Source organism: Trichoplusia ni, chromosome 1, assembly GCF_003590095.1.
Source record: "Trichoplusia ni isolate ovarian cell line Hi5 chromosome 1, tn1, whole genome shotgun sequence".
NCBI lineage: Eukaryota > Metazoa > Arthropoda > Insecta > Lepidoptera > Noctuidae > Trichoplusia > Trichoplusia ni.
Genome location: NC_039478.1, coordinates 15,326,874 through 15,554,882, shown reverse-complemented (window position 1 = coordinate 15,554,882; position 228,009 = coordinate 15,326,874). Strand labels below are relative to the sequence as shown.

The following is a 228,009-nucleotide window of genomic DNA, read 5'->3' as shown; positions in this document are numbered from 1 at the left end:
GATAGCAAGCATTACCTAATAAATATGCCAGAATAAACAGCTCAAAAAGTCTGTTAACTTCGAAATCGGGAATCGAAATTTTTAAATTGTTGCCAAATAAAAATGCTGTCGCGCTAATTTATGACGCATTGTCCTGTAACGAGTGTATTACAGCAGAGAAATGTGATTTATGTGTTTGATTCTGAATATTTAAATACATGCGCTGAAAGATAATTAATATTTTACTATGAGTGAAACACGAATGTCCGTGGTGTTTGAAATGACAATGACTAGTCGGACATAGACAAAAAAAATGACGTTCAACAAAATTTTGAATTCAAATTCCGATTTAAAAATCGCTAAATCTCGTTAGAAAGGTATTAAGTATTACAATTTTCAATTATTCAGAAATATATTATTCTTTTGATTACGGTGCTAGTATCCATTTTCAAATTAGTCCAAGTCCGAAATCGTCTTTTGTTTAACGTCACCTCGCAACGTCATTGCCTAACTCTGACTAGCTAAATGTGGATAAGAAGCCTTACTTTCTTGAACTACGTTTGTTCCTGTCTTATAATCCCTCTCAATACTCCCGATACATGGGGGTGGGGGCACGGTTAATAAACCGAGCGGTTCGTTATAACAACAACATGAAGTTGCCAAGTTAACAGAATTTGCTGTTGTTGCAACTGAATTATCAAGTCCAATAGACTGGGATCTAAGTTGGCTCGGTTTATTGATAAACATTAGTTTGTTGTTCCAATATTAGTATGAGTACACAAAGTTGAAATTGTTACTTGGTATATTTTTTAGTTTGTGGAAGATAAACAGATAACAAGTATTGTATATCTAAGTGATAAAATTGTAGAGCATAATAAAAATACTGTGGTCTTGTTTTTTTACAATAAAAAAATCAAATAAAGAATATGCAATGCAATTTACTTTAGAAAGAAACAAAAGAAAATAGAACGCAATGGATTGAAAAACTACAAAACGAATTCCATTTTCGTAAATATTTTAATCAGTCGCCTCATTCCAATTGACTCACTTCTGCATTTAAAAGGGTCTGACGTCGTCATGTCGTATGGAGATGTCAATTTATGAGTCGCGCCGCGCTTATGCGGGATTAGGTATTACAAGGCTTGCGGTTGATTTCCCAAGAGCAAACACAATACAATCCAACAACCGTTTACTTTAATTGCGAAAAGTATTTGAGTGGGAAGGTTTTCATTAACGTAATGTGAGGGAGCATCAGCTAAAAACTTTTGACTCGTGTGACTGTGGATCACTGAGGGTTTTATGGGTGATTAAATGTGGATGGACTGTTAGGGAACCTAGGTTCTGTTTGGATTAGAATTGATTTTATGTTTAGGATTTTGATGTAACTTTTCATCGTTTGAGTTGGAGTAGAGTTATAAGGCTGTGTGTATTAATTTGATTAATATTGTCATATTTGTAGACCTTCAACGGTGAAACATAGTGCAACTAAAATGTAATTTTCCACCAAGTGTACCACCTAAGCTTAAAATATAAATAAATTTGAATTGAAAGAAGTGAGATCGCTATCAGTTGGATTTTGCAAAATAGCGATTAATTCATTTTTTTTCGATTACATTGTACTGTTGTAATGGCAATAGTACCAATGTAATTGTAGTTAAATATATTTTGGAAATACTGACAATAAATTCTTCTTTCCATGGTTTTGCTTAAAGAAGATTGTACCGATTTTCAATTAAATTAAATAACCTACACAAAACAAAAATCTAACAACAAAACCCAAAACTAAAATCTAATCCAAATTAATAGAAAAGCTTTAATTATCTCCAACAAATTTAGCTTTAACGAAAGAATTCAGCTCAATCGGCGCCATGCCGTTGATTCCGTGGATTCGGCGTTTCAATTAACTTTGAATCGCCTGCGGTTGCCAGATAGAATGTGTCTCACTTAGCCTCTCTCAGTCCCGTCGCACAAACCCCACCGGGATCTTTACTCCAAGCAAATATAACTACAAGTATAACTAATACTATTATTTTCTTCTTCGAAATGGACTTCTTTGTGTACATGACACGTTATAAGGAACTTATTATTTTATACATTCTCATTTTGCAGATGTTGTTTCGAGAAGTTATACCGAGTTATCTTTAAGGCAAAGATGTAATAATATTATAATGTTATTTCAAAGTAACGGAAATCCTTTTATAAACTTTGGAATCTGCAAAAAAATACGAACGTTTTTGATAGGAATAGTTTTAAATATAATCAAACTGCCATTCATTCATCGGCCATTGTAAATAGCAGAAGCCCAGATATTCAACATCAACTTTGGCTGTTAATAAACTTTCAGTTACAGCTAATGATGTAATTTGTGAAGTACAAATAACGGTATACCAATTAAAACTTACAAAATGAACACAGGTAATTCAGTATTTTATCTCGTGAAATAATACTAATCCGGACGACGTCGCCGCAAATCGGATTACGGCAGGCGACGAAGGATGCCGTTGCTCAAAACGGCAGAACTGAGTAAAACTGAGAAACTTTAATCTTGGGTGCACTGATTAGCGGCTCAGTTACCCTACGGATAGACTTCTTCGGTAGTTATTACGTTTTGTTTTTAATGTGGTTTTTATGTGTTAGGGATAAAGGATTGTTTTTTGGTTCTAATAGAAAAAATATTCTGATTCATGTTTTGAAGGCCAGTGTATTATGTTAGGATGTATGTTGTCATAAAATAAAGAATTTTTGTCATCAAAAAAGGTTTTGTTAATATGGCCGGTTTTGAAGGGGCTAAAAGACTTAGTTTCTAATATCGGATAATTTAGCATTTGATAGGTGGTCTTACAATATTGAGATTTAGAATATTTAAAACTTTAATGTTGGATTGAAAAAAGACTTTAAAAAATACCTATGTCTACAACCGATCTATAAAATTAAAACTATAACAAAAGACTACGTTCCATTTTAAAGTTAAGGAAACCAACTATTTAAAAAACATTCCACATTTTAAATTAAGAACATAAACAGATGTAAATACGCATGTCGCGAAACAAACCATAAATAGTTCCGTTATAAAATAATGTACAATCAGGGAAAGAATTTTAAATTTTCTACAATTTTAAAACATTTTAAAACGAACCGTGCCCGGGGCGTTCTCCCGTGTCGTTTCGTTTTATAACCAAACAACGTGTTTTATTGTAACCGTTTTGTTCAGTCCCTGTATTACCTTGTCATAGAGTTTTCCTTGTTTCGCTATTTCATTTCGCTTTCCCGCCACTGTATTTCCCAACTGAACTATTAAATGTTTTTCTAGTTTGCAAACGCTTACCATACAAATATTTTGACGGTAAGCGTTTGGGGCGTGTAACCGATCGGAATTTGTTTTGTGTATTTTGCGAATATCGACAAATTTACGCTTTGAAAATGTTTTGTAATGGCTGTTATGTAGCCACCTTTGAACTAGCTATGTCTGAATATTCCAAGCTAGTGAGCATAAACTGCATATTTTGCTCAACTTAATACTACATAAGAGGACGAGAAAGTTTTGTTTGTGGTAAAGATTTTTGTTTCTTCTTTCAAAATATTCTCCGTGGTAATCAGCACCATATAAATACTGGACTATATAAAATTATGTTTTATTTTATCAATGAAAAAATTAAAAAACAAAATTCACAAGGAATACAAAATTTCCAACTGTAAAATATTTTTCTAAAATGTAATTCTGGATCGCAGACCTGCCGCGGGACAAAGTCCTTTCAATTAGAGTACCAAATCCCGACTGATTAAATCCGGAGCCGCTATCTACCAACCTAATATAAATTATAATTATTGTATCTATCTACCAACCGAAATTATTATTGTATCTACTCAACGAAGACTACGTCAAAAATGATTTGAAATTAGAACAGAAACGTTAAAGGCGTTGGAATAGAGCTTCATTCGCGGTTTTGAAATTCGAATTGATGTAATTGTTTCGTTATAATTAAATGGCTTTTGTGTTAGTTGGATCTAATTTGTTTCAGAACAATTTTAGAAATAATAAATAGTAATTGAAGTGTCAAAATACCATTTTCATACATAATTAATATGTTTTGTCTTGCCTTAAGATAAAAGCACCCTTATGCTTATAGTCGTAACTATCTTTTCAAATAAATATATTCAATCCATTGAGTTCCAGATACCATTCGTTCAAAAAAGATAAAAATATTGAACCCGGAATAAAAATAAGGGTAGATAATCTTTAATCGAATGTCGATACCCCGGAACTGACGGTATAATCAAAAAGCGATCGCCGGTCCGGGGACATTTTTACCTGCCACTACCCGTTTTCTCTGAAAAATATTATTTACTTCCCTCTACTTTACCTCTATCAGATATGTGTTATAGCACATAAGATAGAAGGCATCTCCTATTCAATTATTTTTATAACCAGGACAAAGACAATAACCTTGTAAATTGTAATTATATGAGCCACACCTAAAATGGGACCCTAAGACTATAAAATCTCCACTGTCTGCACGTCTGTCCGTCTGTCACCAGACTCCTATTTCATGAACCCTGAAAGCTAGGCAATTGATTTTTAATGATAATGTATTTCTGCTAAAGCTAGACAAATCTATACTAACATATAAAGCTGAAAAGTTTGTTTGTTTGAACGCGCTAATCTCAGGAACTACTGTTTCCAATTGAAAAAATCTTTTTGTGTTGAATAGACCATTTACCAAGGAAGGCAACAAATATAACGTCACGCTGCGACTAATAGGAGCGAAGATACACTGGAAAATGTGGAAAAAACGGGGGAAAATATTCATCTTTGAGGGCTTCCCTTGCGAGCGCTGCGAAAATGGTTCAAGATCTTCTAACCACGTGGACGAGGTCGCGGGCAACGGCTAGTAACAAACTAAATACAGCAACAATTGTAACGGTCGTAAATTTGTTGGTGGGAAGAAACGGAATATAGTGTGTTCTCCTCTATTTGCCATGTATTGCCGTTGTGAATAGATGCGCTTCAGCTTTTTCCACACAATAAAGTCTAAATTTTTATAATATTCCAACAAACGTGGGATAGGTTATAAAAAAATGAATCGTAATTGAAGTCAGCGTAAAATCTTTTCCAAATTGGAAATAGTTTTATTTCATACGAGGAACGACAAATTTTCATTCTTTAATGAACTATTTTGTATTTGAGGAACGTGCGCAAATAAAGTTAAAGGGTTGTCATCTTTCAAAGGTGTATGCGTTTATGCCTTTATATGGTGAGATACCAATCAAATTACTCAAATAAATGAAATTCGTGGTAAATTAAATGTTAAAATGGCCCGTCGTAATAAAAAATACACTGAAACTAACTCTCAAACCATAACTAGAAATATCTACCAACCAATCAGAACAAACCATTTATCCTTTCAATCTAAACATAAAATTAAGGAGAAAATATTGCTAACACAAGAGAAAGTCCTTTACGGAATATATCAAGAGGACATCTGCACTCTTTCGTCCAATCCGTAATAAAAGTGGATGGTGGTCATAAATTTTGAGACGAAGACACACACCGCAGGGCTGGGGCGCGAGCCAATCCTCGGTAGCAATCAAATTGTGATCAGTTTGGCATGAGAAGAATTTTTATGCGCACCCTCCGAAGCCTACAAGATAAATTCGGCCCATGAATCCGCCGACGCTCAAACTTATTTGTTTTGATTGAATAAGTGATAAAATTTTACGTATCAATAGAGCGCCACCTGATTTTAGTAGGGTCTGTGATGGATGGCAGTCTAAAGTTTATGTTTAAACGAAACACGGTCACCTTTGTTTATTTTAAAATAAGTGAATACGAATTGAATTCAAGTAACATTCTTTTTGCAAAAACGCGTATTTATCGGGATTGGTCAACTAGTTTTGGTCACAACCCGAGTCGTTAATCATGATTTGAATAAAAGCATGAGCTATGAAACTAAAGTGATAAAATGTTTTTTAAATAATAAATCATGCATGTGCACTCACAAATGTTATTATAATATGATTCTATACTCTAAATTCTAATGTCTTGCTAGAACTAAGAGAAAATGTGCAAAAATGTTGTTACTTTAACCTGTCAAATTAGAAAACTTCTATAATACTGCATAGTTGATATATACAACGACTAAAATTAAATACTTGGCTTTTGTTTTACCTACATACGTGTATTTCTAAATAATAGCAATAAATCGCAAGTCGCCACGCTACGATAAGTTGCTATAATTTCTCATGAAGGCACTAATGCTATTGCATAATTTAAAAAGACTTCTATTAAGTTCCCCGTTTCTCTATAACAATATCTAAACAATATCCATCTCTTATATTTTCACTTCAAAAAAAAAAGTTTCCATATTGTTTATTTTCTTCGAATTCTTTCTTTAAAAAATAATTAAAAAAGTGAATTGAAAACAAATTCAAATACAATTAAGATAATTTTTAATAAATAAGTTTCTAACAGAACTTATTACTTTAACGAGAAAGTCTTCTTGTATTTGACAGACCGGATATTGGATGGTATGTGTGAATTAGAATTAAATACAAGCGCGTTTTCTAAAAATGTTGAAAATAAATTAAATGATTACAAACAAATAAAATTCTGAAAACGAAATCTAGTGATAGAATCCGTCCCCAGTCAGACGATTGTTTACCGTCATAAAATTTGTTAATGGCAAAATACAAATGCCTTTTCTACCCAGTCTTTATGTAAGCTAGGTTCCAGTTTCCAATACGTGTACCTGCTACAATTTAATGCCCATTACAACCTCAAAGCGTATAAAAATTCAAATACTTAAAGGCCCACATTCACTGAAACTAATTACCAGATACTGAAGGTCCTTACAATTAAAAAATAACATGCTCTAATAATCAGATCAACGGACCATTAATATTTTACAATCCAACTTTGTTAACGCCTGGGAAAAGACGTCGCGATGTTTTTTTTTTAATTCACGGCACAAGTTTGTGAAATAAGTTTCCCGGAACCGAGAATGTGAATGGCCAAGTTCGATATAACTTTGCTCTCGCCAGCAAACTCCAAGTTTCGCTTCCGATCCGATGGAACCACATCAAAAGATATAATAAATATATACACATTTAAATAATTAACTGTTTATAAACTTGGCGCCAAATATTTTATGTTCGAATTTTGAGTTTTCGATTGTTTGTTTCTTGTTTTGTTTTGTTCTCGAAAATGTGTTTAACGTATTGACAACAGACTTAATTAATTCTCTGATTATCAATGCCCTTGATAAAATTGAATTTGTTAGCTACGTAATCAATACATAATTATAAAGCCGATTATATGATCGAAATTAATCATTCATTTAAATTATCGTTTAAAAAAGTGTAATGCAACCAGCCAGTATGCATTCTATTTAATATCCCTTCATAAATTCAAAATCTGAACAAAACACGATCGCTAAAGTAACTTCCATTTTACACCTTTATCTAACAAGTTAAATATTCGGAAGGCAATGATGACGTCATAATTCACGTGGAAGATGCACCTCGGCTCGTAACTCAGGCGTGACGTGACAAACCGTGGTGCCTGCTTCATAACGGACATTATCATAATTTAACAACGCGCCCCTATTTATAGTTATAAAGTTTTTGCTTTGGTACTTTGTTTGTTTGAGTTTTAATGTCGTGTCTGTTCTGAAGATTTGTGAGTGAGGGAGTGTAGAGTGTTGATATTAAAGCTATTATTATCTCTATTTAATGTTTCGTGAGAGGCAATATTTTTGGGACTGATAATTAGGAATAAAAATTGTGATCATCCAAACTCACATTTTCCTGTTTTGTCTTCACTATCTCAAACATTATCAAACAGCTTAGCTGCTTGGATTATTAATTAATCCATTTTCCGATGCACCCAAGTAAAACTAATTCATTATCTATAGGAAAAAATACAAACACTTGGTTTCAATCAAATCGCGAGATCGTTTTTTGCGCCTTTTTCTTAGCCAACTTAAAAAATATTGTTTAAACGACAAGTTCAAAGTTATTACGTCTATTAAAGTCAGCCATTTTATAATTGCGGCACAACATCAACCATTCTGTCACCTAGACCCCATTGACTAATCACTAGGCAGTAATAACTGGCCTACCACCAACAAGTTTAAGACTTGTCCACGGGAGGAAAAGAGACAACGCTCTACAAAATGTATCGCTCCATCTCGCTTCCTCACATGTAATTGTATTACTTTAAGAGGTGTTGGTAGGCCTCTGATTTGTTGATTATCTTAGATTCGTTACTCCGTGCCATAAAATCAAAGTAATCAAGTAAAATAACTGTCATTATTGTCGCATTTCAATTATTTTATGTGTCAATGAAATCTGTTGCCCTGTTACTATATTTCTCGTTAATTTTACAGCTATCTAGTTTCAATTTTATCGAAACTGTTTTCTTTTTTTGTTTTAAAAGGACACCAGCATTAAGTAACTTAAAAAAAAATGAGACTCATTACAAGCAATCATGGCTCACACAAATGCTTGTGATACGCGGGGAACGAACCCGGCAATCAGGGCAGTTTTAATTGGAGTACCAGACTTAAACGTCATTTCATTTGACAATGTTATCACACTTGATAAGGAAGTCTTGGGGAATTCGAAGACTCATCAATAGCTTAGTCATTGATCAATGCTTCCTATCGAAAGTGATCATGCAAAACATGTGCCAAAACGTTATTTTTATAACAGTTTTCTGAAAACGATATCTCTGTTCCAATTATGAAGTTTACGTTACGATTATTTTTGTAAAAACCTCTTTTTCGAACTGCAACAGTTTTATATATTTTTTTATAGCAACCAGTCTCTTTTAATATTAGTCTACTTAAAGTATCTTTGTTATAATGTAAGAATTATTAATATAAATACTCTGACGTATAAGTACGAAGGTATATATAGATATACTTAAGTAAGTTTTCAATTTTATCAAACCACATTGAAGAAACCACGAAGTCGTTCAAAAAGGTCAGAATTTACCAACAATTGTCCTCAAACTGTCCCTTTAAAACCTTAAACTTTCCCACCATACATTTGACGGGAACTTCACGAACCTTTCAAAAGTACTTCCTCACCCTTTACTTGGACTTTTCGAGTTTATTTGGGGTCTTGTTTTCTATAGTTTTAGAACTTAGTAAATAGTCCTAATGTTTTGAACATTAACAAGTTAATACAAAAATTTTTAATAGAGTTACATTTATTCACTTACAACTGTTATTTATTTTAGATGTGTCGTATGAATATGAGTTTATAATGACAAAGCCAAACTGTTAAGCCAAACTTTTGGGATCAAGTAACAGCTATTTTAAGTTAAATGAAAATGATTATTCTATCAACAGAATCGTTTCAATCAAACGAAGTTCTGAAGAAGGAAAAATGAGAACATCTTAATTCTTGAAGTCCGTTGAAAACATGCGTGTTTGTGAACACATGTGTCATATGCATCAGTTCCGAAAACTGTATACAAATAAAAACGTGGTTTTTAGGATTTTGTACCCAAAAACTGCAACAATCTTACTTCAAAACTTAATGACCACATTATGAGGTAAAATGTGATGGCCGGGATTATGACACTAATTACTACTGTATTTATTAACCGTGAGGTAATTCTCATATAATTATTTCTGACGTCATTCTTCAATTAAAGAGGCTGATATCGGGGCTGTTTACACGTCAAAAAGAGTCACTTGAGATAATTTTCTTCGAAACTGCTCGTATTTATTTTATTCATATGCACTCTTATCACAGGTAAGTAATGTCCAAGTTTTCTTGACGGGATGCTTAATATTTTATAGAGAATTTGTAACCAAAAATCACTTAACCCAGATATGGCCTCATCAATTCATCAAGGTTCGATATTATTATTCTTTAGATACTGCAAACATTAAACACGTTATAATTGCACAATAATAACAGTAAATTTCGGAGTACATTCAAAATCACGTATGTACCTTTTAATGCATCTTATCAGGTCCGAGAGGAATTACGGCGCGTTGTGAAGCATGTTACCAATCATTCTGTACCACGATCGACCTGTCAAGAGTAATATTGAAAAGGAAGAAAAAATAAACAAACATTTTTTGTTTCACTTCTCAAACAATTTAAGTCAAATGAGTGAAACAAAAAAATGCTCTACAACATATGTACTTATATCAAGCCCATTCCAAAGCTATGATCGATTTTTTAACTAAATTAGCATGATAGTATACATTCTTACTACAATAACACGCAAATGACTATGCATTATAAAGCCATCCTAATCTTCTTTACCAGACATTTAACGCCAAATATTGTCCATTAATTTGGCATGACGTATCACTGATAGCATTTATCACATCACCATTCTTTACCCATTAACCTGATAAGTTAGATTTTTTATCACGAATTAATTGGCTCGGAATATGTATTGTGTACGAGACAAATTATCTTTATACGATCTTATACGGATTATTCTTTCGACGTAAGTGTTGCGTGATTTTGTTTCGCTTACAGTCTGTTGTCACGTGATCTACTTTTTAGGGTTTCCGTGCCGATTTAAGACTCCAGCGTCTGTTTGTCAGAACGTTCGTTTGCCACTAGGCTGTATCTCATGGCATGTCATGAACTGCTAGAATGTAATATTCACAGATAATCTACTTATTTACATCACAAATAAAAGTAAAAATCGATTTTAATTAGGATGGGTATAATAGGTGAATTGTTATAAAATTGTTTTCAGTATTTCTACAAACCTGTCAATTTCACGACTTCGACACAGACTTCACCGATTTACTATTCCAGTTAATCATATGTCCTTTTAATCACGTATTGCGTCGTGTTCTGTCTGTATGTCTGTATGTCTGTGGCATCATGTATATGTAAGTGTTGTCTTTGACATGATTGATAAAATACAGACAATGTTTACTGTATAAAAATGCCTTGTCATGTTTTGTCCTTTTTATACAACTCATGCCGACCGACGGCGACGTCACCATCGAATGGCACTGCAGACATTGCGTGACGTTGTCACTACCGTATAGACTTCGTGAGCCATCAGCGCAAGAGCCAAAATCAGAAAACTGAGACGGCTGCAGTTTCAATCAACTCTCATAAATGTCTCAGATCGTCAGAGGCCACTGATTATGATACAACTCATACGTCATCAATGATAGAAACAAAGTATTCGATAAAAAGCGAACATGCTCTCACTTACGCAACAATTTAGATTTTCTAACACGAATAGAACCGAGACTTACTAGGTAATAATTTATCATAAAATATCTAATCTAATTTGATAACTAAATATTTTAGATTATCACCCTGCGTATAAATTTGTTTCTCCTAGTGATTACATCCTAATGTATGGAAGAGTAGGCTCAGTTTTAGAATAATGGTATTTCAAATGGATCTTGTAATGAATACCTATTTTATTACATAAATATCAGTTAGATATCAGTTGTAACTGCAAAATCGTTACACCCGTTGATGCAAATCGTTATGAAACGTGGTAATCCAAAGTGCCACCTATTTGTTGTATTTATTATATTAGCATGATTGTCTGAGTTTTAAGTATAGTACTTAATTACTGCTAGAATGGCACCTACCACAAACTTCTACATTCTTCGTGGTCACATTACCACGACTGCAACAGATTTGCTTTAAGTAATGGTGTTTTGTACAAAAAATTTCTTCAGGTTCGCGCTTTTTTATGTCAATTATTACGCGCAACTTAAAAATACTTGTCGTTTATTTCAGGGATTATTTACTATTAATAGAGATAGGTTTCATATTTCATGATACAGAGCGGGAAATTCAGAAATCATGTTCAACAAAATCAGCATCGTAGTTTTACCATATCTTTTGATTAATTATTTTTTAAGTCCATTTTGTCTTATCACTAATCAAAAATGTTACGTAAAATTATGAATATTGTTCGGTATTATTTACTTTTGCTTTAATTTGACAACTCTTTCTTCTTTGTTTTAGTATTGATAGATGCCCGTAAGTAGAAAAGCGAACTAAAGATAATAGATTAGTCAAAAACATAATCAATAACTTGGTTGATAACGTTATCTATACTCCACGAACGCTATTATGATTTGCCAATGTTAACGTGTCACTCAAGGCAAGCGCTATTTCATGTGTATCGTGGTATCTAATTGTGAAAATTATACGTTTGTAGTGAAGTGAAACGAATGGAACAAGCTCCCAAAACGGACAGTCTCACAAGAAGACATTTCGCGAGACTACACGAACGAATACAAAGCAAATATGACGAAATGCAAAGAAAACTCGAAAAATCGAAATCTGTTGATTCGCTGTCATCGCTCAAAGAAGATTACGTATACAAAGACAACAGATACGCAACGAGCAACAATGATATCAGTAAGATGGAAGAAATGACAAACGATACATCACACAAAAAAAGTCATGTGAAACATAGCATTATTATAGAAGAAATTCGTGGTAAAGATGTAGCAAATGAATATGTCACTTTGAGACAAGCAAGCATATCGGAATCAGAAAACACACCTATTTTCTTTGCAGAATACGACAACGACAGCGACGCAAACAAATTTTTTGGTGATGATTTTTCTAAACTAAGTCTCGAATCGTAAGTGAATTTTGATAATTTATGTAGTAAACTTTGGTATTTAAACAGTTGGTAGGTAATTTACAATTTGTTAAACATTTACAGTACATTCATTTTTATATAAAAAAGAACAAAAAAAAACATAAACAATAGCCGGCAGCGATGCCAATGAATTTTTTGATGCCTTGATTTAATTATTGTTTATGTTTGTACTGTAAATATTTAACTTTGTAGTAAACTAGAACAATTTCAATATAGTAAGGAATGTCTGCAATACATTTTCAGATTAAATGAAGTTGCTAGAGAAAGCGACGAATGCCAAACACCCACTCCCGAACCTCCTACGACATCAATAAGGAGAAAATTTGGCTCGAGAATAACAGCTGTTAAAGAGAGAAGGCGGGAGGCTGAGAAAGAAAAAAATGCGATTCGAGGGAAAAATGAGAAAAAAACAGCCAGAGAAAAAGTGGAAAAGGTCTTTTTATTTAAATTTCAAATCGATGCTGTCACCATTGCGATTGCTAAGAGCTTTCTTAATGTTCACGAAATTTTCAATGCTTGTAAAACGTTCTGCCTATTCGATTTATTGGAATTCCTTTCAATGGAAAAGGGTTCGTTTTCGTTTATACAAGAAGTTTGGATCATTGATCATTCTTTTGCTTACAGTTTATTTTCAGTAACACCCCCAACCAAGACGTTCTAAAAACTTACAAAAGGACAAAAATCGCAACTGTGACCATCGCTTTAATTGAAGCTACTGGTTTGGAAAATGACATATCGGACGACAAGACTCGATTATTAAACTGTCGCTTTCGGTAAGTAAAAACATTACTTCAACATGATTTCAAAAATAATCGAAAATATCAGATCATTTTCAGAAAAACTATCCTAGTCAACGATGGCTACCAAATAAGTAAAAAGTACGCTTGAATGAAAATATTCATGTACGGTAGTCAATGAGTCACTTAAATTAGGAAATATTGCTTTTATAGGTAATATAAAACCTTATCATAATCCGAGTTTACACAAACACGTAGAAAGTTATTTAATATATTATACGTTAAAAATAGATTGTCCAATCTTGACCGTGACGTTACTAGATTGTAACATTTTATCGGATAAACTAAAGGGCAGTTTATTGAGCGCAAATTATTATTATTAAAATGTTGTTTTTCTTATTACAATTTTTCTTTGCAGATTAGGTTCAGAGAAACACAAGTCGAGAGTAATAAAAACCAACGCAACGGAAGTCAAATGGCAGGAGTTGTTCAATTTCAATTTATACGAAGATACATGTTTGGAAATAACATTATGTGACAAAAACTTTGCTATTGGCAAGTAAGAAAATATTTCGACTACAACTTACTTATTTTTTTAGAAAAATATCATATTGAAAACTGTTATTATTCACATCCTTATTTGAAACCTTAAATGCGTTGGTAGACATAATACTTGAATAGAATGCTATCACAGATACAAATCTATCTATAATAGTCCAATTCCAAATATTGAATAGAATACAAATTATATCTTTCAGAGTTCGTAATTTATTCTATTGTCGCATAGAATTCGATAATTTTGTCAATGAACATCTAATTTCAGGAGCCAAATTGAGTTATCAGAATTAGATAAAGAGAGGACACACAAAATGAAAATAAACTTGGATTGTGAAGTGGGACGCATACAAATATTTATGTTGTTAACAATAAGTGGGTTTTCTTTCATGAGCCTGGAAGATTATCAGGAAACTGAGAGACAAATCGAGGCTATTACGCAAAAATCTGTAAGTTGAAGTTCTTCTAAAATTGTATCTGCTTCCAGCAAATAGGTTTACACATTTTTATCCATTCATAAGATAGCATTTGTTTTATAGAACAGTGGATTTCTGATTGTTTAATTACTTTACTTAGCTCGCTTCAATCATCATTGCAACTATAAACATGTTTACCATATGCCATGTCTACACAAATGACCTTTTGTAGGACATCACAACCAAGGTCAGTGCTAAGGTCACGGTTAGGCGTCCCCTCCGGGAATTGCCAATTACATCCGCTTGATTGTTATTTCAATAGCTTCCTATTCATTTTCATAACATTGCTGCGGGTTTTTGCAATCTTTTTATTTCTTCTTCCTATATTTAGAAATTTTTCACTGATTCTATTGAAGAATAACGTGAAAGGTATGAGTATCATCGGTCAACTATGCCTTAACTAGCTTTAAGTCGTTTCATTCATGGCGTTCTATTACTATTTTTATGATTATCAGACCATTTTATAGCTTTGTCTTTGCTTCTTCTTGGCTGTTAACTATCGCATCGTATCGCAGAGGGTTTTCTAATTGATAAATAATCACTTTCAGTCATCAAATTCGAAAGTCAAGCCCGTTGATGTAGGTTTGCTCACCGTTATAGTTTACGGAGCAAAAGGTCTATCAGGCCACGAATGCTACTGCGTACTGGAACTTGACAACGAAAGGCTACAAACATATACCGAGAGTAAAACAAATGACCCAAATTGGACGAAGATATTTAACTTGTAAGTACTTTATCGCTGCCGGACTCACGCTCTTTCCGAGAGACTACTTTTAGCAGTTTAATGCAATAAGCCGATGATGATAATGAAGTCCTTTTATGTCAATTCACAATTGACTACATGAATATCAGAGTGGTTGATGTAGCCACGCCAAACCCACTGTGCGTGACTTGTCGCGGCTTCAATTCCCGCGTTAGCCAAGTGTTTGTATTATAAATCAACGAATGCTCTTCCCGAGTCTGGGTCATTTGTGCGTGTGTCTCGAATATTTGTTAAACCTCTCGCTACATAAGGCAAAGTATTCAATATACTTATATACGTTGATATATTATTGCCTAGTATAATGTACTTCAGAAGCTAGTTATATTCGCGATGAAGCAGATTTTAGTAAAAGCTAACAACAACTAAGCTTCAAAAGAGTTACGCAAAAACACAAAGTCATCCTTTCCACACTTCATTTATTAATTTTCCGATTTCATTCTAGTCAAGTGACTGATATTGCCTCAACTTTAGAAATCTCTATACATGATGAGAAGAAATCTGAGAGCATAGGAAGCTGTTTGCTACCCCTACTTTCTATCGAAAATGGCAAGAAAAAGTGGTACGCGCTGAAAGACAACGATCTAAGAGAAAGGGCCAAGGGGAATAATCCAAGAATATTGTTGGAAATGAGACTCACTTGGAATCTGGTAAGTTTTTCGCTAATTTCTTAACTGGCAATAAAAAAAAAAACAAGTGGCAAATTCGTAGCATTTCTTGTAGTCCGATTGAGACGAAATTCATACTTACATGAAGGCACGGTTACCTCACGGTTACCATGGCCAACTATTTGACGAACTTGGCATACTTGTGAATTTTAAGTATTAAAAAAATATAATCCTTCTAATTTTCTTCTTTATTCATTCCACATTATCCGGAAATTACAGATCTAAACCATCCAACGACTTCTACCACAATTATCTTCATATCTTTTCAAAATATTATATAACTAATACACAAACAATTTCCTCGTATATATTTGGTTTTCTGTGAACACTCACGGAAAAAGAGAAACAGGAAAATTACATGACACGACAAGATAATGAGAAAATGCGTTGCCAAGAAACTAATTTGAAAGTATCATTCGTAATTAGGTGTCACGTAATTATTGTAATGGATCATCATAACGATCTTATGTACCCTTTTTGCTTTTCATGTCTATTTTTGTAATAATCTCCTTTTGAGAGATTGTTATATAAATAGCAAAAATAATTATGAAAATGACTAATTTAATAATTTTTGAAAATAAATTCAACAAGAACGACTTTTATGACATCACAGCTTAAAAAATCGGAGATTATTAATAGTCACTATCACATTTTCATTTCCGCGTTTTTATCAATTTGATGGCTATCATTTTTATTTCGGCTTAGAATATGGATGCAGATACCACAAAAACAACTCGATTTTTTTTACTCATTTTTTTCAGGTGAAAGCATCAGTCCGGGCTATAAACCCTAAACAAGTGAAGTATTTAGAACCAGAAGAAAAACTAGATAGGCATACATTCAGCAGAAATCTAGCGAGAGCGAAAGTCGTTCTGGCTTGGATTCTGGACAGCTTTCAGGTAACGAAGTAAGTTCATTTCGATATGTAACTGGGAATATCTCCCAAAATATAAGTCTTAATTAAATGTATTATATTCTGTGCACCTTTAGTACCGTTTATCTTCCAAAGCCACCATGACCCAAACTCCATTATTCTTACCTATGCTTTCAGCTTTTATAAAATAATGTAGGTCCGGCATCCACGGGCTCTTGTTCTATCAAGATGACACTGGTCACAAATGTAACACATGTCCCCCAGTCCAATCCTCTTTTGTTTTTTTTTGATAGTTCAACACTGCAGAACTATCTTAAGCAATCTATGTTTTGTGTATAGCTGTCAAAAATATTTATTATTATTTACCGCAACTTCTCCATAAAGCATAACGAAAGTTCTAGAAACGTAGATTACTTTTGTTTTAGAAATCAATTATTATTTTCGTTAAGCGGCATCGTAAATAACCAGCAAAAGTTGAGCTTCGTCGACATGCGCATACTCGTATTACTCGTATTAAAAACTTTGTAATTAACAAGTGTCGGAAAATCCCGGGAAAGTTCCCTCTTTCAAGTCGAATGTTCCCAACACTAAGTGCGCCACTTTATTGGTTTTTCATCAGACCGTTTCATCTAATTAGGCTTTAATATTATAGTTCAAGCTTTATTTCATACGTTAGTTTCTCGGAGTATTTATTTATCAGATTTACCTTGTGAGTATCGATTATCTGAATCTCGCAGGCACATTAAAAACATTTGTTTTGATAGAATAGCATACACATTCCATTTTCTCTTCAAACAAAAGAACAGTGATCGATTTTCATTTCAATATTCATTCGACTTATTATAAGGATATATAATGCCTCAAAACTATTTTCTTTTATAGAACTTGTTTCGAATGGGAATCGAGGAAAATGAATGCAATAGCGCTGTCAATATGGCTGCCGTTCTGTTGGTTCTTCAAGATTTGGATGGTACCTCTACTACTGCTCATACCCTTCGTGTGGTACCGACCCCCTAAATACTTCCTTCTTAGTTGTAAGTACTTGTACCTGAAGCTTCATAATGCTGTCTCAAATTATTTAATAAAGAACCATTTATTTTTTAGAAAACACTCAATGTAGGTACAATGTCCAACAAAACTATCTAAATAGTTTATCTGTTGGATCTCATTGATTAAAGACCTCCTTTTCCTCTATCCAATAACAGATATAAATATATATTCTATCCATCTTACATTCAAGCTAAAGTCAGAAAAAGAAAAACTAAATTTAGAATCCCTCTTCATAATTTTCCGTTTACTGAACATGTGTCGAAAATTCGTAGACGCCAACAAAAAATATATGAAAGAAATTTTCTATCCTATAATTAGTTTCCTCGGAACTGGATTTCTGGCAAAGGCGGTTTCTTTATGAGACTTTGTAGCTTTATTATTACAGATAAGGCACCCAAGATATTTTTAAAATTAACTGTGGAAACAAAATTAGTTGGTCAACAACTTAAATATAGAAACTCTATTTTTTTTATTGCTAGTGCAGAATTATTTCCTTTTCATAATGAGCTGAAATGAAACTGTTTCTATTATTAGGAATCAAATACCGTTCAATTGTAAGTAGTTTGTCCAAAATCAAAAATAACAAATGTCTCGTAAACCTATAGATAAAATAAATGGGGGTTGCTTTGTATGATAACCATGCATGCTGACCCAGCAATAAGAAAGGGATAAAGAATACCTGATATTCTGAAATGATAACAAAATATATTTTAGTTTATGACCCTTACGTTTTATTCCAGGGAAGGACTATCTGCTTCGGAGATCTGGATCACAGGATGATGGGAAAAAGGAAAAAGTGGTAAAACAAAAACGTGTACCTAATGTAGTTTTTAATATGAATACTATTAAACGAAGAAGAAGGAATTACGCGTTTGACAATATTTAAAAGAAATTAAAATGCTCTTTCAATAGACCTAAAATAGAGGTTTCTATTTAAAAAAAAAACGTCTCCCGCACTGATGGTTTTCATTTTATGTTTAAACTACAATATTAGACCAGTTTCATACTTTTAAGTGATTCTACTTTCTTCAATCGAAACATTTTTACTATCAGTTACCTTACCGAAACCTTACAGTTGATAATTTACTTATTTCATTTTCAGGAAGAGAAGAAAGAAACATTGAGACAAAAAATAAACAGCTTGCAAGAGATGGTACAAAGTGTACAAAACTTTCTGGGGAAATTCGCTAACCTCGGTGAAAGTATTAAAAAGTAAGTCAAATACATAATTGCGTGGTTTATTAAAATCTAATTTTTAACACATTCCTTGATCATCATCGGCCTAGCCTTTTCCCAACTATGTTGGGGTCGGCTACCAGTCCAACCGGTTTCAGCTAAGTACCAGTGTTTTACAAGGAGCGACTGCCTATCCGACCTCCTCAACCCAGTTACCTGGGCAACACGATACCCCTTGGTTAGACTGGCTGTCAGACTTTTTTCAGCTTCTGACTATCTGTAACGACTGTCAAAGATGTAGGAATAACAGCCGGGACCCACAATTTAACGTGCCTTCCGAAACACGGAGGAACTCGTTATGACAAAGATGGTCACCCATCCACGGACCAACCGCGTCAAGCATAGCTTAACCTGTGATCGAATCACTTATGCGGTTATAGCTTAGCCACGAGCCTTGATATGTCCATAAAATCATGAATGAACGAGTTTTACTAACTTTCTTTCATTCTTTATTAATGTCATGCGTTTTACCTTAAAATATATAACCTATCCATTCTATTCAAACTTTAGTCTGCCTTAAATATTTTTTGTAGGTAACCTTCAAGAGCTAATTAGGTGTAATCTTAATCTTATATCGAGAACAATGTCTAGACTTCAAAGGACGACCTTTAAGGCTGGTTTAATATTTCTTTTTTGAAGCTATTTATTTTGTACTCATTTTCCCTATTAATATAGGTCATGTGACTGTTTAAGTAGAAGAAAACATGGCAGAAATATAATAAAAAATATTTTGATATTACATAGTTTAGTAAATAAGAGTTTAATTTACCGTATCTAACGGTAAATTAAACTCTTATTTACCGTAGTGTTGTTTATTTTAAGGCTTCTGCATCCAAACGATAAAAAAGGATCAAACATTAAGGCCCAGTTGAAATTTTGAAAGATGTCGTATTTTAGATAACAAAACGAAAAAAATTAAAATCGATGTTGCAACGACTGTCACGTCTATTTGTCAAACAGCAGATTTTTTTTAGTCTATTTGTATGGAATCCCCAGTGTTGCGAGTCAGACTCGCACTGGTTCGGTTATTGTTTAAATAATTCGACACTGACTGGGTTTTGAAACATCCATTTATTAACAATCTACATATCGAAAGCTAAATAAAGTCCATAAAGCCTTTCATATTATCTACAAAGCATAACAAAAACATAATTATACAAACACCTGAAAAACATCATCAGTCGTGATCGAAGTCTTTAACTTTTTTCTGACTTTATTATCGTCATCATCATCATAATTTCGTTAGTCTAACTTAATTTTAATAACATGCACAGCATAATTGTTCAATATGTTCTTTATTCAACAATTTTTTCTCTCTTTTACAGTTTGTTCAACTTCACGGTGCCTTTTCTCAGTCTTCTGGCGATATTTTTGATTCTAGTGGTCGGTCTCGTCATGTTCTTAATACCCACCAAATACATCTTCATGATTTGGGGTAAGTTGAAAATGTATTCTGTAATAGACATGTGTTTTTAGTTTTGCTATGTTAATATGTGCACTTGCTGTTACCATGCAACATGTAGCTACCCCAAAATCCCCTAAAATAATAAAAAGTATTTTGACTAAGTCGATCGCTAAAAGAAACCAGAAGAATTGAAGCGGCAGTAGACTTCAATAGAACGATACAGTGGCACAAAAGACCAGAAAAATGAAAGCGCCAACGAGACTTTAAAAATAGGACAGTACTTGCTTACCGTTACAATTCCTAACCCTCAATACTTTCTAACGAAGAATGATACCAACGAAGTTATACTCAGAGCCGGACTCAACAGACAAGATGGCGCCCAATATCTAATGAGGCAGTCGGGTTTCATTGTGATTCATAACAATACCTGAACACAATAACAACTCCTTTGTATACCTTTCATTGATATTCCAATTATAATAAATCTATTTTGTACAGTCGACATTGAAAGGTAACAAGTTTATTATCTCACTGAAATAACGTTGTTGCAGGTATTCATAAGTTTACTAGAAAAATATTGCGGCCGAATCGAATAGCGAATAATGAGATCCTAGATTTGCTATCCAGAGTGCCGAACGATGAAGTATTGGTGAGATGTTACTTTATTTTGTACAATATCCCTATAGCTGAGTAGTTGAGCCAGCGCTAGCTGCTGCGGGTTCGATGCCTGCGTCACTTACCTTAAATATCTGTTTAATGTGCATGGTTGTGAAAAAGTTAGCATCAGTGGACAATTTTTTAAAAATCCTTAATAACAATGGACAAAAAGAAGTAAAAAATAGAATGAAAATAGACGTCAAAAAGAAAAAGTACAGACTATAGATATTACGTTCTCATTTAACTCACCTTGCCCTAGACTTAGATTACGTCAATGGATAAAATCGATAAAAACCACTTGGAGATTGATACCGGCAGCTGTTCCTTATCTGAACTAACTAAAACACCTGCAATTTCAAGAACTACGTTGTCCAAAATCAGTCTTAGCTACAATCTAGAATCGTCCAAAAATTCAAGGGAAAAGTACAATTCAATTGCATTTCAAAAAAGATTATTTCTTCACCTTGGCCATTTAAAAATCAATTAAAATATAATTAAATTAAATTAACATGAGGGAATTCATACAGCAAAAGTACAAAGGGTGATTAACAGGATTTTACTTTTGAGATGGACGATAAGGACCCATAATTACAAAGACTGAACTAAATTCATTTCCCTTTATATTAATCGACAAAAAAACAAATTAAGGAAGACGAGAAACCGTTAATCTTATTTACCCTTAGAAAAGACCAAACCATTTTATTAGAACATGTCTAAGAACAACGGCAAGTAAAAACACTATCACATAAAAAATACATCCAATTCGGTTTACTCGTTTAAGTGCTATCTTGCCACGGACAGACACACATTCAGTGCAGCAATGGTTCAACTTTAAGTGCATTAACGAATTATTCCATACTTTAATTAACACTGTCATTCATAATTTCAGCTTAATTGGGAACAGTTACCTTTAGAAGAATTACCAGAAGAAGATGAAATAAATTAAGATCTAATAACGTAAACAATTATTTATAAGTATTTATATTTATTTATGAGCTTCTATTGACATTATTTTCATATTTAATAATAAATTATTTTTAAGGACGTTTTTTGTTTATTTCAAGCTATAGGTTCGTCTTCTAGTATTTCATTTTTCTCTCGGTTGGAATATTATAAATTTCTAAAAGTTTCCTTCAATTTCTTAGGTTTTTTTTGTAATAAAGACTTTTCAGTATTTAGTAGCCAAAGTCACAGGTAATCCAAAAAATAAATCTAATTAAAATAAGTCCATTATGTCACATTATTAATTTTATTTGCTCTGCCCTAATGAGGCCTGAGGGATCGCTATTCGGGACTATACGAATCATTTGTTCAAATATCGCAAATGTTGACAAATGATCTATATGAGCAAATTGAATAATAACATACTTGCGGCTAATTTGCGACCGGTCCCTACCTAGGGACCTATCTGTCAATATGTAGAGAAGTCCTGTAATTATTAGATATTTACCATTCACGATTCCATGCGACGAGCTATGACGATAAGGACCGAATCTGCCAAGTAATAACAGCTTGGGTAATAGAAGGTCGTGCATAATCGAAGTAACAAAAACAACATAACACAGACATAATTTATTTACAATAAAATTACATACAAGACATGGAAGTCCCTAAATATCCTAGATCTACGTAGTTACTCGAATATCAATAACAAATTCGATACACATAATCACAGGTCAACTGACATTTGTACATTTTATAAGTAGTTTAACATAAATATTATAAAGAATATTCAAACTACTACATCCCTACCGAGTCTTTCGAACTCGTTGGCGAAGTAGACCATGTCTTTGTGGTCTAATGCGGAGTTCTGGAACACGATCCGGAAGAAATTGACCAGGTCGCCTTGAGGCTGATAAGTTACCATCATACTTCCTTCCTTTATCATTCGCTCTTTGATTTTCGGCGCGACCTTGTGTAGTCTTTCCTTATAATCAGGATCGTTCTCGCAGCCGCGGAGGCAGGTTGGGATGTACCAGAACATGATGTTGGTGCACTCAGGTTTGTCCAGAACCAGCTTAAAACCTTCACGCTGTCGTATGTGTTCCGTGAAGAAGGCTGCGTTATCGAAAAGGGCATCTATGTGCTTCTCGAAGCCTTCGGATCCTTTAGCCTTCCACATGAACCAGAATTTGAAGACATCTGCCCTCCGCCCACACTGTATATGCTTGTCTCCTGTGTCGTAAGACGTGTCGTAGAACTTGTCTTTCTGGAAGAGGTACTTGGCGTTGCTCGAGTGACCCTCTTTGAGGACATTCTTGTGTCTAATTAGGAATGTGGAGCATTGTTGCGGCGCCGCTAAGAGCTTGTGAGGGTTCCATGTCACTGAATCCGCCCTGCGAAATTGTTTGACATGTTAACGTGTTGGTTTCTATTGTTTAGTAACAAAAACTCTAGTGATACAGTAGGTTATATTCTAGCATAGAATTACACAGTTATCGTTATTTGATCTCTTGAATGATAAATTAAGATATTTTATGTAGCGTTTGGAAGGTTCCGTCAAAACGGAAATTATACTATTTCCGTTTGTCACAGAAAATAATTTTCAATCACCGAGAGGTTATTTACTCGCTGTCGGTACTTAGAGATATATTGAATTACTTAGACGTTGGTTTTTATTTCTTTCCAAAATACGAAGTAATAAATTCTATTTTTTTAATATCTTATCTTCTAATGCTGAGTCTTACAGCTTTTCATAGCCCTTTTTAAATAAGCATTTTTAGACTTAAATATTAGGTATATAAGATAGTTTTTTTATTTATTGATATAGAGTTTGAAATATAACAAAACAGTATGAATACTCACAATTCAATCCCATTTAAGAGATGTCTATGTTTCTTGGACATCAGAGCGCCGCCTCCCCAGGCAGCATCAACATGTAGCCACAAGTTATACTTCTTGCACAACGCAGAAATAGGCAGCAACGGATCAAAAGCTCCATACACTGTAGTACCAGCGGTAGCCGTAACCAAAAACGGAGTCGCACCTTCTTCTATAGCCTCCACAATTTTCGCTTCCAGATCTTCGACAACGATTTTTCCATTCTTATCAGTTTTCACCATAATGCAGTTGTCTCCCCCAATACCCATAAACGTGGCCAACTTTTTCGTCGAGTAATGAGCGAGTTCAGATGTGAATAGCACCAGCCGCGGCACCGCATAGACACCTTTGCTCTGCGAAAAGGACATCTCATTAAAATTTCCAGTCATTAAAACCGAGTATAATGAGTACTTAGACATAAAGGATTTTGAATGACTCTGAATTTTAATTGGTATTTTGATTCTAAACTATTTAAGTTTCAAAAGATGAAAGTCAAACATCAAAAGGGTTCTGTTACTTCTTTGTGGTTACACTCATAAAATTTAAATTAGGTTCGTTTTAAAATAAATCACACAGTTTTAAGTGAATATTCGGTGTTTAACTTTAGCTAGTCTTTTGTTATTATAATATAAACATTTCGAAGTACGAGAATAATTTTGTACGAGGGTGGTACAAAACTTTGAATAAGCTAACGCAGGCAAATTGTGGTAGACTGTCAAAATAGTATATTTTACACTAAGGGATGATTTTTCAATCATCAATTAACTTCTATCTGGGGAATAAAATATGGCCGTTTGACATATTTTCTAAACAAATAAGTATATTCGTCAGATAAAAGTTATCTGGCGATTGAAAAACGGCCCTTAAACGAATATATAAAAACTATATTCAAAGATGTATGTATGTATATCGTGTCTTATGGGCAAAATGTATGCAAAGTTAATGAATACAGAAATTTGTTGAACATAATCATACGAGACTTGTTTGATCTCACTTGAATCAAACCAAAAGTACGCGGAAATCCTTCGTCAAGTATTTTATAGAGTCCTTAAGAGTCTTAGCTTGCATTACATACACATTAACAAAGCGGAAATCACTAATTTAGCACGATAAAAAAGCAAGGACTAACACAATGTATTATTGTTAATTAACAGACCTATAAATGTTTATATAAAGTTAATTATTATTTTTGCAAAGAAACTAATTACAGCAGAACAATATTTTTCGTCATCATATTTCAAATAAATAAATCTGTGTTTAGATTAAAACTTATGAACCAAGAATAGAATATATGGAATAATATACAATAGCTAAATATAATTTCCCAATGAAATTTATCACATAACAGAATAATTTTCGTTAAAGTTCGCACCGCAAGCTCGCGACCTTCACAATTTAATTGAAATAATTACAACAGTATTATTAGTAAAGTTATAAAGGCGTACCTTTTGTCAAAAATACATTTCAGAACGTTTCGATGTGTTCAAACTTAAGATGCGATACTTAGATCATCTAAACAAAGGTATTATCACTAAATCTTCTACAAAAATAATCTAGGTACCGCTAATGCTTAATAAGCAGTTCAAATTCAATATTAATAAAGTGAAATCATGGATAACGATGTCGCGTCGTCAAAATCAGCACAATATACAAGGTGTAGTAGAAAGTGTAGACGCACGGATGTCTAGTAAAAGACATGGACACGTAGAAACAAAACATTCCCATGTATAAGCTTCCCCGACAGGTACTCCCCGCATCCACTCACCCGCATAAGCATTACCGCAATATTTTTTACTTAAAACAGTGTTACTAGAAACATTGGAGCAGGAAACTCCAAAATCACTTCTAGTAATATGGTTTCCGCTTCTGTTGATATTTTTTTTTTACCGCAATAGTGAATTTAAAGCACCGGGTAAGCACTCTAAATTAAATTAGTCTTACTCCATATTATAGAGTACATAACTTCATTTGTTTCGTACAGTTATATAAAACGTGTTGCCAATTATTATATTTTCTAGGTCAAGGTCATTATCAGGCAAATATAAAGTCGTAACAAAAATTGCGGGTCTAACTTTTGTTTGTTATTGTTTTAAGCAGACGTTCATTCTGTTGGTTAAATGTTTTGCCCTTTTGTTTTCAAAAACAAGTGGAGAAAGTTGTAGAAAATTCTGATATGAGTGCGAAATCACGTAAAATAATAGATTATGCGTAAATAGCTCGATTCATATTCCTACTATTTGCATGTTTATCAATACAAAATCAGAACAATTTTCAATTTTACATATAGAGTTTTCTTTTTGTTTCTTCCTGGACCTAAAGGACCTGAGAATCTAAATAATATAATTCACCGTCCCTCCACAAATGCTTGTTCTGAGTCTGGATGTCTTTGTGCATGTGACTTGAATGTATAAAAGTCCTTGCGACAGGAGGATACCCTTAGTGCGGAAGACATTTATAAACAAGAGCGGTACATACATATTTGGCAACACCCGTATTTTTACTGTTACAACTAGAGATTCACTTGAAAAATACACTTATTCATAGATACACTAAACCACAATCACTATTTTTTAATTCACCAAGGTTTACACAAACCACCGCACGCGATAATAATGATCGGTGTATCGGGGTTAAGGTAACCACCGAACGGAATGCTTCCTGCAATACTGCCAATCTATATAATGAACCAGCACAGAACGAGATAAAATTATTAATCAAACAATCAATTATAACACCTGATTCTAATCATGTAGAATTGGTTTTGCGTTGAACATGATTAATTTAGTTTACAAGCTAATAACACGATCAAAACATTCGTGCTTAATTGTGTCAGTTTTGCCAGTTCATTGACGTTTGATCTTCAAAATACAACTATTGTTTAATAAGATCCTATTTACTTAGTCATGTGTGTACTAAACCTGATAATAAAAGTAAATCCTTAGACTCACCTTGACTTCTGGATAGAAGAAGTGACGGGCACAACTAATAGCGTAACCATTAGCTATAGAACCTCCAGGGCAGAAAATGCCATCACCGTCGCCTTCTGGCCATCCGACTATAGCCCTCATTTCACGAAGAACCTCCTCCTCCATAAGGGTGAAAACTGGAGCCACTTCGAACGTGTACACACTGGGGTTCAAGGCATCAGTCAACCATTGACCAACCAACCCATAAGGATCAACCGTCGAAAACAATTGGTTGACGAAATACGGGTGTGAAGTATTGACGGAATAGCGAGCAACCTGAAACAATGATTTAGTTGTCAGTTAAATACATGTATTGAGAAAAAAAAAGAAATATAAGTCCATATTATTACGAAATTTTCATTTAGAAATATTTTTTTCGGAAATAAAAAAAAAACACTCTCAGATATCATAAGATTCAGCTTTATAGGTCTTCTAAAGATTATTATAACAGACTGGCCATGATTATGTTCCCACAACTATTTACAAAGTTTCAACTGTGACGTAATATGAATACTCACATCAGCCATGACCGCCAATAGCTCTTCGTGAGAAGCTGGCGATTCCCTCGGCTTCAGATCTATCGCCTTCTTGATGTCCTCAGGTGACGCCCATTCCACAACCTTCGAAGTCCTCAAAGACCTCCCAAACACCACTCTTTCAACCAAGAGGTCCACAGCTCGCCTCAGAAAATCTTCATGTTTTGATCGCTCAGCGAGACTTTTGAAGTGATCCTTTTCCACGCGATCATCCCCATTGGGTACAATAAGATCTGAATCGGCAGGCATTTTATCTTCTTTCACTTGTTTACTTTTTATTCGAAGAAAATAAAGTAACAATTGTGCATTTGTTTATTAGTTGTGAGTGGCCGTTGCGGCCGGCCGCGAGCCTATGAAACGAAGGTTTGGCTCGTCAGTCATTGAGTAGCCTTCTTAAATACTACTGAGCGACGTCAATTCACTTCGTAAGGTTACTCCAGTAAAATATAAATAATTGTAAATACTAATATTATGAACATTACCGATGCGTGACAAACAGTAGGTTTGCGAATTTTTAATTTGGCTATCTAGCTTACTTTCTTTTTTTGGTAATGGAATAAGAAAACCAGTTCTTTTGTTTATTTTTCAGGCACTAACGAATACTGTTTATAAACCAAAGAAAATTCTACTGGACTACATAAAATAAATATAATCATCTAACTAATCAATGTTTTGATCTCACTTTAATTAGGTTACCCCTGACTTCAAGGCTTATCTTTGTGGTAAAAACATAATGAAGTAGATACCTACTTATGTATTTAGCTAACACTTAAAGTGAACGGTAATTAATTAGTCTAAATAATGGTCTAATAGACAAAAACAGTCTGTGCTGTAAATACATTTAATTTAAAGATTTGCAGACTGACGCTTATGGGGAAACCACTGTTTTTTTCCATAGTTCTTCTAGCGAATATGGAATGAATAAAAAATATTATTTATCCAGTGTCGACTACAACATATTAAATGTAATATTTATTTAATAAAACCCGGTTAAGTGCGGGAAGGACTTGTGCTAGTGAGGATTGTGAACAAAAATAAAAAGAAAAACAAATCGGTTGAGTGAAAAATAAATTCATAACAACTTTTGCTAAAACTCGATACTTTTCTTAATAATCCTATGTTATCTGTGAAAATGCTTAGCCATCAGGGTTCATAAGATACAGTTTGGTGACGTCGCCTCATAAATAGGGTTTTCGAAACCCTAAAAACGACGTTAAAAATGCAAAACAATTTTATGTTCACATTGGTACCTCATAAAGTAACTATAACTCAACAAATGATCCATTGTTACTTCTATTTAATTAAAAAAGTAAACATGCGATCGATAGCAAGGTAAAGCAGATCTAATTGTACCCATTGGAGATGGACACGTGGAATGAGACTATTTGGGAATTCTCACCGAGATCGATTCGCGAAAGCTAAGGGAGGTTTTTGGCCATTGGAAGTTGAGGTATAAATGAGGCATAATCTGATCAGGGGCACATTAAAAGGGACATCAGGAGACTCTCAAAGTTTTATTATTGCCCGCATCACCGTGTGGTCTTGTCTTGCACATGACAATACACCTCACCTTGAAAAGTGGCGTCTACTTTACACCAATACAAGAGGAAACCTTTTGAAGCGGAGAGAATTTGATAATTTCTCATGAGAGCCAGTAGGTTCTAATGTGAAAAGAAGAGTGACAAATTCTCCTGATGTAAGCATAGTTATTTCGTTAGAAACACAAAGACAAATTTAGGAACATGATTATAGTGTTTTTAATAGTCATCACGTTAAGATAACATGAAGTGTTGTTTTAATAAAACATTATCTACTAATGACGGTTATTGTAGCAAGTTCTGGTAAATGTTTCTAGTCGCTTTCATAGTAATATGAGACTGGATAAGTGAATGAATAAACTTTTGTTCATGAAAACATTTGTAGGTAACAAATGGTATATTCTGATCCCTTTAATGTTTTTTAATTAGTTTAACTGTTCAATAGCCGCTTTTCGACATCTAAACCTATTTCCATGTAACTTCGTAATTCAAATTCGACTAAAACCTTTTTCGCCAGCAAAACCAAAAACAAGTTCAAAAACGACTTACAGTATACCAGTTTTGAAGGCAATTACTTACGTGATATACATGTTTCCTTAAATGCACTTAACAGTACCTACTTATAGGTACCTTTTGTTTTTTTTTTAATATATTACAATGCCAAAAGCATTGTAATCAAACTTTGACCTACTAAAAGAGACGGAACAATATATTTCCGAATGATTTTGATTTCTTAGTTCATATATTTCCTTTTTAACAATTACCTTGACAGTTACTTTTTGTATTACCACGCTAATTAGTGTTATGGAGGCCGATAGCGACCTTTATTACATGGCTAATCAACTGCAAACAAATGCAATAAGAAGGTTTAATCATAAATTTGTATTGTTTTAAAGTGTCCATTATTGCTTATTAAGGTGTAACGATTTTAAGCCATTTTTTTGTTTGTTTTTTTTTTGTGGCTTACAGCTTCTGTGTCACTTGAGGACAAAGTCATCTCTCTCTACGTACATCTCCATTTCTCCATATCCAGGGAAGAGTGCTAGTTTCTGTCGATAGGGTCATTCGCATCACCTACTCTTTGGTCCTTCGGATTCCCTTGAGTTACCTTCAAAAAAGCATTGTGGGTAGGGGCCCAAATGTGAGGAAGGAATGAAAGAAGAGATGGAAGGATGAAGGAAGGAGTTGAGACTTATACGTTTATACGCACCAGGTGAAGAGGAAAAAGACGGGTCGAAATACGAAGCGAATTATGGAGACGAGGTGAAGAGTCTGTGACTCGAAAGAGGGTGATAATAAGCTTTATTTAGGGCATAAACCTAATAAGCTCCTTAATATCCCCCGTTCTTTGTGACTTGAACTGCAGTACAAGAATAATAAAAAAACGTCACATTCAATCTAAGAACACGTTGATCATTTTTTTTCGCAGAGGAAATGGGCATCTATGGACAGGACTGTATAAGCAACATTCTGCTCTTACATATACTGCCTGTATTATTTACATTAATTTGCATGCAAGATTATAATATAACAGATCCACATCGTCTATCGTATCTTACCGTCACAATAAATCATTATTTCTAGTTGAAATCAATTACATAACCAAAGTAATACCTTGATTTTGATATTGCAACCTTGATGGTACACAGTAGCATGCAAATTGAGTTTTTATAACAAACAATATGGTATATTAATTTATTTTATATGCCTTGAGTGATTGAGGAATAGGTAGGTAGGTATATAGTATGTAGTTTGTATTGCAAACAAGATTTGGATTATCTCATGGCAGGAAGTGACAAAATATTAATTTCTTTGCAATACAATACAGGAAATGTTTATAAAACTATATCGGAACAAAAAATTTAGGTAAGTGCAAATAAAATCAAGCTCTCTGTCGACCATGCGTACATAATACGTATTGTTTTGGAACCAAAAAAAATTATGGCCCTGTTACTCGTCCAATCATTAAAATTATTCCACAAACCTTTCTCGGTACAGCTGCGGTTTTTCCATTCGTCCCAGTAAGAGGAAACGATGCTTAGACAGACTGTTGGCAGGTACTTCCCTACATTTTAAATGCAGTAATTTAACGTGTTCTAAATTGATTCCAATGCAATTTGCTCCTTTATGACGTAGATAAATTAACGCAAGAACTTATTGATACAAAACGTTCTGTTGATTTTGACGTCACATTACCCTGTGTATTACTAAGAAACCCTAGATACATATGAGTATGACATTTACCTACCAAGAAATATTCAGTACCTATAAAACTATAATATTTATTCTAAACATTGTGGTATTTTTCTCTAGCTTAACAATTTTATTGGATACTATTTTCATGGAGCTATTTCAGGCAAAATTGTCACAATAGTGCAAAACAATAAGCACTTAACTTGTTTATCGCATTTCATTTTTATTTGATATAAAACAGCTCATAATTCACATAGATGGCAAATTGCTCGATGGGTTATAAAAATAAAAGGATTTTTTATATTTTATCGGACAGTGTAGGTGGTAGAACTTAAAAATATCAATAAATTAGATAATATTAATAGGATCCTACGACGCAATCAAGTTCTTTGGTAGTTAATTATAAGTAGAGGGGACAAATCAATTAGTCTCAAATATTTATCAAACAAACAGTAGCAATTTTGCCAATTGATATTGAATTGGCTTGTTACTCAATCAAGTCACCCCTGCACAAATTGTTCGTATTTTTAACCGCACGTTTTAGATTTAAATTATTTGCTCGTGTTCGGGAGTTTATTATTGGTTTTGGCTTTGTTGGTTCAGGCATTCATTTTTAACAAATTTAACAAGGTCATTTTTTTAATTCTAGAGGTTTTTAATACAAATTATTGTAATATAGTATAATTATTTTAATCCAAATTACAATAAAATATTCATCAATATTCCGGTTCAGTCCATTGTATTGGGTAAATATAATTATATTATCTTTATTTTACCTTTTCCTTATTTTTTTCTGTTCAATTTAATTATTTTTAATTAGATCGTTTATATCCCAATGAAAGTATCGGAAACTGAAAACTTTTTGCGTAAAACAGAAGTTTTAAGCTGTCATTTAACCAGCAACGTCACTGTCACTTATCAAGTGTCATTCGACAATAACAAATCGAAAATCCACATGGATAGAGGTTGTGAAATAATAGTTTCAGTTTATATATTGCAAATACTCCGTATAGATTAGTCGAATAGTTATTAGAAGTTACTTTTGATACGTATCATAATGTCGGACGGTCAGTTTAGTGATTACGAAGAAGATATAACTGTGAAGGTTAAGACGGTCCGAGTAAGTTTTACACCTTGTATTTTTTTTCTATCATTGGTCTTGGTATTATGTGTTCAGCCTGAATTTTACATAATACTCATTGTTGAACGTTTAGTTTTCAGATGTTCCTCAAATAAAAACCCTTAGTACTAGTGAAGATGACGATGAATTCGACTCTGATGAATATTTCCACGACTCCGACGATCCAGGCCAGAATAAAAAGAAAGCCAACATCAACACCCAAGCGCCATCTAATAAAGTTAGCGCGTACCAGCCGAGCGAGAAACTCTTCAAGAAATACGTTCACAAGATAAATGTTGACAAATATGAACCCATGTCAAGAAAAACTGAGAAATTTATGGATATTAATGACAGGAAGGCTGATAATGAAAGAATTAGAATCAAGGACAAACATGACAGAGCTACTGCGGAACAGGTCATGGACCCTCGTACTAAGATGATACTCTTTAAATTACTAAACCGAGGAATAATCAATGAAATCAATGGCTGCATTTCCACTGGCAAAGAAGCCAACGTCTATCATGCTACGTCTAAAGATGGCAAAGATTATGCTGTGAAAATCTTCAAAACATCTATTCTGGTCTTCAAAGACAGAGACAAATATGTGTCTGGAGAGTACAGGTTCAGGAATGGCTACTGCAGGTCTAATCCTCGTAAGATGGTGCGAACTTGGGCTGAGAAAGAGATGAGGAATCTTGTGAGAATGCACAATGCTCAGCTCAGTGTTCCTGAACCAGTTATACTACGTAGTCACGTCTTAGTAATGTCCTTCATGGGTGAAGATGGTTGGCCATCTCCTAAACTCAAAGATGTAGAAATATCCCAATCAACAGCTCGCTCATTATACCGTGATTGTATTATGATGATGTGGAAAATGTTCAACATATGCAAGCTTGTGCATGCGGACTTGTCCGAATTCAACTTATTGTACCATCAAGGAAATATAGTGATTATAGATGTTTCACAGTCTGTAGAACATGATCATCCACATGCATTCGAGTTTCTGCGTAAAGATTGTACAAACATTTCTGACTTCTTTAGGAAAAGAGGTGTTGCTACTTTGACTGTTAAGGAATTATTTGACTTTATCACTGATTCTACGATTAATGAGGCCAATTTGGAGGAATGCCTTGAGAAACTGTCTGAGAAGGCTGCGTCGAGGAACTTTGAGGAGATGACGGCTCAGGAACAAGTTGAAGAAGAGGCTTTTAAGAGTATCTACATTCCAAAGAGACTTACTGAGGTAACAATTTTATTACTGTATTGTACTGTACTGTACTTACCCATAAGATACAACCTGAAAGATAAGTCTTATTGTTGTGAATCCACACTTGGGATTCATCCACACTTCAAAAGATTTAAAAACTTCATTTTTAATTTTCTTCCTATGTTTAGCAATAAATTAACATTTTCAGGTCATAAACTATGAAAGAGACATCACAAAAGCTAAAAAGGGTGACACAGAGGACTTAGCTTACAAGAAAATTGCTGGCTTCAAAGAAGACTTGACAGCTGCAGAAAAACCTGATATTCTTCAAGAAGAAGACATCTCAGCAAGTGGCTCGGAAAGTGATTCAGAAGGTGAAGATGATGATGATGAAGACAGTAAGTACAGATAATACTTTTATATTTTTCGTACTTTTATTTTATCTTTAAAATTACCAATTCTTGTAACTTTCCCAAGCATTCGTCAAGCATTTTAAAATTCAGATATTTTTTAAACTATTCTCAAAAACTTGTTTATGTTTCCAGAAACCAAGTTCAAAAACAGTGCTCGGCCGAGAGATGAGTCTCCCAACAGCAAGAAAGCAAGGAAAAAGGCTATCAAGGAAGAAAAAGCCGAGAAAAGAAAAACTAAAACGAAGAAACACGTTAAGAAGCGACGCGACAAGGGCTCAGGAAAGAGATAAATATAATTATTATAATAAGTCCAAATATATTCTTTAAAAGTAGTTTTTTTTAAAGCAACACAGTATAAAACTCCTTTGTTATAATATGTTAACACTGTACCTAATGCTAATTTTTTTTTCTCAAGGCAGCAATTTTTTTCTCTTTAGTTTAATACTCAATGATTTTATATAATGGTAACATTGTTGCAATTGTTGGAGTAATATGTAAGCTACATTTCTTGACTACCAATTTGCTGAAAAGTAATATATATTTTATTTTAGTTCTGTTATCACAGATAACAGCTTAATATCCTATCTAATATATAAAATTCCCGTGTCACGATGTTAGTTACCGTACTCCTCCGAAACGGTTGGACCGATTTTCATGAAATTTTGTACACATATTGGGTAGGTCTGAGAATAGAACATCTGTGTTAAGGGTTGCTCTCACTAAAAAAATATATTTTATTTTTTGGGGGAAAATTTTTGTTTTTATTTTTATTTAATGTGGCATTAAAAAATACATACAACTAGAAATAATTAATTAGGCAAAACAACGTTTGCTGGGTCAGCTAGTATTCTTATAGAAATCACTTGTTTTTATATACAATGGTTAATTACATCAATACTGTTAAAACCACTGCCTTAATATAAGAAAAATAAAACAATTTATATTATAAAAAACATTTTATTTCGGCTTTGTATAAAAGTATAAAAAAATGTGACCTTATCTGCACAATTTAAAGAATAATCGCTTTTAAGTCGTTGCACCAAATAATTATCACAAAAGTGTTCTTCCATCGACCAATGAGTCTTATCATATTTATTCACCAGGCCCTCAGGCCAAATTTGTTAAGCATTATGAAATGGATTCATAATACTTACTACTCAAGACTGAAATTAAGAATGAAACTAATGATAAGGCTTAAATTCGCAGGTATTTTCTTTACATTTGGTTTCTGGTACATACTGAGTTGTCAAATTAATTTTCAATGGAACTGAATAGAACACAACAAAAATATCAAACCAATTTTAAAGTCAAGTCGGCTATAAGCTTATCACTCGTTAGATTCTTAGAATTTTCGTCTTGGATGCATACAATTTTATATTAAGTATTGGTATATACCACGGTCCAGCGAAGCCAACGTTACTAGTCACGTCAAAATAGTGCCGTTTCTGTCTGATACAACGTGCATGTACACTTATCTCGCTAACAATATTTTATCTCTTTTCCGATCTTTTCCAGCTTACATCGGCTACACTGTGTTATTAAACAGTTAAATGTGTAGTCAAATAATAAAGATATACAAGAAGGTTTTAAAAATACATGAGCTAAGTATATCATATAACAAGACATTAAAATATCTTAATTATTATTCTTTTACGTAAGCTGTGTGACAGCCATTTTCATTTTACGTTACTTATGTTACCTTTACCTCGTATTATTTCTAAAAAGTGGATTTAATTCATTTTCCAAATGTAATTACAACTTCCAAAGTTTCAATAACATACATAATTTATTAGTTTCTAATTTAGTGAAATTGGTAAACCCTGTAAAACAAATCGAAAATGACGAGTGTACCTAGTCAATTATTTGCTTACAGTGTTACCATTATTTTTATTTTAGTAGGATTTATAATAAATTAATTTCATATGCCAACACCAAGCTATCTTACATAAGGTATATTAATTAAAGTACTGGGCTGCACAGGTATAAATATCACACTAGTAAATGGTCCCTTAAAATTATAATAACTACTAATATTTACAATATTCATAGGTTTGATTATCTACAAATTGAGTTCATATTATACCAATGAAAAAATGGGTAGCTCTGAAGATGTAGATACTTTCACAACCTAAAATAGCAAAAGAGAAAAAACCGCTATCAAGGGTCCCGTACATGATGATGATGGATGATGGCCAGCAAAAAACGGCTACAAGTAGTCCCTGGCAATAAGATGTCTGGTTTCAGTTGTAAGTCACATGCTACAGTTGAATTTTCATCGTGAAATTAAGGATCAATTTGAGATTAGTAATGTACAGATCTTAATAAAGTAGAATAGTTCGACAAGGGCTGCTTTTTGACAAAATGCGCACTTAAACCTATGAATATATTTAAACATACCTTATTGTAATTAAAATAAACCTGTATTTTAAAGGAATTAAATACATCTACTTAAATTTATTATAGGGCAAGAGAGATGAGTACACTGCCTGGTAATAATCTAGTTATATCTAAAGAAATATCAGTCACAAATAATCTGTACATAGTATCTTTGGCTGGATACATAGTTATAATGCATTCAAAATTCTTTGAGACAGATTAATTAAAAATACAAACATACTATGTGTAAATTTAAGTAAGGCCAACGTTTTTTAAATAGATGTGAAATGCCAGCGGCCCACCATTTCTTAAAAAATAGTCACATGGGTTAAGGCGTCTACCTCAGTAGGAAAACAAAATTAATGAGCAGTTATGAGACAATTGATCGCTCTGAAAAGTGTTCTAAAATTTAACTTTTCAATTTGGAATGTTCGTTATTGGTGGCCTGCAAGCGTTGTTTAATAGCTAAAAATGTATCCCGACTCTTTTCTCATTTACCTCCAAGCATTATGATTTATTAATGAATTCGAGAAAAAACCGTTACGATTCCTACAGTTGAATAATAACCATAAAGATGCTGTTAGGTCTAAAATCACCTTAATGTCTTGATACAGTATCTTACCATTTATAAACTTATCTGCTTTTAAATAACTTAATATTTTAATCTTATATGAAGTGAAAACGAAATAATTTTGTACTAACAACTGTGTGTAATGCTCATATCACAATTTATCAAAACAATAAATCTATCTTTGTCTATGGTTGTTCACGTAGCGAACCTCCATCTTAGACCAATGAAACACATGGATCTAAAAACGAACATGATTCCTAACATCGTGGCGATTTCGAACCACACAGAACTATTCTCGATGTCCAGATATTTTAAAAGAACGTCTGGCTTCGCAAAATGACAGTACATGTCGTTACAAGCTAGTGGTTGCCGGTCAAAGCCGAAGATCGTAAGGACCATGGCGACAATACCACATCTGATGAAGGAGGTCTTCATAAGAATGTTCATGAGTAGTGGGATCTCGTGAGCGAAGTCGAATCCGTAGATCGCCAGACCGAGGAACGGAGCAATCGCTGATGGTCCAATAGCACAGCCGTTCTGAAAAAAGGAAGGAAGAAAAGTTAATTTAACTCGTTGCTGAATAAATTGGTACAGATTGGTCGATGTCTGCCTGGTCAGCGGCATTGTACGAAAGGGCTACTGCGGCCCCGCTGCACAGAGGGCAAAGGAAGGAACATGTGGATGGGTTCAAGACAGTAAACAATAACACTCCTTTCCGTACAATCCAAAGCGAAAAAAGTAATTTGATGAAATCCTACTCCGATTAAGAAAGGAAAAAGCTACAATTAATACGAAATGTTACAACTCAAAACTAGTTTGTAAAATTGATAGTGCTGTCACATTGTGGACTCAAGATTTAAGATAATATATGCTGGTTCAGATTCGGAATTCATGACCCTCTCTTTAGAGGGCCTTATTTTAAAGAAGGTATATAACTATATGAAAAATACTAAGTAGGTCTTACCTGAACATTAAACACCGATCCGATGGCCAGTCCCATACCCTCAGCTGCTAACGACACCACATTCCCAATAAGACAGAACGCTACGAAGCGAGGAACTGAGAAGGGGATCCCGGCCATGAAGTAGACAATCGTGGAGAATATGATGTTGAAGGTCACTTGAACGGGCAGCTTGGAGACGGTCAGAGCTGCGTAGTATGGTGTCAGGCTGTACCAGCAGTTGAAGTGCTCCTTCTTAACTAGTTTCACTTCTTGGGGATCTGGAATGGGGATAGAGTCTACATTAGTTTCATTTGTGAGGCATGGGGTTAGCTGATGGTAAAGTTGTCTTTGAAAGTGTCGTTCTTATCTGAATCTCGGGGCCTATCACCACTTCTTAATGTACTTTTGCAGTTGTTTAAGAAAGGGAAGGTGCTCTTAGCAGTACTGCTCCAAGTGCTCTTAGCTGTGTAATGCAGTACTGCTCCAAATTTAATTTGTTGTAGAAATTTACAAGCATTTAATACTGAATGATTAAAGGACAGGATTATATAAAATACACACTCAAGTATTTTTGCCTAATACCGTATGAATGCAATCGGTTGCTCAATTTTTTTTTCAGAAACTGCGGAAAGTATAACAGATGGCGCTACTGGTGAACTAAAAGTACTGTGATTATTGATTTCGCGACGGAGTATTAATACTTCCCCACTGCAATAAAGTACGTGGTAACATGGATATTGAAAGATAGGTCTTTTCTTAAAAAAAGACTCTTGCTTTACGGAATTTAATCCCATTGTAGCGGGGGGTTCTAACATTCAAGGTTTTAACTACAAAAATTTTTCTCCACTAAAAGTTATATCATGTACTCAATACTTACACACTAGCACAGGAACCATAATTTGGGTGTACGCGAAGAATATAACCAATCCAACACACAGCTTGAGATGGTTGAACATCTGAGTACCGTCGTTGGCCATGTTGAAGAAACAAATGCCGACCAGCACACCGCACATCACGTGATGTATGAACTGGATGCTAAGACCTGGAAGATAAAAAGCATGGAGCTATTACCACAGTTATTACTATGAATTAGATGTAACAGAAATTGTGACGTCACTACAAGACATCAAGTTCTATTCTTAAAAAAATGAATGTCAAGAAAAGAAGATTTTTTGATTTGCAATGTTTGTTGTTATATTTCAACATTTATCTTTATCAGTTGAAGGTTGGCAAAGGCCTAAAACAAAGGATGATCTTAGAACAATCCGGACTTTTATCTTTAAGGCTCGGCAAATCTTATATCTAACTGGAAAATCTTGGCATCTACCATAACTCGAGCTTTTACAGTAACCAGTACTTTCTACAAACCTTGTCTATTCCTGAATATTTGCGTCATCATCCTTTTCAGTAATATAGTGAACTGCTCACAATACGTCGTGGCGTATCCCGTCGAGTCCGATTTCTGCATCTTCATCCACGCCATCGATGAGTTTCCATTCGACAGCTGACTGGATAGCGAACTTACGGAGGCACTCGAACCTTCATAGTTCGTTACTTTGTAGGTACATTTTTCATTTGACAGTATTATCTCGGTCTCTTGGGAGTCGTCGGTTTGGTAGCTGATCTTTAGCTGCATCTGATTGGGAGCGGCCTGTGGCGGTGCCTCGTCTAATTTTGAGGATTTGTAAAGTTTCCCGTTCATCATTTCTTTTGATAGAAGTGTTATGACTTCTGGGTTTTCGGTGAGTTCTATAACTGTAAAAAAGATAAATTAATGTTGAGTATATTTTTAGGGAAATGTTTACAGAAGATCATCGTAAGGAAGATTTTTTGCAAGCGCATGTAATAATTTAACTTGATCGTCCTAAAGTAAGTATTTATGAATAATCCTAAATGACATTGTACCTGTCTACTTCAGAATTAATGGTTATTACGCAGATATTTTAAATTACACTGAATTTGCGTCAGCATTCAAGCAAAAAAATGACAATAATGTCAGATAATTATTCCCCTTTTTTTGTTTTGGTGAAAACCTAATGACTTCAACCCAGGCCGAGAGCGCAGCCTGGGGATATGTCGGACTCTCACGGACTAAAAGCACCCCGGGCGTCTACAACTGCCAAAGCAAGAGTTACGGGATTGCTTACATGGTCTACCCCCCTCTGACATGCCTTTGTTCTTCCGGACTCCATCTTGAGGAGTGGATGTAAAGCGCCCTACCCTCTAATAATATCTACGTGATAAATATATTCAGAAAATGACAAAACCAAGTTTTCCTTTTCCCACAACTACACAATCGTGTCTTCTAATATTGTACCTATTAAAGCAATACTTTCGTTATTGCAATAACGATAGTCTATTAATTAATTCCTGTAATAACTTACGTCATCAATTTGAATAACAAATGTTTTAGACTTTGTTTTGTTTAATCGGAGCTCTTTTCCCTTGCAGATTAATGTTCCCATTAGGTTTTATGCCCTAAAGGTACCCACTTATTGAAAATGCCTACTTAAACTGTTTTTTGTAAGGGATTAGATAGAATTACAGTAGAAGATCTCGACTTACAGAAGTTATAGTAATTGAATGGACCTAGGGTTACTGATTACAAATTTGTTTGCATCAATATCCGTCGTTTTTTCTCGTGACGTTTGTTCATAATCGAAATCAAAAATCTGCAACTTTTTTTTGGCTAACTTTAATTTAAATTTTATGGACCGAATTTTTACTAACTTTTAATTTAAAGTTTTTTTTAAATCTAATTTGCTTCTACGTCTAGAAAGTACTGAAAACTGATTTAATATCATTGGGTCGCATATTTAAAGTTACTAATACAAAACTTAAAAGAGTACCTACTTATATATATCTACCACATAAGATAGTAGATGCTAATGGAAACGCCTCTACCACAGACGCTTGCTTTTTAGAACTACTAATTCAATTATATTTGCTCACTCCTAGACTATAAATAATAAAATAAATAAATAAATAAATGCGGCAAATAAAATGCCATAAGTTATAGTCGCAACTGGGAAACAAAATAGAATGTACACCAGAAAATTTACAAAAGTCGTTAAACACGAGTATTTCAAAAGTATCTGTGCACTAGTATTCCTAATGTCGCTGCACATCATTCTATCAAAAGTCACTAAACAGCAGATAAAACAAAATTAGGCTAACAAAGTATATTTTTAATGTTGCCGTGACTGTGTTAATGTTCCTACTTTTGACGCTTATGTTGTTGAGCTACTTTTGGGACAGTGCTTGCTGTATCTATATCAATACAATTTATAACTATAAAAATGCTGGACCGATTTTGATACAATTTGAATGGAGTGACATTTAAAAACATGGATATTTAGAATTTTTTAATCCATTGAAATGAAACTACTTTTACGGATTTTACCGCGGTTTAATTTTAGATTTTAGTTCCCGACGTTTCGACACCTTTGCAGGTATCATGGTCACGGGCAGGCTGAGATGGTGTTTGTCTTGACAGAAGATTTTGCTCTTTCTACTTCATATTTTAATTAATTAATAAATGAAATATGTGAAATAATAAATTTTATTTAAAATATATTTTTTTATATTATTTTAATATTTTACAAAAAAATAATGGATTAAAAATTCTAAATATCCATGTTTTTAAATGTCACTCCATTCAAATTGTATCAAAATCGGTCCAGCATTTTTTATAGTTATAAATTGTATTGATATAGATACAGCAAGCACTGTCCCAAAAGTAGCTCAACAACATAAGCGTCAAAAGTAGGAACATTAACACAGTCACGGCAACATTAAAAATATACTTTGTTAGCCTAATTTTGTTTTATCTGCTGTTTAGTGACTTTTGATAGAAAGATGTTCAGCGACATTAGGAATACTAGTGCACAGATACTTTTGAAATACTCGTGTTTAACGACTTTTGTAAATTTCTGGTGTACATTCTATTTTGTTTCCTAGTTGCGACTATAACTTATGGCATTTTGTTGTGAACAGCTGTTTTGTAAAGTTGATTCTGTTCATCGCCTTTAGCGCTGACTGTACAAATAATTGGTTCTAATATTAATACCGTTTCCTATTTACCTCATTCAAATTTAATTTAAGTCAAACACGTGTCTGATAAAAGTGGTTTATTTTTCCTTAACCTTAGAATCGAATAATAATAAGGAGTTACTAGTTTGCGCTTTTAATAAGCAATGTTTTTCCATAGCTTAATTGCCTTTTTAAAAAGTGACAAAAGAAAATTTTTGTTTCGAAAAACATGGCTTAATTGCGTTGTAGCCTTTGCCGAAATAAGTCTCATAATTAGGTCTGACTCGTGATTAAGTCAAGTATAGGGTACATAATTTGATTTACGTTATAAACGTGCTTTTGGATATAAGGGAGTGATATTATTTTTGAAACGCGCATGGCATTCGAAAAGTTGGAATCGAAATCGAGAACTTTGACTTGGCAGTCCTGCGGTCTCACCAGTCAGCTAACACAGGGCCAAATTTGGATAAGAGAGATTAGAGCTTAAAATAATCAAGTATAAAACAAAAAAATAAAAAGCACTAATTCCTACAAGTCACTTAAATATCAGCACTGTTATGTTGACCGAATTCTGTTGCTGACTGTACATTGATTATCGCCTTGTTTTAAAGATTAGTATCTATAGAAACTATAGCTTTATGAAGTAGTAAAATACTTACTAAAATCAGCTGGATTGTGGTGCACAGGACAGGGTAGACCAACACTTCTTAAGAACGGCACCATGGCGCCAGTATCACCCTGGTATATACAGAGCCCGTCCGCCAACACATAGACCTGAAATAAATAAATAAAAAATGATTATTAATAATATCCTATGGCTTAGCTACACAGGTTAAGCTAAGCATGATACGGTTTCTCCTTGGATGATTGACCATCTACGTCAAAACGAGTTCCTCCTTGTTTTGGAATCCTTGCCGGATGTTATTTATACAGTTCTGACAGTCGTTACGGGTAGTTCGTGGGTAGAAAATCTGACTACCAGTCTAACTCAAATCTGCTGTCTTCTTAAAATCAGATAGGCAGTCGCTCCTAATACGTACGTACTCTATTCCTACTTACTGCTCCCTGTAAGATTGTTTGCCGACCCCAGCATAGTTGGGAAGAGACTAGATTATAGAAGATGAATACTATGCTACGACATTGTAACGACCTTAATAAACAGATTACGTTAATCAATCATTAAAATATATCTGCCCTGAATTTGTCAGCTGCTACTAATTAACGTGCAGCGAAATATTTGCCGCTTTTGCTGTTAATAAGTTTTGCATCTACTTATGTGTACGTGTGTACCTACACTAGGTATTAATTAGGGAAATTTTATACGTACATAATAAAGTCGCCTAGAACCTTGACCTAGTAATCGATTTACAGAACCTACCTAATAAATATCGTAATTTCTCTGATGTTCCTATACCGGTGGTTTCTTAGACTTTTGGTAGCGTATGAGTTTTTATGTACTGGTCTTCTAAGAGGCCAGTAGTGGAATATTTATCCTTTATTAGTCCACTGCTGGATATAGGCCTCCCCCAATGTGCGCCATAGCGCCCTGTCTTCGGCTTGCCGCATCCAGCATCCGTCTGCAGTCTTTCGCAAGTCGTCATCCCATCTGGCTAATGGGCGTCCTACACTGCGATTATTGATTTTGGGCAGATGGTGATTAATGAAGGAATTGAACAAAAGGAGCGATACTTGGGAAGAAAATATATTTTTGTATTAGGAATCGATTGTTGACCAGACTACGAGGCAAGAATTTTTTTTTTATATTCAATGGACAAATTTCACTTTCCTACAATTTCATTATACTTATAGTAAAGCAGGTACATAGCAACAATAATAAGCAAACCTATCCGAAAAATCGACCGCGACCTGTGTTGCTTACCCACGTGCCTAATTACGGTTTGCATGATTTAATGATTTGGCGATTTATGCACTGGCAGCGTTATCGTATCAAAAATAGATATCATAATCACACGTGTGGCCGCAGTAAATATATACTGCTACAATGTATTTCATATTCATTCGGGGTTGTTGACGTCAGCGCGTCGCGTGATTAGAGATTGTATGGAGATAGATATTTTGGGGATATTGCACAGAGAAACAGAGCGTATCAAGAAAGTATTGAAGTACTTTTTAGCGACTCCCACATTCAAGAATTTAAGCCTTGTGTTGTGCGGGATTTGGATTAGATTGTGGATTACACAAACGCAGGACTACGTCAGGATAATACCAAACCCGCGACTCGTCGCATTCTGTGGCGTGTTGATCTCAAACACTGGGCTAACCGTGCAGTCAGTTTTTGTGAATCTAGTTTAATCTTGAGCTTTTAGTAGTGCGATAATGCGCGCGTTTAACCAAACGATCGGCTAGCTGTCGACGCAATGGATCTTGATATGAAGCTATACGGTATCTTCGTGAATAAACTGAAACTTGAAGTAACGAAATCTGCGGAACCTTAGCTAACAATTATAATCGACGACTGACTAAACGTTGGTGTATGTTTCGTACTTTCAGGTTCAATACTCTCTTGGAGTAAGGAGTCGCAAAGCTAACAACCTCTTTTCAACGATGAGAGAATCACTATAAATAAAAGAAAACTAGATAGCACATAGAATATACTTCAAAAAAGCAAATCTAAGTAAATCACTGACTGTTGTGTAATTAATGTTGATTATATTAATTATGTAAATAACAGAACAATAGGAATCGCGCACGCCACCACACGACTGTCACGAACTTGATAGAAACAGTGCTAGCAATAATATAGATACTATTTACAGAAGATTTAAAAAGCATTTATTACAAAATTGATACGAGGGCTAGGAAGAATCAACTTTCTTTGAGAGATAACGATTGAATTGCTCCAATGCATTGAACTGCCAACACACGTCAAAGTCACGTCACTAAACTTGTCGAGAATGGTTTATTCCGATAGGTTTTAAGTTTTGTGATGCAACGGTTACGTCTCGCCTATTTATCGGGATTGCCCGACTAGTTTCAGACCCAAGCGGATTCATGAGCAGACGCGGCAGCGAGATCGCGAGTCAAACTCGTGAGTGGGTTTTCCTTTGTTTTAAAGTTTATCATTGCCTAGGCCTGCAAGTGTTTACTCGTAGAAATACTACTAGTACTTTACTAGTAAAAAAAAAATACACAAGAAATTCACAAATTACATTTTTGAAGACCTACCTTTTAAATTAAGTTTGTAGCATAAAAAGGTATATGTAATTAACAAGTGGCAAAATTAGTTTTTATGCATATTTTAAATTACATGTTTACCCCGACAATACAAGTTTCAACTCGTGTCATCAAACTCATTATGAATCGTAATTAACTTTACTTGTTTACGACGTAATTGGCTTATAATATTTATTGTTCAGATTAGTATACGCAAGGGTTCAGGTCCAGGCAAACTTGAATGTGACTTTTTGCCTTTTTTTTGCTTTTGAATAAGTGCAGTAATTATCCAAAAATTCAGCGTAATTTGTGTAGGTCTAAATCTCTTAATGTATTTTGTAGATGTAAATAACTGAAAAAGAATATCAAAGGCAACCTTTAAGCCCCAAAAAGCTTGTGCCTAACATTCATAGATAGTATACTCGACCATTAAAAATGCAGGAGGTCAGGAAGACCTTGCCCTGGGGAAACTTATGACCAGTTATAATTTTATCTATTAACTATACGTAATTGTAGTCGATTTCCTTAAAAAATATAACTGAATTTATAGGATCGCATTAAAACTTGTCGTAATTTAATCTGTCTCAGCATTCTATTATGCCTATCATTAGTTATTGATTAGTTTATTGTTGTTACCTGATAGCCTACTACTAAATCTCTCAGCATTATTACTGTAGGTGTGAAAAAGAAATGCCGCTCTGCGTTATGTAGTGCTGTCCCGCTTACACCCCCACAATAACAATTTCATTGCTATAAAGACGATTTATTCTGTAGTTCTTGTCAGCATATTACAATAAATGGTTTATTTATTCGCATAACAAAAGGATAATTGTTTATTATTTAATAAATAACGTTTGTGGAATAAGTCACGATTGAAGGTGTGGACGGACTAATAACTTAGTATTAACGTTCTTACTAATTATATAGTTCCTGATGTTATATCAAGAATGTAATGTAATTAGTCAGAATATCGTGAGCTGTAGGACTCCTAAATAACGAACTTAGATGTAAATATTATATTATATACTGCCTTTATATCATTATTTGTATGTGTTAGATGGATATTATACAATAGATTTTTTGAGTAAATTCAGAAAGCTTGTTTTTTAAATTACTTATAATTACAACCATATATCGCTTTAAACTTTACATTTATTCACTTAGAAGCTAATAATTACTGTCAAACTTTCTACACTCCTTCTTTAACGTCAGAGGATTATAAAATAGAATCTCCAAAATTACATCTAATGCGAAATCAACAAAATCTAATTTTAATCATCTGAAACAAACTTGTATTGTTGACCACGAGAACATGAAACGACAAAATTTCTAACCGTTAAGCTTACGTCGTAAATACGTCCTGTAAAACACGTTCCTTGCTTCTTATAAAAAAGTTTGATAACAACAATAATGGTTCTCACAATGTACTCCTAGAATTAAATTATGAATAACGAATAAAATACACATTATTTTCCTTTTATGATTGAACGCGCATCAAAACAATTCATTCTATATTCTCGAAGTAGTGAGTCATTGAATCCATGCTAAAGGTGAATTACAATAGACCTGCAGTCGTTAATGATATGCTAAAGAAGCATATTTTGATGTTATATGAAGTTTTTTTTTATCTTTTCACGTCCGGTCAGTAACTCGCACGTCCTTCAAAAATGAGACAGGGTTTTTCGCCTCGGTTCCACTGTCATTGCTAGCCCTGAAGCCTAAAATAAAGCATTGACTACACGGAAGCAAAACAATTGAAGTTCTAAATAAACTATCGCGTCAATTGTTCCCGTTGAACTTGAAAGTCAGCTCTATTATCATAACGTATGACAGTTCCGATTCAAGTCTGACGAGAACGAGCTGTTATTAGCCTTGATGGAGTTTATGTTCAGTAAAAGTTACTTATTTTCCTCTTTCTTGTTTGTTTTTGTTCGATGTGTAAATGGATGTTAAGGAGTCGAAATTTTTTTCGACAAAATTTTCCTTTGGCGAACTTTAATTTTGTTCTTCATGTGCTAAAGTTGATTTTTGTTTGTAAACTAGATAACTAAACTGAACGAACTTTTATTGTTTATATTCGTACAAACAATATCCTTTGAGCTTTCTTATTTTCACAATGAATAGCTCCGAATGGGAACTGTACGTGAACCTACTAAACTTGCAAATTCAATGCATAGGCGACGTCATGTTGGCTTGTCAATATCACAAGATAATTACGGCTCTATATAATTCTGTTTCAATATAATTATGTGCGGACGTATATTCGTGTAGAGTCATTCGCAATAACTTCATAAAAAAATCCAAAGAGCATTTCGCGAGACCATTCACATTTCACAGGACAATGCAAAAATCTAACGTAAGTGTGAATTAGAGCATTTCTGAGAATTCTCCTTATTCAAAGAGTATCTTGTGTCGTTGATCCCTCTTAGCTTTTACCCTAATAAAATGGAGGTTCGGACAAAAGAGTTCCAGAAAACCAGTTCATCCCTTGAGTGTATAATTACCAGGTAAGATATCATCATACCGTTTTATTATAAATGCGAAAGTAACTCTGTCTGCCTGTCTGTTACGCTTTCACGTCTAAACTACTGAACAGATTTGAATGAAATTTGGTACAGAGATAGAGTTGACCTTGAGAAAGAACATAGGATAGTTTTTACCCCGTACTTTTGAAGAGTTCTTTTGGAAACGCGATATAACCGACCTCGACGCGGGCGAAGCCGCTGGCGAAAAGCTAGTTAGTTACTCATAAGCTGCACAGAACTTAAACACTGACTGTCTATTCTTTTGACTCATTAATGATGAGTATAAACAGTTATTGTACCACCTCCAGTTTAAGCGTAGCCTCAAATCCAGGTTCTAAGATATAAACCAGTCAAGAGCGAGTCGATCTCGCCCATGAATTGTTTCGATGAATTACAACACACAAAAAAGATGGACTGAAATAGATAATTATGTCATAGTTTTTTCAGAATTTACGTGAAATTACGAATTACGTGACCCGTATATAAAAATATGAACAATCCACCTTACGAAAAGAAATACATGAACTGTGAAAATTAAAGCTGCCTTGCAATCACGCTTCTTGGTAAATCAATACAATGGTGGCAGTCGGACAGACATAACAGTCTAAGTAATAGGTTCCCGTTTTACCATTTGGATACGGAAGAAAGTTAAAGCATTTTTGGCTTACCTGATCGAACAGCTCCAACAGAGACGCCGCTGGTTGATGTATGGTGCAGATCACAGTTCTGCCTTGTCTGGCCAACTGTTTAAGCACCTTCACACACTGTGTCGTTGTCACCGTGTCCAGCCCACTTGTGGGTTCATCCAGGAAGAAGATTGGAGGGTTGTTCACCAATTCGAGGGCTATTGATAACCTGTGAAAAAGAAAAAGTAAGGGGAAATGAAAGACCGAGAAGGAAGACGATAAGACACAATATAGTTTAATAGTCAACAGAAAGAACCCATTAGAGTTGTGGAACCCCACATGTTCCCCGCCAAGTTATTTGAATTTTCCCGCTAAACTGACCAACAAATATATTTTTTTTACAGTGGCGGTAATGTTTGTACTAAGGAAGACTAGACTGTGCTGTAGAGTTTATTGCACCGCTTTTTCTCCAGAGCTAGAACATTTTATTAAGTGATCAAATGCGGGCGATAAGGGATGCTGCTTATAAAAAATACCCTTCCTTAAAAAAAATCGATTTTGCTTTTGAGGATTTTATGTGCAAACTGTGTATCTATTAAAGGTAGAACATAAGGGAAATTCATGAATTCCTATCACTATTTCCCGCATGCATAGAACGTGATAAAGAAAACCTATATTCTACACGTGGTGAGGTGAAAGACCGATAGCGGAGTCAAGTGTCAACAACATTTCGCACGATTATGATATCATTCTGGGATTAACTGTTATCTAAAGCCATAGTTTGTTGAAGCTTTGTTGTTTACGTTAAATAACTTTTAGTAATTTGAAAAACGAAAAATGATTGATAGTTGTTTTTCTTGATATTAAAACAGCTGTATAAAATATAAACTATTTTATGTTTCAATCTGCAACATAATAGCCCGATACAGCCACGCGCTTGTGAAGACAAACCAAGTTTTGGATCTGTTTGCTGATCAATGATGACGATGATACTAGAATACGAATCTTCTTTATTAATTTTCCTTTATGTTTATATGGTCTTTATTATATCACTTCGTGTAAAGGGAAACAATTTTCTTGTAATAAATAAATAAATGATTGCCAGGTGATTCAGTAAAAAGTAGTGGTCAAGTTCACAAGTCTTTATCGAACCCATTTAAGGCAAATGTCAATACCACTATAATTGCCATCGTTCTACATTCTGTAGGTAACATATGTACTTAATTGTCTGAACTTTCCTTAACCTATAGGATTACGAGAATAAGGAAATTATTATCTTTTTCCAAAATGTGAAAATCGAGTCGTATTTTGTTCGTTGACATGCAAGGACTTCCTCAAACCTTATTCAGAAATTTAACATACAAAGAACAAGACAGGTTTGCATCGCTAATTCGCTTTTATGAGAAATGGTTGTAAGGAATTCCTCTTAACGGAATTCGACATGTAATAAACTTTTTTTTTTTAATGGAACGTGAAGTTGAGATATTGCAAGTCATAACACCAAAAGAATTAATATTAATAACAGCTTGTAACGGTTATACCTATTAGCTTATATCAACAAAAAGGAAAACATAAAATAAACATTATCATTGATGTTTCGATTATTTGTTAATCTATAAGATTTTTTTTTAATGATAAATAGAAATAAAATCAATTCATCTACTTCTCTTTAAATACAGATATAGCTCATTTCCTTGTACTATTTATTACTTTACAATAATTACTTATGGGGTTCATAATCCATTTGCTTAAGAGGTGTGCCACTTCCCCTTAGTACCTACCAACAAACAATGAACAATGCTTATTTATAAATGTTTCTATACAATTACTGTGAGAAAGTTGCACCCATGAGGAAATAGGTGACTAACCGACAGCAATTCACGATTTTTCTAAGATATTGCTACGGCAATTATAATTTCATCGGCTAAAACTAATCGATTATCTTTCGATGTAAAATAAAATTGATTATAAACAATAAAAACGAACTCTCCATTTATAGAGTTTAGAGATTTTTAATAAACTGTTATTAATTTAAAACAAGTGTCTTTAATTTTAGTAAGTCAAAAAGTTGTTTTGACAACCATAACGTTATGTACATATGCGAAACAGTAGCATCAAGTCAATGACTGAAACGAATGCAAATTCAAAAGTGATCTCCGAGGTTCTATGTTCGTCTCTCAAATCTTTTGTCGTTGTGTAAAAGAGACGCCGCTATACGTATTATAGTGAACCTTCTCGCTAATTTTCTGTTTGTGCCATAAGCGCTTCAGGTATCACCGTTACCCCGGTCAGGCCTTCGCTTCAATAAAAGAATAAATTGAATTGAATTCAACGCGTATTGTGTTGTGTTTTCAAATTATGAAATACTAGCTGTTCCCCGCGACTTCGTCCCCGTGGGTAGAAGAGATAAGTTATGATTTACATATATCTGCCATGTTTTTTTCACATTTTCCATGGTATTTTCGCTCCTATTAGTCGCAGCGTGATGGTTTATAGCCTAAAGCCTTCCTCGTTGAATGGTCTATTCAACACAAAAAGATTTTTTCAATTTGGACCAGTAGTTCCTGAGATTAGCGCGTTCAAACAAACAAACAAACTCTTCAGCTTTATATATTAGTATAGAGTATACATAGATAACACTGGTAGAAAACACACAAAACATAACAAGCAATCAAGAAATTAAGAGTAATTTATTTTCACCTCTTTTTCTGTCCACCAGACAACATATCCGTCCTTGTATGCTGATGTTCTAGAAGGCCCATTTCTTGCAGGATTTCCTCTGAAGGTGCCTTCAATCCTTTAGGTACTTTCAGCTTGGCGGCCACGTCCATGGCCTCTCGTACTGTAAGCAGTGGCTGGAGCAAATCCTCCTGCGTTATGTAGCAGGAAGACCTCTGGAAATGATGCTCGTCTCTCGGCTGCCCATTTACCAGGAGTTCACCTGTTACGCCCGCGGACCTGGGTTGGAAATTCTTTTGTTATAAGTGATGTTTGACAAAATAATAGAATTATTCTATTCAAATGATTTTGTGTCTTTGAGAGAGTACCTTACAAATATTATAAACGTTAAAGTTAGTATGCACAATAATTTATAACTAGGATATTTAAACCTGAATTTTTCGATTTGTAGAGGGCGGCAGGAAGTACATTTTCAATTTACTACCATTTAATTACTCAAACCTTTTCACGAATTAACTTCATAACGGGTTTTAAACGGAATAAGAAACACATTTTCAGGTCTCCTTTACTAATATTAAATCAATGGGTTTTAAGTATTAAGTTCTTTTGAAAACAAAAATTGAAAAAAAAATACAAAAGATTTTAATTTTAGCTACCAACCTTAAAACCTCACGGGTTAAGAAACCTTAACAATGATTAATTAATTAAGTTTAAGTGCCATACATTTTTGAAATGTTTAATAGGTATTTTAAAAAGTATGACTAAAAAAAATAACTTAATTAATGAATAAATACTTTATGCTACTTTAAGTACCTATTATTAAGTCCTCGACCTATGTGAAACAAATAAAGTAGGGGATAATTAAAAGTTAATATTAATTAATTATTATTCCAAATCGCTTTCCTGTTATTAGGTTGAATATACAAATATTAATTAAAGCTTAATTGGGAACATCCTAATAGACAAATATCTTATACAATATAACTGCGAAATAAACAAACTCATTAAGCTCCGAACTTTTAATAAGTAGCCCGGGCCAATAACCATTTTCAGGCTATCACCATAGCCATCAACAAATTACTCCTTGCGCTTTGGCTTCAGCAGAAGAGAGTGTCAGACTTTTACTGAATAACCTATGTTCATTTCTCTTTGAGACCTGTCACTTTGAGTGCTAATTTCGACTGCTACACTGGACTATCATAAGAGTTAGAGTCAATAACCTTACTGAATCAACCTTTATTAAGCTAGGCCTGCTAAAAATGGAAAATAATCCCCTTAGGAACATAAAAATATTCTATGTGATGATCCTGGTTATGAACGGTGTACAAAGTTTCGTCTAAATCCGTCCGACAAACGTCCAAACATCTGATACATCTATACATAGGTAGGAAGGACAGTAGGATGACCCTGATGTCAATATCTTACACACCTGTATCCAGACAATGCGTTGAGTAGCGAACTCTTGCCGGCGCCAGAAGGTCCCATGATGGCTACCAGCTGTCCGGACGTGAACCTGCCGTCTACGCCTTTGACAACCAACTTTCTTGGCCCTGGAACAATAGAAAATTAGGTGAATAATGGCAATAGAAAACCTCTTAAATTAAAGTTAAATAAAAACTTAAGAAAAATAAATTAAGACACAGTGATTCTCTACGCTTCGCCTGTTGGAGAGACTCTCCTAATTCGCCCAAATTTTTTGTTTCTGTCTGTTTTTGGTCCCGGTTAATCTCTTAAATGGCTGGGCAAATTTTGACGGGACTTTTATTGCACTTTTATCGGGAGTAGCTTAGGATACATTTATTTTACGGAAGATCTTTTATTTTAGAAAGTACATTGAAGTCATGGGTGCGACTAGCATCTAATAAAATATGATTAATTGAAAATGATAATGTTTGCATTCCGAAGAAGTAATAATTATTTATTTAATTTATGACAAAATAGCAATAAGTTATTCTAGTCGCCTAGTGAAATTAATCCCTGCAATACTGGAATGTGAGCTGCGCAAGATTTTCACATCAATTAAATAAGCTTTATCAAAGTTTACTTGCGTTTGCTTAATAGCTATTATTTACGATCAAATTAAAATTGTCAGTGTGACAACTTTGAAAATAATTTGTAAGAATTGTTTTCCTGTAAAAATCTTCACAATAATATTATTAATGCAGAAGGATGTGAGTGTGTATGTATAGTTGTGTGTATGTTTGTAGCCTCTTTATAAATAAATGACTGAACCGATTTCGATGAAATTTGGTATGGAGGTAGCCTAAGATTAACACGTAGGCTACTTGTCCGACTTCGTCGAATTATGGTATTATTTTTTCAGCTACAACCAACACCTAGGCAATGTCGCTAGCAACAGCTAGTTTCGCAAGAATCAAGAACAAGAATCTTTATATGTAAATACTTGTAAAATACAAAACTTTATATCAATCAAGACAATTAAACATGAACTTGTAAGTAGCTTATTAAAAAACAATAAAAAAGCTATGCGCATGAGTCACTGACCGATCAGGCTTGTCTTGCAAAGCCGACAGTTCCAATCCAGTTGCCTGCATTCAAAATTGATTTAATACTCTTTTTATGATACATACGAAACCCTTGACTTTTATTATTTTAGCTGCATTCATTATAGTTCATTGGTACCTCTACCTACTTGAGAAATGAATTCTTTGCCCTTTACAATGATTCATTTACGTCAAAGACTACTTTGTACGCACGACATTACGAGTAAAGAGTTTTTTTAATTATTCTTGACAATTGACATTTACAGTCAGATTTTCAAGTCCTTCGACCCTATTTTGCAAAGAGGATTTACTAATTTACACGAGATTTTTATTAACTAGCAAACTCGGTAAACGCCTTAAAGGCAATAAAGGACCAGATTTTGATTTCTTTTCTGGTACCTTCCGAAATAAGTCCAGCCGTTCTTTATAGTTTAAAATTGCATTCTCATCGGGTTTCAAACTACCCTAAAAATTTCTGCCTGCTAGCTTATCGGGAAGAGCATTGAGCAAAAACACCTGCAAAAATCTAACCGGAACGACAAACAAACATAAAAAGTGAGTGTATAAAAAAATGTGGGAAAATATACATTATTTAGTAATGGTCCGTATAGTACTGTTCTACCCCGCTCCGCTACCTCGCTCATTCCTCGCTCAGCTTCACGTAACCTTAACCCGCGTTTCTAGTTTGCTATTTTTATACGATACGTCAATGACACTTGAGTATGGTGCAATGCTTGGGCTTTCTAATGCGCTTCGACTTAATATAAAAACCTATTTTCTTAAGAAAATGTGTTGATGTTTAAATCTCGTTGGGCTCCGTGATAATTTTGCAAAATCAAGACGTTTTTAGGGTACCTAAAGGGTAAGAACAGAACCCTATTAGTGAGGCACTACTGACAAAGCAGTATCTCATAAAGCGTGATAGCTAGACAATTGAAATTTTCACAGATGATGTATATCTGTTGTCATACTAACAACAGATTCTAAAAACATAGATCGTGGTTCGGCGACGATTGTTAGAGTCCCAACCATTTTTGGGGAAAATAAATTTGTGGTCATAAGCCCTATAATTTGTCACCCAACCGATTTATTTTTCATTAGCCTATTGCACTTGATCGTTTTTAAAAGCGTCTTTCTATTTGCTATGAAACCTTGTAAAAAAGATAAATTTAAACCGACTCAAGGTGTATTAATATTGCTGAACTGAGGCTAGAGCCTGAACAAGCTCTTAAAAACCCTATCAACTTCGGGCTCGTTTTGACTAGAACTATAATCTAAGAAAGAAAGCAAACTGCAAAGCTTCTTCTAAAAACGTTTTTAAAGGATATTGTCATCACACACATAAATCATTTACTTGACTATTATTTTCTAATAAAGTGATTAATTGCTTACATTTTGTATGTTTAATAGACATTATTTAATGCATCGCGGTGTCGTCAAACGTCATAACTCATTTTTTATCCAACGTTATCTTAATTTTAATGTAAATATATAATTAACACAGTAAGAGTGTATAAATTACCTGCTTACGTTTACAAATTGGTTGCAAAGTCAAATTTAAATTCATGAATGATAAATTATTCATTGTCCATGCACATTGATTTTGATTAATTTCATTTATTTTTGTATGTATGACCACGATAAATATATTTTTCATAGGAAACAATGTTTGTAATCCAGGAAATTATTTAAAAAAATCACTTTGTTTGGGAAAAGTTATTTAGGAGAAACATTAATGTCTTTGTCACTTTTCAAACGACATCAAAAATAAAGAAGGTTCTCAATTCATCTGTATTTTTGTTTCGTCTGAACTTGACACTCGATGACCCGGTTTTGTTTATTCTTTTTTCAGTAACGTGAAATAGCTATCATGTAGTCCCATTAATTTCATTGTAAAAAAATAATAGAAACTATCAGAAAGTCAGTAACTTAGAAAACAGTTCTACTTCCACTTAATAGGTTCTAGTTGCCCTTTTGTCCTGTCAACGATCTATAAATTTATTTGCATAGTAAAATGGATGCAGTCATGAGGCATTGAGCCAATCAATTCAATTGTCCTGCATTTGGCTGGTCGCCATTATTATATTGAATTATTCAGAGCACTATTAAAATGCAGTTGCATCTATCATTGGTAGCTTTCTTGGAGATGCTTTTGATCACTTGGTCTCAATGTAGGTAAAGTGGCGTAAAATGGGCTTAAGAAAGAGTTATCGATCTAGCTCGATGTTATTCTAGTAATATCTGAGACGAGAAAAATTCAAAATGAAGACATCTTATAAAGTCCATTACATTTTCTGAGTACCTATTTATGTGACCGAAATAGCTTATAATATTATGAATAATCACAACATAAGACAAATAAAATATCTAACTAAAATTAGCTGTCTGACTGGACTGTGCTTATTTTTAATTCAATTTAAAAATAATTAATTTAAATGCTAAAGTGAAGTGAATATCACAGCTAGTTTCACCTACATGATCATAAACAACTTAACAATTAGTAGTGGAATCTTTCCTGATTCACAAGTCACTATATCTGTATAATTATAATGTGTGTGCATGGAAAACAACGGTCGGCCCTTGACTGGCTTCGGCCGAGAAACAGTTACGTGACCCGACCAGATGTCCAATGCAATCGCATATACCTTACACTTGAACGATGCATGAAGGATTAGAGAAACCGATGGGAATTTGTTCTTTTTTGTGTTACCAAGGCGAAACCTTACGAATTAATCGAAATTCAAAGTTTTGACTGCACGTTTGGCCGAGTGGTTGATGTAACCACACCAAACCCACTGTGAGGGATCATTTGTATGCTCCAAGAAGGTTGCACCGAGTCTGGGTGTCTTTGCGCATGTTTCTTACATTGGGAACTGTTTTGAAAAAAAAAAGAGATTCACATAAAGTCATTTGTTTCTGGTAGATACATTAAGGGCCACGGATGACCACACAGGTAGATAGCTTTTGGTGTTACTCAAATAATATGTAGAATGGGTTTATAAGAAGCTTATCAAGCTTATTTTAAGCTGGTTTGGCACTAGATAAAAACGTTCTTCATTTGATTAGACATAACCTGGCACTGAAAAATAAACATGACAACATAATTATTATTTTGAATTAACCGCTTAGATTAACTCAATACTAATTTATATTAATTATAATTATTGCTGGAGAAGTAGAAACAAAAAAGAAAACAAAAACAAGCACTTCGTAATTATGATCGACCGCTCTCGTAATAAATATTTTTCATACTTTATTCTGCATTAATTTTGGCTACTATGAACTTTGTTCATCAACATATAAATTATATTCAAAAGAATCACTTTGTTGCTCTAACATTGCACAATAGTATGATCTATGACGAATCCCGTATTACCGACACATACGAAAACACTTATCATACATGGAATAAAATTGACTTCATTTTACGTTATTTTAATGGCTAATAACGTGGCACTTGATACTTGTCCAAAACTGGAGAGCGAGCGAACAAATTTGATGTTTACTTGATTACTTGATGTTCTACCATTAAAACAATAGACTACACACATAGACTACTCTAAAATTATATATGCATTATCAGAAGAAAATACTACGAAATATATTTATTCGCTAGTAACTATTCTTTGTCGTCTACTGAGACTAGCTCGTGAGATCACAACGACGCGAATAGGACTGTGTCAAATTTCTTTTTATCAGAATTATGCTTTCAAATTATTTATATCTGAAAAACAGCTAACTTTATTTACTTACTTTCATTTTAAAAACTCTTCGTCAGCCGACCTTTTAAATTAATCAATGCAATGAGGCAGACACGACGATGTAATATTGTTTTTCATTTTATTTGAAATGGGCCAGTAGGTTACTGACCGAAGAGGTTGTATTTTTTGCTTTATATACGATCCTGCTGATTATAAATTAAGAAGTTATTTTCATAACATCAATTTAAATATAAACCTTTCAAACCCTTTCTTAATGCATTCTAAATTTAAACCAGGTTTTTAATTACGGATCACCGTTGAGGTTCTCCGGTTAATCTGATTGGCAGAGTTTTTTTATTTGGGTGATCTTTATTTAGATTTGAAGAGAGTATAAAATGCAATTGTATTTAAAAAGCATATAGTTAATGTTGTTTGCCTAGGTGAATAAAGTGTTTTTCGTTGTCTGTAGAAGTATTCTCGTTTAGGTTAGTAGGTAGTAGGTAGAACAGAAACATTCTAATAGTTTGGACCGGTAAGGGCTTGGTATGCACAATCGTCTTCCAGGGCTAAAAAGTCTCCATTAAGGTTTTCATCGTGTCACAAAAAAAGTGAATAAAGATTTTCAACTTGGACCTAAGCGGTAAAAAGGGAGTGATCTTGTAGTGAGTATCAAGTGAACTGTAGTCGGCAAATGAACGCAGTTCAATTAACATATTAATGAATACCAATTTAAAAAATAATTTTTATTATTTACTTTCTCGGAAGCGAATCGTTTTTCCGATAAACCTTTTTATAGTATTGAACCTTAACATACACCGAAGTTTTTTATCAGAATCTTTTTATAGAAAATTGAATCTAAAGGTACGAAAACATTAATATTTTATGACATTTTGTCGTAATAAATAATAAGGTTGGGTGCAGGTATAAACTTAAGTACAAGGTGTAACCAATTATTAATTTAGTGTCCAATTAATCTGCTATAATAAAAACTGTGGATCTACCGAAATGATAAATTAAGCAGTTTCTTGACCTTCCTCAACAACTGAATAAATTGTCCTGTTTACGTTATAAATTAGACTTCCAAAAAGGTTTGACGTTAGCAAAGATTCTTGGATTTAATCGATATCGTTCTAAAGTACCCCAAGCTTTATTGCTGACTATTTAGCATCCGATATTTAAGTACAAAACTGTGGAACCTTAGGTATTTAAACCTTTTTTCGTATTTATCATAGCGTCACAAGAATTAAAATCCTTAAAACGTAATTTTTTAAAAAGGAAAAAATACTCCACGTACATTAACCTCATATATTTATCAAAAGCGACTGGACTTCAGCATTTCTGGGTCGAACAATATTTATTTCACTTATTATCTCAATATACATCCAAAGAAACTAAATTTATCAACCCCAAATATGCCTAGGAACTAGACACAGCATACTTTGTTGGATTACGACATTAGATTACTGACAACACGAAGACAGCAGAATATATATTATTGCTTTTAATTACTCAAATCCTTGTCAGAATAATTAGTGCATGCAAATTAAGTGGTTAGAAAGAAACATGCGAATAGATTTATTGCTACAAATGATTATTGTTTCCGAATAAAAACTCTATGATAATGTAGCGGTGTAAATCATTCTAAAGAGTTGGGCAACTTTGTGTTTTATTTTATGAATACTTAAAGTAGCTGGGCATAGGAGCGGCTTTGTTAAAAAATACTACTATGCCCAGTATAGTCTTGTCTCTCTTCTGCAATAGCTCTACTCTTTCTTATTGTAGATTGGAGTATTTTGGTCCGATTCATGACTTATTAGCGATATAGCAATACAAAGAGGTCAAAATCAGTACTTCGAAATACCGTAATTTTCGTATTTCGCACAAATTGCTCATATCAATAGAAGGGCAGACGAAAAATAAGGAATAATGCAAAACAAAGGAGAGAAAGTCTGAACCAAATGTTGGTACAAACATAATTATGCTTTCTTACAGACAAGGGGGCATTCGCTTTATGACCTTTAAGTACGTCAAAAAGACGCGTGTATAAATGTCTATTAATAAAACATAGTATGTGCCAAACAAGTATTCTTAAAATAGAACAATCTCGTTTTCACTTTACAATGTAAGACGAAAATGGTGCCAATATCCAATAAACTCGGTGAAAGTACGGAATACTCGATAAATAAACTTATAAGAAATTTTATTTTGAGAATTATTGAAATGTCTTGACGACTTATATGGTATGATAGATGACAAACATATAATATTTAATAATGCTCACGTACTTATTTATATAATGTTTATATACTTTCATTTAATTTATTTATAGTCTGTTTTAATAAAAGTTTCTAACTTTTACTTACATCATAATAAATAAATAGCATTTACAGTTTTTTTCACAGCCTTTGTCACATCGAAACTTAACTGGGACGCACATTTTAGACCTTTTAAGTAAGATGTTACTTGAAGATTAATTAGTTGCAAATATATAATTCAATATAAGTACGACTAATAAGTTTAAAACTTCACACATGAGCCACAAGTACCAATAAATTAATCCACAGTCATATATTCAAACTAGCTGTTGCCCGCGACTTCGTCCCCGTGGGTAGTAGATATAAGTTATGATTTATACCTGCCCTGTTTTTTTTTACATTTTCCATTGTATCTCCGTTCCTATTAGTCGCAGCGTGATGGTATATAGCCTAAAGCCTTCCTCGATGAATGGTCTATTCAACACAAAAAGAATTTTTCAATTTGGACCAGTAGTTCCTCAGATTAGCGCGTTCAAACAAACAAACAAACAAACAAACTCTTCAGTTTTATATATTAGTATAGAGTATAGATTAAGGTACTATGTAGTATGTAGCACTTTTTGAATGTCAGATTACATTGGACAGCACTCAGTTTCGCCCACGTTACATAACTGTACCTATTTATGCAAGTCTCGAACATTTTTACAACACTATAAGAGTACCAAACATTTTGAAAATCAAAATAAACAAGTACAAGTAACATTTTATTGCTTCCGTAGATTAACAGTTATGCGTCAATTACGACGGACACCGCAAACGGTAAATCTATTGCAGTTTGATCTCTACGCCTACTGTAGTTAGGGTTGTCAATATATATTCTGCTGTATTTTTCTTTTAATTTGAATGAGACTAGACTTTGTCGAGCATAGATAGCATTTTTAGGTGTTTATTAAAAACAAATAAGAATGCCTTCTCATCAATAATTTTAAAACTCTAAAGTATTTTTAGAACGCAATCATATTATTTTTATCAGGACACAACTGACCAATGAACCTATTTCTTGTCAACTCTACATAATCCTATGTTTAAACTTGTAAAGAATACCTCTAGCATTAATTCCACCTTTGTACATTATTCACGCATAAGCAGTATAAAAAAATAGATCTCATAAACAAAACCTTAAAAGTACATTCTAGAATGACTCACTGACAACCCTGCGCGTAATGTAACGGCGCGTGCGCATCACATGGTTACAGTCCGTGTTTACTATGTCTTTTATAGCCATAATTACAATAAGTTTTATGTTCCTAATAGTATAATTAAGAGAGTGTTGAAAATCATGTTTTATTTTTTCGTATAATAAGGCAATTTATTTGATGCAATGCAAGATGAAATAATGAAGTAAGAATAGGCAATTGCTTCGAAACATTATTAACCAAGATGTTACAAGATTCCGAAATTTGGCAAACAATTACTTTTCCAATTAGTCTGCTATGTAGGTCCATCGATATAATCGAGATAATTCTGTACAAAAATGAAATATCAGTTAAATGCCGAAAATCGTTTTTACGTGTAGATTACAGAAGTAAACCACCTAGTAGTACAAAAAAATATACCTTTTATACTCAATGTCTTTCAAAAAATAGTGCAAACACCTTTTTAATTGGTCTCGTCAAGACAAACAAATGCATACTGCATAACCATCTTCGCAGTTTATGGCTATCACATAATCAATAATGCATGCAGAGCACAAAGATCAAACGAGTGACGATGACGGCACTTCCATCATAAATACCTCTGTGGCCACTTCATGCCGCTTCGTATGACATCCGTTCATCCACGTATTGTTCACCGATATCATTAAGCCACAGTTGCGTCTAACTTACTAATACTGCAGTGTTATTTGTATCAACATTGTTTATTATTGTCATTTTATCAGTGTTCCGTATGTATTAGTCATTGGATGTACCTAACTGTTTGATTCCTTTGTTTTTTGGTTAGTCAGGGCAATCCTTATATACCTCTTTGGAGTAGAAAGCGGGCGATGTCAGACTCTTAACTGACGAAACCTGAACGACCGTGCAACGTCTCCCACATTTTGGTCAGTGTTATTCGTCATGCAACGACCGAAACAAAGTTTTGCAGAAATTAACGTCTTCCAAGAAAGTTTAAAATGTCTGACAATTGGTTTAAGCTTGTGCCACTTTACGGATGTACGAATAACGATAATCGACGTGCAATTTAAGAAGTACTGCTTCTGGCTTCCATAACGGCAACAATCTCAATTAGGAGATAGTCTACTTGGCGTAGAGTAGATGTGACAGTTATACAAGAATCATTTTAAAGCTGACACACATGTACGCATCTTTACCACATTGAAATGCAAAGCTCTTTGGCTACTATTTTACTTAAATTTCGAATACGGAAACTTTTTTTTTTTTTCTAAATCTTATTTAAAAAAAAATGCATATCTCATCCATCGTGTTATCTTAGTCATACAGTTTTGTCTATGTAAAACAAAGTATTATAAAAAAGTGTTTATTATATTAGCATAATTTATTTAAACGTGCATTAATGTTTAGCATTTTAACACTTCATAACCGGTTTCCCAACTCCTCCGCTTAATTAAGTTTCCGGCCATCCGGTCGATGTAGACAATTTGAGTTATGAGTTCGTGTACTGTCCAGTTAGTCATTGTTACGAAAATATTTAAATAATGTACATTGGACTTCAAGTAAAAACTACGCCAAACTTGATGACATTTTTATGGGGCAAAATGACTGCTGACGAATTCGGATCATTCAGCCAGAATTTCTAAGGTAATAAAAATTTAAAAAGAACTGACGAATTGAGAAACTTGTCACAGTCATTTAGTATCCAGATCTGTCATGTCAGCAGGATAACAGTATAAATATGATTGAATACGTTTCAACAAATTAAGAATGGATAATAATTCGTTCCTCTTCATTTGAGGATCTTTAATTCCAAATACAAAAATATATTTGTCTTTTATCCTTAAATTAGTCAATACCAACAGAAGGGTCAACAGCATGTTTTAAAAATAGCCTGTTAAACATTTAAATATATCCTTAAAAAAACTGTTGCGATGTAAAAACGTCTTTTTGGAACTATAAATAAGATCCAGCTTTAAATAAACTCACAAGTCGGTATATCAATCACTTTATGGATTTAATCTAAATAAATATTTTGTGTGTTCATCGATGATATTTGTATAACAAATAAATGCGGTCAAGGTCACAACGAAGACATACGAATATATTTATTAGCCGCCTTGACAGCTTTCACGGTACTTCTGTCCGAATTCGATAATTTTCGCAATTTTCAAGGTTTATTAAAACTTTATGTTATCTGTGCACAATAAAGTATTGAATAAAACCTTTTTATTTCACTTTTAAAGCCCTTTAAGGCAGTTGAAACTGGTTTTCTTATCAGTAAGTTTCTTGCATTCTTTTTTTTTTGGTTACTCTCCATCTTTCCTAGATCGAAAACGTGTTGCCGTATACCTGCAGTATATCTCAGATTAAATTGTCTGAGGATCCCGCTGTCTCTATCGTTTTAAGGTATAAAGCTTTGACAGATATCTTATAGCTCAGTTGCATTTTCGGGAGCTTCTTACGCTTAGCTCTTCTTTTTAGGTTTCCGAACCCAAAGAGTTAGAAATGGAACCTTTTTACTAAAGCTCAGCTGCTTGTGCATCTGTCTCTCCTTCTGTCACCAGGCTGTATCTTATGAACCATCATAGCTAAACACTACTCCATTGAAATTTTTGCAGATTTATTTTTATCACCGCTAAAAACAATAAATAATTAAATAACGCGTAGTGGAGTCATCACTTGAATAGGTGAATATTTTCTTGTTAAAATTTGTATTTCCTCAGCCTATTTTTGCGAAACTTGATTAAGCTAGTTTCGACTCGCACTTGACTCGTTTGTCTAGGATGCCAGTAAAAGTTAGTCATTAGCCTACTTATAATGAACACTGATGACTAATTATTAGCATTAGAAATACCCACATTGTGACATGCATTTGTAGATATCAGTCACAAGTTGTCACAACGTATTTCCAACCTTTGCCTTCACCGTGATCAGCATTTCAACGCCCAATTACCGATAATTTCATTTATGGATAAAACAATTAATATTCTGAAAAGTGTTCATTCCGTGAGGGGAATAAATATCGTTACCTAGGATTTGGTCGATCGATCATTACAAATCAACTCCACTAACAGGTATAATAACTTTAATTAAAAGCTCAGTCTTTAAAATAAAAACATGTGTTCAATCATATTATAACCTCGTGCATGTTTAGAAGTCCATCAAAATTAAAAAAGAAGAAGAAATCGCGCAAAAACGTCAAGTTATGTTTTTTTTAATAAAAAGAACATACGCTCTACGAAATTAAATGTTTGTATATACAAACCTACTTTCGATCTGATTTTTTTTTTAATCCAAATTAATATTGTGTCACAATTAATATTCCAATAAATAATCATTTACAAGACAAACAAGTCGAGTGATATTCCGCAATGTACATAATTTGATGTATTTTTCAGGTCAGAGGGAACGATTATTACTTTATTACCATTCAATAAATAAACAAAACTCATAACGTATAATATAACGTGTCGTGGAATTGTTTTATTTTCTTATCATTTAACTCGAGCGCTTCCTTACAATAAATATGACGGTAGAGACGGTACTTAATTAAATATAACAATGAAAACGTGAGAATTTTCGACAATGTCATTGGACAAAAAATTGGTATGTTACCAATTATATTGTTCTAGAACTTTATTAAAATCTCGACTCGAGATCAAGGATCTTAAAATTCTACAAAACTGCAACTGACTGCATGGATGACCGAGTATCTGGCCATCATGCCAAGACCACTGCACGAAACGAACCGAAGTCATCAGAGTGATATTCAAGGCGGGTCTTTTTCTGGACAGAAAGAGCTTAAGCGATGAAATGGTTTTCGTTGGCTATCATTGTTGATCCTGATTTATAGGAGCAATGATAAAAAAAAAAAACATTATTAGATATAATGTCTAAATACTTCTGAACTGCATACAGAGGATAATAGTAGACAGAATATGCTCGTCGTCAATCACTAATACCATAAATGCGAAAGTGTATTTTGTATGAGTGTCTATGTTTGCTATCTCTTCACTCCTAAATAGCTGGGCCGATTTCGATGAAATTGGTATGGAGATTGCTAACAGCTTGGATTATCAGATAGGACTTTAATCGGATTTTGTTTAAGTAGGGTAATGATTTTGTTGCTATAACTAGTCGGGTTATAAACCTAAAAGACTAATACTAAAGGAAAACATAATTAGTGCTTACATAGTTGTGTATTTACCTATTCTACACAACATTTTACATTTTATTACGCGTCGGTCGAATTATCTTTCAGTGTATTGGTTTTTATTGCACGAAATTACCAAGAAATTATACATAATTATTATGTAACTAGCTTGTGCCCGCGACTTCGTCCGCGTGGAATAGTGACTTCCAGCAGAAAAGTATAGATAGCTGTGTCCGCGACTCGTCAGCGTGTAACTCCTTGTGTATTAAGTTAATGTATTGGTAATATTTATTATTATTATTTATATTGGTAATATTGTTTAGATCACGTTCACATAAGGCTTAACCCTTTATAAGACACAGAACTTAAAAATATTTATAGCTTTTAAACTTTATAATAATGTGTTAAGGTTCAAATTCTGGTGGCAATATAAGTACCACTGCCTTATAAAGGTAAGGTAAAGGTACCTATAAAACGAAAATTTAAATTTAAAGAATTTAAAAATTCTATCGGGTAATTAGTGGCTTCTTGTTCATCGACCATTCTATTTATTGATCTATAAACTTTGCTTTCCCCCTGTATATTCGACAGTATTTTGTTATTGATCTCAGATGCCTGGTCATTGCGAGGAGTTAAAATAGATCTTTCGCATAGCCAAGAATTGTCCCTATTTAATATATTTGTTACGTCACCGTAAACCGACGATATAAGATGTGGTTGAGATTGCACCATACAACATAATTCAGGCGTCAGTATAAGTTTTCCTTGGTGTAGTTGTGGATAGGTACCTTCACCAATCTTTAATAATGTGTCAGAAAATTGACTATCATCCGGGTTATCTCCAGTTCTCACTCGCATATTTATAGTCAAATGCACCGATTGTATATCTCGCCATAAATAAGAGCTTTTCAGGCAATCCCTAACCTCATCAGCTCGGGTTCCCCGTGGTATTACCGGTAAGGTTTGTCGGAAATCACCACAAAATAAAACCGTGATACCGCCCATTGGTCGATCATTTTGTCTTATATCCCTTAAAGTTCTGTCTACCGCTTCTACTCCTTTTCGATGGGCCATCGTACATTCATCCCATATGATTAAACTACACTCGCGTAATACCTTAGCTTTGTCGCTATTTCTTGAAATACTACAGGTTGGATTTTCCGTGCGATCTTAATCAATTGGTATTTTAAACATACTGTGAGCAGTTTTACCTCCTGGTAGCAATGTTGCAGCTATCCCTGATGAAGCTACGGCAAGAGCAATTTTACGCTGATTTCGAACATAAGCCAATATTAATTTAGTCAAAAAGGTTTTTCCAGTTCCTCCAGGTGCATCTAAAAACCATATTGTTCCCAAATTATTTTGAACACTATTGCACACGCGGTCATAAACTGAACGTTGTTCTGCAGTCATCATTGGGACACCGTTTTCTAATGTTGTCAGCAGTTCCGTTAAATTGTAACCAATCTCTGCGGAATATTCCCTATTAGTTACCTCTCCGACTGAGGTTGGTGTTGGCAAACCATATTCACAGAGTGATTTACCGCCTACTGCTGTTAAGTCATCCTGAAGAGCTAATAAGCACTGATTTATGGCAAGATCACGGAAATTATCATTAGTTGTGCCTTCATCATTGTTAGGTATATTTCTAAGAAAGTCTTCTGAAAATTTTTCTTTATATTTTTCCCATAATGTTACAGCATCTGACAAATTACAAAATGTGAGTAATGTTACAAATAAATGGCGTAACCGTCGTGGATTATCACTAACACAGGATTCTGCTAAAGCGTCATCCCAATGCTGATCATTTTCAAGCAAATGACGCGCTTGGCAAGCTGCTTGATAAGTGGGATAAACAACATCGTCTACTTTTCTCAAATCTATAAATGAGGTTTGTCCTCGCACGGTATGTAATAATAATCGCAAATAGAAACACTCAGCGTTGTTAGGATGAACGGTGTACACTCTACCAAGAACATGTTCTTTAAAAATACCTGACTCGCCATCTACAGGCCTGCCACGGCGTCTTCGATTAAAGACACCCCGTTGCTTATCGTAGGTATAATACGATGGAACTTCCTCATACAAAAGAGATTTTGCAAAATCATCAGTTTGGCAAAGTCGAAAGAATGCTAATAAACTTGTTTGTCTAGGGTTCTCTAACCGTTCTGTGACATTTTCGGCGTTGAAATATATACGTTGGCCGCCTTCAAGATGAACATCCAGATGAGTCACAGGTGGATATCTTTCGTGAATGTTGAAACTTAAGATCCGCCACACAGCTTCTGAAGAACTTATATATCTGCCTGACTGAAATCTTGTAACTTCATCATGTTCATTTCTCAAAGCAAATGTAGCTTGGTCACTGCCCTTATTAATATACTTACAAATATATTTTATTGACTCTACACTATTACACATTTCAACATTTATGTGAGCTTGAAATGCTCTGGACAACACAGGAGAATACGGAACGACCCACCTATTATCTAAAGTAACTTGTTGTCCAGACACTCGCTTTTCAACAGTAAAACCATCATTATCTCTTGAACGGCGACGATATAATGGGTATCCATCATGTCCTGTTACAGTGCCATCCACTAAGGCTTTTGGATATCTTTTAGTGCAACGACCGTCTTGCATGCAAGGAGAATTCCCGTTAAACGAACCACATGGACCATGTATCATATGAGTTTTAACAATGTCGTATAACACGGGATCTGCAATCGGACTTGGAATTTCAGCACTGATTAAACTGTCTACATCATTAGGTCGAACCTTATCTTTTAACCAAAGCAGGATATGTGCGTGAGGTAAGCCGCGTTTTTGCCATTCAATACTATACATAATAATATAACACAATACTTCTCCAAAAATTTTATCTTTGGTAAGTAGATCTATCATTGATTTTAATTTTAAATGAAAAACTCTTGCTATGATATCATGGCGGTCATGCGGTGCTTGACCCTCAAGAAGCTCCCGAGTAATTTCATCCCACTTAGGATTGGTAGTTACAGTAATAAATAAGTCGGGACGTCCATATTTTCTTACGTAACAAAAAGCATCTTGAGTACGTTCGTGCATGTATCGTGGACCACCAGTAAAAGAAGAGGGCAAAATAACTAAACGACCCATATTCACCGTATCGTTATCTTGCTGCATGGCGTCGCGAAGGTGCACGTATTCTTCAACGCGCAGCTGCCTTTGATTAGATCGTATATAAACTAATCTTTCGGTTTCAATTTTTGCGTACATGTCTACAATAAACTGATTGAATAAGCCACGAAAACGTTGAAAGTATACAAACCTATTCCGTCTTACTTGCAAGTGGTAACAGTAAAATTGAAGGCATGAAATCTTTTTATTATAATTAGGTGCGCCTGTACGCGGATCAGTTTGGTATAAAGCAAAATTATAACCATCTTCCCCTCGACAGTATATCAAAGGATATTGCAAACTGTCGTAAGCCCTGTGGGTTTCATAAATACGTTGCAAACGATTATCTCTGGAACGGATAACGATATCACGCCTATCACATTCCTGGTCGACCAATACCACAGCAACTTCATTCGTGGATGGAGCATTATAACGCCCAGGGTGTTCCTGAGTTGGACGCCTATCGGCATTTATAACAATTTTATAATTGTTATCATCATCTCGAGGAAGAGCTTCTAATGCCGATTTAAAACTGCATACATACGAATTAACCTGATGCAACATGTTCTGAAGTTGTGATATGAGTTCAGTATTTAAATTCGGGAAATATTGATTTCTTATATTCGACTGTTCGTTGTAGTCGGATACAAAATATATTTGAAGAAACTTAGGTTGGTTTTCAGGCAAAAGGGATCCTATCAAATGGTAAACCTGACCTTGTATCTTAAAAGTAGGCATGAAATGACCTTCTGAGATTTGTTGAGCGCCAAAGGATGTCATTTGAAATGCACTATTATAAGTGCGAATATTATCTAAAAACTGTTTAGATTGTATATGTTCCCCTAAAAGTAGTGATTTCAAAGGTTCCGGTGGGTCTTCGAATGAAGGCAAATTTATTTTACCTGTAGAACAACAGAAACCAGCTGACTCCTTACTCCACTTTGAAGCATTACAAAAACGACATACCACGTTCATATCGCCTATTACAGAAGATGATCCATAATCAATTGTGAGGTTATAAGCAAACCCACTTTTATATTTGTCGGACCAAGCCACCGAATTTCTAGATTGATCTTCTATGTGTACATCTAAATTATTAAGGCTATGTCGAAATCTGTCTGCAGTAAGACGGGCCTCTCGCTGTTCGTCCGTTTCAAGAGACCGAATATTTTCGATTCTTAATCTTTCATTAGACAAACTTACTGATCGTTCTTGTCTCAAAGAATTATAATATTCGCGTACCGACTCTAGTCGTTGTTCATGCTCATGTGCGTCTTCGAGAGATCGAATAACTTTATGGTGCACCCTATCATTTGTCAAACGGTCTTCATATTGAGTTTAAGTTTCAGATTCTCGAGATAAAATATGACGTTCGCGGTCAGCTGTGAGACGCAATTCCCTCTCAGTGTAGGTTTCTGACTCGCGAGACAATATATGACGTTCGCGGTCAGCTGTGAGACGCAATTCCCTCTCAGTGTAGGTTTCTGACTCGCGAGACAATATATGACGTTCGCGGTCAGCTGTGAGACGCAATTCCCTCTCAGTGTAGGTTTCTGACTCGCGAGACAATATATGACGTTCGCGGTCAGCTGTGAGACGCAATTCCCTCTCAGTGTAGGTTTCTGACTCGCGAGACAATATATGACGTTCGCGGTCAGCTGTGAGACGCAATTCCCTCTCAGTGTAGGTTTCTGATTCGCGAGACAATATATGACGTTCGCGGTCAGCTGTGAGACGCAATTCCCTCTCAGTGTAGGTTTCTGACTCGCGAGACAATATATGACGTTCGCGGTCAGCTGTGAGACGCAATTCTCTGTCAGTGAAGGTTTCTGACTCGCGAGACAATATATGACGTTCGCGGTCAGCTGTGAGACGCAATTCCCTCTCAGTGTAGGTTTCTGACTCGCGAGACAATGTATGCCGTTCGCGGTCAGCAGTGAGACGCAATTCTCGTTGTGACGCAGTTTCAGCATCTCGGGATAACACATGTTGTTCTCGGTCAATGGTAAGCCTCAGCTCTCGTTGAGAAGAGCTTTGAGACGCCCGTGATGTAGCTCGTCTCGCTCTGTCAGCTGCTAATCGCATCTCTCTCTCTGGAGAGCTTTCATTGGCTCGAGAGGTTGAGGCACTAACTCTCATAGAGTTTAACCGATGTGCTCTTTCCTCTGCCGATTCTTGAGAACGCGCATTTCTCATCCTTTTAGCATCTCTCGAATTTCGAGATAAAGATGGTCGTTTTTTAGGTGGCATTGTGTATTTTTAATCGACGGTAACTGAAGCTACCTTACACTTACAATTATATATAGTTATTATGTAATAATTACGAAAATAAACTATTAATATCATAAAACACTACCAATTACGAAAATAAACTATTAATACAATTAAACACTACCAAAATAACTAATATAATAATAACGAAAATAAACTATTAATATAATTAAACACTACCAATTACGAAAATAAACTATTAATTTAATTAAACACTACCAATTACGAAAATAAACTATTAATTTAATTAAACACTACCAATTACGAAAATAAACTATTAATTTAATTAAACACTACCAAATTACGAAAATAAACTATTAATACAATTAAACACTACCAAAATAAATAATATAAAAATTACGAAAATAAACTATTAATATAATTAAACACTACCAATTACGAAAATAAACTATTAATACAATTAAACACTACCAAAATAACTAATAGGTGTATCTACTACTAATACTATTAATCTAATACCTATTATATAAACTAACAACAAAACAATTCTAAAAATAAACTATTCAAAGACTAAAAGTCGTGTTGATAAGCACGGTTTGCAAATAACAATTATTGATTGTCAATAAGGTCGAACTGTCTGAACGTCTATTCGCATCAACAGCCAAATATTGTATGACGCTCGAGCGCGGACCCCCCGCCTTTTTATACCTCCCGCCACGACGCGCGTCGAGCGCGGCAACCGATACACAAAAATAATCCTTATAGCATGACTCTGTATTCACGCGCGATTTCTTATTATTTCATGTATAACTTTGGTGTTTCTACACCGATTTACATGATTCTTTTTTTATTGAATAGGTAATAATGTTAACTTTTTTAATTGGGGATGAGTGATAGTGTTGTAAACGTTAGAGTAGACAAATACAATCAGAAATCTCCGAATTGCTAAGCTATCGGGAGTTTCACGTGTTTGTGAGTCAACCATAAAAGTTAGACATATGCTGTCGATGAATATTTTTTATATAATTTTAGGGAGAATATTTCCGTCATACATGATTTCTATGTAGCTTTAACCTATAAGCCTGCACACGTGACGGAAGCTTAAAAAATGGAGTAACTTACCCCGTTTTCCCAATATTTCCCTTCACTGCTCTGCTCCTATTGGTCGTAGCGTAATGAAAAGTATACTATAACCTGCCCAAGAGTATGAAGAATAATTGTGCCAAATTTCGTTAAAATCCGTCGAGTAGTTTTTGTTTCTATAACGAATATACAGACAGACAGACAGACAGACAGACAGACAGACAGACAGACAAAAATTTTACTGATTGCATTTTTGGCATCAGTAGCGATCCCTAACCACCCCTTGATAGTTATTTTTTAAATATATTTTGTGTACAGAATTGACCTCTCTACAGATTTATTATAAGTAAGTATAGATATAGATATAATTTTAGGGAGAATATTTCCGTCATACATGATTTCTATGTAGCTTTAACCTATAAGCCTGCACACGTGACGGAAGCTTAAAAAATGGAGTAACTTACCCCGTTTTCCCAATATTTCCCTTCACTGCTCTGCTCCTATTGGTCGTAGCGTAATGAAAAGTATACTATAACCTGCCCAAGAGTATGAAGAATAATTGTGCCAAATTTCGTTAAAATCCGTCGAGTAGTTTTTGTTTCTATAACGAATATACAGACAGACAGACAGACAGACAGACAGACAGACAGACAGACAGACAAAAATTTTACTGATCGCATTTTTGGCATCAGTAGCGATCCCTAACCACCCCTTGATAGTTATTTTTTAAATATATTTTATGTACAGAATTGACCTCTCTACAGATTTATTATAAGTATAGATTATGGTCATTATTATAGTAACACGTGTATTTATTCAGAGTTTTGGTATTGCATGTAGGTACATGCTTTTCAATTTCATCTAGAAGTCAACAAAATATTTACAGTAGAAACGGAAAAAGCTTTTCCGAAATCCTGGCTCAAGCCGAGAACAGTTTTTATTTTCATAATTTATTTATGGCGGAAAAATATAGTTTACATCATCGCGCTACGACCAAACGGACCGACTAAGGAATTTAATCCTTGTGTCGCCGGGAGATTCACAACATTCAAGTCACGTGCACGAAGACACTCAGGACACGCGTTCGTAGACCACACAAGCACTATTCCAACCCATGCAGGTTATCCGTGCAGTCAAAGAGATAGTGGCACATATCAACAATTGAACTTATTTCACAATAAAAAAAGTCTGAATATCCAAACCGAGTTACTTCCGTAACTACTACATCATATTACGTAAAGGAATGCCAACATATTATTTATCTGGCCCTTTACAAACAATACGTAATTAGATATAAACAAAACTTGTTGTTCACACATTTCCGCAATAATAGTTTTATTTGTGTCGCACATGTGAGGTCAATAATTCACGGACGCGATGTGCCTTTGTAATTTAACATCTGCGAAGACAACAGGCATGTATTATACTAGATATGAATATGAATTGTAAAATAAATATATAACGACTTAAGATAATCTATTTTTTTACTATCTGTGCCCTGCGATGTCGTTTGTTGATAAAAATAATCTATGTTTGAGATAGAAGAAGAAGTCAGGAATGTCAGTTAACTCTATGCTAAATTTTATGAAAATCGATTCAGCACAAAACTTTGTATTCAGCGTTCTATGAAAACTTCATTAAGATAAGAAGGTATACGGGACTGAATGCATCAGATAAGGATAGAAACTATTAATAATTTAGCTAATAAATTCAAAAGTTTGTCAAAAAAGTTAACGTCTTTTTTATTATCATATCAAATGTCAATGTGTACAAATCGATAATATATTCATTAAAAATTTACATAATATTCAAATCAATCAACGTTACCTCTAATTGAGCTATGAATTATTTAACGCTGTATCTTAATCTTTACCAACTGTTGTTAAGGCTATATCATAGAATCTTCTGCTAAATGGTCCATTAATCTTGGTATATTTTCCTCTATAAGTCACGTTGTCCCTAAGGCTGTATCGCTATGAAACACTTATCACTAGCTAAGGATACGATACAGGATCTTTTTTATTATCTTTTTACTTGAAATGATTTTTCCACACGTAAAAATTGGTTATTGTTCAACTTAATTGTCCAAAAGATGCGTTGTTTTATAAAAGAAGACCTTGACAGGCTAAAGCCTTTATCAATCGAAAGTTTCTACAGCTAACTTCAGATTTTGATTTTAATTTATATTTGCCTAATTTGCCAAATTTCTCCCCCGAGGAAGTGAGTGTCCATGCGGATTTCTGGAACCCTGTTAAAGAAAGGATTTAAACATGAGGTGAAAAGTACGCCATGAAGCCATAAAGATTACTATCGGTACAAAAAGTGTATCACACGCTTACTGCTCAACCCAATCTATCTATAGGCTAAATAAACCTATACCTAGTCTACATGAGATCTCATTCTACAATAATGCCTTTTTGCCTAAAATTGATCATGAAATATGTTAATTAACTAAACATATTTGTAACCGGTTTGGCATTTCCTACAAATCCAGCGCAAACCGCTTCAAAGCTAACGATTATCTCATATGCAAATTGAATTAATATCGAAAATTGGTTAAATTATTATCGGTTTAGAAAAAAATAACTACTTTGTGTCATTGACACTGACTGACTGAGAATAATTAATATTTATTTAAGTCTTTAAGCACCGTCTCGAGTACTTTGTCTGCACGGATAGCCGAGTGGAGCTCACCACGAGAAAGCCACTGTGCGTGACTTGTCGCGGGTTCGATCCGCGCGTAGGACAGTCACATTTGTGTGAACCAAGACGCTTATTATGGGTATCGTTGCCAATGTACCATAAGTAACTCAATTTCTTCAATTTTTCAACTGACATGTCAAACTCACTTCGCTAAAAACATTTGTAGTTTTAATAGGCAAATTCTTATTAAAATTTAGCTATTAAAATTTAATATTTATTATATTAAAGCCGTAAATGATCTAAAACAAAGTTGCAATAAACAGGGTTAAGGATATCCCAATGTCAAAAGCTTAACAGAACACACACTTATTAAATGTTGTCAGGGTATATAGAGAAATCTTTGTATAATAAATATAAATTGCAACCATTACATAAATCACTGGACTAAGGCGATATTTATCAATGACAGGTAAGCAAACAACACGACATCTTATTAATTGTATCGAGTACCTACTGATGTAGATTCATAGAACTGATAGAACTAATGAGAATTCATTCGTTTCTTGGGCTGTAAACTCAAATACCTATATAGACTTAGTAGTGATACCTTATTTGTGATATGTTTAGTTATCAGAAGGCTTAGTTAGAACTGAAACTACGGCGGGTGACGGAGTCAATGTTATAATAGGTTAGGTTTCGCGTTAGTTTGCGAAAGCGTTCCTTATAGTCAGGGACCAACACTGACTATAAGTGATAATTGGAAACCTGGTATAAACGCAACCTTATAGTATTTAAAAGATGACTAATAGAATTAAGTTTAGTGTATTTCTTATATTGCCGCAACAAACGCTGGCGCGCTGGTTCCATGTGGCCCAGAATAGAGAATCGTGGTAGAATTTGCGGGAGGAATTTTCCCAGAAGTGGGACAAAGTAGGTTAGATAAAAAAAAGGTACAATATTTTAACCTTAATTCAGCCCTGATGTGGCCGTCTTTTCGTCAAGTCGCTTTAAAAAAAACAACACAAAATTTCCTTTTGAAATATTTTTTTTATTTAAATGTTTTACATTTAAGTAAAAAAAAATATCTGTTAAATACTGACACGCCAATAATGCAGCTCAATTATAAAGTCATTTTATATCATTATGATGTAGAAATATGATACCTGACATTGAAACCGACATTTTCTATTTAACCATCAATCAAAGTTCCCTTGAAAGCTATCAGTCTAGATCTTGTGATCTCTTGAATGAATACAAAGTTATTTGCTGACTAGTATCAAGTATTGAAGTAGTATGTATTTAATCTGTAGGTTTTAATCAAAAGTTGGTGTTTGGGAACATATATACTTACCGTTTCACGTATAAAAATGATATTTAAATGATTATCGTATAAAATGATTTAAATACATTCGCTATTATTGTTAATGTAATCTAGTTAATCAATTTATAGAAGACACACAGACAAACAGATAGCAATTATAACACAAATACAAAATATAACATAATAATATGGTAAGTATAATATTTTCACGGCATCGTCCGAGATTTCACACTAATCTTCTAAGTTCAACTTTGTATGAACATCTTTACTCTAATACATTCCCACATAGTAACCGGACATAATAAAGGGCTATCTATGCATAGGTAGGTACTTTATAATAATAAAAATCCCGTCCGACCTTGAAGGACATAATGAGCGACTTAATGGAGATTGTAAAAAAAAACATCTAAGTCAATAAAACTCTCTTTAACACAAAACTGGAATTTGGAAAATTTCCTTTATGTATAACACGCCACTCAATGCTTATCACTAATTTTTGATGCGAAAGTTTTGTATGTAGGGATCTAAACTTGGAACACAGATAGTTAATAACCTGGATTAACATAGGAAAGTTTTATCCCGATTTTATGTTCCCGTGGGATCATTTTAGTTTTAAAGCGGGCGGGCCCGTGGGCTACAGCGAGTCGTTTATAATTATATCTTATTTCCAGTCATATCACCTTTAAAATACTAGGTACAGCGATTTTACCCTTAGAAATTTTGCCCCTCTTTCCGATGAGTTCGCATTTATTGCCAAAATAAAATAATCATCTCCAGAAACCTGGCATTATTCACTTTCTGAGGTCAGGTCTAATGGAAAGATTCGGTCATTCGTCTGAAAGTTCACATATCGATAACTTCAATGCGTATCTGTTGTTTTATTTAATACAATTGTTTGTTTATTATTTTTGTTCTACCAAAGTTCCAACCACTGACACTTTTTACGTCAAAGTTATGTCTCTATCAATCAACTTCTCTTTCCCTTGCGTCTCTTGACGCAATAAGTGTAAAACAGACGTGTTTAAAATAGACGCTGCTCTATGCATATTGTGTGGCATCTACTCTTTACTCGACAAGGCAATGGTGGAGAATTAATCAGCCCTTAAAGAAAAACTAAGGAAGATTTTAATAGCAATGCCGCGGGCAAAAACCAGTTCCTTGTAAATGCGAAAAGATAAATCCATCACGCAATGATAAATAGGCAATTAATATGCTAATAAAGACTGATCCAGACGGTTTGAGTGAATCAGGGGTGATGAGCATTCTGCACTACCTAGTATTTAACAGTATTTGCATATATTGTATGTTAATTGATTCGAATCATTACTGGCATAGTATTACATAAACTTTACTGGATTTTAACTGGAATCAATGCATAGTTATTCAAAAACTACCTTATTTTATATTAAAATTCTAATACCGATAAAATTCGAATCTAACCACCGTTTTAAAAGTTTATTGTAAACTAGCTGTTGCCCGCGACTTCGTCCACGTGGTTAGAATTTTTCCCGTTTTTTTCACATTTTCCATTGTATCTTCGCTCCTAATAGTCGCAGCGTGATGTTATATAGCCTATAGCTTTCCTTGATAAATGGTCTATCCAACACAAAAAGATTTTTTCAATTCGAACCAGAAGTTCCAGAGATTAGCGCGTTCAAACAAATAAACAAACAAACTCTTCAGCTTTATATATTAAGTATATAGATTAGTATAGATATTATCAAGTATCAGCTACTATTAAAATACCGGCCTGAAAATGTTCGCCCTTATTTTTTTTTATATTTGCCCGTATCATATGGTTGAAGTACGTACGTACATCCTAGTATCGAAGTTTAAATAGGTTTTCTTCGTGGCTTTACTTTGACTCAGGCATGACAATTTAATCACGATGTTTTCTATAAAGAAAATTAATTAGATTTTTTTATAAAAAAAATCTGTCTGTTGTTATCCAATTTCTGAAGACAAGGTTAACTATTCAAAATGTTATTCGGATCTAATATTAAACACCTGTTAAAGTTATTAACTGAATGTTTCGCACGGTGCTCTACAACAGAAAAAAAAACACTAGTCTAGACTTTGTAATAAGGATAAACACAGCTAAATGTTTATTGTATAGGTTTTTATCTAAAAGTTTAAATGAAAACGTGGAAGCGTACAACCAATTAAAATGATTATTTTTTACCGTTTTATTTTGATTAGGTTGACGCTATTCAATTGTTTTTATCGATGAAATTAATTGCTATTGAAAATTATGGTAGGTACGTGGGATTCTAACTAACTAATACATTGTGAATTATATTTTGTTGCCAACTGTACAATCATATTTAATAGCCAACAGTCACCAGTTCGAATCCTGTCTGAGGTCAAAAAAATCCATTGTATTATTTGTTTTTTATTGCAAATACGAGCCACTACGTCACGGTTTCCGCTTACCAAATAGCATAATTAATAAAAAAAGTGTCTAGTGTTTTATCAATTTTAATTGTCCAAATACAAAAATATACATTTCATAATTATCAAAAGCCTTCGCACATATGCCAGTCTTCATAGACTTTATCGCTTGATTGGACCTGCATACATTGCAAGTCCATCCCTTTGCCACCACAATACCGAGAACGAGCTTATCACGTGACTTCAATGGAAACTAAATCAAACGGGGTGATGTAATTGTCGTCCTACATTCGAAGATGTGTACTTGACCCATTGTCCCGTAACACTAACAATCCAGATACCGCTATACTTTAGTAATCGAATAGGTAATGATTAGTTCGTTGAAAACAGATCAAAGGTCGTATGGGCAAACACGTGTGTTTAAAGATTTTTTTTTTCAGGCCATGCTCTATGGAGGTTTTATTTCATGAGTGTTAAGTTAGTTTTTCCAACCCCTTTGGATAGTGACATTGTGACAGCCGTTAGGTATGATAGAAAACGTACGTATGGAGATGGTAAGTCAAAGTCTCTGCCTTATCGAAATAAAATATCATTTATCAAAATTTGAGCTTCATCACATCATTTTGCGCAGCTTTAATATCATTACATATATCTCGAAAAGACTGAGAGATTTTGTAAGAGAGCTAGAGAAAGCATCTCCTAAAGAAAGCTTATGACGGTTATGAAGCAAGACGGCAACCTACACGACGCAGAGCCTCTTCCATAATTGCAACAGGAAAACTTAACGTAGCTCTAGGATGTCACAGATTTTTGCATCCATGAACAATCCATATACATATGACTTTCTTCGAGTCTTCATTCCAGTAGTTCGTTCTAACACACAAATCTTCTGATAATGACAGACTGATGTGTCTACCTTCTGTCTTCAACTTACGCTCCTGTTAACGCAAAACTCTTTTAAATGTACCTAATTCATTAATAATTTAAAGTAGATTAATATTTATCTGCTAAACCGATTTGATGTTGACCTCTTTCAGATACAGCAGCGATTAATATAATATTGATATTATTTGATATAGTAATAGAATTATCACATTTAATCATAATTGTAAACAACCTTGTATCTCTTAATACATAGCTTTGATAAGATTGATTGAAGGTGAGGTATATTAAAGGCAGGGACCGGACAACCCCACTTTAGAGTTAAGCCGTTTGACAGGGTAACCCGTACACGGGGTAACTCATATCGCAGTGTTACCTTTTGTTCGAGTTACATCCTCGAAACCCAGCGAAATGGTTAACACCTTCATTATGGTAACCACGTGAAGGGGTTAACCCCTTCAATAACTTAACCCTTTGAAGTGGTTACCTTCACGAAAGGCTTTTATTCGTGTTACCCTGAATTACCCACTAAACTTGAGCTGCATACTTGCACCCTAGCGGCCCCTCATTGCTTTACTAAGACTACAGCTGATTTTCTTCTATCGCCGACGCGTCGCGCCGCGACTCGCGCCTCTCGGACAAACTACCTACGCGCGAAACGTCATATAGGTAACTAGCTGTTGCCCGCGACTTCGTCCGCGTGGTTAGAAGATATAAGTTAGGAATTTTTGAACGAAAGCCCTCGAAGATTAATATTTTTTCCTCGTATTTGCCACATTTTCCATTAAATCTTCGCTCCTATTAGTTGCAGCGTAATTTTATATACCTAGCCTAAAACCTTCCTCGATTATTGGTCTATTGAACACAAAATGAGATCAAATTTTTTAGATGAAATTATTTATAATAATTTAAAAAAAAATCGAATACAAGTTTTTTTTCATTTTTTGCATTTTCTGAGAAGATTTGACGGGTGAATTTTCGATTGAAAATTAGTGTTTTTTATATTAATTCAAAATAAGGTGAAAAAATAAATATTTTTCATCAAATAAATTATAGCGTATTTGGGACACAAAAAAGTAAGTTTTCACCAAATTTCGTTACAAAAATAAATTTTTGTAAAAGATAAAAATAAAAAACCACAATCTTGGTTTTTTAGATTTTTCACATAAATTTTGAGGTTATGTGAAAAAAATGTAAACACAAAAGTTTTAGATCTTTTTCTTTTAGAACTTTGCCATTTGACTTTTTTCGATACGAATTTTAATTTTGCCGGAAATCGATAAAAACCGTTTTTTACTCTTCAAACGTCACTCCCACCCCCTTCCCGACCTCAGATCACCCGTAAATTATTTTTCCTTTCATTTTTATAATATTCCCCTCCTTTTCTAATGGGTTTCATCCAACTATTTTTTTTTGGTTTTAAAAATTATCGACCCTGGTCTACAAGTATAGACACGAAAAATATATATCACAACGTTTGAAAAGTGCGACAAGCAAAATTAAACTGAAAGATCATATCCACAATGATTTTTATTCTATGTTTACAAGTCGCTCGGTAAATGCAACAATGGCGCCGCTGGGCGGTAAGATGTCACGTGCGCTCGTGGTTATACTATTTTCAAACTAATGTCTATGATAAAGAGTGCATATTGCATTGTCTTAGGTTGGAGTGGGTTACCCTGTTACAGTGTTACAGGGTAGTGAAAGGGTAACCTGTTCGGAACAGGGTTGCAATAATCCGTTCGAAGGTGTAACATATGTCATAGGGTTTTTTCTTGAAGCGCTTAAAAAAACCCCTTCAAAAACCCTTTCAATGAGTATCCGGCCGGTCCCTGATTAAAGGTAAAAGTTAAGTATGTTTGAAGGTAATAAACAGCTGACTTTCTGGAACGAAAATAAGAGGCTTAAAGGGTTGGTTTTCACTGGTGCAAAGGGTGCTAACACGATTTATCAAGGATTGCAACGCATTGCTATACACCGACATAAAAGCGCGGATGACGTAGCTCGGCTTTTCAGGTTTAGTCAGTACCTAAGAGTCTGACGCTACGCGTTCTCTCCCCCGAGGAAGGCACAGGTAGTCCGCGAATCATTCTGTAAATCTCCAATCCGCATCAGAAGAAACACTATTATTGATTCGTAATTGTGCATGAGGCGATACCAGTCACCGTCGTGTATCATGATTAAGGACTCCAGTTGGCTCCGAAACTAGACGGACAATATCGATAAACAGGCGTGAGTAAAGTGATGTTAAATAAATATAATCAGCCATGTGATTGACCGTTTCACTATACCTTTGGATTGAACCTATTAGCCCTAAAGAAATCAAATAACAAAGCCGTTATCACGTAATACATCAGATACAATGTATCTACTAAGCAGCGTCGTTTTTTATATTATAAAAGATATTTTTAGTTTAATTATGTAAATAGAAGAATGTCTTTACCTATCTAAAGCATTAAAAACTACGTAACGTCGTAGGATATTCAGAAAATCACCTTAGAAACAGAAAAGGAATTTAGATTTTAATGGTTGAATAAATTAATTCGGCATGGCAATAGCCCTTAATTACAAAATGGCCTTGCCTTTCTGACAAAGATTATCTTTAATACCTTTAGGTATTTTCTTAAACTCGTGGCAGTATCATTTAATGTAATTTACGCATCATGAGAAATCGTAAAATAAATTATATCACAATTAATTGTACATGAACAAAGTAAATAATTACACAATAATCTGATCATTAAACTTTGTAATTTCGTAATGTTAATTGTACTTTTAATACATACCTACTTGTTAAATGTGTGACACAATGTTAACTATTTTACACGTGTAACTTTATGCAGTATAATTCATAATCTAGAACATTGTTCTTTTTGACAGACTTTGAGAACAATGAGGTTCTATTCCACTGTTTTTCTTTTTAAGTTTTCTTTGCAAGTTCCAATTTCAAAATGTTATTTAGCAGGTTCATTAAAAAATATCGTGTTGAAATTGTCGTTGTGTGTTTACAATAAAAAAAAACATCAAATGTTTGTCCGCATGGTAAGTATTTATGTATATTATGCTGACCGTTTAATATGAAGTGCTTATAACTTTACGTCAAACTTAAATTAAATTTATTATTTCAGCAACAAATTTGTAAGACAGGTAGTTTTTCAGGATCGTTATCTTACTTTCGAGGTTCTTTCTATCTCAAAGAAATAAACGAATAGATAGGTAAATAATTTACCTTCACGACAATAAAATATTCAAATAAACAATAATGCATTGTGAACTAAGTTCACGGACTCGCGTTATCAATAGGGTCAGTAAATCAGACCGGCGCGGCGGCGCGGGCGCAGCGCGGCGAGTCACACCGGATTCGTAACAGCTGGGCTGTCACATTTTTCTTGTATGTTTTTGTACTTTGTAAATTGTCGTGCTTAATTAACAAAAAAGTTTGGAAAATATAGGTCAGGTTTGCCTAGGAAGCCGTGGAATGGAGTAAGAATATAGGCCACAATAATAAGAAATTATTATTTTCCTTTGACATTTCTGTTTTTGACCAATATTTTGTTTAATTATGACCTGCCCTTGTGCTGAGTTATCTGGGGTTCGACACAAACGCAAAAGTCGCATTTCGTGACCTTATCTCGCCTTGGACTTCAATCCCATTTAAAGATCGTCTCTAGTGCTAAGTGAAAAATAAAAATAAGGATTAATTCCCATTGAAACCTCTTTTCAAATCAAGTACTACTTGATATTGTTACAACCATAATACAACCTCATTGGTGAGATCGCACCGTTTACCGTTAAGGGTGCGGTGAACGAAAACTTTTCCATACAAACGTAATACCAAAATCATTGTCGCTACGAACATATCACCGACTTAAAGTTATGTTATTCGGATACAGACGGTATTTATCTAGGTTCCTATTAAACTTTTAGTTTAAAACATTTACTATTTACGAAATGCGAGCGAATTACATTTCGTATATTTTAACACCGCTAACAGCATGTTTTGAACTTAATATTTCTGTACTTAAAACATTAATATTCTTAAAATCCTTTTAATAGGAACACAGATTATATAGTCTAGTTGCAATTTATCAAAAAAAAAGTGGACATATAATAAGTTTTCATTCATAATTTTTGGTATTACGGAACACAACCAAATTTATCACAAATCTGGAACCATATTATCGCTGTCGCATGTCTCACCAACGTCCAACACGCTATGTTTGTGTGCGTGTACGCACTGCTCGTGGCATGCGCTGGCGTTGGGTTCGACATTATAACTATTAGGTAGTTTACCGATGTAAAAGATTGTTTTGTTGTTTATAGTTAAATAAAGTATTCATTTTTGACGACGACGTAATAAGTGATAATTAAAATTAATAGTTAAATAAATTTAATAATTTGGACGGGGTAGAACGAGGGCGAGCACATAGGTTTTGTTTACTTTTTGTCTGCTTTAGTCTGGTATAGCGCGCCTAGATTAATACCTACTCTGTCAATGTTAATTGGATTTCTCCTTTACTTTAAATTTGAGTGTTATAATATATTTGTTGTAGCATTTGAATTTGAAATTATGGTTTCAAGACTTATAGCAAAGAAATATATTTATCAAGGTTTTTTGACACTTTCATTCAATTTGACTACACGGATAGCCGAGCGGTTGAGGTTATCCCGCCTAAACCACTGGGCGCGACGTGTCGCGGGTTCGATCCCCGTGTAGGATAAGCGTTTGTGTGATTCACGAATGCTTGTTCTGAGGCTAGGTGTCTTTGTGCATGTGAATTGTACGTTTGTAAAAGCCCCGCAACACATGGATTAAATTCCTTTCCTTAGTGCGGGAGTAGCTTTTTATCAAAAAAGAAAGAAAAAAAATCTGTAGCACTTTAAGAAGACGAAGAACTGATTTTAATGAAATTTGGCACAGTACCTACTACGTATTACGTACCTACAAGCAAAGTAAAACTTTAACAAGGTAGGAATTAAAAAAAACCGTTATAATCCCTACTAATATTCCCTACTATACCTAATATTATAAATGCGAAAGTAACTCTGTCTGTCTGTCTGTTACGCTTTCACGTCTAAACCACCGAACTGATTTTAATGAAATTTGGTACAGAGATAGAGTTGACCTTGAGAAAGAACATAGGATAGTTTTTATCCCGGACTTTTGAAGAGTTCTCTTTCTTGGAAACGCGATATAACCGACATCGACGCGGACGAAGCCGTGGTCGAAAAGCTAGTAATAAATATATTTTTTATTAACTAACTATTTACTTACGAAATATTACCTAACCTTAATGTATGTACTGTTTAATATAATATTTAAATAAACCGCCTCTAGCATACCTAGTTTAAAATTTCAAACGGAACTTGGTAACAGTTGTCGCTCGCTGTAGGTGATTATCGCGTAGGTATAGGCGAGTTACGACGGAGTCGACGGAGGCCTCTAGCCAATACATGGATGTGGTGGGAGTGAAATATTTGGAAAAAGATTTAATGGAAAAATGGGATAGTGTAAAACAATAGGCACTCTTTCTTATTGCAAAAAAAAATGAAACTTGGGTGGATTACTTACGTAATATTTGTTACCTATTAGGTACCAAAAAATAAGTTTCATAACGAAAACATACTCTTGATCATTTTAAATTTACCGAATTTTAATCTACACGAATATTATAAAGAGGAAAACTTTGTTTGTTTCATTGTATTGAATAAGCTCATAAACTACTGGACCGATTTTAAAAAATATTTCACCATTCGAAAGCTACATTATCCACGAGTAATATAGGCTATATTTAATTTTGCACAAAGATAGGGTTACGTAAGATTAGGGTTTTTCGGACACAAGGTATAAAAAATCAACCAAAAAAGTCACTTATTTTGCGTACCCTGCCTAAACCATTAAAGATAGAACCATAAAATGTTCTAAGTAATTGTAGATCTTATAAATATCTACAAAAAAGTCCGCGACACACTATACCTATCTATGTCGAGTGAGGAACAATAACCATTTTTTTTTATTGAAAAATCTTGTTTTTTTTTGGACTACATTTAAACGCGTTTATTTTACTCATGCTATTAATCCTTATCAAAATTAATTATTTCATCACTATGTACAGTTAATGTAGATAATATTTGGTCTTTGAATAATTAGAATTGGACGTTTGGTTCTGAAGTTATAGCGAAATTAAAATATTACGATTTCTGCTGCACGGCCCGTTATGATATTGTTGTGGTTATAAACGAGAAGGCGCTTTATATTAGCAAAATATATGTATTTTTTATCATATTTAAGGTCATAAATGTTATCTATACTTCTATAGGTACTATATATAAAGCTGAAGAGTTTGTTTGTTTGTTTGAACGCGCTAATCTCAGGAACTACTGGTCCAAATTGAAAAATATTTATTTTATCATCACACTGCGACTAATAGGAGCGAAGATACAATGGAAAATGTGGAAAAAAATAGGGCGGGTATAAATTATAACTTATATCTTCTAAACACGCGGACGAAGTCGCGGGCGACAGCTAGTTTTGAATAAAGTGGATATGCGTGCGTTACGGTATGTTGGTATACCTATCTTTCTTTGGTGAGACATACGAGAGCGCAAATATTTTTTGATAATCTGCAACTAGACTATATAATCTATGTTCCTATTAAAATGATATTAAGATTATTAATATTAAGAATTAAATTACAGAAAAAATAAGTTGAAAACATGCTGTTAGCGGTGTTAAAATATACGAAATGCAATTCGCTGGCATTTCGTAATAGTGAACAGTGAGTAGTTTTAAACTAAAAGTTTCATAGGAACCTAGATAAATTAAATACCGTCTTTTGGTATTACGTTTGTATTGAAAAGTTTTCGTTCACGTTTTATTTTATTAGATTTTTAGATTTAAGATACCTAATATCATTAAATCTTCTGATACAGCCATCGTACAATAATTTCCAAAAAAAGCATTACTGGTTTTTGTGTTCACCAACGGTTCCGAAAATTAAATAAAAAAAATAAATCATTTACTGAACAAAATTAGTACAATGCAGTGGTTATCAGTCATTATGAATGACTAGCTACAAACGTACTACACGCACGCACACAGCTACGCGCTGCGCCGCGAGAAGTCCGATAGAGATAGCAATGTTTCGTCCGATTTTTGGCTCGCGTCGAATTGCAGTTGCGCGCTGCTTACACCGGCCTCTTAAAGATTCATACAGTGACTGTACAATAACAACATAATGATTTGCGACAAGAGAAGATACTTTCATATTTTTTGCAACTAGATATTGTTTTGTATTCTACGGTTTGAAGAAAATTATAATGACATACATTTCGAATTTGGAGTACTGCTCTACAAAAACAAGTGACAGTAGGGATCACGATCGAGTATTAGAAGTATAATCCTTTAAGAACGTTAGATAGAAAAAAAAGAAAAAACAATTAGGGAAAATCTATCCATGAAAGGACGTTACGCGTAAGTTCCATTCACTGCAAATTGATCAATTTAGGTACCTAGGTAAATAAAAAAGTAGGCATTAAATATTATTAAATTAAATTACCTAACGGATATTAAAAAAGCTGTCCTACTCCCTGCTCTTAATTTAAATTAGGAAGACTATTTAACAGCCGCGTCTACATGGCCAGTATTCAACAATATTTAGAAAGTTGACAATAAAAATCGGGCGCCAAGATCAATAGAAACATTGTGTTATACTTACACAATCACGCAACGACGTTTAAGGCGTTGTCTCTTTTCCACAACCGCAATCCTTACTTAAAAAGGTAGTGACAGGAATATACGTACGATATACTTATATCGATCTGATATCATGAATATTCAAGTACGTATCATACCTATTATGTATAAAAATATTTACTTACATGTTAATATCGTCACGATATGTCACTTTGTCTTTGTTTAGTGCAATGTTTACGTGATTCAATACAATGTAGTAAGTACTGGTTTATTGAATCATCTGATGACTGATGATACAATACTCGTGTAATTGCATTATCATACGTTGCAAAGATTTTATAATTACAAGGATAGGTCATGGTTTAGCGGTAAAACTAGGAGTATCGCTAAAGTTGCTTGTGTAACGTTTTCTACAATGAAAAGATTGAAATTATTTTAAATTATTTATGCTCAAATTATTTAAATCTACTTATTATTACTTATCTACTTAATATTTAAATAATTTAAGCAATAATCATTATTAAAAAACTAAATTACATTACTCAATATTACTTACTGATAATGAGCATGTGTATTTGCCATGTACTATATAAACTACAAAGAAAAGATTATATTATCTTACCTTTTGGTATGCCGAGGCTCTGCACTACGTAGGTTAGATTCCGAAACTCCAAATCCATTTTGGTTTAGCTGTAACAAAAAAATAGAAGTTGTTAGTATGTTTTACTCTATGCCCATGTATATTTATGGATAAATTCGGTTTTAATTAAGTAGTTATGATAAAGTAGCAAAATAATGTGAAAAAATATACTTTTTTTAGTATAGTTTTACTCAATTGCCTTTGAGAGCGAGATAATAATCATTTAAAAATGTAATAGCTCCATTTTTTTTTAATTATTGTTTGAATTTATTTATCCCCCAAAGCGTATTATAAACATTCTATATAGTAAATACATTTCTCGTGAATTTATTTTAAAATATGAACTAAAAACTTCATAAGCAATTATTACAAACCTAATTTAAATAAAAGGTGAGCTACAGGTAATTTAAGTTTTAATGATTAATATCCGTATTGTGAGAAGTTCAAAGCAATTACCATGTTCATGTAATCATCTTATTAATGTGCGGTTTGCTTGACAATTTAGTTCTTTAAAAATTACTCCTCCGATTCAAAAAGGCGTAAGATATTACGTATAAGGACTTTTATCATTTATAATCATTAAGTAAAGACAAGGGCCTGTCGATTCTAAAGTTACCCATCAAAGTATCCGGTAATGCCAAACATATTGGTCAAATATGAAATTGACAAGTCAAAATCACGTTACTTGTCGAAAAGGATATGGGTCCGCGTAAAATCTTTGTAATTGTACTCTTTCGGCCTATACAAGCAAAACATACACGAGCTTAAGAGATAATGATTACCATCGAAACCACTCCGAAGGTTCCGTTGGTTATCATTATTGGACTTCTATCATTATTGCATAACTGAAGCTACCTTTTTGTTTAAAGATAAATAAATAATAATTTGACATGGCTGTGCAAAAAAAGTCTTATGATATACATACATAGACATAAATAAAGATTAGATTAAAAATGTAAAACATGATGGTAAGAGATCCTGTTATATAACCTTCAGTTTTTAGATGACTAACTAGAAACAAAAAGTGTGTAAATTCTAAACTTGACAAGAAACAACAAGTTTTTTAGTATTATAAAGAGTAAAAACTAATATCATTAATTAATCGTTACATAATTATAAGGTACGGTTGGTATCTGCGGGATTTTCCGTAAGGGTTAGTCCCGGTAAAGAATGACAAAAAACGGGTGGGTTTTAGTCATTAAAAGTCTGACACTCCCTTCAAAGCGGGAGGTGTCATTTAGCGTTTAGCCTAATATGTTGGGTGACATATCTGTTCAAAGTCAAAACTCAAAGTCAAAGTATCTTTAATGGTTGATTGAGTTATTGGATACAGGTGTTAAATAATAATGATGAAGTACTAAACTCAGCCTATTAAGGCATACAATAATTAAATCATTAGAATTAACAAATAATTACAAAGTGTTAAGTTATTAAATATTAATTATGTATATTTTATACATTCCTTATAGTTTTGCTAACTGGCTTTTTTTAGCTGTAGTTTTCGTAGAGAAATTAATAATGATTACTTGATTACCTATGAGTCATCGGGAATCTTTTTATGTAAATACCAAACATTCATCTTGAATTTATACTTCAGAAAGAAGTTCAACGTTTTAGCATATTTTGATATATCCTACAACTAAAATAAGCTTGTATTTTTCAAATTAGATAATAAGATTACAAATCACAAAGTCGAGTAGTAGAAACTTCCTAAATTTTACTAAAAAAGCAACACTTAAACGATCACTTCAATTATTAATCCATCATCCTAGCCTTTCCAAATGATTTTGGGGTCGGCTTCCAGTCTAAACAAATCAGCTAAGTACAAGTGCTTTATCTGGCCCCCTCAACCCAGTTACTGGGCAACACGATACCTTCAATTATTAATATTATTAAAAACACCTTTCCAATAATCATAAATGATTTGTAAACAAAGAACAGCATTGGTAAACACAGATACGCAAGAGGCGACCCACTTGGCACGCTCCCGGGTATTTTTATAGCAACTTCGTAAAACGTGCCGATGTACTCAGTAGTACCACAAGTACCTTAAGTACCATTCACAGATTTCGTGATTACTATAAAATTATAAAGGAAAACTGATGTAACTGTGTAACCGAGAAAGCGTTATAAGCTTGTAGTGTCCATCTCCCTCTAAAATTGACTATCGTTCTGTTGGGACCTCATGGTTAAGCTTAGTCAATCAACAAGCATTAGACGGATCTTTAATTTAATAAATAAACATAAAATTCAAAGTATCTCTTTATTTTTTTTGGACATCGGTAAGTTCAAGAGTTTTATTTACTGTACTATTTTTTTTTTGGAATAAACTATGTATTACCTATTAAGATGACTAGGTATATGGAAAGTTATTCTTTCATATAAAAACAGGAATGGACTTTAATGCGATTAGAACGAATAAAGCATGAAAGAAAGGCTGGTTTTGCTCTATTTTTTATATTTGGTTTTAATTGATCGATATAAAAAACATATAGTCGTAGTGCAGTAAAAGATGACGTAATAGTATTTCTGTTTAGACGAGGGATCTTGCGACCGTCTCTCATTTAGACCCTGCTACTGCCTCTCAAAGTAAGTCTGTTACAGCTGTTTGAGTAAGATGCCGCTCTACAACTTGTCATACGTCATCCCTTTTCCACAACTGCAATAAGTTTATTTAGAAAGGAAGCAGTAACGCTGTGACAACAAGGATTTAACCTCATTATGCATATTTATTGAATATCAATTATAAACTTCACATTAATAGCAGTGACATGCAGATAACATGACCTATTCATATCATAAATAATGAAATCCGTTACAATAGCGGTCATGAGGAAAATACATAATATTATGACTGCGTGACACTAACACTAAACTGCTTTTAAATTAACAATAACAAAATGTTAAGGCTCTTTTAGACGAGGCAAGAAATGTCGTGTGAGTAACTATACATTGCCGGCTGTAATATGTCACGTTTGTTACCACAGCCTTGCGCCTACGCAATGTATGCCACTGCACGATATTTCTCGCCTCGTCTAAACAAGCCTTTACTTGAAATACTCATAAATCATCGTAAATAGATATAATAACAGGATATTTTTAGAAATATGGACGTTCGAATGTTATAGCGACCTTGTCGTTTAAAATGCAAGCTTAAACGAAAGTCCATAAGGTTATTTTTAGATTTGGAGTCGTAACCTTCCAAGTCCGAATGTTAAATAATAAAGATTTGATACGACAGTCTAATTTAGACTAAAACGAGGATTATTTTTGTCTGGAGCTATTATTGGTTCAAACAATTTCCTTGTATTTCATCAAGAATTGGACGGGAAAAAACATTCGTACATAAACCTAGTTAATTATTTTAATTATATTTTTAAGGGAACACATTATTGTTATCACACTACGAATACATGTTTGCCTATTGTGTAATTTTCCTTTAAGGCATTGCTTCCGAATGAAGTGAACGGTGAATGAATAGTTAAATAGCTCATTCATTCACATTGATTCATGGAAGCCATCGAAACGGTTGCGGTAGAGTACTTTCTTCTAACCACGTTTGACCTACATTGCGTCTGTGTTACTCTAGCTGAGCCCGGCGATTTTACTAGCGTTTTTGCAGATCCTACTGGTATAAGCGAGATAAATATAAAGCCTACACTTTTTTCCTATGACTACTGCCCGCTTTGGGGTTCTTGGTGAGCGAAATGGGTTTTCAGACTTCTATTTCTTAATAAATCTAAGACACTGAGGCGTGGACACTTAAAATCCAGATAATATTGTGATCTGAAGTCGCCAAACCACACATCTACAAACTTTCCCTGCTAAAGAATAGACCTGAGCTCTGCATTAGGATATCTATAGGTTGTTATTATTATGGACGATCCAAAAAAATTATTTTATTCGAATCGCTCTATTAGGTCCTATGATAAGCGCATGCAACCAGCCTCTATCAGCGCAAAACCTTTATTTTATTTTGCAATAACTATTTATTTAAAGCCAATTATAATATATGACGGACTACATGACAGATGTTGATTTTAATCTCGTACATTTGTAATAAATGATTATATCTACATTTAAACAACCTGTAGTTGTTTCAAAACATTCCTGTATACAAGTACCTACTAGATACATCTAATAATCGTGTTAAAAATTGCGTGGGCGCAATCGTATTAGCGAAAGCACAGAGTTACAATTCTATTGCCAAATCTTTTTTTTATTAAGTTATTGTTATTGCGATAACTGCGTGTAACAAATGACTTAATAAATATATATTTTTAATTAATTAATACCATTATGATTTTATTTCACAATGTTCATGTTAACAAACAAATTAATTAATTTCAGTGTGTTTTATTTATACTGATTTTATTTCAGACTGTACAGATGAAAACCTTGAACTTTTCTATCAAAACGGAAAGAGTGGAGATTCAATTCTAACCTCACTTTTAAGCTTATTTATTCTATTACATCTTTACAACTTACCAGATAAAAATTAAAAGGATTAAAAATTTCAATTTTGACTAAAGGTGCAACACAATAATCAGAGGTCAACAATCTTAACCTCAAATTGTAAATATACATACTATTCTAATCTGTTTGTTTGTCTAACAAATGAATGTATCTTACAAGTAGGTAGGTGAGTGTATAGCTAAAATTGAGGTCGATTAATTAACAGTGGAGTGTTATATTTGTGATTTGTCATACTGACATATATTGCTTTAACTATCGCGATAGTAATTTTGTAGTCTGCTTTGAACCGATTTTGAATATATTTAAGTTTAGATATAATACTGGACAAGGCTTTTAACATTAATCTTTTACTTAAGTCCTTGTTTTTAGGCATTAAGTTGTATTTGAAATTTTAAATAAACGGAAAAAATATTGTACGGCTTTTTTATGTTTAAACGATCTATTCATAACTAAGTCAGTGTCACCTTGGCTCTGAAGGAGATATCAATGGCGAAACCAAACAATTTCTTCAAATAATTAACATCCCAACAATAAAATAAGTGAAAGTTAAATCGCAATATTTACAAAGCGACCTCAAAAATACTATGTAGGTTTGTTAATTATTCAAACACAACTGAGAGAGTCTTTTTGTTTGATAACGAATAAACGTTAACGAGTAATTGACAAAAAAAAACAAACAAGTTTAAATTTTCGCATATAATTGTTAATTGTCTATGAATAAATCTTGTTTCTCAACGCAGACAGTTTGCCACTGCTTCTTATAGCTGCTATAAGAAGCAGTGGCAAACTCTCTGCTGCAGTAGTTAAGTAGTACTCTTTGTCATTGAGGGAGCGAGATAGCGTTCCAAGTGGTGTAGAGCGCCGTCCCGCTTACCCTCACAGACGGCCGATGTAAGTTGGCGCTTCGGAAAAAAGATAAACGATTGTTAGAGCGAGATCGCATCACACAAGCTAGTTGTGTGAAACAGAGACAGAAACATTTTGCAGCTCTTTCCCGACGTGACAATTAACTCTGGCTGTATTGTAGGTTCTGTACAGGTCAAGACCGTTGAATGTTGTTACTTTTACTTCCTAATTCCTGCTCAAAGATTTATCGATAATTTACTTTAATACGCTTAATGTTGGTTAATTAAGTCTTTAATGACTATATTAAAGGTGAAGGGAATGTTAAAGGAAAATTTTTGGTACTACCGTTTTCGTTAATGTTCATTGACATTCAATTTCCTAGGAGATGATCTTGACTTCGTTTGCAACGGATAATTTCATGCCCGTCCTGCCTTGAAGTACACTCTAGGTCACTACAGATATCTGTAATTAATTAATTATACCTCCCGATGAAAAATCTTGGCATATTTTTAAAGTCTATTCCAATTTCAGTCCAAAGTTTATGACAGTAACAGTATCGCAAAAATACTGTAATTTCGGTTTCTCCAAATGTATGTCATCAGATTCTCATTAAAGTCGTGACATTTTCTCTCAACTGGAATCAAGAACTATCATCAAATTCAGTTATCAGTGGATAAAGGTTTGACTATTTTTCTGAGACTTCTCATATATGATATCATGGAATCACTATTTAAAAAAAAACAACCAGAAATTACCCTTAGTCCCTGTATTTCTATTAACCTATCAAAAGATAGCTAGGTGGTCTCCGACATCAAACCATTACTACATCAAATTACTTAACAGACTAATAAAAGATTACTTAAAACATAATTATTTAACAGTAAAGGGTAAGGCGAAGGCTTCATAAAATACAAGCACTTTCTCACGATAATGATCTTGAAGCAAGCGAGATCATTGCCAATGAACTGCAACTTTCACTTGCAGCGGCCCAGTGGCAAGCCGTACAACGACATACGTGGATTTACTATCTTGATACTTTACTTAAAGCTTGACATTTAAATGATTGTATGGTTTGATTATACGTACTTTTTGGTTTGACTCAAACTGTTTGATTTGAATGGTACTTTTGGACCCGTTTGACAGTTTGGTCAGTTCAAACATGAAATGTGTTGAAGAAAACATTAAATAATAAAAGCAGTTGCCTTATTTGATCATTCTTTATCTTTTTAAATGCAAACATTATTTTGTTTTTGTCAACTTTTACAAGTAGTTGTTTAAGCAATGTTTTGTTTAAGCAGTGTGTTAAGCAATTTGTGCTAATGCTTACAAAATTTGCCTACTGAGTTCCAGTCAAAGCAACTCGACATTCCGACTTACTCTTTGACGAGTCGTTTATTCAGAAGCTGTGAGCCTACCTCCATGTCTTAGTGTAAAACAATTGAGGATGCATAGCAGCGCCCTACGCAATGTAGAGCGTTTCTCTCTTTTTCACAGATGCAATAATATTCCTCACCTGGGCCCCCTATTCTGCTATTTACAAGGGCCGATAAATAAATTGAAATTAGGTAAGTTGATATTATTCCTATTCTCTTAAGCATTTTGCCAACTCAATAATTGGAAATTCATTGTATTGGCTTTTAGTGTTACGCTGCATACGGAATTACCAATTATTACGTTGGAAAAATGCTTAGAATAATACGAATAGTGCCAATTTAATCTAATTTCGATTCAGTCATCGGCCATTGTAAATAGCAGAATTGGGGCCCTTTAGTGTTGATTTTAGAAATTCGTTGTTTACTAGCTACCGAACATGGTGTACCAATTTGACCTTACCTAAATTTTAAGCCATCGCCAAACCACAGTTGTTTGTGGTCTCGCATACCGCAGCGACGAAGCGTTAACTCTTAGTTTAACTACAACACAACCATAACCCAATGTTCTCTTAACTTTCACTTACATATTTTTTCTCTGTTTTATTAGTTACGCGATGTTTGAGGTTAAGTACGGTACTTAACATGCAATTTTCACATCTTTTAATACTTCGTAAAAGTATCAAAACTATTAGAAATCTGTGGTAATGTTATATTTTTTTTTATATATTTTACTGTATAATGTTTTATCTTCGCATTATAATAATGAATCATATTCGCTTGCTGTATATTACTTGACACAAAAAATAAAACAATCGAATGATATAAACAAATGACGCTCGTTACTGGTTTTATAGGATTTTTTATAAATATTATAAACATTAATTTCGAAATTGGAATAGACGAGAAACAATTGATTTTTAATTACACAATAACTAGATATTACTGATAATTATGGCATATTGTGTTTTACAGATTTTTTTTAAGTTTTAATTGAATTATTCAATTAGTCAAGCTTCCTTGTAATCAATTAGATACTGATACCTTGTAACTTTGAATAATTAGTTGCTTCGCTAAAGACCAGTAGTTACTGTAAACGCATGCTTGGATGCCTTATTAATGTGTTGGTGTAATTTATTACCCTGTTGATGTTTGTCGGGTAAATAATAATTAAATTGGTTTAACTTAGTTCGCTCGACAACTTAGCAACCATTTTTTTCTCACGGGCAAAATTCTGTCGTTTGAATACAATGTCTGATTAAAAATTATGATGCAAATTACTAAAGAAATTAGAAATAATTAGTTACTTACATTTTTATACCGAAAAAAACAATAACTTAGAATATATCTATAATATACCGCGTTTAATCAGTAATTAGTGTAATACAATCTAATTGATAAAAAGATTAACGCATGTTTGGGAATTTTCGTTTAAAAACAAACCTTGGGTGATAATTAACTGAATCACTATTGATATAAAGAAATCAAATAAAGTGGAAAATAGCTATCTCATGCATCCTATTCATTATTAGTGAATAATTATTTTGCGAGTATTAAGACCGTCAAACTCTTTCTTGGCTTACACTGAACTTTAGAATTCTTAGTGTAGAGATTGTTAGCATTAATAAAAATAAGTATCTAAATTAAAAAGCGTTTAACCTAACAACACTAACTTCGGATGATAATATCCCTTCGAACGGGAGTTGTTTAAAAAAAGAAAAAAACTCAATTCAGTTAGATTTTTCATTTATTTATCAATCAGGTATGTAAAGTTCTTGTGTCACGGTGTACGAAATTCAACAGCTCGTATACAGCTCGGCCGACTCTCATGGATTTTTGTGTGCTTATTGGGTAGGTTTAAGAATAGGAAAACGTCTACTTTATAGACCTTTTCTTTCTTATTCCCTAGAACTAATTTTTGTGACAAAACCACGTTAGGTAGAACAGCTAGATAGGTAATAATTTAATGATATGGTGACTGGTAACGGTTTTATACTTATTATTGGTTGACACCCTCTTTGCAAGAACACCGCTCTTAAAGCAAGAACTCTCTAGACCACGCTTTCACGCTTTCACAAGATAAAGTACACACTTAAACATTCGCAAATATGTGGTAACCATGACAACAAATATTGCCGCAAACAAGATAGTCAATCTCATTACATCTCAAGGGCATTCATGTAAAGTTGGTACACAACTACGCACTATCATTTTTAATCTTCAAAATGAAGAAATTTTGTTGTCCCATTTTTTTTTCAAATTTGGCTATAGTGTAACGATTATAGAATATTTAAGTGCAGCTGTTAAACAAATGAAATTTAAATATATGAAGATGCTAGTATATGAAGAATTGCAACGCATTGCCATAGTACCTGCACCGACACAAAAACGCGGATGACGTCGCACCTCGGTTCAGGTTCAGTCAGTCCGAGTCTGAGACTACCCATTTCCTCCCCCGAGGGAGTCCATGAGGACTTCCCCGCCTAAACAAAAAAAGCGCAAGTACGAATGTAATAATTAAAGGCAATGCGGTCGAGATATACATAGCTGTCACAAGTAACAATTACACAAAGAACAAATTACGAATTTATTTCGCTTTCTCTCGTAAGATAGAGTACCGCTGCGATCTACATGCAAACTTGAACTCAATATTGAGAACTAGACAAAAGAAGCAAACACGAAGTCGATGCTCATAACATTTTCACAGCTTGTTCAAGTCAATATAAACTAGCAAATGGATACGACGAACGGATATTTTCGTAGTTTATTATTAAAATGTTGCTACAATGTCACGGTTAACACGTGATACCTAGATTAATTTTATTTTGACGTTGAACATTCACATAAACATCACACTTGAAACGACAGTTCGACTCGCGACCCTGTTGCTGCGGTAGCTCATGATTAAGGTCCCCGGTTGGCTCTAAAACTAGAAGGGCTGTCCCAATAAATACGTATCAATATAACATTCGTAAACCATTTAAAATCCGTCTTCAAAGTTATTGTACGGCAATAATTATGTGATTACATCAATTTTAAGACCAATAAAAACGAATTTTACACGAAACTTTTTTTCAGCATTCAATATGTATCCAATATTAGGGCACCCTTTTTTCTCCTTCAATTCAATATTTCTACGCTCAAGGTTACAAATCAGTCAATGTATTAAATAAATTTAGGTATGTTCATCCTTTATCTGTATTCAAATAAACATCTTTGGAATAATATAACATTAATACAACATGCTTTTTGCAAGTATTATGTAACATCAATATATGAGTTGTAATAAACATAACAGTAAAAAGTGATTACAAAGGAAAATCCCATTGAACACTGAATTCTATGTTCGTTTTATTTTTTTCACAAAAAACTACACTTTTTGTAGTCGGTACAGTCATCAACTTAAGTAAATGAACAAAAACAGATTCACAAAAAAGACAGTCAGAAACAAAAGTTGTTCATCACCAAAACAGCATTGTCATGAGGAATTAAGTCGAGTTTTAGAGGTTATATGAAAAAAAAATCTTCTGCTTCAGCCTGAGTGTCTGCCACAGCTTAAAGTAATATTAATGCAGGTGTGGAAGGGAGATGCCGTACTACGCTGTGTGTCACGATACTCACGATGTCGCGCCTCCACAGATGCGAAAAATGTTTCTTTTAAAAGTGTCGGTAGGATTCATGAACCCAAAAATGTATATGCAAGAAGCGTCCAAACAGCGCGGCAAGATTTCCTATCAATTTCTGGAACTCTTGCCATATCTTATGCGTCGCCTAACATTACTTACAGTTTATCAGATCTTATTCATCGATTCTGACGTTGACTGTACCCTCGTGGAATTATTTCGAAGAATACAGCTCTGATAATCTTTATTCGGATTTATCATAAGATTCAATGACTTGCGTTTAGTAACAACTTCTTTTTTAATATTGAGTAATTTATCACAATGTACCTACTTATAATACTACTGTAAAAAAACACTGCTAGATAATCAAAGGATTAATCACGTGTTCCAAATTGAATTAAACCGATTTATTTAACCGCTCTCTGCGCTTACTATTAAAAACAGTGGAATTTATTTGCTACAAAGCATATCATCTTTTTTACTCTTCCCTACAATTCAAGGCCATGCAAAATACAAATAAGTTACAGGTATAAGTCTTGTGAAGGTAGATCCGAAGACGTATCGAAGGCCGCTTGCAACGAGAGGCTGCAATGACCCAAGTTTTTGAGTAACTCCATACAAACATTGCTTAAGTTCCCACAATAGATTCGGGCGCAATACTTAAGGTATTACGACAACCAATATGCATAGAATGGTACAGTCTATAGCCATTAACTTTGGTAATTACATTGTGGAACGTAACTATAGATTTATTATATTTGTTTATTAGTTAGCAACCCGCAGTGAGCTGGCATGGTGATTAATCAAATCGTCCCTGTATGGAAAGAAGCTTGTGCTCAACTGTTATATTATAAAGGCTAGTATTACTAACTGACCCGACCGCACTTCGCTGGGTGTTATATTAAAATGTATATTTCACCTTCGGCATTTCCAAAATAGGAGCAGTAGTTCTTGAGATTACCCCCTCGTTTTTACCTTTACAACGTCAACAAATCACAAACTATACCTAATATTTTAGTATGGTTTTATAAAATGCTTCAGTTTAATAATTAGCAATGAGTACGTTTTGATTTTCGGGATCGTATCCAACATACTCATCAACAGCTATAATCAACGTTTTTCTTTTGTTAATTCAGTCATAATTTATAAAATTTTACATATATGCTATGCTTAATTAAATTTACAAATTATTTTCCCATCACAAGTATACACGCGAAATACCTTGGAGGGATTTGTTGTTTTTTATTAAATACTAATTCGATTCGAAATATTTTAAATCGATGATGTTTTTGTATCAACTGAAAAAAAACTTAATTTAATCAATTTTTATTTTCTAGTATAAGACTTCTTCCTTGCGATTATGGCCATTAATCACAGTGTATATTTTATAGCACTATTAAATTTTCATTTAGAGATAAAAGCTTACGGATGCTTATAATTAATTCACACTAATTTGATGTTAGTGCGAGTGGATATGCTAGATTGATTAAAATTCAAAATGACTTATAATCTTCTAGGTAATTTGATTATAAGTTTAATAGATAAAAGAGATTAACGAAATATGTAAGTCTAAGTATTTTATTTGCAATTCCTAATATGTTAAAAACTTACGAAAAATTATCAGTTTTTTTTAGTTTTTGATGATAATGACGTTAACATAATTGTAATTACAATTTTAAAAAAATATATATTAAGCAATAACTAAAAATAATTCGAATGCTGTTTCATAGGGGCGAAGGTGTGTGTTTTATTTAATTATTTCTTGTAAGTTTTGACTGCTAAGCGCCCGCATATGCTAGAAAAACTGAAGGATCCGTACACTTTTCTTTATATATAGGAAAAGAAAATTGCAGCAAAAACTGGTTCCTCTCAAATATATTACCGTACCTTTTACCGTTACCGTTACACAACTTGATTTTTTTATCATATTTTTTTGTTAAGGTGGAAATAAAATTTTCAACTGTATACTAGCTACCACTGCTCATGAGACACAGAGATACAGAGCCTCATTATGGGAAACCTCTACTACTACACTAGTACTATTCAAGTTTACTACCTAAGTATTACTGAAGTACCCGAGTAGTTCTTTAAGTATCCAACCTCTTTCGTGTCTAGACTAAATACCTGCTACTTAAACGCCATGATTTGCAAGGCCGATTAGATGGGTGACCTTTTTCACGCATTGAGTCACGTCATTAATCTTAAGTCATTAGATCGGTAATTAATATAGTTTTCATTGTGTCTGTGAATTTCAGTCTACTCTACCGCTAGTCACTGAAGATAACAAAATTTTAATTTCAATTTAATATTTATCTTAAAAATTAGAATTTCGTATCTTCTAAAAAAAGCACAAAATGATACATCATATCTCAATAATATTATAAATGCAAAAGATGTGAGTATGTTTATATGTGTGTTTCTTTTCAACATCTTTACGCTAAAACAGCTCAACCTTTTTCGGTTAAATTTGGTATAGAGCTAGCTCACACAAGCAATCTGACCGTGTTAAAGACTGACTCTTTTTTGCATTATTATCCCAACATATAAGCAAGCAAAGCCCTGAGCAACAACTAGTGGGTTATAAAAAATAATAATATTAGTAATAACTTTTATCTCGCTATGCTTCTTTTCAGGGAATGCTATCATATGAAATCTCTCTACAATTACGCATATTTTACTTAAGCATTTCTAGTACTATTTTACAGTCAAGTTTATGAGTATAAAATCATGTAATTGCGAATAAGTAGAGCAGAAACAATGTAGCAACAACAAAAGATACAGTTATTTTAGATGTAAAACTAACCGTCTACCATTAACTATTACTGAAATATAGACAAAAACTCTCTGGTACCGTTTGCGTAAGCCATTTGCTAATTTTAGGCCAGTTCAGATGTTCTTTGTTTTTTTTTGAAGTCACTTTTTGCGCTGCAATGAAACCTCATTGGTTGAAATGTTACTAAGTAGTGCGTAATCAGTGTCGGTAATAATGTAATATTAAAATGAATGATTAAAATCTGCTTATTTTATTATTTGAATTTAAGTGGGATTTAAAAAAATACGACTCCCGCAGTAAGGAATTTAATCCTTGTGTCGCGGGGGCGGGGGGTTTTACAAACTTACAAATCCATAATTTGGTTACGAAGTTACTATTAAGCAAACTATAGTTTGGTGGACATCGAAAAATTCCAAAAGAATTAGTTTTCCATAAAAAACAATTAATTTATTGTTATTCTTACGAATGCTTTTAATAGACAATATGTTGAGGTTCATTTAAAAATAAATAAAAGGTATGACCGGTGAGCTGTAGAATGCAAATAGCTGTGATGATTTGATGAATAGTATGAATGGTGATTAATTACAACGGTAGTATAGTATCAATATTAAATTCTTCGATACATCTGCTAAAGAATACAGCATATTGAAATACATTTCATCACACCATATTTCTTTCACCACAACCATTTAAGACACAGGATGTGTATATTATTTTTATTGTATTTTACCATTTATGTAACGAGCGTGTATAAAATAAACCACACAGGCATGTACAACATAAATGACTGTTCAGAATATAAAAAGGGCTATTGAATTATTTGTATGACATCATTGTGGTTTAGATTTCAACGGAAACAAAGGACCAAGTTAGTAATAGGTACCTACCATCAACATGTATATATAATATATGTATAAACAGTTGGTATAGAAATAGGCTTTGTTCGTGACAGTAAGTGCTCGAGTAAAAAATTGCTCAACACACAACAGCCCTTTGTAAGTCGTGCTTTTGATAATTAGTTTTGTGGCTTTACGGCGTAGCTCTTAGGTACCACAAAACAGTAGACTTAGACTTAAGCTGGCAATACACGTTAAGATACTTACGGTATGTCTCAAACATTTCCTAGTTCAAATATACAGGCCTTTGCCCGCACATTTGAACTATACAGGGAACTATATTTTTATTTATTACATCAACTACACAGGCAAAAACGAAACGCGTTTAGTCTCAACAACAGAGGGCCACGTCTTAAGATAGTATTATTTTGTTCCGTTTGCCTGTATAGTTAAACTGTAGCAGGTATCAGTTTACTTAAACAATTAAAAACTTCATTCTCCTTTTGACTTCGAATATTGCTGTTAGTAACAAGAGTATTCGCAGTTAATATAAGAAGATATAATTGTGCATATATTTAGAATTCGTTATCGCTTACCTACGTATGTTTACGAATTTAATTTATTTAATTTTTTAATCCGCTGAATCATTCAATTAGTCTTGAGGCTACCTAAAGCAGATCAGAAAGGATGTGTTTATAATTATTATTTTTTGATAGACGATTTAATCTAGAATTTATAATTAAAATACTTTACAACGATGCGCTTTCTCTCGTTACATCGTTCTCTGCTATTTCTACGAACACTACCGCTTGTAGACCAAATTCCTGGTCTGATTAAGAACGCTGATATTTTAAATACCGACTTAACATATTTTACAGGGAATTCTCTTGTTTACGCAGAAGCGGTAGTAGAAACTGACTGAATTTGTTTAAAAAGAGAAGGTTTCCCAAAACTTAGGTAAATTGTATAAAAGTGAACTGTATAAAAAAAAAACGAAGAAGCGACACTAAGAGTTAAGAACAAATAATTAAGTTAAAGCGAATTTCCTAAATAAGTCGCTCATAAAATTAATGCCCAAACTCACTGTTTCTTAAACTCGAGTACCTAGATAATGTGTGAAATTTAAAGTCTTCATATCGCGGTTTATATGATACAACTAAATAGTCCAAAATGTTCCGTTTTTACTTTACTAAAAATAAAGTTTAAAACATGAATTATTGAGTACAATATTGACTCCGAATAACATGACATGTATGACATTCAATTTTCGATCAAAGAACGTATCAAGATCATAGAATCACAATAAGAACTAGAATCAAATTTTATTATAACTAGTTATTAGCGGCTAGGTATAAACCTAACTTATAGCTAATTAAGACACGTTTTTAATCTGTTATAAAAATATGATCTGTTCCAAGTATGGGAATTATTTTTAGAATCGTTTAAAGCAATCTTGAAAGATTAATATTTAAATGCCAAACAGTGACGAAATTTCTTTGTGTCCGCAATTGGCTTTAAACTAGGTATAGATCTAAGATATGTATGTATGTATAAAATTCTCTTGGCGCGGTGTACGTAATTGAACTCCTCCGAAACGACTCGACCGAGTTTCATGAAATTTTGTGTGCATATTGGGTAGATCTGAGATTCGGACAAAATCTGTTTTTCGTACCCCTATTTTTTAATCCCAAGCACTCATTTGTGTGGCAAAATAACGTTTGCGGGGACAGCTAGCATAATATGTATGGCATTAGAAAATATCTTAGTCGGAGTATCTAAGAAAGTCACTTTCTCACCGCGATGGATATCTATAGATAGACATGGTTTGTTGAGCGTGTTTTCAGAATTCAAACTGCAATAGAGAAGCATAAAATCACTGTTACTAGAAGAAATTTTAATGTATAAGAAGAGCTCGTCAAAGTCACGCGACTTATGCAAATGGAATGTCATTACCATACATTTGAGCATCTTTAAGTTTTCGGTCCTAGATGGCACAACGAAACATTATTACTGAGGCTGCTGACCAACTGTCAGTCCGTTACTAGGCTGTAATCTCATGAACCGTAATACACAGACAATTAACACTGATTTCACTGATGATGAATTACAAATGCAGATTTAACAAAAATTCTAAAGATAAAGGTCGAAGTTTAGCAACATTTGTAATGGTCATTTTGTTAGCGGGTGACCGATAAATTTGTTTGTAGGCAACTATAAATTTGTCACCCAACCGATTCGTGTATTTTTAATCTATTTAATGGAACCTTCTGTATCACGATTCCGACTCACATCTAACCAGTTCGTCATTGAAAAGTCGTTTTAACTATTGTAGAAGAACCACTCAGCTGTGAAAGCAAGACAGCGTATTAAACGGCGTAGAGCAACGTCTCCCTTCCACAACTGGTAAAATAATACTTCAATGACTACCTCCCAGTATCGATGTAACGATGTTTTGAAGTCTATGACCGATTTTCTCATCCAAAACAATCACCTTAATACACAAATATTAAGGTCACTAGGAGGAAGAGAAAATGTAAACACGGAGCGTTTACATTATGGTACAGTACACTATTAGCATAAATAGAAAATAACTTGTACTACGGAAGGGAAATGTAACGTTACTACTAGAACTAATGTTAACAAGCAGTAGTCAACCAAGAACGCACATTTATAATAGTACTATAGAAAAATTACTATAGAATAATTTATAAAACTATATACTAATATATAAAGCTGAAGAGTTTGTTTGAATACGAAAATCTCAGGAACTAATGGTTCAAATTGAAAAAATATTTCTGTGTTGAATAGACCATTCAGCGAGGAAGGTTTTAGGCTATAAACCATCACCCTGCAACTAACAGGAGCGAACATACAACGGAAAATGTGGAAAAAGCGGGGCAGATATAAATCATAACTTATAACTTATAACCACGCGGACGAAGTCGCGGGTAACAGCTAGTACTATATAAAGATAATAAAGACTACTAAACGACTTCCGTTATAATTCATTTCTTGCCTCGCGGGGAGTTTCAGAAACACACAGATCTTAAGCACAAATACTCAGACGTAGACATTTGGAGATCATAACATGCTTGTCTTATGTATTAATGGAGATCGGAGCTTGATGATTAGCCTACGGTATTAAATATTAGTGCATGAGCGAATAAAATTGTCAATTCTATACTCATCGTGGTTCATTTCTACATAGGATTGCGTTGATCGCTAAGTAGCGCGAGCATCGCAGACTCTCGTTGCCACATGTACGAAGGGCCTATAACCTCACAGATCTATGAAGAAATCTTGTACGACTCGAGAAATCTTTCGCTAGTTCTATTGCACAAGCTCCAACAGGCACACCTTCCGTTTATATAGTAAGTTATTCTAGAAGCTTAATAAAATTGCAAGTGTTGCAATGTAGCAGTAGGTTGGTTAACATGCCAAATCGGAAGTGGACTTATAAGGCACTCGTACGGTCAGCGACGAACATACTGATAGTAACGAATCATACCATCATCATCATTCCTTCTCCCATTTTTTGGGGGTAACATGTCTTCTTCTTCCATAACTTTCTCTCTGACGTCATCTCACAAACAACACTCACAACCTCACTATGTAGCAAGCTTTGAGAAGAGTCTGCTGTTTATGCTCATTTGTTTTTCAAATCCCAGTATTTAGTTATTGTGTTTGATTGAATGCTTCAACCATATAATTTCAATATTGATCCTGGACTTTTCCTGCTGACTGTGCCTTCGGATTCTTTAAAATGTATTGACTCCAGTTAAAACCAATTTGTTTTTTTAATCTAGTAATGTGGCAAGTTTGCCTACTGACTTGATAATAAGTATAATTTGAAATGTCGTAATAAAATTAAAAGCTGTTTAATTAATATGTTCGTTAATCTGAATTGCGGAAATAAGTGGTAACTTACAAATACATATAAAAAGCATAAACGAGATATTTTGTTTGAAAAATCTTTTCACACAAAAACGACGTTATTTTAATTAAACTTTGATCAGGATGGCTTAGTTTAAAATACGTGCATGACAAATTTTGTAAGTGTAGGTACCTATTAATGATTGACTGCAAATTATCTTACGATTAACTAACAATGGTTCACACGCTGTCACTGAGTCACAACTTAAACCAGTCTCGTTTTCCAAAGAATTCACTTTCTTTATTAAAAATCAGTATCGTTGCGTATACAGAGTTTTCTTATCTCACTTGGAAAATAATAAAATGCGTCGATAACAAACGTGTGAAAATATTGCTTCGAACGCACAAATCGCAATTTATTGCTTCACAACAATAATAACATATTACTGTTGAATCATTTCTTTCCTTGTATTTTGATAAGAGTTTATAATTACATGGTTATCAAATAATAAAGTTGCATTTCATTTTTTTATCATAGACTTATATGAGATATTACTTTCACGATTAAGATTATTATTGGACAGTATATAATGAGATTTGATAACGTTTTGTTTTTTTGTACAAATCTATATATCAGTGAAAGGACTTCCTTGATTTTTATTGCATTACTAGGTATATTGTGAAGGAACAAGCAAGCCCCGCAGTTTTATTTTAGATTTTTATAATATTCATCTAAATGTTTATAATTTTTCAATTATAAGGACCATAACATATTAGAACTGCGATAAATATATTTTATGATGTAAACAAACAATTGTACACTAATAAAATAGCTAAGAAATATTAATAGCAATGTCATCAAGGTCATATATTTTCATTGCGGAAAGGAAACTAGAAGAACGTACGATTATAACAAGCGCCTTGACCGACACAAGACGGGTCGATGAACTTTGTGACGCGGCGCGGCGCTCAGCTGATCACGATCGGCAGTAGCTGTGATAATGCCGCCATTTGCTTGCGTTTGCATTTTGTGACATGCTCTACATTTAAAAAGACGACATTTTTTTATTCGTTTCTGTTTATAGAAATATAAATAAACTTGTTTTTTTTTGTTTGTTGTGTTGTCCCACGATTTTTTTATTCGTTTCCTTAATGTGTTCTATTTTTGAGTGAGTTACGCTTATTTTTTTAAATTAATAAAAAATAAAATAAATATTCTACCAATGCATTATATTATTAAGATTTCTATAGAAATTCCAGTTGCACGTAAGTATTGTGTGTAAATGAATGTCGTTCGAATAAAAAAAAATAAAAAATAAACAAGACTTATTTTGTTTACATATACGCTTGTGTAATAAAAGACATGGACACATAATGTATAGTTAAATTAGTAAATTGTACGAATAATAACATTATCTAAGTCAATCACGTGTCAAAGAGCTCACACGTTGCAACACAGATTATAATTAATTAAATACTTAAATAATTCCGTGCGTAAATACCTAATGATTGCGATGTTTCCTTTTATTATGATAACACAATCGGCAAGCCTTGGCCGATTTTTGCCGCATTTATTTAAATAACACATAATTATTATGTTTATTGACAAAGTTCAGTGATTAATCATAATATATGAAACCGTCGTGCAGAGATCGCTTTCGTAATAAACTTATCGTAGTTATTGGTTTAGTACGAATTAAGAAATGAATAAGCAAACCCAGCATTTTATTCAAAACATCGACCAAAACTAAACTACTGATTTAATTAAACTTACTTTCCCGGAATAAAACTTACTCCTCAGCTTTTCTAATATATCTAATATAATTCTAATTATATAAAGAAAAACAGTGAGGACCAGCCGTAATAAATCATTTAATAATATACCTACATGTCTCTAACGCACATTTAAAAAACAGACCAAAGCAAGAATAAATGATGATGGTTCATAATAATTATAAATCACATGTTTTGTTAAGATCTTGACTATGAAATTAAATTATAAATCAAAAAACATACAATAACATTAAAAATGCAAAAATAGAAGCACGTTTTCTGTTTCCCCAAATAGGTGTAATTTTGGTAGACATGTCGGTAAACTTACTTATTACCAGACAAATATTTATAGACAAACAATTATGACACACAGACTGTTTTGATGAAACAGTTTGACAGTTGACCCAATACATTTACCCTGTCAGTTCCAAACTTAACTCAAAACGACAAACGTTGTAACTAGATACGTATGTAAAAGGTTTACACGATTTTCAAAATAAATAATAGAATTTGATGACTGTTAACTGTTTAAAACCAAATCAACAATCTGTTGCTATGAAAAAAAAAAACAATCAACGTAATTTAGAATATACCCCGCGAGTCCCATTTACCCTGTTTGACTGCACCTAACAAAATTGTGTCTTAATAATACGACGCTTTAAAAGAATTTTATGACTTAGCCACTACAACTTTCGCTGAAACTTGCGACAAACACCATTCGAGTATTGATTGTGACATTACATCGTTACAACAAGACTCGTGAACTATCGATTTTAACACCTTGTTTATTTTATTCGATTCCACTGTGTGTTGCTCCGACTGAAGCAAGGTTTTTATTACAACTTATGATCAGAAATCTTTTGTCCATGTCGTAATAGTGTGTTTTAGTTTAATAAGAGAAAACTTTATATTAATGCTACCTCCTTATTGAATTACCCCTTTTTCTATTAAATATAAGGAGTATGAAGAGTTCTGTTATTATTATTCTTTAAATACGCAAAATTTTAACATGTAGGTAAACGTTCAATCATTTTGATAATACCATGCACACAAAATTTTAAATTATTGCAATTTTCAACATAATATTATCCATCTTGACATATTCAAGGCTAGTTTTAGCAAGTGGTCGCGTCAATATGATAGACATAAAACTTGAAAAACAAAGATGTGCTTGTGTCTTCTTCGTCTGTCTTGCAGGCATACACTTTATATGGAAAAAATCTTAAAAGGCGTCTCTACAACGGTTCCTTGCCTCGCGTCTTTTCTTCGTCTTTCGTCTTACTTGAGTGGAAACACTTTTACAATGTCAAGGTTTATTACCGGCTAACTGCACCTTTCTCTCTCAAATGGTCGCTAGCTTGAATAAAAACTATTTCGAGTGTTATCGCGAAGTTTTGTGAAAGTAGGTTTTTGCAATAATAAATAATCAAATCTTAAAATAGCTAAGATGTGAAGATGTAATGCTAAATTTAATATAATCAGTCTAGAATTTTGGGACTGTTATGTTGTTGTTGTTTTAATATTCAAGAAAAAGTTATCTTTCTGTCTTTTGAATTAATAAAAATGTATCCAAAAATAACTTTTTAATACAATATTTGGAATACTCTGTAGAATAGGCTGCTAAAACTCTAATTTACTCAAGTCTGAACGGCAAAACGCATTGTATTTTAGTTTCGACAATAGGATACTCATTCATTAAGCAACATTTTAAACACAGAACACATTCCAAAGTCAGACACATTACAGTTACAGGCAGGAATGTACGTGAGTCAGTTTAAACTGTATTCTATTCAAATATAGGACTCTAGTTTTGTATCATATAGTACCTACATGTTATTTAACTAACAATACAGAGGCACGCACTCGATAGGTAGTAGCAATGTTCGTCTATTGACGATAATTGATGCAACATCTGTGTTGCATCGCTATGTATTTGTCGTCATAAAGACAATTTAGTTTATGAACAAGTATTAACAATTGTACGAGTCGTAATTGAACTCCTTGTTTGATTAGAGAATGTTTGTAAATAACGGCTGTAGGAACAAGTACATGCTGTGAAAGATGTTGATAATGCGTTTGAGGACCGTGAGAACCAAACGGCGGGAAGTTTTTATTCATGTTTTATCCAAAAATTTACAAATAGGAGTCGTTTACTGGCTATAGCTAGTTATTGATGATAAAAAAAAACAACAAATTGAAAAAAACATGCAAGTGAAGTTAATAAAAGCGTAGTAAAAAAGCGTTGTTCATTTTTTTCATTTCGAATTCGATAGACCAATTTAAAAATCGATTTGTCAAAATTTTACTCTTCTAAAAACTGCCAGGTTTCGAATCATTCAAAAACGTGAGAATGTGTTATAAATTAACATAATATTATATCAGCAAGCAGTTAGGATATGTTTTCCAAACCTTGAGGATTTTGCAATTTTTATCTGCAGTTTCGTCAACTACGACGAAACGGCCTTACGTTATTAATATTATTATGTATCTCCATTATTTAAAACAAAAATATACATTATTCGAATGTTTATCTTGAATCCTGGTGATCCTAGAAAAGAAGGGTTTTATAGAGCATGACGAGGAATTGGTAGGCAAATCAGAGTCTATTAACAGGCTATCGTATGTTTGAAAAATCTAAAAAACAGACAGTTTTCTTCCATATTAGATGCGTATGTACAAGGTTACCATGTTATTATGACTCTTAGAACTACTTACCCGAAGCAGATTTACAAATCTGATTAAAAGAATGAGTCTACTACACAGATTAAGTCACTAACAAAAAAACATCTGGCATTTCTAAAAGATTACACCTTGACTGACGATTATTTCGATAATCCGCAAATGTCAAAATAAAAGACCACCAACATACATTCAAAACTCTATTAGTTCACATTTTAAGTCCCTTTTTACTTAAATATTAGGTTTGTTGTGAAAGAGTCTTAATATGATATATATCCATCCATATAGTTTAAAATGACTAATTAAATAATTAATATTGTTTGACATCCTCTCCTACTTTTGTTCCACATTTTATTTTCATTTATTCAGAACTTTATTTATACATTTATCATTAAGTAAATAATAAATTTATTACTTGTAAAATAGCCGTAGAATACATCGTCAGAGTAGTTTAACATGTCTAGTATAGTGCCCTTTATCAAACCACAGATCTCGACAATAGGCTAACAGGAAAACCCAACATGAATTCTAAATTGGAAACAGACGAATTTGCTGCTAAAAAACGATGGCTAATAAGCCATAATAATAGGTGCAAACACCAAAAGTTATTATATCCACGCGATACCACCATCAAATGTGTAATTATCGTGCTTCAGTTTACACAAATTCGTTCATCTTCTGATGACTAATGTTAAATAAGTATACAGATTTAATATTGTAAAAATCTCGTCGATGTAGGTACTAATATTTTTTGTAGAACACGTTTTTGTATGTGCATTAGATGAGCCACTTTATTCAGAAAACAATTACAATTGAACAATATCAAAGAACTCATAGAAATGATTGGTTAGTGACATTTTTTTGAGAATACTAATTACTTTTTTCCGACATAGGTTGGTTTTAGGCCGAAAAAAAAAGGTTTTGCTTCAAAAAGAATGACACCATTATACTACATACAAGACATTTCAATAATAGACCCCTTGGTAACCTAATACATAACGAATTCCCCTCTGATTGTTTCACTGCACCTATGGCCCTATTAGTATCTGCTCAGGTAAAACTTTTTTCTTAAATCTTTCGGACATCAATCGTCATTTCAAAAAGTGTTACAATACACATTTTTTACTTAAAAGTTGATCTATAATTTAAACGCTTAACGCATTTTAGTAGCTCAATATATAGATATTAATTTGTTTTTATAGTACTGAAAAAGACAATGCAACTTATGCGTTTATCAATATTTTTATTTACTTTAAAATAACATAATATGGACGTCGCTCGCTAACAACTATCATACGACAAAAAGAAAACTTTTTAAAGTAAAGCTGCTTTGTAAACATAATAAAAAAATACATATGTAGCATAAAAAGACAAAAAAAATGTCACCAAAGACGTGGAAGTCGATTAATTTATAGACACGATTAAAATAAAAAATTATAGAGCTTTTTAACTCTACAATTCTAACAGCAGATTCGTTTCTTTTAGAGCAAACCTCAGTCGTCAACATATTTGCTTATTTTCGTAATTTAGTTTTACATATCTTATTATCACATTACTTTCTTTAGATAAAAGCAACAAGCTACGATGAATCAGCTATGATAATCGAATTAATGAATGCTTGAAATATTTTCTTAATTATAAATAAAAAACAATGCCCTATGCATTGTATATTCTTTTTCGCACAAGCATAAAAAAAAATCCTTTGCGGCTGCGTATTTCTTTCATTAAGCTTCATTTACCTACATTTTCATTAATTATGCACTGCATACTAATTTTAGGTATATTTTGTATTTTAATTAATATATTTATTATTTAAGCGTGTAGGCACTTGATAATATTTAAATTTAAGCATTAAGTACATTATAATGACATGACATCGCAAATACGTTCGTAACTTATGAAAATGTATTAATGTTGACGCTCTAATATGTAATTAAAAATAAAAAAATCTAGAGAAGAATATTGAATTTACTCTTACCTTTCTTTATCTTTTTTCTAATTAAAAACAATCACCAACCAGTGTTGCATTAACAAAAACAAAATATTCAAACACAAACTGCGAACAATAATGTTACACAAAATACCACTACGATTTTTTTCGTATTTGGAACGATGAATGAAATATATTTTTTTTAACGCTCAGAACAATGACATTCGTATTAGATCGATTTTTATTTTTTGAATTTTCATTGACTTTCGCGTTCGGCTTTGTTTGGCCAGTATCGCGCGCACCGGGCGCTAGTTGGCGCGCAGCGTTGTACTGTGACTGACGATACTGACGCAGCCGCACGCAACACGGCTGCGGAATCGGGAGCCCCGTCAGCTGGCTGTCACACTGAAACATATTTAGGGATCCGTATGAGTTTGTTGTGAAAGTCAAAACCTCTTTTGTTGTTTTCTTTGTTCACGGATGAATAGTACTGAACCAAATTAAATAAGAGGTTACTTTGCGTGCATGTCAAGGGGGATTTGTAGCAAGCAAAGCAAAACATTTATTAAAGAAAAAATATTAGGCAAATGTAAAAAAATACCGTTGATTTCGTTATTAGAAGCCTACAAAAAACTTCACATAAAAAAATAATTATATCTCATAATATTTTTTCTATACCTTATCTTTACTTTTATATACATTGCGTACTTCTCATGGTACGAGTTCTTCACGCCTATTAAAAAATGATAGCAAATTGTTGTAATATAAAATATTTGCATTACGTATAGTGCTCGTATAGACTGGTCAAATAGCGACTAATTACCCTCATTCCAATTTTGTACATCTGAAATAAAAAACGAAAAAGATTTCTCTTTTTTGATGGTGTTTTCATTTTCTGACTTGTTCCGAGTATCAAAGGCGTATGGTTCGAGGAAACAAACTACTGATCACTGGGATCCAATTTAATTGAATTGCTTTTTTGCGGTTTTTATACCTCTAATATGAACAATGCAACCTGCGGTCTAATAAAAATGCTAACTATGAACGTCTAAAACTGTATTCTGTACCTTTTTTTCTAACGAGAATTAGATGTTGCCAACGAAATAAAGAAACAAGTTTTTATTTCTGCTATTAAAACGGTAGTTGGCTTAATAACCAGAAATAAAATCAATATTAATTACTTATTTTATTATGCGAAGCGATAGTGAGTTTTAATTGGAATCTACTCCACACATTTCCAAAAACAGGCACTTTACATATTTAAATAAATTAAGCAGGCATTTATTTTTAAAAACATATGGAACCTCTCTTATTTAAAATGTTCCACGCTTGAAAGTTGTACACATGCGCGGGAACGAGTCATAGGGCGCATGCGTTCCCCTTTGAATGCTAAACATAGAAACACAAACATGAACGGATGCACGACGCGCGACGTAACACAACTGCATCCAAACTCTACTTTTGCTACGATTTCATAGCAACCTGGTAACAAAGGACATTAACACTGATAAAATTTATATCTATTAATTGCCGTGGGAATGCAAAAGACAAAAACGCTAACATGATTATGGGTTATGTGTAGACATAGACGCTCTTGTCGCTATATTTTTCGCTATTACGAAACATCTTACACTATGAAAATATCTTGAAAAAGTCATACTTCAATGACTTAGAATAAATAGTGATAAGTGATAAGCTGAAGCTTGATACCTACTTTATTAGTACGAAGCGCTTCCGACAGATGGCGGTATGCTCGTGACGTCACGTTTCTGAATGGCGGTGTTAAGATTTTCCGCGGCTTAACGACTACCCCGGGGTGACAAATATACAGTATCGCTTCTCGGCCTTTTGGCTAAGATCAAAGTGTAGTATCTGTTCTTTTCAGCTTAATATCTGAAAGTTCCCTCACTGAGGGACCAGTATATTAAACTGATTTTTGTAAACTGACGGGATGTTCGGGGCTCGCTCCACTCCCGTCACGGGTCGGCCCGGCATTGCAGTGCCGCCGGGATCGGCCCACAAAACTTAAACCAAATTATTAATAGCAAGCCTGGCTACGCAGTCAGATTATGCTCCGTTAAGAAGTATCTAAAGTGATACAAGTATATTAATATCTCACATAGTTACGTATAGCTACGCCATAGATAAATTGCCTAGTACCGATGCTCTATTTGATTTAAATCTTGATCGAAAATTTTATATATATCTTAATTACATTGCTTTGTTTCCACGTTTTAAATTAATATCACCCTACAACCTTTTCGATGCAAATGCAAGACCAACCACCTTTAATATTTCTTAACCTTGCTGTATGCATATAACAACATCACCATAGGTAAGGTGAACTGCAGAATTCAGTCAGTAATTACATTAATCTTTAATTTTTTTCTAGTAAATAAATGTCACATCACTTACGAACATTTTCACAAACGTAACTTAAAAGTCACCCTGAAGATTATTTCTATCTCCGTCGCTCTAAAGTAGAATATAGAGACAAATATACGAGTACTTTTAGAACGTTACGCAGTGTCATTTGTGAATACGGCTAAATAAAAATACAGGTATTTTAAATTAAGGAAACAAGTGAGATAGTTTGATAAGACTAAAAATATGCCGAATACGTGGAACTAATTAACAAAACAATACAATCAGAAATGCCAAGGTAATACATTCATTGGGAATGGTTATTGAATATTAACTGATTGAAAGTTAAAAAAATCTACGACCCACTCGCTTCCTCTCAAACTACTCCTATTGAAGAAAAGAGACGGCATTATTTTGCCTGTAGTATTCCGTCATTTCTTCACATTCCAACTTAAAGAATTGCAGAAGAGGTTTGCTCAGGTAAATGTTTCAAGTTTTTTTAAACGACTTCTAAAAGTGGACAATTCCAATATTGTCTGCTGTATTGGTTTTTTTTTGTGAGGTGATCATCGGCAATTCTAGATGGATTATCATAAGGGTATTACTTAAATTATAAATCAAATAAGTACAGAAACAATTTTTTAAAACCGGGCTTCTTTTCTAATAAATTACAACCTCATGATGTACCATGATCATAGGAAGATTAGGAATCGACGTCGAAATAATAATTATAATAAAATTATATTCTTGTTACAAAATCCTTGACGTACCAACAAAGCACTTCTGGAAATACTTTGATCGTTATCCTACAAATTACCTATAATTAATACATAATATATGAAGTTAAATTCTGTGTGCAATACGATACATTATTATTTATCAAAAGAGGCTTACTACAAGCTCTTAAAATGAATTATATTATCGTTGTGAAAGAGAAACTCCCAATACACTACAGAGAGCGATGTCACCCTTCTTCAAATTTTAAGAGGCGATTTTAGGCACCCTAAGCGAGTAGGTAATTACTAATATATAATTTTAAAATAAATCTGTATCCATGCATCTGTACTTCAAAACCGTCAGTTTGTTATTACATACATACTTTTTTCAACTCATTTGCGCCTGTTCTTTGATATTAACGCTACTACTACTATACTTTAGATTTTATTTATATCTAAAAAACGCTGATTTCGTCACTGACTCACTGATGATCATCAAAATTCTTAGGGTATTTCCTAATGTCCTAGAAAGCTGAATTTTTGAATGTAAACTAGTATTAGCAAACAAACAACAAAAAAATTATAAAACTTGGAACTTTAATCCCTCAACCCCTTAAACTAGGGGATGAGAGTTTGTATGAGAACTGTAATTTTCAATTTTGACGCTAGAGGTCTAATCTGATGTAAAACTAAGAGAGTGGGCTATAAAAAAGGCGCCTGTGATGTGTAAGAAATACAAAAAAAGACGAAAAAATATAATATTTTTTTTACAAACATCTTACATAAACAAATGAAACCCCACCAAAAACATTGTCTGTTGCCAAGACGAGCCCATATGACTCAAACTGTCAAAAAGTTATCAGGTCTCATGTAGAGCCAAGCTTCTAACACTACACGCCATAACTCTACAAGCCCTAACTTCACGAACTCTACACCTTAGTCAAAATATGTGGCTTGGCCGTTCGCTACTACAAGAACTATTGTATAACACACAAGTAATGTACAGTGAATAAATTTTTCACCTTATTCTGTGAATGTAGCGAAGATCTGATAATTTTTTGACAGTGCGAGTCATATGGGCTCGTCTTGGCAACATTTTACATGAAATTTTTTTTGTTGGGATTATAATTTACTCTATTATACCTTAAACATATCACATCACTCACGTGTTAGGTGACTTACTTAAAATGTCAATGGATTTAATGCCCACGCTTTTTTCACAATAGTATTAATTTAAAAATAAATTGATAAACAATAAAATAAATCTTCTTATATGGCAAAAGGAACAAGTAGCACAGATATTCCGATACCGGGAATCGAACCCGAGCCTCCTGGGTGAGAGCCAGGTATCCTAGCCACTAGACCATATCGGATTGTAATAATAGAAGGGAAACATTACTCTGCTATCTAACCTTTTTTTTTCAAAGCAATGCATTGTTATAAGGCCTAGTTTCACCACACTCTATTAAATCATAAGTCGAAGCCCCCCACGTTTTATTCACAAAAATACCATTTATTGTTTATTAATTTATTTCACGATTAAAAATTATTTTGTATTTTTTAGTTTGTTTCATCATTAAAGCGTGTTTTTTTGTTTATTTAAAGGCCTTTTTTTCATGGATGCGAGCTCTTGTTTTGTAGCAGTGTGTTACTGTCTTACTGAATTTTGTCTCGTCATTGCATTGTAAATAATTGTAATACTTAGACGACTTATTACGCAGGCCTATGTTATGTTTACTATTAACTATACATCATACGCCAACACAAAGAATAGACGACGGATCATCGCTACATAACGCTTATAACAACATAAATATACAACGAACGCATATTACCTAGAGGTAGTTGAATATCCAGACACCCCTGAGTATGAATTGGACAAAGTGTGCATTTTACTTTTGACAGAGACGTGGAAAATAATAAAAGACTGCTTCGCTTGACGTAGCTGTATGCGTTTGCACTCAAAAATCTTAAATGGGGAATATGCATGATTTTTTTTTATTTTTTATATGTTTCTACTAGTTATTACATTACCAAACATACAAATATCACGTCCAAAATATAAACTATTATGCAAAAAATTAAATATTAAAATCGCGATCAATTTAAACGCGGCCATTTTGGCGCGCTTGCTCGTGACGTCACCATTACACGAGTTCGATGTCAACAGCAAAGTGATTGGTTTACAAAATTACCAAAAAATAAATAAAGTGAGTGAATATCGACTTAATTACCATGGATACAATACAATAACAATTATTCCTCCAAAAAGAAACCATACAAATAGCTTGTTGACAGCAGACGTCTCGTGTAAAACTGACGTCACGTTTTGTTCCACCAATAGTGTTGCGTTTCGAAAATTTGCGCGGTAATTTCAAAACAGCCACTTTTTGATGATTAAATTTCATTATTAAATTAAAATAAATTCTAAAAATAATTGTATAGTGTGTTTTCAGTAGCAATAAATATTACAAAAAAAAATATTTTGTCCATATTTAAGTCACGTGCATATTCCCCATTGCCAACATTAAATTGTAGTCGGGAAATAGTTTTAAACATTTCCTGTTTACTGTTCTGATAAACTTCATTCCAAAGAATAAGACATATGATCTTTGTATTGGAGACACATGGAGCTTTTAGCTTTTTTCTTTGTAGGTTACAGTTGCGACAATGAGCAGTCCCAAAACAAATAATTACGCGTAGACATGCATCGAGGCGAAGATTTCAAAAATACTTCAACGTAGAGACATTCAATACTTCGTTTTATTAATACCCACAGATACCGGCACAATAAACGTGAACATTGTTTATTATTATGACACCGAAAATAAACCGACAGGCCGGTTAAAAAAATACAAACAAGTGAAATGTTTACATTACGTCAAAATGTTATAGATACTGACGTAAAGAATTTTGATGTATCGTTTTTATTGAACGGATTAAGTTAATTTCTGGCCCCTCATTCTGCTATTAACAATTGTCGATGAATCAATGGAGATTGGATTAAAATGACACTATTTGTTTTCTCCTAAGTATTTTACAAACACAATAATAAAAAATTTAACACTGATACTTTTACATTGAAACGTTAGATTTGTCTACCTATTATATTTAGACAACGCGGTAACTACCAGACACCATATTGCGATAATTAAATTTCCTATCAACTTTATCCCATATACTACGAATTGAGTAGTTTATAATAACAGTATACTTCAATATTAAATACAGCAAAAAATGAGGTCTTATTGAGAAACGTGTAAACCCGGAAGATGGCCAATGCTCTTAATGACTCGACTTTCTTAATAACTGTTTTACTATCCATATATTATGCTTTCAACATAATAATGTCATTTGATTGCTTCAGAAAAATGTGTTGTAGATCATCTGTGAGTAACGCGTTACATATTGTCGTGGGATGACAGAGAGATTTGCTGATTGTCTCATCAAATGATGTATTACGATGTTGGATATCAATGTATTGTAAGTGTACAATTAATGTTTGCAAGACTATCATTAGTAATTTTGGTATAGGTAAGAGTCAGTTGGAACTAGCTAGGAAATAGTTTTAGATTGGTTGTGATTGCACAGAAAGAATAAAACGGAATCCCTGCCGTTGCCGTTTCAACAACATTCATGAAGATTCAGCAACCAATATCACACTAGTCTGACCAATGTTTTTCTTTATCATATTTGTATAGAGCCTGAACAGTGTCACACTCACGAGTCCAACTTGCACTGGTCTAGAGTCGTAGCACAATCTCTTTTAGCCAAATCATATAAAAGAATCGGATAAAGATATCTATAGCTGCGTTCAACAATAATTCAAAGTTTATGTTAGGTAATAAAACAATTCGATTGGTTTTCAGTAACCTGTGATATCTTAGCGATTCCATCAGTTTTACCGCTGGCAGAAATATGTTACTTTAAGATAGAGGCCGGGTTTAATAACCAATCCAATTTTTGGTTTACCTAACATTCATTCAAATAAAACTTAATTGAATGAGCACAATTGTATCAATTTTATTACTTGCTAGAAAAAGGACGGATGTTTTTATTGCACAATTTGTGATATGTAATGTGAGAAAGCTGACGCAAAGATGATAATAATATATCTACTAAATCATAGAGTTTTTGATAATACCCTAGTGAAATAATTAGGACAGACTTTTTACATGTATCAATTGCTTTCTTTTGTGAAAAAAAGCGTCTTTTCACAAAAGAGAGCAGGATTAGGGTTTACAAGTACATATATGGATAACTTTGTGTGTTTGTCACTTTGTGTACAAATCCTTTCATGTCTGCTATGCTACTTATTCAAATTATTGCAGATATATGAAACCAATTAGATAATGACCTGCAAAATTTTGGAAAGAGGTGTTTTGAAATTTATTTAATTATAGGTTATGTTAATTATTTTTACTATCAAAGTTAAACGTTATTCCTTGACTGTGGACACAAATTTAAGAAAATTGACCTACATAGTAGGTTTACTGCATGTTGAAATATGAATGAAAAATAATATATCGTGAGCATTGTTTGTGGTTTTTCAAGGTGGGACATGACTGATTATAAATCGTAATAGCCTATAGAAATATACTAAAACCAAAAGTATGTAAAACCTTTTCGATTGGAGCTAACAATGTTTTCAATAAATCAGTAGTAATACATACGTAGAGGTACCGTATAGGAATACATATTTCAAACCATCTGTAGGTCGAATAAATATTTATTTCTTTCGGCGTTAGCACCCGACCCGGTATTTTGTTGTTTAAAAAACCTCAATAGTTCTTTACATATTCGTAGATTCGTTTCTTTTTTCGCTTCAATAAAGGTATCGAAGTAAGTGTATCGAAAAAGTTTATACCAGAAGTACGGATAGCCGAGCGGTTGAGGTCATCACGCAAAACCCACTTTGCGCGATGTGTCGCGGGTTCTAGTTGCTTGCTTGTTCTGAGTCTGGGTGTTCTTGCGCTTGTGAATTGTATGTTTGTGAAATACCCCGCGACACAAGGATTAAATTCCTTAAAAAAAAGTAGTTGTCCGACATCGCATGAATATTAACGAATAAACTCCTTAGTTCAATATAAACAGATTCTCGTCTTCCTGTTTTCCTTAGTTCTAGGAAGTTTGCCATTTTCTGAATGTCAAGAGAGGTTAAACTTCCCTTTGATTCCCATGAATTTGCATACTGCGAGCGAAAGTTATCAACCTTCTTTATTACAATAATTATATGTACATTTATAATATATTGCTTACCTATAGAAGCAAAGCCACATGAACGTTTAGTTTATAAATTAAATATATCAAAAACAACTTGTGTAAACAGTTAATTACTTTATCTAAATAGTTGTCCATGACAACAAGCCATTGCCATGTCTATCGCAAATATTATTATCCTAAAGTGTCTAATTATAATAACATAATAATATCAGTAATTGATCCGGCTACGATCGTGTATTGTTTTTAGTAGTATAGTTTTGGAAAAAAGTCGCTGTTCTACAAAGTGTAGAGCGGCATCTCTTTCGCTATTGCAATAGTCTTAATTCTAATCTGAAGTTAATTTACGCTAGTAAGGAAGCGCTTATTAGCATAATTTATCCTTTTCCGAAAGATTGATTAAAAAATACCCATATTAAAAAGAAAAACTTTCATTAGATTCAGTCATCGATTATAGACCTTACGCAAAAATATATTAGGTATACCTATCCATACCCAGAAATGAGCAGATTTCATTACTAAAATTCCACCAAAAAATATTCAATCCTATAAAATAGATTACCTGGTAAGAAACCTAAGTTATTACACATCTAATACATTGACTCCTCAATGTAGGACAACGACTTGCATCAAGATTAAACATCCGCAAACACTGCTAGCCCCGATACGAGCTAAAAATACGCTGTTATACTGTTTGATATGACCTATTAAATTATTGTTTGGGTCCGCATTTAGAGATAATTAAGTGTTTTCCATAATATAAATAAGTTTTTGCAAAGTATTTGAGAGCTCGATGTATAATCAATTAGCTCGCAGACGGTTGTTAGCTTGAACACAAATCTCTTAATAAACAAGTGCTCATTATCACGTAATAGGCATTCGTATTGAACGTGGAATAAAAACTGTTTAGAAAAATACCAGTGATGTTCTTTGTAAATATCTAATCAGAAGGAAACGTATGAATACGTAGGTGCGATACGTAATCGTTTCAACTGGCGTCCAACGTCAAACGCGGTTTACGGCCAGCGTCGTGAATGAAACGGTAATGAAGGTCAAATTACGTCTACTTCCAAGCTTCCTTCATTTATTCAGCATGTCTGAAATGATAAAGCCTTCTAAGGCCCGCTGCACCTCAAGGCAGCCGCGCTAACCCAGACACGTGTCTACAATAAACAACCTCATGTCACACAAGTTTTTTTTTTATATACAGACTTAAAGACCACTCATAGGTCATTCATTTTACTGATAATATACACCGATAAACTTCGGGTTATTTATAACAACATGTTTACGGCTGAATTTTGGTGCTAACTGGGCTCATTCAAGTTTTGTGCGCGTCCACCCCAAGACTAAATTAGAGTTACGCGCGGAATTTAATGAGTTTGTTTTATATGAAAATTATAATTAGTTATAAAAGTTTTTGCACCGAGGAAATTGTTTACGCACCTAGAATATAATTAGGGATTTGTTTACCGGCACAGAAACGAGTATAAAAGACTGGAGCTATTTATTTTCCAACCATTAGATGAGGGAACATCTACAGTGTATTATATTGAAGCTTTACTGAGATTCTTGGGATTCTTATAACGGTGAGTTTTGGATTTTCCGTTTTCCCATTTTTTGCTCTCATGTAATTTCTACATCTTATTTCCCAAAACCCAAAACGAATTCGATCAATATTAAAATGTAAAAACTAAATCGCTGTAGAAACTTGAGGATACAAAACTTACACTTTAATTTTCATTGAATGATTAGATAATTAATAACTTAATACAGTCTTTAATTTCATCACATGACATACGACACTATATTTTGTCTTGTAGAGCGCCGAATTGGGCACAACAATAATACTCATTCATCCCGCGTAATTAATCATCACAAGGCATTTCTTATAAATAAAATAGCAGAAAAGCGCTAAATTACAACCAATATAAATTTAAAGGAGCTTTAGAGAAGACAAGTTTTTTCTTCGAACATTTCTTAAACTCAATTGATATAAAAGACTAAGGTGGCCTTTATTAGTACTGTTAAAAAGCTACCTTCCGTATTAGGCATCGAAATTATGCTCATAGTTTTATAATGTTCTAAGAAAGTTCTTCATCGGAAAAGTTCATCACACAACACGAAAAACCCATATGGGATCTTCCAAATTCTTTTGCGACACGTTCCGAAAAGCGTTTATTATTTGAGTCTACAACCAATAATTCCAGCATGTGACTTACAAAGTGGAAACACAGATGTAACCTAAAAAATAATCATAACTAACTTTTTTGTTTGTTTTTTTTTCAGATCGCCAAACAAAATGCAAGGCAAATACTTTTTTCTAGTCCTAATGATAACATACAGCCAGCACATTGCCTCATCGCACATCTTAACATCATCTTACATGGATATGTCGCTACCGTCGTGCATGAGACTATTGACGTACAGAGTGATCAACGATTTGTGCCCTACATACGCTTATGTCGACTATTCTTCCGGTAAGCAATTATCTTTAGTTTTACGTAACAAGGGTCTTAACAGGTGTAATGTTTTATGCATGCAATGGACTCAGTTACTCTTTTGCAATGTTTGGCGCATCTCTTCAATTATAGGGCTAGGTCAAAATTGTCTTCCCTTTCCAGTTATCTTCTCTTTACTACTTACTTAGCTGGATTTTTCTTTATGCGTATAAACGTAACAAAACTTTATTTCCCGTCATTTTCTTCTGCTATGTCATTGCCTGACTATATTAAATCAGAGCCAAATAGATAGAGCATCTTTTATAATTAATTATTATAATTACTGATTAGTTAAAACCGACATCCGTAAACTTAATATCTATAATTATTTCGGGAACAAAACAAGGCTGTTACAGTTCTCTTTTTGACACTATCGCAATGGCCTTATAACTCGAAGAGAAACATGAGTTTACTTCCGTCTGTGGTTATTTTTAGTTTATTTTGTGACTTTAAAAACTAGTGAACCGGTGAATATAAAGATGTAACTGGAAGTTTCCATTTCTCCATAAGGAAAAAATACTCATGTTTACCTACAGTGTCTGAAATAATCTTTATAGCAAATCTCAGAACGACGAGTCATTGTGCGTGTAGACTGTAGGTACCTGTAATAATAACAACAAAAAGGCGTTGAACCAAGTAGGTACCGCTTTAAAAAAAACGCTCTGGGTAGGGGACAAAAAATGAATTTGTTCCATTTACGCCAACACGGAAATTAATGCTATGTTAAATTGACGGATACTTACAGCCCTTATCGTTCTGGGTTTTGGTTACTAGCTTTAGAGCATGTCGTGGAACAATATTTTCGGATTTAGAGTAAGAGGCTTCTCTTCTTGCTTTAGCAACCATTTTTTCGCAGTCTTTGGAACTAGACATTTTTATTAATTAACATTAAAACAGACGTTATTAAGTCCACCAAGATAAAGTCGCTGTGTTCTTGTTATCGCAGTTCCAGGGGTCTAAATTAACTCTAAGGCTCCAAGTCTAATTTAACCGATAAATTCTCTTTTTTGCAGAGGAATTCAGTGGGCCACCTATCATCCCAAGAGAAATCGCTGAGAGAAAAATACAACGAAGAGAGGTTGTTTTAAAGTCATGCTGTACAAAACCCTGCACTCTCACAGAGTTGTTGTCTTTATGTTAATTGATGGTATTCATAACTATGTCAGATGAATCCGACAAGAACTGCGAAACTAGATACGGTTTAGCTTAAATTAAATTATTGTACTTAGATAAGGCAGTAGGGGTCTATGTTTTTAGAATACGACCTTTTTAGAACTAGAACTGTCATGGAGAGGTCAAGATGTCGTCGAATCTGACGTTTATTAATGTACGTCAATGTTTCATTCTTTTTTTTGGACACGTACGGCAAAGAAAACTACTGGTCTATATTTTATCCCGTCTTAGGTATAAGTATACTTTTTATCTTGTATTATAAATGTTTATTATTGACTGTTTATCGATTACGGCTCGAACGTATACCTGTAAAGTTTTTCATTCGTGAAATACTGCTTTAAATTACACTACCCACCAATTTAATACTTATGTAAATGTACCTAATTTTAATTATAGGACTAATTTAATTATGAATGTAATTTTATTTTTGATTGTAACAACTGTTGCAAATTATACTGTAATTATACGTTGGCATTTTCATTTCCGTTTCATCATGATAGCGAATTACTAGACGTTGATAATTAGGTATAGGTACCCCTAATGAAAATAATTGGGCTAAACAAAGATATAAAAAACATAAAATTGCAAGTACAGTGAGCAAGTAAACTTGCTAAGGACTAGAGATTCTTGATTTTCAGGTAATATGTGGTAGGCTGTGTTGAGGTCCCATAAAAATTTGATTTTGTTTAGCGACTTTCGTTGCTGAGTTTTTAAATCATGTTCTCAATTTTATATTAAACACTAGACAGAGTTATAGGCTAAGAGTTTCCTATTATTAATATAACTTGCAAAAACAAATCGATAGGTAGAACTTCAAACTAGGTACCTACGGCTGATAAGAAAACAATTTTAAAACAACGTTATTATGGTATTAAAACTTTTAGATATCATTATACCTATTTGTGTTATCAAAGAGGTATCCTTAATAACTTAGCCGGAATACAAATACATTTAAATAATGTTTTTCATGAATTATTTTGATGAAGGAGCAAACAGCGTACCACGGACTCTTAAATAATAAATACGGTATATTGCCTTTTTGGAAGAGAGACCTTCCACGTATATAGCGCTCTCTCGCTTCCACAAAGCCAATTTTATTTTAACAGGGGGTAGTATACCCCTTGACCTAAAGTTTTCTAACGTTAGTGAATTGCTCCCGGACTAGGCCATTGCATTGACAATGAGTGTTCCGCCCCGTACTGTATTTCCAACTAGCGTTGCCCGCGACTTCGTCCGCGTCGTTAGCAGATATACCTAAGTTAGGAATTTTTGAACGTTGGCCTTGAAGAATATTTTTCCCCGTTTTTGCCACATTTTTCAACGTATCTTCGCTCCTATTCGTTGAAGCGTGATATTATATAGCCTAAAACCTTCCTCGATGAATGGTCTATTAAACCCAAAGAATTTTTCAATTTGAACCAGTAGTTCCTGAGATTAGCGCGATTAAACAAACAAACAAACTCTTCAGCTGTATATATAAGTATAGATTATTATTATGTTGAAAATATGCCAGTTTATTCCAATTGCCATTCATTCATCGGCCATTGTAAATAGCAGAATTGAGGCCTAGGTTTATTGCCTTTGCGGAAGAGACGCTGTTCCACGCCGTATAGAGCGCCCTCTCGCTTCAACAAAACCCAACAATTCTACTTTAACCGGTACCAGTACAGCCCATAACAGTTATCAAACTGTCTAGTTTTTTTACTTAGCTTCCGGACGGATGTCCGGAGACCACCAAGCCTTGAGAATGTTCTGGAAAGTGCTTTTTTTGCAAATCAACAAAGATATTAGCAATTATTACCGCGTTACCTATCAAACTGCATTATTCCAACGTAACATTGTCTAGTTTTTCTGAAACATAATTATATAAAAAGAAAAAACACTTAGTCATTATTTAGCACGTGACCTGGTTACGCGTGTGACAACAAGATGGTATATATTTTTCTAGCCTGTGATAACCCTATAACTACGACGGACAGATACGTTTTATCACAACGTGGGTGTTAACTACAAAACTAGTAGTAAACAGACAATGAGGAAAGTTTCCTTGATCTTGATACAAGTAGACAATTATATTATTTATTTAGGTCACATTTTTAAGATTAAAACGAACCATCAAAAACCGTACGGTTATAAGTAGGGTAAAATATGGATAACTAATTTCCTGCAGTCATTTTAGTTACATAAGTAAATGTCCAGCCATTTCTAAAATTATTATTTAGTAAGAATGCTTTTCGGCATCTACTCGTATTCTACTGTGTGTGTGTGGCACTTAACAACCTCCTAAACGCCTGCACCGATTTGAATGAATTTTTGTTTTCTTTGACCGGCGCCCTAGAAGTTTAGGTATTTAGATTTTGTCCGATCAGCTTCTTGCGTATTAAAATAAAGCATGTGATCAAGGCTTACGATGAATAATGTATATGTATTCAAGTTTGTGTGAGTCTTACGCTTTGAACAAAACATGATTATGTATTTAAAGTAGCCTTTGACTGACTTGATTCGCGGTACTTATTAGGTTTTTATCAGTATTTTGCATACTGATAATGCAGTGTTTGTTATTTATTATCATTTCGTATGTTTTGCAGTTTATTGAACTTATGTCAGAGTTGCAGATATCGACATTTATAAGTTAAATAAAAACTGTCAAAAATAGATTTAGGTATGTTCTTTTGTAATTTCGTAATAAGTTTGTACCGTTTAGATAATAAACATTTTCCTAAGGTAAATATATTATTTCAACAAAGATTTGGTTTAAGCGATTGGTATGACATATGGGGCATCTTAAAAGGAAATTAAGTTACAGTAAAATCGCAGGGTTGCAAACAAATAAATCATTTTATTCATTTAGTCCATACATACTAAACTTAATATTTACAGAAATTAAATTGGGCCGGTTCTAGGATTAAACCTAATATTTTAACCTATGTTGTATTCTTCATAAACAAGAGTAACCAATTAACTGATTTTAAAGTTCAGTCTATTTCTTTGTATTGCTTAAGTTACTTATTCCACAACGCAAGACCTGCAACCCTACATGATTTCGAAAGGTGATTAGGTGTAGCTCAAATTAAGGTACATTCATACAACGGAATCGAAGAGCTTCAAAACTTTGTTGTAGCAAAATTCAACCTTAACTCAAGAGCATAGATTTGAATTTTATTCGCATGTATTTTACGCTCCACTGCACTTTTATTTTGATGGAGTATGAATGAAGCTTCTCCTCTACTGTTTTAGAAAAAACTGCCCAAAGAGGTTGACTAATACTTTCACAGTCTTAACCAGCACTACAATAAACCTTCCATTTCCTTCATAAATTGCATATAAGCATCGTCCTTGCTGGGAGCTTGTTTGGGTATATCAGCCGGTCGTTGGACGAGACCCGATTTGATGCCCGGTTTAGCTTTTTTGTCCTCGCGTTTGACTCGTAATGCGGACGGAACGAATCGTGTGACGTCTGCTGAGAGATTTCTGATCTGTGGTTTCGCACTGATTGTTGCACCTGAAATAAATGTTTGTATAATTAAAAACAAAGTAAGAGAGTAATCATAAAGTTGCAAATTATTGTACTTCGTGATTTTGTGTTAAAATTATAACTAAAACAAGTTTTTGTTTCAAGCTCTTTTAATCAGGCATCTTAATCTATTTATCAAATCACATTTCTATGACTGCGTAGTCATAACCATAAAATACTGATAATGATTGCGAGTAGTATAAGCGATTTTTCGGGTAGTATAAGCGAATTTGCCTTAGTGCAAGGGAAAAAAGTCATCTCACAAGAAACACTCCTTGCAGCCATATCGTCTTTCACATAATCCAGTGAAAGTCCAACATATCCCCGTTTATTAGTGCTTCACCCTGGAAAACAATAAAAAATGCCTTGTATGGCCATATGTAGCGTGGTACCTTGCTGCGCGTCCTTCTTGGTGATGAGCACGGGCGCGGCGCTGAGCACGGACACGGGCGGGTGCGTCTTGGGCGGCGGCGGCGGCACCAGCGGCCGCAGCAGGCGCGGCGGCGCGCCCGGCGGCGGGCCCGGCGGCCGCAGCATGCCGCGCGCGCCCGGCGCGCCTGCCGACACACACGTTACATACCGGTATGGAAGGGCCATCCGATTTGACGGCAGAAAGGTAAAGAACGGACTCTATATTTTACGTGCCTTCTGGTTTATAAACTGATAACATTTTGTAAGTGCACCCAACAATTTTAAGAACATGGTTTTTATTTATTAATCGACATTATATCAAAATCCTTTGATTTGTTAATCGTGTGGTTTTACAGGAACAACAAAACAGGAATCAACAACTTTCTAAAAAACTTTTATCAATTCTAAAAGCAGATTTTTCGTGAAAACGGATTCAATCAGCTCACTGACGAGTTTGCTGTTATTAAGGTAGAAAATGACCTTCTCAAACCACCCTTGCGGTCATGACTCGTGAAAATAATTAGTTTCCTGTCACGTACCTGGGGGCGGCCCAGGTGGTCCCGGCGGAGGTCCTGGAGGTCCGGGCGGTGGTCCCGGAGGGCCAGGCGGGCCCAACCTCAATGGCGGAGCGAGAGGAGCGCGCAGCGGCGGTGGCCGGAGACCTGCAGCGTTTACATGTGTGTTTTAAAAGTGTTATAAAACAAAAGTAGAAATGTAGTAGACATAATTTGTTTCTTAAACTTAGTTTGAATTATAATTTGACATGGTAATGCTTTTTGTATTCGAAGATACAAAAAACAACAACTTTTCTGACAGCTTTTCTAACCAAATAATTATTACAGTAAGAAAATAAATAAAAAAAAACGAAAGATAGACGCGACATGAATCTTGCATATTTATTTCTGACTAGGTATTCACACACAAACCTCCCTGGGTTCAACTCGAATACCAGAACCTTGGAGCTAAGATTTAGATGAACGGTGACTTAGACATTTTCCTATTCATACTATGTCCCAGTAAACAGTTCATATCACGTGTTACCTGGAGGCAGCAGCGGCGGCGGCATCTGCCTGAGCTCGGCGCCGGGCGGCTCCAGCGCGAAGTCGGGCGGCGCGTGGCCCGCCAGCGCCGACAGCGGCGGCGGCCCGCCCTCCGTGTCACTGTCACTGTCACTGTCGCGACCACCGCCCGTGCGCTTCAGGGCGCTCAGTCTGTGGAGACACGTATTCTTCATAACATGATACATAGAAAACAAATCAGACTACGCAAAGCGTTTTCCTACTAGGACATGACGAATAAGTTTGTCAAGACTGCTACCACGCTCTGTGTACCTATTAGACCCACTTTCCTTCCTTCTGCTTGTCTAATCTAAAAAAAGAAGGTACAGGCTTACAAAATTAATCATTGGGACGTGACAATTGCGATTGTGACTATGATAGCATCTGAAGTAATTTACTAAGAACGGAAGTACAGAAAAGCATCTCCTTGTTTCGTCCGTGATACCAAAAAGCTTACGCCTGCATTAAAAAAAATTTACTTGTTCACTATGACAATAACACCTAAGTAATATCTACCAACACAACTTGTAACAGCTCTCAAAGCTTAAATATAAAATACCTGGCATTCAAATCAGCTGCTCGATCCCTCTCCCTCTTCCTATGCACCTCCTCCATTTCCTTCATGAAGTCGTCTATGTTCTGTCCGGAGAGAGCCAACATCCTCTGCTGTAGTGACGTGGGTTTAGGCGCTTGAGTCGCTGCAGCGCCCTGGCCTTGCACCGGTACGGGCCCTTCCTCTTCAACTGCCTCACCATCTATGTTCTCTGGTGGAGGTTTTGCTTGAGGCTTGGGTAGGGGCGCCTTGAAATGAAATTAAAAGATTTTATTACATTACTTACAGAAGAATTTAAGTGAGAGTTTCAAGCATAAGCCCCGATAGAATCGCTAAAATTTATGAAAATGAAATCATTTTAGATGAGACACGTACCCTTGCCTTGACATTTCAATTCATTTTAGGAATTAAATCACCGTTAAGGCTTGCATTAGTTACTTAATAATGGGCTCATTTGTGGTTAATTTTTGTAGACCGACACTTGTCTGTTAATTACAGCACTAATAAAAAAACAAATACACAAAAATACTCACCTCTCCTGGAGGTCCTTCATCAGGCATATCAGAGAACCGCAAATTCTTCTTGTCTTTGAGCTTATCCTTGATAACTTCCCCGATTAGGAGCTCATAATCAGGCGGCACGCCGGGCGGTACTCCTGGAGGTTCCACGCCGCTCGGTCTCTCCTAGAATATGAACATTGCTATAATGTATAGTGTAATAATGGTATGGTACATTGAATGACGTTATACATCATTTTAAACTGTACGGATAGCCGAGTGGTTGAGGTCACCACGCCAAATCCACTGCGCGCGTCGTATCGCGGGTTCGATCCCCGCGTAGGACAAGCATTTGTGAGATCCACAAATGCTTGTTCTGAGTCTAAGTGTCAATGTGCATATATTATGATTTGTATGTTTGCAAAAACACCGCGGGAGGCGTTTTTTTTAAATTAGTAATAGGTTTGTGATAGCATTTGACAAATAGCTTGCTGCTTTATAATTAGAAATAAAGTAGACCCAGTATTAAACAGTGATATAATGAAAACTATATATCTTGACACTGTAAAAGGACATTTTATGTTACTTACTTTATACACTGAATCCTTTTTCAGAATAGGTTTCACGAGGGAGGCAGGATGCGTGGGGTCCATTGGCAGAGGTATTTGTGAAGGCACATTGTTGAATAAATTGTCAGGTACCTGTAATCAAGTTTATATCATCACACTAATTAAATATATATGAAAAACACTTAACTTACAACACTTGCATATCGTTATTGCATTTTAATTATGAAATTGGTCCAAAAGTCTTTATGAGAAAATATTCGTCAAGGAAAACTAGTCCTTAAACCAGTCTATTTAAAGTTCTTTATTTTAGTATTTTTGGCATTATAAGATTGGTACTTACTTGTAATGTGGGCAGTGGAATATCGTCAACTTGCACTGACTGCGCATGTTTCACAGATTCGTAATAAGATATTAAATGAGCCCTCCGTTTTTCATATTCCATTTCTTGACGTTTTAATTCAACCCATTTTTCTGGATCGTCTTTATCCTGTAATGTTAATTGTAATTATATTCTTTGAATGAATTAATTTGTTTTGTGCGGGTTGTTGCAAAGTTGGTGGAGTGTATTGCAGCCATGATTGCAGCAATAATAAGCAACAATAAGTGTATTCTCAACACTATTTTTTTACTAACAATTATTATACTTCTTATACACGGTGATTTTTTAGTCGCCTTACAAAAGTATCCGACGTAAAATACCCCTAGGCGCGATAATTATTTTTTTATCATCAAATAAATAAATATAAAAAATAAGGTTATAAGTATGAAGAAAAATAAACAAGAGAAATCTGAAATATACTCTTAAAAATGATAAAAACGCCGCCGCCCGCGCCCCTCACCATTGTTACAAGGCTCGGACCGCGCTCGCAACAGAGCTGTGTTTCTAAAAAACTACGAATTGCATCATAATATTGAATAAAAATTGCATTTTAAATTTATTCAAATCTCATAAATACCTATTTTTTTATCATGAACGTGTTCTAGTCATTGGATACATGAACTGGGCTGCTTTTGTAAGACGACTAAAAAATCACGGTATATAGATGACTCCAAAGTTTGTAATCAAATGTCATTAAGAAATCTTCTGCACTTCTACCCCATTATTGTTACCCCATACTAGTCCTGCACCCAGGCAAATAAACTCAAATTTCAAAAACATTCACAAGGAATGAAAACATTTTTGTAACTGTCAAAATGTTGTGATTTGAATGCTTATCAAAAGGTATCAGATCAAAAATTTTCCTGATACCTGCATCACATCCATTCAGCTAGTTGTCTAAAAACAGGTACAGATAGTGGTTTATAAATATTGTGTTAAAGTAAGTACTCTATTTTATCTTCTTTATAATTTACCTCATTACATATTATTGTGCAATAGACAAACCGGCTAAAAACAGTTGAAAATAACTTCTTAGCATTACATACATATATTTAAGAGTGTTACGTAATTTGTTTTTGCTTTATATTATGCAATTAATTTAAATATACTCTTTCTATAGGACATTCTCCTAGATAACTACCACATTACTAAAACCAATCTGATACAAAGTTTAATTATACTGTAATAAATTTATAGGGTAAGGCTTTTTGTTAATTAGTAGTATCCTCTTTAAGAGCACCTATTAATTTCCTTGAGCATTAGCGGTACAATCATTTCTAATCTGAGTTTCTGGACAGAAAGACCAAGATTATTTACTTATATTTCAGTATCTAGCCCAATGGAGTATAAGCATTTAAGCATATTTTCTCTTCCACAAAGGTGTATAAACATTAACATTTAAATATAGTACCTTCTCTATAGTTTTTTAAACCTCATGATCAATACTTACATACATCTTAAGTACTCTATCAAAAGTTTCTCTTAATTTTTTTCTCTTCTCTTTTAAAACTTTTTCATTTAATGGCGAAGGCTGTAAGACATTGTATTCTGGAAACAAAAAACTGTTATGTACTAACAATACAAGTAAATGTAATAATAACTCCTGCACAAGTTACAGGTCTTTGTGGTCCACACAAATGTTTTGTCTTTGGCAGGGTGAATCCTGCAACATGCCAGGCACTGTGATTTTGGTGTGGTGACCTATACCAACTGAGCTTAACTTATCTTGTATAATAAAAAATCAAAGTACCATAGATCAACTAATTCAAATCTATACTCTATACTCTATACTAATATATAAAGCTGAAGAGTTTGTTTGAACGCGCTAATCTCAGGAACTACTGGTCCAAATTGAAAATTATTTTTGTGTTGAGTAGACCATTCATTGAGGAAGGCTTTAGGCTATAAACCATCACGCTGCGACCAAGATCAGGAGCGAAGATACAAAGGAAAATGTGAAAAAATAGGGCAGGTATAAATCATAACTTATATCTTCTACCCACGGGGATGAAGTCGCGGGCAACAGCTAGTTTTATATAAGCTAGTATCTGTTGTGAGATCCAACTTGGTCAACTTATGTTTTGGGTGCCAGGAATTTCTTAACAGTGACAGCTGACATATTACACAGTAAGGTTAACCATTTGTAGCTGCTAGCTCCTCTAAGAGTTGGTGCTTTGCAAGTTTGTGCATGCCTCTATAATGCAGCCAATAATTTTGGCTTAAAACATATTTACTCATTGGATTCAACATGGTTAGCCAGAGGTAGTTCCATTTGCAACTTCTTATGACACTGATATACATAAAGAATGATAGAACAATATGTTAATATGAAGCCTATTTTTTTTTTGTTTTAGTGAGTGAGTTTTGTTATATAAAATTCATAAATAGTTGTGAATTAATATTAATTTCTTAAAGGTATAATTATTTACAAACCCATTTCATCAATTTTTTGTAACTCTTCCAAGATCTGTGTTGGATCTTTCATCTTCAGTACAGCTGCTCGTACCATCTGCCTTTGCCGTTTGTTTTTCTTTAATTCCTTTTTTCTGGCCTCTTTTCCTATTATTTTAAAATATATATTGATTAGTAAATAGTGAGACAAAAGCAATTCGTGTACAATTCAAAAATGCATAATTTTTATTACCAATATTGCTTAAATTCTGAGGTAAAGATTGAAATATGAAATAACATTATAGTAAGACGTTTGTATGACGATTGCCTAAATAGGTTTATTCATACAGTATTTCAAAATGTAAGACACAAGCGTGAAAGAGATTATTTATTATTGATGAAACATTGAGCAGACAGGCCTAGAACTTGGTGTTTGAAGTTGCTTAGCAGACTCTCCTCCTTGGAAATGAATGTTAACTACTGTTCTTTTCCACAACATTAGATAAAGGTTTTGAAGAGTATAAAAATAATTTATAACCAATACTTACTCGCTTGATCCGTAGGATTCATATATTTACCACTTTTCGTGGTATTTATCGAACGTCGCCCCATTTTCGTTGTTTTATGTTACCTTTAGTTTAAAAAGTATACTTTACATAGGTTAATATTAGGGAAATTATCAACAAAATTCTAAAAAGATGCAGTGTAGCGATCTAACAAACCGCTCTGCTTACGATATTTTGACATACCGTTTAATTGACATCAATACATCCACAGATTATACTACTCTTTCGGCAGTGTCTTTGAGTACTAGCCCTTTACTACAAAAAAACAGAATGCAAAATTATTATTTTTTTAAATTGCTATGCAGCGCAGCTTACAACTGGAAATTATATACAACTAATAAATAAACACTAATAACTAACAAGAAAATATTTTCAAACTATTAATACATAACATCTAAGAACGTAACGAACGGATATCAATCAAAGATGTAAATATTAAATTAATTAAATAACAAAAAAATTGCTTGTCCTGCTTGGCTCTGTATTAAAAAAATACTTATTTATTATTCAAGTCAACCTTTGGTGAAATGGAGAAGCAGCCGGAATAGGTACAACATTTTAATTATTATTCTATTCTTAGGATTTCTCTTTTTAAATAATGAAAAAGAGATCAACTAACACCAAGGTTCTTTTTTTTCAAATAGAGTGAATTCAATTTCACTTTTATCTATTTAATATAGTTGTAGCTTGTTTTTTCTACATTTTGTAGTATTTTTGTTTGTGCAACATTTCTTGTAAAAATATCCCCGCGAGAATTAAATCAAGACAAAGTAAAAAGTATAAGTAATGTATAAAATGTATAATAAGTAAAAATAATAATTAAAAAAAGGCGTCAGTAACAATAACAACCGTAGGTCTGTCCAACGAATATCTTTTCAGTTTTTTAAACAGAAGCTGCTAACATTAACATCAAACATCATTACTTAACGGAAAAACAAATGAATATTATTATCATAACACTATTTTGTTTAAGCATTAGTCCGTGACCGATTTTACATGATTTTTTTCTAAACCTAATAACCTACTTCATAAGAATAAAAATTAGCATAGTGAAGAAAATACAAATTCTACTGAACTTGGGGTGAGACATCGCTGACCGCATGGCTAGATACTCTCTACATTCTTGTTTCAAGTTTTTCGTGTTTTTTGCTAATCGTCGTATTTCTCATATATCGCAATCTTTGAATCTACCTGTCTATTTCATAAATACCTTAGCTCATTTAATTGCTTTTGGTATCTGGGTAATCCGCTACGCAAAAGCCTAACACCGTACAGTCGCAATTGTAAATGTCTCTACAAAACTACTCTACGGTAACCGTACCGTACATAGATACCTACGTACCTTCCTATTTAGTTATGCGAAGAGTAATTTATAGACAGACTCGCATTACCTAGATGCCTACCCAGTATTTACACGTATTTACGCGAGACGGGCGCTTGCTTGTATTCGCGTCGCATGATCGCATCACGTACCTACTACGCTATACACACACACAAACGGATTTTACGAGTATCCACTACCATCCACTACACACTGGTTTCATTCATATACCGAAACTAGACATCTCTTTCTATCTCATTCATGCTAACCGAACGTAAATGTGTGTGAATGCAATGGCATTCCTCACCAACGAAATGGCGTTTGTTGAACCGATTCCGCGCGTCGGTCGAAGTCTCGCTCGCTCCCTCGCGCAGTGGCAGAGAACGCGTTCGTTCGAGGCGTTCGACTTTCGAGCGGCGACGTACGCTAGCGTGTATGTCTTCATTATTGATGCAAAAGTTCCACGATGGTAGATCATAACCAGAAATTGTTACAGGAGTTGCAAAAGAAAACCGGGAATAATGTTTGTGCCGATTGTGGAAATCCGGGTATGTTGTTATTAGTGATTATTAAGAATTTAAGTGATAGTGTTTTCCTTGTGCGTGGTATTTTCATTGGGTGGTGAATAGGCGGGGGGCGTAAATGCGTCCATGCTTTGGAGTTCAGTGACCTCGACGTAAAATGCATTCAATGAAAACATATCATCGACAAGCGCATTACACGATGATTCAAAACATGCAGATAAGTCAGTAGTAAGGACATAGGTATCAGTGATGTTTGTGCGATTATGTCTATCACTCACGTATCAAATGAATCAATGTTCATTGAAAAATAATTTTATGTGACCACCACTTACGAGACGTTTTCATCTTATTTATTTATTACTCTACTCTGCTTAGTTGATAGTTACCAATACTTTTAATAGCAGTATACATATAAGTAATTACTTTATGAACCTATACAATATCTGGCAGAATCTTATAATAATCAAATGGACAAGGATTCAAAATAATGAGAAATAAAGCCAGTAATTATATAACCGCATCATCTTATTAAAATATCAACTTCAAAACAGTATTAACATTTATTTTCATTTAAGAAAAACAAACCTACGAAACATTTTATTGTAGGCAGGGCTTAACATACATACCTACATATAGGCACTTACGTATGCTATGAGTCACTTAGGTACCTACCCTAAGCACTAAAGTAGCATGTATCCTTGGCATGCAATGTCGTAATTGTCCAGAACGTGTATTCCAGAATTGTATAGAACGTATGAATTTCCTTGTAAACATTTATTTATTATTATTCTGTTACCTATAAATCTAACCTAAGAAATTAGGATGTGAGCGTCCGTCGTGTGAGTGTGACCTAATTTTACATTTCAATGCCTGTCTATACTGCGCGGCGTTAGTCCAAACTGCTGTTGGTAGAGCTCGCTATTTCGCTCCGAGTTCGTACAGATATTACAGTTACGGTTTATGTAATTATCCTTATTTATAAAATGCCATCGTTCTAATTACATGGTCTGTGAGAGAGTACAACAAAATACAGCTCATAAGTTCCACCAAAAAGTGAGGAACAGTATATTTCATTTATGTCTACACATATGAAAGAGGTTTTTGCGTTAAGTGGATCTTGTGATTCGAAAACTTTATAGTAATCAGAATCTGAAGACCTTAACTTTCGCAACCTAGACTTTTAGCCTGTTCCAAAATAAGTTTTTAGTCTAGCTATTTCTAGCTATCGACTCTACAAGCTTTACTTTGCTATTTGCTGCATATTATTGTAGTTTAAAACTGCATCAAAGTAGGCTTTATTTAGCCACTTGTTTATAATAAAAATAATGAATTTCTGATCTAACAAAAAACAAATTAATATACTATAAATTATTTATAAAATCATTAAATTATGTCTATTAATAAAAGCTATACGATTCCAGAACAACACATTTCGTAAAGACGACAAATTTATTATTACAAGGTCAAATGAATTTTCCGCTTTTAAATACTGGAAAATTAAATCACTTATTTTATTTTCTAATAATTAAAAACAATAATATCTGTCATCATGGTACTGGAACCAGTTTCATAATTTTATTATTATTTCGCCTTTCGATATATTCACAATGTAATGTGTTTTTTTTAGGTTCAAAATATTATTATGCTAACTACATAAAACAAAACTGTACAGTTCTGACAACAATAATAACAGGATCTAAGGTATATTGATCCGGAAATAGGGTCTCTATTTAATATGTTAATCAAATAAGACAGACGGACTTAGTTAAACGGACGGAAGGTATACTGTACACGTATTATATTAATGAATGATAATCCTTGCTAATCCTATCAAATGAAACTGAACAAATTTAATGAAAAAGATAGTATAAATAGGCTGCCTAACAACAAGCCACAATCATAATAATATAAATTAAGCATTTTGCGAACTTTAGCTTGTCATTCGGCAATTAGTTGATAATCCCGTAATGTTTAAACATTAACTCGGTTAAATTATTTATTTATATTTAATACGACCGAAATAGTTGCATAGATAAATGATACTAAGTACGAATGCGCTAATTTTAACATAATTATAAACTTTATAACTGTAATATTACGATAACCTTGATTGATTAATGAGCGTTGAGACGAGATCGTATGCTGTAAATAGACCACAAACAACATAACAATTCGTATAAGTGTCTTTTGAGACTTACGCAGACTTTAATATATGAACACTATCTTGGCTATGTCTTAACGTTTTTAAGCGTTAGTTCTGTAATTACGCAGTTTAACAAGTATTGAAACAAAGGTGATTCGTATCTAACAGGTATCCCTAGTCTTGTGACATAGCGTTATGTTATTTACGAGCGTGGCGCAAAAGGCCAAATGTCGATGTGTGCGTGCTGCGTGACGTCGTGTCGGTGTGTTGTGTATACTTATAAACACGGATGTGATGCGAAACGAAAACGTGGAAACACCTATTTCCATAAAAAAAAGCTTTTCGACAATTAGAAGTCAAAACTTAAATTTTATAGTGCGCACACTGGCCAACTTTGCGGGGACCAAGTTCTATTTTAAGTTCGACCATCGCGAAGTACGTTTTTAGTGGTGGGGACTTCGCAGAGAACGTACGACACGTAATCAATTCATTCATAGGTGATCACGCACACACATTTAAACGTAACAGATGTAAATTAAATACCGAATTATTTAGAATTAAAAGGTACACCTACTTATTATGAGTGCAAGTTCTCGCTTTGCGCGTCACTCACGGATACAAAATGCCATGTTATGCACAATATCTACGTCATTTCACATATTTAATCTATGGTGTGACGATATGCAGGATTCTTATCATATCGGCATTTACGTACATTGTTTTAATAACGAAAAATATATGTACTAGTAATATAGGTCGTAAATTGGAATCTACCAGCATAATGTAAACTTTTCTTACTTTGAAACGTTTAACTAGATTCGTCTATTTAAGAGTGTGTTACGTCAATGCATATCACATTGTTATTTGTCTGTGTATTTGTTCATACAAAACATTTTATATATCTTTAAGTTCTGCAATACTACAGCCTGCGGAGACTGTTTTTCCTCGTCTTTACAAATGATTTTTGCAAACTGATAACCAACTGAATATCTGATGGCACACGAACTCATGCAGTCGGGTTTCCTTTCCGATTTATAAATTAGAATATAAATGACGTCCTCCACAAAGCAATACGTAAACAAGCAAGGTATATCAATGTATAAACGTTGTTTACCTTTAACAACAGAAACAGTGAAAGTCATTCACCCGTCCAGTAGTTCAGTAAGACGCTCACAAACATACAAACAATGTGAAACTGTTTTGGCTATTTCTATCTTCGAACTAGTAACATTTTCCATAGATACATTTCCAGTTTGTAGTAGTTTAACTGGACTTGTAAATGTATAGAATTGTCATACAGAAATTGACGCTACATTTTTTATAGAGTTTGGTAGAGGTACATGCAATAAATAGTTACGGACTTTCTTATTTAGTACACGTATGATGTAATACTAGAATATCGCTGTTAATAGAAATGTTTACTTAATTTTACAATATCATTATGAAAAGTCAGTGATTACGTTACAATAGGATCTTGCATCAGTTTGTTATTTCTTATAGATTATGTACCTTGATATTTGCGATAGTAAACTTCTATTTGACTAGGTATAATGAGTGTCCGAAAGACAATTTGTTTGTTCTGAAATGACTTCTGTGCCCAGATTATCAAATAGCGTTCGATCTTTACACTAGCTGCAAATGAACAATTTAAATAGCAGAACGGAAACTTTCTCGAAAACCTTATCAAATTCGATGTCAGGACATCCTGCATGATTGCAGTATCTCTGATTCAGTTAGAAAATAAGGAATACTTGTTTACATGACGTAATAAAATATCTTATCAGTTCTTATATTAATCATGTTATTTACAAGTAGAAAAACAAGTACATAACGTGCGGTGTAAACAACTTCGATTGGAACACTTCAAGCAATCTGGGTGTTCTTAATATCCGTGATTTGAATGTTTAGGAGGACAGGACTGAATAAAGAAAACATTTCAAATTGATACATTTTAGTATTATTTTATTTTTGTCTTTTTCCAGACCCGGATTGGGCTTCGTACAACCTTGGTATATTCATCTGCATGCGATGTGCAAGCATTCACCGCGGCATGGGCGCACACATCAGCAAAGTCAAGCACCTGAAGTTGGACCGCTGGGAGGACTCGCAGGTGCAAAGAATGAAGGAGGTCGGTAACAATGCCGCGAGAAACAAATACGAGGAAAGAGTCCCACCGTGTTACAGAAGACCTAATAGGAACGATCCGCAGTAAGTGAATGTAGAACTCTACAATATTTACACACATTGAATATTGTGAATATTCAAGAGCAGGTATACTGAGACACGATACTGCTCAGTCAATTGTTTTTGGACTAAGAATACACGTCATGGATTTCTTCCACCCTTAAAAAGAATGGATATCGATGGTTCTAATTAAAAATACCGTTGCTCTTCTTCATTCCCTTTACCTCATTAGATTCTGATTATAAAAGAAATGTAGAGCCATCGTCGACGTATCGGTAGTTGAAGATTGACAACAGTCTTTTTAGGCTTCTTTTTAAATGTCGAACTCTCATAGTCAAACGAGTACAAATCATTCGATCAGATAAGCATGAGAACCCGTTCATCTTATCAGATTCTTTACAAAGCTAGAAACTAGATAGTATTGTAACTAACTTTATAATTATGATTTGTATTTGGTAAGATGTTATCACACAACCGCAGTCAAAACAAAACAACCGCATTAACTACATTACTACTCATTTTACCTTAATTAGTGCCGGCTACATTCCATGAAAGTTACTCATAAGAGTAATTACTATAAATAAACTTTAGGAATGCCCATTGTAATTACTCGCGACCTGAGAAAAATAGAAAGGGTCGACTTACGTAGATGTAAAAAACCCAAACACGGTTTATTAAAATATTTTTACAGTGAATATATGCCCGGTCGCATACCTGTTGCAAATTATTTGCAAGGTAACTCTACCACAAGTTTTATTTATTATGTCTCTTATGTAACAACTCAAGAATTACAGGCGCATCCGTTTGATTATTTTCGTTCGCCATATTTCCAAGAATCGTAAATCATAACATGACTTATCAATAATCAAAACTTGACCCAAAAAGCTTTATCTCCTTCCCATAATCCCGTAAATAGAACCGTTTACAAATATTTATTCTGATTTAAAGCAATCATGTATTCGTACCGTTAAATTTGTTATTTAGAACACAATATCCAGTTCCAGCTAGGAAATTCAGTACAAGGAAATGTTATAAAATTTAAATTTATGTTACAAAGAAATAAACATAATTAAACTTTTTCCTGGTAGACAGCTTTCATATTGATGTTATCCCTGTTACATTTTAAACGAGGCTCTAAACGTTATATTAAATTAATATTTATGATTGAATTAGCTTTTCTAGGTAAGTGGTTTCTCTTTTTCAGAGTACTGATTGAGCAGTGGATCCGAGCGAAGTATGAACGGGAGGAGTTTTGTCACCCTGAGCGGCAGAGCTACCTCTCTGGCACAATGGAAGGGTTCCTAATGAAGAGAGGCAAAGAAGACAGCCGTTACCAGCTGAGGAAGTTCGTCTTAAGTGAGAATGAAGACACCCTTAAGTGAGTCAAACCGTATCGCTAACTGAACATAATGACACAATTACATTTGGTCGTTGGCCGCATTCAAACTTCGATTCGACGAAACACTTAACCCTGCTCGTGCTAACGCCATGCTCTGCGTTCACTGGCATCAAATAAGGACACGTTACAATCGCGTATTTCCACGTGTATTCTAGTTGCTCGAATGCGGTCAAAATGACCAAATGTAATCACTATATTGACTAAGAAAGCTTTTTGTGAAAGATAACCAGCTGCGTAGCATTTGTTACTAATAAATCGCCCGTGAATGTCGCCAAAAATGATCCGTGTTAATCATATTATTTACTGAATGTCTTCATATTTTTATAGAAAATATGTTATCGATCAGCTTACACATTGGCTTATTATCATGGTCAGTTTCGAAATCTTTATTCATAAGTTGAGCATTTATAGTATTCACTTCTCTACCTTCATGAATCATTCAACGATCGACGTAACAATACTTCATCATCATTATTTGTTACTCACTGTATTCTAGTCTTGACCGGAAAATTATTGCAGTTAAATGTAATATCAAAACAGGAAAATGGACGAAACTTTTTTGAGCAGGATAATAAAAATAAATACACAGTGATAGCATAATTAGGTTTTACATTAGCCTGTAAATGAAGCGTCTTTACATAGAGTATATTAGCAGAAAATCAAGCATAGTAATGAAAATTTTAGTTAATGAATTCGCTTTTCTCAGATACAACGTTTAATTGTACTTGAGCGATACAAAAAAATGTTAATAACATATTTATTTGTCGCGCCTGACGTAAAAGGTAATTACTTAATTAGCGAGCCATTTTCGTCCGTGATATGTACAATAATGGATTTGTAGATGTTTTAACATGTTATATATCAAACGGCGTAATAAAACTGTCACCGGTTGATGAAATAGTTGTAGAGAATGTCCCAACACGGTGACGGCACACCTCTGTTTGTCTTCTGATAAAAACAGATAAAATCTGTATCATAGAAAAATAGTGGGTATCTGTGACGTAGGGTACATCTCACGAAAACTTCCACGCCTCTTATTGCAAGCGTCAAGCCTTAAACAAATATTGATCAGCTACGTAGTCATGTACTCATGAGATTGTTTGCCTCAGTGACTGCTCTCCCATAAGTTCACACTCTTGATATAATTTCTTAACCAAACGATTGCGATTTCTTGTGAAATCCAAACAGCTTCGATCTCGTGACGTAGTTGTTATTAAGCTGTGCTTGATTTAATGGACAGTTACTATGTCATGATCAGATTGTACGTCACTTAACATTGACATTGTGATGGAAGATATCCTTCACCTTGCGTTATTAGGTAACTCTACGTTGCCGCGTGGTTCTAACGAGATAAAATATACTGAATATATTGTGTCAATTAATAAACTTGATTTAATAATACCGCATTAAACATATCCTCTATTTAAGGCTATGCGATAGTTCTAGAATTAGCAAAAATGAAATCGAAAAAATGAGACCATCAAAACAAGTCGGACTCCGTTTACATAGAAGGAAAACATTTATGCAAAACAGATTTAGCTTTGCAAACGTGTAATTTACTTGTTTAACATTAAGCTGACATAACACATTCCACTACAATTGCCTGTGGGTATTTCCCTGACCCTTGTTTACACGACAAAAGTGTACTAACTAGCAAATTTTAAGTACATTTATAAATAAACACTTCTAGGAATCAAAATTACCTCATAGCTTTAGTCAATATTATATAAATAACATTCGTTATATATAAACTTGAAAGAGAAGTTTTAAGAGGCCGTCGAAAGCGTAATCGAGTTTGATACCGTTTACTTTATGACTACAAACACTAAAGATGGTTGTTACGAAGTAGTTTAGCTTAAACATATCCGGACTGGTTCTTAGGTATCATCCCGCTACCGACGGCTGCGGCCGTACAACGGGTTGTCTCGATCGGTTAATCGATCGCCTCCGCGTCAAAAACTTTGGTCCTTTGAGGTAAGAACGAAAGCGGAATTTGTACGAAAACTATATACAAACATTTCGATAGTCGGTAGGTAAGACTGAGCAAACGTACTGTCACCCCACATCCAGGACATTATCATGTGCAAAATTATCATCAGATCAGAGCCATCCGCGTTGCATGTAGTCATATCTCAGTGATCATGGGTTCTCATATATGTTATTGTTTACAGGATCCTGTATAGTATTTAAAAGTATATATCTATGGAATTTGGATACGTCTATATGCTCGTGGATATCTCTGTGATTTAATGTTAAATGTGCATTGCCTGCATTGTTGTGTCTAACTATATGTGTGCTTGTTGCGAAACATTCGTGTCACAATTTTTATAGTCGACTCTACACGCGAATGAATTTTTCGTGATCATTTTTCTAGTTTGGCAGCTACAGGGTTGAGCTGGAAAGTAAAAGGCGAGAATATATTCGGCATATATTGCACCACAATGAGACATTTGAAGGATGATATCACACTTTTATCTGCTCTGGTATTTTTATACCAAAAGAAAACAAATTGTTTACTTTGTGATTGTGACGTAGATCAAACGTAAATGGTCTGGAAGCTAATACTGGATTAGCCTAGTACAGGCGGTTAGGATTGTTTGAAGTAAACAGCTTTACAAACAGAACGTCAAACAACGTCATTCGTTTTTGTCTATTAGATTAATTTGAGGTGTCTGTCGTTATCTGAGAACAAAATAAGTAAGATAATTGGCACAGAAAGGCCGTTAACGTACATTGTTGCGGAAAACATATTCTAATGCCTTTTATTACAATAAGAACGTTTTGTTAGAAAATAACATCACGAATGCCGAATCTGTTCACGCTAATAAAAAGATAGAGTCAAAGCGTCGTAGGTGAATGGAATTTTGATTCATTATGTGACTAAACTATGATCCTTATTCTACTTCAAGTAACTGCGTACCTACGTAATCAGTTAGCACTTATCGGTCTACATTTTCCATGGGAATGACAATGGATCTATGTTAAGTGATTTACAATCTTCCACATGGTAACAGTTTCACCTAAATCTACAGCACACCTCTACAGTTTTTTTTTCTTTAGAATCAGCTAAGTTCGCATCTAAAAAAATATATTTTTTATCTCCAGGTATCACGTTAGAGAAAATAAGGAACCTAAAGGCGTGCTCAAACTGTCAGAGTTGAATGTAGCGTTCGCGCCAGCTAAGATCGGTCACATGAACTCTATGCAACTGACGTTCATTAAAGAGGGATCGACGCGGCATATCTACGTGTATCATGAGGACCCAGAAGTTATTAGCAATTGGTAAGTGGATTTAATTTTCATTTTGCTTTATATAGGGTATTAATATGTATTTTAGGACTATTGAGACGATGAACTGGATAGCATACTTTTTATCAGGTATCTCATAAAATACTTTCATTTATTGTACTGCTTTCTGATTATTAAGTTTCCAGCCTATGATCAAGGTTTTTTTCTTGTTATATTTATTATATAAGTAAACTAGCTGACCCAGCAAACGTTGTTTTGCCAAATAAATTGTATCTAGTTGGATGTATTTTTTAATGCTACATTATAAAAAAGTAAAAACAAAAAAATTCGTCCAAAAAATAAAAATAAAAATTTTAGTGTGGGCAACCCTTGTCACTTAGGGGTATGAAAAATAGATGTTGTTCTATTCTCAGACCTACCCAATATGTATACAAAATTTGGTAAAAATCGGTTAAGCCGTTTCGGAGGAGTACGGTAACTAACACCGTGACACGGGAATTTTATATATTAGAAGATTACTGTCTACAACTATAACTACTGTTCTGTAATCTTTTTTTCAATCGAAACACAATATAACTTTTTTGATCTTTCTAGTCCATTAAAATGGTCAACCAACTGGTCAGTTCAGTTGTAGTTTCCTTATGATGACTAACTAATATATTGATAAATACTATTTTGTAATAGCTATTAATAACTTTGTTATACCTTATGAAAATAGAGTTCATGATTCATCTTTAAGATTTGCACTAGGAAATGAATGCCAGACTCTATAAAATGAATATTGATGGAGGCTCCTTTTATGTCATTAGATTTTTTGATGTAATCTTTAAGCTGTTAGACTGTAACCCTATATTATTTGACTTTATAAGGGTTGCTCTTTATTCCTGGTACATAACCCCTTTCATAAAAGCTAAAGTAAATTTAAATATATTACGAGCATATAATTTACTTAATTTGCATGAAAAGTGGCGATCTAAATTATTAACCTTCTAACTAACATTTACGCTACGCATACTTTTTCTGTGTTGGTCTTGCTAAAAGACTTGTAGTTTTGTTCAAACTAAATACTTAATTAGAATACACCCATCGAAAAATGTCGCAAGCTTAAAATGTAGAGCAGCTTTCTTATTTTTATAAAACGCATATTACATTATCAGGTATACGTAATATTGCTGACTAATTGTTTAAGTGAAAGCATACAAAACATGGTATAGAGAAACAGCCGATCGGTATTTGACCTTCATTCCTTTCACGAACATTTTTAAATCGTATACCCAATATGTAGAGACAATAAATATTTGCACAATAAGTGTTATGAGACGTATTAAAATTATGAATACTAGTATACGCCTTCGGATTTATTAGCATTGCAAATTTTTATTTCAAAGTTTTCGGATAGAACATTTTAATATTGAAACTTAAGCTGTATAGTTTTTTAATTAAATACATTGAAATAAGAAGTACAGCTTCTAATTTATTTTCTCCTGAATTTGGGAGACTCACTATATCTATTCTATGACTAAGGGCGATGAAAAAATGACTCACGAAACAACAATGACAACGGGAAAGTTCGTCTAGCTTCAATACTATCCAAAATTAGTCATAGGGGAGTCAATCGGTCCAAAAGATAAGGTAGAGAAACTCTATAAACATGCAAAATGTATTACAATAAATTACTTCTACTAATTTGAGGGACGTCGATGACTTCTATTATTTTTGTAAATTGCTTGTAACTATAGGTACATTGCAGCTTTATAGTTTATCTGAAGCTAATTCCCCCTCAATACCGCGCTTCACTAATATTGTATTTTATATAGGCACGTTCGTTGCCATGCACGTGAATCAAGTGATTTTGCCAAAATTTTCGCACATACGTAGGTTAATGTGTGTCGTGTATTGTAAACAAGTCTGGCGGACTTTGGCAATGCTGTCTGATCTAATTAGGTTTTATTATTGCAGTCTGAGAATTTCACATTTGACGCATAATGTACGTTACACACGCAATATGTTACTTTTTAAATCTGTTAATCGTATATTACACATCGTTGTTTGTTTTGAATCTATTCGGGTAGAACTTTAAGGTTATTACGCTTTATTGTTATCACATTAAATCACACTAATTAAATATTTGTTAATTTTCGTGTTTGTTGCTAAAAATATTTTTTTTTATTTATACTGGTTTGTATTAAGACTCTCTTTTTTTGAGTTTGACTATAATGAGAATTAAAGCATTAAGTTTTAATGCTCATAATATATCTCTTTAATAAAAACTTAGCCACAAACGAAAGTTATTGACTTTCTATTTAGAATTGTTAAATTAAAAAAAATGGATAAACATCTATTTCATCAGAATATGTAGAATTGACATTAATTTCGTGCTAATTTAGTAACGATGTATGACGGCCCATAAACACTATATCCCCACTTAAATTCGAACATTTAAATTATGGAAATTCGCCCCAGCCTTGAGAGACTACGTTAAGGAATTCCCATAAATTTTTATGATCTTGATATGTAAATTAAGTAAACGTAACAAAATAGTTTCCATAGATTACCCTTTTTGCGTGACCAGTAGAAAGGATAGTCTTCCATTTAGTAATTGTTATTGTAATATCGTTCGCAATGTTGTTTTGTTTGTATAGCTCATTAATCTGTTCCGGATATTGTTTGTCTGATTCCATTCAATTTAAGGTATTGTTTCAAGACACAAGTAAGTAGATAAAGCATGTTACATAGTGTGTAGATAAGTAGGCAGTTGTTACCATGAATGTATCTAACTATCTTGAATAAATAAAACATAAAGAGCGAGTTCAGACTTGTCGAAAAATAATCAAGGAAGTATTGTGTAATTTAATCACACCTAATTTGCAAAATAATGTGACTTTTTATTATTATTGCCATTTTAATTAGGCATAAAGTAGAAAACTGGAAAAAGGAAGGAAGCAAAGCGTAAAGTTTCATCCCACTATGTTTTTAAATATAAAAGTTGCCTAAATAATAAATTGTGCACTAGATTTGACAAATTAAATATAGGATAATTTATTTAGAGCAACTTTGTAAAGTAGTCTTATTCAATATCTCTCCATTAAGACAGCTTTATTAATTAAAGAATTACTCTAGTTAACTGTCACTAAATTGCAATGTGATGGTTAACAGACAATGAAAGGGTTGGACACGAATTTACCAAATGTAAATCGGCGACTTGAAAACATGGGTTGAGAAAATATGGGGTGGAACTTTTTATTACTTTTATTCGCTTAAATGATTAAATAATTATTTTTGTCCCCCTAGATCACTTAAAAAGAAGGATACCAACTGATTCTACAATTTCCTTCCTCAGGTACACAGCAATCCGTTGCGCCCAGCTCCACTTACTCCAAGTGGCGTTCCCTTCAACACCCCAGTCGGACTTAGTGCTCCGCCTACCTAAAGACTTTGCCCGCGAAGGCTGGCTCTGGAAGACTGGACCTCGCCCCTCTGATGCCCACAGGCGTAGATGGTTCACTTTGGATAACAGGAAGCTAATGTACCACGATGAACCGCTTGATGCTTATCCGAAGGGCGAAATATTTGTCGGTGAGTATCGAAATAGTAATAGTATTAAAGGTGAATTTTCCTATATTCATGAAAAATCTCATTTTATTGTTTTAAACATAAATACTTGTTTTAGCTGGTTGTCAATCTAAACATATTTGTAGGTAAAAAAGACTGTTGGAACAGTTTTGTTTACCCCACTGTTACGGCTTCTCAATGATCCTACGCGGCCAGCTATTACTGACGACTAGTGGTATAATGGGTAGTGGAGATGTCCTATACTGGAGAGCTAACTCTACGCTCGTTTTTCAGTCGTACCATAACGGTTTTCTAAGCAATTCATCTTCAAAAAAGATTTTTTGTAAATTGTCTTATCCTTACCATAAAACACACTTTTCAGGTCACGAATCAAACGGTTACTGTATCAAGGTATCCAACACGGGCAACGGTTGCAAGGAGGCCCGCTTCCCGTTCCAGCTGGTGACCCCCGACCGCACGTACTGCCTCGCCGCCACCACGCACGAGGACCGCGACGGCTGGCTCGCCGTTATACAGCAGACCATCAAGAGGCCGCTCACGCCGCAGGACTCTACCAGTGAGTACCTTACCATCTCTTTAGCTCACAGTATACAAACTGCCCATACTTTCTGCAGGGACCCTACATAGAAATAAATAATCACATTGTAAGAACTTACTCAATACTCAATAAATAATTGCGCTCCATAATGTACATGAATGTCTTAAAAATATAGAGATACAGAACCATTATGGACCCTTTCGGGCACAGCAATATTAATACTTACTTTTGGTAAAGACGGCAATAGCTCTTCATACAGACTGCAGAGGTCGCTGCTGTCATCACAGAAATAATGCTACTGAAACTAATATTCTTATTAGATATTTATTAGGCACTCTACAGGGAAACTTACAACTCCCAACAGGTGGTAATCTGCAGGTCTTGGTCCCAAATAGTCCCTTTAACTAAAATCAAAGCTAGTCTTTAGGCTAGTGTTAGACTGTAGAATTTTTTACAGATTTGGAACATAGCCTGTTATAAAAATCTTGGTCTCCATCGGTCTCAAAATCCAAAAGAATCTTTGCCGTAATAGATAAATCTGTAAGAAGTTAAGGTGTCAGCTATATCTCTAATCTATTACAAATCACCATGACTTAGTAATAAATCACTCTTGCAGACGTCATTATGACATGTATTTTCACAGACAACAAAACATTGTAACTAGGTGGACTGTCATAGAACGGAAATTGTTAATGTCATTGTTAGATGATAACGTGATGCTGGTTGCGCAATTTGATCTTAATAGCGGTATGTGACGTGTCTAGTGATGTAGAGTCGACGCGCCACTACTGTTTACATAGGTACCGTTTGAAATTCGAAGTACTTCAGAATTTATGACGTCACTAGTTTTTGTAAGTCCATTGACTTTACAGGTGTATGTGGGCTAAGTCTCTTTAAGAGTTATTGTTGATTTTGTGAATGTAGAGTCGAGATGAATCGTCTATGTACGATTATTATTATTGTTTAGCTAAGAGTTACCTAGCTTAATATTTTCTAACAGTTAGATATGTCTTACAGTCGTATAACAAAATAATAGAGATCTATTATTTCTAGATCTATTATAAACTATGCAGGAGATCCTGCATAGTTTTGAAATCAGTTCCAATTCACCTATTAGATAGCTAGGACTCTCCTTCTGAATTCTATTCCTTCTTTACTTTTCTATCTATTGCTCATAATACGGTGTATTTATTTCAGTCGAGGCCACCCTAGTCCGTAAGCGGACGACGTCTAACTCGATCAGCATATTCTCGGGCAGGTAGTCGGTAGGGCCGCGCCCGCCCCCGTACCACGTGATGACGTATCGCTAGGGCCGGTACTGCGTCAACGCCTGCTTACAACGCTGCGTCACCAATACGACTGCTAATAATTATAATTAAATTATTATTAAAAACAAACCTTTTAGAATTATTTTAATGTCATTTATTTTACTATATGACGAGTTCACGTTGACTCTTGTACATACAATTATTTTGATTAAATGATTTTAATCTTTATCCATTATTTAATTACGTATGTAATGCATTGTTTTAATTTTAAGATTTGACGATCGGTGTTGAAAAACGTATACAATTTTGTTTTAATTTATTGTATTAAATGCAATGAAGGATTTGAATCGATAATTTAAGTCATATTAAATTATTAATTTATGTTTTTTTTTATAAGTTATAAAAAGTGTGTTATTTTATGTTGCGTTCATTTATATCATGGCGGTACGCACAAAATATCAATGTAATAACCAATAATATAGTTATTGTAACATGTAGCTTCTAATATAACTAAATATATCAATACATTTGTAATTCATTATAGTGTAACGTTGAAAATCACAACAAAGCTCTCTTAATCATGGTAAAAGACATTTTACAGGGACTTTCTATATGGTGTTTAAGTGTAAACAAGTATTGTAGAGGAATACCATAACGAACAAATGACAAGACGAAAAACGATGACTTAACCAAGCCATATTAGAAAATATATACAAAAAAAATCAGAATGCCATCAGTTTAAAACTGTTGCCAAGGTAAAAATACTTTTCAAAAGTGGCAACACCATAAGCGTCATTTGTTCGTTGTGGTATTCCCATCACATAGACTTTATAAGGAACGTATATATGACTCGCATCGTATTGCATTTATGTATAAGATGTAGTACACTGTGTACTCAGCATTCTGTATGCCCTATGTATAGACATACAGATATATTATGTATATTGATTGTATGTAAGCGACACAATTTCTAATTGTCACTGTATATTGTTATCACAGTTTATCAAAGAGGTTGTATCCTCTTTTGAGGCTTTGATCCCAAGGCATACGTGATATTGGCTGAATCTTTTACATAAACATTCTTGTTTACATAACAAATTATGGACTCTAGAATTCTAGACTAATTACAAAGTTATTAAATCTACATATTATTATGTATGTATGTGTAAGAACTAAAAGATAGTAAAATTAATGTCACGTATGCTTTCGATCTAAATATTGTTTTACTTTTATAACAGATTTTGCTTGAGGCAATGATATTTAATTTCATAATGTTATTTTCTCTACAAATTGTGCATTTTGTAAACGATTTGCTCAAAATAGACGTAATTTTGCGTAAGTCGTAGGAAAGTTGTGTTATGGCCATAACTTATGTCCAATACAATGTTATTCAGTAACTATGTCTCATTTACATCATTGTGTCGCATAATTCAATATTATTAGGTTCATTCATGGTTCTAGTACATTTGTTCTCACTAACCAGTGATAATAGCGGAATCACTACACCTAGAACCATTTACATATATGTTAAACTCATATATTATAGTATGTAATGCAACAAGCAATGCAATAACATGCGGAAAGTATAGCGTTTAAGCTTAAAACGAATACTCTGTATGTTCTTTATATATATTTTTCTATAATGGTAGTCTCATGTGGGATTGGCTTTGAGCGGAGTTGTGGATGTGCTAGGATAATGTTGCCCACGAAAAAAAACGTTCGAAATCTGAATATTTCGCAGTCGAACTCATTTATTCGTAATATGTAGGCGTAAACATATCTCATAGAAGAATTAGAACATTTTTAATAATTTCAGCCGCTTAGACAAAGGACAAAGAGGTAATGAATTTTACATAAAATATTATTTCTAGTGGGGTTCAAATGTGTGAATTTGACTTGAGGACAACTCACGTGTTATTAGGGAAAAAATAGAAATCAATTTAACGTCAAATTTTATATTTAAAATCTCATAAAATTATGAATTGAAACACGAAAAGATCTAAAAGAAAAGCCAGTGAATAATTATTCAGTCTACTGCTGAAAAAAACATTTGAATGTGTAATTCAATTGGAACTTTAAATTGTCAAAGCAAGACAATACATGCTAATTACATACTCATATTGTTAAGGGACCTTTTCCAAAGTCTAGCTACCTGCTTGATTAGAATAACAAAAAAAAATATTTTTAAAAGAAATTTAGGCGTAAATTGCGATTGTGGATCGGAGTGCTTCGGATGGAAAGATAAGGAAAAATTGAACTTGAAAAGTTTTAGTTTAAATTTAGCGTGAATTCAAAGCTAGGAGGCTACCAAAAATATGGTAGAGATAATATTTTATTGTAATGTATACTATGACCATCATTACAGGCAAAATGCTTTCGTAAAGTTAGTTTGAGGATCGAATATAATTCATCTTCATGCGTGTTGCGTGCGAGTGTAGTGCGAGTGTCTGACTAGGACTAAAGTTAGGATTAGTTTACTTATCAGATTCACTATCATGTAATCGTGTTTTACTACCAATTATTGACACGTAAGCTAATGTCCAAAACATTAATTTAATGAGCAAATAACTTAGACTACGTTCAATATTGAATTGTAATTTATAATATCGTATAACAATTTCTTATCAGGATAGCCGTAGATTTAGTAATAATTTATAGAAAATGGAAAGCGTTGAATAATTAGCAATTAATAAACCACAAAAAGCAATTTAAATGTTTCCTAGATAATGTACAACTTTTGTTTTAATTTTTTAGCTTTGTAAGCTATGTGTTACTGCCGCTTACCCATGTGTACGTAAGTTATGATTTGTTTATATATCATTTGAATCAATTAACATCTTCGCTTTAGTTGTAAATTTAGTGTAATTATTTCAACAAGTTTTACCAAAACATGCCTCGCTTAAGTTTTACATTTGTATTTTGTTGTAAATAAGTAAAACGATAATTTGTAGTGTGCTCTGGCATAATACATACCTACCTATGAATACTTACAAAATAAACTTTTCACCTGCTAACGCTGAATTTTATTTCAATTCCATTTTTTTTTAATTGTTAAAAACCCGTCATGCTGCAATCGAGCTGGCGAGTCTGACGGTTCCGTATGAATACACTAAAAAAACAAATTTTAGACAAAATTGGTCACCCGTCGAATTAATAACCGTACCAACCACAGCAAAACAATTTCGTATTACGTAAATAAAATACGTATTAAAGAAACTAATACTAGGCGCGGTTCCCGCAAGGAAATATATTTTTTCTGACGGCGACTATTTTCGTGTTTGTTTTGTCAGGTTCGGAACGATGTCGCTCCTCGACGTCTACTTAGTTGAGTGTAGAGTTACCACTTTACCTCGAATGACTAACGCGCTTTCAAATTAGAACGAAAGTTTCTGCAAAATATTTTTATAATTGTTTTGGTGGAAAGGGTTTACCATGTAAAATACTGCAACCAAATATCCTTGAAACATAATACTTTCCGCTTTGAAGTTCGCAAAGCTTTGTTTCTTAATTTACTCATTAATTAACTATTCCTCAATATTTTTAACGTATAATTTATTGCCCCTATGACAAGGTATAATGTTGATTAATTACAAAATTCTTTAAGATCTATGATTGTCAACTCCTCCAAATATATCGACCGTAAAATCAAACGAGCTGTCAATTCTTGTCATTGTTTATTAAAATGCCAAAAAATCTGAAAATCCAATTCATAAAATAAAATCATGTTCCTATAAAAAGTTTATGTAATAAAATTTCTTTGGTCAGAGAACTATGCATTATTCATCATAGTATCTGATGCGTAAGAGTTTCTCATGTCGTAGTAATTCTCCTTGTACCCATAGTTACAGTATTGCATCGGTGCGCAGGATTCGTTCGTCATATCTTCGTAGCACCGCTCTTCATAATCATTGTCATTGTATTCTTGATAGCCTTCACAGTGTCCACTGTCCATATCATGGACATTCTCTCTTGGTACCTGAGTGGTACTTCGGCAATTTGTTGACTCGTTGGTTGGAGGGTTAGCGTTCCATCTTTGGGAGATCGCGCAACTGAGGGTGCCGCCATGTTGGAACGCGAATGGCCACGCCTGAAATTAAAGATTCGTATTAGGATTAGAGACTAGGATGTTGTAAATACTGATCCTTGGATCGGATATACTAGTTTATTAGAACTATGGAGGTAGAACGAATGGCTTTGGCGCAATACATTTTCTTGACCAACTTACACTGGGGCAAAATATTTCATATGTCCCGAACATATGAAATATTTTGCCCCTTAACTATCATATATGAAACCTATGTATAGTGAGGTAGCTATACATTTTAAATTAAATATTTCTTATCTTAACTCAAGAAACACAAGACCTCCCAATTAGTCAAATATTATGTCAATATGTCTGTTCGTTTATTGCAACATTATAAGATGAGGTGACCGCACTTTTTATGCAAAAATAAACAAAGCCGGGATTTTGCAGAGCACGTGTACCCAAGTCCCGATAATGTTGCTTTGATGATTATGAGATAAATAGTGGGAAAGATTGTAAAAAAATACATTTAAAACAGAACGGAGAAATTAGACTTCATTAATTCATAAAAAATAAACGTTTCAATATAAACGTTTAGGCGTTTCACAAAAAAATAATCAGGGTATTTAACGCACAGCCTTACATCCATAATGAAGCAGTAAATAAGACAAAGGAACAACCAGGGAACATTAAAACTGAAGCATCACTTTAACGTCCGGATATAAACTTTATTTATACTCAGAACAGCTGCAAACTTTTGGTCAGTGCGTATGCGCAGCGTAAAACTCTCCTGTTTATTGTTTCAACCTTTTTGTTTCTATGTTTTGTTCCACTTGTACGAATATATACGCTGTTGTTTGAACTCCGACCGAAGGGTTAGAAAAGTGACTCTTGATTTTTTATAAACAAATGTATCTATCGTATATTTATTTTTTCAAGATCTTGGAACACACACAGTGATAGCGCAGCTTGTACCAAAATGTGCGAAAATTTAAAAAGTTTAAAGTAAACAAGAGTTATATTTTTGAACATCATAGAAATGCCACCAAAGTCGTTGATTGACTGAGCATTGTTTTTGTTTGCATTTGCTTCCACTTCCTCTCCTCATCCCTACTAATATTATAAATGCGAAAGTAACTCTGTCTGACCGTCTGTTACGCTTTCACGTCTAAACCAGAACTGATTTTAATGAAATTTGGTATAGAGATAGAGTTGACCTTGAGAAAGAATATAGGATAGTTTTTAACCTGGACTTTTAAAGAGTTCTCTTGGGAACGCGATATAACCGACCTCGACGCGGGCGAAGCCGCGGGCGAAAAGCTAGTAGGATATAAATTAATGTAAAATTAAATCTTCAGCTTTTTACAAAACAAACAAATATTTCAGCAGTCGCCGATTTAAATGAATATTGTCTCTACATTTGTTTTGAAAAATATTGTTCCTCTAACGATGCGTTCGAAAGCGGTTAATCCGGCCATCGATCACGCATGCGACCTTCGTGGAACGTGTTCACTAATCCTGCGATGACAGTATTCGGCGCTTTGGCGTTTAGCAAATTCCCTTTGCCCGCCACTAATTCATTGCACGCGAGTCTCGTGCCTTGGATGAATTAAGGGATGACAGCCGTGACAGAAAATAAATTGTGAACAATTATACCATCGCTTAGTGATATATGGACGCGTGCTAACTTTTTCTAATTTTTTCATGTCGTCTTAACAACACTGATGAATGTTCGAGTTTTGTTGTTTTTAAGTTTATGTATTGTTTTTGTTTTTCATTTAATGTGTATTAATATTATTAAATACACTTAGTTATAAGAGCGATTTTAAGGTGAGTGTATTTGGCGTCCCTTCTGGAATCTTATTTCACAATCTACTGTTTATTCATCGTAAGGCATAACATTTCCTCTGGATATTCATATTTTTTTAAATTTTACTCTATTGTATTGACTGGCACAAAATAAATGCGTTTTGTAGAGTGCTTTTCCAGATGTTTTGTGTGCGAATCCAGCTACAAACTGTCTGGATACATTCGTGAGTATTCTAAAAGCGCTAACCGCATGGAACGTGTATAATTTAGACGCGTCGAATATGTACCACGCATACGTGTGCTATTTGAAAACTATTGAGTGTTAGCAAATCTTTTTGAGTGGCAGAATTTAGGAATTTAATATTTCTTCGTTGTTAGACGCAAGCAAGGTTCTTGATTATAAGAACCTCCAGGTTCATATTTTTTCACTTACATTCAGTTTCACGGAATGCGGAAGATAGAGAACCAGATGTAACATAACTTGGAAGTGTGCAAAGTCTAGTAGTGAACTATGAGGGATCGAACAGAGGTACGACGCTGATGATGATTGAAACATCAAAGTTAACAAAATTGATTATAGCCATGCATTTTAAAGGTCAGGAAGTGTAGAGCGGAGTAGACAGTAGAAATGAGACGGCGAAGAACAACGTCTTTCTTCCACAATGTTAACACTTTGAGACGTGATATCTAGGTAATTACCGTGTGGGTATGGGTAGTTATGTGTTGTAAAGATTAATCACTGACCAAGCTGAGCGGGTGCGGCGGCGTGTGCGCAGATCTCGGCTCATGCAGCAAGGCCCGCAGGTGTGCTATGTACGATGCAGCTAATCTCAGCGTGTCCAGTTTTGACAGCTTCGTGTCCGCTGGTACCCAAGGTAGTGTGGTTTTCAGTCTGATAACGAAACAAAAAAGCTTAAGAGATTATAGACTTTAACACGGTAAGAGTGGTTTTATATTCTTTTTGGATGGAAAGTTATTCAAAAATGGAAAACTGCAATAATGAAGAAAAGAACATTTCTGGCCAGCGCGCGGGGCCGTGCGGCGGCGGAGGGCAGTTTAATGTATTAATTAGGCATTTATTTAACAAAAAATAAGAAACTTCATCAAATTGAGAATCTAAATAACTTATCACTATGTATACTTATACCAGTTATGGTCCTTCGTAAATTACTATTTTAGTTGATTTACGGACAGACTAGCTATCTTTTAATCTTGGTAAAGACTAAGGGGCAATCAGTTGTTATTATGTCTAAGAAGTTCACCTGCAAAATGCCTTAGAAAGAACTCTCATCCTGGCTCGTTCACGGGCGTTGGCGGCATTTCTATGTTGAGGTTCTTGTGAACTCCGACCTATATGAAGAAAATACAAATTATAATACAAATACCTACTAAACGTAGAATAATATCAGTTAGGATTAGGATATGTGCGTTAAAGTTTACCACCGCGTTTTTTATAAATAAATTTACCATTTAATATAAATAAATTTATTTATAATTTAATATAAATAAAATTACCATGTTTTCAGTAGCCGAAGGGCAAAAGCGGAACTGTTACTATTAAGGCTACGCTATCTTTCCGATCCGTCTATTACCTACCACTCAAAAATGGTAATAGCTTGACGTTTAGCTAGTTGAAATTTCCACAAATGTTGTATTTATTTTCCTGCTATAGCAACAAATCATAAAAAAACCGAGAAATTATTGGTACAGCTGAAATTTTTTTGGGTGACCAATTTTCATTCCAATATGTTTTCTTCAGTCTAGTTCTACTGGATTCCCAAACGTCTCGAGTCCGACTCGCAATTATTCGGTTATTCATTTTACTTAGTCTTGCCCTATTCTGCGAGTTGCGACCAACAAAGGAACATCGCATACGTGAACGTTTAAACTAACCAACTTCAATTATTTAGTTCAAATAGTCAACAATAAAATTATTGTTTTTTTTTTCTAAAAAATAAAATAAATTTAATGATATTATTCTTACCTAATATAGTGGGTATTGAGATAAAAAATGCTATGTAACCGAGATTCCAGTTATTCAACAGCATCTTATCTCTTTACGTTGTTGAAATTCACCTTATCTAAGCCAAATTGTGTTAAAGATAGATCTTATAAAATATAAGTCTTAGATAAATATTTTCGGGCTGCACTTTGTACAATTCTCATATTATTATGTGTACTGTTTCAATTTTACCAAATAAATTTTTGGCACCTTACTTACCTGCACCTTTTTGGTCAGAAATTGTTACGCGTCAAAAGTAAAATTTATTAGCGATAAATCGGCAGAAATCTAGAACTTATTTTTCTAATGATTTTACTTCTCATCCGTTTTTGAGGTATTTATTAAACAACGACCTAATCGGGTTGCTTTATCATGAGTTGTCAAATCGCTTTGTCACTTGGGTCCGAAACTAGTCGGGCTATCTCGACAATTGAGCTTGAGTAAACCGATATTAAATAAATAATTACTAAAGTAATAAGCGGTTTTTTTTTTAATTGGCCGTTACCTTATTCTAGAGAGAGATAAGTATGCTGTTACAAGCAAAGCTATCGAGAAGCTCCACTGTAGCGAGGTCCTCCCAGTTAGGGAGGACTAAGCTCCTAACCAAAAACTAACATAGGCTAGGAGGGCATAAAAAAATTGTTTGCTAATTAGAAACAATACTCATCGAGTATTTGCTTAACCCGACGGGTTCGGGTTTCGAAGCTTATTTCGACACCTAAAAATTTTAAATAATTAGTATTTCCAAAACAAGAGTAGGTAGGTATGTATGTTTTATAAGTAAGTAGATACATAGGTATTTGTTTAATTAGACACTGAAAAAGCCGCATTAAAATAAAGGGATTGATGTTTGGAGAAGAACTTAGATTAATTAGCTTTTGAACTTCTAAAGACCTCCTGATTTATTAGTAAGCTAGTTTAATTAACTTAAAATAATATCGCTTTTTTTAAGGGAAGGTTTTATTTAATGTGTAGTGCAACGAAGTAATTTTCAACAGTAAATGTCATCCGCAATATGGCATCATTCAATGAAAATTCTTCCTTCAGGAACTGGTCAGGATGGTATAAAATTATGCCTACTTCAAAAATCTTACCTGAATTAGATTGAGTATCATCAAAGAAGAAATCATCGTCATCCACATCATCCGCTCGTTTATCAACGGGTGGCGACCGATTCACTTTTTTCCTTGGCATTTTTATAAAAAAATATTGCACAATTAAAAAAAGAACACTAATTCACTGCACTAGCACATTCTGTTAAAACATAATATATTTAAATTCGAACCAAATATGAATATTAATCCTATTTTTTAAATCGATGATTTTTGAAAGTTAAAAATATAGGGGTAGGTTTGTGTCTTCTTGTCTTCCCGCGTGACGTTTATCATTTGAGATCTTAAAGATGCGCGTGCGCAAGGCGGGCGGGTGGCTCGTTGGGCGGCGCCAACACTCGCCCCTCCCGTACAACATCCAGGATTACTCTTCGACTAATGAACGATGGTTTACGCAAGAAATACATAGCCCGGTCCGTTTTGGTATGTTTTTGTATACATCTAAATAGCCCATGGTTGTGAAACGGTGAATTTATATTGCTTCGGTATTTTTTAGGGGTTCTTATCCTTGATGTTGCCTATCTACGAAAGCATTGTAGGTATAATGTGATTAGAGAAATATATTTTATTTCTGAATTCAGAACTTCAATTTCTGCATTTAAGAGCAATTAATTACCTCTACATCAGTACCTGCATCCAGTTCTTCTCTGGTATCAATAACAGACACAATAGTCAATACATAACCATGCAAACTACCGTTATTATTTAAGAAGGACATAATATTACCTACGTATGAGTCTGTAATTACATTCCTTATGATTAACCGAATTTCCGGAATAAATAAAACAATGAATTAATGATTACTCAATTTAGAATACTGAAAAAGATTAACCAAAAAAAAATAGCGTAACATTCAACCGCAATAGACCCTTTTCAGAACTGTGTGAAAACAAAGTGTGAATCAATTAGCGCCGTCATAAGTTAACTTATAAAAAGTTGACAGAAAGCCGCCCGGGTCACACTTCCGCGACACATAATACTTTCTGAACATCCCTCTACACGTGCTTCACACCCCAGGAGTGCCCTTACGTCATGATAAAGGAAGGTATAAGGTTTGAGGTTCAATTTCTTTTTCAGTTTCGTGCTTTTATTATATAGGGATTCTATTATAGATGTGTGTACCTACTTACTGAATAACTGGTTTATTTTCACAATATAATAAAACATGCCATCAGACACACATTAGACGTGTATTCAATTTAAATTTTTTTCCTTGACACTACATAATTTTAAAATAAAGTGGTAAATATTCAGCCTTATTTCTTACTTGAATGATGACGCTTGTAGAATCGTTGTGCTATAGGTACACTAAGTACAGAACCTTTTTTTAAACGGTACGTGCTTACTTTATTAGACAGAGATTCTATGAATTAAATTTTGTGATTGGCTGTAACTATACCAGGCCATCATCTCTACTCCACTCAGGCAAGACATTAGATAGACTGGACATCCATTTAACAAGCTTGAATGTTGAGCTAAGTATTACTTTTTATATTGTTCCCTGTAACTTGAAGTATTTAATATTAGTTCGTCAGTCAGCCCTAATTGTGGACATGATCGGCGGCGCGCTCCAACTGTGAGGTGTTAGACGAATTGCTGCAAATAGGATCGGCTAGGGATGGCACCTAACCAGTGATTAGGTACAGAGTTTAGGAAATTGGAATATTATTATATTATTGCATGATTTCTTAAAAAAAAAACTTTTTCAGAATTTGTAAGTTTCTTATCCTCACATTGGTCTGAAAACTCAATAAAACTATAACTTTATAAAACAAAAAACTATCTACTACATATCAATTTATATTGAACTCTGTTAAATTGCAAATAAAAAGCTCTTTTTTCAGAATTATTTATATTTCGTTCTTGTAATGCACTTCAACTCAATAATGCGCTAGTCAATAAAAAAAAACATCATTTGTCCCGTAATAAATTCTACAAAACCTCGAACTAATTTTGTATAATACGATTTCTTGAATTATAAATTTATAAATTATTTTGGTTCTCAGTAGCAGCCCTAAGAAGGTGGTCCAGGTGGCGGATATCAAAGCATTGAATTTAACCGTTCCGACGAAAAGTGATTCGTTTTAAGCGCCATACAGTGTGACTTACGATGCTACTGTTTACTCAAATAATATTATTCTTTGTTCCACTTACACGATAACAATTAATTATGATGAATCGTCATTGACGATGTTTAAAAATATTAGTGGAATTTGTAAAAAGTAACAAGGTTAAAATAAATTAGTAACGATTAAGTAAATAAAACTACGATTATGAAAATGGTTTAAGTATTTGCTCTCTTGTTTTTTAATCTTCATATTAGAACAGAGCTTCTGCGGCATAAAATAATAATTAATTTATTAGGTATATAAAATCTCGTGTCACGTGCATACGTAATGGAATTCCTCCGAAAGGGCTCGACTGATTCTCATGAAATTTTGTGTACATTAGATAGGCTTGAGAATCGGACAAAATCTATTTTTCATTCCCCTATTTTTTCTGCACCATGTTAAAATAACTTTTGATGGTTCAGCTAGTAATGTAAACGAATATAATTTTCATAATAATATGTTATAGAGAATATTATTCAATTCGTAAAAGTTGCAACTATAGCTACTATTTATAGCAAAGCGTAATATTTACGCAAAACGAAGATCTAAGAAAATGAACGTCGTTAATAGGTACTTACTAGATCCACGTATTTTTATTTTCTGATTTTCATATGTTTATATTTAAGGATTTGGTACGAATAATTTACAATAGTAGAAGTGGCGTGTATTTCACAATATAATCATGAAAAATAAAACGCGTCTCCTATCATTTTTAGTGTTGTTTGTGAGGATTGTGGCAACTTTGGAGGCGTATGTCAAATTTGACTTTTCACATCTGACAACATGTCATTTCGACATATCGACATTAGATAGGCACTGGTATTGTACTATCGATATCATCGATATCGAACATCGATAGAGGTAAAAAATACATACACAAAAAACATACACAAAAGTATTTTACAGAGAACAATATTGCAGATAAGTGTTGAAGTATTGTATACAAATAATTTTGTTCCAATACTTTGACTTCACCATACATGATATAATTTTATTAAAGCGAAATAAAATACGTCTCTTAAACATATTTAAATAGGTTTTGTTATCGATGTTTTGTGATGGTAATATTTGTAATCACTAACACTATATTCAACAAATGTCGAGTATTGTCGAGCTACTTTATAGAGTGTATCTAAAAACTGGTTTGTTACGTACTTGTGCGACGCTTATGAGGCGAATTGTTTGTGTTTAAGTTAGTGTAAGACGATAATGACATTTCTAAAAATGTTACGAACGGAATAAGATTTCGTTTCGCAGTAATAAGGCCGTGTTGACAAACCCAAGGGGCTTGTCTTGTAAACGCACTGAAAATGTTACCGGGAATTGGGGTTTTTGGGACTGGAGCTATAGCAAAAGTTTTGGTGCCATTCTTAAGAGAAAAAGGGTTTCCAGTAGAAGCTATATGGGGTGTTACACTTCAGGAAGCTGAGCTAGCTGCAAAGGAACTAAAGATACCATTTTTCACAAATAAAATAGATGATGTTTTGCTGAAAAAGAATGTGAGCTTGGTATTTATTGTGTGCGCGCCAAATTTACACGCCCAAATATCAGTTAAGGCTTTGGGTATTGGAAAGCATGTAGTTTGTGATAAACCTGCAGGGCTATGTCAGGCAGAAGCCTTAAAAATGGTGCGAGCTGCACAATACTACCCCAGTCTTATATCCATAGTCAATCATTCTCTACGGTTTTTACCGGCATTCAGCCACATGAGGAAATGCATCCATGAAGGTTACTTAGGTAATCCAGATGAATTGAGTCTTGTAGATGTACGAGTACAAATGGGTCCTTTGATAGGGGAAACATACAACTGGTTGTGTGATGATACTATGGGAGGAGGGACACTGACATTAGTTGGTAGTCATGTTATAGATTTAGTTTCATACCTGACCGGACAGAAAGTTGTCAAGGTACATGGAGTCCTAAGAACTTTTGTGGAAGAAACTAGTAAAGTTAATGGCATTAGGAAGATAACAGCTCCAGACTTCTGCACATTCCAATTACAAATGGATAAAGGGCTATTAGTAACTGCTACACTGAATAACCATTTGCCTGGACCATGCTTCAATCAAGAAATTTATGTGTGCAGTAAGAAAGGTTATCTGGTTGTGAAAGGAGGTGACTTGCATGGTAAACTGCACAAACCCAATGTGAAGTTTACAGAGGATGAAGGTAAAAGGCCCCATGGTCAAGAAGAGGTCATTTATGTTGATGTTGAAGATTTGAGTTGTGCATCAAGTGTTGTCCCAAAACCTTACATAAAAGGCCTATGTAAAATGATAAGTGCCTTAAAAGAAGCCTTTTTACCCGTCAAGGAGCAAATGGACTGGGTCAAAGAGCCTGTGAAGGCTGCAGCCACATTTGAGGATGGGCAAAGAGTCCAGGCCGCAATGGAGGCTTTACGTCAATCAAATGAAGATGGCTGCTGGATATCAGTACAGTTACTAACAGAACCTCCGGACCCAAACCCAGCCTTATCGGCTGCTGTGAGACGCACAGCCATATCTTTACAATAGTTTTGCAATTTAAATGTATTGATATGCCATCATCATGTACCTTTTACTGCGTAAACATTAGCTATGTTGCATATATTAGTCAAATAAGTACTTAGCTATTAAGATTCAATATGTAATATGTCTCAGTATTAATATTGAATAACCTATGAAGTGGTTAGTCACAAGATTCTGTAACCATTGTGTTTATTTTAAGTGCATTTAACCTTATTTTAAAGCTTGCCATGATTATGTAAATATAGTCATATTTGTCGAAGGATGTTGTCCTTCTTGTACTGCACTTAGATAGTCACAATTTTAATTATTAATTTTGTACTTAATTTTATACATTTTCATATTTCTAGGCAAACAAAACGCTATATAAGATATTGTATTTACTGTGATTTAAAGTTAGTGCTTAATTATGTATGATTATAAAATCAGGTTGTACAAAGATTGTCTAAAATTAAAACAATATTTTACTATTTACTCTGTTTGTTTTCTTTACACTCTTAATTACAATATTTAGTAGGAAATTAAATTTAGATCATATTTTCTTTTCAACAAACCTCAAAAATGAGGAGGCTCTCAATATGTCTGGCCTTAGATCTTGTATTTCTTATCTCAGAAATTCAGACCTGAGACCGAATGAGCTGCTAGCAATGATCTTGTTGATTATTTTTCTATTTATCGTGAAATAGTTGCCATTAGCTTTTTGGTTGTATGTTATTGTTATAAAATCAATATTATGATGTAATAGAATGGCCTCTGATTACATGAAAAAGGTAACAAGTCAAGCGGGTCAGATAGAGTCAGATTAGAGTCAAATGCATAATGACCTGACTGCAATTTCTAGAATTCTAGATTGGCCACCGCTACCAATGAAATAGGAACCTAGTTGCCTTCATTTTAGAACTATGAAGCCTACATTTTTGGCAATTTCAATGAATCTTGATCGATTCACTTTTGTTAGATAATGTCTGATCAGCAAAATTCATGATTGTATAGGCGATATTTAATAATAAGTAGGTAGGTCAATACAATATTGAGACCAACCATGGGAACATAATTTGACAGTGATGATTTTTGAAGTCCTAATCGAAAATTATGTCACCCACAAACTGCTTATCAAGTTATTCAATTGCAGTTATCGCAGAACTATCGTAATAACTCATTGTTATAACTTAAAAGTGTGTAACGAACTAACGTGTGGTGCGTTTAGGTTATGCAAGTTCTAGAACATGGGATTCGTAAGATAACCAAAAGCAATGTTTGAGGTTATGAGCATGACAATAGGTTAAAATTAGGGTTATAGAAAATAAAAATACATAAATTCTGTAACAAATTTATAATAAGAAATGCAACGGAGATAACATCAATATCCCATCTCACAACATAGTAGCATATTACACAATCACATAATATTCATTCACTACTTGTACTAAATTTAAGACTAACAGTAAACAGAATCAGAATCACCAAAATTAAAACTAACACAAAATTCAGTTTTCAATCTTCGCCAGGATGTCAGACTCTCGGAATAGGTGGTATTCCTTCTCGTCGTTTTCTATGGACACTTTGGTGCCGCCGTATTCCGGCAGAAGGACTTTGTCGCCAACCTTGACCAGGACTGGGACGAAGTCACCGTTGTCTTTTCTGGCGCCAGGTCCAACGGCAACTACTTCTCCATGCAGCATTTTGGACTGCGCCTTCTCGGGGATGACGATGCCGCCAGCGGTCTTCGTTACCGCTTCAGCCCTTTTGATCAGAACGCGGTCGAGCAGAGGAATTAAGCGCTTTACTACGTTAGCCGCCATATTATTAATTAGAAATGCAGACAGAAGTTATGGAGGAATCGGCAGTAACGCCTATTGACTGGACCTTGTCTAGAATATTCGAGCTACACCGGCGACCGACCGTCGTTCAACTTTTTGACAAAAGTTCATTCATCTCTTTTTGTCCATGCGTTTATGGTGTTGCCAAATGTCAAAGAATATTTTAAATTTCGATCGCAGTTTTAAAGAAAAAGAAAAGCAAATTGAATCTATTTTTCTCAAATTTAATAAGATTTTAAAGGTATGTAGCTCAAATTAATTTTGATTGTAAGTAATTTGTAAAGTAAAGCAAATTTAGCTTCACTAAAATAAAATAACTTTTAGTAGTGACCTCTGCTAGGTAGTAGCAAAAACTTTTCATTGACAACTTTTCGTAGCAGTTCATTGTAATCACTGTAGATGGCGTTATTATAAGTTTTTTAAACCATAATAGATACGAATGTGTTACTGTCCATGTCTGATTATAAAAATATTTTCATAGAACAAGCTCATAGATTCAAACTTGAAAAATTTCGTCTTCGTGATCGGCATCAAATAATTAGCTTACTTTTATAGTGACTTTTATATACGCTCTAATAATATTTGATTAGTAAGGTCTGGAAACATTGTTTTTTTCAATCCAATTTCCATCTAAATATTACAATACCTGCAAGACTTTAGGAAACTCTATTCACTGTTCCCTAGTAGCTTTGCAAGCATAGTAATTCTCTGGAAGAAGGATTCAATGAAGGTACCTTTGGTAACAATTGTTAATTAAGTACATAATAAATAACACACAAGGGTACTTAGGCTTATCATTAACATCTTAAATTGCTTAGCATTTTAGTATTCTTCTCTCAAACGTAGCTTTAATATTATAAGGTAGGATAGGCATCTTTGTAAACAATGTGAATTAATTATTTTTATATTAAGTAGCTACTAATCAGAATTCACAGCATTTATCATACACAATGCTTTGTTGATTACTCACAGAATTAATATAGAATATTTTGTACATAGGTGTCATTTGGGATCGCGTATAATGGTCGCGTCCGTAATCATCAAGTGGGATAGTCTGCCGCACATCAGCAGTAAAAATGAATTAGGAAATTCAATCTTATATTATTGGAATAGAGATGCTGTTAATGTTAAAATGTTGGTACTGATGTTTAGTTGTGTGTGAGCAGTCTGTGCGCGCGGCGCCGCGCCGTGACCGCCGATGGAATGTGCGCCGGCGCCGGCCAGTCTCGGACACACCTGCGCGCGCACCAATTGTACACACAATCACGCTGAAACACACACACGCCTAGCCTATCGTGTATGACGAACAAACCCACGCCACACAAAAGACGCTGGGTTGCGCTCGCGCATCGCGATATATGACCGCCTCCGCGCATGTGCGGGCACATGAAAGCACTCTGGCCCTGCCGCCATTGTCCAGGGAATACAGTTTGACAGGTCTTGAATACCTAATTGACACTTAATCACAAAGACACAATTTATTCATACGAGTATCTGTAGTTGCTAAAGACAGGAAACCGGCACATATGGAGCCTACATTTGTCCTGGTAGTTTTTAAACAGAATCAAAAAAAGGTAATCATTTAAAGGATCATTTCATCCAAGGAACAGTTCCTTACCTACATAATTAATATTATAAAACATTAGCAGAAAGAGCAGGAACAACAGAACACTTTTACCGATTTTCATTCGCCGAAGACTTGTAAATCACGAATACAGCCAATTGTTTCTAAAGTACATAAGTACATACAACCCTTAGCTTCTTAAGTTACCTTCAGAGAATAATAAGGGCTCCAGACTGTTTTTCACGTTCCAAAGCAGTCCAAAGACCACAGGATCACCTAATACATCCAAACAAAAACACACCTACAACGGCTACAACTTTTTGCAATAATCACATGAAAGGCGCCGCGATATTCACACAAATACTAATTGTATTGGTAAATACAACAAATAGATAAAAATTAGCTCAAAGGAATTCGGGTATCAAAGGCTGATGCAATGAATTTATATAATTCAAATCGTTTTTTGCGAGTAAACCGTAAAAAGATCGTGATCGGGTTCACACGGCATTCGCCAACTACACAGCATTCGCAAACTATTCACGTGTGCAAGTGTAGGGTGACTGTTTGGTATCCTAAACGTGGGATATGTTGTCTTCCGGGTTGATGTACAATTAGCTACTGGTTATTTAAAACAATTGAGTAAAGATCATTTTGATTTTCTAATATACACTAAGTTCGTTGAACTAGGTTATCGTGATAAGGTTGTATAATCTATTCTTATGCAGACATCCAATTTCTATTAAAAATGTTGTGTTTGAGCTACCTACCTGAAGAAGATTGATGAAGAAGAGTATCAGAAGACAACCACATAAAGTCAATTTCCTGTTTTCATCTCTAAGATTTACTTAGTTATAAGTTAAGCACGATATCACATTATTATTTCGTTAAAAATGTTATAAAATCAAAATGCAGTATCATGCTCCTTTAATCGTGGTTAAACTACGATAAAAAGTTGCGATAATAGCGCGGATGTTAAAAGCGTACAAAATAACACAACAAACATAGCACAACAGGGAACTCTGTATGGCCTTATATGAACTTTGCCACGTTATATTTACAGATGAAGAAATAACGAGATCTTTATTGCTTAGGCATAAGGTTGATAATTGTATGGTTTATTTGAGATGAAGATTCCAAAGGGGTTTGCGTCACAGATCGTGGTCGGTTCTCACGACACGGACACAGGTGCGCATCCGGCTATCTTGCCTGCGCGGGATTCGAATCAGTTTAGTGAAGCGTTCTAATTGTGGTGCCAAAACAAAGATCAATGCTTGAGAAGACGTCTGTTAGAACTGGCTTGACGCCTTCCTATCTTATATCAAAGTTTTTAGTAATTTTTAATATTTTTTTTACAATTTTCCAAAAAGCGATTTTAATGTTTGGCTAGTTCACGTACACAAAATAAATGAATGAGTTTAAAATCATCTACATACACAATTGAAGAAACGAAGAGTATTTAAAATAACATTTTTACAGTACTTATACTTATAGAAGAGCCTTCCAATTAAAGCCAGTTTAGTTTGATGAATTTCTACATAATAATAATATGTGCAGTATTGTGCAGATGAAAATTTACTAACTGTTACCGATAGATGGTGTTAGTAGATCTAAAATAGATTCAGCGTTTAATAAAACGATTTACAGAAATTGTTTTAGATTTGCAGAAAGAATCATTTCGATATATAAATAAGTTTTGTTAATTAAAGTAAAGCTTCCTGGGGTGAAAAGTTTTGTATTAATTAGCCGTTAAAGCGCCATCTAGTAAGTTATTGCAAAACTTCTCTCAATGCAAGCAGGCAAGTGAGAGGAAGCTGGAAGATTCGGTATTGCTGTTAATTTTAAGGTTATCTACTTGTCATATAGAGGTTTGCTCTTTGGTTTTATTATTGTGAATGAATATTGTTGAAAACAAACAAAGTTGTGCTAATAGTGTAGTTTGGTAATGTTTGTGATTGATAGCTATTAAATAATAATAATGTCCGATCCGGTTGTGGAAACCCCACAAGGTAAAATAAAAGGGAAGGTGATAAAGATATTCGATGACTTTGAGTATTCAAGTTACAAGGGAATTCCGTATGCAAAACCACCCCTTGGCGAATTGCGATTTGCTGTAAGTATTGCTTTATTTGCCTAATCAGTGGTTCCAAGTTTTACATCTGTACTTAAGTAAAATTATTGTCGTCCCAATATCTGGTTCACACAATACGTAAGAACTTTCTAATTATGACATTGATTACAGTACTACTTTCAAAAAAATCATAATTTGTTGTTGTTATTCATTATTGTTGAATAAAATCTAAACAAAAACTAACAAAATAGCATTCGCAAATATTTAAATAATCTTCAGTTAATATTAAACAGTGGTTTTTATTTAATTGTTGTGGTAAAAAGTGAATTGAGTTCGTTGTAAATGTGTGCGTAAGCCGGTAGCGACGGTCATGACGGTCATTGCGTTTATACTCAATTGCGTGTGTAGTAGTGAGTCCTAGTAATACCAGTCACAGATTATTACCCCACATCGTAGCAAAATTTTCAGTTAAACAATGTTCAACGTGAAAAGATATCCTTAGTCAAAGTCAAAGTTAAAATGTTTATTTACAAACTAATTTAAAACATACGGCTCTATAATTTAAAACGTCACACTATTGAAATCTTATACTCAACTTATAAAAATATAAATTTGGTCTTTTTGCTCTAGCAGTAGTAGTAGTAGTTATTTCCTACAAACGAGGGCGTAGTATTACGCGTGTTTACAACACTTTGCTGTGGGAAGAAAATTATGTCAACTTAAGGAAACATTATTTGGATTTTACTTTAAAGACAAGTTTGTATTTATAACCTACATAAATAAATAATAAGTTGCAATTATTTATTCGTAACTGAATAGTTAGTGGGAATCTGAATATATGCTATGACAACACTGAACACATAGCGTCTCTTTTTATCTTAATAAGGCAATACGTAAATAATTATGGGTAGGTAAAAACAGTAAAACAGTAGGTAGTAAGTCGCTATTTTATAACTGAAACCGCGATAAAAATAATACGTCGTTGACGTTCGATGGTTTGCGCGCGTATTTCTAAGGTTCCTGGATGTCCGGTGTCGTGGTCATATAGACCCCTACGACTCTTTCTAACGAAGGCTCCTGAAATATTCTTGTTACTCAATTGTGTTTTTATTAAACAAATAAATAATGTCGTTGTTTATCGCAAGTTACTTTTCGATTGGGCTATGCTCTTTGTGCTCTTTGTGTATGACAAGTACTGTATTATTCAAGTTTCGAAGGCTTAGAGAGATAAGATATAAGTGGCATACGTATTCTTGTATATATAACTTATGATGTATGTATGTTGTAGATATAACTTTTAACTTTGTCTTTCAATAGATACGTTATAATTGCACAATGTTTTTGCTTTTAGGCACCGCAACCGCCAGACTCATGGGAGGGAATCAGAGATGGGACCAAAGATTGCAACATCTGCGCGCAGTTTGATAAAGAGACCAAAAGCATAGTAGGAGACGAAGATTGTTTGTATTTAAATGTCTATACGCCAAAGCTACCTTCAGATAAAAATGAGTTACTTCCTGTTATGGTGTTTTTGCATGGCGGTGGTTTTCTCTTCGGGCACGGGACCGACGATTCAGCACATGGACCGGATTTTCTCGTAAAACGAAAAATAGTCGTGGTCAGTCTGAACTACCGACTGGGAATCCTCGGATTTTTATCCCTAGACCGTAAAGAGGCAACAGGTAACATGGGACTCAGGGACCAAGTGCAAGCCTTGAAGTGGGTCCAGCAAAACATTAAGGAGTTCGGTGGAGATCCCAACAGTGTTACTATTTTCGGAATCAGCGCTGGTGGAGCATCTGTAGAATACCTCCTCCTGTCACCTATGGCTAAAGGTCTGTTTCACAAAGCCCTTGCTCAATCTGGTTCTTCTTTGTTACATTGGGCTTATAACGCTGATGTCAAAAAGCTGGCCTCAAAAATACCCTTTCTGAATGGTAAAGTTGTTGTCGACGACGATGACTTGTTAAAATACCTGAAAGGTTTGTCGACTAATGAATTGATTACCGCGTCTATGCTGGCTTTGGCTACCGATGAATGGCGAGGTGGTATTCACTTTGGTTTCGTGCCCACAGTTGAGAAACCAGGCGACTGGGAACCGTTTTTAAGCAAGCCTCCATACGAACTGCTGTCTAAAGGAGAATTTAACAAAGTTCCGTACATGTCTGGGTTCTGTTCACGAGAAGGTCTGCTCATGGTGTCTCACGGTGCACCGACTTTAGAGAAGTTCATAAAAGAGAAGGTTTTCGTAGATTACTTCCCGTTTGACCTCGATGTCCCGGAAAAGATTAATACGGAACTTAAGTTGAAGACAAACTATCTAGAAGCTGAGAGGATCTATGAGGATCCTGACGCTTACGCAATTGATTTCTTCTCCGATGTGGACTTTATCGGTGGGATTTACGTGGCTACAAATTTAATAGCTAAGCACAATGCCCCTGTGTTTTTCTACGAGTTTGCTTACGATGGAGGTTTGAATTACATCAAGAAGTGTTACAACATCGACCGTCAGGGGGCGTGCCACGGTGACGACGGCGGCTACATCGTAAGAAGTAACAAGCTATCTACATCCATCAGTGACATGGATAAAATTGTTAGAGATACGATGAACCAATTATGGGTTAACTTCGCGACCTATGGGTGAGTAAATAATAAATCAAAACTATACAGTTAAAAATAACGTCAATCATACGATTTGTTGTAGCAATATGAAGATATACACAAATATATTTCTCGAAATGAACCATTAATTTAGAATTATGCATAAATACTTTGTAATAGTCTGCCAATAACGATCTAATTCTTTGAATTAAATATATTAAGTTGACTGAAAGAAGCATAACCCGCTTATAACATAAAAAATACTTTTTCAGGGATCCTACGCCGAGGCTTGATTTCTTGGTAACAACGAAATGGGAGCCCATCGCTGAAACAGGCGTCGCTTGCTTTGTGATCGACAGAAAAATGAAAATGAAATACGAAGTGTACCCAGAACGTATGAAAGTGTTTGAAGAGCTTTACGAGAAAAAATGCAGTACTAAATGATGTATACGAGATTAATGTTATGTCCAAAACTTTTGTACACAACACAGTAATATATTCAACGTTTTTGATATTATACGAAACATTTTGATTTGCAGACTTTGATTTAGTTCAATATTTTTGAAGGAAACACCGTACCGTTTTCTTGTCTGTCAAATGAATACCAGGCGTTTGTCTCTCTGACGAGCATATTTATAGTAAATTTCGTAGTGGCTTTGAAGATATTATCAATTATATTTTCGTTGATGCGTAAGGAAAAAAGATAAAGCGGATTATAATAGCTATGATACTCTGATCTTTATCTAAGTTTTTACCTAATTATTAAGAGACAAGAGTGTTATCGGTAGAATTTGAATGATACCGGTAGAAATTAAAAGTCATACCACCTGTATTTGCCTATTTGGCGCAGTTAGGTAAAATATAAAGTATTTACCTACTTGCTGATGACTTGGGTTCAATATGAGGGTTCAAAGACGTTTGGCTCGCTTCTTTGTTACTCCAGTGGCCGGCAAGTTGCCGACGCGACATTTTGCACCATTGGGCACCAGGTCAAGTCCCAGTCACGGGTCACGCTAAAAATGGCTACCATTGATTAACAAAAGTACATAAGTTAAATAGTACGCCAGGCGGATATGTCTGGATGATCTGGATTTCATCTCACCGAACTGGTAAGAGAGTGGTGAGAGAGACAAGTGGAAGGAGAGTGAGGAGTCCTTTGCCTAGCCTCGGCAAATTCCAGGCTAGTAATCCTAGGCTAGGCTAGGAATTTGCATATAGGGATGTTTGCATTTGTTCCCGTGCCATTTTCGATTTTTAGTGGGCGGGCCCGCGACCTACATCATCATCGGCCTAGCCTTTCCCAACTGTGTTGGGGTCGGCTTCCAGTCTAACCGGATTCAGCTAAGTACTACAGCTGTGTGTCTGACTTCGACAACCCAGTTACCTGGGCAATACGATACCCTTGGTTAGACTGGTTGTCAGACTCATGCTTCTGATTACCTGTAACGACTGTCAAAGATGTATGAATAACGGCCGGGACCCACAATTTTACGTGCCTTTCGAAACACGTAGGAACTCGGTAGATAAAGTTGGTCACGCATCTACGGACCGACCGCGTCAAGCGTAGCTTAACCTGTGAGCGATTCACTTATGCGGTTAAAGCTTAGCCACCAGCTCTTCGGGCCCTTGATCAACGGCTAGTAATAATGATATATTGTCCGAAAAATTTTAAACACAAAGAGAGGTGTTCACAGTTCCTTATCTACTAAAACCTCTTAGGGGGGAAATATATTATCAATATTTATTATTGGAAATGACAAATGAATTCTCATCGGTAATTATAATAAAAGTTGCGCAATATTTTCAAGTTAGAAACAGATACATCGCAGATATCTATCTTGTTTTTACCGTGCGCAGTAAAGCACACGAACAGTCAAAACTGTTATCTGCAAATCAAACCTCTGTTTATCTTGTCCGATAGTTACTCATGACTCATGGGGAAATCGATGCGTATAAAACTATTATTTCTATAGCAACAATATAAATTCAACAACTTTCAAGCCTTGGTCAAAATTCAAGCAATATTACGACAAAACCTAAGTATGTTACCTCAGCATCTAAGGTTTTAACCGAGAGTTTAGATTTGTCGGAGTCTCGCCAACGAAGGTGCAAATTGATTTAGTAAACTACTGATTGCATCATAATACACCAGTTTTACAAAATAGCAGACAGATAAAGTAAACATGACTTGGTAAAATATGACTGACTTGTGTTGTGAGGTAATCCTACCTCATTCGTTTATCCAATCGAAAAGGGAGTCTAATTAAAAACATATCTGCTTTAGTTAGTAGTAACTGCATTTAATATTGCCTATAAAACTGATGACTAGGCAACCGTGAAATGGAGATACATAGACTAATGTTATTGCTCTAAAAATTGTTTTTTTTTTCCATGAACCGATACAAAATAATCTATGCAATACATAGGTAGGTAAATGTTGTAAGTATAGTTGTAGATGGATGTATGAGAGTTGCGGGGGCGCAGCTTGGACGACGTTCTGCAGCGGCGCGCCGAGCCGGCCGGAATGCACTAATACCATTATGGACCACGACACCACTCGCTGTGAGTGGGTGGTAATACTTCAGAACGAATAGAACTTCCACTTTTTTATGTTTACAGAGGAAGAAAGATTCTAAATGTCACGCCTACCTATTCAATCCGACTTCGAAAAAAGAGTGAGTTCTATTTCATGCGATACTTTTTTAACCAGATCCATTTTGCCTGAGCTAAGGCCAGGGGTGATCTACAGTTACTGTACGAGAATGTTATAGATTAGGACTAGGTCTCCGTTACAACTTCGATGTGTATATTGTTTTGCCATATTTTCCGAGTAATTGATATAAAAAAAAAATCACTTTGCCAGTAAATAATACCAGATATTTTGTTGTTTGGACCTGTAAGTACAATGCATATAAGACCTTGGCAAGGTTTATTTGTGTCAATACCATAGTACCGAGTACTTTTATGCAAATAAAATGACGTAAGTATCAGCTGGTAACAATTGGCTTAAAGGATTATATTTATCTATAGAAATGCCACTCGTTGCACTATTATCGGACATATGCGACACGGTCAGATTAGTAATTATGCATTATTAATGAACATTTTAATAAATTTACTTTCAACTTGATTGATTGGTTTTATCATCCTAGTGTGGTTTTTGTTTATACAATAGTTGCAATAATGTAGGTGTATCCTAATTATTGTCCCACTCTGTTGGAAGCCACACTACAATATTGGCATTGATTAGCTATTGTAACAATTGTCGAAAGAATAAACTTTTTACATATGCCCTTTGGGTCACACTGTCTCTATCATAGTCAAATAAAATGACAAGAGATTTAAAGAAATAACAGACTTACAAAATCAATAAACACGTAATGTTTAAAACTTTCTAGAGTCTACATGTTCTTGGGTCTGTGGCCCCGGGTCACAGACTATAGTAGACTGGCCGTCGGCGCCAGCGAGTCGCGGTGTGAAATACTCAGGTGCATCCGAACCTGCCCACGGATTTTATACAGCGTGCTCTTTTTGTTCTAAATAGGCCGACTGTAATTTATTGGCCACAATACAAGAAGAAAGTACCACCTTATTGCTTCAGTTGGTATAGGATTTTTGCAACAAGATTTATGCTCTTTTGTTCAGTGCTATATCTTAAAGGTTATTTCTAGTGTTTTTAATGAACATCGGTATTTTTTATAATGCAATTTTAATTAATTAGGTAAGCACATATTATTTACAGATCTATAGTTTATTTTACTATAGTTTTCAAATTTTCATAAATATATTGTCAAAAAGTTTTTTGACAATATATTATCGTATATATCATATCGTAGTTTTGAACTCCAAAATTAGATTTTTCTTCTCGTACATGCAGTTCCTTCTTCACATCTATTTGACAAAGCTGAAATGCCTATATAGTTATAGATATTATGCTATGTAGTTGTTTCACTTACAAAAACAACCCGCTGTATAAGAGCGCAGTCGTCCCGGTATCCTTTCACAGCGCTGCGCGTGAGTCGTGATTTGATTCCCACAGAGCGAGACCAACATTAGCTCTATTTCTTTTCTTTTCATCATTTTACTTATTGCTATCTTTTATGTCAATTTCATTTGTTTACATTTTTTGTCCTTCTTAACAATTTTTTATCGACAGATTTGTGACGCGGTGATTTCAACCTCAGGTATAATTTATAAATGTTTAAGGTTGAAAACATATTGATAAAAACAACTTAGTGTTTTATTTTTTTGTTTCAAGAACCTTGCTTTATGTGTGTACACTAGGACCGCTTATCATAATGAAATGGCAATATTTCATAAAATGTGGAGTCGTTTGGTTGACTCGATTTTTGATACGTAGATATTATCTATTTTGAATATTATATTTATGTCTATATTTATAGTATGTTTGTTCTCTGAAAAAGTTATTTTCGCACTAGAAGACTCAAAAATGATAACTAGACTCTTGTCCAAGATAATATACTAAAGTCACGCTTAATGTCTCAAGTAAATTAATCTGCAATAATTAGTTACATCTTTTATTAATTTCGACGTTTTATTGATAACCTTGAAATAAGACTTTCAAAGTGGGATGTTTGCTAAAAGCTTAATTTGTTATTAAGTAATTAAGTTAACGATCAAAAAGATCCGTATCTGTGGCGGAAAGCCACTTATTTTGGCTCATATAATAAAAAAAATGTAAAAATGTGATTTAACACCACATAGAAAACTATGATAGTCATAGGTCTAAAAGATTTGGTTAAAAATACCAGTTAAGGAATAAGTTTTAAGACATTACACTGGTTTGTTCTCGGCAGGCAAAATAAACTTACTTCAGGAAATATAGGTTTCATACTCATTCATATTTCTACTATGTCATAATATTCATATTGAGTTTCAGCTGTCAAATATTCCCACGATAACATTAGAACTTATTGGTTTACATTTTTTGTTGTTATGATAAATCAGTTAAATATTGTAAAGGTCACACAAACAAATAGATAATGACAGGTTGTTCACTCGTCATTACAAATGTTCAGATACCCCTTAACCTTTTATGTATATTATATCGTGTGCAATTTATATTAGAAGAAACAGCTGTGTGGTCGATATGACCTCACAGCTTGTAAGTATTCCACTGGCTGTAGTACATTTTTACAAATAAACTAAAGAATACTGCAAAGTTGGGAATTAGAATCTATCCGAGAAAAAAAACGTTTTCTAAATGACGTACGGAAATATTTATTTGTCTTAACCAAAGTTCGAAAACCTAGTTTATTTTACTAACTAGGTCTTTAGAAACGCCATACATTTTCAAAAGAGTGTTTTCCTTTCGATTCCACTTTCGATACTATTTCGGTTCTGATGAAAAAGAAAAATAAAATCGCTCATAACTCTTAACACTACAGCACTTTTAACTCAGAGTTGTTCTTGAGAACGGTTTATGATATTGATATTATTTAAAAAATATATATTATTAGGTGTCCCAATGTTACTGTCGCACTAAGGTGGTTAAACCCCTAACTGGTTCACAGAAATTAGTGTCATGTATGCAGAGACATTCCGACATTATTTCCGGAGATGTAAAAGTACTTTCTTACACAAGTGTTGCTTATCTTTTTCTGGCCTAGGTACCTAGTACTAAAATTCCAAAGCAGAACGCAATTCAAGATATCTACGCACTTCACTTGTCATTTGTTCTCCAATCACGGAACGTGTGCACAAAAATGGTGGCTTCGGTACTCGTTGAGCCAGTTGCCTTATAAGTGTACTTACTGATTAGCACGGGTTCGAACTTTACCCAATGTGTTGCGATATTTTGTGTAAACGTTTATTATGTATTGCGAAACTATTTCCTTATTACTTTAGGTTGAAGCACGACGAAGCCGAAATGAGATAGCTGTTTACTGAGGTTGAGGAGCCACAAGCTAATTTGTTAATGGTGTAGATCCGATTTTGTTGAAGCTGAAATGTTTGTATTGTAACACACGAATACTACATCTATTTTGATTCAAAATTTTCAGATAACGTACTTTTAATTTTTCGGACACTGATTTTTAAAACATTGAATTTCACGCTGGCCAGTTTTAATTTTAATACAAAAGCTAAATACTAATTCTCATTACCACGTAGATGATAAACAGACCGAGATATGATTTTAGAACAATTCACAACTTAGCTTCAGTTAATTCATAATTTTATAGGTTTGTTTATGACAAAAATTAATCCCAATTCCGTCTCCCTGTCGTTTAATATAGCGTGTAATACAAGTCACGATCTGTGCTACGTCGTTGCGCGCGCGCTGCTTGGAATGCGAGCGCGCTCCGCATTGTATGCGCAAGCGCACCCGTGCACCTGCGCGGCTGCGCCCGTGGGAATCCGACATTTTCGGATTCGAAAGATCTGTAATTGGGTGTGCCTCGCAATGGTATTGAGGGATTTACTTTTTTTAAGATTGTTAATATGTGATTTAACTTAATAGAGACGTTGGTGGTCTTTGGATACCTGCAGTCTTCGTTACTAAAAGTAGCGCTTGACCATACAATAAGCATTCAGCCCTTCACCATTTTGTTACTATATAGGTACTATTCCTTCACGAACGCATAAAAATTGTTCCGTCAGTAATTAAAACCTGAAAAATACCCCATCATCAAGACTCAATCAATTTTATATGATTACGTTGTTATGTATGTATCATCATCTATTTTAGTTAAATACGTATGCGCACGACGCGTTGGATCGTTGAGCGCAAAGATTTTTACCCGGTTTTTGCGCACTGGCTAGCTTCTTTATCGAGATGCTGTGCTCTTAACTTATCGTTGACGTAATGCTCGTGTGTAATGAATAGATTTGGTGTGTCCCAAATCGCTGTAAAAGCTTAATAAAAAAGCAAAAACCTTAAGGAGAACTAAATATAATTATGTTGATGTCTGATACATTATTTTTGTGTCAAATACATCAAGAAAATACTGGTACTTAGCTGAATGCGGTTAGACTGGAAGCCGACCTCAAGATAGTTGGGAATAGGCTAGGGCGATGATGATGATATATCAAGGAAACAGACGAAATAGCAATAAAAAAAGTAGTATGTAAGAGGGAATTGGTCGACAGATTTTTCTCATTCTGTCATATTACATTCGCGTAACATTTAATACATCTAAACAAGTGACGATCGTAACATTTGGTCGCCATATTTCGTCCCGTTTTCGATTGATATCTCAATTAGCTAACAGCTGACCCGTTTGTCCCGCCGCTACTTGCCTTCACCAAATAAAATAACGTAATGCATTGTTCGCAATTGTACCCGTATTTGTTAACAATAGTCCCTGTTCGTGCGACATCTGCACATATTAATACCATCTATTACTAAATGGGTTCTAACAGAATATATTTAGAATGTATTTTTCCTTGATCAAGTCATTTCTGGGATGTTGAGTTGTTTATAGAAAAATGAGTTTTAGGGCTTATTTTGAAGTGTCGCGTGTTCCAAATTGTTGATTGTTAAGTCCCGGATTGCCACTTGTGAGTTAATCGCATGGTCGTCGAAGGCAAGCAGCTATTTGTGCTGTGTGTTATATTGTACCAGTTGGCGCAATATGATGTAATGACACGCCATGATTAGGCGTAAATAATTGAAACGTTTTTAAAATGCGTTGGATTGAAAATAAATTGTAATAAAAAAATGTTGGCAAAATTAATTTACATAAAATATTACAATGTTTGTAAAATACTCTAATACTGAAAATTTTATAAATTCATTTTTCAGGAAAAACTGCTATATTGCGTAATAAGAGCGAAGTAAGGTTCCAAGCCTTGTAAAAATAATTATATCTTTCATAATACGCCTTAGATAGGATACTGATTAGATACACAGATTAATCAAAAGTTGTATATATATAGGAATCCACAACGTACTAGTTTTATAGGAAACCCAAACAAACTGGCTTGTGTTGTTTGTAACTATACATTACCAGTTTAGTATATTAATAAAAGATAACTCAGCTGTAAAAGGCGTGACCTTAGAATTGAAACAAGTCGAGAGTTCAGATAGAATATTAATCGTGTTTCATTAGCGAGTTGCACACAGTGTGCGTTGTTGTTGTCATCACTCAGCCGCGGACCGCGAGTGCGCACCGGGCGCCGGCGCTGTGCACACGAGACGCGATCTACAACCACTTATAATAAGACAGCAGATATCACACAACTCATTCACTAGCTGATATTTGTATATTCACTAAGTGCTCACTTCAAAAAGTAAACTATATAACTGTTCATCATGGCACCTATCGCAGAGAACGCTCAAATTCAGCCACTGGAAAATGAAATTAAGGCATCGGCTTTGGAATTGATTGGCAACACCCCCATCGTCGCCCTGGACCGACTCTACACTGGCCCCGGAAGGATTCTGGCGAAATGTGAGTTCATGAACCCTGGTGCATCAATTAAATGTCGTTCGTCACTGAGCATGATCCAGCGAGCTCTGAAGTCTGGAGAGCTGAAGCCTGGCGCACCGGTGGTGGAGGTCACCTCTGGTAACCAAGGCTGCGGGCTCGCCGTCGTGTGCGCTGTACTACAACACCCGCTAACACTCACCATGTCCAAGGGTAACAGTGCTCAAAGAGCGATACACATGGAGGCCCTCGGTGCAAAATGTGTCCGCGTTGACCAAGTTGAAGGAACGTACGGAAATGTAACACTAGCAGATGTCAAGGCCGTTGAAGAAGTTGGCCTGAAAATAGTAGAAGAGCAAAATGCATACTACGTTAACCAGTTCAGTAATGAAGGAAACTCGTCAGCGCACTACACAACTACGGGCCCTGAGATTTGGAAACAAACTGGCCACCGCGTAGATGCCTTCGTAGCAACAGTTGGCACTGCGGGCACCTTTATGGGTACAGCCAAATATTTGAAGGAACAGAACCCCAACATTAAAACATACGTCGTGGAGCCTGCTGGTGCTGAGGCGATCAAGGGTGACATAGTGACGAAGCCTCTTCATTTACTTCAAGGTTCAGGATACGGTTGTGTTCCAAATCTGTTTAAATATGAATACATGGATGGGACATTGAGCGTGACTGATGAGGAGGCAGTTAAGTACAAGGATTTGGTTGGTGCGAAGGAGGGATTGTACGTGGGATACACGAGTGGGGCGAACGTGGCGGCTGCTGTCAAGCTGCTGGAGTCTGGCCTGATTCCTGAAGACTCTTGGGTCGTCACCCTGCTTAACGACACGGGCCTCAAGTACACACCCGTGCCCGAAGAACTATTCAAGTAACATGTATCTAGTTTATTAATATTGTATAATATATTTTGTAAACATAGATAAGTTAATTCTATAGTCTAACGATAAGTGTTTATTGAGTAACATAGGATAAGAGAAAAGTGATAAAAGTTTAATGCGTTAATCTTTCGACTCTATATTGGAGTGAAACACTAAAATTTTGTGATGTAATTTCATGACTTGTATATTTTTAACGTTATGTGATGTGGTACTACTTGTATTATATTGTCTTTAGCCATACTGATCGACAGCTGGACAATATTTGTTCAAGTCAAGGTTTTTTTTAAATGAGACGCTTCATTGATAGACGCAATAACATGTTTAAATCAATAAGTCTCGATATTTTAATATTGTGTGATTATTTTAGTAAGTACAGCATTTTTACGATATGAAATATTTGTATTATAATCTAATAAATTTATGTTTAATGATAAAGTGCTTCATTTTCTTCGTCTCTATTTTACCTTATCGTACACATTTATGGCAAAATCTGTCAAATTCATTACTACAACATTCGTTATTGAAATTCTATATCTATATATTAGGTAGCCAAAAAACTGTTATACCTATATACTCGTATCAGCAAATACAAGTCAACATATTGTTGCTGTTTTTCTCTTGGCATGGTTCCTACACCTAGAGCAGAGTCTTTGACTTCTTCAGCGGACTTATTGGCACGACTTAACAAGCCTCAAGCTATTGTTCTTCATCATTTTGTTTATTAGTATATACCGAACATCAATTTTAATTCAGAGCTTCCATTTTGTCCAACAAAAAACTCAATTGGTCAAAATTGTTCAATGATACTGGCTGTTACGATATTTTACTACAGAGTTATAGGCGACCTCTTAAGTCAATGGAAGTCAAGGTTTTATCAATATATGTAGAGCAAACACGAATACAGAATATGTTCTTGTACCCCGCAGTACTTACTTGGAACAAGTTTATTTACTACCTCGTTAATTAACGAAGGTGATTTAGAAGGATTAACTTCGTGAATGTTAAGTATGATTTAGTAATTAGGAGTATCTGTAATCTGGTAAAATAAATATTTGCAGACTAAAGATAGTGGAGAGATTTTTTTTGTGAAAAGATCTTAAAAAAAGATGTTACGTGATTTCAGAATTATAGAGTTAAATAACAAGAGGATTGAAAACCTTACATTAAGTTGCGAAAATCCAGTCAAAAAAAATTAATGCAATTTTGTAACATTATTACAATCGGATCTTGTTTTGTCTTCTTCTTGATCTTCTAGATTCTCTTCTTGTATTCGAGTGGATAATGTAGATACAACCTGGTTTCAATGTAACCCCAATACAACTCGGACGTGATCTAACACGCCCTTGAAAAAATCTTAAACATATTCACTATACTTTGACCTTTCCTTTACCTATAGTGATATATGCATATAAATTGGAATAGGAAAAAGTCATTTCGGAGCGCTAACAATTGAACTTACGACATTTCACTTGGCAGTCCAACGGTTACACCACTAGACTATTATTTAATAGTTTAAACATATCTACAGTTAATTTCGTTCAGTGGTTTTTATTGGTTAAGTTGTTTACAAAAATACTGCTTATGAATTATTTCCCCTGGTTGATGTGAGTATGGTAAAACATGTTTAATATAATAATTATTTTGCTTTTTAGAGCAAGGTCTGAGATTCAGATATTGTATGTAATTGCAATATTTTCAATGCTATACGTTAATATTTACTTTCAAAAACATTTACTGGCAATAACAATACCACGGCTACACTTGAAACAGTATTAACAAAATGTTATATAACCACATTTTCTGTAGCATATTGCATCATATAGCATATAACAAGTGTTTTAAACTTTTAATGTATCAAGGTAGCATACCTGATATTCTTTGTGTAGCTTTAGCTAAGTGACTGTGAGGTGGTTATATTGAGAAGGAACATTTCTACTTTGTAGAATACATTAAAGTTTAGTTTACTTTAATGACGTAAGAAGCCAATCCAAACACAGTTCAATACTATCAGTAGAAACCACAATTTCCAAATATCCACTGTCAATATTAATTTGAAAATTTGTGAATATAGGGGGCAACCATCACCTGCGGAAGAGTGATACCGTTCTACATCTTGTAGTGGGGTATCACATATTTGCTTAAAGTTATTCACGCTTACTGGTAACTGGTGACATTTTAATGAAAGATATGCGGACAACATCACATACATTGTTGTGAACCCAAAGTAAGTTGCTAAAGCACTTGTGTTATGGAATTCAGATACAACTAAGGTACCACAAACACCCAGACCCGAGACAATGTAGAAATGTGAATTTTACATTGACCCGACCGGGGATCGAACCCGGGACCTCAGAGCTAGCGACACCTTGAAACCGGTCCGTACGCCACTCGACCAAGGAGGTCGTCACTCGGTGGGAAGCCCTCCGGTTGTGACGACACTAGTGATAATCTCTCCACATCCAATTTTGCACATCGTGGCCAATGCCAGGTAACAGTAGAAGACGTTACCAAATTCAGTACCCAGGTACAAGTGCGTTGGAGTGACTTATCAGTGTGTAATGTCAACTTCAGTTAACACATTATGTTAGCACATGTCTGAGACGATGGTAAACATACTTTTTTTATCCACGTGATAAACAAATAGTAATTTTTGGCTGTTTATTGAACTCATAAAACTAAATTGTCCTTTAGTTCTTTACGACTTAAGTTCGTTTTACGATTGTTTTTTGTTACTAAACCTAAGCACGCAGAAAGATTGAAACTTAGTCAATAGTAGTGGCTTTAAATAATAAAAGATGAGCTATGTTTCAGTCTATATCTGTCGATAGTATCAACAATTATTCGTTCGGCTTAGGTCTGTATCGACGACGGCTTAACACCAAGATCCCACATCATAATTTTATCATTATCTATCTGTATAAATATATAAAATGCCGCACGTACTTAAGATACAAAACAAATACTTGTATGTCACGTAAACCATACAAAGTGCTCACGTTATCTTGTATCTAATACTTTGTGTGTAACATGTCGATGTGCTTCCGACAAATGTCCGACTTAAGGACACACTGTAGGCCTACCACTATATCTTGATGTATAACTGTTGGTATTGAAGAGAAGGTGCAATGTCGAAAATAGATGTTGTCTCTTTTCCACACGTACGATGTGGATGACATGTCAGCTGTGTAAAACCCTAATCTATTTGCTTGTCTGAGCACTATCGTCTATTTCACTGGGTGACAAGTGATCTCAATGTTAATCGTTACGCTAAAACTGAAGCTCATAAGTTGAAGATAAGATCCCTCCCTTCATTCAATCTAATTTGACAACTATAATGAAGCAAGGTTGTCACTTACTGTATCGTAAGAAAGGAGAACCTAGTATCTTTATTACCAGACCCGCTGTAAGGAGCTTAATTCTTGTGTCGCGGGGGACTTCACAAACATTCAAGTAACATGCGTAAAGACACCCAGACCCATTCGTGGATTACACAAATGATAGTCCTAGGAATCGAAATGGCGACACGTTGCGTACAGTGGGTTTGGAGTGGTTACCTCAACAACTCGGCTAACATGCATTCGCAGTTATGAGATTTTTACTAAAGAGTTCATAGTTAGTACCGAATAGTAACTATACTGACTGAATGTAATAAATATTAGTCACATAGAGCATACTTAAAGAATGTTTATCAAATCATATCTTGTTAAACTGATTGAATATGCATAACTAATTAGCTATCTAATATGCATAAGCAATCCTATTTAGATTCAAGTCTATGACACATGTCAAATATAGTGATCCGTGACAAACGTCCGAACGAACTTCCTATATGATTTGAATACTAATCTTTTGCATAATATATGTTTAATAGACTGGTAAATAAATATGTCGGCGTAGCTCTCTTTTGGGTGCCAGGATAGCCGACATCGGGATAGGGTATTCAATAAAACACACATTCACGCCTCATTATCTCATTATCGTTTAATCCTAACCCTATCTGGACATATTCCCAACAACGCCCGCCCGTCACCGCTTGCTAAGCGCGCTGGAGAGAACAAACGGCGCAACAAACTCGCCAGCCTTGCGCTGTCCAATCATTACACATTATTTAGTTACTTTACACAATCTATATTCACAATATTAACAACACAATCATCAATTACGCCTCAACAATTACTAACTTTAATATTACGCAATAATCACTTAGTAACACGACCATCTTCAAACTTATAATCCATTATTCTAAATTCAAATATACCCGCGCTTCTATTTTACAACCAGCCAGTATTGGCGCGAACAGTAACTATATAGGTTTTATGAATGAGGTTGCGAACTATTTTTCACCAATGAGGTTTTAATTATGATTTAGTTATTTATTCTCATGCTCATCTCCGACAAATATAATAATCATCATCGGCCTAGCCTTTTCCCAACCATGTTGGGGTCGGCTTCCAGTCCAACCGGTTTCAGCTAAGTACTAGTGTTTTACAAAGAGCGACTGCCTATCTGACCTCCTCAACCCAGTTACCTGGGCAACACGATACCCCTTGGTTAGACTGGTTGTCAGACTTTTCAAGCTTCTGACTACCTGTAATGACTGTCAAAGATGTAGGAATAACAGCCGGGACCCACAATTTAACGTGCCTTCCGAAACACGGAGGAACTCGTTATGACAAAGATGGTCACCCATCTACGGACCAACCGCGTCAAGCACAGCTTAACCTGAGATCGACTCACTTATGCGGTTAAATAAATGAAATAATATTAATATAAATGAATCCCTATTGCCCTTGGTCACGGCATCACGCGTGAGCGGATTAACCGATTTCGCTAATTATTTTTTGTTGTCTTTGTCATTGTCAAGAGAAGGTGCTTGAAAAATTGCGCGGAAACTTGAAAATTTTACGCGGGTGAAACCGCGGGGTAGTATATTATTTATATTAAATCTCTTTTGCTTCGATAATGTGCCCCAATGGGCTATTATTGACATCAGGGGGTCGAACACCTCAACGTAAAATAACACACAGCAGCTCATGAGAAGAGACGACACTCTAAGCTGTTAGGCCCTCTGATTTTTCTAGTATTCAAAAAACTGCCATAAGTAACCTAAAATTTTGCCATAAGCTAAACTGAAACTAATAAAACAGTAAGAAACATATCTTAATCGTGTTGTTACGTTAGTTCCAGAACTCCAGCTACTAAAATTCTCTTTGATGAGTATTACAATTTTACATTTACGTCGTTGCGTTAAACTATAATTGCTAACTCATTTAATTAATTTATTTTAATTTGATGTATCAGATTAGGTACTGTTCAAATCAGCTATCTGTCCATGATTGCCAGATAAGCCAGGATTACTCAATGCGTGACAGTTGTAAAAAACGTTATGTCATGTCATACGTGTGGTGATAGATGATCTGATTTCGTATTAATATTTAATCGATCACCACCTGCATCCGTAGATAATTTACATAACTTCGAATGCTCAAGTTGGAGGTAAAAAGAATCTTGAGAAAACAATGAATAAACATGCAAATTGCAATCTCTGTTAATAACTTTAACTTAACCTATATCATAATACCAAATGATCTCGAAATTATCCTAAAAGAAGTCAACTTTATTAATCGAACACGGGAACATAAAATCGGGATATAAATCCTATCCTATATATCTAATCCAGGATATAAACTATCTTTATACCAAGTATCGTCTATATCCGTACGTTTTTGCTTGAAAGAGTAACGAAAATTCATACGTCTACAAACTTTCGCGCCTTTTACAATATTAGGAGGGAGTAGGACAGTAGCATCTTCATTTTTATATTATCTATGAATAAAAGTAAGGAAATTATTAGAACCTCTACCCACTAAATTGCTCTTATACATTAAAATGACTTGACGAAGTCACTTCACTTGTCTAAAATTAAAAGCATGCCCGTACATTTGGCGTGTTCTATTTTAGTACAATGTATTATTGCTTAGGACTTTTAAAAACACAATTTTCAATTCTCTCTCTATTATTTTTGAAGATCTGCTCGTCTCATACAACGACACCACAGAAACTGCTGTGTCTGATTGGCAGAGTAATGATCCATAAAAATATTTTACATTCTTTACATTTGAACAAATACAGAATTATTTGCCGAGGAAGAAACAAAACCATTATTAAATGATGTAACGGTTTACTCACGCGTATTTATCGGGGTAGCCCGACTAGTTTCGGACCCAACCGGAGTCCTTAATCATGAGCAGACGCGGCGGGATCGCGAGTCGAACATCATTTAATAATGAATCAGTCTCACGATAGTTATTATAAAAACAAAACCATACCTATTAAGATATATAAAGATTGATTACATCATTCATTTTCTGTCACTATTCCATTGTAATGTCATGAAAAATATGAATATCGGAAAACGGCTGGGTGACTGAATAATTTATCGACATCATTATCCTAGACAGGTCACATTATTACACATCAATAACTAAATAGCAAAGCTGAATAAACAGTTTCAAGGTGAGTGTGAAACAAAATTGAAGTTCTGTCAAAACTTAACATGAAATTCGTTGAATGTTCTCAAACTAATTTTTGATGTCGAAAAAAACTGTAAACACAACCCGTACTATGCGACTGCGGACTGTAAAAGAGGGTCAATTGCAGAAAGAGAGAGAAGGCACACTACACAGTGCAATTCTGTATCTCTCTTACTCAATAACAATAGTCTGATATTAATGGCTCAAAGTAAGACAGCTGATCTTTATCGGCGTGTCTTTGTAATTCCGCGAGACTCCCAAAGCTGTAATTTAGCGTCGTTGATTTTCACAAGAAAATATTACAGATTATGTCTGTCTATGGTATCGACGGACGTTCGGACATGTGATCCATCTTGGCAGTCGTTAACGTCTATTAAACCGTCTACGCTTGTTATGTGGGCGTTTCACTAGTTTTTTCTAATCTTCGATGTTTTTCGTAAACGGTGCCAAATTGTATAATTTTTACATCGGTTCTAGGCGGACCCTCGCATTAAACGTCCGAAATTGGATCGTTCTTTGTTTAAATGATAGGGACAGATGATTTTAAATTAAGAATCATAAATATTTAAAAGTATTCGTTGAAAAAATTAATATAGCTAGCCAGTGCATTTGTCAGTATTTAAAAGTATTTGTCTATGATACTCGTTATTTGTTTTCTTTCGCAGTATATTTGTTTGCTAGTGATGCCATATAATGGGTATTTTCCTCGATTGTACAAATGTTTGTGATCGTGCCTGAAGCACCTCCCCGGAGTTTTAGCGAAGATACCGTCATTACGTTAAGCGCTTCGCAAATATTGACAAGCGCTGTGATTTATTTTTGCTGTTTGGTCAATATCCTAGTCGATATTTATTTGCTAAATATTTTCTGAATTCGTAATTGCCTTATTAAGGTCTTAACGTTCATTTAACTGCAGTGTTGACCTAATTATATTATCTACTGAGGATAGTATGAAGTTTCGTATCTATAATATAATTTGAATTAAAATAGATGGGTTGTAATATGATGTGGTCTCTATATTAAATCCTGAAAATAAAAAATAACTAGACAATTATTTTTCATAAAACAAGAAAATAGCCTTCTCTTTTTTGAAGCTAGTAAAAACAGTGGCATTCGCATTGCTGTAAGGGCTCTTACGAAACATCAAATCAATAGATAAATGCTTACTGCACACTTTCCTTACATTTATAAATATTACTTAATACATACGAAGTTCATGTAAATCCTAGATGGGACTTAGAAAGGTTGTCGAGTTATGTTCTGCGGTTGACGTAAGATAGCGCGCATCCACGGAATTGATTTAATCTGTGTCAATATTGACGTGGAGGCGTTGTGGGAACCGCACAGTGTGCACAGGTGGCCTTTCTTAACTCTTATACAGGATGCTACGTTTTGTGAATGTTTATCAATCTTAACCTGGAATTCTGAAATGATTTTTCTCTTTTAATTCAAGAAGTTGATATACAATGTGTTCTGGCGAATCATCGGACACATCATTCTGAATATTTCGAGCTTTATGGCAAGGCAATGTTTAAAAACATGCAATGTTGTCGTTATCCAATGTTGGAAAGTTGATTCCAGTTATATTTGAAATGCTTTTTCCGTTTATGGAAATAAAGAACTAACTGCAATAAATCGATTGTCTATTTAGAAACAAAATTGCACTTCTTTACATTAAAATTTGCGCATCTGATGGTCTGTTAATTTCATAGCATATATTGTTTTGAGAGTGTAGTCATTATCAGGCATGTTGGACTTTAAATTTTTTTTTTAATATTTTTGAATATAATGCATTGTTAATTAAATAACTTGTAGCTTTATACTTATTACAATGATCCGCTGTTATCTGTATCGCAGGTCAGTTAAGCGGGTTACCAAATGACGTGGCCAATTACCATTTTGCATTGTTGTGGTATCAATGATAAAAATGCTAATAATACATTACTGTATCCACGAAAAGATATTGCAAGTCATAAATAACTTGAATTTAGGTATAAAATTGGTATTAATGGTCGAATAGGTGAACGATACGACCGTTTTCTGGACCACCATGGGGAAAATGGAATAATTTATTTTTAATGTCAACTCTTTTCATGTATCTTTATGTGACCAAACCACAATCAATATCAAAGGCTTTAGTAGGGAAATGTAAAAATATGACATAAAACACGTCGTTGAACTAAGTTTACAAATAATTTCTAACGTTCAAAAAATGAAACACGCTGTAAGTTCGGTCGCTGTTAAAAAGGTTAAAAATAAAATAAACACGTAATGTACACGAAATACCTGAATTTAAAGTTTATTGGCCACTTACAGGAAACACCTGCAAACATTCTGTTATGGGATTTTAATACGGAGATAACTTAGTGTTGAAGTTTAAGTAAGACTCTACTACTTCTGAAGCAGCGATAGTTTTGGAGGAAATTTGAAGTCTCGTCGCTGAAATATTAACGTTATGAAAGGACAGAAGAAAATTGAATCAATTCATAGTAAGCATATTCTAAGTCTAACTCTCAGTCTTTCTAGTTTCCGCGTTCCTTTAAACCTTCATATTTATGTTTGTAACAAGCTGTAACTCACACATTCATAGTTCTTTAAAGAATAAAAAAGTTTCTATATTACCGGAGATGTATATTTCCATTCTCAACGGATGTATTTTCATAATTTTAAACGTTGTCGGCGACTGTGTCGGTGGAGAGGCGAGTGGGCGGCGCGCGCACGCCTCGAGAAAATTGTCATTTTCCTGCCAGCAGGTGGCGCACATTGCAAATTTTCTACATCTAATGAGCACACCGCACACCTGCTCATTTTATAACCAAGCCGTGCTTGAAACATACCACGACCTCTTAAATTTAAACCAATGCTCTTGTGAAAGAGAGGGAGCGCGCTAGACAGCGTAGAGCACCATCTCGTTTTTACTATAACAGCAGGTTTACTTTAAGAATTGGTGGTAGTTCACCTGATTTAACAACTGTTTTTGCATCATAGTAACATCGAGGATTTCCTGTGCCATTAGACAAACTTGAATGACGTGTAATGAGACAAAAAAAAAATATTAATATGCGTACTTGTTTCGTGTTTGTTGTTATTCGTTTTATCAGTGTCGAAGCCTGTGTTATGTTAAGTCTAAAATTTTATTATATTTATACATAATTCCTGTTATTTTTCCCTTTATTGCTCACCTCACGTATAAACAAATGTTTTAAATAATAACGATAGCAACTTCTGCTCATTATATTACAAACAATTTAATGCCAACAAAAAAATCCAACGAAAGTGTCAAAAAAAATCTCGAAGTAACACATAAAATCTAAAAAGCGGCATTCAAAGACCTTAAAACAATTCGTTTGTAACACGTGCATCCTATATTACGATAGTTATTTAATGTATTATATGTAGTTGTGATTGGAGGTGAGCAGGTGGTCGCCGAGGCCGCTCGCCACATTTCCTATTAGAATCGTGTTAGAGACTCCATACCGTAATTATTGGACGGCAGGTGCTTCAAGCGACTTTCTTATCTAGGTAGGTACGAAGATAACGGGGATATATTATTGTCTTACTATTGTAGTCGTTTAAATAATCGTTGTGCAATAGATAAGGTGTGTGATTGTCAAGATAATTTCGCGTGATTCCAAAATTAGACAACAATTGGCTAATTTTAGAAATTTCGTAATTGTCTGATGTTATATCATGTTGTCAAGATATAGAAGTATTAAGGCATATCTGTTATGCAATCATTTTAGGTGTTTCAAATATGAACCAGCAGAAAAAATTCAATTTTTTTATATATATCTACAGCTTGATTACGGCGATGCTATGAAGTTTTGAATGTACATTGATATCGTGAAGGCTAGAAAAGTTATAAAGGACAAAGGGTTTTATGCTATTAAGATAAAACCTATTATCATTTTCTTATAATGCCTACGGAGAAACCCATGTTAACGAGCCCCTAATTTTATCTTGAAGGTGATTAGTATAGTACAGTTCTTTGTCAGCGCTTCCAGCTTTGACAGCACAGCTAAAATTAAAGAAAAATGCAAATAACCTTTTACTAGACAATTTTTTTGGGCTTTTATAGGTACATCGATGCAATCAATTTTTTTAATTCAATTTCTGTTCTAGCAGGCTCTATAACAATGTCAATTTTAAAAATCTACGTTACAACGCCGTGATAAAATAAAAGTCTGAAAACTCAGCTCACTTGGAAAACTAATAACTAGACTATTCATATAATTTTTCTTTGCAGTGGTTCCTTTCTCTATGTTTTAAGAAGTTTATGCCAATATTTACACTAGGGATAGATTAGTAATTTCACAATGAAACAACTGTAGATAAAACTTTTGTCAAGCATTGGGATAGTAAAAACATTTATATTTATCAGAGGAGCATTAACGACACTCTTAAGTGATGAGTACAGTTAAGTAACATTCATGAATGAATTAAAAATACGTGAGCATCGGTTACTTTTGATTGATCGACTATACTCGCACACGAGAAACACATTGGTGTAAAGTGCCTTTTACGAACGACATCGCAGAATGTAGCAAGTCGTATTCGTTGCTCAGCGTGTATAAAAACATACAGTTATGAACTTACGACGCTCCATAGTTTGTTTATTTTCTGATACGTCATTATATTTAAGCATGTGTCAGTTGTAACACTTGAAATGACGACTCAAGTTTGATGCATCACACTGCTTTGTGAATAGACTAACATATCAAAATCAAACATTCACAAACATCTGTTGTTCAAATAATTGGAAATAAAAAATAATAGAAGTACTGACAAATACGAGTTACTTATGAGAGCTAAAACCACAATTTTTAAAATCCACAGCTTCATTTTCAATGTCGTATGAGAAATTATCTTCAAAAAACTGTTTTTTATTGAAAAACTTAGATTAACACAGGCTACCTTTGGGGTTCATAGTCTAAAAGTCTTGTCCTCCATCGACTCGATCAGAAGAGGAAAAAATATATTTTGTATTAGATTTTAGAAGCCGCTGTTCTATTATTTCCCGTGGAAAGTCTGAGGGTGGTCTGAGTCTCAAGGCTGTCACTGCGACGTGTTGCTTCCTTTCGTCTGTATATTACGGACACATACAGTCCGTCCTAGTCTATCAGTACATCCAGTTTCTCTTATAGTATTCCAATGTATAATGTAAGTAAGGAGACTTTTAATGGGCCTCTTAAATATAAATTAACTCTATATTCATTTTCCGTTAGGATAAAACTCGGTATCAGAATTTACAGCCTAGGTATCTACCGTTTTCTAGTGGTATTAAATAGTAGTAACTATATTATTATAGCAGAGGTTTTAATTTATGGGATAGCACTTTTAGTTCGTGTGTGTTTTCCGCAGCAATTTCTTTTGACATCATCCTTTTCAGTTAGATTAAGCGACTGTTTTCATCTACTTGAAAACTGAAAATGGCACTAATGAATAAGCAGTATAAAATCTTCATCATAACACATACGTATGTCAAAATTCATCACTTATGTCATCATGTACACTAACAACCTCAAAACATCATAAAATACCTTCATTTTCCTTCAATACATCTTCGAACTTCCGCATTCTTTAGTCAATTCTTTCAGAGTCCATTCCTAGTCCATTGCCCTGGCTTAGTAATAGGAGTGAGGTTCGTATCGAATGCCAGTGCATAAGTAATATGATTAGGTGCAAGAAGCCTGTAGCCGCTCACTAACGCTGTTCTAACGCCAGGTGTCAGCTGGCGTAGCTTTTTAATCTTGTTACTCACTATACCTTATACGCGTCCGTCTAGTATTACGCTATTACACCGCACGTAGAGTTGTGAAGGGATAGAGGAGGGTTTTGTTTGTTGGTATTGCTGTTGTTTCTTGTGACACTGATTGTGTTATTGGTGCTCTAGAAATAAAAAGTTTCCTTGCTTTTGTCACATGTTAGTATGTGTAGTTCGGACGTAGAGTAAAATAATTGTCTTTTTTTCTGGATTTATGGATCTGTAAAAAAAAATACCAGATTTTCTGTGTAAATTCACAGGGAAGGCTATTTTACTTTAAAATTCCTCGAGTTTTCTGTAGCTAAAACCGCTGAACGCATTTTTTAATGTAAACGTTCCTTTTAATATTTATTATCAGTTTATCTTACACGAGAGTTCGTCTAATTTATATACGTGCCTGGTCTAATCCGTTCTCAAGCGTATGGTCGGTCATAGTCCTGCGGTTAATGGACGTGATTTGAGCGCTCTAACGCTGCGGGCATAGACCATAGACGCTGTACAAGTACGTATGAAACACGCCCGTCCTGTCACCTGCCCCTGCATTCCTTGCACTGATCTAAGCACCTGTACTCTAATACTTGTGTTTATTTTGTATTTTATCACAGGAAAAGGTAGGCGAACCTTTTTCTATTACATGTGTTTTTTATAATAAAAGATAATTTTTGAATGTCTTTGAACTCATACTGAAGTACCTTTTTTACTTTAGGTCACGATAAATGTTTCTTTATGAGAATAAATGTGTTTGAACTTGGAACGTAACTTTGTTTTTTTTTTTTCGTAATGATTTTGTATTTTGTACACGACCAGTGTGAAGGTCGATTTTTTTTAAATATTAGTTGAAGTTTAAGTTTGTTTATATTTCAACATTTTGATTAGAAGTATTTATAAGATTAGTGATTTGAAATTATAATAGTTGAGCGAAGTTGAAATAAAGATAAAATAATTAACAGATCCCATTTGTAGAGATGATAGTAATGATAAAATATTTCTAAGAAAGTTTCCTGTATAAATGTTACATGATATTTATCCAGCCTTTTCCCGTCGCTTCGCCCGTGTGAAAACAAAAGTAGTCTAGACTTGGATCAGAAACAAACAGCCATCTCACCAAAATTCGCCTTTGTTATGCTCGCAGCAGGTCATTTCTAGAAGCATGAAAATAAATATTAAATATGCATGTAGTTTATTGTATTACACCTACGTAATACAATAATTTACACTATTAATTTCTATTTGCAAATATCAATTAATATCAACCGATACCTACTAATATTACATTACCCAGTAAGAGGGTTGTAGAGGTCAAACAGGAAACCGCTTCGGGTAAGCTACTGGTATTCAGCTACGATTCATTATGATTGTAAGACGACACCAACAAAGCTAGGTAAGTGATAAGTAGGAAGTAGGAGACAGTGTTTTCAGCACAGTAGGTATTGAATGTTGGGTGAAAATGAAATCCGGATTCGGATTCCGGAAGGATTCCTATAAATGAGACAAAGAAAATGATTTTTGTAAAACGAATTGTTTATTCATCAAATTGTGACCCTTCTAAGCGTTCCTGAACCTCTATATTTTTTTTTTTGTTGAAGCGGCTACGTCCTTATGTCATCTGTGAAAATTTCAACTGTCTAGCTATGTCGGTTCATAAGAGATAGCCTGTCGACAGTACGAGAGACAGAGGAGTTTTATGCATTGTGTAAGGAACCCTTAAACTATTGTTAAAAGCGAGTGAGTGTAAAATTATCAAAGAAAAAAATTCCAAGAGTGTAGAAAAATTAAGGTAACTGCTTTCAACCACACGTATGCTTCTTTAATAAAACTCTTGTTTTGCTCAGGCATATTCAGTATCACCGGAGTTATGCAGATTAAGCGAAGGCAAGCGATCTAATGCTTGCAGACTAGAAAGCATGGGCACCAGCCGTACCACGGTATTTTGTGTGCGACTGCCGATTGCTTTGAGCTTTTCACACACCCTTTTTTCGTAAAATAATCATGTCCACCACGTTAGTCCAAGTTCAAGACTTCTCTTTATCTTTCCTAGATAAATTGTCCCTGTACACTTCCGCTTAACACCTGATTCAATGTTACAAACATGGCCACATGTTACCTTCGCATTACAAACGTGAACAGGTAAGTAAACTGTTATCTTATCAAGTATCCAGTGGCGTGACACGTAACTGTGATGAAATTGAAATATTTATTGTGTAAATATATGGCTTTACATTGTCAGTCATAGTCAGTACATATCTACAGAAAAAAATATTAGTGAACAGTGTATTTCTACGTGTTTCAGTAGCATCTTTCTCATAACGAGTTCCTCCGTGTTTCGGTAGGCACGTTAAATTGGCCCCGGCTGTTATTTATACATTTATATTCATTACGGGTAGTTAGAAGTTAGGTCTTGTAGAGGTAACAAGGTTGAGGAGGTCAAATGGGCAATTGCTCTTTGTAAAACACTGTTAGTTAGCTGCATCTGGTTAGACATGAAGCCGACCCCAAAATAGTTGGGAAAAGGCTGGGATGATGAAGAGCTTCTACTAAATATGCCAAAATATCAGATTCTCGTGTCATTTCTTGCCTATATTAGTATAGTTGTAAAGTGAAGCAACAGCAGCAATGGTAATTACAGCGCGACAGATAAGTGCTGAGGTAGCAACGCGACACTAGACCACATCCTGGCGTCCACTGTGCAAGCGCCGCGCACTGAATCTAATTAGCTGTAAATGCATACAGCATTACAGATATATGTGCACTTGGATACCTACCACGGTATTTCAAAATGAGTCAGTTGACTTGTGGAAGTGAAATGCAGTACACTTTGTAGGGCGACATCTCTCTCCCACTCACACTGGTGGTAGGCCGTGTGTAATATTTGAATTGCAATGTAACATCGATGACATTTTCCTCATTTCTGCCTTGTGCTGTAATGATTACATTTGTTGCGATATCACAGACGTTAGTAATTGATCTGTTTGACTTTTAAATCCTGTGTTTATTGCGAAATGACAACAATAAATAGGTGGGTTTACAGCACACTTGTAAATACAATTTATTCAGGCAATATTGGTATTAAAGTAGGTATGTTACATACGCATTATTTAATCGTGTTATCGGTAAAATTATCCTATAATCTCATCAACAAATCTCATCAGTCTATACTGGTTTTACAACCTTGTGTATTTTTGGGGTTGATAAGAGAAAATGCTGAATGGTTTGCTTCAAATGTTATACCTACATGCAGAAACGTAAGAGCCTCATAGGTACATACCGACCACTTCAAAGCAGCTTCTTAAAAGATTGCCGAACAAGGTCTATCAAGGTTACGATTTCCATTTACACTTGCATTTAGAGAGCTGGTTCCTGCTAGTTCCGGCAATTCTGCAAATATCAGTGGTAGAAACACTTTAAGTATCACGTTTCCTAAAAACATGTGACTTAAATTGATTCGGCATGCAACTTTGCCCCTTTATCCTCATAACAAGCTGTAGGTTTACTCGACTTGTATGCAAAATATTTTTGATAGAATTTCTAGTTCTAATTCTCTAGACTTGAAAGTTTTCTAAGTACCAGCCAGGTGCAAACAGCAATGCAGAGCAACAGCTCTGTGCAGTTATTCATATCTTAATCTTAGCTAATGGCCGAGTAGCCGGCGATTATAGCTTCATTTGAATATTATCGGAGTGGCGGAAGGAATTTTCAATGGCGTGCTGGTTTGTCTACTATTCCCTTCAGAGGGCCTACCGCCTAACAGTAATATTATTGCAGTTGTGGACACGAGACAGCGCTATACATCTCGTAGTGGCATCTCTTTTCCATAACGTCAATAATATTTCTTTATGAGGCGGACGCAGGGTCTCTTGTTTGCCGACTATTTCTCTTAGAAAACTGTGATCGATATGCAAAATTGAGCTTTATGTCACAGTAAAACATCTGTCTAAACGTGTGGGTGGACTTGTAGTTTAATTAAGACATCTTGATCGAAAATATGCTCGAGACTCGGTGTCTGAAGACTCTGACAGAACATTCTTATTGAAATGTTTTTGGGTGAACAGGAGCTAGTTAATAAGTTTTGTATAAATTCAAAATATTGTCATTTCTCCTCTTATCGCAAATTCCTTTCTTATTTTTGCCAGCATGGTCCATTATTGGTTCCCCATTAGGTTCATTATTTATAGTCATGGATGAGTTCATCATATTGAACTATTAGCATTCCTTATATTAACCTACATATACTATAGATTTCAAATTAAATTGTCACTATTGACAAATTAACCCAATTAAAAGTAAAAATTCATTACCTTTAAATTCCTCACATATTTCTAAAATACATTTATGTAGATTATCTACAACATACGTGGTTCAAATACAGATGACATTTGACCATTATATGTTTTACAGAGGTAGTTAGCGTTTTATCACGAGTATTTGTGTATCCGCCATTATCAGTGCAGTCATCTATAATGCGATGCAGACACGCTAACGACGTCAGGCGCTCAGACAGAAGCGGGAAAGTTGTTAGATAGCTGATAGATATTGGTTTACCTACATTCAAAACCGAGTTTACTACAGTACCAAAGGTTTATGATTGTAATAATACACTTTCATTATAGTTGTACACATTGTATTCTAATGTGATGACTACGCAAAAATTTCGGACCTGAATGTTTTGATAGTAAGATATTTTCATACATAAGTTTCATAATAGGCTATGAAAATGTTAATAATAAAAAAAAATGTATTAATTCATTTCCACTTTTTTCATTTATTTAGGGTTACTTTCCCACACTAAACTTATGTAAAGCAACAACGTACAAGCTTATGTAAAGTAATGTGATATAAGGAAGCAATTAGGAAAAGCTGCTGATGTTACTAAGTCATTTGTCCCTTAAAAACGATATTGACCGCTTACAACGTCACGCCGACTCACGCTGCCCGCCACCAGCCGCGCGCTTCAAGCCGCGGTCGAGCGCCACGATCACGACTCCAAAAATGTACACGTGCTCTTACTATAGAAATGTACAAGTATTCGAGTGTACGTGTATACGTACAGTGTACACTGTACAGCTGTGTGGCACGCTGACGTCAGCGCGTGGACGCCGCGCTGTAGGCGGCATTGATCCGCTGCGCCGCGCGCCGCGTCCCTAGTTACACCCAACCGTTGCCACGCGAACGTCGTGTTAAGCGTCGCGTCGCGCGTCCACACAAAATGGCGAAATTCGATAAAGAAAAAGACGAGTTACTTATAGAGTCAGTACAATCTTATAACGCGCTATACAACAAAAGTGATAAGGACCATAAAAACTATATTCATAAACACAAATGTTGGGAAAAAGTTAGTGATGTAGTCGGAATGCCAAGTAAGTTTTGTTTGTTCATTTTATTGTTATCAATAAGTTTTTAAATTTACGATAAGTGGCTATATAAGCACGTATTTTACATATGGTTAGCTATTATCCATGCTCCGATAACTTTTACTTTACTTATTTGACTTAGACTATTGTAGTACTTGCTGTTAAAGAAGTGAGACGGGCGTACTTCACGGCTCAGTGCGGCGCGCGGCGTCTCCCTTTCACAATTACAACAGTAGTTTCGTCTCTGAACAAAATAGAGACGAGCTCACGAGCCCCTTCCCCCTCCCCTTCTCCCCTCATATCCACACAGCGTCAAAGCAACAGAGCGATCCGTAGCCAAGTAAATTGTTCACGTATTGATGGAGTAGGCTCCACAAATGAGTGTTTATTCTGCCAGCTTATCTTTACATAATGCAACTGTTGCGTCTGCGTAACGAGGCGTTGTGCAATAGTTTGCATGAAAAAAAAACAGTTAGGTGTTAGAAGAGAGTGAATGAAGCGGGTGAAACGCCTGTTTTTGACAACGAACCCGCATTTTCACGGCGAGAGTACAAAGTGCGTTGACTAGCGCGGGCGTAACGCCAGGAACGAATGTTGTGGTGATACGCTGACGTTGCAATCAGCCATTCGACAAATCGTTGCACGCTGCGGAAAAAGTTCAAATATTGCAGTGTGCATTCATGTTCTAAAGAAGTATAAAAAAGCATGGTACCACTTAGAAATTTATGACTTAATACTTAATCACTATCAGATATCGATTCTACAATCTTAATTATAATAATAGCGGTTTTTTCCTCGTAGATTCGCACAGCTAGATAACTATTATACACGGTGATTTTTTAGTCGTCTTACAAAAGTGGCCTAGTTCATGTATCCGACGTAAAATACATGTATCACCATTGTTACAAGGCTCGGACCGCGCTCGCAACAGAGCTGTGTTTCTAAAAAACTTTATTTATATAATATTGAATAAAAATTGCATTTTAAATTTATTCAAATCTCATAAATACCTATTTTTTTATCATGAAAGTGTTCTAGTCATTAGATACATGAACTGGACTGCTTTTGTAAGACGACTAAAAAAATCACGGTTTATAATTTTAGACAGTTGTCACTTAATCGTTATTATCACTAAATGTTAAATTATCTAAATTTTTTTAATGATTTGGGAATACTTGCTGCCAATTTAAGGTATGATGGTCAGTACGTGCGTGCGATGGAAGCCGACCCCAACATAGTTGGGAAAAGGCTAGGCCGATGATGATGGTCAGTGCGTATTAAAACAATAGATAAATTTCAGTTCTGGATTTCACCTTGATCAAACTAGATAAAGTTGATATTATGAATAGATCTGTTGAGAGACTTTTCGGCTTTAGGAGAAGGTCAACTTTATAGGCATAAGACGTTTGCATACCATTTGGAGTTGATTGATAACGATGAATAAAAATTTGCAAATTATGCTTTACAAAAGCTTCCATGTTCTCTCTTGTGCTAGGTACCTGAAAAAAACTTACCATGTTTAATCCAAAAATCATCTCAGTTCCAGAATGCAAAAAGCGGTGGAAGAGCCTTCGGGATCAGTACAATAAAAAGCTGAAAGAAATGGCCGGACCCTGTTCATCGAAGGCTACTGCTACCTGGGATTACATGAACCTGATGTCCTTCTTATCAGAACAAGCTCCCCAGAGAGGAGAGGTGGTATACTGTTGGAATAATAATGGCAGCGATTCTGAATGCGACAATTCTCAGTCAGGGATTTCTAACTCGGAGGTCAATACTGGAGGGATTGGTGAATGCGAAATTAATTCCAAAAAAAGAAAGACGGTACATGAAAACGTTGATAACCCTCTTCAGGTTCCGTCGACATCAAAAAAACGGAATGTGAATCAATTGCAAGACACGATAGAGAAACAGGAGAGTCAGAGACTGAATTTGCTGGAAACCTTAGTACATAATACAACAACGCAATCGCAAAATCACGTTCAACCACAGTCGGCGATCAAAAAGTTTTTCGAATCCATGGCTGAAGTAGTGGAATCTTTTCCTCCGCGAGAACAAGCCATCATCAGAGCTAAAGTCTGTAGATTAGTTTCGGACACAGAGATAAAACTGTCTTCATCAATAACTCTTAAAAGTGAAGATGCTTGGGATAGTGATTAATTTGAGTGGAGACTCATAACACGATGGTTTGACTTAAGTCCTTAAAAGAGGAAAAAATACCTGATAAGAGAGTCTTGCCTTACTATGGTAGTAAGTTTTTCTTTGGGTGGCAGAGAAAATTGTCCTCACTGATTTGAACAAAGGAAAACTTAATGATGGCAATTTAAATATTATTCATGAAAAAGGTGTACAATTTTTTTTCAGTTGTAAATAATTAATTTACGATAGTGTTTAGAATTAAGTTAAATTAGATTTTGTATGCTCGTTTCTGTATAAAAATCTAGAAAGGTTTTTGTCTTTATAAATCAGCGGTCTTCCCATACCTCTTTAAGCCAAACAAGTGTACGTCAAAAGAGGTAAACGCATTTGCGATTTGTCAATTGATGTTATATACGGTACGTCGTCATATTTATCCGAGGCGTCCATGGGGCCTTCTACAACCGTTTTATGCAAGACTGAAATAGTCCTGAAAGAAGCCATTCTACTGTTTCACTTCCACACTGCTATAGAATAAGTTTAAGAGGCGGAGGTACCTCTCAAATCGCTGAAACTGAGAGTCTGACATTCGAAAGACGATCTTTTAAATTACATTGAAGACGGATATTATGTGTTCACATTGAAGATGACTTAAGTAGCAGGTAGAATTTTCTCTTCAGCCAGAGTCGTGCAGAGCATGTGCGAGCGATGTGGCTCTGGCTTAAGCAGAAGTGACTCACATTTCGTATAATCTTCCATTTGTACTGGAAATAAAATACATTTTGCCATAACGCTTACTCATAGCTTAAGACAATGTAAGAAGACCCAATATGCAGTTAATGTTTAAGCAGTAATTTCCGAGGCAGTCGTGTCAGAGGGCGGGCTGCGCAGGCGCCGGTGCAGATTGTACGAATGTAATGCCGACGTCGTACGATGTAGATAGTTGTTGGATACTCTCTCTAAGGCTGATATTGATATTTTTACTTAAACTTAGTAAAAATAATTTGCTAAGCTTATGAAAATCGAGAATTATCATGTATTATAGTTCTGTATGTTATTTATCTTATGTAAAATAAGAAGATGCTCAAAAGTCAATTAAATACTTGTTTGTTGCATATAATATTTAAACGTTACATGTAATTGTTTAATTTGTAAATATTTTTAAGTAGTTGCATATAGATTTGTATTAGATTATGCTTAGTTAAATCTTTATTTGTTATACGTTATTTGTCCTGTTTGCATAATTGGTTGTAATATAAACTGCTGTATACAGCGTAAGTCTATAGGAAAATACAAAATACACATATTATTATTTTAATCTAAACAGCATTAAAAAGCAATCCCACAAATTAAGCAAATCCAATCGATCGTATATTAAATCACGCAATTACTTTAATGCGCGCAACTATTCACGCGATTTTCTCTGCTTTTACTCGCAGTAAAATCGACATTTAATACAGCGAGATTGCTCTGTACAGTCAGGTCAATAATTCAGAGCGCGCGTTAAATAAATTAAAATGTTTAACGAGGTGCGGCTCGGTGTCACTTCCCACCTGTGACACGTAATTTGTCCTCTGGACACGCGAGGATAACTACTGGGCACTCAGAATGAAGATGGGTGACTTCACGCACTGCCTATCTGATTCCACGCTTCGTTTTTGTTTCGATTTGAAAGTGAAGGATCTAGGATCTTGTATCATGTTACTTTGCATGGGCCACGAAATCGTTAAATGTTTGAAGCAGCTTATGTTATTCATATGTGACCAAAATTATACTCTGAAGCGCTAAACATATAATGATGAGTCCCCCTGACTTTATCTTCGTCCAAAACAGGAACACGAATACAGACTAGCTTTGTAATTAGTTATTCTTGAAACAGGATCATACATTTTTGCCAGATATGCCAAAACAGTTTCCGATTGTACCAAAAGTTATACGATGATATACAACCAACCTATTTATCTTCCACTAAACGTAGGGAAGTGGTAAAAAACAATTTATATACAGCATAAATAATTGATTAAATAATTAGTATTCAAAGTACGTTGTTTCCATTCACTGGGTTGTTCTGAAACCACTTAACGCTCCGCTGTATGTGATCTGTAAACATTTACATATTTGAATTGAATTGTACGTACCAATCATTTGGGAGATGACATACTCAGATAACAATGCGACTTTCTTTGTTTTTATCGAGTTTGAATACGGTTGGGGTTTCGAAAGTAGAGACTATACCTATGAATTTGTCTTAAAAGTGCCTTGTATTATCTTAGGGATTGTATGAATGTGATGGAAAGAGGTTTGTATCGTGTGTAAGCCGAATAAACGCAAACTAAAGTTTGTATGATTTCTTAAGATAATTATTGAGCCTCTGCGTTGGTTAAGCAGAAGTCTATTTCATGATATCCCTTGTCATTCCACTCCATTTTAACAATTATCTTAAAATTTTGCGTGAAATTCAAACTGCGAGAAAACATAAAGTACAAAATCTTACCAACTTGACTACTTTATACCAACACGTACGAGTATATCCCAATAATTTACATAATGATATTCGTGTGGTAGCTCCTAATTTAATGATGAAAGATAATAATTTACCGGCGGCGGCCATTAGCGCCGCGTGCAATCACACCTGTGAGGAGTTATGATCTCGCTCCACACATTCTACATGTCCACCGGCCAGTCATACGATACTTTACTGGCTCACCGAGCCGTGTTTTATTGACCACTGTATGTATTATATGTGATTTAAGATTTGTTTTTGAGTGGAGGTCTTAGGAATCTAGTAGTTTGAGGATGTTGGTAAGTATTGCTGAAAGTCTTTGTTAACAGGGCATTTGTAGAATTATTGGTGGGTGGTTAAAACATTAAGACAGACTGTGTGGTGTTTCTAAGACTCTTCCATAGTAGTTTATTTTTATTTTGTTTTGGCACTATTTATTGTTCAGATAGCGATTTTAATCTCGAGTTTAAACTGGACATCTATTTTTTAATTTATTTTCCACTAATTTCGAAAGGCAAAAAAATGTTCGTTGGTATATTTACCCGAAATAGCTTATTCTCATCTTAGTTTTGGCGGTCGAGGACGCATGGTTTTTTCCATAGTGACTGGTTTGTGCAAAAACAACGCGCGGAATTCATCGCTGGAGGCTTCGAGTTCCGCGTTTGGCTGCCGGCACCGAGAGCCAAAGGCCGAATGCCGAATGCCGACTGCCGACACACTCTATCTATCCAGATTCCTGCGGAATTTCCTGCTATCTTAGGAATCGTTAGAGGTTGTTCGCTCGCCGTGTTCTTCTTATTTAATTAATAATTCCTAATGCTAATAATTCTTATTTTTTTTTATCTTAATTAACCTTAGTCACCAATTTCCAGTTTCCAGCAATAAAGGAACCCTCCTTATAACTATGCTTCTGAATAAAAATCTTTCATATGATAAAAAAGTGTGGAAAAAAGTGGAACTGACCGAATTTCTTTAGTCAACTGTGGATGTATGACAAAAAATTACTTTCAGTAAAACACGAGCAAAGTTTTAAGTATAAATTTAGAGTTAATTTCTAATCACATTTACGTACTCTCAAAGTAAATTAGCAACTCGCAAGTCGAAATTAAACCATGGGGATTATTTTTCTCTATGAGGTGAACTTTTTGGCGAATTATGCAACATATCATTTTGACATTGCATCATCCACTGGAATAGGTATTGTCAGTTTCCTCCGACCTACTGGAAAAGCCAAAACACCAGTTACTAAATACCCATTCTACATCCGGATCCCGAATTTGGCGACATAATAGTTGGCAATACAAGCGGCGCGACCGACCGGCCGTCCGCCGCAGGAATGTTGCTAGCCTGCATTAATTCCACCATGATTTATTTGGAGCGGGCCTTATCCACCTTTTTGCTGTGACAAAACGATCGAATCGACAACTTTATTTATTTCGTAAATTAAATAGTAGAAGTCTTTGAGTTCTTAAGTTATTGACTATAAAGCAAAGATCGGTTTTGGATGCTTACAACCTACCTACATTTCCACTGTTTTGTAATAATCATATCCTAAACATAAAAATAGGCGGTTTAGATTTAATATTTGTAGTATGATATAGGGATAAGCAATAAAAATAGTAAAAGAAGTGTATCTCGTGGATTTTCGACGTATGTTGCTCAGTAATCAAATATTTTGTTGTAGGATGTGCATTGTCCTACATTTTAATGATTACTTCTTTTTCATTAAAATCTTTTACAAGAAAGTCGCATCTTTTAAGCAAATTAAATTAACTTGCATAGTGCTGTTAATCGACGTAACTAAGCGCCTACAAAAAAGCGCCGAGCAATCATTTCAATTTGCATATTTCATCGAATAATTTACGATATTGTTTCGCCTTTACAATGTTGCTACGCGTAAGTTAATGTAAAATAAATACTTATGGGGTATCATTACAGGACCGTTGTCTAAAACAACTATTCTATTTTATTTTTATAATAATTTTAATTACCATCTTAATTCTTTAACACCCGTATTCTGATTAAATTAAAAACACTTCATTGCTTTTTGTCCAGTTTTTTTAATGAAACTTAATTACTGTAAGTTGCAAAAAATCATTTGAAAAGCACAATGGTCGTCTAAGGGCATAAACTGCGTTACGCGTGTGTACGCACGTGAGCACGTCGCGGGCCACGCTTCTGGTGCACGCACGTGAGCACGTTCGCGTGCTTATGCGCGGGCATCGGCGCGTGCATCCGCGTAACGCAGTTTTCTCAGTACAATTTTGACGTTGGAGGTGTACAGTCGAGTAATTATGGATAAATTAATGTTGATTTAGCGTCCCGGTCTTTAAATATTTCGCTTGATTGGTCCCATATGGCAGGACGACACTGAACTTCAACAATTACCCTTTCTCTATCAAAATTTGTCATTTTTTGTTATGGGCCGGGCACGCGCGTGCGGTCGGTTCGAGATAGCGCTGTCAACTGAACAAGCACGCGCGTGCACCCGCTAGCGGGCTTCGCGCGTGGACCCGTCCAACGTGATGCGTGATCACGTCGCGTGCATGCGTGCCCCATTGCACGGAAGTATCACGCGACGGGCTCACGAGCGTGTGCACGCGCATGGGCACGCGCGGGTCGTTTTTGTATGGACACGCGAGAGGCACGCTTAACGCAGTTTATGCCCTAAACTAAATGTATTGGCGCGTCGGTCAACGCAAGCAAATTAATAAATGAATACCATATCCGAGAGCAGTAGCCGCGGCGACGACCAGGCGGCCGCACACCTGCGTCTGCGCATCTTACCCGACACAAACAAATACACACCTTGTTCCCTGTACACAGGTCTCAAAATCCAACGCTAAGTATAAAATCCCTCATTACAAATCACGGATGTAACAAACAAACTATACAAAACACTGTAGTCTCTACCTTTACAGCAAACTTGGATTTTACGGTCAATGCATGACTATAAAGATTCCTTTGCCGGAGAAATATGGTCATTTTTTATTCAAAGTAAAAGTTAACGAGAAATCTTATAACGTAAAAAAAGAACTCTTGGTTCTGTTTTCTTAGTAGACGTGGGTTGTTATTTATATTGTGACGAATATAGATAATTATACCAGTATCGTAACAGCTTCGTGTGAATAATAAAAATCAATCAATAAATCAATTAATTATACACATAGACGAACTTTATTTCTACCAAATTAGTACCAGCGGTGCTAACTAGATGGCGCTGTCGTACAAATAGTTTGCCTTAGGCTCATTGTATTTGATTATCATTAAGGAATTGGTAGTATACTCTGAAACTACATTGTCTTAACTAAAAAGTAAAATAGAATATATAGTTTCAATGCAATTAACATATTTTCTTAGTTAAAATTTATAATAACGTAAGAAATCCTAAATGTCGCAAGCAAAGTTTTCATTGACGTTGCGCGTATCCGAACTTTTTGGTCAAGTTTTAAGGGTTCCGACCAGTTCAGTCGTCGGGGTTACATTCAGAGCTCTAGTAGTTCATTTCACCCTGTGGAAAGTCCCCGGAGCTAGGGCGGAAAGCGTCACACCGTGATGGTGGAGGCAGGGTCGGTTTCGTAGGGGAGGTCACCTGCGCGAAGCCGGGCCCTTAGCGTTGCTCAGAGCATAGAGAATATTGATAAGACTATTGTCTAACCAAATGGGGCTTACTCGGTCTGGAACCTCTTCTTTTGTTTCGTCAGTAAAATTGATAATTTGCAGTGTCCATTTAAAAAGTATATTTTAGCGGTTAGTTTTTGTGGATAATCCAGTTACACCAATTTTGTTCGCGATTGAATCAAACAAATGGAAAGAATTTGCAGTTATTATTGCTAGGGCTTTTTTACAAATTAGACGTATGCAATGAAAAACAGGATGGAAAATATTTAACAGTGAAAAATTGAACGCGGAATGATAAATGAATGATGCTTGAATTAATGTGTCGTAGACATAACTTAATAAAAAAAGTTATTTTGTTAGCCATTATGAAAGGAGCGCGACTTAGAAAAGCCTCTCTCTTCGATAATATTCGCTTAATTTTAAAACTTATAGCATCAAAAGAACCACATTTTCATATATAACTTCGTATGATTAAAAATGAAGAACAAGTTAAGAAGGATGCCTCCAGAGAGATTTGAACTCTCGACCCCTGGTTTACAAGACCAGTGCTCTAACCCCTGAGCTATGGAGGCTACGTCGTGATGTCCGTAATTTGCGTGCTATTCAGACAGCTGTTTACAAGCCATGCTTGTGTGTTATACTACGGATAATACAATAGAAGAGGTTCTATTGTTAAGAAACCTGCGCAAATAGTTCATTCACATTTATATTTGCATTATGTAGAGTTACATGAAAGTTGAATAAGTTTTATTAAAACCGGTTTATAAGGTTGTACTTTTTACAGCAATTTTTTAACTATTGACTTAATTAAGAGTTGTATTAACCTTTGCATTCAAAGGTAAATTAAGCAGATTCCATTTTCCTTAACCGACTCTACTTTGTTGTTTGTAAATACTCTACAAATTCCCAGTATCTAATGATGTTGTCGTGACATTCATTTCGACTCTAAATGATGCGCTTACGCATGTAGATGCAAATCGATATACGTTATATAATTCTTAGAAATACATACTGTAAATAGGCATATTAGGTGTTATTTACTTTGGTATTTGCGTTCATGGTGATCAACCGATACAGGCCTATTTTGCATAGAGGTTAAGTCGGGCCAATGTAATTAACAATCATTACGAAATACTGAAGCACTAGAGTCTATTATAATACTAAATACAGAATGTATTTGTTGACTAATTAATAAATTTAATTAATTATTAGATAGATGTGATTTAAGTGAATTTTCGATTGGAGTTTTGGAAATATTTTAATTAATTTTAAACATTAAATTAAGTCTAAAAATAGTTCTTAAATAAGTACAAGGGATTGTGGTCACTTATTTTCAAGGTAAGAAAGGACCTTTAATTTCCTTTTAAATACTATACTTAACTTCTCTGCATGAACACTGAGCTCGAGGCAAAACTTAAGCATTTTAACGCAGAATTAAGTTGTCATTGTTTAAAAAATGTTGTTAAACTCGCGCTTCCTGTTAACTCGTGTTACCGAAGGATATTCCATAAAAACCGGTCAAGGGCGAGTCGGCCTACAGAGAGTTCCGTACTTATAAACAGCCAAAAAAGCAACAGCCTTAAAAAAATAGTTTCCGAAACCAATTACTTTGAGGGTACGCAAGCGACCCTCAAATGTATTTGACACCCGCCAACGAAATTATGACCATAACAAAATATAACCTCGATCTTTATTTGTCGCATCATCTGTGAAAAATATAACTGTCTAGATATCACAGTTCAAGATATACAGCCTCGTGATAGACGATAGAGGAGCCTCAGTCGGATCCGTTATTACCATTTTGAGTTCGGAACCCTGAAAACCAGTGTTAAATAAAGCATACAGTGTCAAATCCGTTCAGGTGAGATAAAAAGTGTTTAAAGCATGTGTTACCGGTGGCATTTAGAAGATCGCCAGATGTCGTGCGGACACGGGCCAAATGTGGCGATGTGGAGCAACGCCAAGCCGAGATATAACCACTTTGCATGCCGCCACCTCCAATGGTAGCTAGTTCTGTCCCCTACTACTGGAAATTATTTTGTAATAGATTTTTAAGTATTATTTGGATATGCCTTTAAAATAAAGTTTAGTAAAATAAATACTAAGTAAGCAAATGTTGAGTAAAATTTGTGTTAGACTATTTCAAGACATGCTTTAATGCATTAAAGCAGCAAAAAAGTTAATTTTAAGCAACCGACTTTTTTTGGCAAATCCATTAAAATTTGTTTTCATACATCCTCTTAAACATTTTTCTACTTAGTACACAGTCATACGTAAATTTAAAATGACAAACCCATAATGAACAAGATCAACCAAACTGTCTTATTGTGTCATAGATTTGATAACCTTTCGTAATGACAATCCCGCGTGCGGCTGTACTCGATAAACTATATACATCTAATTCAAACAAATAGAAACGCTCCATGTACTTTGTTGATGTGATATTGGATAATTAACTCTGATAAGACCGACATAGTTTAAAAAATATATTTGTTCCAGGTCTTGCCTGGTCTAGTAATTAAGAAGGACTTTGATGATTAAATCAATGGTCAACAGCGACGGCAACACGTAATAAAAAGGAAGAAAAATTAAAAATAATAGAAGACTGTCAACAAAAAGGCCTCTTTTTTAATGTATATACAGTCCAACAAGAAAAAAAGCGGTTTTATGTAGACGTCGAACTTTTTATTCGTAAACTCATGGTAATGCAAAAACCCATTCTGTAGACAGGAGACAGGAAAAACTGATTAGAACCATTAGCTGAGTTTCCATTAATCTCGCCATAAATGGGCATTAATGTGGAGTCAATCAGCAGTTAGCGGTTCTCAACAGTTTTAAAGACGAATATAAACGCAACGTAACCAATAAGGTTGGTAGTTTTGGTACAGTAGAGTCCACGCTTGTGGTAACACTTTGCTATCGATCGAGATTGATTTAAAAGGAGGTAGATTAGATTAGATTAGAATTAGGTACGATTACTTACTGTGTTATTTTGTTACTTAGTGATTCGGTTGACTGTACCCAGGTTTGTGCCAGCCTGAAGCGATATTATATTGATTATCGAACTGCCTTAGAAGTAAATAAGTAATGCCGATCAGTTTTTCATTTGTCACTTTTGAAAGGTCGTAAATTATGTAGCTTTGTCGCAAACACGACGGTGACAGCAGTCAATAAATGTGTGTGGTTTGTAACTATCGACATTATATAATAGTAAATATGTATGTATACTAACATTTTCTTTTTATTTGTCAAGAGTTTTTTTACTTACTTCATTTATAAGGCCTGAGGTATGAAAATTTTGTATCCTGCTTGAGAATGCTTGACATCAAATAATGTTATAAATAGATTTCACGTTATTAATTTTAAAATTCTCTCATCAAAATAAAACTAAATTGATGAATACTCTTTAGTTCTGCAAACGTCTCGACGCATTATAAATGATTGTTCGCGTAGTCCAAGAATAGCTTGCGTAAAAGTTTCGGTATATCGCGTGCATAGCGCGGGTGCCATTCGACGCCTAGTTAATTGATAAATTGTTCCCATCTCTCTTAGCTTGCACAATCTTAATTATTATACGTACTCAAATTATGCGTGTAATCGCAAATTGCCAATAAAAATAAAGAAACTTGTTCCGTCGAAATCATCATTGTTGGGAAGTATAGTTGACTGCATGTTTATAGCAAAAACGTGCAACGAAATTGTACCTTACTGTCTTCAAATAAAGATGTTATTACCGTTAATATTTCCAAACTGTTTTGAGGTGCACTGTACTGTTTGATGGTGAGAGGTCAACGCTACTTCAGAAGTCCGCTCGAACTATTGGAAATCTGAATTTATTGAATAAATTCCTTTATCAAATTACATTTTACGAGAGAGTCGATCAATCTGAAACTGCTGTTATGCGTCTGGTAGTGTTTATCATTTTATGCATTACGAGTGGGTACATAAAGAGTGAGTTAACTGCTTTAAGTAGGAATGTACATAAATATTGGTACACATCAATATATTTTACGACGTAACTTCGAAAACTGATTAAACATTTCCATTTACTTTATAGTTATACGGTATCATCTGAGCCTTTATTTCTCATTCATAGCTTTAACGACAATGGGGTCCAATCGAAGAAGTATAAAAGTACCGTTTTATTTCATGGCGTTTAGTTACAAACGGAACTTTCTCCAGTAAGGTACAATGTTAATAAAACACCTATCGGTGAATTGCGTCGGTTCGGAAATTGGCCATCATTACGGTGACCGCTTATGGCAGCACCGGCGGCACGGCCACTCTGTAGTATCGCAAACCAATAATTTAGTATAACGCACCGGTAATGCGCGGTGCTCTTGATTTTTAAGGTTCAGTGGCCCGTGCTGTACTGTTTTATCTGATGCTTGAATTCGGTAAACAAGTACCTCAGGCTAAAATACGCAAATTATACAGACAAAAGAGTAAGAATAAAATTGCTTTCATTTGCTTACAATGTTTCCCTAAAGCTGTGTTTAACTTACCTCGTTATAAAATGTAATGTAACAATATTGTTCAGAGTCTTTTGTGCTTTAGGTAACGTGGGTCATTTTGGAAATCTGTCAGCTGTTGATACGTTTCAGAATACTTTGCGTAGTAGCTAATATCGTATACATATAAATATTTTCTAGTTCATTCCATCATTACAGTTGTATATAACTTCAAACAGTAGATTTACAGACTGTCCAAAAATAAAAACGCATGCAACAACGCAGGTAATTGGAAAAAAAATAATGTACTGTTGCGATTTTTTGTGCACTTACATCTTCGCTCGGGTCGTAATTTAATTGGAGCCCCGGTGTTTCTGAACTTATCCAATAAATCCTTAAAGTGACATTAATCAATTGTTACAGAGAGAGATGCCAGTCTTTGCCGTGTAGCGCCGTCTCGCATCCAAATCTATGTATAATCACCGCAATTTGATAACCTACCTTGCTGCCATTTTGGTGACTTTGATAGACCATTTATTCAAGCTGTTTTTCATACTGCTTTTTTTACGACAGTATGACGTCACGTCTTACCCTTTAATGTGACAAAGTTCCTGCACTATAGCAATTTGCAAGGATTATACAACTTTATGCTGTGGTGGGACTCTGTTAAACATTTAACTATAGTCGCAATCGCATTACCAATCTCCAATACTAAGTTACAATAAAAAATTGGGTTCATTAAGACGTACGAACATAAAAAGTGATTTTATTAATTAAATATCAACTCATATGTAAGTTTTATGTGTCATTAATTAAAAAGATATGGTGTCGCTTGTGTGGGAGTAAAACAGGATTATGTTTACAAGTGCCTTGTAAGTTAATTTATATATATAGAAGTAGAAGGTTGTTGTCGTCCTATTTCACTACATAAGTAGTTGTTACTACTTTGTTTACTGGTGTTATTGGACCTTTCAATTCTCTAATGCACATAATACCATTTCTTTATTGCGCATAAGGTTTAATGACCCTTATCATGATTGAAAAAATAAAAAAGATCCTAAGTTCAGGCTTCCGTAACCTAAAACGGAAAACTATTTCTAAGGTTCCGCTGGCTTGACAATTGAAATGTTCACAGATTTATTATTCCAACCTCTACAAAAACTGAATATATAGATCGCTTTTAAGCAACTTTGCGGAGTTCAGCAAGACCATACTTAACAGGAAGCGAAAATACTGACAGAAATAAAACATCGAAATTTCCTAACAACACTAACTGTGAGTAATGAAGACACATTAGTTATTACTAATGCGACTATAAAGTGTCCGACTTAAATAAAACTCATATACGCTTCGGCATTATAATAAAAGAATATAAATAAGGCTTTGTTCGGTCCTATTGTACACGCATGCGCAGAAATGCTTGCTGATCAAAGGAACTTGTATGACAAACCGCGGCGTACAGTCGGGCATAATAAACAGGATTGCAAAAAACGTATTTTTATCATCATTCACCCACATCATTACATCATCATTGAACGATACACCCATTGGAATGTAAATACTTATTTCTCAGAAACCTTTTGTGAAATGACTTAAAATACCGGTAGCAGAAGTTTTACGAAAGGATATTTATTTACATTCTCATTATTTTAAATTTGGCTTTTTGGTTTCAGACTCTTTTTCTCGATTGGCAAGTACAAAGCAACATGTGACATTTTCTGCAAATCATTTATATATATAGATGAAATGTTTGTGCCACGAATCTATACTTCTATACTAATATATAAAGCTGAGAGTTTGTTTGTTTGTTTGTTCGAACGCGCTAATCTCAGGAACTACTGGTCCAAATTGAAAAATTCTTTTTGTGCTGAATAGAGCATTAATCGAGGAAGGCTTTAGGCTATAAACCATCACGCTGCGACTAATAGGAGCTAAGATACAATGGAAAATGTGAAAAAAAAAATCATAACTTATATCTTCTAACCACGGGGACGAAGTCGCGGGCAACAGCTAGTAATACAATAAAGAATGTAGCTAAAGAATTAATAATGAAGTCTAAACGAATTTAATACTTAATTACTTTATGGAGCCGGTGAAACTAAACGCAGGAAACGCCCAGTTTAATAAGGAAATACTAAATACTGTTGAAACACTTACTGATATTAATTCACCTACGGTTAACTACTTTCTAGTCAAATTGTAAGTTGATATTAAAATTGTTATTTGTGACTTCCTTTGTTTTCTAATTGCAGTAATAAGCCCTAGGTTTGTGAGAGATTATTGAACTTGTTAGCTGATTAAATTATTTCCACTCATATTTTTTTTGCCACTGGGGATTTTCACTTCATAATTATTCAGCTGTCTACTTTGTTCCGAAATGCTTTAGCGAGGCCTTCCTAAACACATCGACATTAATTTCTGCAGTAGTGGTTTCATCTGCTAAGCAAAAGTAATGTTCTATGTTAATGGAGATAGAGAGTTTAATTTTAGTCATATAGATTTTGGTATGTTTATTACATGCCTGCGTCGAACTTGCGTTATGGTCTCAAGGAAGCAATATCTTATACATTTGACGTGTAACTAAATACGTAGTCGATTGTATATTTAGCGTGCTGTGTAACTGACGGAATCGATAGCTTGTTGTGATCGCCAATTAATTTAGTTCGAGTTGCAGCCGCTACTGTGTTACTAAGCTCATGAAGTATATAACCGATACAGAAGTTATTTCTAATAACTGGGGCTGATGAAAAAAAAAATCTGTCAGCATTAAGAGATAACACGCTTAAAGCGTCTCAGCAAGTTCTCACCATAATATTACGAAATTCTCAATCCATAGCTTTTAATAACTTCATAGTTTGCATCCTGCGGCCAATTTCCTTGAAGGCGTGAATCGAATATCAGTTGACAGTTCGGCCGGACTCTGGCGGTCTGTCCGTCTGTCCAGCAGAGCGCAGCGTGCGCCTGGACGTGTGCTCAGCGCCGTGAGGGCCGCTCCGGTTACCGCCTGACGCCGTATCACCTTACCCGCTCTCTGCACCACTTAATACCCTCAGACGCACGCCGTGATAATTTCATGCCGCATCGCGAAACAATACCGCTTCGCTATCTAAAGAAAAGATCTTTGACTTCGTGCCGTCAGACAGCTCGTAGACGTGTTCGGTTCATGCTTCAATTCAATTGTTTTTTAAAGCAGTAGCTCTTAATTCATTATCTGATGGACAAAACTGTACAGCTCTGTATCTTGCTAACTCTAGTCGCCGGTAACAAATACTGCAAAGTCAAAAGCAATTAATTATATAGCTGCGTTTATATTACAGTCGAACAAAACAAAATAGCCATTAAGAACAAAGCGGTGGACGAAGCATTAAAGCAAATAGGTTAAAACGAACGTAACGTCGAATAGACCATAAAATATCAATGAACCTCAAAACATATTAAGACAATTTTCAGACGGTTTCGTAGATATATCAAACGAAAGTCGTAACCAATTAAACGATCCGGTAAAATTGTTGTTTGAAACGGTGAGTTTTGTTTTCTCTCAATGTTGCTGTAAACCGGTCAAGACAAATACCCTGATGAACAAAGCGTTGCTAATAAGACACCTGTAGGAATAGTTAACAACGCAATTATTCTTTGCCGAGGTAGTTAATCCGAATCTAAAATGGGGCACCTACGTATTTAACGATTTTTTTTTTGAGAAAATCTTTGATTCTATCACGGTTCACGTCATGGGCGAAGTTCTCTTTTACTATGCCATAAGATCGGTTGGTTAGCAGCAGAAACGAATAACTAGTGAGTTTGCTTTATTGTAATACTCCTCACAATGTGTCAGAATACCATCATACGCGATGTACAGAAGACAATGCAGGTGGGCTAGAAATTTCGGAATCGGAATAGTTTATATGCATCAGTGCGCTTCCGGGCGACCATTCACACGGCGACACCCCCACTCCGAACAATTGGAGCGGTCGTGGGACTGATTTTATGGTAATTTCCGTGTTCAACGAGGGTGACTTCGGTTCATTATTGATTTGACTTTGTAATTGCAATCACAGCCCGGACACGCTTCCTCTATCACCTACAATTAAAATACCATTACAGTTCGAACCTTTTATTTAATTTCCTAAACTAATGTTAATCCAAAGTTCATGATTGCTGCTGTTGTTTATACGTTGAAGGGACGTTATATATTCTCCGCTGATGTCGAGACTCAATTAAACTATCTAAAGATTTAACTTTTATGTTTCTTCTACGAGTCCTTTATGTTAATGTTTATAGGGGCAAACATGAAGCCTATCAGTGAAGCCTGTTCAAATGATCTGTAAGCATCGGCCGATCAGGTCCGCTAAAACGAGCATGCAGTTACATTAACGGCACTTTTAATGGAGGAACTGGTTTCGCGATTGTCGTCCTGCGGAGGCGTGAGAATGGCAAGTCGCGGGATATTCTCATGGCCGCTGACGTCACGTGCACCTGCACTGCATCACACCGCGACAAAAGGACAATGTCGTTAAAGTGGTTATCCAATTGCGGACTCAAGTTCGTACAAGTTGTGTCGTGTCTCAAGGTTGCGCTGTTTGTCCAGTGCCGAGAGCGGCCTCTCTGTGACTCTCGAGATGTCAGATAAAATTATGTTCAACTTTGTCAAATACCGTATCGTGTTTATTTATTAATAATCCCGACGCGCTCGCTTACCGTTGTCATTATAAGCATTACCTCTCTTTGCGACTGAGATAAGCTGAGTAGGTATAGGACAGGTACAAATTATAATACTTGTTGGTCGACTGGATATTCTTAAGCATAGATCCTGTAATGGAAAAAGATTAAACTTATGAGATGGGGTATTTCGGTTCGCAATGATGATTAAGTATTAAGTACAAAGCTATACAAGAAACAACCACCAAAACACTTCATTTTATGAAGAGTTCAGCGTATTGAGAAATAAAAGTGGACCACATTTGCAAGTTAAACCTGTCGGTTTGGTGTCAAATCAGTCGGTAGCATTCGGAGATTTCAAAAAGTCATGAAATGTCAATTTGCACGTAATAACTGTTGCTTTCCCCGGAACTACGCGCGTTCAGAGTACTTTAAAGATAACAAAACTTCGGTAAAAACGTTCCATGCATTTGCTCTTACCAATTACCGAATTCAGGTTGGGGACCACTTAAAAAAACGTAGCGAAGTGAAGTTTTACATTTACATTGGTAAGAAAATAAACGTCTGCCTTCGAAGCGGGCATAATCAGATTATTCTCATGAAGTGTACGTAATTAACTTTAAAGTGAGCTTCACGCATTGATACTGTCGCAAAAACTCATTTGCGTTGGAGTCGAGCAAATAACGGGCGGGTTGTGCCTTTAATTATGTCGTGCTGGGCAACATTGTACTGCCAACACTGCGCCATGAAAATCAATTATAATGTACTCCATCTATCTGACGGAGCAAATTAGTATATGCAGGCTCTGATAATAAATCCGCTTGTTACAGCTGAATGCATTATCGAGTGCTTGATACCTTGTTGACTTAACGATCGGGTCACTGTAACTGATTGTTTGGATCGGCATTCTAGTTTCAGATAATGTGAACGTGATTGAGTTTTATGTAGACAACCTATTCCGCAGCAAATGAGTCATTAATGGCGCTTGTATAATTATATTGGCCATAATACACCGACACTAAGTGCACCTGCGCCTAAGAAGTACAAATTGAGGAAGTTAGTGGTTTCATAGGTTGCGAGGTCCTTGGGTTTTGTAATTAAAATCCGCCTTCATGAGTGTCCATATATTAAAGGAAAATGTTTATTTCTCAACACTAGCAGGAATGCTTTATTTATTAACCCTTGCAATATAACATTGTATGATACAATTTGCAATCGACCACAAATTATCCAAGTCTATCAACTGGCGCCAACTTATTTCCATCACACGTCATTTGTATCGGCCTGCAGCATGCACTACCATAATTTACAATACTGCGCATTTCAACCGACACCTTGGTACGGTTGCTGCTCATAGCTCTGTGCGAATCGGGAATCAAACGTGACGGTACATTCGAGCTGGGTAGTACTTGGTACGATTACATTAAGTGGTTGAGTTGGACTCACTACGCCCATAATCGAGAGATCAGTCGAACGTGAGAACCACGAACAGGTGTAAGGAACCGTCGACGCGTTCTGAATCAGTAAGTCGACGCTGATGGAATAATTTCCAATCACAATTACATCGCGGCACATAATCATTTGTGTACTCCGTCGTAATTACTGCTCTTGATCAATTTACGAGACTTGAATATTAGAGTATTGGGGACGAAGAAATCTGTTTTTTTTTTCTAATGGTTTTGCAGTGATTTTCCCATGTTTTTTTATAAAGAAATATTTTTCAGATATAATTTAGTGATTTTTAATACTGATAAAATGCGTAAGCGCTAGTAGTATTGGAAAGTTACTTAAGTAGGCATTCAATTCTGCAGTTCTGAGTCATAATTTTCTTCACACAACAAATATCAAAGTACTGCATGTCATCAGCATTATCTACCTCCCAATCCATGAATAACTCCCGACAAAGGTGGCACGAAATATTGAACCTTTACCGTTACGCGTATTGGAGTCAAATAAAGGCAATTTGAACACAAGTACGTATCAACGTCAAAACTGATACAGCTCATTACTCGGTTAGTGTCGTGAGCCTCAATATTAGCCACATCCTCGGCGAAGGCTATAAAAACATTGCGAACGGATAAAAAACTTGTTCATTGTGTAACATACGTGTGGGAACGGCGGACAGGTGCGAGCTTAGCCTCAGGAAATCACTACCAGCTTCTGTACGTACTAGGAGCCAGATAATTTATTGCGAGATATTATACCGCGCTGATTATATCTGTGAATACCAGAATACCTAGATACTTAATAGCGAAGGGATACCGCTGAAATGTATGCAAACAATGTGTCATTTTAAGTGATGCTGTGCAATATATTTCTGCTACTTGTAAATAATACGAATATACGAAATACTAAAGTTTATAATGCATTTCAGGCAGTAACGGGAAGCGATTATGAGTTAACAAATTTTGAAAAATGATTTTGATAAGTTAAATAAGTAGGTCAATGATCTGAAGACTATGATCCATTGATTGATACCTATAAGAACGGTTTAGAACCATTTATGTACCTGTTTGTGGAAATGTCTGTTTATAACTTCAAAACTTCAACTTTGAATCAGACGCGTAATAAAAGGTGTTTTGTCACAATTTAAACAAAGCGATCCGGGTGAACCAAGAACATGGTATTACACAAAGAGTTAAACCGCAATTTCCTTACCATTGTCTCATAACAACGCATGTAACACGAAAGCTCATTGTCTTAACGAATCAATGCTTATGTAAAAGTGAGACAAATAGATAATTTCCCATGATTATCAATAAGTCGAAGACGTGGGAACTCTCGGCAGGTGTTTGCCGGGAATTATAAAATACTTTTTGTTTATATTTTCAGGTCCTTACGTGACGTATTCTAAATAACGACTACTTAAATACATTCTTTATGTGGCACAGTACCGATCAATGACAATTAAGTACGAGACAACGATTTGCAAGATTATCGAGTAATTAAATGTTTTTAGAAACCAGGTCGAGACGTGTGCAGCAATTATGTATAATACGATGTTTTTTTTCATCAAATTAGTTTGCTTTTGACTACAAGAGAACTATACTTTAGTGACAACATCCCGATAAAGCATATCCTTAATTATTATAATAATTATAAACCAAAAAGTACAATATATTACTAGGACTACATAATTACTATGATTTCACTGGAGAATCCTTTGAAAACCGCAGGCGCGTCCGCGGGAGGAAGGATAGTGTCAGATCGACCGCAAGGATGCAAGCCTGAGTCACCGTGGGAAGCTGCGCAGGTGACGCGGCGCTTGCGCATCTCATACGTACCTACCTACCTTCTCGTAATCACTACACTGAGTATACTTTGTAATTAAGAACAAGATACAGTTGGGATTATCTATAACTGACTATAACTTATTTGTTCTCATTTTTAAAGTATATTTATTTTATCCGTTATGTACAGTTTTAATAACTTTTATTGGAAAAATATATTTTTATTAATTGTAACACTTTTTTGTAGATAAACGTTTCGAAGTGTTTTTAATAGAGCTTTTATAATAACAGTTACTAAACTTTTTAGACAGGGTATTCTACGAGTATTCGCAGACGAAAAAATAATTATTAAAAGATATGCTGAACTATCTATTTCCTCTTCATCTAACTTGACAATGACAGAGACAGCATGATACTTAAGAACAACTTTAAATTTCACATTTTATAAGGCACATTTTGAAGATTTGGGGAAAAAGGATTTTCCTCTCCAGTCCAATTCACTTGTACGATGAATATTATAATTGTTTAGTACTGCCTTATAAGTAAATTTCGCTTTGCTATATCCCTTTAAGCAAAGCGAACTTTCCAATTGGTTTCCAGTATTGTTGGCCACCCTACCTATATCAGGTCTGCCAGCAATCGTCATAACTTTTTACAGTGATTCATCTCGTTAAAATTCCCGATCCTGTATAATATACCAATAATACGATAATTATGACTAATAAAATTTATTGCAATATTCTTCTGGTAAGAAAAACTCGTATTTAATTGGTTGTCACCTTTATAGGTTTAAATGACTTTAATGTCTATCTTGAAATTATCATTTTATTACTAAGTCCCTATTGTGGAGATAACCACCAGTTTGAAAAAACCCCTGTAATTTTTAATTATTGATTTATAAGGTATAAGGAATTAAATAAGCAACTTTTAACAAGAAAATTAGCAAGTTCTTAGAACCGTTCATGTACGACACGGAAGAGCGACACCGAAAAGTAAAATCTGGAACAGAAATTGATCACCCATCAAAATGACTCTTACAACCGTGGCTTTACTTAATGTTTAATTTCTTATTTCATGTTTACCTACCCTTTGGATACGGAATTCTAAAATCAAAATATGGACCAAAAATAAAAAAATGAACTAACTTGAAAATCAATATAAATTCTGGGAAAATAAAATCGGAAAATACTCACAACGGTTGTTATTGAAACACATTGAATACATAATTAGTTTAGTAATTAATTTAATAGATTGGTTGCAAAGAGCATTAATAAAGATAAATAAACATAAAGAGCATAAAACATATTTAATAGCAAGTAAATATCCCAAAACATATTAAGCAGGAAAGTGAAAGAAACCCTCCAAAAAGGGGATCTAGACATACAATTTGGTTCTAAGAAAATATAATTAGGCCACAATGTATTACAAAAGGAATTCCATATCCATTAGCTCACGTAATGAACGGATGCATCTAATCTTTACCAGACTATTACGACTTAAAATCATCATCATTATTAATACGTCTCACACTGCGTTTCCAAAACTTTAGCAATAAGATTAATGGTTCACATCTCGAGTTCATTTAGGTACGAACGAGCTCTAGACTCGAGTAATTACGATATAACGTGATTTTAATGGACCTGCAGATACATCGACGATTTCTGTTAAGAATATCTGTATAGTCAAATCAAACGTTCTTTGCAAACGACGATATGTTTGGATATATATTGTAAATATACAGTGACGTTATTATATAATGCAGCTTTCATTTGTTTGTCTCTTTCATACAAGTTAAAACCTCTACAGTAATTTAAAAAATAAAGAAATTCGAATGCACGCACACATAGAGCTGCGCGCACGAATGAGTTGAAGTGTACAGACCACCGCTGCACCGCACATTGATAACACTGAAAAACATCTCTGTTGCAAGACAGTAAGGTTGAATTTCGAAATTCACGGTGTTCTGTCATGTTGTTTGCCGTATCTTCAATATATATTAAAGAAAAATATTTAAATCCTGCAATTTCGAGGATAATTTTCCATCTCCAACATTTCTTGTAAACAATTAAAAGGTAATCACATTACAACTTTATACCGCTTAACTTTCGCGCTGATGTAAATGTATGGGTTATTATTTCAGTTGTTTACGTACTTGTTTTTTTGAGGTGGAGGGCTAATGGGTGGGTTTAATGTACTAACTGAAGACAGAGTTTTCCGTTAATAAGTCATACAACACCTTGTTTTCTGTAGATATTTCAGGAACAGCTTCCGCATTTATAGTCTCACTAGCTGTGGCCCGCGACTTCGTCCGCGTGGTTAGAAGAAATTGCGACCATAACGTGAGATTTAAACTATCCCATCTCTCAAGTTGGATCGAACTACACATGGTGTGCGAATTTTATTATAATCGGTTAAGTGGTTTAGGAGTCCATTGAGGACAAACATTGTGACACGAGATTTATATATATTAAGATAGGCATGCATACATGTGTTTTGTATGTGCATGTAACTTGTAGATTAGACATTCCACAACATACCAGCATGCAACCTTTCCTCTGCATCTGGAGTATAAAGCGGTGACCACACGCATCGTCCGCGATCTGTGTTTTGTTACCTCCACTATTAATACATGCTTGGAACTTAGTACAAACGATTTTCACGGCGCGGTAAGCGCATGCGCGGGCGTCCACGCTTAATTTCCATAGCTTCACAGTTAAAGACTATTTATTTGTTCTGAAAATACATTTACTCGCGCTGGCGTCTGATCGAAATGTTTTAACCATTGGAAAAACATGTGTGTTACGAATTACATCGGATAGTTTAACTTTCAATGCACGTTTTACTTTTATGTGGTCTTATTCTAACTGTTAAACAGACATTTGAAGTATCTATCTGAGTCCAGATGCGCTAAAGTTAGCTTCATGTTTCGTAAAGCAAAACATTTGAAAGAAACAAAGGTTTCCGTCTATAAAAACTGTATTTACCTACACATAAAATGGGCACATTATGTTAAACGGAAACTGAGCATTCTGGTGCGAATGAAACAAAATCAGACAAAGGTAAATACGACTATTGTAACGCGCGGATTTTGTAACATACTCCTACATAGACAGACACTGATATTCTATATTAGTACATTTACAACACATGGTGTCTCCGTACGCCGTTGGTCTCATTATCGCAAACAAGACTAATGAGCGTGAGGTCTTGAACTCGATTCTTAAGTAGGACTGTGTGTTATCAGGTTTCTGGTAAGTCTTGGTTATTGCCAACAGTGACAAACTTACTCATAATTTCTCCGTCAATGAGAACAACTAGTACTTTTTAGTATGGTATACTTAGATAAGTTTAACATTGATTTGCAGACGCACAGCATTACGTCGCTCTTAGGGAGGTTTCATTGTTAAGTGGAAAATAGACAACTAAGAAGGTTTAATAAGTTCATCTTCATCCGACTTTGGCTTTGGTCTTTTTTGACGCTTTGTAAATAATGTATATTTTTCTTTTTATATTGATATAGTTTTAAAAATATATATTAGTTTAGTTTAATTTATTGTAAAAATAGCATAGCCCGTTCATACAAATTCATACATTAGAAGGTTTAACATGTCATTCTGCCACTTTTCCAGTAAAATATTTTTTATTAATCAGTAATTATCAATGTAACATTCATAGTGATACTTCTTATCTAAACTGAATAATAGGAGCGGATTTGCTGATAATTATAAACAAAACAATTTCACGGGTGATTGGTGAAAGAAATCGAATGTTTGGAGGAGTCGGTGTTATGGTCAGGTGACTAAGGATATCCTTCCTTTACCCCACAAGGTCATGGGAATGCTAATACGTAGTCATCCGTGATGAGTATATACCGACACATTTTTCCAATTGACTTAACATTGAGGTAATATTATAAGCTAATGAACCACTTAATACCAATTTAACTGGGTATAGGGTGATAAGAAGTTTAAGGAGGTGGTTATTAATTGTAATCTTTTTGGAAATGAGGATAAAACAAAATAATTTTGAAGAATATATAAATTAAAAAAGAATATAACATCATAAATTTTGACTGATCCACAATCCTATTCGCAGTATATGACGTATTGTGTTTAAAACTTATAAAAATATGTTTCCACTTGATTTAAGACATTTTCCTGACTAACATGCATAGGTTCTTTTTAGTTGGCTGACCCGCGAAGTTAAGTAGTTTAGTTCATGCAGCGCCACGATTTGCATGGTATGCGTAGACTTTCAAAGACGTATTTTACGATGTGCTAAAGTCTAAGTTTAAGTCATAACCTGGCTTACACAGGTATCGTGTGTGTTCTACAATGGGCATTCGTTCTTCAATTCGTTTCGTTAAATTTAGGTTATTTATTAGTGGCCTAGTGACATGAATAGCCTCCTCCTTGTGGCGACTGAATCAAAAACTATCGACACTAAAATTAATCCTAGAGTATATTGATTCAAGTTTCGAGTGTTTTCGTTCTTTTAGGTTAGTAATTTTATTTCATCTTTTGTATAAACTTGTCGTTTCTATTGAACAAACTGCCAGCAGACATAAGGAATGAAACAAACACAAATAGATTTAAACGTAAATTAATATTATATTATTTAGAAATATTATGAGTCGTACATATGTGTACTGTATGTTTATGTGTGTATGTATATATATATGTATATGCACGCATATATATGTATGTATGTGTGTCTGTGTGTATGTGGTGCACATGTGTGTAAGTCCTTTATGTTTTTATTATATATATGTATTTAGTTATAAGTACATTTAAGTAAGATAGTAACTATGTCTAGAGACTCATCGGCCATTCGAACCAATGGAACAGTTCCAGTCAAACCATAGCAACGGTTTTGTGGGGCTTAGTTAATAAGTTACCTACCTTTTTGTTTAAATATAAATAAATAATAAGATAATATGATCCTAGTCGACTTCGTACGTAGCGAGCACTATATCTATGAAATAGCTAAGTCAGCTACTCAGTGAACGAAATAGTTTTCAAACAATTTGCTAATACCTTACCTACCTATACCTTTTAAAGTGTCAAGGAAAGCTTTTGAGCAATATTCACGGCCAGACCCAGAAATAAAATATGCCTACCTACATTGACCGTATATGGTCAAACAGGGCACAATACCAGGACAGTTGGCTACAATACAATCACACAGTTCCAAGCCAGCAATTGCCCATCGAAGCAAGACGCTGCTCTAAGGAGCGTTGCAATCACTGTGCTCACCCCGTGACCGACAACTGTCTTGAAGGGTGCGTTATGCTTTTTGCGTACTGCCATATAAGCTTGATCAATGACCGAAGTTCCTTTCAGTAAATTATGTACACCTGTAGGTATAATTGTGGTAACCTTTGCGTTTTCTTGTCTTGTTGATTATTAACATTATTTTATTGGGGTGGTCGGTAAAATAATAGTATAAAATTGTATTTTACTATCTTATATTTATGCCATTAATAAGGTAGCCTCTCAAGTGTGTCTTTTTTATGACTTTGTTTATTTGTTACTTGTCTATAATCTCATTTTTCTTGTATGATTTGCGTTATAAAATCTGACGAAATCAGTCTAAATTTGACGTGCTTGCAGGTGTTCTTTATTATGTAAAGTAGAAAGATAGATTATCTTGTATTTTTGATATTAAGTACTGCATTGGAAGATTACAACTACTTGATTGATGTTATATTAAAGCAATAAATTTCGTTTGCATTGTGTAGCATTAGTACAAACTAAGTACCTATAAATGTAAAAGTTCACTGTACATTACGTGACTGAAAATAATAATGAGGAAAATGGAATGAATGTTTTATGGAAGATGCAACTACTACGTCGTATTCACTCTGACAAATGAAGACAAAGTAACACACCATACTGCTAAAAATAACTCAATTACACAAACCGCATACAAAACAATTTCTTGAAATTAAATTACACGAGGAACAATGACATGTAATATGCAGTTACGCGGCGCGGTAAATCTCGCTCACGATATCAGCACCAGTAATCAAATAAATTGGACTTCCTGAGGGGTGACCACACTTACAGCACTTACCGACGTCTCGCCCAGTGCAACGTGCATTACCGACTACCTAACTACCTCCTTACTGTGATTATCTTCAAACCGTTTCCTCCAAGTAGGGAGTCCACACAGCGTGCTTCCTTGACGCACCTTTTTATTCATAATTCTTCGCTTTGCTCCGATGCGTTTTGGTGAATGACCGGTGAGAGTAAAAAAGTGAATCACAGGAATCACGGTGTCTAAACACGGTGCAACGGCGAAGTGATTCACTCCAACTGACAGATTTTAAGGGTGTTATTTGAAACAATTACCTGCAAGTGCTGATAATTTCTGGAACGAGTCTTGAAATGATTTAAATTTAAATTTCGATTCCTTAACGGTCAGTGTGGAGGTTCACGTGACATTTATATCTACCAATCAGCGAACAATTTCTGTAAATGACGTCCAATTACATGAAGGCGTCTCGGTATGCGCCAATTAGGTGTCGCTGCGCGCGCACCTGGCTCACGATTCGTATGGTCACGCGCGTACTTTGATCGTAAATCGTTTCGATGTAAAAGCACATTGTTGTTGTGATTACGTAAATTTCTATCGATTGAGGTCATTGTTAATAGCGTGTTGCGAAATATGGGAGTGTATGCGCATATGAATAGACATTTGAAAGACAGAATAAAAAAAATATGGCTTGCTTGATTGGTCGTTAAGTCAAACAAATTATCTTTTTCCAAATAAGTCTCTACTAAATAAAGAACCCACATTTTAATTACATCTAAATCGTATAACGCTTTGTAAAATAAACACAGTATATTTTTCATCATCTTTGAGACATAAAATTCACAAAAAACTCACAAAATTAAAGAAAGCGCCAGAGAAAAATTTAAGAATACTAATATTTTGTTCCCGAGTTAGTTAATTGTTTGAACTGTCTGTACGTACACCAGTATATGGAGGGCTCATTACAACATTACACGATGCAAGAGGAAGCGCCGATTACTGGCTGCTAATGAGGAAGTCGTCGTTGTGACTGACTGCTGGTATCCTGCAGGATGCGTGTCGTTGATGCCGGTGCTATTGTCACGGGATCAGAGAAGAGCTAAGGCTAGTTTTAGTATTAATCGTCGGGTCCTATGTAGGGATGACTATCAAATATGTGATACCCGCTTAGAGATTCAGATTGTTGAGTTTTCACGGGTATAATTATTTTCATTTTCTGATTAGTACTTTACTTTAGTACTTAGTAGGTTATAGTATAATGAGTGATATTTTATGTATTACTAAGTAGGTTTAATTAACGTCTATCTGAGCGATAACTTAACTTCATAAACTTAAGATAACCGGATGCCACTTACTATATTACTTCGATGCGGCGAAAAAATCTACGCATATTTTATAGCAACGGTCATCCATGGTCTGCCGGTCTGGAAGCCGTGGCTACTGACCCATGGCGTTGGGAACACCTTGACCTTAATCAAGGGCCACCTGTGCGAGGGCTCCTTAAGGAATCTTAATCATGGGAATCGTGCCAGTTGACTTGGGGGACACCGTTTGTAAGAAACGTTTCTAACAGAAAGGGAAATTACCATTGTACTTTGTCAGGGGTCAATGGGAATTATCTTTATGGGACATTCACATCTGCACGGCTAAAAAATAATACTGTTTTATTTAATTATTCATTGAAGAAGAGTAAAAAAATATATATCTAATTAATTAAATAAACTTTTATAATTTGTCACCCTGCAATTTATAGTTGAGAGCCCTAAAGTGTGCCACAAACATGTAACCTATATCTCCAAACGTCAAGCGGACAGCGGCAGCTTATCGAGTCGTCAGGGTAAACAACCCTTTTGTCCGCGCTGTAATCCCGCCAAAATTGCGCGCCAAATGCCAAACATTTGTCAATGGAGTGGGCAACAATGGGTCATTGATGGCGGGCACCTGTAGAGGGGTTCCCCAGTCCCCCGGTCCCCACGTGGCATGGCAACATATGCAGCTCTCACCTGGTGGTGGAAATCTCGCCCCTCATCCATGAGGGGTAGTTGTTTTACTCACACATGTCACCGGCGGCTGCTACCGACAGATGCTAAAATACGTTAGTGCTGACATCGATTTTTATTGTTATGATCATTGAATTTGGCTGAAATACTTTTATTAGTTACAAGAGTAAGTACGCGGGTTCGCGGGATTAACTTTGGATTTTTAAATTACATCTTGCTGTACCGCAAGACCATTTTATTTCGATTCTGAACAATGCATGCTGTTTGACCTTCTATTTAAAAAGTAATTTACCGACTAAAGTAGACCAGCACAAACACCTAGGCAAGTACATTCGTTATCTCTAGCACATATTCCGCTCTACTTAATGCGATATCGATTTTGTACGCCAATTTCTTTTGGTATTGTTCGTCAAAGTTTAACGATAATTCCGTAAAGACCTTCAAGCTTACCTATAATGGAAAATTTTCTTTTCAATACGTTAATGGTGTTTCTCGTAAAGTATAGAGCGTAGGTATAGGTACTTAACTAGAAAGATTACTCAGTATGCACTTTCCAAAGCAATAAGTAGTGTAATTTAATCCATATTTATTTATCAATATTATTTATCGGTTTATTATTATTATCGATTTTTTTCTTAACTTTTGTAAGTACTACACTTAGCTAAATGACGGCCTAAAATATCTATAAGTCTCTACATTTAACTTGACAATGATGAAGATAGCATATTATCTATGGGCGATATTTTGCTATGCGTCTTTAACTATTATCTGACTGATAATTATGTAAATGTTCGGTTGACCTCCAGGTGTCGCTGTAGTTGCTCTTCTGACATCTGCGCGTGCGCCGCCTCGCAATCCCATTGTTACTGTTTACAGTTATTGTTGCTTACTGTATTGTGTTTGACATAATGGATGCGGATAACTATTTGAATTAGAATTATTCACATTCTGTTTCACATATTTTGTTTATAATTATCATTATTACAACTGTTTGTCTAGATTTATATACATCATCAGATAGGACAATGTTTAAAACACAATACAATAATTTTAAAACTATTATTATTTAATGATACTTTACGTATTTTCAGAGATCACTTTTTATACAAAATTATTATCATCAAAACCTTCCATCGTATATCCTAAGTTATAAATCTTCAATACTTACAACAATTATAAATAACCAACATATGCGAAGTCACGTTCCAAACACCAAACACCGAACATAGCATTTATATCATCATTGATACGTATTATCATCATAAAACCTCCATGGCCCTTGCCATTAAAATCACATTTCGTCCTCAAACAAACTGTGACACATACTTTAGAAAAACCATCAAGTGTGAGACTGACATGTGACATCTGAGTCTTCAGTAAAAATATGATTACAAAAATATATGAAAATACGAAACCATTGCTTATGCTTGCCTATTATTTGTAGTATTTGTTGTTATATTGGTAATATTAATACATAGTCTGTGAAACTGACTAGCTATCAAGATTAATGAGATACAGCTTCGTGACAGACAAACAAACATCAAGACAGACAGTCAGATACTGGAGGCTCAGTAAATTAATTCCGTTATTACCCTTCGGATACGGAACCCTAGAAATGACGCGTGTTTCAAACATATGGCGAGGATGTCGGTATGTTATATGCTAGCTATTATTAACATAGCTATTAAATATACCATCAACATTTTATGATTAGTAGAATAGTTTTACTAGCTTTTAAAACTTATTGAGGAAACGAACTACACTGTTACGTAGAGATTGTATGAGTCGGGTAAGTTGAGGTTTTAATTAAAATGTTTATTAGTGTTTACTTTGTCTGGAAGCGTTTATGAAAACTTGAATGGATTTTTCATTTTATTTTGCAGTAAAAATTAACATTTGCAACATCGAAATTTAAGCTCGTCTAAAATGGAGTAATTAGAGTAAGGAGTGATATAAAAACACAATTTACC

At 34.6% G+C, this 228,009-nt stretch overlaps 13 protein-coding genes and 3 non-coding genes across 18 annotated transcripts; 9 read left to right on the top strand and 7 right to left on the bottom strand.

Annotated features, from left to right (window-relative positions):
• Positions 1 to 12,060: 12,060 nt before the first annotated feature.
• LOC113497145 (multiple C2 and transmembrane domain-containing protein-like) lies at positions 12,061 to 22,038 on the top strand. Of its 2 annotated transcripts, XM_026876553.1 has the most exons (15): positions 12,061 to 12,438; positions 12,520 to 12,586; positions 12,851 to 13,040; positions 13,232 to 13,380; positions 13,763 to 13,903; positions 14,168 to 14,348; positions 14,924 to 15,099; positions 15,581 to 15,785; positions 16,565 to 16,710; positions 17,560 to 17,711; positions 18,468 to 18,526; positions 18,830 to 18,939; positions 20,289 to 20,398; positions 20,920 to 21,017; positions 21,915 to 22,038. In XM_026876553.1, the coding sequence occupies exons 1-15, from the start codon at positions 12,168 to 12,170 to the stop codon at positions 21,969 to 21,971; spliced, it is 2,112 nt and encodes a 703-aa protein (XP_026732354.1). In that variant the 5' UTR covers positions 12,061 to 12,167; the 3' UTR covers positions 21,972 to 22,038. The 2 variants fall into 2 exon arrangements, with proteins under 2 accessions (XP_026732354.1, XP_026732345.1); XM_026876544.1 differs by having other exon boundaries at positions 12,061 to 12,586.
• Positions 22,039 to 22,582: 544 nt separating this feature from the next.
• Positions 22,583 to 27,596, bottom strand: LOC113497156 (cysteine sulfinic acid decarboxylase). Its single transcript, XM_026876565.1, has 4 exons — positions 27,330 to 27,596; positions 26,794 to 27,087; positions 23,831 to 24,198; positions 22,583 to 23,361 (listed from the first exon to the last, which is right to left on the bottom strand). Exons 1-4 carry the CDS (start codon positions 27,594 to 27,596, stop codon positions 22,758 to 22,760), a joined length of 1,533 nt encoding a protein of 510 aa, XP_026732366.1. The 3' UTR covers positions 22,583 to 22,757.
• Positions 27,597 to 31,989: 4,393 nt separating this feature from the next.
• Positions 31,990 to 34,227, top strand: LOC113497136 (serine/threonine-protein kinase RIO1). Its single transcript, XM_026876532.1, has 4 exons — positions 31,990 to 32,198; positions 32,293 to 33,441; positions 33,614 to 33,803; positions 33,951 to 34,227. The coding sequence occupies exons 1-4, from the start codon at positions 32,136 to 32,138 to the stop codon at positions 34,106 to 34,108; spliced, it is 1,560 nt and encodes a 519-aa protein (XP_026732333.1). The 5' UTR covers positions 31,990 to 32,135; the 3' UTR covers positions 34,109 to 34,227.
• A 655-nt stretch (positions 34,228 to 34,882) lies between these two features.
• LOC113497127 (ATP-binding cassette sub-family G member 1-like) lies at positions 34,883 to 111,105 on the bottom strand. The gene is made up of 10 exons (XM_026876520.1): positions 110,804 to 111,105; positions 86,559 to 86,626; positions 52,174 to 52,294; positions 50,766 to 51,023; positions 48,108 to 48,294; positions 42,400 to 42,514; positions 39,077 to 39,463; positions 38,586 to 38,750; positions 37,730 to 37,986; positions 34,883 to 37,302 (listed from the first exon to the last, which is right to left on the bottom strand). The coding sequence occupies exons 2-10, from the start codon at positions 86,614 to 86,616 to the stop codon at positions 36,961 to 36,963; spliced, it is 1,890 nt and encodes a 629-aa protein (XP_026732321.1). The 5' UTR covers positions 86,617 to 86,626; positions 110,804 to 111,105; the 3' UTR covers positions 34,883 to 36,960.
• Positions 111,106 to 112,587: 1,482 nt separating this feature from the next.
• On the top strand, positions 112,588 to 112,780 carry LOC113500606. Its single transcript, XR_003401221.1, has one exon. It is a non-coding gene; the product is annotated as a U2 spliceosomal RNA (small nuclear RNA).
• A 2,356-nt stretch (positions 112,781 to 115,136) lies between these two features.
• Trnae-cuc lies at positions 115,137 to 115,208 on the bottom strand. The gene has a single exon. It is a non-coding gene; the product is annotated as a tRNA-Glu (tRNA).
• Positions 115,209 to 119,291: 4,083 nt separating this feature from the next.
• Positions 119,292 to 123,195, top strand: LOC113497117. 2 transcript variants are annotated; one of them, XM_026876504.1, is made up of 3 exons: positions 119,292 to 120,097; positions 121,345 to 121,535; positions 122,570 to 123,195. In XM_026876504.1, exons 1-3 carry the CDS (start codon positions 120,090 to 120,092, stop codon positions 122,695 to 122,697), a joined length of 327 nt encoding a protein of 108 aa, XP_026732305.1. In that variant the 5' UTR covers positions 119,292 to 120,089; the 3' UTR covers positions 122,698 to 123,195. The 2 variants fall into 2 exon arrangements, 1 of the variants encoding a protein (XP_026732305.1); XR_003400871.1 differs by lacking the exon at positions 119,292 to 120,097 and adding an exon at positions 120,104 to 120,644.
• A 2,353-nt stretch (positions 123,196 to 125,548) lies between these two features.
• LOC113499707 (WW domain-binding protein 11) lies at positions 125,549 to 132,861 on the bottom strand. Its single transcript, XM_026880632.1, has 11 exons — positions 132,650 to 132,861; positions 132,144 to 132,269; positions 131,161 to 131,258; positions 129,672 to 129,818; positions 129,353 to 129,463; positions 128,799 to 128,948; positions 128,272 to 128,513; positions 127,696 to 127,865; positions 127,194 to 127,316; positions 126,636 to 126,800; positions 125,549 to 126,231 (listed from the first exon to the last, which is right to left on the bottom strand). The coding sequence occupies exons 1-11, from the start codon at positions 132,711 to 132,713 to the stop codon at positions 126,017 to 126,019; spliced, it is 1,611 nt and encodes a 536-aa protein (XP_026736433.1). The 5' UTR covers positions 132,714 to 132,861; the 3' UTR covers positions 125,549 to 126,016.
• Positions 132,862 to 134,345: 1,484 nt separating this feature from the next.
• LOC113497093 (arf-GAP with dual PH domain-containing protein 1-like) lies at positions 134,346 to 151,880 on the top strand. Its single transcript, XM_026876485.1, has 7 exons — positions 134,346 to 134,536; positions 138,638 to 138,863; positions 140,044 to 140,217; positions 143,344 to 143,520; positions 146,828 to 147,063; positions 147,422 to 147,616; positions 148,796 to 151,880. Exons 1-7 carry the CDS (start codon positions 134,455 to 134,457, stop codon positions 148,858 to 148,860), a joined length of 1,155 nt encoding a protein of 384 aa, XP_026732286.1. The 5' UTR covers positions 134,346 to 134,454; the 3' UTR covers positions 148,861 to 151,880.
• Positions 151,881 to 151,940: 60 nt separating this feature from the next.
• Positions 151,941 to 158,564, bottom strand: LOC113497106 (basic helix-loop-helix transcription factor scleraxis). Its single transcript, XM_026876494.1, has 4 exons — positions 157,796 to 158,564; positions 155,962 to 156,049; positions 155,444 to 155,591; positions 151,941 to 152,953 (listed from the first exon to the last, which is right to left on the bottom strand). Exons 1-4 carry the CDS (start codon positions 157,893 to 157,895, stop codon positions 152,636 to 152,638), a joined length of 654 nt encoding a protein of 217 aa, XP_026732295.1. The 5' UTR covers positions 157,896 to 158,564; the 3' UTR covers positions 151,941 to 152,635.
• A 2,434-nt stretch (positions 158,565 to 160,998) lies between these two features.
• On the top strand, positions 160,999 to 162,902 carry LOC113497061 (glucose-fructose oxidoreductase domain-containing protein 1). The gene has a single exon (XM_026876482.1). The coding sequence runs from the start codon at positions 161,235 to 161,237 to the stop codon at positions 162,435 to 162,437; it is 1,203 nt and encodes a 400-aa protein (XP_026732283.1). The 5' UTR covers positions 160,999 to 161,234; the 3' UTR covers positions 162,438 to 162,902.
• Positions 162,903 to 163,746: 844 nt separating this feature from the next.
• On the bottom strand, positions 163,747 to 164,361 carry LOC113497077 (10 kDa heat shock protein, mitochondrial-like). The gene has a single exon (XM_026876483.1). It carries the CDS (start codon positions 164,228 to 164,230, stop codon positions 163,916 to 163,918), a length of 315 nt encoding a protein of 104 aa, XP_026732284.1. The 5' UTR covers positions 164,231 to 164,361; the 3' UTR covers positions 163,747 to 163,915.
• A 3,275-nt stretch (positions 164,362 to 167,636) lies between these two features.
• LOC113497045 (esterase E4-like) lies at positions 167,637 to 171,014 on the top strand. The gene is made up of 3 exons (XM_026876481.1): positions 167,637 to 167,922; positions 169,232 to 170,520; positions 170,754 to 171,014. Exons 1-3 carry the CDS (start codon positions 167,788 to 167,790, stop codon positions 170,923 to 170,925), a joined length of 1,596 nt encoding a protein of 531 aa, XP_026732282.1. The 5' UTR covers positions 167,637 to 167,787; the 3' UTR covers positions 170,926 to 171,014.
• A 7,419-nt stretch (positions 171,015 to 178,433) lies between these two features.
• Positions 178,434 to 179,862, top strand: LOC113497034 (putative inactive cysteine synthase 2). Its single transcript, XM_026876474.1, has one exon. The coding sequence runs from the start codon at positions 178,757 to 178,759 to the stop codon at positions 179,753 to 179,755; it is 999 nt and encodes a 332-aa protein (XP_026732275.1). The 5' UTR covers positions 178,434 to 178,756; the 3' UTR covers positions 179,756 to 179,862.
• Positions 179,863 to 197,037: 17,175 nt separating this feature from the next.
• Positions 197,038 to 204,241, top strand: LOC113497026. Its single transcript, XM_026876462.1, has 2 exons — positions 197,038 to 197,412; positions 198,947 to 204,241. The coding sequence occupies exons 1-2, from the start codon at positions 197,262 to 197,264 to the stop codon at positions 199,564 to 199,566; spliced, it is 771 nt and encodes a 256-aa protein (XP_026732263.1). The 5' UTR covers positions 197,038 to 197,261; the 3' UTR covers positions 199,567 to 204,241.
• A 1,924-nt stretch (positions 204,242 to 206,165) lies between these two features.
• On the bottom strand, positions 206,166 to 206,238 carry Trnat-ugu. The gene has a single exon. It is a non-coding gene; the product is annotated as a tRNA-Thr (tRNA).
• Positions 206,239 to 228,009: the final 21,771 nt, after the last annotated feature.

What these genes read in the sequence shown, in the direction of transcription:
- LOC113497127 (XM_026876520.1), bottom strand. Translation starts at nt 86,616, where the DNA reads ATGGATTTGGAGTTTCGGAATCTAACCTACGTAGTGCAGAGCCTCGGC. An exon ending in GAGCCTCGGCATACCAAAAG is followed by an intron (nt 52,295 to 86,558) that starts GTAAGATAATAT and finishes CTATTGTTCCAG; the next exon opens with GGCCAAGAAAGTTGGTTGTC. An exon ending in TATGGTTCCTGTGCTAGTGT is followed by an intron (nt 37,987 to 38,585) that starts GTAAGTATTGAG and finishes TCCCCATTCCAG; the next exon opens with ATCCCCAAGAAGTGAAACTA.
- LOC113497117 (XM_026876504.1), top strand. An exon ending in TTATGTCGACTATTCTTCCG is followed by an intron (nt 121,536 to 122,569) that starts GTAAGCAATTAT and finishes TCTTTTTTGCAG; the next exon opens with AGGAATTCAGTGGGCCACCT.
- LOC113497045 (XM_026876481.1), top strand. Translation starts at nt 167,788, where the DNA reads ATGTCCGATCCGGTTGTGGAAACCCCACAAGGTAAAATAAAAGGGAAG. An exon ending in TTGGCGAATTGCGATTTGCT is followed by an intron (nt 167,923 to 169,231) that starts GTAAGTATTGCT and finishes TTTTGCTTTTAG; the next exon opens with GCACCGCAACCGCCAGACTC. An exon ending in GTTAACTTCGCGACCTATGG is followed by an intron (nt 170,521 to 170,753) that starts GTGAGTAAATAA and finishes ATACTTTTTCAG; the next exon opens with GGATCCTACGCCGAGGCTTG.
- LOC113497061 (XM_026876482.1), top strand. Translation starts at nt 161,235, where the DNA reads ATGTTACCGGGAATTGGGGTTTTTGGGACTGGAGCTATAGCAAAAGTT.
- LOC113497156 (XM_026876565.1), bottom strand. Translation starts at nt 27,596, where the DNA reads ATGCCTGCCGATTCAGATCTTATTGTACCCAATGGGGATGATCGCGTG. An exon ending in TCTTCTATCCAGAAGTCAAG is followed by an intron (nt 24,199 to 26,793) that starts GTGAGTCTAAGG and finishes TCCTTTTCGCAG; the next exon opens with AGCAAAGGTGTCTATGCGGT. An exon ending in CTCTTAAATGGGATTGAATT is followed by an intron (nt 23,362 to 23,830) that starts GTGAGTATTCAT and finishes ACAATTTCGCAG; the next exon opens with GGCGGATTCAGTGACATGGA.
- LOC113497077 (XM_026876483.1), bottom strand. Translation starts at nt 164,230, where the DNA reads ATGGCGGCTAACGTAGTAAAGCGCTTAATTCCTCTGCTCGACCGCGTT.
- LOC113497106 (XM_026876494.1), bottom strand. Translation starts at nt 157,895, where the DNA reads ATGCCAAGGAAAAAAGTGAATCGGTCGCCACCCGTTGATAAACGAGCG. An exon ending in TGATACTCAATCTAATTCAG is followed by an intron (nt 156,050 to 157,795) that starts GTAAGATTTTTG and finishes TTCTTCATATAG; the next exon opens with GTCGGAGTTCACAAGAACCT. An exon ending in CGCCGCACCCGCTCAGCTTG is followed by an intron (nt 152,954 to 155,443) that starts GTCAGTGATTAA and finishes CTTTAATTTCAG; the next exon opens with GCGTGGCCATTCGCGTTCCA.
- LOC113497026 (XM_026876462.1), top strand. Translation starts at nt 197,262, where the DNA reads ATGGCGAAATTCGATAAAGAAAAAGACGAGTTACTTATAGAGTCAGTA. An exon ending in TGATGTAGTCGGAATGCCAA is followed by an intron (nt 197,413 to 198,946) that starts GTAAGTTTTGTT and finishes AAATCATCTCAG; the next exon opens with TTCCAGAATGCAAAAAGCGG.
- LOC113497034 (XM_026876474.1), top strand. Translation starts at nt 178,757, where the DNA reads ATGGCACCTATCGCAGAGAACGCTCAAATTCAGCCACTGGAAAATGAA.
- LOC113497136 (XM_026876532.1), top strand. Translation starts at nt 32,136, where the DNA reads ATGTCGGACGGTCAGTTTAGTGATTACGAAGAAGATATAACTGTGAAG. An exon ending in TGAAGGTTAAGACGGTCCGA is followed by an intron (nt 32,199 to 32,292) that starts GTAAGTTTTACA and finishes TTGAACGTTTAG; the next exon opens with TTTTCAGATGTTCCTCAAAT. An exon ending in AGATGATGATGATGAAGACA is followed by an intron (nt 33,804 to 33,950) that starts GTAAGTACAGAT and finishes TTATGTTTCCAG; the next exon opens with AAACCAAGTTCAAAAACAGT.
- LOC113499707 (XM_026880632.1), bottom strand. Translation starts at nt 132,713, where the DNA reads ATGGGGCGACGTTCGATAAATACCACGAAAAGTGGTAAATATATGAAT. An exon ending in GCCGCCGCTGCTGCCTCCAG is followed by an intron (nt 127,317 to 127,695) that starts GTAACACGTGAT and finishes TAAACGCTGCAG; the next exon opens with GTCTCCGGCCACCGCCGCTG. An exon ending in CAAGAAGGACGCGCAGCAAG is followed by an intron (nt 126,232 to 126,635) that starts GTACCACGCTAC and finishes CATTTATTTCAG; the next exon opens with GTGCAACAATCAGTGCGAAA.
- LOC113497145 (XM_026876544.1), top strand. Translation starts at nt 12,168, where the DNA reads ATGGAACAAGCTCCCAAAACGGACAGTCTCACAAGAAGACATTTCGCG. An exon ending in CCAGAGAAAAAGTGGAAAAG is followed by an intron (nt 13,041 to 13,231) that starts GTCTTTTTATTT and finishes TTTTGCTTACAG; the next exon opens with TTTATTTTCAGTAACACCCC. An exon ending in AGGCTATTACGCAAAAATCT is followed by an intron (nt 14,349 to 14,923) that starts GTAAGTTGAAGT and finishes AATCACTTTCAG; the next exon opens with TCATCAAATTCGAAAGTCAA.
- LOC113497093 (XM_026876485.1), top strand. Translation starts at nt 134,455, where the DNA reads ATGGTAGATCATAACCAGAAATTGTTACAGGAGTTGCAAAAGAAAACC. An exon ending in CCAGAAGTTATTAGCAATTG is followed by an intron (nt 143,521 to 146,827) that starts GTAAGTGGATTT and finishes TTCCTTCCTCAG; the next exon opens with GTACACAGCAATCCGTTGCG. An exon ending in GAAGGGCGAAATATTTGTCG is followed by an intron (nt 147,064 to 147,421) that starts GTGAGTATCGAA and finishes CACACTTTTCAG; the next exon opens with GTCACGAATCAAACGGTTAC.